Raw genomic sequence first — 288,358 nt, forward strand, 5'->3', positions numbered from 1 at the left:
GCATGGTCCTAGGGCTCAAGTCCTCAGAGAGAGCGAGAGAGATGGGGAATTAGAGGGAGCATACTTAAGTTCACACAGGACACCAGATAAGACAGGAGAATTCATCCAGATAGGACAGACTGACCCTAGCCCCCCTGTACAGTCTATTGCAGGATCTTTCATTTCAGCTCATGAAACTTTGGACCAACACTTTTTACATGTTGTGTTTATATTTTTGTTCAGTATAGCTAACCCAAGATAGTTAATCTGTGTCATTTACAGTGGGAGAAAATGAAGCATAGTGGGCAGAACAAGCAAGGTAGGCGTTTTGTAACATATTTCCTTTCGGGAATGCCTCCTCTGTGAAGTGTGCTTGTGCACAAACTCAATTTGACCTTGCATTCCTAAACAACACGATTTTTTACAACTAAGTGCACTGTGTTTGTAACATATTCTAGTTTTGGGAACAGGAAAATGTATTGAGAATGTTGCAGAACATCTGCTCAGTTTCACTTAGTTCCATTCACTCCCACTACCCGCGACTGGACTTCCTCTGAGAAAACGTTCTTAAAGGATGCTTCAGCATTATAGCCCCTGTGACGTGTCTGGGTTTACCCCTTCTGTCTGTGGTACAGATGTATGCTTCGCCTCGCTGACATCGCCTAGCCGAATTATGCTATGTGCAAACATAACCTAGTATGAGGCACACTTGCTTCGCTGCCTTCAGTGTTCAATTCGGTTGAGATCTGGTGATTTTTAGCTGCGCAGCCAATTTCCAGATATTTTTTCCAGTAATTGATCTTTTGACCAATCAGATCAGTTCTGAAAAAATATATATGTTGTGACTGGTCAAAAGACCAATTAGGTGGAAAAATATTAGAACTGGGGTATTTTACGTTTAATACTGGAGCTCCGAGGCATGCGTCGAAATCGCGAAGCAGTGTGTAGATACGTGCCGCGTTCACAGTGGTGGAAAAAGTACCCAACTGTTATACTTGAGTCAAGTAAAGATACCTTAATAGAAAATGACTCAAGTAAAAGTAAAAGTCACCCAGTAAAACTCTACTTGAGTAAAAGTCTAAAAGTATTTGGTTTAAAATATACTTAAGTATCAAAAGTAAAAGTATAAATCATTTCAAATTCCTTATATTAAGCAAACCAGATGGCACCATTTTTTTTATTTTATTTAAAGCCACGGGCACACTCCAACATTTAGACATAATTTACAAAGGAAGTATGTGTGTTTAGTAATCCGCCAGAACACAGGCAATACAGATGACAAGGGATGCTCGGTTGATAAGTGCGTGAATTGAACTAATCTCAGCAAAAAAAGAAATGTCCCTTTTTCAGGACCATGTCTTTCAAAGATAATTCGTAAAAATCCAAATAACTTCACAGATCTTCATTGTAAAGTTTTTAAACACTGTTTACCCCCATGCTTGTTCAATGAACCATAAACAATGAATGAACATGCACCTGTGGAACGGTCGTTAAGACACTAACAGCTTACAGACGGTAGGCAATTAAGGTCACAGTTATGAAAACGTAGGACACTAAAGAGGCCTTTCTACTGACTCTGACAAACACCAAAAGAAAGATGCCCAGGGTCACTGCTCATCTGCGTGAACGTGCCTTAGGCATGCTGCAAGGAGGCATGAGGACTGCAAATGTGGCCGGGGCAATAAATTGCAATGTCCGTACTGTGAGATGCCTAAGATGGCGCTACAGGGAGACAGGATGGACACCTATCTTCCTCGCAGTGGCAGACCACGTGTAACAACACCTGCACAGGATCGGTACATCCAAACATCACACCTGAGGGACAGGTACAGGATGGCAACAACAACTGCCTGAGTTACACCAGGAACGCACAATCCCTCCATCAGTGCTCAGACTGTCCGCAATAGGCTGAGAGAGGCTGGACTGAGGGCTTGTAGGCCTGTTGTAAGGCAGGTCCTCACCAGACATCACCGGCAACAACGTCTCCTATGGGCACAAACCCACCGTCGCTGGACCAGACAGAACTGACTAAAAGTGCTCTTCACTGACGTGTCGCGGTTTTGTCTCACCAGGGGTGATGGTCGGATTCGCGTTTATCATCGAAGGAATGAGTGATACACTGAGGCCTGTACTCTGGAGCGGGATCGATTTGGAGGTGGAGGGTCCGTCATGGTCTGGGGCGGTGTGTCACAGCATCATCGGACTGAGCTTGTTGTCATTGCAGGCAATCTCAACGCTGGTCGTTACAGGGAAGACCTCCTCCTCCCTCATGTGGTACCCTTCCTGCAGGCACATCCTGACATGACCCTCCAGCATGACAATGCCACCAGCCATACTGCTCGTTCTGTGCGTGATTTCCTGCAAGACAGGAATGTCAGTGTTCTGCCATGGCCAGCGAAGAGCCTGGATCTCAATCCCATTGAGCACGTCTGGGACCTGTTGGATCGGAGGGTGAGGGCTAGGGCAATTCCCCCCAGAAATGTCTGTGAACTTGCAGGTGCCTTGATGGAAGAGTTGGGTAACATCTCACAGCAGGAACTGGCAAATCTGGTGCAGTCCAGATGCACTGCAGTACTTAATGCAGCTGGTGGCCACATCAGATACTGACTGTTAATTTTGATTTTGACCCCCCCTTTATTCAGGGACACATTATTCAATTTCTGTTAGTCACATGTCTGTGGAACTTGTTCAGTTTATGTCTCAGTTGTTGAATCTTATTATGTTCATATAAATATTTACACATGTTAAGTTTGCTGAAAATAAACGCAGTTGACAGTGGGAGGACGTTTCTTTTTTTGCTGAGTTTATTTTCCTGTCCTGCTCAACATTCAAAATGTAACGAGTACTTTTGGATGTCATGGAAAATGTATGGAGTAAAAAGTACAATATTTTCTTAAGGAACGTAGTGAAGTAAAAGTAGTCAAATATAAATAGTAAAGTACAGATACCCCCAAAACTACTTAAGTAGTGCTTTGAAGTATTTTTTAGTTAAGTACTTTACACCACTGCACTTTCAGAACAACGTTCTGAACAGGGAACTCGGAAATCTCTGACTTCCGTGCGTTCAGGACAACTGGGAAGTGGGAAAAAAACGAGCCTCGACTGGGAAAAATCGTTTTGAACGGTCATCCAACTCGGAATTCCAACTCGTGACTCTTTGTAAAACTCCGATTTTCTGATCTGAATATCACTGACGTCATGATTTGACCTTGTGCATCATCAACGATGTCCGAAGCTTCGTTTGATCATGTGCTTTTTAAAACCATGTGTTGAAAAATGCGAAATCCCACTGATTTCGCCTTGTTTACGGTGCTTTCTTCAATTAAACTGCGTTCAAACACCCAACTGTACTGGAAATCGTACTTATAAATATATTTCGGAATTTGTGCAGGGACTTTCACCTGACTAGTTGTTCATAAAGGGAACATTCAGGGACGTGAGGGTATGACGTGGAATTCTGCTTTAGGAACACTATTTTGAAAATAGCTTCTGTCTGAAGCATCCCAAATAATGCCATGGATTCCGTTTTTGAAAAACCATACATTTGAAGGCAAAAAACGGAAGTATGATGTGAATTTAGAAATCCAATTGAGGTAAGGCTATTAAAACCAAAGATTTACCGCTGCACCACGGATTAGTGGAGAAAAACTAATAATCACACGTTGCTATTTATTGCTGTCCAGCAGATGTTCACAATGCACATTAGTGACAAATAATGAATCACCTAGTAATTAACCTATTTTTGACACAATTGGCTGTAAAGCCTCAATGCTTCAGGAAGCTTCGTTTCCCCATCTCTCTTTCCCTCTCAATTCAAATTAAGGGATTTATTGGCATGGGACACATTAACGTTGCCAAAGCAAGTTACCTAGATAATAAACAAAAATTAACAGTACACATTACTAACAAAAGTTCCAAAAGAACAAAGACATGAAATGTAATTTTATGTGCAAATAGTTAAAGTAGAAAAGGGAAAATAAATTAACATTGGTTGTATTTACAATGGTGTTTGTTCTTCACTGGTTGCCCTTTTCTTGTGGAAACAGGTCGCACACCTTGCTACTGTGGTATTTCTCCCAATAGATATGGGAGTTGATCAAAATTGGGTTTGTTTTTTCGCATTCTTTGTGGATCTGTGTAATCTGAGGGAAATATGGGTTCTCTCCCTCTTTCAAAGTCACTAAGATCTCTTCTAGCCATGGTAGCCAAATAATGGCCAACTGATCCTAAGCATTATGGGATGCTAATTGCTTAATTAACTCAGGAACCACACCTGTGTGGAGCACCTGCTTTCAATATACTTTGTATCCCTTATTTACTCAAGTGTTTCCTTTATTTTGGCAGTTACCTGTATGTAATATTGTTAGTATGTCAGCTAATTAGATTAGACATAGAAAGCAGTTGTGTAAAATACTTAAGTAAAAATACTTGAAAGTACTACTTATGTCATTTTTGGGGTATCTGTACCTTTGACAACTTTTACTTCACTAAATTCCTAAAGAAAATAATATACTTTTTACTCCATACATTTTTGCTAAAACCCCAAAGTACTTGTTACATTTTGAATGCATATCAAGAGAACATTCCTGATCATCCCTACTGCCTCTGATCTGGTGGACTCACTAAACACATGCTTCATTTGTAAATTATGTCTGTGTTGAAGTGTGCCCCTGGATATCCGTAAATAAAAAAATAAATGGTTCCATCTGGTTTGCTTAATATAAGGAATTTTTAACTATTCATACCACTTTTAATACTTAAGTATATTTTTAGAAATTACATTTACTTTTGATACTTTAAGTATATTTAAAACCAAATACGTTTACACTTTTACTCAAGTAGTATTTTACTGGGTGACTTTAATTTTCTATTAAGGTATCTTTACTTTTACTGAAGTATGACAATTGTGTACTTTTTCCACCACCGATAGAAAGTTACTATTGTACTACAACTACTGTACTCCTATATTGTGGACTTGTCGATTTGAATGGAGTTTATTTAAGCAATAAGCCCCAACTGGGTGTGGTATTTGGCCAATATACCAGGCCCAACTGGGTGTGGTGGCCAATATACCACGGCTAAGGGCTGTTCTTATGCACGATACAACACGGAGTGTCTGGACACAGCCCTTAGTCGTGGTATATTGGCTATATATCACAAACACCCGAGGTGCCTTATTGCTATTATAAACTGTTTACCAATGTAATTAGAGCAGTAAAAAATAACTGTTTTGTCATACCTGTGAAATACCACGGCTGTCAGCCAATTAGCATTCAGGGATCGAACCACCCAGTTTATAATAATCAGCCTACTGTATATATATTTTTTACGTGAACAGCCCACAAGGTGGCATTGTGGTGTCATATTATGAATTCCGGAAGTGGCTTCGCCCAGAAGTATCACACCTGCACAGCAGGTTGATTTCAATTACTGTAGCATATAATTAGCATTTTCTCAGTCCATACGAAGAGAATAATACAACAATAGATTTTTAACTCTCCATTCTACAATCTTGGCTGCAATGCTCAAATAAAGACAGATATACATGGAATATAGGCTACATCCAAGAGTTTCGCTTAGATGATTATGCTTATAGGATTTACTGAAATATCAATAAATTATCCAGTGCCGGATCATTGTTATGTGGAATACAGTTGAATATATCCATACCTTGTCTCTTTAATTGAACGGAAACCGAGCGCAACCGCTGTCAATCATATTCCGTCTGGCCCCTCCCTTTCCTGCAGCCCTCGGTCTCCAGAGCGAGATTGGAACACGCAACCGCAGGGGTCCACAGGCGATGAACGGTGAAGATCTGGATAAACTGTACACTAACAATGAACCGCGAAAACATGGGATAACAAGGCAAAACAAATGATAATTTATCCTCGATTCGGAATAGGAACAAGATAAAATGAATTTGTCGTGGGAAAACGATCATTCTCTCTTTTCTCTCATTTTATGCCATTCTCCATGGACGCTGAGCTGGTATAAAGAGCTAGGAACAGCTGGAGCCGGTGATTATGGAACAGGGATGTTGTCATGTGAGTAAACGAAGTTAATCGATTATGGAATATATGGAAAAAGCTTGACTTGAATAAGACAATGGAAAGTAAGTAGTTGGAGAGCCGTTATCACTTTCTCATCACACGGGAGTTCTATATCCAGAAGATCATCCGCACAGGAGATGTGTCTCATATTTATTTCTGGAATAATGCAGAAGAGGCGAGACCGTCGTCAAATATGATTCGTGTCTGACACATTCGTAGGTTTGAGTGATAAGCCTATTGTTCTATTCTATTGTTGACTATTCAATATATTGTGACTGCGAATCGGCAAAGAGGTGACAACAGTTCAATTGTCAGTTTATGAACTGGTTTAACATACCATTAATATGAATGGTATTTTTCTATAGTAGTTTCTCTAGGTACATTCCGATTTTTTCCCTGTCAGAAACTGTATGATAGACGAGAAATAACGAGCCCCGTAGGCTACTGGTGACATCACCCCAGTCAGATCTACTGCTGTACAGTAAATATCAACAATGGTGGAGCCTGTGGGATTTATTGAAGCATGGAAAGCGCAGTTCCCCGAGTCGGACCCCCCAAAGATGGAGCTCAGGTCGGTGGGGGGCATCGAACAGGAGCTGGAGAAGTGCAAAGCCTCCATCCGGCGGCTAGAGCTGGAGGTGAACAAGGAGCGCTTCCGTATGATCTACCTGCAGACGCTGCTGGCCAAGGAGAGGAAGAGTTATGACCGCCAGCGCTGGGGTTTCAGGAAGGCCCAGATGAACGAGGTAGGGGACCAGGCAGGGCTGGGTGCTGAGTCTCAGCAGCCACACGTGCAGGAACAGGGGGAGCGGAGCCGGTTCCAACCGGTGGGGGAGGCTAGGTCCAAACCTAGACCCCCTCCAGCCCGGAAGTCAGCCTCCCACGGAGACGGGCTGGAGCTCCAGTCTGCCTTTGAGGTACCCCAGCAGGTAGAGCCCTGCGAGACAGACGGCCTCTCGCCCTCCAAACAGAAAGGAGGTATATCCCCTCGCCGCCAACACCCACCCCCGAACAAGGACCTAGCATCTGACCCCAATGACAAGCTTGGCATGGGACTGGGGGTGGCAGCGCTGAGGTCTAACTTTGAGAGGATCAAGCGGGCAAACTCTCACTCTGCCGGGGATGCAGGGAAGAGCCAGGAGAAGCAGCAGCCCTTCTACACCAACATGGAGTTCCACCATGACAGGGGCCTGGTCAGGGTCAATGACCGAGACGTCTCTGACAAGATCAGCACCCTGGGCAGCCAGGCCATGCAGATGGAGCGCAAGAGATCTCTGCACTCCCTGCCAGGCAACCTGGCCACTGTGGCAGGTGAGCTCCGCACTCGGCCGGTCTACAGGGGGCGCTCTACAGAGAGCACCTGTGGGTACGATGCTGAATACGAGGACGGGGACCCCAACCCACGCCACCCCAAGGCCAACGGGGGCAAACAGCCCCCTCCACCCCCATGGCAACCCTCTGACTTCCAGCCTTACACCAGCGTCTACGTGGGCGGGGTGATGATGGGCGAGGCCGGGGGGGATGGAAGAGGGGGCGTTATCATGAGGGACCACATCGGAGAAGAGCACCACCTGACCTGGCCCCGGCGCTCCTACTCTCCCGGGAGCTTTGAGGACGTGGGGGGCGGAGGCGGCGGCTACACACCAGACTGCAGTTCCAATGAGAACCTAACATCCAGCGAGGAGGACTTCTCGTCTGGCCAGTCCAGCCACGTGTCACCCAGTCCTACCACGGCCTACCGCCGGCCCTTCAGGGAGAAGAGCCGCTCGCCCTCGCAGAACTCCCAGAACTCCCAGCATTCGTTTGACAGCAGCAGTCCCCCCACGCCACAGTCCCAGAAGCGCCACCGCCAGCAGGGCCACGTGGTCATGTCCGAAGCCACCATTGTGAGCGTCCGCAAGACCGGCCAGATCTGGCCCCCACTCGATCCGGACTCAACACCGGCCAGCAGAGCCTCCCATGACAACAGTTTCCATGGAGACCTGGGTGAGTGGCGGCTGCCCTCTAATCTTAGCTCTAGTTGCTGCTCCGTTCATGTCTGGAGATTTAAGAGGCTGTTGCACGCTGACCCCTTCCTGGCAGGGTTGACTGACTGACTGACTGACTGACTGACTGACTGACTGACTGACTGACTGACATGTATGGAGGGAGGGGGGATGTGTTCATAGTCTCGTCATACACACTGGTAGGATTTAGACTAGAGCATCTAAGCTAGTGAAATCTAATGGTTTCAATTTTAATCTCACAACTGCTGGTCCTGGAATTGGTGCACTTGATTATTGTGTGTAGTTTCTGGTACTTTACATGTTCCTTGGCTGAAATGTCAGGTTTGACCTCTTGACTGAGGCAAACCATGGAAACCTGCCTACTCGGTGATCTCTTCACTGCCTGTTCATTACACGGTCATAGTTCCACTAAACCTTGTGAGACATGGGGCTCCTCCTAAAAATCACTGAACAATGAATTGTGAGCATTGTTTTCTTTTGTCTGTGTAAGCAGCTTTCCCCTCCTCATTCACTCTTCTCTCAGTGCACTTTGACGCTCTTGTCTTCTCCCCCTTGTCTCTAAGCAGGTACGCTCTTTGTGAAGGGTATAGAGGGACACATAAGCCTCAAAGTGTGTGTGTCACTCAGTGCCTGTGTGTGTTTGTGTGTATACCTGACTGTGTCTTCTGAGTGGCCTTGTGTAGGAGAGTTACCTCTATCTTCCTGGAATGTGAGTTCAGTTGAGTGAATAACAAATGCAGTCAGTCCAGGTTGAGACAGGGAGGTCTTCCTCAGACAGACGCTTGGCTCCCAGGGTTCCGTGTGTGGAATTCCAACCACAGGTGTCTGTGAGCCGCAGCCAGCCAACCATGGGAGACAGAGGATATGTCCCAAATGCATCCCATGTCCCCTATGTAGTGCACTACAAAAGTAGTGTACTATATGTGGGAAAGAATGCCATTTGTGACGCCGGCTGAGAGAGGCATCTGACTCAGTCCACGACTATTTCTGAAACCCAACCAGCTTTTTTCTAAAAAGCTTTTACTGTAGTCCTGGACAAAAGAAATCTATCTCTTCCCCTCTCTCTCTCCCCAAACAATCATCTTCAGTAATATCTTTAACCTGTTCGTAGCCTCGAGGCCCAGTTACGGCTCGAGCTAACAGAGTGGTTAGCTCGGAGCTAGAGGCTTGAGCGGTTGGGTTCAAATACGCTAGCTGCAATGGTGTTGTGACGTGGCTCCTTCTGACCTGGTTTCCCTGGGCTTTCTGCTGACAAGGTGAGTGGCGTTTTAGAGCCCGCCCTCCCGCAGCAGCTCTGGCACCCTATTAGAGCAGACCGAGCTGTGGGTCGTTGATCAAGCTGTGGGTCATTGGCAGCAGGCACCCGTTCCTGTGCCAGGATGAGCCCTGTGTTTGTGCAGAGAGGCAGATAAGACTGTCTGCTCTGGCGGTGGTGGGGGTGGGGGGGGTAAAGAGGAGAGGGGCAGCAGCTGCACACTAACCCCTGTACTGAGGGTGTGGCAGGAAACAGACTCTCTCTCTCTCCAGCACTGTTGATGTTCTCTTTGATTGGGAATGATCTGTATTGTGCAAGTCAAAAATATCTCCTATTCTTCATCATTTCAGAGTCTTCATTTCTGTTGACCCATTTTCATCTATAGGGACATCATTCATGACTGTTGAGTTCAGGCCTGTAGGATATACCTGCTTTGCTTCCAGTGACATGCACTCACACAGTGTAAAGATTGAAAGTGATGAATAACACATAGCCACCCTCTTATTGAAAATCCCTCCACAAACAGTGTCCACCTCTCCTTTCTCTGGTCTTGCTCTATGCTAGGCTGGCTGGCTGGGGCTGCAGGCAGGCAGGCTGCACAGTAAGAGGCCTAGCATGTGGCTAACGCTCTTACTCCTTCCCAGCTGCGATCTGTGGGATTATCTCACTCTTGTCTGGTCTCTTTGTTTTACTACATTTCACACAACAATAGGAGAGCGGGGTCAGTTACAATGCCACAGACGATGTGGGAGATTTTGCACTCATGTATTTGGGGGATAATCTGGATTTTGAAATGTATGGAATCTGTTAGATGAAGCTCCTGGGATGGAGAATAGGATATGTTTTCTGATAGTGGTTGGCTGAGTGAGGATGATGGTGAGGAAAATAAGGAGGAAGAGGTTGAGGGTCAGGGGAAATTCTGAGGATGATGATGGGGAGGAAGAGGGTGAAGATGATAAAGCTGAGGCAGAGTGCAAGGCTGATGTATGGTTTCTTGCTTCACTGGTCAGGGATGCGGGGGCTGTAGAGGCACAGATGGGAAGAGCTCTCCCGTTGCGTAACAGAATACTCACACACACAAACAAACTCACACACATCTTGGGGCTGTAAGCAGTGTGTGTGTGTGTGTGTGTGTGTGTGTGTGTGTGTGTGTGTGCGTGTGTGTGTGTGTTTGCGTGAGTGTGTCTGTGCCCAAGCGTACATGTGAGTGTATGCATGTGTCATGACCAGGTGCTGGAGGCTGTTTGTTCGTTCTATAGCTAGCTGGGCTGTTGGATTCCTCCTCCCTATGCTGGACTGAGTGTTCACAGTGAAATGTTCCTCTAGCAGAAGGCCTTTCTCCTAATGGCTGCCCTGACTCTGGAGAGAGCGAGAATACTGTCTCTCTGGACGATTCAGGCCATCTGCTAGCTAGGACTTCTCTCCTCGTCCTCTCTACTCACTCTCTTCTTCCTCTTTTCTACTCCATGGTCTATCTCTCTCCCCATGGTAGATGGCCTTGGTGTAAACACCAAACTAATTGTTCCATCATGTCCCTTTGGTCTGTTGAAGTGGGTGTTTTTCAGGATTAACTGTATTCATGGTGGTCAATCTAAAATGGCTGATCTTTAGATTGAGACGGAGCGTGAAAGATGGAATTAGAGCGAGTGAGGAAAGACAACTTCTCCTTCTCAGTGCTCACATACAAGCGCCATTCAATGGAGAAGAAACCAGGAGAAGCTTGGGCTGACAAAATGTTCCAAAAATGTGTAGGATTCTAAACAAAGGCACAGATAGCTAGCTTTCTCAATGTAGCATCAGGAAAGCAGTACGACTGGCCAGATTATTTCATAATTTATGTTCAGTAAACTTTCTGACAGACCCTCTTCCTCATGCATAGCCTGAAATTGACCTTCATCTCACCAGCAGGAGAATGGAAGGAGATTTTCTTACACAGCTAGTTGTAGCGATTCACATTCCAAGGAAAGACTTCAATGTCACGTCCTGACCATAGAAAGCTTTTATTTTCTATGGTAGAGTAGGTCAGGGCGTGACTGGGGGGTTAGTCTAGTTTATATTTTCTATGTGGGGTTCTAGTTTCTTTTTTCTATGTTGGAGTTTTGTATGATTCCCAATTAGAGGCAGCTGGTTATCGTTGTCTCTAATTGGGGTCATACTTAAGTAGAATTTTTTCCACCTGTGGGTTATGGGATATTGTTTATTTGTAGTTGCATTGTCGTCACGGTTCGTTTATTCTTTATTGTTTTGTATTAAAGTTTCACTTTCTAATAAATTATGTGGAACGCAACTCACGCTGCGCCTTGGTCCGTCTATACACACGAACGTGACAGAATATCCCATCAAACCAGGACCAAGCAGCGTGACACAGGAGAGAAGGGAGTGGAGGACTTCCTGGATGTGGGAGGAGATCATGGCAGGAGACAAGAGCCTGCCATGGAAGCAGGCGGAGGCAGCGAAGGAGGATCAACGACGACTCCGGGATTCGCAACCACGACGGAAGCCCGAGAGACAGCCCAAAACGTTTTTTTGGGGGGGGGGGGCACATGGAGTGGTCGGCGGAGCCGAGGAATGAGTCAGAGACCGAGGAGGAATATTGGGACAGATTGAGCGAGGAATGGGCGGCGAAAGTTGAGGAGAGGGATGAGAGAGAGCTGTTGGTTTGGCATAGTATGCACGGCATTCGCCCTGAGGAGCGTGTTAGCCGTCCGAGGCCACCTGAGTCAGCTCCTCGTACTTGTCCTGAGAAGTGTGTTAAAGTTCCGGTAGAATTGATGCCGGCTATATGCACCAGGTCTCCAGTGTACGCCTTCACAGCCCAGTACGTCCTGTGCCAACTCCCCGTACTCACCGTAGGGAGCGTGTGACCGGTCAGGCACCATGTTTTGCGGTGATACGCACAGTGTCTCCAGTGTGCATCCACAGCCCGGTGCGTTCTGTGCCAGCTCCTCGAACTTGCCGTGCGAAAGTGGGCATCTGTCCAGGACGGGTGGTGCCAGCTCAGTGCGCCTGGTCTCCAGTACGCCTCTTCGGTCCAGGATATCCTGCGCCGGCTCTACGCACTGTGTCCCCAGTGCGCCTTCACAGCCCAGTGCGTCCTGTGCCAGCTCCCCGCACTTGCCGTGCGAAGGTGGTCATCTGTCCAGGATGCGTTGTGCCAGCTCTACGCTCCAGACCTCCAGTGTGTCTCCACGGTCCAGTATATCCTGCACCGGTTCTGCGCACCAGGTCTCCAGTGCACCTCCACAGCCCAGTACGTCCTGTGCCTGCTTCCCGCACTCGCCCTGAAGTGCGCGTCACCAGTCTGGTGCCACCTGTCCCGGCTCCATGCACCAGGCCTCCAGTGCGCTTTCACAGTCCAGAGCTTCCGGCGACAGTTCCCCAGTCCAGAGCTTCCGGCGACAGTTCCCCAGTCCAGAGCTTCCGGCGACAGTTCCCCAGTCCAGAGCTTCCGGCACAGTTCCCTCAGAGCTTCCGGCGACAGTTCCCCAGTCCAGAGCTTCCGGCGACAGTTCCCCAGTCCGGAACCTCCTGAGACGGTCCACGGTCCGGAACCTCCTGAGACGGCCCACGGTCCGGAACCTCCTGAGACGGTCCACGGTTCGGGACCTCTAGCTTCAAGGCCAGAGTCTTCTTCTGCGTTGGTGCCCAGTCCAGGCACAGTGTTCAGCCTGGGTCCATGGCTGGATCCACAGGATGAGCAGGTTCTTCGGCCCGCACCAGAGCCGCCTCCGATGCTGGCGGATCTGCAGGATGAGAGGGTTCTTCTTCCTGCACCAGAGCCGACACGAGACACCCCCCCTAACCCTCCCTTTTTGTTTCAGGTTTTGCGGTCGGAGTACGCACCTTTTGGGGGGGGTACTGTCACGTCCTGACCATAGAAAGCTTTTATTTTCTATGATAGAGTAGGTCAGGGCGTGACTGGGGGGTTAGTCTAGTTTATATTTTCTATGTGGGGTTCTAGTTTCTTTTTTCTGTGTTGGTGTTTTGTATGATTCCCAATTAGAGGCAGCTGGTTATCGTTGTCTCTAATTGGGGATCATACTTAAGTAGCATTTTTTCCACCTGTGGGTTATGGGATATTGTTTATGTGTAGTTGCATTGTCGTCACGGTTCATTTATTCTTTATTGTTTTGTATTTATTTTTTCTAAGTTTCACTTTCTAATAAATTATGTGGAACGCTACTCACGTTGCACCTTGGTCCGATCATTCCAACGAACGTAACATTCAATTATGAAATATAGAACATGAAAATTGGGAAACACTCACTTAAACACTATCAAAAGAGAGGGGACAGAAATAGTCACATGGAAAAGACTGAGGGAAGAAGTTCAAGCTGAAAGAGTTCAGGTGCGATAAGCTCATAATATTGGCTATAAGTAGGTGGGTTTTAAAGGGAGTGAAAGAGGGCTCCCCAAATGTAGGGATTATTTGAGGCAGCCTATATTGGGTTTGTCCAATTCAATTGATCCTCTTTGGTTTACCGATGGCCTCATAAGCTTCATATCATTATCTCTATGACCTATTTCACATGGGTAGGGGGTAAACTGTTTAAACCTACAGATTGGGTGGAATTAGACACACATCTAGGGTAAGTGTACCTATTAAGCCCACATACCCGTTAAACTCACTTCCGTCTTTGGATTCAAATAAAGAAGGCATTTTTTTTGTACATTTCTGCTGTTTAGTGTTTGTTTCAACTAAATAACAGTTCCCACTAGTGGCCAATTTCAAAGCTGAAAAAAAAGTGATCATACTTTATGTAAAATTAAGAAATGAATGTACTGATGTATGCACATGATAGCATATTTCATGGGCAGTAATGACTATTTCTTGCCAATTGAATATATTGGTCTTTCATGCCTACATGTCACAGTCACACAAAAGCAACATAACTTGCAACTACAACAAAATAATAGATTTCAGGCATTCACAGCATACATTTTTAAATGCATTTTGTCTTATTTTACTGTTAAATTAACCTTCCATTGTATACATAGATTACATTTTTGTAAATTTGACATTTATCTCAGGGGGGCTTAAAAGGTACAGTAGCACAAAAGCACTCCCTCTATGCAGAAGGTGGCAATAAATACATATTGTTCGATATATTAATACTAACTGTACATAATATTGTAGTCAATAGTGTATATTTATACCCTAAACCATTGGTTTCCAAATATTTTACGAGTAGACTTTGCTATTCTCTATTTTACACCATAAATTACTGTTGTTCCAATTAAGCCCAGTGTGCTCCTATTAAGCCCACTGTGCTCCTATTAAGCGCACTGTGCTCCTATTAAGCCCACTGTGCTCCTATTAAGCCCACTGTGCTCCTATTAAGCCTGGTTTGCATTGAAACACATGGGGATAGTGTGTTGATATTCCTAATATTCAATGAACATGAGCATAAATCGTTTTTTTCTTTAGATTGAAGTTGATTAAAACACACAAACTACAGTTCTGCATATTATTCATTAAGCCCTGGTGTCTTTTCCAAGATGAGGAACATTTAGAAACCTCTGTACTCTCTCCAAAACGTTTGGAGTGGACAGGTAGTCGTTGATGCAGAGTGAGAAGAATAAGAGCAGGTTTCAGGCATATCTGAGATACAGTAGAATACCTACAAGTGGTGGACAAAAAGACGTCTATTGGGCGACTAATCATGCACTTTTGGGTGGGGGCATTGTCATATTGTTGTCCTTCATTCATCCAGGTGATTCCGTTTTTTGGTCCACCACCTGTACCTTTGTAATACAACAGTAGAGAGGGAGATTTGAAAAAGTCTTCAGACAGGCTTTAGGAAGACTAGTTGAACTAAGCAACAAGAATAGCAATACAGCAAATGTGAATCAGCTTTCAGATAATTCATTGAAAGTTGTGTGTGTTCTAGTCTTTGTGTTATGGCTTCTTATCCACAGTGGGCCAGTGGGGGTACATTTTGTTTATAACCAAGCAATAACACACGTGATTCAACCAGTCATGTCTTGATTGAAGTCTATGATTAGTTGATTAGTTGGATCAGGTGCGTGCTGTTTGACAAGTCCGCATTGATCTCTGTGTATACCATTGGACCCTGTTATGAGTGCTACTTTCATGATGAATAGTAATGATCAGTTTATACACTGCTCCAAAAAATAAAGGGAACACTAAAATAACACATCCTAGATCTGAATGAATGAAATAATCTTATTAAATACTTTTTTCTTTACATAGTTGAATGTGCTGACAACAAAATCACACAAAAATAATAAATGGAAATCCAATTTATCAACCCATGGAGGTCTGGATTTGGAGTCACACTCAAAATTAAAGTGGAAAACCACACTACAGGCTGATCCAACTTTGATGTAATGTCCTTAAAACAAGTAAAAATGAGGCTCAGTAGTGTGTGTGTGGCCTCCACGTGCCTGTATGACCTCCCTACAACGCCTGGGCATGCTCCTGATGAGGTGGCGGATGGTCTCCTGAGGGATCTCCTCCCAGACCTGGACTAAAGCATCCGCCAACTCCTGGACAGTCTGTGGTGCAACGTGGCGTTGGTGGATGGAGCGAGACATGATGTCCCAGATGTGCTCAATTGGATTCGGGTCTGGGGAACGGGCTGGCCAGTCCATAGCATCAATGCCTTCCTCTTGCAGGAACTGCTGACACACTCCAGCCACATGAGGTCTAGCATTGTCTTGCATTAGGAGGAACCCAGGGCCAACCGCACCAGCATATGGTCTCACAAGGGGTCTGAGGATCTCATCTCGGTACCTAATGGCAGTCAGACTACCTCTGGCGAGCACATGGAGGGCTGTGCGGCCCCCCCCAAAGAAATGCCACCCCACACCATGACTGACCCACCGCCAAACCGGTCATGCTGGAGGATGTTGCAGACAGCAGAACATTCTCCACGGGGTCTCCAGACTCTGTCACGTCTGTCACATGTGCTCAGTGTGAACCTGCTTTCATCTGTGAAGAGCACAGGGCGCCAGTGGCGAATTTGCCAATCTTGGTGTTCTCTGGCAAATGCCAAACGTCCTGCATGGTGTTGGGCTGTAAGCACAACCCCCACCTGTGGACGTCGGGCCCTCATACCACCCTCATGGAGTCTGTTTCTGACCGTTTGAGCAGACACATGCACATTTGTGGCCTGCTGGAGGTCATTTTGCAGGGCTCTGGCAGTACTCCTCCTGCTCCTTCTTGCACAAAGGCGGAGGTAGCGGTCCTGCTGCTGGGTTGTTGCCCTCCTACGGCCTCCTCCACGTCTCCTGATGTACTGGCCTGTCTCCTGGTAGCGCCTCCATGCTCTGGACGCTGACAGACACAGCAAACCTTCTTGCCACAGCTCGCATTGATGTGCCATCCTGGATGAGCTGCACTACCTGAGCCACTTGTGTGGGTTGTAGACTCCATCTCATGCTACCACTAGAGTGAAAGCACCGCCAGCATTCAAAAGTGACCAAAACATCAGCCAGGAAGCATAGGAACTGAGAAGTGGTCTATGGTCCCCACCTGCAGAACCACTCCTTTATTGGAGGTGTCTTGCTAATTGCCTATAATTTCCACCTGTTGTCTATTCCATTTGCACAACAGCATGTGAAATTTATTGTCAATCAGTGTTGCTTCCTAAGTGGACAGTTTGATTTCACAGAAGTGTGATTGACTTGGAGTTACATTGTGTTGTTTAAGTGTTCCCTTTATTTTTTTGAGCAGTGTATTAATCTCCCCTACAATTATTACAAATAATCACATTTTACATAAGAAATGTACATTTGGAAATGAAAATAGATTATTTAAGAAGTGGGCTTATTTGGAACACCCATTAAACCCACTCTGGGCATATTTGATCAAATATTTTTGTCTTGTAAAATCATAACTTCACATTTAATATTTAATTTTTTCTCCACTTTTCTTACAGCAATTAAGGCGGTATACAGTATGTTAGAAATGTCTAAACTAAGATTTTGGTGGATTTAATAGGTACACTTACCCTAAATGTACACACATGGCCCCTGCACCGATGACACGGACCACCTACAGGGGTAGAGGTTGGAGGATGCATGAAACATGCAAATGACCTGCTTATACTTCTGAAATGTGAGGCCGTCGTTTATGCAGTCTTTCTCATTATTTAACATTTTCATTACTTCATATTAACCATCTCATTTACATTTTAGCCTATGTGTTAGCCTTATTTGTCAGGTTAGGCTTTGACATGTTGATTTGCCTTGGGCCTGTCTAGAGACTTTGAGAGAGAGTTGATGAAGTCTAGCCAGTATACCTGAGCATGTGTTGAAATGAGAAAGAGGTGAGCACAACACCCACCCAGAATGTATAGGTCTCTTGTTTGACTTTGTCATAGAAATGTGTAATCCAGGGACACTTGTATTATTTAGACTCCAATGATTCATTGGAAGGTTTGGGGAGGGGAATGCTGATAAAAAAAATTTTTTTTGGAGGCTGGTTGTCGTTGTACCAAAAACGGACAGGCCTGACCTAAGCTTAGCCAAAAGGGACACTTTGTTCACCCCACCATCCCTCCTATGGCCGGCTCCCCCCCCCTCGCTCTCTCTGTGTGTCATAGATGAAATATGTTAGTAGAGATGTGATGTGAGATATAGAGATGAGATGTGATGTTGGTAGAAGTGTGTCAGTCCAGGGAGCCATGATGCCAGGCTGTGGTGTGGTGACATATAAAGGGGCTTGGTGTCCCTGACCTCTGATTCAATCGGGACAATTTCATCACTGCCACAGTGTGTGTATGTGGGTGAGTGTCTGTGCGTGTTTGTGTGCGTGCGTGTACACAGGCATCAAACACACTGACTTGAAACACACGCTTACAATACCCAGGCTTGTGAGAACTGTGAGAGATGAGCCGTTTAGTGGTGTGTGTCAGGGGAGTTTTACTCCCAATGTAAATTCTGTATGATGCAGCCATCAGCTGACATGACAGGGAACTGTAGCATGGTCACAGCAGCAGTGTCTGTGTGAATATGAGTGGGCTGCCAGGAGGAGGTGTGTGTGTGTGTGTGTGTGTGTGTGTGACTACGTGTGTGGTGTGTGTGACTACGTGTGTGGTGTGTGTGACTACGTGTGTGGTGTGTGTGTGAGAGTGGGCTGCCAGGAGGTAGGGGACTGCGTGTGTGTGAGAGTGGGCTGCCAGGAGGTAGGGGACTGTGAGTGGGCTGCCAGGAGGTAGGTGACTACGTGTGTGTGTGTGTGACTACGTGTGTGGTGTGTGTGTGTGAGAGTGGGCTGCCAGGAGGTAGGGGACTGTGAGTGGGCTGCCAGGAGGTAGGTGACTGTGTGTGTGTGTGTGTGTGTGTGTGTGTGTGTGTGTGTGTGTGTGTGTGTGTGTGTGTGTGTGTGAGAGAGAGTGGGCTGCCAGGAGGTAGGGGACTGTGAGTGGGCTGCCAGGAGGTAGGTGACTACGTGTGTGTGTGTGTGACTACGTGTGTGGTGTGTGTGTGTGAGAGTGGGCTGCCAGGAGGTAGGGGACTGTGAGTGGGCTGCCAGGAGGTAGGTGACTGCGTGTGTGGGCGGACGATGGAGAGGAATGATTGGTTTAACGGGCATTTAAAAGCAGTCAGCATTACCTCCAGCCAACCCCACATTCACTAGTACTACTGTGTGGCACAATGACCCCTTTTTCACACTGTGTGTGTGTGTGAGGGGGGGCTGCCAGGGACTCTTAAATGCCTTGTTCAGCCTCCACTGTTGAGTGATTGTGGCATCGGAAGCCCGTGTAACCACAGAAGGCAAACAGGGGCTGGAGTGAAACCAAAAGGCTCAGAGTGGAGGAGGGGGTGTGTGGATGGAGGGATGGATGAGAGGAGGAATGGGGGAGTGGATCTCTTCACAGAGCCAGCTGGTGAGGAGGCTGCTCTTTCTCCCTCTACAGTACAGGGAACGAGGGAAGAACCCCCCTGGTGAGCCCTGGGACCAATACTACAGGAAAATGGTCCCTTTGTTCTGGTTGAGAGAACTTCATACATGACTTGGAGCACGGTGCTAGATAGGATTAGTAGTGTTTTTATCACTTGGTGAGTTGCTTGTGTTCTGTCAGACATGGTTTACAGCCTGTTTGTAGGAGTAGATGGTTGGTTTGTCTTGTGCTGTAGGATATAGCCATATTGTAGACGGCCTGGCTGGCTGGGTGTGGGCGTGATCAGGGCAGATGGGTGGGGTGTCTCCAGGCTACAGTCAGACCTCCAGTCAGAGTCAACATGCCTGGCTGCGGTCTGCTGTTGTTCTGGGCTGGGCATTTTATCTAGGCCTGGGGCAGAGTTGGACAATGACCCCCACCCTGGGGAAGAGCAGCAGACAGAACTGATCCCGCCCTGGACAGATGGCACAGCCCAACAGCGCACACACTAGATATCTGCTACCCGACCCGATGGGCCCCAACATTATACCTCAGGTGAAGGCCAGGTAGGGCCAATCTTTTCATCAATAACTAGGGTACTGGCAGGGTATCAATAAATGGATCGTTAACATTTTGAAGCTGAGCCATTTGCTCGTGCTCTGCTGCGCAGTACAGTCACATCTAAGATCATAACATGGTGTCAGAATTGTTTCAACCTTGTCAAATATAAGACAGGAGAGATTATTTCACAGAACATAATAATGTTTCTTGAGTTTTGTCCGAGTGATGAAAGTAGCTAACAGCTAACTGCTGTCTCATGTCTCGACATTGAGCCAAGCAGAGCCGTTGCTATGGAGACTCAGAACCACCATGAGCTGCGCCAGGGAGCGAGTGACAGACAGAGAGGAGCAGCTAATGGATTTACTAACGGAGGAAGTTATTTCTGGTTTCAGGCAGGGCCGGGCCTTAAATTTGGCAGAAGCAATTGGGCCTGGGTGGGGTACGGCCTGAACATTTCGGGCATGGCTAGGGCTCAAAATTCATGCGTGTGCAGGTCTCTAACACACACACACACACACACACACACACAAAAAAAAAAACAAACAAACACGGGTGCCAGGGGTAGTCACCTTCTCAAGTGTTTCTGTGTATGTCGGTGTGTATGTGTTTTTGCTGGTTTCCATGCCAAATCTCCAACCACAAACTTCCCTCAGTTGCAGCTATGGTGACAGACAGCTCTTGTAAGAAAAAAAAAACTGGAAAATCCCTCTCATACATTTTTTTCATCACATGTCCCTGCCTGCCCTTTTGGAAAAGCGTCCATATTGGCGATCTCTGTCGGGACAAAGCCCCAGTCGCAGGCTGCAGTACAACAAATCTGTGTTTGCATCCATCTTTACATGCTCAGCAGTCTCCACAGGCCATTGGTCTTGTAGTGGTGTAACTGCTTCCAAATCAAACATTATTTTCCCCATGCGCCGAATATAACAAGTGTAGACTTTACTGTGAAATGCTTACTTACAAGCCCTTAACCAACAGTGCAGTTCAAGAAGAAGCAAATATTTACCAAGTAGGCTAAAATAAAAAGTAATAATTAAAAGTAACACAATAAGAATAACAATAACGAAGGCTATATACAGGGGGCACCGGTACCGAGTCAGTGTGCAGGGGTACAGGCTAGTTGAGGTCATCTGTACATGTAGGTGGGGGCGAAGTGACTATGCATAGATAAAAACAAACAGCGAGAAGCAGCAGTGTACAAGAGGTGGTGGGGGGTCAGTCAATGTAAATTGTCCGGTGGTGATTTTTATGAATTGTTCAGCAGCCTAATGGCTTGGGGGTAGAAGCTGTTGAGGAGCCTTTTGGTCCTCGACTTGGCGCTCCGGTACCACTTGCCGTGCTGTAGCAGAGAAAGCAGTCTATAACTTGGGTGACTGGAGTCTCTGATTTTCTGGGCCTTCCTCTTGCACCGCCTAGTATATAGGTCCTGAATGGCAGGAAGCTTGGCACCAGTGATGTACTGGGCCGTTCGCACTACCCTCTGTAGCGCCTTATGGTCAGATGCCGAGAAGTTGCCATACCAGGTGGTGATGCAACCGTTCAGGATGCTCTCGATGGTGCAGCTGTAGAACTTTTTGAGGATCTGGGGACCCATGCCAAATCTTTTCAGTGTCCTGAGGGAGAAAAGGTTTTGTCTTGCCCTCTTCATGACTATCTTGGTATGTTTGGACTATGATAGTTCGTTGGTGATCCAAGGAACTTAACTCTCGAGCTGCTCCACTACAGCCCCGTCGGTGTTAATGGGGGCCTGTTCGGTCCGCCTTTTCCTGTAGCGCACGATCAGCTCCTTTGTCTTGCTCACATTTAGGGAGAGGTTGTTGACCTGGCACCACACTGTCAGTTCTCTGACCTCCCTTTAGGCCGTCTCATCGTTGTCGGTGATCAGGTCTACCACTGTTGTGTTGTCAGCAAACTTAATGATGGTGTTGGAGTCGTGTTGGCCACGCAGTCATGGGTGAACAGGGAGTACAGGAGGTGACTAAGTACACACCCCTGAGGGGTCCCAGTGTTAAGGATCAGCGTGGCAGACGTGTTGTTGCCTACTCTTACCACCTGGGGGCCGCCTGTCAGGAAGTCCAGGATCCAGTTGCAGAGGGAGGTGTTTAGTCCCAGGGTCCTTAGCTTAGTGATGAGCTTCGTGGGCACTATGGTGTTGAATGCTGAGCTGTAGTCAATGAATAGCATTCTGACATAGGTGTTCCTTTTGTCCAGGTGGGAAAGGGCAGTGTGGAGTGCGATTGAGATTGCGTCATCTGTTGGGGCGGTATGCGAATTGGAGTGGGCCTAGAGTTTCTGGAATGATGTGTTGATGTGAGCCATGACCAGCCTTTCAAAGCACTTCATGGCTACCGACGTGAGTGCCATGGGGTGGTAATCATTTAGGCAGGTTACCTTCGCTTCCTTGGGCACAGGGGCTATGGTGGTCTGCTTGAAACATGGTGCATCTTGCTGGTTTGCTACAATGCCTAGGTAATGGGTATGGTGGTGGTAGAGATAGGACACGAGCCTATATAGTCTGGTTCTACTTTCTGGATTAAAGGCCCTTGCAAACCCTCCATATCTGACCTCGTCTCAGTGCTCTCATTATGGTACTAATGCATGTTTTCCTATATATTACAGTGGGCTTATGGTTAGAGAATCAGACATGCAGAACTAGACCAGTGGTAGTGTGGTGGGAGGTGGAGCCAGTTGTGTATAGTTAAACTTGATGGACATGATCATGATCTGGTTTCATCAAACTCAAATCAAATCAAATTGTATTAGTCACATGCGCCGAATACAACAGGTGTAGACCTTACAGTGAAGCGCTTACTAACGAGCCCCTAACCAACAATGCAGTTTTAAAAAATACGGATGAGAATAAGAAATAAAAGTAACAAGCAAGGTGAACATAGACCAGTGATTAAGCTACACCTACCTGACATTGAAACAAGGCAATTTGTGATTGGTAGTTAGCGAATGTGTAGTTCACCATTGCAACTTCAGATTGGGTGCTCCTTGACTGCACTTTGCAGTGTTAGAGAAATCAGACGTAATTCACCCGGCTGTGTTAAATTATTTAAAGAAAATCCAGATTGCACTTTCTTGTCGTTTTTAATGAAGCATTCTCTCTTCTGTCAGATGTTCCCCCTTTCTCCCTCACTTGACAGCTGTTTTGAGTTTGGTCTGCTCGTAGCCAATTAGAGCGTCTGCACCTTTCCGAAGCTTCTCCCTGTTTTCCACGGAGCAAGGGGAAAACCAGGAGAGATTAAAGTCCTGGGCGGACCCTCAGGACCAATGGGGTTCTCCCTGTTGTTGTCCAATAGGCTTTTAAGAGAGGAGTGGCAATAAAAACCTGGGGAATCAATACCAAATGTCAGCAATGCCTGCAAGCCACCGCTGTCTGGTATTTCTCTCTCTTTTCTCTTCTCTCAGTGTCCCTCCCTTTGACTGTCAGTGCAGTCAGTATTTGCCAGGTGTGTACAGTGCATTCGGAAAGTATTCAGACCCCGTGACTTTTTCCACATTTTGTTACATTACAGCCTTATTCTAAAATGGATTAAATAGTTTTTCCCCCTCATCAATCTACACACAATACCCCATAATGACAAAGCAAAAACAGGTTTGTAGAAACTGTTGCTAATTTATACAATTTAAAAGTATTCAGACCCTTTACTCAGTACTTTGTTGATGCCCCTTTGGCAGCGATTACAGCCTCGAGTCTTCTTGGGTATGACGCTACCAGCTTGGCCCACCTGTATTTGGGGAGTTTCTCCCATTCTTCTCTGCAGATCCTCTCAAGCTCTGTCAGGTTGGATGGGGAGCATCGCAGCACAGCTATTTTCAGGTCTCTCCAGAGATGTTCGATTGGGTTCAAGTCCGGCCTCTGGCTGGGCCGCTCAAGGAATATTCAGAGAAGCCACTTCTGCGTTGTCTTGGCTGTGTGCTTAGGGTCGTTGTCCTGTTGGAAGGTGAACCTTCACCCCAATCTGAGGTCCTGAGCGCTCTGGAGCAGGTTTTCATCAAGAATCTCTCTGTACTTTGCTCTGTTCATCTTTCCCTCGATCCTGACTAGTCTCCCAGTACCTGCCACTGAAAAACATCCCCACAGCATGATGCTGCCATCACCATGCTTCACCGTAGAGATGGTGTCAGGTTTCCTCCAGATGTGACGCTTGGCATTCAGGCCAAAGCGTTCAATCTTGGTTTAATCAGACCAGATAATCTTGGTCTGAGAGTCTTTAGGTGCCTTTTGGCAAACTCCAAGCGGGCTGTCATGTGCCTTTTACTGAGGAGTGGCTTCCGTCTGGCCACTCTACCATAAAGATCTGATTGGTGGAGTGCTGCAGAGATGGTTGTCCTCCTGGAAGGTTCTCCCATCTCCACAGAGGAACTCTGGAGCTCTGTCAGAGTGACCATCGGATTCTTGGTCACCTCTCTGACCAAGGCCCTTCTCCCCCGATTGCTCAGTTTGGCTGGGCGGCCAGCTCTAGGAAGAGTCTTGGTTCCAAACCTTTTCTATTTAGCAATGATGGAGGCCACTGTGTTCATGGAAACCTTCAATGATATAGAAATGTTGCTACCCTTCCCTAGATCTGTGCCTCGACACAATCCTTTCTCTGAGGTCTACGGACAATTCCTTCGACTTCATGGCTTGGTTTTTGACATGCACTGTCAACTGTGGGACCTTATATAGACAGGTGTGTGCCTTTCCAAATCATGTCCAATCAATTGACTTTGCCACAGGTGGACTCCAATCAAGTTGTAGAAACATCTCAAGGATGACCAATGGAAACAGGATGCACCTGAGCTCAATTTCGAGTCTCATAGCAAAGGGTCTGAATACTTATGTAAATAAGGTATTTCTGTATTTTATTTGTAATACATTTTGTAAACATTTCTAAAAAACTGTTTTTGCTTTGTCATTATGGGGTATTGTGTGTGTAGATTGATAAGGGGGAAAAAAGTATTAAAAAAAATTTAAAAAAGGGAAAGTGTCTGAATACTTTCCGAATGCACTGTATGTGTAGTGGACACTGTATGTGTAGTGGACACTCTGTATGTGTAGTGGACACTCTGTATGTGTAGTGGACACTCTGTATGTGTAGTGGACACTCTGTATGTGTAGTGGACACTCTGTATGTGTAGTGGACACTCTGTATGTGTAGTGGACACTCTGTATGTGTAGTGGACACTCTGTATGTGTAGTGGACACTCTGTATGTGTAGTGGACACTCTGTATGTGTAGTGGACATTCTGTATGTGTAGTGGACACTCTTTCTATACAAGCTCAGGGTGGAGGTAGGAATTAAGTTCAGTGTACTTTAATGGTGTTAGCCCTGGTGACTGTCCCTTGTGGCTCAGTTATTAGAGCATGGCGCTTGCAACGCCAGGGTTGTGGGTTTGATTCCCACGGGGGGAACAGTACGAAAATATATATCTGAATAAGAGCGTCTGCTAAATGTACATGGTCAGTGTTGACAGACAGTAGGGATGTAGATTAAGATATAGGTTTCACATGTTTCTGGGAAGTCCTGAACCCTCCTTTGCACAGTCTTTTCTTCCCCCAGCAGGAGAGGAGAGACATGGTTCTATGGTGGGAGTGTATCGATAAGCCTGTGGTCATAATATGAATCAATGGAATGAACATGCTGTGAATCAACTGTCTCTATAGGATGCTTTATAGAGCTTATTTCCCCTATCAAAGCAACTCCTCAAGCTCTTATACACACACGCGCACACACACACACACACAACACACACACACACACACACACACACACACACACACACACACACACACACACACACACACACACACACACACACACACACTAGTCCTGCCTGAGGTCTTACAATCTCTCTCCTTTGGGGCTTGTCAGCTCTCCATCAGTCTTTCTCTCTCTCTCTTTATCTCTCCCTCTGGCTCTTTGTTGTAGGATAGTGTTTGTGCAGAGAAGCTAGTGTGTGTTCTCTCGATAAACGCTAGTTGCTAAGCGCTCAGTGAGCTATGGGAGGGAGGATGAGGGGAGACGAGGTAACTTGACCTGATGGTGGTGGTTTGAGCTGTAACAATAACATATTATTGAATGAATGAGGAAAATGGCTGCCTGCTAGTCGGATAGAGACTGAGTGGAGACACCCCTCTCTGGTGAGTGGTTTGCGCCTGGACGGAAATGGCTGTGGAATTGTGGTGTTTCTGTTTCCTTTAACATCCCTGGAACTAAACCAGAAACAGAGTTGGGGAGAAACAGACGGGCCAGTTCTGATTTAAGGCTCAGATGCTGGGAGGGAGGTATGGAGGGAGGAGGAGGAGGAGGGAGGGATGGAGGAGGAGGAGGGAAGTATGGAGGGAGGAGGGAGGTATGGAGGGCGGTATGGAGGAGGGAGTTATGGAGGGAGAGAGGAGGATGGAGGGAGGAGGAGGAGGGAGGTATGGAGGGAGAGAGGAGGATGGAGGGAGGAGGAGGAGGGAGGTATGGGGGGAGGTATGGAGGGAGGAGGGAGGTATGGAGGAGGGAGTTATGGAGGGAGAGAGGAGGATGGAGGGAGGTATGGGGGGAGGTATGGAGGGAGGAGGGAGGTATGGAGGAGGGAGTTATGGAGGGAGAGAGGAGGAGGGAGGGATGGAGGGAGGTATGGGGGAGGTATGGAGGGAGGAGGGAGGTATTTAGGGCGGTATGGAGGAGGGAGTTATGGAGGGAGAGAGGAGGAGGAGGGAGGTATGGGGGGAGGTATGGAGGGAGGAGGGAGGTATTTAGGGCGGTATGGAGGAGGGAGTTATGGAGGGAGGAGGGAGTTATGGAGGGAGGAGGAGGAGGGAGTTATGGAGGGAGGAGGAGGGAGGTATGGAGGGAGGAGGGAGGTATGGAGCCAGAGCCAAAGGCTTGGCTGGAAGAAGCCAAAACATATTTCTCCTCGGTATGAAGGAGGGAGAGGGCCAAGAGCTGTCCAGGCCTCACCTCCACCCTGCCGGGAGGGAGGAAAGGGGGACTACATGAACAGGCTCTGGACTCTATGGAGAGAGAGAAAGAGCAGAGAAAAGAGAGCGAGGATAAAGAGGAGAAGAGAGAGAGACAATGACCAAACATCTGGTGTATCTTCTACAACAAATGTGTCTCTTCTCCCTCTTGAGTTGTGGTGATGAACTTGGCTCGCTGAGGCTAACAAAGAGCAGGACACACTCTCCTTCTCCTCCCTCCATACCTCCCTCAGGTTAGGTCTGAAACACAGAGAAACACAGTTTCCTCTCAGAACAGGACTGATCCAAGGTCAGTTTTGTGAGGTGTTTGACTTGGGCTGGAGCTAGCTAAGCATTAATGTTGTTGTCACGTTTCCACCGGTTCTGTAGATAGCCTAAATTAGTATGCACCGTTGGGAAGCAGGGCTTCCCTTCTATTAAACAGCAGCCATGTAATTGTGACAACGTTACAAATATTCTAAGAATAGCCTAATTGACAAGTAACTTGCTGTGCATAGATTTTCCTTTAATTTAAACATTAATATTTGAGCCTTATATATAAACATGTCTAGTTACATACCTTGCTTTGAAGTAGCCTACCTTATCCATTTGATCCCTGATTCAATGAATGAGGGAATCATTTTATAAAGACAACAAGTATTTGGTTGTTGGCCTAATGTTGCAATTTTTATATCAAGGGTGGCAACCATCCTCCAGGATAGCTACTGGGTGTGCAGGCTTTTGTTCCAGCCCTGGTCTAACCACATTGTAGCATAAACATCAGCTGCCCAACAGGACCTTGATAAGCAGTGTTTCAGGCCTGGAGCAAAAGCAAAACCTGTACACCCAAGAGCTCTTCAGATGGAGGGTTGACCACATGTTGACAACATGTGACTAACAGTGCAGTTCTACTTTGTGGGGGTGCTTTGATCAAGGGCACAACGGCAGGAGATGGAAGGCCTACATGGGATCAGATACAGCAGCCTTCCAGGGTCAATAAAGCTTACTTTTTCATGTTGGCTATAATAATAGTCATGAACATGTGGTTGAAAGTCCTGGAATAGGTGTATGTAACCCTTAACAATGAATAATCAGAGCTCTCTATAACGAAATGTCATTTGTGAATTTCAATGAACATAGTCTAATGGACCAGATGTGAAAAAAGACAGCTCCTGCACTTCTTTCATCCCAAGTCAAGCACTGGTTTTGTGTTCATCTTCATATTGGTTAAGATTATGATTGGGGGAAGGTGAACTGCTCCTAAACCTGTGTCTAGGGACAACTTCTATTAAGCTCTACAACTGGCACACTAGTAGGACGTTTTGGTTTCCAGGTGATTGTGTTGATGTCATGGACATTCAGTTGAACATTACCACAAGAACATAAAATGAAGAGAGTCTATTGACACACCCATGTGTCAATTTAAGTAACATAATAAAAAAATCCCCATCAAAACCAGTTTAAGCTAGAGTTCTTTTGCATGGGCTGCTTCTCAAGCCATCCGCCTATGGCGGCCTTCCGCATCTGCGGTGGAAGATGCCTGAGCTACAGAGGTGTTTGTCAGACATCTCGATAATCGATCTTCTCACGAAAACGTCTGTAGCGTACGAACGGTTTTGCCTAGAATCTATTTCCTGAGCGTTCTTATATCTCCTAGATATAGGACAAGCACTTCAAAACCGTATTCGTTATGATTAATTTTGTACTGTCTTTTTATTTTATTTTTAATTTTTTTTACATTTTATGAATGTTATTCAATGTGTTTCTATGGGCTATAGTAGTAAAGGCCAAATTCAATATTTTATCAAATCATTTTTTTAAATATTTGTTTTATACCTAAAGGGGTCCTAAAATTCAAAATCAAATAGCTAAATTATACCTGGTATGACCATCTTAAAACAATTACAAATATTATACATTGTTTTGTTCACAAGCTAGGTTTCTTTTTGATGTTTGAGTTTGCTTCCACTGCTAGCAAAAATAGACCTCTCCTAGTAGACCTAGTAGACCTCTATTAAAAATAGACCTCTACTAGTAGACCTAGTAGACCTCTACTAAAAATAGACCTCTACTAGTAGACCTCTACTAAAAATAGACCTCTACTAGTAGACCTAGTAGACCTCTACTAAAAATAGACCTCTACTAGTAGACCTCTACTAAAAATAGACCTCTCCTAGTAGACCTAGTAGACCTCTACTAAAAATAGACCTCTACTAGTAGACCTCTACTAAAAATAGACCTCTCCTAGTAGACCTCTACTAAAAATAGACCTCTCCTAGTAGACCTCTACTAAAAATAGACCTCTACTAGTAGACCTAGTAGACCTCTACTAAAAATAGACCTCTACTAGTAGACCTCTACTAAAAATAGACCTCTACTAGTAGACCTAGTAGACCTCTACTAAAAATAGACCTCTTCTAGTAGACCTCTACTAAAAATAGACCTCTACTAGTAGACCTTGTAGACCTCTACTAAAAATAGAACTCTCCTAGTAGACCTAGTAGACCTCTACTAAAAATAGACTTCTACTAGTAGACCTAGTAGACCTCTACTAAAAATAGACTTCTACTAGTAGACCTAGTAGACCTCTACTAAAAATAGACTTCTACTAGTAGACCTAGTAGACCTCTACTGAAAATTGACCTCTACTAGTAGACCTAGTAGACCTGTACTAGTAGACCTAGTAGACCTCTACTAAAAATATATCTCTACTAGTAGACCTCTACTAAAAATAGACCTCTACTAGTAGACCTAGTAGACCTCTACTAAAAATAGACCTCTACTAGTAGACCTAGTAGACCTAGTAGACCTCTACTAAAAATAGACTTCTACTAGTAGACCTAGTAGACCTCTACTAAAAATAGACTTCTACTAGTAGACCTAGTAGACCTCTACTGAAAATTGACCTCTACTAGTAGACCTAGTAGACCTGTACTAGTAGACCTAGTAGACCTCTACTAAAAATAGACCTCTACTAGTAGACCTCTACTAAAAATAGACTTCTACTAGTAGACCTAGTAGACCTAGTAGACCTCTACTAAAAATAGACCTCTACTAGTAGACCTAGTAGACCTCTACTAAAAATAGACCTCTACTAGTAGACCTCTACTAAAAATAGACCTGTAAAAGGAGACCTAGTAGGCCTAGTAGACCTCTACTAAAAATATATCTCTACTAGTAGACCTAGTAGACCTCTACTAAAAATAGACCTCTACTAGTAGACCTAGTAGACCTCTACTAAAAATAGACTTCTACTAGTAGACCTAGTAGACCTCTACTAAAAATAGACCTCTACTAGTAGACCTAGTAGACCTCTACTAAAAATAGACCTCTACTAGTAGACCTAGTAGACCTCTACTAAAAATAGACCTGTACTAGTAGACCTAGTAGACCTCTACTAAAAATAGACCTCTACTAGTAGACCTAGTAGACCTCTACTAAAAATAGACCTCTACTAGTAGACCTCTACTAAAGATAGACCTCTACTAGTAGACCTAGTAGACATCTACTAAAAATAGACCTCTACTAGTAGACCTCTACTAAAAATAGACCTCTCCTAGTAGACCTAGTAGACCTCTACTAAAAATAGACCTCTCCTAGTAGACCTCTACTAAAAATAGACCTCTACTAGTAGACCTCTACTAAAGATAGATCTCTACTAGTAGACCTAGTAGACCTCTACTAAAAATAGACCTCTACTAGTAGACCTAGTAGACCTCTACTAAAAATAGATCTCTACTAGTGAGATTCTCACAGGCACAGGTGAGGACTCGAGCGCCCAGTTACCAAGGTAACCTTACAGGGGCAGCTGAACATTTTTGGGGTCACAGACTCTAGTCAAAGAATATTAAATTAAGCAGTATACCACATTACTTCTTACTAGTATTATACTGTATATTTCTTGTTTTAGAAACATTATTAAGCATGCTCATGTGTTTTTTGTGTGTAATTGTGGCACCAAAAATATTTGGGCTGGTAAACAATCTGAGGGGCTGGTAGATTTTAAAAAAAGTTAGTTTTCGGCCCTGATTACCACCGTACTTCATGAACTCCTCAGTAAACCCACTCTGCACTCATTCACAGACTCATCTAATCTCATTCATTTTGCTTTTCCTTCCTTCTCTTCTCCCTCCTCCATCTCTCTCCCACTACTCTCTCTGAAACAATAAAAAAAGAAACAGTAAACAGTACACTCTCAAAGTTCCAAAGGAATAGAGACATTTCAAGTGTCATGGCTATATACAGTGTTGTAACGATGTGCAAATAGTTCAAGTACAAAAGGGAAAATAAATAAACATAAATATTGGTTGTATTTACAATGGTGTTTGTTCTTCACTGGTTGCCCTTGTGGCAACAGGTCACAAATCTTGCTGCTGTGATGGCACACTGTGGTATTTCACCCAATAGATATGGGAGTTTATCAAAATTGGATTTGTTTTCGAATTGTTTGTGGATGTATGTATTCTGAGGGAAATATGTGTCTCTAATATGGTCATGCATTGGCAGGAGGTTAGGAAGTGCAGCTCAGTTTCCACCTCATTTTGTGGGCAGTCTGCACATAGCTTGTCTTCTCTTGAGAGACAGATCTGCCTACGGTGGCCTCTCTCAAAAGCAAGGCTATGCTCACTGAGTCTGTACATAGTCAAAGCTTTCTTTAATTTTGTGTCAGTCACAGTGGTCAGGTATTATCTCTCACTGCATTAGTTTTGCATATATTCACATGTCATTGTCAAGGCACCTCTCCTTCATTTGGCCCAATGACTATAAATGGCTTAGGGCAGGGCAGAGCAGTGACTGGGAGAGACAGCCAGCTAGCCGTGTTTCCTTTGTACTGCTCCAAGGACAGACACAGTTAGCCAGGTTCTGTTAGCTCTCCTCTCCTCCTCTCTCTGTCATGTGTGTTTAAAGCATTCAGCACATTCCTCCCTGTCCCCTCCTACACACACACAGTATCCCAATGGGGGAGGCACAGGGGTCTTTCATCCATTATTGATAGTGGAGCCTACTTCTCTCAAAAGCAGAGAGTGGCGTGACACCAGGTGTCATGTTCACACAGTGCCCCACCATAACCTCTCACCGCCGTGGCTAACTGCTCTTCCATGACGTCATACACTCCCCTCGCCCTGCCCTTACAATTAGATGGGATGCACCATCCTCAACCTCAAAACCAAGGTAAATCTGAAAGGCAAGCAATTATGTACCACTAAAAAGGGGAGAGTGGTGGTGCCATGCTTGAATTAGACATTTTTTAAAGGGTGCCTTTTGAATTCGAGGGACTTCATCAATCATGTTTCAGATTGGCAGTGGCTTGTGGAATGGCTATCTATCTAATAGTGGGTGGGAATGGTTTTAGTCTGATGAGAGATGCCCACTCCCCCACAGTGGTACAGGATGTTACATGAGGTGTTCTGATTGGAGGTCCACAGCGACAGACAGCAGCACCCTGCAGCGTCATGACTCACGATTGGCTGTTTCTGTTCCCCACCACCCTCCCCCTCCACCTGTCTTACCCCTTCAGTGAGTTGGAGCCTAAGGTGTCTCACATCACAGTACTAAGGAGTCCCTGTGTCACAGGATACACACACACACACACACACACACACACACGTCCAATCTCCCCATTGGGCACTAGTCCCAGACATATTCCATATACTACCCTGGATACCTCTCTTCATCTATTCTATACCCACATAACACAACATGGTACCACAAATACCCACACCTACACATTCACCCTCCTTCTCGCTCTCTATCTCTCCCTCCTTTTCTCTCACTCTCCAGGTGACCTTGGAGGTGTGTAAGAAAAACATCTAGAAAGAGGGCTGAATGAGGGAAGTGAAGGGCTGGTGTTTAATATTCTCCCAGGGTCAGACTTGGATGGATGGAGATACTATTACTTCAGCCAGCTCCACGCTACGTCTCTAATGGCACCCTATTCACTTTATGGTGCACTACCTTTTACCAGGGCCCATAGGGTTCTGGGCAGAAGTAGTGCACTAGGTACAAAATTGGGTGCCATTTGGGACGCAACCCCAGCGATATGAAGGAGGTATTTGTAGCAGCGTGTTATTGATTATTTAAGTGAATCCATTATGAAGTCTCCTATCTGATGCCTCTATAAAACTGTCCCTTAGAAATGGGCTCAGTTCCTCCCTTGACTGAGGGCACATCCTCTTAACCCGAGGTTGACCAGAGGCCATATGGGAGGGTTCGCATTAGCAATAAAATGCCTATTTACTAAATTGAACTTTATTGGATGCTATTGCTAACTTTAAACTGTAAGCCTACCCGTTTACATGAGCTGGACAGGGCAGGTCACAAGTCACGCAAGATGCCAGCGACTGGTCTGAAATCTTACACTCTCACAGCAGAGGACCAGCCAATGGGACAGACTCTAACAAACGCACGTAAAACTGACCGAGCCACCTGCCCTCAGCAATGGCTGAGTGGAATCTGTGTTCCATCACACAGTGAAAGATGGCTTCCAGAAACAAAACACTGGGCTTTAAGGAGCGAGGAGAGAAAACCTAACCCAATTAAAATGTTCAGTGATTTACACTAACACCATTAGGTGTAAGGAATTGAATTACTTGCCAAGGTAAGATGGCTTCAGTGGAAACACAATAAAGAGACTGAATGCCAAAGACACAGTCCTCCACCCCTCGCTCCCAGGCCTATACACACTCAATGGAATAAACAGGTGTGTGTGTGTGTGTGTGTGTGTGTGTGCGCTGAGAGACAGGGAGCAGGGCCAAGGACCGTGTGCAGCTGTACTGGCGACACTGCTGAATCCATAGCAGTGTCCTCTAGACTTACTTACTACCAAGGTTAGGCCTATAGAGCTCATTGACACACCACTGCTGATAGCCGAGAACGCCACATGAGACTTGTCTACACCCCTATCTGACCACGCACCATGTACTGTCTGATTCACAGCAGAGCTGCTAGGAGTTTGCTAAATAATTTTATCCGTTTAGAAACCCAAAGTAGCTGTCTTTTAGCTGAGTTTTTTTAGGTTTCGTCTTTACTCGTTGACATTGATTAGCGTCTCCGTTTTTAGTCCAGTCTGCCTTGCTTTCAGTAAACCTGTCAAGCAGTCAGTCAGTCAGGCAGTCAACCAGCCAGGCTGTCAATCAGGCAGTCAATCAGGCACACAATCCGGTGGTCCAGGAGTAGGTAAGCAGATTAACTGTCACTCACACATTCTCCCCTCTGGATGATGTGTGTGAGAGAGAATGTGTACACCAGTGTGTCAGTGTGTGTGTATCTTGTGCCCTCTGATATGTAATTCCTTATAGTGTGTATATATCCTCCCACGGAAAGGGCAAAGGGCAGGAAGGTACACTGACACCGATGGGAATAGTTGTTCCCTCTCCTTGTTGCTGTGAAAATAGGAAGTACCAAAAAAGCTATAAATGCTCAGCCTAACCAGGCATTGCCCTGACATAGAGGCCATGTGAAGAACATCCCAGTCACCCTACCCTGCTGTATGTAGGGTGAGTGGCGTTTCATCTCTGCAGTCTATTTTAGACAGGGGAAGTGAGGGTGGATGGTTGGCGCTCTGGTGAGACACTGATTGTGTCCCAAATGGCACCTTATTCTCTATGTAGTACACTACTTTTAACCACGACCCATAGGACTCTGATCAAAAGTAGGCTTGGGTGGTATCCAGATTGTCATACCTTCATATTGACCTTGTGCCATACTGGGATATTCAGTAATATTGGCACTGAACACAAGGGGTGCTATTTTCAAACCCCACTGAGTCTTTGTAATCCGAAGGTTAGCAATGCTAACAAGTACATGTAATACCCCTTAGAGAATGCTAACTAAATGCTAACAAGCATCTCTGACCTAAACTATTTGCAAGACTAACATCCCAGCTCATAAAGTTATACAAGTCACTCAAAAATACTACTCACAGTTTGCTGCACGCAGTAAACAAATATTATACAGCAAGGCTTTTGATCAAGGAGGGGATTCTCTGCTTTTACCAAGTGAAGCTTGATTTTGGAAGAAGCTAACCCCTTAGCTAGATAGCTAACTAGCTACTAAATTAGCAAACCAAATGTGCAACTGCAGAGCATTTAGCACATTTGGGGCACAGACTGTCTCTGATGGGAAGATGATTAACTTGAGGAATCTTAATAGAATGTCTGCTAAATCCACTGGGCTTCAGTTAAACCCACACCATGAATGAATATACCAGATTCAAAAGCCTTCGTGGAACCAAAATAATTTTCCAATCGTTTCGTTTGGACCAGAACCATTTTTTTTATTTTTCGTTCCACTGTTCCGACCAGCAAAATAAAATTCTGAACCAGTTCGAACCAAACAAAAAGTAGCAGTTTAAATCTTTTTTTAAATCTTCTGAAATATTCTTATTTATTTTTACATTTAGCTCACATTTAAATTCCTTCACCAGTCAGTGTGGATAGAGCAACTTGCTGTGGGGCAGGTAAGCGATTTAATCTGTATAGGAAAGTCGTTAAGAGCAAATTGTATTTTGCCGTAACAGCATGGTTTAATCATAATGAAAGACAAACACACACACTGTGCTGCCAGTCACAGTGTAGGGGCGCGAGATGCAACTGACATTTTGCGGGTGAGGAGAGAGCGAGAGAGGATGAAGGAAGCTTGCCTTGAAGTGCTGGGCATCTTGTTATGACATGCATTATCTGAATTAGGCTCACAGAATTATACCTACGAAGGAGTGGCTTCTATGGAGGAACTTTGAATATCTTTGAACTTCAGAGTTGGTTTAACGTTGGACCGTAGGAAGGTAGCTAGCTAGCAGAGCAGCACTAGAATTAATTAATCCTATGTGAAATGTGATATACTGTACTATCCTTAACTAGCATTGAAAAAGTAAATCCATTCTTCTCTAATTAAACATCTCTCCCTCATTTCTGAATCATGCATACAACGTTGTCAGTAGGCTACAGTAACCTATGCTTCAGTGTGGAGGGGCAGGTAGCCTACACACACACCCAGTGGCAAAGATTTCCAGCTGGAATACGTTTTTTTTAGTGACAGAGTGAGGGCTTTGCATAGGCGTTTTTTTTGTTAGGGGGGGGACTGGAAACAAATGCCCATGCGTTTAAAATAACTGTTCTGTTCCCGAAACAGTATATATCACTTTCGTTTTCGATTCGGGTTCTGTTCCTCAAATAATTTTGTTATTTTCTTTTTTTGGTTCTGTTCCCTGACCCGGTTCCAACATTTGCTTCCAGTTGAGAGCTGGTCATTCTAACAGAAAAACCAGGTTGGGTGTGCTGGGTACAGGATGCAGTTAGCTAGTGTAGGGTTTGCTGGTTTCCAGAGGTAGGCCTTAGAACTAAATGGCTTGTAGGCTATATTTTCTGCATCAAAGGTTGTAATTGCTGCTATATCCATCAAGAATAATTTATCTTTATATATTCCTGTGCATTTGGATGGATTGGTAATGATCTAAACCACACACACACACACATCCACACAATGCTAACATGGGTGACTTGGTGCTCCTGAAGTGGTGTCACCCTGCCCTGGCCTGGCCTTGTCTGATTGGTCCACTGGAGAGAAAGTGGGTCACGTGGGGGCCTTGTCCCATTTTGAGAGCTATTGTTTGTTTGCAGTGGAGTGTGTCAGCCAGGCAAGGTCTTTAAGGGGTCTCTCTCTCTCTCTCCCCCCAGTCTTCACCTCTGAATGGTTTTGAACACTAGTTAACTCAGCACATCCTCTTTGGCCTCATGGGGGGAATGTTATTAATATTTTTCATAATTTCATCATCAATAAAGATTGTAAAAGACAAACTGCAGAATATCCGGTGTTTCTATGTCAAATGGTTTTGTTATATTTGAGTCTTCTGTAATGTGTATAAAGTGTAATATTGGGATGCAAACTCAAAATGTTATACATTTCAACTCAATATATATGTTTTTTATTTTATCTTTATTTAACTAGGCAAGTCAGTTAAGAACACATTCTTATTTCCAATGACGGCCTAGGAACAGTGTTCAATGACGGCCTAGGAACAGTGTTCAATGACGGCCTAGGAACGGTGGGTTAACTGCCTTGTTCAGGGGAAAAATGACAGATTTTTACCTTGTCAGCTCGGGGATTCGATCTAGCAACCTTTCGGTTACTGGCGACTTCAACTGTACTTCCGACTTCAACTGTATACAAAAAAACAATGATATTATAATATTTTCTTTGTATTGCAAAATAATTGTAATGTGGCTAACCTTAAAAATCTTAATGAAAATAATTCACATCTAAACCGGAGAGCGCCCTCAGATCATGGAAACAGGTGGCACTTGACCCATTGCACTTGAATCATTCCCACTGTGAATAGCTAGGCCCGCTACACTATGAAACCACACTATTGCAGAGACTTTGATATTACCAGCTACAATTGATATGGTGAAAACAATGTGTGGGGAGGCAGTGGCACAGAAACTCACATCAATACCTTCTGTCAGGTAACGCTGTTAAACAAGTAATGTATGCTATTGCTAGTAATGAAGAGGAAACTGACTGAATGACTCCAACTCCCCAGTTTATGTTCTCCAAATGGACGTTAGCTGTGAGGCCCGAGATGTCCGTTGTATGATACACCGAGAGCAACTTGCGGCAAAAGAGCTGAGCACAGAACTCGGCGATATAATGCAGCAGATAACTTCCATTGTAAACTACATCAAATCACATCCACTGCTCGCACACATAACTATGTTGACATATGGGATCAGAGTATGACAATGTTATTTTTCACACCGAGGCTTGGTGGTTATCGAGTGTTTTGGTTCCTGACAATACCCTGCCGTTTCCCTCTGAGCATTAATGCTGCGTTCAAAACAACTGGGAACTTGGAACTGGACACTCGGAAATCTCCGACTTCCAACTGGGATTTATTTTTTGAATGGTCATCCAACTTGGAATTCCATCTCGTGAACTCGGTCATATTTCTAGAGCTCCGACTTTCCGACCTGAAGATCACTGACGTCGTGATTTGACCTCGTATTTTTCAGAGTTCCCAGTTGTCGTGAAAGCGTCATAAAACTCATGCTACCCTTCGCCAGCATATCTGTGTGAAGCTGGATTCAGTGCTCTTGTGCATTAAAACCAAATATCGATCCAGGTTGGACAGCAGAGATGAGGTGGGCGCTGTCGACCACGCCCCCTGACTTTGAGAAGTGGGACATTCATCAAGCACACCCATCTCATTAGTGGTTCATTTTTTACATTTGATTTAACTAGGCAAGTCAGTTAAGAACACATTCTTATTTACAATGAGAATGCCAAGAGTGTGCAAAGCTGTCAAGGCAAAGGGTGGCTACTTTGAAAAATATTAAAATATATTTTGATTTGTCCATGTGTTATTTCATAGTTTTGACATCTTCACTTTTATTCTACAATGTAGAAAATAGTAAAAATAAAGAAAAACCTTGAATGAGTAGATGTTGTAAAACTTTTGACCGGTAGTGTATATCTAATGTGTATGGTTCTTGGCACTTGGAGTACGTGTTGACTCATCTATCTGGGGCCAATGCTGTAACAAATCAGTGTTTTTTCTGTGGGAAAACAGAAAGTCAATAATAAGACGTCACTGCGTTTCATTCACAAGATTGTATCTGTGGTATCAAGTCAAGTATCCTCATGGTAACACAGCTGCTTTTGGCTGGTGTCTGTAGTTGGTGATTGGTTGGCTGCCCCCCCAAAAAACAGCCTGACAAGACGAATGGCTTTGAGTGGATAGGGGCGCTGCACACATTTTAAGAGACCAACCAACCAACCAACCAACTCACCTCACACACACAGACACCCCTCTGTGACCTGGATTTGGGCCTGTAGCGTAGGAGATGCAGACATTTCCTCAGACACATTTACCAGACGAGGGCTGGGAGCCCTGGGGGGCGAGGATGAGGATGGCAACCCTCTCTAACACACTGATATGACAACTGCAACAGCATATTCTGGCTATCAGAGCCTCGGCCCTGGTCTTTGTCAGTGATATGTCTACACTAGTGGTTATTTTAGTGTGGTGGGTCAGGGGTCTTATGTTGAGGGTCATATTGGAAGAACTGCAGCCGTGGGGCATATCATCTCCTACACTCGGCTGGGTATTGCCAGGGACGTCACAATAATATATTGTCACGATACTTGGGTAACGATACGATATGTATTGTGATTCTCCCCCATCACTACTTATCTGGGTGAGAGCGAACCTCAACCAAACCAAAGCCTTGCCTGACATAAATCATTGATGGGGAGAGAGGGGTCTGTCTGTCTGGCTTCTGCAGATCAACAGGGTGTAGGGGGATTGAGTCGGGGTAGAATGGGTGAGTTATAGGACTACAACAACATACCCACACTGCTTCACTCCTACCCCTCCCCAAACCCAGACATCGGCTGACAAGACCTTCATGAAAAAATGATTCCCTTTTCAACGTTTGAGAACCAAAATACTCCTTTAACATGTTTTAACACCCCGGTCTGTACGGTTGAAATCTGTCATGCCCTCTTTCACGTTGCTTTTCTCTGTCTGTGCATGGCAGGGAAGTATGTTACATTAGTCTTGATGTGTCTGATTAGTCACGGTGTGCTTTGTTTAGTTTTTACAGCGTGTGTCTGGGAAGGTCTTTCACACACACACACACACACACACACACACACACACACACACACACACACACACACACACACACACACAGAGAATGGCTGTCTGTAGATGACTGCCCCTCTAGCTCTCCCAATGTCTCTAGAGGCTATAGAGCTATTGAACTGTGTGTGTGTGTGTGTGTGTGTGTGTGTGTGTGTGTGTGTGTGTGTGTGTGTGTGTGTATGCACAGTGGTGGAAAAAGTATCCAATTGTCATACTTGAGTAAAAGTAAAGATACCTTAATAGAAAATAGCTCAAGTAAGTCACCCACCAAAATATTACTTGAGTAAAGTCTAAAAGTACTTGGTTTGAAATATACTTAAGTATCAAAAGTTAATGTAATTGCTAAAATATACTTAAATATCATAAGTAAAAGTGAAAGTACAGGCCTCCCGAGTGGCGCGGTGGTCTAAGGAACTGCATCGCTGTTGCTAGCTGTGCAACTAGAGAACTTGGTTCGAGTCCAAGGCTCTGTCGCAGTCGGCCGCGACCGGGAGACCCATGGGGCGGCGCACTATTGGCCCAGCGTTGTCCGGGTTAGGGGAGGGTTTGGCCATCAGGGATGTTCTTGTCCCATCGCGCACTAGCGACTCCTGTGGCGGGCTGGGTGCAATGCATGCTGACACGGTCGCCAGGTGTACAGTGTTTCCTCCGACACATTGGTGCGGCTGGCTTCCGGGTTAAGCGAGCATTGTGTCACGAAGCAGCGCAGCTGGGCTAGGTTCTGTTTCGGAGGACGCACGGCTCTCGACCTTCGCCTCGAGTTGCAGCGACGGGACGAGACTGTAACTACCAATTGGATACCACGGAATTGGGGACCATCAGGGTGTGAATTTTTTTTTTATAAGGAAATAAAAAATGAAATAAGTGAAAGTACGAAGAATTAAAAATTCCTTATATTAAGCAAACCAGACGGCACAATTGTCTTGTTTTTAAAATGTACGGATAGCCAGGGGCACACTCCAACACTCAGACAATTTACAAACAAAGCATTTGTGTTTAGTGAGTCCTCCAGATCAGAGGCAGTAGGGATGACCAGGGATGTTCTCTTAATAAGTGTGTGAATTGCACCCTTTTCCTGTCCTGCTAATCATTTCAAATGTAACGAGTACTTTTGGCTGTCAGGGGAAATGTAACGAGTACTTTTGGCTGTCAGGGGAAATGTAACGAGTACTTTTGGGTGTCAGGGAAAATGTAACGAGTACTTTTGGGTGTCAGGGAAAATTTGGGCAGTAAAAGGTACATCATTTTCTTTAGGAATGTAGTGAAGTAGAAGTAGAAGTAAAAGTTGTCAAAAATATAAAGTGTAACGTACAGATACCCCAAAAAACAACTTAAGTAAAAATACTTTGAAGTACTACTTGAGTACTTTACACCACTGTGTGTGGGCACTAGTAGATCATGTCATGTGCATCATGTCATGTGACTGACTTCAGTATGACCCCCCCTCCTTTCCCCTCTCGCTAAACCCCCTCCTCCCTATCCTCTTTCTCTCTGTCCTCTGCTTATCCAGTGGGCTTCTATGTGACACTGAGACATAGAAACACACACACACACACACACACACACACACACAGCTTGTGCTTTCTCTGTTACGGCAGTGAAGTGGAGTGTGTGGCGTGGGCAGGAGGCTGCTAAACGAATGATATAAAGAAACACATCAGTCACTCTTTCACTCTCTAACAATCCTAAACCTCTATCTCCCCCTCCCCATCCCCAGCTCTCTGCTATGCTTTTGAACTGGTGGTGGACTAAAATGGAGAGTCCCTAGCGCCGACTAGATAGAAGTTCTATGTTGTTACTGGGTACAGTAGGTACACTGTGTGTGATTGTGACACGTGTGGGTAACGAGTGGAGAGGAAGAGGGAAGACAGAGTGCCTCTGTTTGTTCCAGCGGAGCAGCCATGCGAACACTACTGCAATAGAACGGAACAACAGCCCTATGCACTATGGCTGAGTAAACCAGAGGATGCATTGTGGACACACACACATACTGTATACACACACACACACCTTCCACCCCAGTGTTAGTTGTCTGCCCCCAGGTTTCTGTAGTAGCTCTTGAAGGTTCTGTTAATTTGTTTTGTTTATAGATATTCTTTCTCTCCTCCTCTTGTCCGCCCCCCTCCCTCGCTCCTTCAGACCCCCCCATGGAGAGATTACTGGAGCGCACAGCGCCCTCGGGGGAATAGTTGTGCTCCTGCTGCTGCAGTGGGGCTAAAAATACTCCTGTGTTGTTCTGTCCTCCGCTCTGCGCATGTGTACACACACACACACCGCGCACGCGCACACACACACACACACACACACACACACACAAGCTGCTGGAGAGGAAGAGGGAGCGGCTCCTTCTCTGGTCCACAAGACCCTCAGGCCTCCGACAAGACCCTGCAGTTTCAAAAGGGTGGTGTGTGTGCGCAAACAAGAGGGGTACACAATGAAGAAGGGGGATAATGATGATCATGATACAGGGACACTATGGTCATTGTCCTCACAATGTAATTGACTCTCATCACTCTAAGTCATGTGTTTGGTTAGTTGGAGTGAGCTGAAAGTCCTCTGTCTGGGATCCGTTTCACTGCTCTGCATGTTATGGCAAGGCCTCCTGGGGGCCTATAAGATGGTCATTTGAGTCACGACCATGTTCTTCTCTGCGCAAAAACAGAGGTGTTATTTATCCCTCTGTACCGGATGCTAATGTGTTAACCTTGTTAATTTTGCATATGCAGCCATAGACAGTTTTCCTCAGCATTTTTGCAGTTAGTTTTTCCACAGGCAATCCCCATTTGGCTAAAAACAGGTCCCTCTCCTCCCTGTTTACGTGCTAGAGGCCAGGGGTGTGGTCTGTCGGAGGGTGACCTATAGTGACCTCTCTGTTGTCACAATGTAGGCAGAGTTAAATGTTAGGGGCCGTGGTTTTGAGTCATGTTTTCCTGAATGGATGAATATGTGGTTGGATGCCTGCTGTGAATATGTAAATAAATAAACAGTGGCTAATGGTGGATGAACTGTGTGTGATGAACTGAGCTGCAATGACACAACAGCCACGGGCCTTTCACTGCTACGGAAAGAGAGAAAGGGCACGTTCCTCTGCCCAGGCAGTGCTGATGCCTGCTAGATCTTACAACGCCTGAATAGATATTTAACGTATCAGCTAACCACATCATATATTATAGCAATCTGTCAGTCGATGACACAGTTGAGGACGTGGCATGCAACCATTGGTTTATGCATGCAATTTCTGAGCAGGGGAACGCGGCCAAAGACTTAGGTAGGGGCCCCATATTACAAGAAAGAGAAGGGAGAAAGGAGGGGGAGGGAATGCGAGAGAAAAAGCCAGCCAACCAGACAGACTCTTGTGCCCAAAACCAGTTTTAGCATGGGCAGTGCTATTGAGGACTTTCACCATTTTGAAGTAGTCAACTGGGCGGGACTTCCTATGGGTTAAGGAAGGATCACATAGTTCCATCCAGGTCACTGAGGGATCAGCCAATGAATTATACCTGTGAGGAAACAGTACATCTCCAACCTTGGCGTTATACCTGTTCAAACAACACTCTATGTAGCAGTGTGCACCCTTACAGTTTTCCAACTCATAGAAGTAGTTGAAGAAGAAAATTGACTATTTCAATATGGAGATGGCCTCAATGGCTCTGCCCATGCTCTCACAGACGCCATAATGGGACAGATACAATGATGCGATGTCTATCTAAGTCTATGAGATGGACAGACCGAGACAGACACAGTGTGGGACTGAGGAATGGACAGATGGATGGATGGGTAGACAGAGCTACAAACAGACTGATATAGATCAATTGATTGCTTGCCATGATAAATCATTTATCCTCTCTGTGCTCTCTCTCCTCTGCGCTCCGGCACTCTTCAAAACAAGTCTTATAGTTTCACTGAGTATTCCTCTTGTGTAATTAGCCGCAGCAGGCTAACCATGCTAATCATCTGGAAGTGATGGGGTGGTTTGGGTTGAGGTTACGTAATTTAATGACTTTCCCATCATCCTTCACACACACTGAGCTGGGAGATCAGACTTAGAAATGTGTCTGCTTGACGGAAGAGGCTGGCTTAGTACTTTTAGTAGTTTAAACTACTACTCTCGTCTCCTCCAGCTGGCTGCTGTGTGACAGCTGAGACAGCGTTCAATACATTCCCCTACGTATTTATTTGGACAGTGAAGCTAAAATTAGTAAATGTGTCTCTATATTCCAGCATTTTTTATTTGAGATCAAATGTTTCATATGAGGCGACTGTACAGAATGTCCTTTTTTTATAATGATCATTATTTTTTTGTTGTTGTGATTTTTACCTCCTTTTTCTCCACAATTTTGTTATTACTATCTTGTCTCATCGCGGCAACTCCCCAACGGCCACGGGAGAGTTCGAAGGTCAAGTCATGCATCCTCCGAAACATGACCCGCCAAGCCGCTCTTCTTAACACCCACTCACTTAACCCAGAAGCCTGCTGCACCAATGTGTCAGAGAAAACACTGTCCAACTGACGACCGAAGTCAGCCTGCAAGCGCCCGGGCGCGATGAGCCAAGTAAAGCCCCTCCGGCCAAACCCTCCCCTAACCCGGATGACGCTGGACCAACTGTGCCCCGCCCTATGGGACACACAGTCGCGGCCGTTGTGTAGTGACGCCGCAACACTGTGATGCAGTGCCTTAGACCTCTGCGCCACTCGGGAGGCCTAGAATGTCACCTTTTATTTCAGGGTATTTTCATACATATCTGTTTTACTGTTTAGAAATGAAAGCACTTTATGTATGCTGGAGTATGGAGTCATATTAAAAGTTTTAGTTTCACTGTCCAAATAATTGCATAGGGGCGTGTGTGTGTGTGTGTTTCTATCATATTGGATAGTGTGTGTACGCCCGCACTAGCGCTAGATCTGAACCGATGTGCTCCATAGAGTACATACAGATTACAAGTACAAGGTAGAAACACTTAGGGTTCTTCAAAAAAGTTGTGGTGGTGTAACCGCTTTCTCTCTCTCTCTCTCGGACTCTGGGCAAAAAAAAACGATAAAAAAAAAACACACCAAAGTATAACTCGTCTTCAAGGGTAGCAGGGCGTTGGCCAAGTAATACCCACGGGAACACGTTCAATTTGCACCAGTGCACTACTGAACACACTGCGTAGCAGAGAGAACACTAGGCATTGGCCAGCTAGCCCAACTAACAACCCTAACACACGCACACATGGCTGGGAGAGATGATGAGGGGGGAAAATGACTCCTGTGTTCTTCCAGGGCGGCACATGCCGTAGCAAGGATCCTGCCCTCTCCTCTTTCTATCTTCCTCGCCTGCTCTCGCTCGTTCTCTCTCAGCGATCGTGGGTCATCTGCAGTTGGAAACTCACCCTGCCGCCTGCGTCAATGTGTATGTGTTATGAAATGTGAATTCACATGTAGAGCCGATGTTGCCCAGGCCAGATCCTTCCTCCCACAGTATCAGACAGAGATGGCGGTCTCTACTCAATTTGCTGAACCATGGAGTGTGTGTGCAGTGTCTGTGTGTGTATGCATTATTATTGGTTTAACCATGTGCTATCCACGTGCCCTTGTTCGGTAATAAATGTGCTTGTATGTGAGGTTGTGTGTGTGCGTGCATGTGTTTGTATATGTGCAGGTCTTAGACCCTCCCCTGTGTCCTTGCTGTGTAATAAGCGTGTGAGACTGCAGCAGTATACACATCTGGCTGGTGGTTGATTGAGGCGCTGCACTGCTGCCAACATTACCCACTGCCCCACCCCCCACCTGCTCTCTACCTGCTGGCCCCTCCCCCAGCCACCACACACATACAATATACACAGCTTCCTGTGCTCTCTCTCTCTCCACACACACACACACACTCTGAAGGAGGCTTCTTCCACGTCGTTTAAGGGGACACACTCTGGGGGGAAATCTCCCTTTGTCTAAGTGTTGGAGGAAGGCTGCTTGGTGCTATAGCTGTGTCTGGTGGGACTGTGCTGACGGTGTGTTCCTCCTCAGGAGTGACTAGAACATGGGAAACAGGGTGTGACAGACAGGAATGCATCCCAAATGCCACGCCATCCCCTATATAGTGCATTACAATACACCTCAATAGGGAGTAGGGTGACATTTGGGACACTGCCAAGATTACTGACAGCATTCTGGGCTGTGAGACTGAGACATACAGTGTTCACTGGAGGGACATTTAGACAGGCTTTATGATGTCACAGCCAAACGTAGGCCTCTACTAATGTGTGTGATTCGAAGGGTTGCTGCATAAGTTCTGGGGTAAAGAGACTAAGTAAAGGCTGGTTAAAAATCATTAGGTCTGACCCCAATTAGTCGACGGGTCGATTGTTTGGTCGTTAGGCTGTTGGTCGACCGAAATTGTTTTAGTCAAGTAACAAATATACAGCACCAGTCACAAGTTTGGACACACCTACTCATTCTAAGGTTTTTCTTTATTTTTACTCTTTTCTACATAGTAGAATAATAGTGAAGACATCAAAACTATGAAATAACACATATACAATAATTTAGTAACCAAAAAAGTGTTAAACAAATCAAAATATATTTTATATTTGAGATTCTTCCATGTAGCCACCCTTTGCCTTGATGACAGCTTTTCACACTCTTGGCATTCTCTCAACCAGCTTCATGAGGTAGTCACCTGGAATGCATTTCAATTAACAGGTGTGCCCTGTTAATTTGTGGAATTTATTTTCTTCTTAATATGTTTGAGCCAATCAGTTGTGTTGTGACAAGGTAGGGGTGGTATACAGAAGATAGCCCTATTTGGTAAAAGACCAAGTCCATATTATGGCAAGAACAGCACAAATAAACAAAGAGAAACTACAGTCCGTCATTACTTTAAGACTTGAAGGTTAGTCAATCCGGAACATTTCAAGAACTTTGAAGGTTTCTTCAAGTGCAGTCACAAAAACCATCAAGCTCTATGATGAAACTGTCTCTCATGAGTTCCACCACAGGAAAGGAAGACCAAGAGTTACCTTCTGCTGCAGAGGATAAATTCATTAGAATTAACTGCACCTCAGATTGCAGCCCAGATAAATGCTTCACAGAGTTAAAGTAACAGACACATCTCAACATCAACTGTTCAGAGGAGAATGCGTGAATCAGGCCTTTATGGTCAAATAGCTTCAAAGAAACCACGACTAAAGGACACCAATAATAAGAAGAGACATTGTTGGAGTGGACACATTGTTTGCAGAGTGCACTTGTGAGAAACAAGTTTTGGTTTATTTCCTTCCATTTACGAGTTTTGTCAATTTAGTCATTGTCTTTTGTTTGGAGTGCTCCTGTTAATACTGAGTAAGGACCCGCACGCATAGAAGTAGACCTATAGCCTACCTGGCCTGCGCACATGTAGGCATATACAGTCGTGGCCAAAAGTTTTGAGAATGACACAAATATACATTTTCACAAGGTTTGCTGCTTCAGTTGTCTTTAGATATTTTTGTCAGGTGTTACTATGGAATACTGAAGTATAATTACAAGCATTTCATAAGTGTCAAAGGCTTTTATTGACAATTACATGAAGTTGATGCAAAGAGTCATTATTTGCAGCGTTGACCCTCCTTTTTCAAGACCATGCTGTCAATTAACTTCTGGGCCACATCCTGACTGATGGCAGCCCATTCTTGCATAATCAATGCTTGGAGTTTGTCCGAATTTCTGGGTTTTTGTTTGTCCACCCACCTCTTGAGGATTGACCTCAAGTTCTCAATGGGATTAAGGTCTGGGGAGTTTCTTGACCATGGACCCAAAATATCGATGTTTTGTTCCCTGAGCCACTTAGTTATCACTTTTGCCTCATGGCAAGGTGCTCCATCATTCTGGAAAAGGGATTGTTCGTCACCAAACTGTTCCTGGATGGTTGGGAGAAGTTGCTCTCCGAGGATGTGTTGGTACCATTCTTTATTCATGGCTGTGTTCTTAGGCAAAATTGTGAGTGAGCCCACTCCCTTGGCTGAGAAGCAACCCCACACATGAATGGTCTCAGGATGCTTTACTGTTGGCATGACACAGGACTGATGGTAGCGCTCACCTTGTCTTCTCTGGACAAGCTTTTTTCCGGATGCCCCAAACAATCGGAAAGGGGATTCATCAGAGAAAATTACTTTACCCCAGTCCTTAGCAGTCCAATCCCTGTACCTTTTGCAGAATATCAGTCTGTCCCTGATGTTTTTCCTGGAGAGAAGTGGCTTCTTTGCTGCCCTTCTTGACACCAGGCCATCCTCCAAAAGTCTTTGCCTCACTGTGCGTGCAGATGCACTCACACCTGCCTGCTGCCATTCCTGAGCAAGCTCTGTACTGGTGGTGCCCCAATCCCGCAGCTGAATCAACTTTAGGAGACGGTCCTGGCGCTTGCTGGACTTTCTTGGGCGACCTGAAGCCTTCTTCACAACAATTGAACCGCTCTCCTTGAAGTTCTTGATGATCCGATAAATGGTTGATTTAGGTACAATCTTACTGGCAGCAATATCCTTGCCTGTGAAGACCTTTTTGTGCAAAGCAATGATGACGGCACGTGTTTCCTTGCAGCTAACCATGGTTGACAGAGGAAGAACAATGATTCCAAGCACCAAGCACCCTCCTTTTGAAACTTCCAGTCTGTTATTCGAACTCAATCAGCATGACAGAGTGATCTCCAGCCTTGTCCTCGTCAACACTCACACCTGTGTTAACGAGAGAATCACTGACATGATGTCAGCTGGTCTTTTGTGGCAGGGCTGAAATGCAGTGGAAATGTTTTTTGGGGGATTCAGTTAATTTGCATGGCAAAGAGGGACTTTGCAATTAATTGCAATTCATCTGATCACTCTTCATAACATTCTGGAGTATATGCAAATTGCCATCATACAAACTGAGGCAGCAGACTTTGTGAAAATTAATATATGTGTCATTCTCAAAACTTTTGGCCACGACTGTAAATGTGCCCACTTGGAGATCTGATAGTATTTCTGATTATTGGCTTAACGCACCACCACTAATGACCTGTGGAGCTTCTCAAAGTAATTTTTTTCTTCACCTCGAACTGCAAGCAAACAAAGTCTGTTTTTACATCCATTGAGAATTACAATAGTTCCTCAATGTATTTGAAAAATCTTTCCAGCTCTCTCCCTTTCGATAACCACTCAGCGTGAAAGGGCCTAGTTGACCCAGTTGAAACATTATTAAATAGGCCTACCTGATTACTTCTTATCAGGGCTTGACTTGGACTGAAATAGGTAACGGTACTCATTTTGGGTGCTGGTACTATTTGTATTTAGGTGCAGGAGCTCCACAATACTTTTGAACTAACATTCTATAAGAGGAACAGGAGCTCAAGCAGTAGAACATTCGAGGTGCGGGTACTCCTCTCCGGTGAGCTCCTGCCCAAGTCAAGCACTGCTTCTTATCCCTTGCACTCACTGGTGAGGGAAAGTGAGGGCCCAGAATATTTTATACAATGTTGCAAGTTTGCTTGTGCAAGCTCTTTAGGTTTGAATCATTTTCATTTAGATTTGGATAGAATTTTGATTAACCACATGACAATAATTTTGAGATATGAAGACATTATAAATTAAATGAAACTGTTTCACGAAAATGTGCATATGAAAACCATAACTGGCATGCAGATCGGTAGAAATTGTAAGATAAATTGCCATTTCACATGAGAAAGTCTGCCGACTCCTCGTGTAGCCTATTACCGCCAACTTCAGGAGAGTAATGGCAGAATCTGCAAAAGCCAGCTGAAGTGGGAAGAGAATAGTTGGGTCAGGTTATGGTTTTTATCTTCTGGTTATCTAGATGTCTGGCGCCCTCTTGAGGCATTTGTCTTATTTCATCAACCCATAAGCTAAAAGCATCAGACAAGCTGAATGCATATAGTTGATATTATATTAAAACACATAGGGTGTGTCTTTATATGGAAAAATACACGTTTAAAAATGTCGACCAATCGATTGGTTGAAAGAACAGACGACTTTCGGTCGACCAAGATTTTTTTAGTCGGGACAGCCCTAAAACCCATAACCTGTTGATGCTGCAACTGTACGTATTATTTCTGGTGTATTATGTAAGATAACACGGGTGCGCACACAAACACACACATACTTAGTTCTGTACTTTCCCATGCTCTGCTTCACTGCCCATAACTCTCCTATTACATTAGAACTGTGGAGTGTTACCTGATCAGACTAATCCTGAGGTGCTAGTTATACATTCTTCATCTTAGAGTAGATTCACTGGAGGAGAGGTGGGACCTGGATGGGAATCGCTTGAAAGGAGAGAACTAGATAATGATGAGAAAAGGGAGAGATAAGGAGGGTGAGAGAGAGCGAGAGAGAAGCCGAGAGCTGTGGTAGCAGACTCATTGGAGGCAGCCATGTTTGTTTGCAATGAGTGGCAGGTCAGCCAGCAGCCTTGTATTAGCCCTGACTGGGAGTCTGGGTCTGGGTCTGCCTCATTAAAACCTCCTATCCTGAATCAGTCAATTACAGGCTGAGCAGAGAAACAGAGAAAACACATTAATCCTCAAATCCCTGCCTTGTCTCTACCAGCCCGTTGGAGAGTTTCCTCTTTAAATGCACTCTTTTAACCCACATTGAATATATTAGTCTTCCCTGGAGGCTAGGGAGAAGAAAGCCTCCAAACTCTTAATTTCTTTCTTCCTCTCTTTCTTCCTCTCTTTCTTCCTCTCTTTCTTTCTTTCTTTCTTTCTTTCTTTCTTTCTTTCTTTCTTTCTTTCTTTCTTTCTTTCTTTCTTTCTTTCTTTCTTTCTTTCTTTCTTTCTTTCTTTCTTTCTTTCTTTCTTTCTTTCTTTCTTTCTCTCTTTCTTTCTCCTTTCTTTCTTTCTCTTTTTTATTTCTTTTTCCTCTCTCCCTTTCTCTCTGGAGGAGTCGATAGATTTAATGATGGCTCTTCTAGTAGGAGATATTTTCAGACAGAATGACTGACGGACAGACATTTCAGTTAATTTCTAAATGTCTTGTAGTAAAGACTTTTCTTGACTTTAGATGTCCTTTGAAGTTCTCCATAGATATTTCATTACATAACTTGGCATTGTACAGAATAGCATAGTACACTCACAGGAATTTATGTAATAATGTAAACGTATATCTTGTATTGGTGAGGGAGTGTAAATCTGTGTTAGTGGGACATTTATTATTTCTGTCCTATTTCAGTATTAATGTGGGACTACTTCAAAATGTTTTTGCATTTCTGCCTTTATTCATGCACGTACGTGACTATGTAATAGCATAGTCACATATGTGAATGTATGTGTGTATTGTTGTTCTGGGTGTGTAGTAAAAGGTGACCTTGCAGCAGAAGACTCGGCCGCTGTGTCCGGTGGAAAGCTGATAAAGAGCACCCCCCACTACGGCCTATCCTGGGAGCTTCCTGTGCTCTTGGTCCTGTTGCCAGGGAGACCAGACCCTCTGCAGGCAGAATCCCCTATAATACATACCTGGGAGGGCTCTCACACTCACTCACTATGGGCCCGTTCATATCATTTTACAATGACAATGAGGCTTGAAACAGCAGGTGCTTGGCTGGTAAAAGTGCTGAGCAATTAACAAAAATGTCATATTTTTTGGGGGTTGTTAAACAACTAATTGACTGACATCGGTTCAATTACTTGAATCCATTTAGTTTGGGTTTTTTGTGAGCCCAGCGCTGTTTCTCTAGAGAGAAATAAAATAATTCACGAGAGAAATGAAGTCAAGAACTATGTGGGATGCTGGGCTGAAGGGAGTTGTAGTTTTCATTAAGCAAATATTCAACCTAGTTCAGCACAGAAACGTGGCAATTAACAACAATGACCATAATCAATTGTGCCTTGATTATGCCTGTTCTTTTCAGCCTGGACAGAGATGGATACACTTTTACGCCTTCTACGTTAGGTTAGATACACACAGACCGCATCGACCACATGAGAGAGGAATGTACACAACACAATGATGAGAGAGGGATAGAAACAGTTCTTGAAAGTATGCCTTATCTACTTTGAAGAACTACTCAAATGATATAGTCAGACAGCTCTGCAGTATACTTAGGCAGGTTAGCTTAGCTAAATAGCATGACTAAAGACAGTACAGTATGAGGAGCACAGAGATAACATCAGTTGTCTGGCTGGCTGCTACTGCCTGAACAGAGATGAGATAAAAACAACTGAAATATTGTATTATTTCATAGCAATTTCCAATTTTCCTATTGATATCTACCCAATGTGGAGCTGACAGAGACATTTTTAATATTTTCAATGTTTTGGCTTTTGAATTTCCATTACAAAGCTCTCATTATTTCATAATGCATTTAATGTTAAAAAATTCACCAAAAATGTAAAACCGTTATCATTTAAAAAAAATGTTTTACCGAAACCGAAACAACCTCAAAGTACTAATCGCTCAGCACTAGCTGGTAGCCATTTGCAGTCCCATATCTGAAGACGATTTCTCTGTAGAGGGGAAGCAGGGTATGAAAACAAACTTCCACCTTGTCTGCATCCCACGAGAGTGTCAGCAGCAGCCAAGCTCATAACCTTCAAGAGCCAGCCAAAGGAAGAGATCATTGAAATGCCTGTCTGTACACACACGCTTTTTTAATCCTCCTAATTATTCCATGGCCTCATTTTTCAGGGGTGTATTTGGGCGTGTGTAATGTGTCAGGGCTGGAGTCAGTTCGAATTGAAGGCAGTCAATTCAGGAAGTGATTTTAATAAAAAATGTAACATTTTTAAAATAAATTGCTTCGACTTGAAAAGTCATTGTAAATAGTAGGGCTGTGACGATACCAGTATCGCAAAACATTTTCCATGACAAAAATGTAAACACGAAGCAGACCAAACTCTTTGGCCCTTTAAATTGGCCAGGGTAGGCCGTCATTGTAAATAAGAATTTGTTCTTAACTGACTTGCCTATTTAAATAAAGGTAAAAAATGTAATTAAAAAATTACTAAATGAAATGTTAAACCTGCTCTATGTAAGCTATTGTATGCTATAGCTTGGAAAATACATACAGTTGAAGTCAGAAGTTTACATACACTTACGGTTGGAGTCATGAAAACTCGTTTTTCAACCACTCCACAAATGTCTTGTAAGCAAACTATAGTTTTGGCAAGTTGGTTAGGACATCTAGTTTGTGCATGACACAAGTAATATTTCCAACAATTGTTTGCAGACAGATTATTTAACTTATAACTCACTGTATCACAATTCCAGTGGGTCAGAAGTTTACATACACCAAGTTGATGATGATGTCATGACATAATTTAAGTCAATTGGAGGTGTACCTGTGGATGTATTTCAAGGCCTACCTTTCCAAATGCCTGAAGGTACCACGTTCATCTGTACAAACAATAGTACGCAAGTATAAACACCATGGGACCATGCAGCCGTCATACTGCTCAGAAAGGAGACGCGTTCTGTCTCCCTAGAGATGAACGTACTTTGGTGCGAAAAGTGCAAATCAATCCCAGAACAACAGCAAAGGACCTTGTGAAGATGCTGGAGGAAACAGTTTTTGAATTTTTTTATTTTTATTTTTTATTTCACCTTTATTTAACCAGGTAAACTAGTTGAGAACAAGTTCTCATTTACAACTGCGACCTGGCCAAGATAAAGCAAAGCAGTGCGATACAAACAACAACACAGAGTTACACATGGAATAAACAAGCGTACAGTCAATAACACAATAGAAAAAAGGAAAGTCTATATACAGTGTGTGCAAATGGCGTGAGGAGGTAGGCAATAAATCGGCCATAGTAGCGAAGTAATTACAATTTAGCAGATTAACACTGGAGTGATAAATGAGCAGATGATGATGTGCAAGTAGAGATACTTGTCACGACTTCCGCCGAAGTCGGTCCCTCTCCTTGTTCGGGCGGCGGTCGACGTCACCAGCCTTCTAGCCACCGCCGATCCACTTTTCATTTTCCATTTGTTCTGTCTTTATCTTATCACACCTGGCTTCACTCAGCCAATTACTTGTTTATTATTTAACCCTCAGTTCCCCATGTTGTATTTGTGAGTGATTGTTTATTGTTACGTGGATATTTGTCAGGCGCTGCACTTTTGTTTTAGACCGTGTTTTTGGCACTAGTATGTGTTAGTTGCTGTCATATGTTAACCGGTATTAAAGTGCGCCTGTTTATTATACTCCGCTCTCCTGCACTTGACTTCGCCTCCCATATACACACCTTACGATACTGGTGTGCAAAAGAGCAGAGAAGTAAAGAAAAACAATATGGGGATGAGGTAGGTAGATTGGGTGGGCTATTTACAGATGGAGTATGTACAGCTGCAGCGATTGGTTAGCTGCTCAGATAGCTGATGTTTAAAGTTAGTGAGGGAAATATAAGTCTCCAGCTTCAGCGATTTTTGCAATTCGTTCCAGTCACTGGCAGCAGAGAACTGGAAGGAAAGGCGGGCAAAGGAGGAGTTGGCTTTGGGGATGACCAGTGAGATATACCTGCTGGAGCGCGTGCTACGGGTGGGTGTTGTTATCGTGACCAGTGAGCTGAGATAAGGCGGAGCTTTACCTAGCATAGACTTATAGATGACCTGGAGCCAGTGGGTCTGGCGACCGAATATGTAACGAGGGCCAGCCGACTAGAGCATACAGGTCTCAGTGGTGCGTGGTATAAGGGGCTTTGGTAACAAAACGGATGGCACTGTGATAGACTGCATCTAGTTTGCTGAGTAGAGTATTGGAAGCTATTTTGTAGATGACATCGCCGAAGTCGAGGATCGGTAGAATAGTCAGTTTTACTAGGGTAAGTTTGGCGGCGTGAGTGAAGGAGGCTTTGTTGCGAAATAGAAAGCCAATTCTAGATTTGATTTTGGGTACAGAAGTATCTATATCCACAGTAAAACGAGTCATATATCGACATAACCTGAAAGGCCGCTCAGCAAGGAAGAAGCCACTGCTCCAAAACCGCAATAAAAAAGCCAGACTACGGTTTGCAACTGCACATGGGGACAAAGATCGTACTTCTTGGAGAAATGTCCTCTGGTCTGATGAAACAGAAATAGAACTGTTTGGCCATAATGACCATCTTTGTTTGGAGGAAGAAGGGGGAGGCTTGCAAGCCGAAGAACACCATCCCAATTGTGAAGAATGGGGGTAGCAGCATCATGTTGTGGGGGTGCTTTGCTGCAGGAGGGACTGGTGCACTTCACAAAATAGATGGCATCATAAGGGAGGAAAATTATGTGGATATATTGAAGCAACATCTCAAGACATCAGTCAGGAAGTTAAAGCTTGGTCTCAAATGGGTCTTCCAAATGGACAATGACCCCAAGCATACTTCCAAAGTTGTGGCAAAATGTCTTAAGGACAACAAAGTCAAGGTATTGGAGTGGCCAACACAAAGCCCTCACCTCAATCCTATAGAACATTTGTTGGCAGAACTGAAAAAGTGTGTGCTCTCAAGGAGGCCTACAAACCTAACAGTTACACCAGCTCTGTCAGGAGGGAATGGGCCAAAATTCACCAAACTTATTGTGGGAAGCTTGTGGAAGGCTACCTGAAACGTTTGACCCAAGATAAACAATTTAAAGGCAATGCTACCAAATACTAATTGAGTGTATGTAAACTTCTGACCCACTTGGAATGTGATGAAATAAATGAAAGCTGAAATAAATCATTATCTCTACTATTATTCTTACTTTTCACATTCTTAAAATAAAGTGATGATCCTAACTGACCTAAGACAGGGAACTTTTACTAGAATTAAATGTCAGGAATTGTGAAAAACGTGAGTTTAAATATATTTGGCTAATGTGTATGTAAACTTCCCACTTCAACTGTACATATGTCTCTGGATGACAACATAATGATGTTTGTTTCCAACATTAGGGCTGTTTTCCTAAAGAAGTTAAATCCACTTTCTGTTTTGTTACCTTGCCACGATACTAACAAGTATCTCAATACTTCTATCATCCCGGCCCTAGAAAATTGATTCTGTTTTTTTCACGTTTTCAATCCGAACTGACCCCAGCCCTGGTACGTCTTAGTATGGATAGTGAAATCCAGTCTGTGTGTGTGTGTGTGTGTGTGTGTGTGTGTGTGTGTGTGTGTGTGTGTGTGTGTGTGTGTGTGTGTGTGTGTGTGTGTGTGTGTGTGTGTGTGTGTGTGTGAGCCCAGTGTGTGTGTGAGAAGCGGGTAGACTAGATGAGATGATGCAGGCAGTGTGTGTGTGGTGTGTCTGGCAGGCTCTGATGATTGCATGCGTTTGATCAGGGAGGCTGGATCCGTTAGGGCTGTTTGAGTGCTGGATTCAGGTAATTGATGCTGGTCAGCTTCAGGTCCCATAGGTCTCTGGTCAAAAGTAGTGCACTAAATGTGGAATACTAGGGTGCCATTTGGGATTTAACCTATGACACTGCTATGGTGTGGGTAATGGTGTAACTATACATTACAGTACTGCAATCATTACACCTGTGTTATAACATCTGGATTTGTCCTGCAATACACTGCTCTCTGGCTCCTACACACAGCTTACAGCCATTCCAAACAGGAGGAACAAAACCCACTTGCTGTTGTCTGTGGTATCCCAGGCAACAGACCCCAGGAGACAGCGGCTAACAAATCTGTAAGCTCCATTTAAAAAGGCCCAAGCATATGTCACACTGGTAGAACAGAGAAAGGGAGTGATTGCTCTGAGCAGCTGATACTGGGGACTGTGTTTGCCAGGAGTTAAGGCAGATTTGGCCCTGTGCTTTGTGCCTAGTCTCTGTTTGCTGATGATAAGACCATTCACTGCTGCTATTGCCTCCCTGCCAGGGCTAGGTGCTGGGGCTAGTGGCTGGGAATGGCGCTGAAGCTGGTGACTAGCCTTCACGGCCAGCTCGCTGATTAGACAGGATTAGGCAGCCACCTATGGTGGCAAATTGACGAGGGCAGCATTTCCTGAGATAAACTGATCAAGACGCACCTCTAACAACAACACATAAAACCTCACATAATTCTGCCCAAAAACAATGACAATTTCTCTTAACCAGTGGCATATATGACCGACCGACTCGATTTGGCCTTATGTAGCAAAATTTGAAGTGGTGTTCTGTACATTGGATAAAAGTGGATACTCAGAGCTAGACAATGTTATCATATACTACAGTTGCGGAACAATGGGAAAGTAATTCTGCTTTGAAAGTTGATAAACTTGATAAACCCCACCTTTGAGAAATGTCCCTTGAGTGTTTTGGTACACCTACTGGAGAGCTCTTCTTTGTCTACAACCACTCTGTGTTGTTCACACCCTCTTAAGCCTTAGCCCCACCCATCTCTTTAAGGATTCACGACATCAGCAGCCTGGTGGTCCAAAATAGCATAACTGGTGTATTTTAACACCAATAAACCCATCCGTTTAAAAATGTATTTAGTATGTCAATTTAGCAAACCAGGCAACTAAAAGCAACTTTCCAAACAGTGTTTTGGTTCATTTTTTGCGTGTTAACTAGCTAGCTAACGGTAAGACAACGTCTTAACTTTAGCTAATTTGTTTTCATTATTACAGGAAAATCAACAATTGCAAGCTAATTACAGAAAAGCTTACTGTTGTGAGTGTGACGAAATAAAAGCAGGACATTCTCCTGGAGAGTTTTAGAACTTGGACACTGTCTCGTTGGCCTAACTGTCACGTCCTGACCAGTGAAGGGGCTGTTTGTTATTGTAGTTTGGTCAGGGCGTGGCAGGGGGTGTTTGTTTAGGGTGTTTCAGGGTTGTTTGGGTTATGTTCTATGATAGTGTAATTCTATGTTATTTCTAGTTGGTCTATTTCTATGTGGTGTTTATTGGGTTGACCTTCAATTGGAGGCAGCTGCTTCTCGTTGCCTCTGATTGAAGGTCCTATTTATAGGGATGTTTGTTCTATGGGGGTTTGTGGGTAGTATTTCCTGGTTTAGTGTTTGTTGCACCTGACGGGACTGTTTGGAGTCGTTTGTTTTGTATACGTGTTTATTTTGTTTTTCCTTCTTCAAATAAAAAGAAGATGAGTATACATTTTCCCACTGCGTTTTGGTCCACTCCTTACGACGGCCGTGACACTAATGTTATATCCTAATTTGACTTTGGTAGCTAGCTAACCAACTAAGTTTAATGTTAGGCTATAACTAGCAATGCAAATGGCTCTGAGATATGAATAATATTATTACACAGATCTCACACGTAAGGTTAGCTAGCGAGCCAGCTAAAATTTATGACAATGTCATAAGACGGACACTTTTTACATCATGCAGGTTTCTCCGATCAAATAGCTTAACCTAAATGGTTCCCAATCAAAAAACATGCGCTGTCATGTTAGAAAACAACATATTCTAAAAACAGGATAGGTCAAAGTAAAATGGACAATATGGAATGGACAATCACAACTGTTGTCCAGGAGTTTCACCCCATTGTCATGATCAGTGGTTTCAAGTTTGTATCCGTCAATTTTGGGGAAAGCTACACCCCAGTAAGCACGAGCCGACGTCTTTTGGCCGTCTTTTTTTTACTGTTTTACAAACAGTAGCCTTACCACATAGATGGGCATTCATAAAATTCTATTTCAGGCAACACTGTAGGCTACACCTCAGTAAGCACGGACCGACGCCGATGCCTTTTGGATGTCTTTTTTTGGTGCAATCCAGACCGGCCTTGAGTTCCACAGACATTGGTTTTTGGTCTGGTCCGGACAAAATTTGAACCAATCATAGACGTCTATGTTTGGTTCAGATTTGGTGCAGTCCAGAACAGCCTTGATTTCAACATCCATGGACATTGATTTTTGGTCCATTTTTGGACCAGCCTTGATTTGGCCCCAACATAGACGTCTATAAATTACATATTTTCAACTTTCATTCAGAACCAAAAATGATTTCAACATCTGGAAAATACACATTTTCAACATCTGGGGAAATAAGTATTTTTTTACTTTCATTCAGAACTGAAAAGGAACCTGATTTCAACTTCCATAAAATATATATTTTAAAACTATGGCAAATAATTTTTTCACCTTTCATTCAGAACCTAAATTGGAAAAAACATATTTTACACCTTTTCAACATCCTTTTGCTTACTGGGACTATTGTAGTTTTGCTGGGGGCGTCATTTTTGGTATCGCCTAGGGCGGCATAACGGCAAGAACGGTCCGGCTGGCCTTTAGTTTATCTGCCCGTGGCGTGGTCTGGTTGGTTGGCTGTTGGCAGGGGCCTGACTCTGTCTCCTAGAGATCACAGTAGCAGCAGCATGGCTCAGCTCTGCCAGCCTCAGAGGAGCTGGCGTGCTCTGGGAGACGAGGAGACCGCGCTCTTTGCCGCTTGCCCTTCCAGCCGCTCCACCGCCCACAGACCAGGCCGCTGCTGATGATGATGACGAGGGCCAGTTTCCAGGTGGCAGGGATGTTGGGATGGCGACATGGCGGCTCCTCTCCGCCTCCGTTACCTCTTCCACTTCATCTCTCTAGGACCCTGCTCTGGATCATGACTGTTTTGCTCTATAGTGGTATGAGGCCTATTACCAGCCTCAGTCAGCAGATAAGACACACACACACACACACACTCTGCACGCTGCACGCTATCCAATAGCAATGGCCACCATTGTTCCTGTACCCAAGAAGGCAAAGGTAACTAAACTAATAGACTATCGCCCCGTGGCACTCACTTCTGTCATCACAAAGTGCTTTTGAGAGACTAGTCAAGGATCGTATCACCTCCACCTTATCTGTCACCCTAGACCCACTGCAATTTGCATACCGCCCCAATAGGTCCGCAGACGATGCAATCGCCATCACAGTGCACACTGCCCTATACCATCTGGACAAGAGGAATACCTATGTAAGAATGCTGTTCAATGACTACAGCTCAGCATTCAACACCATAGTACCTTTCAAGCTCATCATTAAACTTGAGGCCCTGGGTCACCAACCCCGCCCCTGTGCAATTGGATCCTGGACTTCCTCACGGGCCACCCCCAGGTGTAAATGGTTGGAAACAACATCTCCACTTCGCTGATCCTCAACACTAACAAGGGTGCGTGCTCAGCCCCCTTCTGTACTCCCTGTTCATCCATGAATGCGTGGCCATGCACTCCTCCAACTCAATCATCAAGTTTGCAGACGACACAACAGTAGTAGGATTGATCACCAAAAATGACGAGACAGACTATAGGGAGTAGGTGAGGGCACTCGGAGTGTGATGTCAGGAAAATAATCTCTCACTTAACGTCAACAAAACAAAGGAGATGATCGTGGACTTCGGGAAACAGCAGAGGGAGCACTCCCCTATCCACATCGAAGGGACAGCAGTGGAGAAGGTGGATAATGTAAAGTTCCTCAGCGTACACATTCTTGACAAACTGAAATGGTCCACCCACACAGACAGTGTGGTGAAGTGGGTGTAACAGAGCCTCATTAACCTCAGGAGGCTGAAGAAATTTGTCACAAACTTTTACAGATGCACAATTGAGAGCATCCTGTCGGGCTGTATAACCGCCTGGTACGGCAACTGCACCGCCCGCAACCACGGGGCAGCACAATGCATCACTGGGGGCAAACTACCTGCCCTCCAGGACACCTACAGCACCCGATGTCACAGAAAGGCCAAAAAGATCATCAAGGACAACAACCACCCGAGCCAATGCTTGTTCACCCTGCTACCATCCAGAAGGCGAGGTCAGTACAGGTGCATCAAACCTGGGACCAAGAGACAGAAGCTATTTGTCAATCACAAGGCCATCAGACTGTTAAACAGCCATCACTAACAAAGAGAGGCTGCTGCCTACATACATACATCATTGGCCACTCTAACAAATGGATCACTAGTCACTTTAATAATGCCACTTTAATAATGATGTTTACATATCTTGCATTACTCATCCTATATGTATATACTGTATTTTATACCATCTATTGCATCTTGCCTATGCCGCTCGGTCATTGCTCATTTATATATTTATATGTACATATTGTTATTCCATCCCTTTACTTAGATTTGTGTGTATTAGGTAGTTGTTGGGGAATTGTTAGATATTGCTGCACTGTCGGAACTAGAAGCACAAGCATTTCGCTACACTCGCAATAACATCTGCTAACCATGTGTATGTGACCAATAACATTTGATTTGATTTGATATGGAGGTTGCGAGCTGCCTTTCTGAAGAGGAACCAGCTGTACCACATTACCTAATTGATTTTTAGCTTATGGTCTTACCCCTAATTGATAGGCAGGGTAATGCTTTTGTGTTATTGGATTTTAGCCTCCTACTCCCTTGGGCATCATGGTAGCTAGCTTCCCCCATGACGTGAAGACATGGTGATACTGAGCCTCGTGACCCCTCTGACCTCTCCATGAATACATTAACCGTTGACCTCTAGCCCGAGGGCCTGTTCCCAACTCCCAACACTGGACATGTTCAAGTCATGTCGTAGTTACCACCTGTGATTGGTGTGAAGATATGTTTTTGATAGGTCCTCATGTGTAGCTCAGTCCTGTGTAGCTCAGTTGGTAGAATATGGTGCTTGCAACGCCAGGGTTGTGGGTTTGAATCCCATGGGGGACCTGTACGAAAATGTATGTATTTACTACTGTAAGTCACTCTGATTAAGAGCGTCTGCTAAATTACTAAAATGTTAAAAAAATATATAATAATAATAAAAAATATATATAGAGAGAGGATATATATATTTATATATATACATACAATCTCAAATTCATACAGTGCCTTCAGAAAGTATTCCGACCCCTTGACTTTTTCCAAATTTTGTTACGTTACTAAAATGGATTAATAAAATAAAAATCGCAGGAATCTACACACAATACCCAATAATGACAAAGCAACAATTTGAGAAAATGTATTACAAATAATAAACAGAAATACCTTATTTACGTAAGTATTCAGACCCGAAATTGAGCTCAGGTGCATCCTGTTTCCATTGATTGTCCTTGAGATGTTTCTACAACTTGATTGGAGTCTGCCTGTGGTAAATTCAATTGATTGGACATGATTTGGAAAGGCACACACCTGTCTATATAAGGTCCCGCAGTTGACAGTGCATGTCAGAGCAAGAACACAGCCGAAGGAATTGTCCGTAGAGCTCCGAGACAGGATTGTGTCGAGGCACGGATCTGGTGAAGGGTACCAAAACATTTCTGCAGCATTGAAGGTGCCCAAAAACACAGTGGCCTCCAAATCAAATCAAATTTTATTGGTCACATATTTAGCAGATGTTATTGCGGGTGTAGCAAAATGTTTGTGTTCCTAGCTCCAACAGTGCAGTAGTATCTAACAATTCACAACAATGCACACATCTAAAAGTAAATTAATGGAATTAAGAAATATATAAATATTAGATTGAGCAATGTTGGAGTGGCATTGACTAAAATATAGTAGAATAGAATACAGTATACACATATGAGATGAGCAAAGCAGTATGTAAACATAATTTTAAAATAATCAAAGTGACTAGTGTTCCGTTATTAAAGTGGCCAGTGATTCCAACTCTATGTATATAGGGCAGCAGCCTCTAAGGTGCAGGGTTGCGAAACCGGTGATGGCTATTTAACAGTCTGATGGCCTTGAGATAAAAGCTGTTTTTCAGTCTCTCGGTCCCAGCTTTGATGCACCTGTACTGAACTCGCCTTCTGGATGATAGCAGGGTGAACAGGCCGTGGCTCGGGTGGTTGATGATCTTTTGACATCGGGCGCTGTTGGTGTCCTGGAGGGCAAGTAGTTTGCGTTGTGCAGGCTGCACCACCCTCTGGAGAGCCCTGCGGTTGCGGGCGGTGCAGTTCCCATACCAGGCGGTGATACAGCCTGACAGGATGCTCTCAATTGTTTATCTGTAAAAGTTTGTGAGGGTTTTAGGGGCCAAGCCAAATTTATTCAGCCTCCTCAGGTTGAAGAGGCCCTGTTGCGCCTTCTTCACCACAATGTCTGTTGGGTGGACCATTTCAGATTGTCAGTAATGTGTACACCGAGGAACTATAAGCTGTCCACCTTCTCCATTGCGTTCCCGCCAATGTGGATAGGGGCATGCTCCTTCTACTGTTTCCTGAAGTCCACAATCAGCTCTTTTGTTTTGTTGACGTTGAGAGAGAGGTTATTTTCCTGGCACCACTCTCCCAGGGCCCTCACCTCCTCCCCTAGGCTGTCTCGTCATTGGTGGTAATCAGGCCTACTACTGTTGTGTCGTCTGCAAACTTGATGATTGAGGTGGAGGTGTGCATGGCCACGCAGTCATGGGTGAAAAGGGAGTACAGGAGAGGGCTGAACACGCACCCTGTGTTGAGGATCAGCGAAGTGGAGGTGTTGTGTTCTACTTCAGCACCTGGGGGCAGCCCGTCAGGAAGTCCAGGACCCAGTTAAACAGAGAGTCTTGAAAGGAAGAAGTTTGGAACCACCAAGGCTCTTCCAAGAGTTGGCCGCCCAATTGGGGGAGAAAGGCCTTGGTCATGGAGGTGACTAAGAACCCGATGGTCGCTCTGACAGAGCTCTAGTGTTCCTCTGTGGAGATGGAAGAAACTTCCAGAAGGACAACCATCTCTGCAGCACTCCACCAATCAGGCCTTCATGGTAGAGTGGCCAGACAGAAGCCACACCTCAGTAAAAGGCACATGCCATCCCACTTGGAGTTTGTCAAAAGGCACTTAAAGACTCTCAGACCATGAGAAACAAGATTCTCTGGTTTGATGAAACCAATATTGAACTCTTTGGCCTGAATGCCTAGCGTCATGTCTGGAGTAAACCTGGCACCGTCTCTATGGTGAAGCATGGTAGTAGCAGCATCATGCTGTGGGGATGTTTTTCAGCGGTAGTGACTGGGAGACTAGTCAGGATCGAGGCAAAGTACAGAGAGATTCTCGATGAAGAGATTCTAGACTGGGGCGAAGGTTCACCTTCCAACAGGACAATGACCCTAAGCACACAGCCAAGACAACGCAGCAGTGGCTTCGGGACAAGTCTCTGAATGTCCTTTAGTGGCCCAGCAAGAGCCCGGACTTGAACCCTGAACTCTGGAGAGACCTGAAAATAGCTGTGCAGCAACTCTCCCCATCCAACCTAACAGAGCTTGAGAAGCTCTGCAGAGAAGAATGGGAGAAACTCCCCAAATACAGGTGTGCCAAGCTTTTAGGTTCATACCCAAGAAGACTTGAGGCTGTAATCGCTGCCAAAGGTGTTTCAACAAAGTACTGACTAAAGGGTCTGAATACTTTGATTTGTAATGCATTTGCGAAAACATCTAAAAAGCTATATTTGCTTTGTCATTATGGGGTATTGTGTGGGGTATTGTGTGTAGATTGATGAGGGGAAACAACAATTTAATCAATTTTAGAATAAGGCTGTAACGAAACAAAATGTTGTAAAAGTAAAGGTGTCTGAATACATTCCGAAGGCACTGTATATAATTGTTTTAGGGGTCATGGAGCATTCTGCGGATAGCTAGGCAGATTAAAGTGCCAGGTCGCACATAGAGCCTGCCCACTACACACACACACACACACACACACACACACACACAGCACACGCGTGCGCACTCAAACTGCTGTTGCCACGGTGATAATGATACATCAGAGAGAGGGGGGAAGTGCGCCCAAAGATTTACAGACGTGGCAAGATCGCAGACTGACTCCTGCAAAGCAACATGGGAAAGGAAAAAGAGAGAGCGAGAGACACAATAAGAGAGAGAGAGACGGAAGGAGAGAGAGAGAAAGGGCTATCTGATTCTAAGGGCGCACCTATTGTGTTCTTCTGAAAAGGACTGGCTGCAAAGGAATGAGCAAATAGGGTCTGGCGATAAGGAATCCATTATTACTGTTATTATCTTCATCAGTGGGGGGAGCAGACAGCAGGCCACTTAAAGCACATCCACATCTCCTCGTTCCTATTAAAACAATGTTTCACCATCATTCACTTGCTTTATGCACAGCCTGCCTCACAAGAAGCTAGATGTTCCATCACATATTCATGTTGAACTGTTGTCTAATGAGCAGTGTTCATGTACCAAAATGTTTCCGCTAATTTAGCTGTATTATTAATCACTGTCTCTGTGTGATTCTGCAGCGATTGAACACATGTTTGGGATATAAATCAAATCAAACTTTATTGGTCACATGCGCCGAATACAACAAGTGTAGACCTTACTGTGAAATGCTTACTTACAAGCCCTTAACCAACAGTGCAGTTCCAGAAGAGTTAAGAAAATATTTACCAAGTAAACTAAAGTAAAAATTATAATAAAATGTAACATAACAATAACGAGGCTATATACAGGGGGTACCGGTACCGAGTCAGTGTGCGGGGGTACAGGTTAGTTGAGGTCATTTGTACATGTAGGTAGGGGCGAAGTGACTATGCATAGATAATAAACAGCGAGTAGCAGCAGTATACAAAACAAATGGAGGAGGGGGGGTCAATGTAATAGTCCGGTGGCCATTTGATTAATTGTTCAGCAGTCTCATGGCTTGGGGGTAGAAGCTGTTAAGGAGCCTTTTGGTCCTAGACTTGGCGCTCCAGTACCGCTTGCCGTGCAGTAGCAGAGAAAACAGTCTATGACTTGGATGACTGGAGTCTCTGACAATTTTATGGGCTTTCCTCTGACACCGCCTATAATATAGGTCCTGGATGGCAGGGAGCTTGGCCCCAGTGATGTACTGGGCTGTACTCACTACCCTCTGTAGCGCCTTAAGGTCAGATGCCGAGTAGTTGCCATACCAGGCGGTGATTGAACATGTCAGGATGCTCTCGATGGTGCAGCTGTATAACGTTTTGAGGATCTGGGGACCCATGCCAAATCTTTTCAGTCTCCTGAGGGAGAAAAGTTTTTGTCGTGCCCTCTTCACGACTATCATGGTATGTTTGGACCATAATAGTTTGTTGGTCATGTGGACACCAAGGAACTTGAAACTTTCGACCCGCTCCACTACAGCCCCGTTGATGTTAATGGGGGCTTGTTCGGCCCGCCTTTTCCTGTAGTTCACGATCAGATCCTTTGTCTTGCTCACGTTGAGGGAGAGGTTGTTGTCCTGGCACCACACTACCAGTTCTCTGACCTCCTCCCTATAGGCTGGCTCATCGTTGTCGGTGATCAGGCCTACCACTGTTGTGTCGTCAGCAAACTTAATGATGGTGTTGGAGTCGTGCTTGGACATGCAGTCATGGGTGAACAGGGAGTACAGGAGGTGACTAAGTACACACCCCTGAGGGGTCCCAGTGTTAAGGATCAGCGTGGCAGACGTGTTGTTGCCTACTGTTACCACCTGGGGGCCGCCTGTCAGGAAGTCCAGGATCCAGTTGCAGAGGGAGGTGTTCAGCCCCAGGGTCCTTAGCTTAGTGATGAGCTTCGTGGGCACTATGATGTTGAACGCTGAGCTGTAGTCAATGAACAGCATTCTCACAAAGGTGCTCCTTTTGTCCAGGTGGGAAAGGGCAGTGTGGAGTGCGATTGAGATTGCGTCATCTGTGGATCTGTTGGGGCGGTATGCGAATTGGAGTGGGTCTAGGGTATCTGGGAGGATGCTGTCTGTGTGCCATGACCAGCCTTTCAAAGCACTTCATGGCTACTGACGTGAGTGCTATGGGGCGGTAATCATTTAGGCAGGTTACCTTCACTTCCTTTCGGCACAGGGACTATGGTGGTCTGCTTGAAACATGTATGTATTACAGACTCAGTCAGGGAGAGGTCGAAAATGTCAGTGAAGACACCTGCCAATTGGCTCGTGCATGCTTTGAGTACACGTCCTGGTAATCTATCTGGCCCCGCGGCTTTGTGAATGTTGACCTGTTTAAAGGTTTTGCTCGCATCAGCTACCGAGAGCGTTATCACACAGTCATCCAGAACAGCTGGTGCTCTCGTGCATGCTTCAGTGTTGCTTGCCTCGAAGCACGTATAAAAGGCATTTAGCTTGTCTGGTAGGCTCGCGTCACTGGGGAGCTCTCATCTGGGTTTCTCTTTGTAGTCCGTAATAGTTTTCAAGCCCTGCCACATCCGACGAGTGTCTGAGCCAGTGTAGTAGGATTCAATCTTAATCCTGTATTGACGCTTTGCTTGTTTGATGGTTCATCTGAGGGCATAGCTGGATTTCTTATAAGCTTCCGGATTAGTCTCCCGCTCCTTGAAATCGGCAGCTCTAGCCTTTAGCTCATTGCGAATGTTGCCTGTAATCCATGGCTTCTCTTTGGGATATGTACGTACGGTCACTGTGGGGATGACGTTGTCGATGCACTTATTGATGAATCCGATGATTGAGGTGGTATACTCCTCAATGCCATTGGATGAATCCCGGAACATATTCCAGTCTGTGCTAGCAAAGCATGGCTGGGTAATGAGCCTCCCCTATGGGCCCTTGTCAAAAGTAGTGCACTGTAAAGGGAATAGGGTGCCAATTGGTCTTAATTACTTTTAGTGGTTCAGAAAGTATATGCATGGTCAGCGTTTAGTGTATCAGATGATGGTAGCATGAGTTAATTAAGACACATTATGTCCGCTGAGAGTGGCTGGTGGTGCTCTCATGTCTGAGAGATTTATTTATTTATATATATATATATTTATAGCGGGCCAGGCCACTCTCTGCCTGCCCTGTCGACTGTCGTGTCCTGAGGGGAGATGTAAAACAAGGAGGCTGACACAACACACACAGTCAGGTCCATGTCAGCCGTGTTCCCTTTGGAGCTGTCTGCCCGTCCTCCCAAACCCGGAAGCTATCACTTCCAGTAAACTCTTCCTGGTTCGGATCCTCAGTTGTACACTATCAGTACCACTGACTGTAGATGGCTGAACATGATGGTAGCTACGTGGATGTTGGGGTGTGAGAAAAACTGTTCTGTGTTCCTCCCATGTGTCTGTTTTTAGATTCAGAAAGGATGGGGAATTTCCTCAGCCCTAACCTCATTATCTGTGATTCAATCATAGCCAACTATTTGCGAAAGACTCAATCATTGAAAGCGTTCCCCTCTGTCCCTGTGACAGCACACACACAGCCTCAGTCTGTCACTGCTGCTGGGAGTGGGACCACAGGACCATCAGACTTTCTACAGACAGATATACAGCACAAATAATCATGTCCAGCTTATTCCTTGTCCTTTAGTCTGTCTATGTACTCTCTGGGAGTGTGGTAGTTGATGTAAATGATTATGTCGGTCATGGTAGGACAGTGTGTCTGAGCCATAGATCATGGGACTCCTGGCAGTGTGTTTGAGTCACTGTAACCATCATAGAGTATGATAGTCACATGTATCAAACCAAATCTGTACTGTGTATTCTATCTACAAAGCTGCAAGTCAGGACTTTGATGGAACTAAACTAATCTTGCTCTACTACTTATGTGAAAAACATTCTACACATTGTGACAAACACACATTGTATTTCACATCCTTATTTCTCTGTGTGTGTGTGTGTGTGTGTGTGTGTGTGTGTGTGTGTGTGTGTGTGTGTGTGTGTGTGTGTGTGTGTGTGTGTGTGTGTGTGTGGGGTTGGCACTGCCCACTTTGGTGCCACTCCTGGGCATTTTAACCAGCACTGCTGTTGTTGCGTTTCCACTGAGATTCACACCATGCACCTCTCAAAGACCTCTGAGAAGCAAATTAGCTGAGTTATGAACGATAATACATTTGTTTAAAAATCTTGGACGTTTGGTACTTGGATTGGTGTGGTTTGTAGATGACTAACTGTCAGGGGACACAGACTCTTACTGTTAATGAGATGGATCAGAGGAGCAGTGACGGTGTCGCCTCTCATTCTGTCTCCTGCCTGTCTGCCTCCTGGGCTGCGTCCCAATGGCACCCTGTTTCCTTTATAGTGCACTACTTTTGACCAGAGCTCTTTGGGCCTAGTAGTTCTCTATCAAGGGAATGGGGTGCCATTTGAGACACACCCCTGGGTTTGGTCAGTAAAGAAGTGCCCCACCCAGAGTTTTTCATTCGGGTGGATATTGAGGTGCTGGTAGATCCACCAGGCATTTTACGGCCCCATTCGCCCTTAATGACAAGACAGTGACAGCGTTTATCAAATTAGCTGCTGTCAAGTGTGGTAACATGGGATTACCATGGCAACACTGTGATCAACTTCATTTGATCCCGCTCGGCGCCCACGGCTATGCTTTAGCTGAGATTTCAGTTTAATTTTCGAGACTTCCATTTTGGCTGATTTCCCCCCCCCCCTTTCTGTGGGGTTAAATTGCCTCCTTGAGGCATCTCACGGTAGTCTCCTGCCCCCTCCCTAAAGGCTTCTCTCTCCCTCTTCCACCCCTCCTCTTTCTCTCTCTCTTTCTACGTCTACACCACAGGGACTGAGCTTGAGGCACTGATCGTTTTATTTGTGTGTTTTGGGGTTATTGCCTTATAGGCCTAAAATATACAGGCAACGTTTCTCTTTTAAATCCCACATACACAAGTAGAGATGAGGAAAAACACTACACTAAGAATACAAAACATTACGAACAACTGCTCGTTCCATGACAGACTGACCAGGTGGATCCAGGTGAAAGCTATACTCCCTTATTGATGTCACCTGTAAAATCCACTTCAATCAGTGTAGATGAAGAGGAGGACACAGGTTAAAGAAGGAGTTTTAAGCCTTGATACAATTGAGACATGGATTGTGTATGTCTGCCCTTCAGAGGGTGAATGGGTAAGACAAAAGATTTAAGTGCCTTTGCACGGGGTATGGTAGTAGCTCCCAGGCACACTGGTTTGAGTGTGTCAAGAACTGCAGCGCTGCTGGGGTTTCCTTGCTCAACAGTTTCCTGTGTGTATCAAGAATGATCCACCACCCGAAGGACATCCAGCCAACTTGACACAACTGTGGGAAGCATTGGAGTCAACATGGGCCAGCATCCCAGTAGAACGCTTTCGATACCTTATAGAGTCCATGCCCTGACGAATTGAGGCTGTTCTGAGGGGCGAAAGGGGGTTGCAACTCAATATTAGGAAGGTGTTCCTAATGTTTGGTATACTCAGTGTATGTGTGTGTGTATGAACATGTGTTGGGACGTATGTGAGTTGGGAGTGATGTGTGTAAGTCGCTCTGGATAAGAGCGTCTGCTAAATGACTTAAATGTAAATGTAAAGAGAACAGTATGTCTTTCTGTGGAGAGGCCTCTTCACTTTGTTTCCAACTAGAATGATGTATAGCCGATGGCCTTCCCAGATGCCCGCTTGTCTCTCTTTCAGCTGGATGAGGAGGGGAGAGGTATACGCTTAGAAAAAAAGGTGTTACCGTTTGAAGTATCCTTTTGAGTTCCGTGTAGAAACCTTTCTACAGAGAGTTCGACATGGAACCCAAAAGAGTTGTACCTGGAACCAGAAGGGGTTCTACCTGGAACCAGAAGGGGTTCTACCTGGAACCAGAAGGGGTTCTACCTGGAACCAGAAGGGGTTCTCCTATAGGGACAGCCGAAGAACTCTTTTGAAATCCTTTTTTCTAAGAGTGTAGAAGTCAAATCAAATCAAATGTATTTGTCACATACACATGGTTAGCAGATGTTAATGTGAGTGTAGAGAAATGCTTGTATTTCTAGTTCCGACCATGCAGTAATATCTAACAAGTAATATAACCTAACAATTTCACAACAACTACCTAAAACGCACAAGTGTAAAGGAATGAATACAAATATGTACATAAAAATATATAAATGAGTGATGGCCGAACGGCATAGGCAAGATGCAGTAGATGGTATAGAGTACAGTATATACATATGAGATGAGCAATGTAGGGTAAGTAAACATTATATAATATAAAGTGGCTAGTGATAAATTGATTACATCAATTTTACCATTATTAAAGTGGGTGGAGTTGAGTCAGTATGTTGGCAGCAGCCACTCAATGTTAGTGATGGCTGTTTAACAGTCTGATGGCCTTGAGATAGAAGCTGTTTTTCAGTCTCTCGGTCCCAGCTTTGATGCACCTGTACTGACCTCGCCTTCTGGATGATAGTGGGGTGAACAGGCAGTGGCTCAGGTGGTTGAGAAATAGGAGAAATAGAGGTGGAACAGTGAAGGGAAAGAACGAGAGGATGGGTGTTTGTTCTGCTCCAGAGCTGCAGTGCAGAGGAGGGTTACAGAGGTCTCCTTCACACTCTAGTTACAGAGGTCTCCTTCACGCTCTAGTTACAGAGGTCTCCTTCACGCTCTAGTTACAGAGGTCTCCTTCACACTCTAGTTACAGAGGTCTCCTTCACGCTCTAGTTACAGAGGTCTCCTTCACGCTCTAGTTACAGAGGTTTCCTTCACGCTCTAGTTACAGAGGTCTCCGTCACGCTGTAGTTACAGAGGTCTCCTTCACACTCTAGTTACAGAGGTCTCCTTCACGCTCTAGTTACAGAGGTCTCCTTCACGCTCTAGTTACAGAGGTCTCCTTCACGCTCTAGTTACAGAGGTCTCCTTCACGCTCTAGTTACAGAGGTCTCCTTCACGCTCTAGTTACAGAGGTCTTCTTCACGCTCTAGTTACAGAGGTCTCCTTCACGCTCTAGTTACAGAGGTCTCCTTCACGCTCTAGTTACAGAGGTCTCCTTCACGCTCTAGTTACAGAGGTCTCCCTTCACACTAGTTACAGAGGTCTCCTTCACGCTCTAGTTACAGAGGCCCCTTTCACGCTCTAGTTACAGAGGTCTCCTTCACGCTCTAGTTACAGAGGTCTCCTTCACGCTCTAGTTACAGAGGTCTCCTTCACGCTCTAGTTACAGAGGTCTCCTTCACACTCTAGTTACAGAGGTCTCCTTCACACTCTAGTTACAGAGGTCTCCTTCACACTCTAGTTACAGAGGTCTCCTTCACACTCTAGTTACAGAGGTCTCCTTCACACTCTAGTTACAGAGGTCTCCTTCACGCTCTAGTTACAGATAGTTACAGAGGTCTCCTTCACACTCTAGTTACAGAGGTCTCCTTCACACTCTAGTTACAGAGGTCTCCTTCACACTCTAGTTACAGAGGTCTCCTTCACGCTCTAGTTACAGAGGTCTCCTTCACGCTCTAGTTACAGAGGTCTCCTTCACACTCTAGTTACAGAGGTCTCCTTCACGCTCTAGTTACAGAGGTCTCCTTCACACTTTAGTTACATTTTACATTTTACATACATTTTAGTCATTTAGCAGACGCTCTTATCCAGAGCGACTTACAGTAGTGAATGCATACATTTCAATTCATACATTTCCCCCCGGAATCGAACCCACAATCCTGGCGTTGCAAACACCATGCTCTACCAACTGGCCCGAGGCATAGTTACAGAGGTCTCCTTCACACTCTAGTTACAGATAGTTACAGAGGTCTCCTTCACGCTCTAGTTACAGAGGTCTCCTTCACGCTCTAGTTACAGAGGTCTCCTTCACACTCTAGTTACAGAGGTCTCCTTCACACTCTAGTTACAGATAGTTACAGAGGTCTCCTTCACACTCTAGTTACAGAGGTCTCCTTCACACTCTAGTTACAGATAGTTACAGAGGTCTCCTTCACACTCTAGTTACAGAGGTCTCCTTCACGCTCTAGTTACAGAGGTCTCCTTCACACTCTAGTTACAGAGGTCTCCTTCACGCTCTAGTTACAGAGGTCTCCTTCACACTTTAGTTACATTTTACATTTTACATACATTTTAGTCATTTAGCAGACGCTCTTATCCAGAGCGACTTACAGTAGTGAATGCATACATTTCAATTCATACATTTCCCCCCCCCATACTGGCCCCCCATGGGAATCGAACCCACAATCCTGGCGTTGCAAACACCATGCTCTACCAACTGGCCCGAGGCATAGTTACAGAGGTCTCCTTCACACTCTAGTTACAGATAGTTACAGAGGTCTCCTTCACACTCTAGTTACAGAGGTCTCCTTCACGCTCTAGTTACAGAGGTCTCCTTCACACTCTAGTTACAGAGGTCTCCTTCACGCTCTAGTTACAGAGGTCTCCTTCACGCTCTAGTTACAGAGGTCTCCTTCACACTCTAGTTACAGAGGTCTCCTTCACACTCTAGTTACAGATAGTTACAGAGGTCTCCTTCACACTCTAGTTACAGAGGTCTCCTTCACACTCTAGTTACAGATAGTTACAGAGGTCTCCTTCACACTCTAGTTACAGAGGTCTCCTTCACGCTCTAGTTACAGAGGTCTCCTTCACACTCTAGTTACAGAGGTCTCCTTCACGCTCTAGTTACAGAGGTCTCCTTCACACTCTAGTTACTGATAGTTACAGAGGTCTCCTTCACGTTCTAGTTACAGAGGTCTCCTTCACACTCTAGTTACAGATAGTTACAGAGGTTTCCTTCACACTCTAGTTACAGAGGTCTCCTTCACGCTCTAGTTACAGAGGTCTCCTTCACACTTTAGTTACAGAGGTCTCCTTCACACTCTAGTTACAGAGGTCTCCTTCACACTCTAGTTACAGAGGTCTCCTTCACGCTCTAGTTACAGAGGTCTCCTTCACACTCTAGTTACAGAGGTCTTCTTCACGCTCTAGTTACAGATAGTTTCAGAGGTCTCCTTCACACTCAAGTTACAGAGGTCTCCTTCACACTCTAGTTACAGAGGTCTCCTTCACGCTCTAGTTACAGATAGTTACAGAGGTCTCCTTCACACTCTAGTTACAGAGGTCTCCTTCACGCTCTAGTTACAGAGGTCTCCTTCACACTCAAGTTACAGAGGTCTCCTTCACGCTCTAGTTACAGAGGTCTCCTTCACACTCTAGTTACAGAGGTCTCCTTCACACACACACACACACACACACACACACACACACACACACACACACACACACACACACACACACACACACACACACACACACACACACAGGTAGTGTGCTGTATGTGATTTACACAATGCAGAGTTTTATACCATTCATAACAGCACCAAAGTAGATGTCTTTTATACGTGACATTTAGAGCTGACATCAGGTGTTTCAGGAAATCAGGTCACATGATAGTTCTCTAGACCCGCCCGCTGGTGTTTTGGAAAAGACCCATGCTTTGCCATGTCAGCAGAGTACCTCCATTTCCATGTGTGATTGTACTTTTCCACCTGTGAGGGGAAAAGGCCTACTCCCTCCAAAAAAATCTGTTTCCATGCCAACGTGATTTAACACTGTTTTTCCCCATTGGCAGTGGTTGGACTGTCCTCTGCCAATAGCTTGAGGAAGAACATTTGTGTACTTTTTGAGAGATGGGGAGATGGGGGCAAGGGCTTGTGCGTGAGTATGTGTGTGTATTATTGATAGTGGATTCTATGCCAGCGGGGGCTGTTGGGGGAATTAGAGAGGAGAGGAGGTTTGGAAGGAAGCGTGAGTCGGGGTGTGACCAGAATGAGTATGGTTGCAGCTGTGGAGCCTGCCAGCGGACAAATGGAGGACCTGTTCAGAAAGAGACTGACTCACTGGGCTAGAGGGGCTGTTACTGTACTGTAGACACTGTCTGGGCTAGAGGGACTGTTACTGTACTGTAGACACTGTCTGGGCTAGAAGGGCTGTTACTGGACTGTAGACACTGTCTGGGCTAGAGGGACTGTTACTGTACTGTAGACACTGTCTGGGCTAGAAGGGCTGTTACTGGACTGTAGACACTGTCTGGGCTAGAGGGGCTGTTACTGGACTGTAGACACTGTCTGGGCTAGAGGGGCTGTTACTGGACTGTAGACACTGTCTGGGCTAGAGGGGCTGTTACTGTACTGTAGACACTGTCTGGGCTAGAGGGGCTGTTACTGTACTGTAGACACTGTCTGGGCTAGAGGGGCTGTTACTGTACTGTAGACACTGTCTGGGCTAGAGGGGCTGTTACTGGACTGTAGACACTGTCTGGGCTAGAGGAGCTGTTACTGTACTGTAGACACTGTCTGGGCTAGAGGGACTGTTACTGGACTGTAGACACTGTCTGGGCTAGAGGGGCTGTTACTGGACTGTAGACACTGTCTGGGCTAGAGGGGCTGTTACTGGACTGTAGACACTGTCTGGGCTAGAGGAGCTGTCTTAGAGATACTATGTTCCCTGGAGACAGCACCTATAGCACAGTAACCTCACAGCTGACCTGTAACTGCATTATGATGTCTCATCCCTCCTTACTGGAAAATACACACAGGCTCTGAGGCCCGAGGCATACAATTAGTGTAGAATCATACCAGACACTAATACAGACCTGTACACTATACTTGCTTAGGGTAAATGAGGGAAATACCTCCCAGGTTGACCTAGTTCATGGATACTGAATATACTGTGTACGTCTTTGAATCTTGAGTGGTTGTACAATAGTCCTAAATCAATATAAACAATGATGTTACTCTTAACGTGCCTTTGTGCCTTGTATGCCCCTCCACCACTAGATCTCCTCTTTGCGGTGCACTTTGGTGGTACACACTTTGGTGGTGCATACTTTGGTGGTACATACTTTGGTGGTGTCTATCTATGGAGAGACTGTCTTAATGGCCCTTGGCATGGGGCACTGAGCAGGCACCTGGCAGGCAGTGTGCCCATCCTCAGACAGTCCCTCAGTTGTCCCCTGGCCTCACCTGGCATGGCCTGGCAGCATGCTCCACAGGGCGGTTGGCAGCAGCGGGCACTGTCACTATGGGCAGTAGGCTGTGGGTACAGTGGGCAGTGGGCACACAGACAGACAGAGGGGAGTGTGGGAGAGGGAGAAATGGCTTATCGATGGAGTGAAAGTTAAAACCATGAGTAAGGAAATAGAAAAATGTCACACACACAGTATGTCAGTGGGCCCCCCATCGTTTTTAGGTAAAAAAACTATACTGTAAAATCACCAGTAATTCACCCAAAAATGAGTTTAATTTAGGAAATATGTTTACAAGTTTTCCCACGAATAGAATGAAATGAAGGTGTAAAATGATTGTTCTTTTCAAATTCAATCTATTGTTTGGCCCGCGACCATCCACTCAGAGTCCCTGGCTGTCGTTTCCAGTGGAGGGAGGTTGAGCTCATGTAAATGCAGACAAAATGCTGACTGTGTGGTGTAAACGTGGGGGTTGACAGCTCTCGTGGGGGTTGACCAAAAGGTCTCAGACATTCTGACACGGATGCCCCCACCACCCCAGCATTACAAACACACTACCCAGAACTCTCCACTGTACTCAGCCTCCTGGCCTTGAAGGGATTTAGACTACAAACAGAAATATCTATACTAGGATAATTACCCTTATATTCAGCAACATGATCACAAATGCTTTGTCAATCACAGATGGTCCGTTCACGGGGACCCCTCCCACTTACGGCTACGATGCGGACCGTGCGGAGGAGCAGCGGCGCCACCATGACATCCTACCCTACATCGACGACTCGCCCTCCTCTTCGCCACACCTCAGCTCCAAGAGCCGCAGCAGCCGAGACACCCTCTCCTCCGGATCCCTTGAGTCCTCCAAGTCGGTGAGTGCCACCCCCCGTTGAGTCTATGTCACAAAGTTAACCTCCCAATCACCCCAGGAAGCTCCTCATGTCTCTCCTACTCTGTTCTATCACCTTCTGGCTTTCCATCACAGCCTGAGCCATGAAGAAACATAGACACTTATCTCTGAGGCCTCTTTCTCCTCATAGGTTACCATGGAGACCACACACACACCCCTCCCCTTCAACAGATATATAGTATAATAGCTTATTATCTTCATCAATAAGCCATACTACCTTAGTGACATTATATTGCCATTTTTGCAATGTGATTACCTTGCGATAGGTGTGTGTACACCTTACTGATTGGGTTAGCCTGGTGCTATGTTAGTATATGTTGTTGTAAACGCACCATACTGCAGTCTCTCTCCTGGTGGAAGTAATCACATCACTGTACTGCAGTGTCTCTCTCCTGGAGGAAGTAATCACATCACTGTACTGCAGTGTCTCTCTCCTGGTGGAAGTAATCACATCACTGTACTGCAGTCTCTCTCTCCTGGAGGAAGTAATCACATCACTGTACTGCAGTCTCTCTCTCCTGGTGGAAGTAATCACATCACTGTACTGCAGTCTCTCTCTCCTGGAGGAAGTAATCACATCACTGTACTGCAGTCTCTCTCTCCTGGTGGAAGTAATCACATCACTGTACTGCAGTCTCTCTCTCCTGGTGGAAGTAATCACATCACTGTACTGCAGTGTCTCTCTCCTGGAGGAAGTAATCACATCACTGTACTGCAGTCTCTCTCTCCTGGAGGAAGTAATCACATCACTGTACTGCAGTGTTGTAACGTTTGTCGTCTAAAGGGGACCAAGACGCGGCGTGTGACGTGCTCATATTCACTTTTATTCAACTCTAAATCAACAAAACAACAAAACGACCGTAAACAGTCCTGTCAGGTGCAACATACACAAAACAGGAAACAACCACCCACAAAACACAGGAAAAAACACCCCTACTAAATAGGACCTTCAATTAGAGGCAACGAGGAACAGCTGTCTCCAATTGAAGGCCAACCCAAGAAACTTAAACATAGAAATAGACACACTAGAATAAACATAGAAATATACTAACATAGAACATAAACCAAAAACCCCGAAACACATAAAACAAACACCCCCTGCCACGCCCTGACCAAACTACAATAACAAATAACCCCCTTTACTGGTCAGGTTGTGACAAGTGTCTCTCTCCTGGAGGAAGTAATCACATCACTGTACTGCATTCTCTCTCTCCTGGAGGAAATAATAACATCAGTGGTAATAAAGTAAGGCCTGTGACCCATCCCTGCCTCGCCTCAGTAGCAGACAGAGTGCTTGTCAAATTGATTGATGGTTGAATCTGCCAATAAATGATGAGTCCCTGGGCGGTTTTAATAAGCATACACAGGCGCACACACACACACACATACACACTCTCACTGTCCACAAAGTGTGATGGATTTGGTATTGCAGGGATTGAGTGACATTTGCTGAGTGAACTCCTGTATTTAGAGACCCACTCCCTGAGTAAACTCCTGTATTTAGAGACCCACTCCCTGAGTAAACTCCTGTATTTAGAGACCCACTCCCTGAGTAAACTCCTGTATTTAGAGGCCCACTCCCTGAGTAAACTCCTGTATTTAGAGGCCCACTCCCTGAGTAAACTCTTGTATTTAGAGGCCCACTCCCTGAGTAAACTCCTGTATTTAGAGGCCCACTCCCTGAGTAAACTCTTGTATTTAGAGGCCCGCTCCCTGAGTAAACTCTTGTATTTAGAGCCCCACTCCCTGAGTAAACTCTTGTATTTAGAGACCCACTCCCTGAGTAAACTCTTGTATTTAGAGACCCACTCCCTGAGTAAACTCTTGTATTTAGAGGCCCACTCCCTGAGTAAACTCTTGTATTTAGAGCCCCACTCCCTGAGTAAACTCCTGTATTTAGAGGCCCACTCCCTGAGTAAACTCTTGTATTTAGAGGCCCGCTCCCTGAGTAAACTCTTGTATTTAGAGGCCCGCTCCCTGAGTAAACTCCTGTATTTAGAGCCCCGCTCCCTGAGTAAACTCTTGTATTTAGAGCCCCACTCCCTGAGTAAACTCTTGTATTTAGAGACAACTCCCTGAGTAAACTCTTGTATTTAGAGGCCCGCTCCCTGAGTAAACTCTTGTATTTAGAGGCCCGCTCCCTGAGTAAACTCTTGTATTTAGAGGTCCGCTCCCTGAGTAAACTCCTGTATTTAGAGCCCCGCTCCCTGAGTAAACTCTTGTATTTAGAGGCCCACTCCCTGAGTAAACTCTTGTATTTAGAGGTCCGCTCCCTGAGTAAACTCTTGTATTTAGAGGCCCACTCCCTGAGTAAACTCTTGTATTTAGAGGCCCACTCCCTGAGTAAACTCTTGTATTTAGAGTCCCACTCCCTGAGTAAACTCCTGTATTTAGAGACCCACTCCCTGAGTAAACCTGTTACTGTAGTGTTAGCAGAGAGAGAGCTCCAGCTATTTTTTATTCGTTTTGTTTATTTGTGTGGATTTATTTAACCTTTTTTGTAACTAGGCAGCTAAACGTATCACACTCAATATCCACACAGCAGCACCACACATAGACAGATTTGTGCACACTGTTGTTTTTCATTAGTCATCTCCAAAATGCAATGATGTCCCTCCTTGATACCCCCTCCGTCCGTCCCTCCTTGATACCCCCCCCTCCGTCCATCCGTCCTTGATACCACCCATCCGTCCATCCTTGATACCCCGTCCGTCCGTCCGTCCTTGATACCCCCCCTCCGTCCATCCGTCCTTGATACCACCCATCCGTCCATCCCTGATACCACCCATCCGTCCGTCCGTCCTTGATACCCCCCTCCGTCCATCCGTCCTTGATACCACCCATCCGTCCGTCCGTCCTTGATACCCCCCTCCGTCCATCCGTCCTTGATACCACCCATCCGTCCGTCCTTGATACCACCCATCCGTCCGTCCATTCTTGATACTAAACCCTCCGTCCGTCTGTCCGTCCCTGATACCACCCATCCGTCCGTCGCCTGATAACCCCCCTCCGTCCGTCCTTGATACCCCCCCTCCGTCCGTCCTTGATACCCCCCCTCCGTCCGTCCTTGATACCCCCCCTCCGTCCGTCCTTGATAACCCCCTCCGTCCGTCCTTGATACCCCCCCTCCGTCCGTCCTTGATACCACCCATCCGTCCGTCCCTGATAACCCCCTCCGTCCGTCCTTGATACCACCCATCCGTCCGTCCTTTATACCCCCCCTCCGTCCGTCCTTGATACCCCCTGGGTTCAGCAGCTCGCCCACACAGCATTTTGATGTCATCAGAGTGAGTCACTGCTGTTTGATCCTGCTATCTCCCCCAGAGTCTTGGAAAGTATTACAGTACTATAACTCACTCCTTTAGAAAACAAGATTATTCAGAGATGTTTAGATTTCACATTACACCGAGTGTTTTGGGAACAGAGAGAAGAGAGAGAGAAGAGATACGGTCTCATTAACGCTTCAGGGATAGAGAAGGATGATGTTGACGTTCAGAAGAAATATGAGAAATTAAAGTGAACAGGAGTTATATAAAACGAGATGCTCTTTGCCGCCCACAATCGCCTCCTACCTGGCTTTGAACGTTTCTCTCAATGTCCTCAGTTATTAGGCCATCTGCTTACATACACGATAATAACTGTTGGTATGTCTTATGGTGTATTTCCACAGAGCAATTAGACTTAGACCTACTTAAACAAATCAGTAGTGACCACGAATCCATCCATGTGGTATTTGTGTTTAGAGAATGATACATGAAGTCAAGGTACACACAGTTACTGTAGACTGACTTTGGCTGGGTGCTTCCCATCTAGATTTTTTTTACTATGGATGCCTGCACACACACTTCCCTTTTTTTTTTAAAATCAGGCACACACACACACACACACACACACACACACACACACACACACACACACACACACACACACACACACACACACACACACACACACACACGACACACAGACACACAGAGTGTTGGAGTGATCAGCTGAGTTATAGGCCCAGGACCAGACTCCCTCTGTCTCTACACATCTCAATTCTGAGAGGTGCTCATTAGTTGTTGCTACGGCGATAAATAAAAGATGATAGTCTGGAGATGCGATGGGCCCCCTGAGGAGGAGAGTCTGGGGCTGAGCAATGAATGAATACACGCTAGCTCACCTCCACAATGGAAACGTGGGCTGGCTGGGCCCATTATATCTCTGAGAGGTTTCACATTCATTTTCTCTTTCATTCACTTTTATCGTCCCTCAGGCTTTCGCCCGTCTGGCCTACAGGGTTAGATAAAGATTCAACGCACATCAGAAAAATATTACATTCAATCTGTTGATCTTGTTCAGGTGAAATCGGTGGTCAGTCATCTGTCAGACATGTAGCTGTTCTCTTCTAACACTCTCCTCTAGTATGGAAGCAGAAACGGCTTGTTGTATAAGAACCAAGAAGCAGAGCGATGCACAGCACAGACATATGGGTAATGGAGTCCACAGCACAGACCTCTAGGTAATGGATTCCATCAGTGAGTCGGGACCCCTGTAGTTCCACTGAGACTCTTACTGACATCTGCTGCTTCCACTACCTGTTCAGTGGCCATGGAAGCAGGAGTTTAAGGCTCATTTACCCCCCCATTAAACACACACACAGAACATGATCACATTCTGTAATTCATTTCAGACTGCATTTCTGCATGGGGACTTATTATTTCTCCTATGGCATTTGTAAATAAATAGTTTTTCCACTCACTCTCTCTCACTGTCTGACAATATAGGGCACCTTGGAGAGTGCCTGTCTGGCATGGGGAAACAGACACACACACGCAGACAGACAGAGGCCCCATACCTGAGGGAGCATTGTGTTTACCCCTCCCTCCCTCCACTCAGTATCTCTCTTTCCAAGGAGCCCCAGGTTGTGCTCTGAAATAGCTGGATAGAGATAGCTTTAGTTCAGCTTAGTTAACCAGACGTCTGGGTTGGATATCCCAGACCTAGGAGAGGGCCTGCCTACCTGGCCCTACCTGGCCTGCTCTGCTCTGCTCTCTGTCTCTCCTCTCCTCTGTCCTGTAGCCTGAGGGTTAGCTACACCTCCTGCCATGCCTGTCCTCTGTCTTGGCCATTTTAAGAGACCAACCTACATCCCATGGGAAATACTGACTGCCAGAGTTATTTTAGGTTCCTTGGTTAGGCTAGACGGCCCAAAGATTTTCATCGGCCGCATGTTGAATGTTGTTACTCTCTAGTGAGGTTCGGTTGTCCTGGAAGAATGCGAGAACAATGGCTTCTTTAAAAACAAAGCTGCGTTTACAGGAGCAATTAGGGTTAATTGTCTTGCTCAAGGGCACATCGACAGATGTTATACCTTGTCGACTCGGGGATTCGGACCAGCGGCCTTTCGGTTACTGGCCCAATGCTCTTAATCACTAGGCTTCCTGTATTTTAGACCACAGCGTTTATTAACTACAGTGCCTTCAGAAAGTAGTCACACCCCTTGACCTTTTCCACATTTTGTTGTGTTACAGCCTGAATTTAAAAATTATTAAATTAGATTCAAAGTGGAATTATGTTTTTCAACATTTTTCCAAAATAATAAAACATTTAAAGCTGAAATGTCTTGAGTCAATAAGTATTCAACCCCTTTGTTTATGGCAAGCCTAACGTTAAGGAGTAAAAATGTGCTTTGCAAGTCACATAATATGTTGTATGGACACACTCTGTGTGCAGTAATAGTGTTTAACATGATTTTTGAATGACTACCTCATCTCTGTACCCCACACATACAATTATCTGTACGGCCCCTCAGTCAAGCAGTGAATTTCAAATACAGATTTAACCACAAAGACCAGGGAGGTTTTCCAATACCTCGCAAAGAAGGGACACCTGTTGGCAGACAGTGAATATTCCTTTAAGCATGGTGAAGTTATTAATTACACTTTGGATGGTGTATCAATACACCCAGTCACTACAAAGATACAGGCATCCTTCCTAACTCAGTTGCCGGAGAGGAAGGAAACCGCTCAGGGTGAATTTAAAACAGTTACAGAGTTTAATGGCTGTGCTAGGAGAAAACTGAGGATGGATCAACGACATTGTAGCTACTCCACAATACTAACATAATTGACAGAGTGAAAAGAAGGAAGCCTGTACAGAATTAAAATATTGAAAAGCATGCATCCTATTTACAACAAGGCACTAAAGTAATACTGCAAAAAATGTCATATAGCAATTCACTTTTTGTACTTAATATGAAGTGTTAGGTTTGGGGAAAATCCAATACAACACATTACTGAGTACCATTCTCTATATGGAGCGAAGCACAGGCAAAATCCAAGAGGAAAACCTGGTTCAGTCTGCTTTCCACCAGACACTGGGAGATGAATTCACCTTTCAGCAGGACAATAGCCTAAAACACAAGGCCAAATCTACACTGGAGTTGCTTACCAAGAAGACAATGAATGTTCCTGAGTGGCCAAATTAAAGTTTTGACTTAAATCTACTTGAACATCTATGGCAAGAACTGAAAATGGTTGTCTAGCAATGATCAACAACCAATATGACAGAGCATGAAGAATTTTCAAAAGAATAATGGGCAAATATTGTACAATCCAGGTTTGCAAAGCTCTTAGAAACTTACCCAGAAAGACTCATGACTGTAGTCACTGCCAAAGGTGATTCTAACTTTTGTAAATGAGATATTTCTGTATTTCTTTTTCATTAAATTTGCAAACATTTCTAAAAACATGTTTTCACTTTGTCATTATGGGGTTTTGTGTGTAGGGGTTTTGTGTTTTTTAAATTTTTTATACATTTTGAATTCCGGCTGTAACACAACAAAATAGAATAAGTAGAATAAGTCAAGGGGAATGAATACTTTCTGAAGGCACTGTATAGCTCCTCTTTCTACCCACTACGTTGTTGTCATCAGACTAATGCTCATGCTTTGTTTGCATTGTCTGTACAGTACTTGTGTGTGCATTTTTTCATAGTCGTTTCCTATGTGTTTGTTGCAGACGGAGTTGGACCTAGAGAAAGGCCTGGAGATGAGGAAGTGGGTTCTGTCTGGGATCCTAGCCAGCGAGGAGACCTACCTCAGCCACCTCGAGGCACTGCTACTGGTGAGAGACTGGAACACACACACAGGACTTTCCATAAATGCTCTATGTATCACATACACGTACACACACAGTACAAACTCTCTCTCTCTCACCTGTTCTCTCAGCCTATGAAGCCTCTGAAGGCAGCAGCCACCACGTCCCAGCCGGTGCTGACCATCCCCCAGATCGAGACCATCTTCTTCAAAGTGCCCGAGCTCTACGAGGTCCACAAGGAGTTCTACGACGGCCTGCTCCCCCGGGTGCAGCAGTGGAGCCACCACCAGCGCGTGGGGGACCTCTTCCAGAAACAGGTGAGGTCATAAGCCAGATCCCTGGGATGCGCCCCTGCCCTGTGTCTGTAGGAGCCTGGAGCCTGACTCAGGATGACAGAGGAGTCCCTCCCTGGACCTGGCTGCATGGCAACATGACATCATGAGCCTCATTCAGAATGACACAGGACCTTTATGCATTATACAGTCTGCCTGTGGTTCAGTGTGGCTTCGTGTCACAGCTCACAGCAGCATCCGTACTCTGAATGGAAGAAATGCTAAATCAAATCACATTGATCAACCTCATGAGGTGCAACTTATTTTAGGGACAGATGGAATAGCCCCTCTCCTCCTGACCCGGGAGCTTCTGCCACGGAGGCCAGAGCCAAACCTGTACTGACTGGGCCCATTTCATCCTGTTCACAACGGGTCAATTAACCCTGAATTAACCACTTGTTTATTCCCCTAATGCTCATGCAGCCACTGCAGAAGTAGAGCCTGAGTCTAGCCTGTCATGAGGGCTGTGTGTACGAGGACAGTGCACATGAAGAAGTAGAGTGTCACAATGCTGTCTTTTTTACCCAGGGAGCTCTGAGACTAATGTTACACTGTGTGCTCTCTGTCTCTAAGAAGCAGCCTATACATAGTGCCATACACTGAGCGATGGGGGACTTTTCTCTCTCTCTTCCCTCCTATTATCTTCACAAAGCCCGCTCTCCCCGGAGGCCTGAATAATGACTATTTCATTTGTCTGTTATACTGTCAGGGCGGCACACGCCGGAATCCTTTTCCGCATTTATTTATGAATTGTTCGTTTTTCTCTCTTGTCTGTGTCTGCTATGTGATAAGCAGTGGCTTCAACGGCTGCGTTTTGCGTCTCCCAGCAGACGAGCGTTGAAAGAGGAGCGTTGAAAGAGGAGCAATATGGATTCACAGGTTGTAGGCTACAATAGAGGAGTAGCCTGTTAGTTCTTCCTCTCTCTATCTCTCTTTTTCGTTCTGTCTTTCTCTATTCATCTCTTTATCTCCCTCATACCAAAATACATCTTTCCCCCAATTCCTCTCGCCAGACATCAAGAAGACGCCAACACCGCAGGAAAACTCTCCTTACATGACAGCCATTTAGGGTGGAGGAGGGGAGCGAGAGAGGATGAGAAGAGAGGAGAGGCGGGAGGAGAGTGGGTGAGGAGGGAGGAGAGTGGGTGAGGGGAGCAGCTAGCAGATTTAGGCTGAGTCTCTGTGATAGAGCTGTCTCCCCTGTCTGTAACAGACAGTCAGCCGGAGGAAAAGTAACAGCTCATCACTACCAGAAAGAAGGGGGGAAAAACTGAAAAAAGGTTCATGACAGGTTATGAGTGCGGGTGTCAAGAGAGAAGTATTCTCACACTCCTTTAAAGCCCCAAAATGGGGCTAAATAATACACTGTACTGTTTTCCCCTAATGGTACAGTCCTCTCTGCTGTTTCTTATATAGGTCTATGAATACACCATGGAGACTGACATTTTCTTTATCTAGGATAGGTGCATATGAATGGTGAATTTCAAGAGTAATACTGTAGCATCTTTGCACACAAAGTATACAATATGTCCACCAACACACAGTACGTGTTCTGAGTACATTCTTGTGCTGTTGATGACACCTTCCTCCCAGTCTGTGCTAGATAAGAAAAGCATCCCAACCATGCGGTTTCACTCGTCATCTTACGTCACCATACAGCCAGCCAGCAACTGTGTGTGTCGAACGGCTCCAACTGCTCCATGTCTGCAGCGCTATTACCGCCATTCCGGCTCCTCCCTGCCCATAGTGGGATTGTCACGCTCTGAATTCCTGTCCACTGTGGTGCAGATTTATTCTGGCCTGGGGCAGGACTCAGACGCAGTAGGGATAGGATTGCTTGGTGGGGGAAAATTTCTTACCGACTCAACTTCTAGCAGCTCCTGGAAAAACGTGGGTTTCTTTTGACTGTGGGACAAAATCGATTGTCTCAGCATGCCACCAGGGGACAGGAAATACTGTAAAGGTCAGGGGTCACACCAGGATGATAATGTGTGGGAATGGGATGAGCTCATAGGTGATGCTAGAAAGTAAAGAGAGGAACAGGTTCTGGCAGCCCGCTGTCAGTCCGCTGTCTGTCATCTACATACAATGCACTGGAGATATTCATGAGCAGGTGCAGATGGACCAGTGCTAAGGTGAAGTAGAGAAGCATATTGTGTCCTGGGCACTGTGTTCTTGTAGACTATTCTTCAGGGGCACACTAAGCTACCTTGGTGCTGTGTGTGTAGCTGTGTGTGTGTGTTCGTACATGTGTTGGTGGGTGCATGTGTGTGTGTAAAACATTTTTGCGTTTGCCTCAGTTGCCCCCTCTCTCATCATTACACACTCTACCCCCCTCTTCATCATTACACACTCTACCCCCCTTCTTCATCATTACACACTCTACCCCCCTCTTCATCATTACACTCTACCCTCCTCTCTCATCATTACACACTCTACCCCCTCTCTTCATCATTACACACTCAACCCCCCTTCATCATTACACACTCCACCCCCCCTCTTCATCATTACACACTCAACCCCCCTCTTCATCATTACACACTCTACCCCCCCCTCTTCATCATTACACACTCTACCCCCCTCTTCATCATTACACACTCTACCCCCCTCTTCATCATTACACACTCTACCCCCTCTCTCATTATTACACACTCTACCCCCCTCTCTCATCATTACACACTCTACCCCCCTCTCTCATTATTACACACTCTACCCCCCCTCTCTCATCATTACACACTCTACCCCCCCTCTTCATCATTACACACTCTACCCCCCTCTTCATCCATTGCTGTCAGGCTTGTATTCAGGAGAATGGATTAGGCAGTTGAGCGCTAAGTAGATGGATAGTGTTACTGACGGGCAGAGTTTCAAGGAGTTAGGACGGCTGAATGAGATTTTCAAATGTGTTTTTACAGCAACTGTTACCCAGGACACTCATTACTCACCCCAGCGTAGTCCTTCACTCCGCCGCTACCATGGCAACAGCCGTAGGCCGGGACTGCGCCACGGAAATGCTGGTGTTTCCTGTGGCGATGATGACATCGCCCCGTCTGTCGAACTGTGTCCCAAACACTTAGTTTTTTTTTCTCCACTCATTATGGTGAACTCTGTTGGGTTGTAGCTGCCATTTGTCCTGTTGTGATTATGCCAACATGTCCTTCTTTCCCCCAAAACAGCAATGCAAACAGAAGGCCTACTTTGGTAAATATGGACTATGGAAAGTGGTGACTGTATTTTAATGTGGCTTTTGTATTTTGTCCTCTCTCGCACCCTCCCCATCCGTTCGACAGGCCAGCCAGCTGGGAGTTTATCGGGCCTTTGTGGACAACTACGAGGTTGCCGTGGAGACGGCTGAGAAGTGCTGTCAGGCCAACACGCAGTTCGCTGAAATCTCTGAGGTAATGGGAACTGGCACGGAGGTAGATGGGGTGGTATGGGAGGGAAGGAGGGAGGGAGGTATGGGAGGAGAGGGGACAGGGAGGTGAGGGATGGGGGAGAGGAGACTGGGAGGTGAGGGAAGAAGGGCGGGAGGGAGGAGAGGAGACAGGGAGGTATGGGAGATGAGGGAAGGAGAAGAAGAGACGGGGAGGTATGGGAAGAGTGGGGACAGGGAGGTATGGGAGGAGAGGGGACAGGGAGGTGAGGGAAGGAGGGAGGAGCGGAGGTATGGGAGGAGAGGGGACAGGGAGGTGAGGGAGGAGAGGAGAGGGGACAGGGAGGTATGGGAGGAGTGGGGACAGGGAGGTGAGGGAAGGAGGGAGGGAGGGAGGGAGGGAAGGAGACAGGGAGGTATGGGAGGAGAGGGGACAGGGAGGTATGGGAGGAGAGGGGACAGGGAGGTATGGGAGGAGAGGGGACAGGGAGGTATGGGAGGAGAGGGGACAGGGAGGGAGGGAGGGAGGGAGGGAGGAGAGGAGAGGAGACAGGGAGGTATGGGAGGAGAGGGGACAGGGAGGTATGCGAGGAGAGGGGACAGGGAGGTACGGGAGGAGAGGGGACAAGGAGGTGAGGGAAGGAGGGAGGGAGGGAGGGAGGAGAGGAGACAGTGAGGTATGGGAGGAGAGGGGACAGGGAGGTGAGGGAGGGAGGGAGGAGAGGAGACAGGAGGTATGGGAGGACAGGGAGGTATGGGAGGAGAGGGGACAGGGAGGTGAGGGAGGAGAGGAGAGGGGACAGGGAGGTATGGGAGGAGTGGGGACAGGGAGGTATGGGAGGAGAGGGGACAGGGAGGTGAGGGAAGGAGGGAGGGAGGGAGGAGAGGAGACGGGGAGGAGAGGGGACAGGGAGGTATGGGAGGAGAGGGGACAGGGAGGAGAGGAGGTATGGGAGGTATGGGAGGAGAGGGGACAGGAAGGTGAGGGAAGGAGGGAGGGAGGGAGGAGAGGAGACTGAGGTATGGGAGGAGTGGGGACAGGGAGGTGAGGGAGGGAGGAGAGGAGACAGGAGGTATGGGAGGACAGGGGACAGGGAGGTGAGAGAAGGAGGGAGGGAGGGAGCGAGTGGGGGAGGTATGGAAGAAAGGAGGTAATGACTAGTAAACTGGATAGGTTTTGTCATTTCATCTTGACTATGGGGGCTAGGGGGTACACCTCTTGTTTTGGAAATGGGGTGATGGGATATGGGTGGAAAGGAAGAAACATCCCTCCACTAACAGTATATGAACACACTCAGTCTTCCACATCCTCAAAGTGACAGCTTGAAAATAAATGTTTCTCTTCAAGCTCTCTCCTCCTGAGAGGAAAGTAGCTCTTTCTCCAGCTCTTAGGAAGCAGCTTTGTGTCCCAGCCCCAGGTCACTCTGCCACGCTGCGTAGAGAGACAGACAGAGAGGATGGTTGGAGACTGTGAAAGTGGGCCATTAAGCACACAGGGAAAATCGTTGGGAGAACATTTCACATCTACTCGTGTAAAGAGGACAGTGGGGTATCAAACTCAACAGATTTATTCTATTTGTTTTACCCACAAACCCCTTCACCGCCACCACCCACACAATTTCACAATCATTGCCTTCAGGGGCGTCATGAACCCATTATTTTAGAGGGGCATGAAGTACGTGTGGATGGATAGATGGACGGTGGAGAATTTAGCATTTTTCCTTAGGAGTTTAGTACAACTGCGACCCTAAATATGCTTCTCTGCATCTCTGCTAAAACCTGTGTAAAAGATGGAAAGGAATGTGAGTCTTTTTCAGTACATTTAGTAATTGCTTACTTTTCTCAAATCTAGCAACCTTGCCAGCAGGCATGTCAGCTAAGATACTTAGATAAGTTACTCTAAGCTGAAATGGCTTGGTAGCTAGTTGGGAGATTGGGAACCTATCTAGCTGGCTCGCTAAAGCCAACTTCATACAATTTCTACGTGGCTAGTACTACATAGAAACAACAAAACATTTCAATTTGGTTTATTAATCAAGAAGGAATCAGTATGCTACATAGCTTGATACAATTTACAAATATACCTCCTGTGAGTCCTGCCTATCACCGGCAGTTAAAATCAAATCAAATCTGAGGGGCCTGTGTCATTCTGCCCCCTATGGGCATGACGCCTCTGATTGCCATTAGACCACACTTGAATTGTATTGTATTATTATACTGTTTTGCCTGCCTGCCTGCCTGTGTGTCTGCAATCTGTGTGTTCTGCAGTGATGTGGAACCAATGCAGAGGGAGGTGGTGGGTAATGTTTTCTTGGGTTTCTGGTTGCTGTCTGAGTCCCCGGCGGCCAGTGTTAGAAACCCTGGAGTACGGAAATGCACTCCATCTTACCTATGTGCAGATGAACCATGACAGGCTAATATATTAATTTATCCCCAAAACAGAGCTTTAAGGGCCCAGCCATGCTAGTGGAAGAACGTCTCTCTCAGATAGGAAGTGTAATTGCCTGAACAGAGAAGCATAATGCCAAGGCAAGGAGAAACAGTTTAGACGATGATGTACGAAGCTGGGGTTACACGTGGTGAAACGCTTCATTGCTTATCAGGCTACAGGTGTGAATGCATTAAATAATCAAATTTCAATTTCACTACGATCTCTTGACTAGAAGTTTTTTTAAGGGCTTATTTTAAACAGATATTTTGGACTAAAGTCTGTATGTAGTCACGGCCGCTGGTACGTAAAATATTGTGCCAAAGCCACCGGTGAACATTAAAGGGATACTTCGGGATGTTGGCGGCAGGAACCCTGGTGGTTAGAGGCAGGAACCCTGGTGGTTAGAGGCAGGAACCCTGGTGGTTAGAGGCAGGAACCATGGTGGTTAGAGGCAGGAACCCTGGTGGTTAGAGGCAGGAACCCTGGTGGTTAGAGGCAGGAACCCTGGTGGTTAGAGGCAGGAACCCTGGTGGTTAGAGGCAGGAACCCTGGTGGTTAGAGGCAGGGAGCCTAGTGGTTAGAGGCAGGGAGCCTAGTGGTTAGAGCGTTGGGCCAGTAACCGAAAGGTTGCTAAATCGAATCCCTGAGCTGACAAGGTAAAAATCTGTCCTTCTGCCCCTGAACAAGGCAGTTAACCCACTGTTCCTAGGCCATCATTGAAAATAAGAATTTGTTCTTAACTGACTTGCTAGCAGATACTATAGACTTCCAGTGATTGCGCTAGTTAGAAATTGCGCTAGCACTAGTTACCAACTTCCTTCAAACTGCACACAAATAAAAAACTTATTCATCCACGACTTCATCTGACTCTGGTGAGGTAGATAAAGGGCCTCATTTCCAAAATCCTGAAGTTTCCCTTTAAGATGGTGACTGGATTTGAGGCAGAGAATCAATCATTCAGTGTTTTTAATGGGATATGTAATGATGCATGTCTCTCTGCCATCTGAACGTGACTGTGGAAAAATGCTGATGATGGTTTATTGGGTGCATTAGGAGTTAGGAGTTAGGCTGAGGAGAGTGTGTCTGTCTCATTACTGCTGGGCTCTCTGCATCCCAAATGGCACCCTATTCCATTTATAGTGTACTACTTTTGACCAAGGCCCGCAGGGCTCTGATCAGAAGTAGTGCACCACTATATATAGGGAATACTGTGCCATTTGGGACAGACTATAAGACATGAAGCACTACATCAAGGGGCCAGGCTGTTATTATCATTTGCCAGCACCATGTTGGTTGTATGTTGATCAGCATCAGGTTTTCCTCTGTGTAATGTTGTCCACTGTTCACTCATTCTGTGTCCCTAACAGAACCTCAAGGTGAGGAGCACCAAGGACTTGAAGGATCAGTCAGCCAAGAACTCTCTGGAGAGTAAGTAGCCAACAGTATAACTGAACATTTAACATGTGTCTGAAATGGCACCCTATATAGTCCTATACTTCTGACTACTCTGGTCAAAAGTCGTGCACTATATAAGGAATAGGCTACCATTAATGACACAGACTAAATCACTGCCACAGAAAAATAGACTGGTTATTTGACTAGTGTCATGTCATAGTGCCCTGACCTAGTGGGGCTGTGTTGTAGCTCATGTTGCTGTCTCTCCTTTCTCTCCCAAAGCTCTCCTGTACAAACCAGTGGACAGAGTTACTCGTAGCACCCTGGTACTGCATGTGAGTATAAGGCAGCCCCAAAACACAAAGCTTGCTTTTTGTTTATTCTCCTGCTCTTTTTGTATGTACTGGTAATTCTGTGAACCTCACAACTCAGGATGTTTAAAGACTGTCTCTGTAACACACGGTAACTGTGTGTCTGTGGGTGTGTTTAAAGACTGTCTCTGTAACACACGGTAAGTGTGTGTCTGTGGGTGTGTTTAAAGACTGTCTCTGTAACACACGGTAACTGTGTGTCTGTGGGTGTGTTTAAAGACTGTCTCTGTAACACACGGTAACTGTGTGTCTGTGGGTGTGTTTAAAGACTGTCTCTGTAACACACGGTAACTGTGTGTCTGTGGGTGTGTTTAAAGACTGTCTCTGTAACACACGGTAACTGTGTGTCTGTGGGTGTGTTTAAAGACTGTCTCTGTAACGCACGGTAACTGTGTGTCTGTGGGTGTGTTTAAAGACTGTCTCTGTAACGCACGGTAACTGTGTGTCTGTGGGTGTGTTTAAAGACTGTCTCTGTAACACACGGTAACTATGTGTCTGTGGGTGTGCCTGTAGGACCTGCTGAAGCACACGCCCTCCAGCCACCCAGACCATCCCCTGCTCCAGGACGCGCTCCGCATCTCCCAGAACTTCCTGTCCAGCATCAACGAGGAGACCACGCCCAGACGCCAGTCCATGACTGTCAAGAAGGGAGAGGTGAGGAGCAGTTCTGATCTGGGATAGTTTGGGATTTTTCGGTAATAAACAAATACGATTACATTGACAGTGGGGACCTGATCCTAGATCAGCACTCCAATTCTGAGATGCTTTATGAATACGGATCCAGAGCTCTGCTGTATTTTTGTGTTGTTGATGTTCTTAATCAATAGACTATAGCAGAGCTTTATCTGATTTGGCTTTGGGCCATAGGGTAGAATTGGGACCGTTATGTTATTCTAGGTCTATGCTGAGGGTATGGTATTACGTCATTGATCAGTAACCCAACACTGGTAGATTGACCTTGCCCTGCCCTGACAACGACCCGGTAGTCGTTGTCAGGGCTGTATGGGATGATCTAATACGGTGTCATACACAACCTATGCCCAAATATGGTAATAATACAGAATCCCCTGCGCATGCCTATTAGGAACCCTACTGTTTGCTCTCTGTGCTGGATCTCCATCCCTCCAACCCCACATCTTCCCCCTAGAGACTGTGGTACATTAATTAACCTGTTGGGGCTACAGGTTAGCAATGAACCCCGAGTCGGGATTGCAAACAAGGCTGGAAATTCAAAACATCAAAAATCTAATAATTTCAATTTCTCAAACAATCAACTATTTTACACAATTTAAAAGATAAACATCTCCTTAATCTAACCACATTGTTCGATTTTCAAAGAGGCTTTACGGCAAAAGCATAAAGTTAGATTATGTTAGGACAGTACATAGCCACAAAAGTACAAACATCCATTTTCAATTCAAGGCCAGGCGTCACCAAAAGCAGAAACCAGCTAGAATTATGCACTAACCTTTGTCAATCTCCATCAGATGACACTCCTAGGACATTATGTTATACAATACATGCATTTTTTGTTCCATCAAGTTCATATTTATATCCAAAAACAGCATTTTACAGTAGCGTGAAATTCAGATTTTTTCTTCTCTGAAATGCTTCCGGTGAACATAACAAAATTACTATTCGAAAACATTGGTAAATTATAATATTGTCATTCAAAGAATAATATATTATCATCTCGTAATTGCTACCGAATGGCCAGATCTCAAAATAACTTTACTGGGAAATCACATTTTGCAATAAACGGGGTGCTATGCTAAGAACAATAAGCTATGCTATACAGTTAGCATCATCTAATATCGATAATAACATTGTAAATATCCCCTTACCTTTGATTATCTCCATCAGAAGGCACTGCCAGGATTTCCCAGGTCCGGAACAAATGTGGTTTCTTTTGACAAAGTTCATAATTTATGTCCAAATAACACCAAGTATTTAGCGTTCATTATGCTCCCACAAAACGTGGTGGGGGGGGTGTAAAATCACGGCGAAAAGCTAAAAAAACCTAGTAAATAATCTATTTACGTTCGTTCAAACATGTCAAATGTTGTTTAGCATTAATCTTTTGGTCCATTTTTAACGTTAAACATCAGTAATATTTTCACACAACCTATCCTATGTCTAGATAAACAATGATGACAAACTCACGCTTCTCAGATTTATGCGCAGGCGCAAAAAAATGAAGTGATGACATGTCAACTTCCTTGCATTCTAATTTGCTCTCTGTTTATCATAGACGCTTCAAACAACTTTATAAAGATCGTTGACATCTAGTGGAAGCCGTAGGTGTTGCGAAATGAATCCTTTCTCACTATGGTATCTATAAAACAATGACACTAAATAGTACAGTCACAAAATGCACATTTTTTTGGATCTATTTTTCACAGGTTTTTGCCTGCAATATGAGTTTTGTTATACTTACAGACACCATTCAAACTGTTTTAGAAAATTCAGAGTGTTTTCTATCCGAATGTGTTAATAATATGCATATCCTAGCTTCTGAGTTGGTGTAGGAGGCAGTTAAAAATGGGCACATATTTTTTTCAAAATGTCTCAATACTGCCCCCGAGCCCCAACAGGGTGTCAGTTTATTGACAGCTGGTGTGACATGTAATGCCCCATAACGAGCCTCGTCTCTCTGACTGGGAGAGTTTATATTAAATATTCATAATGAGGCTCCTCCCTCTGCACATGGGGGGGTCATTACAGCACCCCATCATCACCCCTCTTACACGCCCCCTACCACCATATCCCCATGTGCAGCTCTGTCTGCCCAGACCACACTGATCATCAAATATTGATCATGGATACATGAAAGGAGTGCATGGAAATCAATGGCCTCATTATATTGTGCATTAGCTAGTGTGTGAGAATATTCCTGGGGTGTGTGTGCTTTACCCTACTATGTTACATATACACAAGTATAGTATGCGTGCCAAATGGCACCCTGTTCCCTTTATATTGCACGACATTTCACCAGGGCCCATAGGGTAGTGCGCTATATAGGGAATAGGTTGCCATTCTGGACACATACACAGTCGACTTGGGATATCTCCAGTCTTACAGGAACGCCCGGTCATTATCGTTCCCCGGTGACACGATGCTACTTCAGCCTTTAGTCCACAATCATCGGCTACTCCGGAGAATGCTTAAGTGACAAGACTTCCAGTGCATCGGTCCCACAAATAGTGAAAACTATTGAGGACTAAGTCAAAATAGCAGTGATCCTGTTGTTAGCTCTGCTTTCAGACCGACTCTTACGCTGTCTTGAGTGTCTGTGTTGAACAGAGGTTAACCAGAGATAGTAGTGGTTGTGGTCAGGGAGAAGGGTTGTGATGACAGGGAGAAGGGTTGTGATGACAGGGAGAAGGGTTGTGATGACAGGGAGAAGGGTTGTGATGACAGGGAGAAGGGTTGTGATGACGGAGAAGGGTTGTGATGACGGAGAAGGGTTGTGATGACAGGGAGAAGGGTTGTGATGACAGGGAGAAGGGTTGTGGTCAGGGAGAAGGGTTGTGATGACAGGGAGAAGGGTTGTGATGACAGGGAGAAGGGTTGTGATGACAGGGAGAAGGGTTGTGTTGACAGGGAGAAGGGTTGTGATGACAGGGAGAAGGGTTGTGATGACAGGGAGAAGGGTTGTGATGACAGGGAGAAGGGTTGTGATGACAGGGAGAAGGGTTGTGGTCAGGGAGAAGGGTTGTAATGACAGGGAGAAGGGTTGTGATGACAGGGAGAAGGGTTGTGATGACAGGGAGAAGGGTTGTGATGACAGGGAGAAGGGTTGTGATGACAGGGAGAAGGGTTGTGATGACAGGGAGAAGGGTTGTGATGACAGGGAGAAGGGTTGTGATGACAGGGAGAAGGGTTGTGATGACAGGGAGAAGGGTTGTGGTGACAGGGAGAAGGGTTGTGGTGACAGGGAGAAGGGTTGTGATGACAGGGAGAAGGGTTGTGGTGACAGGGAGAAGGGTTGTGGTGACAGGGAGAAGGGTTGTGGTGACAGGGAGAAGGGTTGTGATGACAGGGAGAAGGGTTGTGATGACAGGGAGAAGGGTTGTGATGACGGAGAAGGGTTGTGGTCAGGGAGAAGGGTTGTAATGACAGGGAGAAGGGTTGTGATGACAGGGAGAAGGGTTGTGATGACAGGGAGAAGGGTTGTGATGACAGGGAGAAGGGTTGTGATGACAGGGAGAAGGGTTGTGAGGGAGAAGGGTTGTGATGACAGGGAGAAGGGTTGTGATGACAGGGAGAAGGGTTGTGATGACGGAGAAGGGTTGTGATGACAGGGAGAAGGGTTGTGGTCAGGGAGAAGGGTTGTGATGACAGGGAGAAGGGTTGTGATGACAGGGAGAAGGGTTGTGGTCAGGGAGAAGGGTTGTGATGACAGGGAGAAGGGTTGTGATGACAGGGGGAAGGGTTGTGGTCAGGGAGAAGGGTTGTGTTGACATGGAGAAGGGTTGTGGTCAGGGAGAAGGGTTGTGATGACAGGGAGAAGGGTTGTGATGACAGGGAGAAGGGTTGTGTTGACATGGAGAAGGGTTGTGGTCAGGGAGAAGGGTTGTGATGACAGGGAGAAGGGTTGTGGTCAGGGAGAAGGGTTGTGTTGACAGGGAGAAGGGTTGTGATGACAGGGAGAAGGGTTGTGATTAGAGGGAGAAGGGTTGTGATTAGAGGGAGAAGGGTTGTGATGACAGGGAGAAGGGTTGTGATGACAGGGAGAAGGGTTGTGATGACAGGGAGAAGGGTTGTGATGACAGGGAGAAGGGTTGTGAAGACAGGGAGAAGGGTTGTGAAGACAGGGAGAAGGGTTGTGATGACAGGGAGAAGGGGTTGTGATGATGGAGAAGGGTTGTGGTCAGGGAGAAGGGTTGTGATGCCGGAGAAGGGTTGTAATGACAGGGAGAAGGGTTGTGATGACAGGGAGAAGGGTTGTGATGACGGAGAAGGGTTGTGATGACGGAGAAGGGTTGTGATGACGGAGAAGGGTTGTGATGACAGGGAGAAGGGTTGTGATGACAGGGAGAAGGGTTGTGATGACAGGGAGAAGGGTTGTGGTCAGGGAGAAGGGTTGTGATGACAGGGAGAAGGGTTGTGAAGAGGGAGAAGGGTTGTGATGACAGGGAGAAGGGTTGTGATGACAGGGAGAAGGGTTGTGGTCAGGGAGAAGGGTTGTGAAGAGGGAGAAGGGTTGTGATGACAGGGAGAAGGGTTGTGATGACAGGGAGAAGGGTTGTGATGACAGGGAGAAGGGTTGTGATGACAGGGAGAAGGGTTGTGATGACAGGGAGAAGGGTTGTGAAGAGGGAGAAGGGTTGTGAAGACAGGGAGAAGGGTTGGGAAGACAGGGAGAAGGGTTGTGATGACAGGGAGAAGGGTTGTGAAGACAGGGAGAAGGGTTGTGATGACAGGGAGAAGGGTTGTGATGACAGGGAGAAGGGTTGTGATGACAGGGAGAAGGGTTGTGATGACAGGGAGAAGGGTTGTGTTGACAGGGAGAAGGGTTGTGATGACAGGGAGAAGGGTTGTGGTCAGGGAGAAGGGTTGTGATGACAGGGAGAAGGGTTGTGGTGACAGGGAGAAGGGGTTGTGAAGACAGGGAGAAGGGTTGTGATGACAGGGAGAAGGGTTGTGATGACAGGGAGAAGGGTTGTGATGACAGGGAGAAGGGTTGTGATGACAGGGAGAAGGGTTGTGATGACAGGGAGAAGGGTTGTAATGACAGGGAGAAGGGTTGTAATGACAGGGAGAAGGGTTGTGATGACAGGGAGAAGGGTTGTGGTGACAGGGAGAAGGGTTGTGATGACAGGGAGAAGGGTTGTGATGACAGGGAGAAGGGTTGTGATGACAGGGAGAAGGGTTGTGTTGACAGGGAGAAGGGTTGTGGTCAGGGAGAAGGGTTGTGATGACAGGGGTAGATGATACTGATCTGGAGCAGGGATAGACAGGAGCTGGGGTTTGGGTAGAGGTATCAGAATCAGAATCACGTTTGTTGTCCTACGAGAGGAATAGTTTAGCACAATTCACACATGAATACATTAAATAAATAGAAAACGCAGGAAGAAACTAACAAGCCAGACATTAACAGTACCACCACTTGCCCATAGAGGGAAGCTTCATACAGTTGTTTAACATAGTGACAGCCCCAGGGATGAAACTCCTCCTGAAGTGCACAGCGCCACATTTCATTGTCCGTTATCTCCGACCTGATGGGAGGATATCAAAGCGGTGGTGAAGAGGGTGGTCTGGGCTGGCTTTGCACTAGATTGCGCTTTCATTAAGAAGGGAGAGTTTTAGAGCTGTTTTCTATCAGATCCTCTTTAGCCAACATCCTCACTGTGGTTGTTTTGGCGGTGCCAGAGGTGGAACTGCGTTAGAGCTGTCAAATCCACAAGCGGCTCCTGGCGTTATACTTAAAGCGGACATTCCCATTGGCTGCACAGAGTCGCATTAAGAGAAATCCCATATGTAGCCTACACCTTCTTCTTCTGAACTTCTAACGCGAGCGGGACAGGTGTGGCTATGTGACAATGATCAGGAGTATCTGCTCACTGATTGGACAGCTCCAACGCAGTTGCACCTCAGACACCACCAAAACATCAGCTGTACGGGTGTCGGCTATCGCCGGTTAACGCTTGATCTGATTGAATCTAGGCCTTGGAGTGGGGAGACTAATGAGTTTTGATGCCGTGTTTGGGATTGTTAACAGTTTGTTCCGGTGTGAAACTGTCAGCATGTTAACAGATGCTGCCCTAGATGAGTCGTGGTTTGATGATGCTCCGGTATAGTATAGAATGAGGGGACCATTTCAACAGCATACATATGAGACTGTCAGCATGTGTTTAGTGGAGGTGTGCAGGAGGAGCGCAGCACAAGTGGCCCCCAGGGGCCTTGGCCAGCCAGATTGGGGTTGTAGAGGGTCGGGGCTGAACAGAAGATACCTAATTAAAATGCTAATTAGCCTGGCTGCATCTGAAGACTCTCCCTCCATCTCTCAATTCAATTCAAGTTGCTTTATTGGCATGACGTAACAATGTACATATTGCCAAAGCTTACTTTGGATATTTACAATATGAAAATAATAAGAATCAAAATTGTCAACGGGACAACAGTAACAACAATAACCAAGGGTCAAAATAACCATACATTCAACAATAACAATAAGCATACAGTAGAGTACATGTGCAGGTTGATTGGTCTGTCAGACACTGTCCCTCATCTTATGGCAGGCAGCAGTGTAGTGTGCTGCCAACCCACAGCTCTCTGTGTCCTCCCCCAACAGGACGGGTAGCCTATCCTCATCAGAGGTCTTTGAAACCTTGAATAAGGGTTTCAAATTTGGATAAATGACACTCTAATTGTTTTTTATTTTTTACATTTTGTCATATTGTTTCTCTCTTTCTGTCTCTCTCTCTTTCTATCTCTCTCTCTCCCTCCTCTCTCTCTCCCTCTTCTTTGTCTCTCTCTCTCCTCTCTTTCTTCTTTGTATCTCTCTCTTCCCTTCTCTCTTTCTCTCTGCCCTCTCTCTCTCTCTCTAATATATATATATATATATATATATATATATATATATATATATATACAGAGAGTGGTCCCCTCATTCTCTCTCTCTGCCATTCTCTGTCTCTGTCTCTGTCCCTCCTCTCTGTCTCTCTCTGTCTCTCTCTCTCTCTGTCCCTCCTCTCTGTCTCTCTCTGTCTCTCTCTGTCTCTGTCCCTCCTCTCTGTCTCTCTCTGTCTCTCTCTGTCTCTGTCCCTCCTCTCTGTGCCATTCTCTGTCTCTCTCTCTCTGTCTCTGTCCCTCCTCTCTGTCTCTCTCTGTCTCTCTCTGTCTCTGTCCCTCCTCTCTGTCTCTCTCTGTCTCTCTCTGTCTCTCTCTGTCTCTCTCTGTCTCTGTCCCTCCTCTCTGTCTCTCTCTGTCTCTGTCCCTCCTCTCTGTCTCTCTCTGTCTCTCTCTGTCTCTGCCCCTCCTCTCTGTGCCATTCTCTGTCTCTCTCTCTCTCTCTCTTTCTGTCTCTGTGCCTCCGGGAGTGATGTGCTTCTGATGTGTGTTTGGGCATGCAGGAGAGGCATGCAGGAGAGGCATGCAGGAGAGGCACACACACAGTGTGTGGATGGTTCTGAGAGCAGACTCTAAATATATATATTTTGAACATCTATGCACAGACACATGCACACAAACACACATGTACAGCACTCAGAGAGACTACCACGAACTGGTCAATATTTCATAGGCGTTCTTCGCTGTCGGCGTTCTTCGCTGTCGGCGTTCTTCGCTGTCGGCGTTCTTCGCTGTCGGCGTTCTTCGCTGTCTGCGTTCTTTGCTGTCAGCATGCGTCACAGACCGAGTCTCTCTTTTCTCGATAGTGCTGCTGCCGTTTTAGTCAGCGATTATGAGAGATGGCCAAAGTCATATTTCTTCTGGAGGCCTTAGTAAAGCGTATTTGACGAGGAGGACCTTGTCTTTCAGGGGGAGAGAAAGATTAGGAGTCCCTCAGGGAGAATGTCAGTAGTCTGGCTGCATCTAGAACGGTGCATTGTAACATGATTGGGTCATATAAAGTGTGTACTGTATGTAGTGTCGTTATCTGCAGCCTGGAGGATCATTTGATTGTGTTTGACAAGGTAAACAAACAGATGTGTCCCTAATGTTTGGGCGCCCTATCCCCTTCACTTTCTAGGAGGGCCAGTATACACTTACAATACACAAGAGGACATCATGTAATCCCTAAATCTCTCTGTTATCCCCCTGACTGGCTTATCTCTAGCAATCACCCCATGATCTCCTGGTGAGCTATTATCTTATTGGATCCCTCCCTTACAAGCCACGACCAGCAGGATCGAAGACGTGATTTGATTGAACGAAATGCTGTTCCCTGTGATGTACAATACATACACGCTGCTTTAATAATACAGTATTCAGAGAGCACCACAGAACACAGTGTTGTAGTTGGAAGGTCGGGGGAATTTGTCAATGCAAACTGAGCAGCTGATGAAACCTCGTCCCAAACCGAAAAGAGGATCAACATGTACGATGGTCATCAGTTAAAAGAGGTACACCCCTCCACTGTGTCCGACAGATTGTGGGGTCACTCTTTACATCAAAGCCACAGTGTGTAGCCATTTTGGCCCCCAACTACGTTCACTTTTTAAATAAATGATACCATTTGAGAGCCTAAAATGTTATTTTTAATAAGCCAATGAGGAAGTGATCTATCACAGCTGTGTTCATTATCTATCTAATGAATAATTAGAGCAGCCATTGGGAATGAGTAAATTAGAAGTGTCTCATCTTCTTAGCAGGGATATCAGACTCTAAATGTCAATCAGGCTGAGGACAGGCACAGAGCAAGGTGTCCTAGCATGTCTCTGGTGCCTGTGTTTTTGGGTTATTTATTAGGATCCTATTATCTGCAGCTCATGCAGTATCTACTCTTTCTGGGGTCCTGTGTGACGTGCTGCTGCCTGGATCAGAGACTCTGAGCCATTGTTCGACATTCCCTTTAAGATGGTCCATACACACTGACTGGTACAGCAACAACCCTGCACTTTGCCGGGGGAGACCCTGTTAGGTGTGTGTGAGCGTGGATGACTCACACACACAGAAACGGGGGAGGGGGGGGGGAGGTGGGGGGGTGAGCCTCTACCCCTCAGGCCTAGCTTTATCAGACCGTTCATTGTAGGGAGTGCAGTAAATCTGTAATGTCCTCACATGGACTATGTGCTTTGTTCAGATATGCCCTTCTTATGTTGGCCGTAGATATGCTTTAGTTAGTTATTCTTTACTTCAAAGATCCTCCCGACGTGCTGTAGACTTGCTGGACCTGTTCAGAAATGTACCTCCTGTACGCCTTCATGAGGTTAGACAAGGCATATGGAACAGTGTTGTAACATTGGCCCTCTCCTGATGCAAGCTGTTTTATTTTATACACAGAGCTATTAATGTACAGCTGTGTGTGGAAAACATCACTGCCCCCTTCTGGATCATGGTGGCATAAGAGAGCCCCCCCCGCCCCCCTCACACACACACACACACACACACACACACACACACACACACACACACACCACAGTGTCTTAACCAATAGAAAATATGGAAGTGTATGGTATTGTTTGATCAGCTGATGTATAGATTGATCTGATGGCTGATTGTGTGGTCTCGTAGAACCGCCAGCTGCTGAAGGACAGCTTCATGGTGGAGCTGGTGGAGGGAGCCAGGAAGCTCCGCCATGTTTTCCTCTTCACCGACCTGCTGCTCTGCGCCAAGCTCAAGAAACAGATCGGAGGGTAAAATAGTCTTCCCATCGTTCTGTCTATGTTCAACTCTTCTTTTCTTCTAACATATTCCAGGACATGTCTGTCTTCAAGATGCTAGGATTTCTAATCATATCACTTCCTCTCTCTCTCTCTCTCTCTCTCTCTCTCTCTCTCTCTCTCTCTCTCTTTCTCTCTCTCTTTCTCTCACTCATCTTTATCTCCATCCCTCCCTCTCTACAGGAAGAGTCAGCAGTATGATTCCAAGTGGTACATCCCTCTGTCAGACCTGACCTTCCAGAACGCAGATGAGTCAGAGCCTCTGCCCATCCCCCAGGTGCCTGATGAGGAGCTGGACGCCATGAAGGTCAAGATCTCCCACATCAAGAGTGAGATCCAGAGAGAGAAGGTACGTCACAGACAGTGTACACACACACAGACACACACACACACGCGCATGCATGCATCCGCACACACACATACCATAGTATGTAAATGTAGTTAACAGGTCTTTTGACACATTTATTTTCTTCTGTCTAGCGAGCCAACAAAGGGTCGAAGGTGACTGACAGGTTGAGGAAGAAGCTGTCAGAGCAGGAGTCTCTTCTGCTGCTCACCTCCCCAGTATGGCCCTCAGAGTACACAACAGGAACGGCAAGGTGAACCCCTGTCTTCCTCTTCATCACCCTCATCATCATCAACAACAAGCTATCATCACCATCACTATCACCCTCTACATCATTACAATCACCCTCATCATCAACAACAAACTATCATCACCATCACTATCACCCTCTACATCATTACAATCACCCTCATCATCATCAACAACAAGCTATCATCACCATCACTATCACCCTCTACATCATTACAATCACCCTCATCATCATCAACAACAAGCTATCATCACCATCACTATCACCCTCTACATCATTACAATCACCCTCATCATCAACAACAACAAACTATCATCACCATCACTATCACCCTCTACATCATTACAATCACCCTCATCATCATCAACAACAAGCTATCATCACCATCACTATCACCCTCTACATCATTACAATCACCCTCATCATCATCAACAACAAGCTATCATCACCATCACTATCACCCTCTACATCATTACAATCACCCTCATCATCATCAACAACAAGCTATCATCACCATCACTATCACCCTCTACATCATTACAATCACCCTCATCATCATCAACAACAAGCTATCATCACCATCACTATCACCCTCTACATCATTACAATCACCCTCATCATCAACAACAAACTATCATCACCATCACTATCACCCTCTACATCATTACAATCACCCTTATCATCATCAACAACAAGCTATCATCACCATTACCATCACCCTCATCATCTTTGATAGACTGTATATGACTGTATTGTATTTACGTGTGTACTGTGTTTCAGGGTTACATGTTTCTGATGTCATCAGATTACGAGCGTGCTGAGTGGAAGGAGACGATCCGGGAACAGCAGAAGAAATGTAGGTGGCCCTCAGTATTCTACTGTGACTAAACCTCTTCAGTATCACTCTGTAAGCAATGAGTGTTTGAGTAAGGAGCAGCCATTGGCTCAGGTTAGATGATAGAAGATGCCCAATATTCTGACCTGTAGTCCATTGTGTAAATTGAACCACCAATTGAAACAACAAATATTTGCTCACGTGCAGCATTAACATACACACTGTACTGTGACATACTGTGTGGGTGACTCTGACCCCTGAACCCTGACCCTGTGGTTGTATGGTCCCAGGCTTCAAGAGCTTCTCCCTGACCTCCATGGAGCTACAGATGTTGACCAACTCCTGTGTGAAGCTGCAGACTGTCCACCACATCCCACTCACCATCAACAAAGAAGGCCAAGGTACCAGATGTTCCTCAATGTTCTGCTCTGACTCCTGGCCCAGAGTTTTTCTGTCAGATGTATCAACGATGTGCTCTGAAGTGGAGAAAGACTGTATCCAAAGAAAAATAGGAACAAAATAGAAGTTATGGTTGTCAGAATAGTTTGCAGTTTGTACTTGTTTGTAGTTCTTGGTCTATTTTTTAATCTTAGTTTGTATTTATATGTATTAAGGATCCCCACTACTCTTCCTATACCGTGTAAAATATTACATAACATTACATTTCATAACACTTGTCACAACACATTGAGTGTGTTCGCTCAGGCCACTACTCTACTATCACATATCTACAATACAATATCCATGTGTACGTGTGTGTAGAGTGTGTGTCTTATCATGTGTACATGTGTCTGTGCCTGTGTGTGTGTCTCTTCACAGTCCCCGCTGTTCCATAAGGTGTATAGATTTTATTTATTTTTTTACCCCTTTTTCCCACCAATTTCATGGTATCCAATTGGTAGTTACAGTCTTGTCTCATCGCTGCAACTCCCGTACGGACTCGGGAGAGGCGAAGGTCGAGAGCCGTGCATCCTCCGAAACACAACCCAGCCAAGCCACAGTGCTTCTTGACACAATGCCCGCTTAACCCTGAAGCCAGCCGCACCAATGTGTCGGAGGAAACACAGTACACCTGGCGACCGTTTCGGCGTCCATTGTGCCCGGCCCACCATAGGAGGCGCTAGAGCGCGATGGGACAAACCCTCCCCTAACCCGGACGACGCTGGGCCAATGGTGCGCCACCCCGTGGGTCTCCCGGTCGCGGCCGGCTGCGACAGAGCTTGGACTAAAACCAGGATCTCTAGTGGCACAGCTAGCACTGCGATGCAGTTCCTTAGACCACTGCGCCACTCGGGAGGCCGAAGGTCTATTTTTATCTGTTTTTTAAATCTGATTCTACTCCTTAGATCAGTTATCTGATGTGGAATAGAGTTCCATGTAACCATGGCTCTATGTAGCACTGTGCGCCTCCCATAGTCTGTTCTGGACTTGGGGACTGTGAAGAGACCTCTGGTGGCATGTCTTCTGGGGTATTTATGGGTGTCCGAGCTGTGTGCTCATAGATTGACTATCTTCCAATTTGAGCCATGAGAGATTTACATGCATATTATTAATGTTAGTTCTCCATGTACATTTAAGGGCCAGCCATGCTGCCCTGTTCTGAGCCAATTGTAATTTCCCTAAGTCCCTCTTTGTAGCACCTGACCACACGACTGAACAGTAGTCCAGGTGCGACAAAACTAGGGCCTGTAGGACCTGCCTTGTTGATAGTGCTGTTAAGAAGGTAGAGCAGGGCTTTATTTTGGACTGACTTCTCCCCATTTTAGCTACTGTTGTATCAATATGTTTTGACCATGACAGTTTACACTCCAGGGTTATTCCAAGCAGTTTAGTCACCTCAACATGCTCTATTTCCACATTATTTATTACAAGATTTAGTTGAGGTTTATGGTTTAGTGAATAATTTGTCCAAAATACAATGCTTTTAGTTTTTGAAATATTTAGGACTAACCTATTCCTTGCCACCCAGTCTGAAACTAACTGCAGCTCTTTGTTAAGTGTTGCAGTGATTTTACTCGCTGTAGTAGCTGATGTGTATAGTGTTGAGTCATCCGCATACATAGACACACTGGCTTTACTCAAGGCCAGTAGCAGGTCATTAATAAAGATTGAAAAAGAAGTAAGGGGACAGCTGCCCTGGGAAATACTTGATTCTACCTGGATTATGTTGGAGAGGCTTCCGTTAAAGAACACCCTCGGTGTTCTGTTAGACAAGTAACTCTTTATCCACAATATAGCAGGGGGTGTAAAGCCATAACACATACATTTTTCCAGCAGCAGACTATGATCGATTATGTCAAAATCCGCACTGATGTCTAACAAAACAGCTCCCACAATCTTTCTATCATCAATTTCTCTCAGCCAATCATCAGTCATTTGTGTTAGTGCCGTGCTTGTTGAATGACCTTTCCTATAAGTGTGCTGAAAGACTTTTGTCAATTTGTTTACAGTAAAATAGCATTGTATCTGGTTAAACACCATTTTTTCCAAAAGTTGACTAAGGGTTGGTAACCAGCTGATTGGTCGGCTATTTGAGCCAGTAAACAGGGCTTTACTATTCTTGGGTAGCGGAATGACTTTAGCTTCCCTCCAGGCCTGAGGGAACAAATCAAATCAAATCAAATTTATTTTTATATAGCCCTTCGTACATCAGCTGATATTCTCAAAGTGCTGTACAGAAACCCAGCCTAAAACCCCAAACAGCAAGCAAAGCATGTGAAAGAAGCACGGTGGCTAGGAAAAACTCCCTAGGAAAAACTCCCTAGAAAGGCCAAAAACCTAGGAAGAAACCTAGAGAGGAACCAGGCTATGAGGGGTGGCCAGTCCTCTTCTGGCTGTGCAGGGTGGATATTATAACAGAACATGGTCAAAATGTTAAAATGTTCATAAATGACCAGCATGGTCAAATAATAATAATCATAGTAGTTGTCGAGGGTGCAACAAGCACGTCCGGTGAACAGGTCAGGGTTCCATAGCCGCAGGCAGAACAGTTGAAACTGGAGCAGCAGCACGGCCAGGTGGACTGGGGACAGCAAGGAGTCATCATACCAGGTAGTCCTGAGGCATGGTCCTAGGGCTCAGGTCCTCCGAGAGAAAGACAGAAAGAGAGAAAGAGAGAATTAGAGAGAGCATATTTAAATACACACAGGACACCGGATAAGACAAGAGAAATACTCCAGATGTAACAGACTGACCCTAGCCCCCGACACATAAACTACTGCAGCATAAATACTGGAGGCTGAGACAGGAGGGATCAGAAGACACTGTGGCCCCATCCGATGATACCCCGGACAGGGCCAAACAGGCAGGATATAACCCCACCCACTTTGCCAAAGCACAGCCCCCACACCACTAGAGGGATGTCTCCAACCACCAACTTACCGTCCTAAGACAAGGCCGAGTATAGCCCACAACGATCTCCGCCATGGCACAACCCAAGGGGGGCGGCGCCAACCCAGACAGGAAGACCACGTCAGTGACTCAACCCACTCAAGTGACGCACCCCTCCCATGGACGGCATGGAAGAACACCGGTAGGCCAGTGACTCAGCCTCTGTAAAAGGGTTAGAGGCAGAGAATCCCAGTGGAAAGAGGGGAACCGGCAAGGCAGAGACAGCAAGGGCGGTTCGTTGCTCCAGCCTTTCCGTTCACCTTCACACTCCTGGGCCAGACTATACTTAATCATAGGACCTACTGAAGAGATAAGTCTTCAGTAAAGACTTAAAGGTTGAGACTGAGTCTGCGTCTCTCACATTGGTAGGCAGACCATTCCATAAAAATGGAGCTCTATAGGAGAAAGCCCTACCTCCAGCCGTTTGCTTAGAAATTCTAGGGACAATTAGGAGGCCTGCGTCTTGTGACCGTAGCGTACGTGTAGGTATGTACGGCAGGACCAAATCGGAAAGATAGGTAGGAGCAAGCCCATGTAATGCTTTGTAGGTTAGCAGTAAAACCTTGAAATCAGCCCTTGCCTTAACAGGAAGCCAGTGTAGGGAGGCTAACACTGGAGTAATATGATCAAATTTTTTGGTTCTAGTCAGGATTCTAGCAGCCGTATTTAGCACTAACTGAAGTTTATTTAGTGCTTTATCCGGGTAGCCGGAAAGTAGAGCATTGCAGTAGTCCAGCCTAGAAGTAACAAAAGCATGGATTAATTTTTCTAGGTCATTTTTGGACAGAAAATTTCTGATTTTTGCAATGTTACGTAGATGGAAAAAAGCTGTCCTTGAAACAGTCTTGATATGTTCTTCAAAAGAGAGATCAGGGTCCAGAGTAACGCCGAGGTCCTTCACAGTTTTATTTGAGACGACTGTACAACCATCCAGATTAATTGTCAGATTCAACAGAAGATCTCTTTGTTTCTTGGGACCTAGAACAAGCATCTCTGTTTTGTCCGAGTTTAAAAGTAGAAAGTTTGCAGCCATCCACTTCTTTATGTCTGAAACACAGGCTTCTAGCGAGGGCAATTTTGGGGCTTCACCATGTTTCATTGAAATGTACAGCTGTGTGTCGTCTGCATAGCAGTGAAATTTAACATTATGTTTTCGAATGACATCCCCAAGAGGTAAAATATATAGTGAAAACAATAGTGGTCCTAAACGGAACCTTGAGGAACACCGAAATGTACAATTGATTTGTCAGAGGACAAACCATTCACAGAGACAAACTGATATCTTTCCGACAGATAAGATCTAAACCAGGCCAGAACTTGTCCATGTAGACCAATTTGGGTTTCCAATCTCTCCAAAAGAATGTGGTGATCGATGGTATCAAAAGCGGCACTAAGATCTAGGAGCACGAGGACAGATGCAGAGCCTCGGTCTGACGTCATTAAAAGGTCATTTACCACCTTCACAAGTGCAGTCTCAGTGCTATGATGGGGTCTAAAACCAGACTGAAGCGTTTCGTATACATTGTTTGTCTTCAGGAAGGCAGTCAGTTGCTGTGCAACAGCTTTTTCTAAAATTTTGGAGAGGAATGGAAGATTCGATATAGGCCGATAGTTTTTTATAATTTCTGGATCAAGATTCGGCTTTTTTCAAGAGAGGCTTTATTACTGCCACTTTTAGTGAGCTTGGTACACATCCGGTGGATAGAGAGCCGTTTATTATGTTCAACATAGGAGGGCCAAGCACAGGAAGCAGCTCTTTCAGTAGTTTAGTTGGAATAGGGTCCAGTATGCAGCTTGAGGGTTTGGAGGCCATGATTATTTTCATCATTGCGTCCAAGAGATATAGTACTAAAACACTTTAGTATCTCCCTTGATCCTAGGTCCTGGCAGAGTTGTGCAGACTCAGGACAATGGAGCTTTGGAGGAATACCCAGATTTAAAGAGGAGTCTGTAATTTGCTTTCTAATGATCATGATCTTTTCCTCAAAGAAGTTCATAAATTTATTACTGCTGAAGTGAAAGCCATCCTCCATTTGCGAAGGCTGCTTTTTAGTTAGCTTTGCGACAGTATCAAAAAGAAATTTCGGATTGTTCTTATTTTCCTCAATTAAGTTGGAAAAATAGGATGATCGAGCAGCAGTAAGGGCTCTTCGATACTGCACGGTACTGTCTTTCCAAGCTAGTCGGAAGACTTCCAGTTTGGTGTGGCGCCATTTCCGTTCCAATTTTCTGGAAGCTTGCTTCAGAGCTCGTGTATTTTCTGTATACCAGGGAGCTAGTTTCTTATGACAGATGTTTTTAGTTTTTAGGGGTGCAACTGCATCTAGGGTATTGCGCAAGGTTAAATTGAGTTCCTCGGTTAGGTGGTTAACTGATTTTTGTCCTCTGACGTCCTTGGGTAGGCAGAGGCAGTCTGGAAGGGCATCAAGGAATCTTTGGGTTGTCTGAGAATTTATAGCACGACTTTTAATGCTCCTTGGTTGGGGTCTGAGCAGATTATTTGTTGCAATTGCAAACGTAATAAAATGGTGGTCCGATAGTCCAGGATTATGAGGAAAAACATTTAGATCCACAACATTTATTCCATGGGACAAAACTAGGTCCAGAGTATGACTGTGGCAGTGAGTAGGTCCAGAGACATGTTGGACAAAACCCACTGAGTCGATGATGGCTCCGAAAGCCTTTTGAAGTGGGTCTGTGGACTTTTCCATGTGAATGTTAAAGTCACCAAAAATTAGAATATTATCTGCTATGACTACAAGATCCGATAGGAATTCAGGGAACTCAGTGAGGAACACTGCATATGGCCCAGGAGGCCTATAAACAGTAGCTATAAAAAGTGAGTGAGTAGGCTGCATAGATTTCATGACTAGAAGCTCAAAAGACGAAAACGTCATTGTTGTTTTGTTTTTTTTGTAAATTTAAATTTGCTATCGTAAATGTTAGCAACACCTCCGCCTTTGCCGGATGCACGGGGGGTATGGTCACTAATGTAACCTGGGGGTGAGGCCTCATTTAACACAGTAAATTCATCAGGCTTAAGCCATGTTTCAGTCAGGCCAATCACATCAAGATTATTATCAGTGATTAGTTCATTGACTATAACTGCCTTGGAAGTGAGGGATCTAACATTAAGTAACCCAATTTTGAGATGTGAGGTATCACAATCTCTTTCAATAATGGCAGGAATGGAGGAGGTCTTTATACTAGTGAGATTGCTAAAGCGAACACCGCCATTTTTAATTTTGCCCAACCTAGATCGAGGCACAGACACGGTCTCAATGGGGAAAGCTGAGCTGACTACACTGACTGTGCTAGTGGCAGACTCCACTAAGCTGGCAGGCTGGCTAACAGCCTGCTGCCTGGCCTGCACCCTATTTCATTGTGGAGCTAGAGGAGTTAGAGCCCTGTCTATGTTCGTAGATAAGATGAGAGCACCCCTCCAGCTAGGATGGAGTCCGTCACTCCTCAACAGGCCAGGCTTGGTCCTGTTTGTGGGTGAGTCCCAGAAAGAGGGCCAATTATCTACAAATTCTATCTTTTGGGAGGGGCAGAAAACAGTTTTCAACCAGCGATTGAAAATATGGCAAATTGGAGTGGCAATATCGTCCGCTATTATCCTCAGTAATTTTCCAACCAAGTTGTCAGACCCCGGTGGCTTGTCATTGTTGATTGACAACAATAATTTTTTCACTTCTTCCACACTCACTTTACGGAATTCAAAATGACAATGCTTGTCTTTCATAATTTGGTCAGATATACTTGGATGTGTAGTGCCAGCGTTTGTTGCTGGCATGTTATGCCTAAGTTTGCTAATCTTGCCAATGAAAAAAACATTAAAGTAGTTGGCAATATCAGTGGGTTTTGTGATGAATGAGCCATCTGATTTAATGATAGAGCTGAGTTTGCCTTTTGGCCCAAAATGTAATTGAAGGTGCTCCAAAGCTTTTTGCTATCATTCTTTACGTCATTTATCTTTGTTTCATGGTGTAGTTTAGTTTCTAGAGTGAAGAGAATAGAGTTATTTGGGGTTCTTTATAGTTTCATTCAGCATTCCAATGTTAACATGGATCTACAGGTAATTGCCACTGCCAAAATAAAGGAAACACCAACATAAAGTGTCTTAATAGGGTGTTGAGACACCAGAACAGCTTCAATGTGACTTGGCATAGATTCTACAAGTGTCTGGAACTTTATTGGAGGGATGAAACACCATTCTTCCATGAGAAATTCCATAATTTGGTGTTTTCTTGATGGTGGTGAAAAACGCGGTTTCAGGCGCCACTCCAGAATCTCCCATATGTGTTCAGATCTGGTGACTGAGACACACACACGCCATTTCAACCCCCTATACTCCTTTGAGACCCCCCTTTCAAAGTCACTGACATCTCTTCTAGCCATGGATGTCAAAATAATGGGCAACTGGGCTTTTTATACATGACCCTGAGCATGATGCCATGTTAATTGCTTAATTAACTCAGGAACCACACCTGTGTGAAAGCACCTGCTTTCAGTATACTTTGTATCCCTCATTTACTCAAGTGTTTCCTTTATTTTGGCAGTTTACCTGTATCTTCCATTCCTCTCTAAGCCTTCATCTCTCTTCCTTGTGTTTTTCCAGAGGATGAATCCCCTGGCCTCCATGGATTCCTGAATGTAATCGTCCACTCGGCCTCGGGCCTCAAACAGAGCTTGAGTGAGTGACCCTCCACCGAGAAGTGCCTCTATACTGTACATACCTTACAGGAGTAATGACACAGGCATTAGTCTGCGCCCCAAATGGCACGCTATTCCCTTTATAGTGCACTACTCTGGTCAAAAGTAGTACACTATATAGGGAATAGGGTGTAATTTAGGACACACTGATACTCTAAGCTTACAGGGGCCACAGCTGTTCTGTAAAACAGAACTGTTCTGGTGAATGTCATATAATTTGATAGAGGTTACTTCAACATATATTTCATGTGATTTTGTAATAACATTGTTAAAAAATTGTTCTCATCAACAGTAGTATGCTTTACGTTTATGACAGTTCATTTAAAGAGGGTATCATATTGAGATCACATAGAGAAGTTTTCCTGACCAAAATGGCTGATTTTTTTTGTTGCTAGGATGACAATGTCCATTCTACTCTTCTGTTTAATTTTGTGTTGTATCGTCATAGAGACCACCACTAGTCGTAGTCTTTTGGGTGAATCTACAGTTGAAGTCGGAAGTTTACACACACTTAGGTTGGAGTCATTAAAACTCGTTTTTCAACAAATCCACAAATTTCTTGTTAACAAACTATAGTTTTGACAAGTCGGTTAGAACATCTACTTTGTGCATGACACAAGTAATTTTGTACATGACACAAGTCAATTGGAGGTGTACCTGTGGATGTATTTCAAGGCCTACCTTCAAACTCAGTGCCTCTTTGCTTGACATCATGGGAAAATCTAAAGAAATCAGCCAAGACCTCAGAAAATAAATTGTAGACCACAAGTCTGGTTCATCCTTGGGAGCAATTTCCAAATGCCTGAAGGTACCATGTTCATCTGTACAAACAATAGTACGAAAGTATAAACACCATGGGACCATGCAGCCGTCATACCGCTCAGGAAGGAGACGCGTTCTGTCTCCTAGAGATGAACGTACTTTGGTGCGAAAGTGCAAATCAATCCCAGAACAACAGCAAAGGACCTTGTGAAGATGCTGGAGGAAACAGGCACAAAAGTATATATATCCACAGTAAAACAAGTCCTATATCGACATAGCCTGAAAGGCCGCTCAGCAAGGAAGAAGCCACTGCTCCAAAACCGCCATAAAAAAAAGCCAGACTATGGTTTACAACTGCACATGGGGACAAAGATTGTACTTTTTGGAGAAATGTCCTCTGGTCCGATGAAACAAAAATAGAACTGTTTGGCCATAATGACCATCGTTATGTTTGGAGGAAAAAGGGGGAGGCTTGCAAGCCGAAGAAAACCATCCCAACCGTGAAGCACGGGGGTGGCAGCATGATGTGGGGGTGCTTTGCTGCAGGAGGGACTGGTGCACTTCACAAAATAGATGGCATCATGAGGATGGAAAATTATGTGGATATATTGAAGCAACATCTGAAGACATCAGTCAGGAAGTTAAAGCTTGGTCGCAAATGGGTCTTCCAAATGGACAAAGACCCGAAGCATACTTCCAAAGTTGTGGCAAAATGGCTTAAGGAAAACCAAGTCAAGGTATTGGAGTGGCCATCACAAAGCCCTGACCTCAAACCTATAGAACATTTGTGAGCAGGACTGAAAAAGTGTGTGCGAGCAGGGAGGCCTACAAACCTGACTCAGTTACACCAGCTCTGTCAGGAGGAATGGACCAAAATTCACCCAACTTATTGTGGGAAGCTTGTGGAAGGCTACCCGAAATGTTTGAGCCAAGTTAAACAATTTAAAGGCCATGCTACCAAATGCTAATTGAGTGTATGTAAACTTCTGACCCACTGGGAATGTGATGAAAGAAATAAAAGATGAAATAAAATCATTCTCTCTACTATTATTCTGACATTTCACATTCTTATAATAAAGTGGTGATCCTAACTGACCTAAGACAGGGAATTTTTACTAGGTATAAATGTCAGGAATTGTGAAAAACTGAGATTAAATATATTTGGCTAATGTGTATGTAAACTTCCGACTTCAACTGTAACTGTGACTGCATCTCCTCTTCTCCTCTCAGATCTGTACTGCACGTTAGAGGTGGACTCCTTTGGCTACTTTGCGAACAAAGCCAAGACGCGGGTGTATCGCTATACCACAGAGCCCAAATGGAACGAGGTAAGAACTTGTACTGGTATTACCAGACATATGCAGAGTACAGTATCTGCATTTTCTGGGTACTACCAAGACCAAGACATCTGGTGTTGTGATGTTATAGTGTCTTAATGAGAAAGCCGTATGGCCTCTTCAGTAAGGAGGTAACGGCAGAAAGCACACAAACACACAGTCGTCACGTATTTCGGTGCTGGATGTCAGAGCCAAACACAAAGTGCTTGTGTGTCATGAGAGCTATTGTGTTTAAAAACACAATCGGTGAATTTGTTTATCTGCAGCAGGAATTTTCCATCAGGCCCAAGGAACTGCTGCTGCTTCTGCTGCTTAATTACATTGCTCAGCAAAGTGGAAATAGTGTCAGCTAATGAGGAGCTTCTGATGACTCATGTCTGTAGAAATGTTAATGGAATGTGTTGCGGCCCCTAACCGTGTGGAAACCATATGCAGTGTGTTCTTTTACATAACTACCAGGAACCTCCGTCAGCTGTGCTGTCTGCTGTTGACAATACATTCACATTTACAGCACTTAACTGATAACGTATACACTCTTAGAAAAAAGGTGCTATCTAGAACCTAAAGGAACCGACTTCGGCGGAAGTCGTGACAATTGGTCCTTCGAGAAATGACTGTAAAGCTACTTTAGGCAACCTGTGGTTTCTGTGGCATTTTCTCTCCTAACGTCTCTCTGTCTCTCTCTCTGTCTCTCTCTCTGCTTCAGGAGTTTGAGATAGACCTGGAGGGCTCTCAGACCCTGAGGCTGCTGTGTTATGAGAAGAGCTACAACAAGACTAAGCAGAACAAAGAGGACGGAGACAGCACCGACCGCATCATCGGCAAAGGACAGATCCCGGTACGTCATCACCTTCACGCTCTTACGTCACCATAGTAACATAGCCTGATGACATTATGGTTATGACAGTGTGGTGAGATTGTGGTCCCAATGTCCTAGATGTGGACTAGACACTGCTGAGTGCTCAGCTGATATAATTAATGAATTAGCTAATTATGTGAGTAGTAGGATAGACTGTCTACAGTGATTAGATGTGTAAATTCCAGACTTAGAACCTGCAAAAAGGTATCTAATAGGTAAATAGACCTGCCGAGCTCTAGTCATAACCCAACTGAGCTTCAGAACCAGATAGTTGATCCAGTAACCTGTGAAAAGCTGTAGAGAGACCGAGGACAACACTTGGATTGGGTCATGATCAGGAGTTATGAGTTGAGTGAACTGCTCTTCTTTGCTTTTATTCATTTAATTATGTTTTTTGCTTTGAGAAATGTATGTTAGAGGGTACAGTATCAGCCCATCTTGACTGTGGTTGAATCAGGGTCCATAATTAATGTGTTCTTCCTGTAAATATCATGTGCCTCTGATGAGTCTGACCCATGGGTAACCAGATCTGGTGTGTGTGCGCGCACGTCTCTTTTTGCATGTGGGTGGTGAGGGATGGAGTGCTGGATAGGGCCTGGTAGGCTTTGTGTACATAGACCTTCATGTTTCAAGGAAAGGCAGGTGAATAAAGACATTGGTTAGTGTATCAGAGCCATGGAGCCTCTGCTTTGATCTGGTCCACGTCCTGGGAGGGGTGTACTGTTCCCTATTCCCCCCCCCCCCATTTGGACAGGTGTGTGTGTGTGTGTGTAAACCTTTCAGTATTCAGTGATGTCCAATAACAGACACAGTTACCCGGCCAGGGGCAGTCTTGCAGGATGTAGTTGCCCCCAAAAACGAGTTAAGTTTTGCAATTTCACAAGGTGTTAATGTTGGGGAAGATGTAGCTGATCCTGGATCTGTACCTAGGGGGAAACTATACCCTAGAGAAGGGCCATTCATGGTGGCTGGAGACAGTGAGTTCTTCTCTGGTTTGTCAAAATCAATAAAACCAAATTGTATTTTTCACGTGCACCGAATACAACAGGATGAAGACTTGAAATACTTACTGCTTAGATGTGGATATACATCCCCTCCAGTGGTAACCATGGTAACTGGATAATTGCCATGCCAACTGTGATGGTGGTTCAAAAATGTGTAATCAAACTGTGTGAATGCTCATCAACGCAGAATCATCCCTACCCCAGTCTGTACATACTGTACCATGTGTTTGCTTATGGATTACTGTGTTCTCTCATCCTCTGATGTATGTGCTATGTTGCTCAGTAGTCTTCTAATACATAGCTTCTATCTGGCTTCATAATGATGGAGAGAGACCATGTCCCCAGGCGGTTCACACACAAACACACACAGCAGTGGGCCATGTTGCCAAAGCTGAGCAGCTTTGTATGAAAGCTCCAGCTGATGATTCAGATAAACTTTTCATCCAAACACACATATAGAGGGTGGGAATTTGGCACACTGGGCTGGGCTCGCTAGGCAGGGTGTAGTGGGGGGAGGGGGGGACACCCAGTGAAGAGAGGGGTCGGTAGGGTTACCCAAGGCTTGGCTGGAGGCCACTGGGGGGATGGTGCATTTTACAGCTTACACCGAAACTAACTTAAGCAGAGGGATTAGCTGTAACTAATAGAGAAGAGAGGAGGAGAGAGGGAAGAAAAGCAGGAGGGGGGATAATGCAGAAGAGAGGGGAGGAGACCGAGAGAGGTGCAGAAACAAGCGGTCGTCCTGTAGTGCAATCCACACCTGTGTGTATAAGGACGTACTTTAGCTTGTGATCCTCACACACTCCTCAGAGCGAGCGCGGCAGGTGTGTGTAGGGTGAAACAGCTTTCCTGGACCACTGGAGATCATTATCGACTGGGCTGAGTTAGGCTACACACAGAGACAGGATACACACCTACTGAGACTACAGCTCTACTGACGGAGGAAAAGAAAGAAAGAAAGAGGACCAAAAGAGAGAAAGAGGAGGAGAAAAGAATGAGAGGAGCAGTATGGGCCTGATTTGAGCATCTACCACCAACTCCCTCATACCACAGAACATGTATACTAGACCGAAGCCAACTGGATAAAGAATATCTTACTAGTTTGGAGACTTTGACAGTTTCTCTACACAGAGAGCCATGACAGGTGAAGTAGTTGAGGACAGAGGAGATGGGATGCAAGGCAAGGCCTACACTCTGTTGGCCAGACACTGCCTGCAGCAATGTCAGTGTGGAGGGCACTATGGAGAGGGAGAGGGGCGACCTACCGGGGGGGGGGTCGAAGCCATGGAGGTGTGTACGCAGTGCCCTGCTAAGACGCATGGTAACCCCCCTCACTGATAGGACAACTGATGTTCAATAGTTTGACAGAAACAAATAATATATACGGAGAGGGGAATTGTGTGTGTGTGTGTGTGTGTGTGTGTGCGCACTGATGATGCATTATAAGGTAGCCTAATGTTGGCGTTTTCTTGTCTGTATGTGTGTTTGAGTCTGTTAGTGTCTGTGTGTATTGGTGTACTAACCAACCATCTGGTTTTGCTCCCTCCAGCTTGATCCCCAGACGCTCCAAGGCAAAGACTGGCAGAGAACGGTTGTCCCCATGACCGGGGTGAGTCCGTGTGGGAGTGTGTCGGCACCGTTAAAAGGAGGAGTCTGTGTTTGTGCCATGCCATGTGATCCTATAAATGTTGGTTGTTACTTATCCTTAACTCTTATCCTTAACTCTTATCTGTAACTGATCTGCTTCTTATCTTTACTAACTAACCATCTGTTGTCATTGTAAATTGGTTTAAACTGTCATTTCACCCTTTCTCCCATTGCTCCAGATGGAGGTAAAGCTTTCTATGAAGTTTACCAGCCGAGAGTTTAGTCTGAAGAGGATGCCATCACGGAAACCCATGGGCGTGTTTGGAATCAAGATTTCCACAGTGACCAAGTGAGTTCAATAGTGCCCTCATATAAATATATCCTGAACACACTCCCTGACCACCTACAGCTGAAGTGGGAAGTTTACATCCACTTAGGTTGGAGTCATTAAAACTCGTTTTTCAACCACTCCACAAATGTCTTGTTAACAAACTATAGTTTTGGCACGTCTGTTAGGACATCTACTTTGCACATATAATTTTTCCAACAATTGTTTACAGACAGATTATTTCACTTATAATTCACTGTATCACAATTCCAGTGGGTCAGAAGTTTACATACACTAAGTTGACTGTGCCTTTAAACAGCTTGGAAAAATCCAGAAAACGATATCATGGCTTTAGAAGCTTCTGATAGGCTAAGTGACATAATTTGGGTCAATTGGAGGTGTACCTGTGGATGTATTTCAAGGCCTACCTTCAAAATCAGTGCCTCTTTGCTTGACATCATGGGAAAATCAAAAGAAATCAGCCAAGACCTCAGAAAGAAAATTGTAGACCTCCACAAGTCTGGTTCATCCTTGGGAGCAATTTCCAAATGCCTGAAGGTACCACGTTCATCTGTACAAAAAATAGTATAAACACCATGGGACATCGCAGCCGTCATACCGCTCAGGAAGGAGACGCGTTCTGTCTCCTAGAGATGAACATATGTTGGTGCGAAAAGTGCAAATCAATCCCAGAACAACAGCAAAGGACCTTGTGAAGATGCCGGAGGAAAGTATCTATATCCACAGTAAAACAAGTGGCCGCTCAGCAAGGAAGAAGCCACTGCTCCAAAACCACCATAAAAAAGCCAGACTACAGTTTGCAACTGCACATGGGGACAAAGATTGTACTTTTTGGAGAAATGTCCTCTGGTCTGATGAAACAAAAATAGAACTGTTTGGCCATAATGACCATCGTTATGTTTGGAGGAAAAAGGGGGAGGCTTGCAAGCCGAAGAACACCATCCCAACCATGAAGCACGGGGGTGGCAGCATCATGATGTGGGGGTGCTTTGCTGCAGGAGGGACTATTGCACTTCACAAAATAGATGGCATCATGAGGGAGGACATTTATGTGGATATATTGAAGGAACATCTCAAGACATCAGTCAGGAAGTTAAAGCTTGGTTGCAAATGGGTCTTCCAAATGGACAATGACCCCAAGCATACTTCCAAAGTTGTGGCAAAATGGCTTAAGGACAACAAAGTCAAGGTATTGGAGTGGCCATCACAAAGCCCTGAACTCAATCCTATAGAAAATTTGTGAGCAGGACTGAAAAAGCGTGTGAGAGCAAGAAGGCCTACAATCCTGACTCAGTTACACCAGCTCTGTCAGGAGGAATGGGCCAAAATTCACCCAACTTATTGTGGGAAGCTTGTGGAAGGCTACCTGAAACGTTTGACCCAAGATAAACAATTTAAAGGCAATGCTACCAAATACTAATTGAGTGTATGTAAACATCTGACCCACTGGGAATGTGATGAAAGAAATAAAAGCTTAAATAAATCATTCTCTCTTCTATTATTCTGATATTTCACATTCTTAAAATAAAGTGGTGATCCTAACTAGCCTCAGACTAGAAGATTTTTACTACGATTAAATATCAGAAATTGTGAAAAACTGAGTTTAAATATATTTGGCTCAGGTATATGTAAACTTCTGACTTCAACTGTATATGGTAACCATGCAGAAAGCCTGCTGTAACACAGCCAGAGAATCTCTCTGAGGAAAGGAGGAGGAAGAAGATGGGGAGGAGAGGAGGGAGGTAGAGGGACGGACCCCCTGTGGTGATTGTGAGCCTTTCAATCCACATAATCCCAACTACATTCCCATGTCACGACTCACTCACTCCCCCATGCACCAGCCCTGGTCAGGAACTGATCTGTTCCCCTTCTTCAGTCTGATAAGAGATCACAAAAAGTCTGGGAAAGCATCTGGCAAACCTCTGTTTATTCCCAAATGGCACCCTACTCCCTATATAGTGCACCACTTTTGACCAGAGCTCTATGGGCCATGGTCAAAGGTAGTACACTATGTAAGGAGGAATGTGCCATTTGGGACACTGCCTGAGAATAGCAAAGCAACAAAAGAGAGATTTGGTTGGTTTTTACAGAAGGGAAATGTCATTGATAAGAAGACAATAGGGAGGGGGAGAGGGGGAGAGGGGGAGAGGAGGAGAGCGGGAGAGAGAGGGAGAGAGGGAGAGGGGGAGAGATCCTTACTGGAAAATACACACAAGCTCTGAGGCCCTAGGCATACAATTAGTGTAGAATCTTTGAATCTTGAGTGGTTGTACAATAGTCCTAAATCAATATAAACAATGATGTTACTCTTAACGTGCCTTTGTGCCTTGTATGCTCCTCCACCACTAGATCTCCTCTTTGCAGCAGTTAGATAGATACAGAGTGGTCTTTTATGATCTTGTAAGTATTATTGGTTGTGGCTACTACTCTACTCTACACAGACTCTGAGTGTTCCTATGGTGCACACTTTGGTGGTACACACTTTGGTGGTACATACTTTGGTGGTGCATACTTTGGTGGTGCATACTTTGGTGGTGCATACTTTGGTGGTGCACACTTTGGTGGTGCATACTTTGGTGGTACACACTTTGGTGGTGCATACTTTGGTGGTGCATACTTTGGTGGTGCATACTTTGGTGGTACACACTTTGGTGGTGCATACTTTGGTGGTGCATACTTTGGTGGTGCATACTTTGGTGGTGCACACTTTGGTGGTGCATACTTTGGTGGTGCACACTTTGGTGGTGCATACTTTGGTGGTACACACTTTGGTGGTGCATACTTTGGTGGTGCATACTTTGGTGGTGCACACTTTGGTGGTGCATACTTTGGTGGTACACACTTTGGTGGTGCATACTTTGGTGGTGCATACTTTGGTGGTGCATACTTTGGTGGTACACACTTTGGTGGTGCATACTTTGGTGGTACACACTTTGGTGGTACATACTTTGGTGGTGCATACTTTGGTGGTACACACTTTGGTGGTACATACTTTGGTGGTGCATACTTTGGTGGTGCATACTTTGGTGGTGCACACTTTGGTGGTGCATACTTTGGTGGTACACACTTTGGTGGTGCATACTTTGGTGGTACATACTTTGGTGGTGTCTATCTATGGAGAGACTGTCTTAATGGCCCTTGGCATGGGGCACTGAGCAGGCACCTGGCAGGCAGTGTGCCCATCCTCAGACAGTCCCTCAGTTGTCCCCTGGCCTCACCTGGCATGGCCTGGCAGCATGCTCCACAGGGCGGTTGGCAGCAGCGGGCACTGTCACTATGGGCAGTAGGCTCTGGGTACAGTGGGCAGTGGGCACACAGACAGACAGAGGTGAGTGTGGGAGAGGGAGAGAGAGCAGTTGAGGTTAGGTTTGTTGCCAATGTTGGTGAGTGACGCTAATGAGGATTGCTAGTAACGAGTGGACTAATAAGGTTAAACAGCATGGCCAGTTAAGGCTGGAGAGACAGCATGTCACCAATAACACCAACAGAGAACAAACATCACTGCAGAGCTGCCTGCCAGTGCCAGCTCGACCTGCGCGCTGTAGTCCGTGAACTCACAACAGAACACACAGCGGTAGTTGTGCATATTGTCACCAGGATAATAATAAACATGATAAAGTACACAGTCAATGTGTGTTTATATTTTGCGTTCACATACTACAAGAATGCAGCGACAGCCAGCAGTACACCTCATTGTCAGTGGGAATGTTTTTTGTTGTTTTAATAATTGCTCACACATTTTTGATACTATTACATTTAAAGATGCAACTGTGCATCCAACTGAAAAATATCCCCATGGTATGCTGTTCCTTAACTAACTGTCTGTCTGTCTGTCTGTCTGTCTGTCTCCCCATGCCAGACGGGAGCACTCCAAGGTTCCCTACATCGTCAGACAGTGTCTGGAGGAGATTGAGCGGAGGGGCATGGAGGAGGTGGGAATCTACCGGGTCTCAGGGGTGGCTACAGACATCCAGGCCCTGAAGGCTGCCTTCGACACCAGTGAGTACCAAGGCCTTACTTCCCCCTGGCTCCCCCTCTCAGTAAAGCCCTGGAAGTGGGAATAGGCTACAGTATAGCATATGGCATACTCTCTGTGGACTTTCTGTAGCTTGGTGGAACCAGCCTTGATACGTGAAGTGAAATACAGTACTGAATGCAGCAATCAGGCCGCTTCCATCAGGCTGGTTCCATCAGGCTATCCTCTCTGTGCACTCCCTTGCAAATTCAAGTCTATTGGACTGACTACTGTAGGATCAATGTGTCTTACCCTGCTCTGTCCCCTAGGTCAACTTCTGATTATGGTGCTCCGTTGTTGGGAATCATGGGTACATTTTCCATATGTCAAGTTTGGGTGCTTAACCCAGTTTAATTTCTTGTGTAGGCTTACTAATTCCTATGTGTGGGTGTACTAGTGTTAGCATTTTGTGTTTTTGTGTGCGTGTGTAGGAACGTTTGTGTGTGTGCATTTGTGTGTGCACTCGTGTGTGGTGATTTCTCTGATTATGACATTTACAGCTTAGTTTGGGGGGCATGTTGCGTCCTCAGCCAATGTCTTTCTGCCAATGATCTGAGGTGCAGTGTGTTTTTGTGAATGGCAGAAATAACAGAGGCTGGCTGCCTCCCCATCCGCTGTTGCCATGGCTACACTTTCTACCTGTCTTCCTGAGCATTGCCATCTTTCCCACAGACAACAAAGACGTGTCTGTGATGATGAGTGAGATGGATGTGAACGCCATCGCCGGGACTCTGAAGCTGTACTTCAGAGAGCTGCCAGAACCCCTCTTCACCGACGACCTGTACCCCAACTTCGCAGGAGGCATTGGTCAGTCACAGGCCTTTGACAGGGCCAACAGCCACTTATACAGTACCAGTCAAAACCTACTCATTCCAGGGTTTTTCTTTATTTTTACTATTTTCTACATTGTAGAATAATAGTGAAGACATCTAAACTATGAAATAACATATATGGAATCATGTAGTAACCAAAAAAGTGTTAAATTCTTCAAAGTAGCCTCCCTTTGCCTTGATGACAGCTTTGCACACTCTTGGCATTCTCTCAACCAGCTTCATGATGAATGCTTTTCCAACAGTCTTGAAGGAGTTCCCACATATGCTGAGCCCTTGTTGGCTGCTTTTCCTTCACTCTGCGGTGATTGTGGAGGCCAGATAATCTGATGCAGCACTCCATCACTCTCCTTGGTCAAATAGCCTGGAGGTGTGTTTTGAGTCATTGTCCTGTTGAAAAACAAATGATAGTCCCAATTAAGCGCAAACCAGATGGGATGGCGTATCGCTACAGAATGCTGTTGTAGCCATGCTGGTTAAGTGTGCCTTGAATTCCAAATAAATCCCTGACAGTGTCACCAGCAAAGCAACCCCACACCATCACACCTCCTCTTCCATGCTTCACGTGGGAACCACACATGTGGAGATTCGAGGTCGACCGATTAATCGGCATGGGCGATTAATTAGGGCCGATTTTCGAATTTTCATATCAATCGGTTATCGGCCTTTTTTGGACGCCGATTATGGCCGATTACATTACAATCCACGGAGAGACTGCGTGGCAGGTTGACCACCTGTTACGCGAGTGCAGCATCAAAAGGACCTTGTGGCTGCAAGGAGCCAAGGTAAGTTGCTAGCTAGCATTAAACTTATATTATAAAAAACAATCAATCTTCACATAATCACTAGTTAACTACACATGGTTGATGATATTACTAAGTTAACTAGCTTGTTCTGCGTTGCATATAATCTATGTGGTGGCTGTTAATTTATTATCGAATCACAGCCTACTTCAACTTCGCCAAACGGGTGATGATTTAACAAAAGCGCATTCGCGAAAAAAGCACAATTGTTGCAACAATGTACCTAACCATAATATATATATTTTTTAAATGTTTTTTTAAACCTGCATATGTAGTTAAAAGAAATTCATGATAGCAGGCAATATTATCTAGGGAAATTGTGTCACTTCTCTTGCGTTCAGTGCAAACAGAGTCAGGGTGTATGCAACACTTTGGGCCGCCTGGCTCGTTGCGAACTGTGTGAAGACCATTTCTTCCTAACAAAGACCGTAATTCATTTACCAGAATTTGACATAATTATGACATAACATTGAAGGTTGTGCAATGTAACAGGAGTATTTAGACTTAGGGACGCCACCTGTTAGATAAAATACGGAACGGTTCTGTATTTCACTGAAAGAATAAACGTTTTGTTTTCTAAATGATAGTTTCTGGATTTGACCATATTAATGACCAAAGGCTTGTATTTCTGTGTGTTTATTATATTATAATTAAGTATATGATTGGATATTTCATAGAGCAGTCTGACTGAACGGTGGTATGCAGCAGCAGGCTCGTAAGCATTCATTCAAACAGCAGCTCTTAGCAATGCTTGAAGCCCCGCGCTGTTTATTGTATTTATTTATTTTATTTTATTTCACCTTTATTTAACCAGGTAGGCAAGTTGAGAACAAGTTCTCATTTACAACTGCGACCTGGCCAAGATAAACCAAAGCAGTTCGACACATATAACACAGAGTTACACATGGAGTAAAACAAACATACAGTCAATAATACAGTAGAAAAATAAGTCTATATACAATGTTAGCAAATGAGGTGAGATAAGGGAGGTAAAGGCAATAAATAGGCCATGGTGGCGAAGTAAATACGATATAGCAATTAGTGTGCAAAGTAGAAATACTGGGGTGCAAAGGAGCAAAATAAATAAATAAATACAGTAGGGGAAGATGTAGTTGTTTGGGCTATTTATAGATGGGCTATGTGCAGTGATCTGTGAGCTGCTCTGACAGCTGGTGCTTAAAGCTAGTGAGGGAGATAAGTGTTTCCAGTTTCAGAGATTTTTGTAGTTCGTTCCAGTCATTGGCAGCAGAGAACTGGAAGGAGAGGCGGCCAAAGGCGGAATTGGCTTTGGGGGTGACAAGTGAGATATACCTGCTGGAACGCGTGATACGGGTGGGTGCAGCTATGGTGACCAGCGAGCAGAGATAAGGCGGGACTTTACCTAGCAGGGTCTTGTAGATGACCTGGAGCCAGTGGGTTTAGCGACGAGTATGAAGCGAGGGCCAGCCAACGAGAGCGTACAGGTCGCAGTGGTGGGTTGTATAAGGGGCTTTGGTGACAAAACGGATGGCACTGTGATAGACTGCATCCAATTGGTTGAGTAGGGTTTTGGAGGCTATTTTGTAAATTACATCGCCAAAGTTGAGGATCGGTAAGATGGTCAGTTTTACGAGGGTATGTTTGGCAGCATGAGTGAAGGATGCTTTGTTGCGAAATAGGAAGCCAATTCTAGATTTAACTTTGGATTGGAGATCTTTTATGTGAGTCTGGAAGGAGAGTTTACAGTCTAACCAGACACCTAGGTATTTGTAGTTGTCCACATATTCTAAGTCAGAACCGTCCAGAGTAGTGATGCTGGATTTTTATGATTTTTATGTTTATGACTTCAAGCCTATCAACCCCCGAGATTAGGCTGGAAATACTAAAGTGCCTATAAGAACATCCAATAGTCAAAGGTATATGAAATACAAATGGTATAGAGAGAAATAGTCCTATAATTCCTATAATAACTACAACCTAAAATGTCTTAACTGGGAATATTGAAGACTCATGTTAAAAGGAACCACCAGCTATCAAATGTTCTCATGTTCTGAGCAAGGAACTTAAACGTTAGCTTTTTTACATGGCACATATTGCACTTTTACTTTTTTCTCCAACACTGTGTTTTTGCATTGTTTAAACCAAATTGAACGTTTCATTATTTATTTGAGACTAAATTAATTTTATTTATGTATTATATTAAGTTAAAATAAAAGTGTTTATTGTTCATTCAGTATTGTTGTAATTGTCATTTATTTACAAATATATAAAAACCGGCCGATTAACCGGTATCAGCTTTTTTTGTCCTCCAATAATCGGTATCGGTATTGGTGTTGAAAAATCATAATCGGTCGACCTCTAGTGGAGATCATCCATTCACCTACTCTGCGTCTCACAAAGACACGGGGATTGGAACCAAAAATCTCAAATTTGGACTCATCAGACCAAAGGACATATTTCCACCGGTCTAATGTCCATTGCTTGTGTTTCTTGGCCCAAGCAAGTCCTCTTATTGGTGTCCTTTCGTAGTGGTTTCTTTGCAGCAATTCAACCATGAAGGCTTAATTCACGCAGTCTCCTCTGAACAGTTGATGTTGAGATGTGTCTGTTACTTGAACTCTGTGAAGCATTTATTTGGGCTGCAATCTGAGGTACAGTTAACTCTAATGATCTTATCATCTGCAGCAGAGGTAACTCTGGGTCTTCCTTTACTGTGGTGGTCTTCATGAGAGCCAGTTTCATCATAGCAACTGCACTTGAAGAAATTTTCAAAGTTCTTGACATTTTCTGAATTGACTGACCTCCATGTCTTAAAGTAATGATGGGCTGTCGTTTCTCTTTGCTTATTTGAGCTGTTCTTGCCATAATATGGACTTGGTCTTTTACCAAATAGGGCTATCTTCTGTATACCACCCCTACCATGTCACAACACAACTGATTGGCTCAAACCCATTAAGAAGGAAAGAAATTCCACAAATGAACTTTTAACAAGGCACACCTGTTAATTGAAATATATTCCAGGTGACTACCTCATGAAGATGGTTGAGAGAATGCCAAGAGCGTGCAAAGCTGTCATCAATGCAAAGTGTGGCTACTTTGAAGAATCTCAAATATAAAATATTGATTTGTTTAACACTTTTTTGCTTACTACATGATTCCATATGAGTTATTTCATAGTTTTGATGTCTTAACTATTATTTACATTTACATTTAAGTCATTTAGCAGACGCTCTTATCCAGAGCGACTTACAAATTGGTGCATTCACCTTATAATATCCAGTGGAACAACCACTTTACAATAGTGCATCTAAATCTTTTAAGGGGGGGTTAGAAGGATTACTTTATCCTATCCCAGGTATTCCTTGAAGAGGTGGGGTTTCAGGTGTCTCCGGAAGGTGGTGATTGACTCCGCTGTCCTGGCGTCGTGAGGGAACTTGTTCCACCATTGGGGTGCCAGAGCAGCGAACAGTTTTGACTGGGCTGAGCGGGAACTGTGCTTCCTCAGAGGTAGGGAGGCAAGCAGGCCAGAGGTGGATGAACGGAGTGCCCTTGTTTGGGTGTAGGGCCTGATCAGAGCCTGAAGGTACGGAGGTGCCGTTCCCCTCACAGCTCCGTAGGCAAGCACCATGGTCTTGTAGCGGATGCGAGCTTCGACTGGAAGCCAGTGGAGAGAGCGGAGGAGCGGGGTGACGTGAGAGAACTTGGGAAGGTTGAACACCAGACGGGCTGCGGCGTTCTGGATGAGTTGTAGGGGTTTAATGGCACAGGCAGGGAGCCCAGCCAACAGCGAGTTGCAATAATCCAGATGGGAGATGACAAGTGCCTGGATTAGGACCTGCGCCGCTTCCTGTGTGAGGCAGGGTCGTACTCTGCGAATGTTGTAGAGCATGAACCTACAGGATCGGGTCACCGCCTTGATGTTGGTGGAGAACGACAGGGTGTTGTCCAGGGTCACGCCAAGGCTCTTAGCACTCTGGGAGGAGGACACAAGGGAGTTGTCAACCGTGATGGCGAGATCATGGAACGGGCAGTCCTTCCCCGGGAGGAAGAGCAGCTCCGTCTTGCCGAGGTTCAGCTTGAGGTGGTGATCCGTCATCCACACTGATATGTCTGCCAGACATGCAGAGATGCGATTCGCCACCTGGTTGTCAGAAGGGAGAAAGGAGAAGATTAATTGTGTGTCATCTGCATAGCAATGATATGAGAGACCATGTGAGGATATGACAGAGCCAAGTGACTTGGTGTATAGCGAGAATAGGAGTGGGCCAAGAACAGAGCCCTGGGGGACACCAGTGGTGAGAGCACGTGGTGCGGAGACAGATTCTCGCCACGCCACCTGGTAGGAGCGACCTGTCAGGTAGGACGCAATCCAAGCGTGGGCGGCGCCGGAGATGCCCAGCTCGGAGAGGGTGGAGAGGAGGATCTGATGGTTCACGGTATCAAAGGCAGCAGATAGGTCTAGAAGGATGAGAGCAGAGGAGAGAGAGTTAGCTTTAGCAGTGCGGAGAGCCTCCGTGACACAGAGAAGAGCAGTCTCAGTTGAATGCCCAGTCTTGAAACCTGACTGATTAGGATCAAGAAGGTCATTCTGAGAGAGATAGCAAGAGAGCTGGCCAAGGACGGCGCGTTCAAGAGTTTTGGAGAGAAAGGAAAGAAGGGATACTGGTCTGTAGTTGTTGACATCGGAGGGATCGAGTGTAGGTTTTTTTCAGAAGGGGTGCAACTCTCGCTCTCTTGAAGACGGAAGGGACGTAGCCAGCGGTCAAGGATGAGTTGATGAGCGAGGTGAGGTAGGGGAGAAGGTCTCCGGAAATGGTCTGGAGAAGAGAGGAGGGGATAGGGTCAAGTGGGCAGGTTGTTGGGCGGCCGGCCGTCACAAGACGCGAGATTTCATCTGGAGAGAGAGGGGAGAAAGAGGTCAAAGCACAGGGTAGGGCAGTGTGAGCAGGACCAGCAGTGTCGTTTGACTTAGCAACGAGGATCGGATGTCGTCAACCTTCTTTTCAAAATGGTTGACGAAGTCATCCGCAGAGAGGGAGGAGGGGGGGAGGGGAGGAGGATTCAGGAGGGAGGAGAAGGTAGCAAAGAGCTTCCTAGGGTTAGAGGCAGATGCTTGGAGTTTAGAGTGGTAGAAAGTGGCTTTAGCAGCAGAGACAGAAGAGGAAAATGTAGAGAGGAGGGAGTGAAAGGATGCCAGGTCCGCAGGGGAGGCGAGTTTTCCTCCATTTCCGCTCGGCTGCCCGGAGCCCTGTTCTGTGAGCTCGCAGTGAGTCGTCGAGCCACGGAGCAGGAGGGGAGGACCGAGCCGGCCTGGAGGATAGGGGACAGAGGAAATCAAAGGATGCAGAGAGGGAGGAGAGGAGGGTTGAGGAGGCAGAATCAGGAGATAGGTTGGAGAAGGTTTGAGCAGAGGGAAGAGATGATAGGATGGAAGAGGAGAGAGTAGCGGGAGAGAGAGAGCGAAGGTTGGGACGGCGCAATACCATCCGAGTAGGGGCAGAGTGAGAAGTGTTGGATGAGAGCGAGAGGGAAAAGGATACAAGGTAGCGGTCGGAGACTTGGAGGGGAGTTGCAATGAGATTAGTGGAAGAACAGCATCTAGTAAAGATGAGGTCAAGCGTATTGCCTGCCTTGTGAGTAGGGGGGGAAGGTGAGAGGGTGAGGTCGAAAGAGGAGAGGAGTGGAAAGAAGGAGGCAGAGAGGAATGAGTCGAAGGTAGACGTGGGGAGGTTAAAGTCACCCAGAACTGTGAGAGGTGAGCCATCCTCAGGAAAGGAACTTATCAAGGCGTCAAGCTCATTGATGAACTCTCCAAGGGAACCTGGAGGGCGATAAATGATAAGGATGTTAAGCTTGAAAGGGCTGGTAACTGTGACAGCATGGAATTCAAATGAGGAGATAGACAGATGGGTCAGGGGAGAAAGAGAGAATGTCCACTTGGGGGAGATGAGGATTCCAGTGCCACCACCCCGCTGGCTCGATGCTCTAGGGGTATGCGAGAACACGTAGTCAGACGAGGAGAGAGCAGTAGGAGTAGCAGTATTATCTGTGGTAATCCATGTTTCCGTCAGCGCCAGGAAGTCTAGGGACTGGAGGGTAGCATAGGCTGAGATGAACTCAGCCTTGTTGGCCGCAGACCGGCAGTTCCAGAGGCTGCCGGAGACCTGGAACTCCACGTGGGTCGTGCGCGCTGGGACCACCAGGTTAGAGTGGCAGCGGCCACGCGGTGTGGAGCGTTTGTATGGCCTGTGCAGAGGAGAGAGAACAGGGATAGACAGACACATAGTAGACAAGCTACAGAAGAGGCTACGCTAATGCAAAGGAGATTGGAATAACAAGTGGACTACACGTCTCGAATGTTCAGGAAGTTAAGCTTACGTTGCAAAAATCTTATTGACTAAAATGATACAGTACTGCTGGCTGGTGGAGTAGGCTAACTAGCAGTGGCTGCGTTGTTGACTTTGAACGTGTAGCTGGCTAGGTAACCTCGGTAGTTTCAGTACTACACCTTGTCATGATACAAAGCAACTTTGTAGCTAGCTAGCTAACATAACACTAATCAAGACGTTCCTTGTAGTGTATTTAGTTTCAACAATGCTGCACGTCGGTAATAGTTGGCTGGGTTAGGAAAAATGGCGTCGCGGGGGACGGAAATAGCTGGCTAGCTAACCTCGATGGCTGGCTAGCTAACAATTATCAAGCTATGACAAAGACAACTAAGTAGCTAGCTAGGTAACACTGCACTAGTCAAATCGTTCCGTTGTAAAGTATTAGTATCTACAGCGCTGCTAGTCGGTAACGGTTGGCTAGCTGGCAGTGGGTTAATGATGACTAGGTGTGTTGAGTAAGTCTGGCGCCGCGTCGCGGCTGGCTGGCTCACCTCGATAATACTCAAACTCAAACTACACAATTATCTTAGATACAGAGACAGCAAAGACAACTATGTAGCTGGCTAACTAACACTAACACCACACTAATCAAGTCGTTACGATGTAATAGTTTCTGCAGTGCTGCTAGTCGGTAGAAGTTGGCTAGCTAGCAGTGATGACTAGCTAGCTAGCAGCTAGCAGTGTTGACTACGTTAGGAGGACGAAGATAGCTAGCCTCGATAATTACTCAGTTACTCTAAACTACACAATTATCTTTGATACAAAGACGGCTATGTAGCTAGCTAAGAAGAATTGCTCAGATCAAACAAATCAAGCCGTTGTAATGTAGTGAAGTGTAATATTACCTGTGGAGCGAAGCGTGGTGCGGCTGCTCGCTCCAAACCGGAAGCCAATTCTAGAATGTAGAAAATAGTAAAAATAAAGAAAAACCCTTGAATGAGTAGGTGTGTCCAAACTTTTGACAGAGACTGTACCTATAGTATTATCATGGTATAACTTAGCACTCAGGTTAATGTGTGAATGTCTGTCTCTCTGTCTGTAGCCCTGTCTGACAGCGTTGCCAAAGAGAGCTGCATGCTGAATCTACTGCTGTCACTGCCAGAACCCAACCTGGTCACATTCCTCTTCCTGCTGGATCACTTGAAGAGGTACACACAGACAGACACACATACATAGAGCTACCACAGACATAGAGCTACCACAGACATAGAGCTACCACAGACATAGCGCTACCACAGTCATAGCGCTACCACAGTCATAGCGCTACCACAGACATAGAGCTACCACAGACATAGAGCTATCACAGTCATAGCGCTACCGCAGTCATAGCGCTACCGCAGTCATAGCGCTACCGCAGATATAGAGCTACCGCAAACATAGAGCTACCGCAGACATAGAGCTACCGCAGACATAGAGCTACCGCAGACATAGAGCTACCACAGACATAGCGCTACCACAGACATAGAGCTACCACAGACATAGAGCTACCACAGACATAGCGCTACCACAGACATAGCGCTACCACAGACATAGCGCTACCACAGTCATAGAGCTACCACAGACATAGAGCTACCACAGTCATAGCACTACCACAGTCATAGAGCTATGTACAGACAAACACAGGGATTTAGAGACAAGCAGATCCCAAACTCTTTCTTTGAATAAGTAATAGTGATTATTAGGTATTTTCACTTGGTGTATTACCATGAGCCACCATTCACCCTCTGTCTCTCCCTGCTCCCCAGGGTGGCTGACAAGGAGAGCATCAACAAGATGTCCTTCCACAACCTGGCCACAGTGTTTGGCCCCACGCTGCTGCGGCCTGCAGAGAAGGACAGCAAGATCCCCACCAACCCCACGCAGCCTATCAGCATGGGAGACAGCTGGTCCCTGGAGGTCATGTCACAAGTAGGCGATATAGTCTCTCTCCCTCACCCCATCCCTCTTCTTTGATATTGATGTCCTTCTAACTGTCCGTCTGTCCCTCCAGGTCCAGGTGTTGCTGTACTTCCTCCAGCTGGAGACCATCCCCACGCCGGACAGTAAGCGTCAGAGCATCCTCTTCTCCACCGAAGTGTAGAGTGTTCCACAGGTTCCCATCATGAAGACAATGGGAGAGAGAGGGTGAGATGGAGACGTCGACTCAAACTGAGTCTACAGTACAGTATGTCCATTTGGGAAGGCTACTGAGAGTGAGAATGGCCTTTGCTGGACTGCAGCAGGAGATGTATTCTGCACTGATTCTGGACATACCTTGCAGAGGGCGCCACCATCCCTCTGAGAACAAGAGGGTGGACACCAATCCTCTGTTGTACCACACATATCTGATGACGATAACGCATTAATACATCACACCCAATAGCCAGTGTGACTCTCTGTGCCTCTCTGACACAACATATCCTTGTCTCCTCGCTCTGTCTCTTCGCTCTCATGTCGAAGCTCCACAGCTTGTGTACGGTGTACGGAATGAATGCCACTACTGAACATGCCTGCTGCAACCACAAATGAAACACTTCAGTTTGAGTCTGATCAGCATGTAGGGGAAAAGAGCGTCCAAGGTTATTTAAAAAAAAAATGTTTTGCTATTGTCTCCTGCTTTGTTGGCAGAAAAACAGGCAGAGCCTGCACATCGTTTTGTTTAGCCTTTTCAAATGTTGAGTTATTTCTTAATCCACTGCTGAAGAGATTCAAACCGTATGTTTTACACATGATACATTAGCACCGCAATGCTACGAGAGTTCTGTTGAAAAGGAACATCTGGGTTCTCTGAAGACTTTTAAAGAGGAACATCCAGAGCTGCCAGCATCACCAGTCTATTTGTGTGTCCCAGGAATCCACCACTCACAACAACAACAAAAGTGTTTACAAGGTAAACAAGCCTTGGACAAAGGCAGAGACAGGGAGACTGCAACAAAGGCATTTGTGAAATAGGAACAGTTGACAGAAACAGATTATCTGTCATTTATAATAAGACTGCCTACAGTTTGGACCATAAAGCAATTCCCTCTTTTTTGTTCTTTGTGTTTCAAGTAGTCCTCAGCTTAAATACCCAGGAAGCAATAGATTTTCTAACATAGGAGTTTGTCTGCGTTCATATCCTTAGTCCGGAGATGTCCTCATCATGGTAACATAGGAGATCTTGCCAAAATGATCTGTTGTTTGGGATAAAAGAAAACTATTGTATTTACAGATACAGTACAGTATGTACATAATCATAATGCTGTAATTGTTTTATTTGACTTATTTTAACAGTGTAATAATCATTGTTATGATTATAATTTATGAAGAAGATAAAATGGGGTGGGGGCAGAAATCAACATGTTTTTTTTCGATGTGTTTGTTTTGATTTGATGAAGGTGGTATAGGTTACAGACTTGAGTCCTGGAGGTCTGAGGTGATGGGAGATCATATGCTGCCTATGTAACCAGGATGTAGTCTTGTTGTGGGAATAACTGCAGTTTTGTCCAGCCTATTGTTAGCCATTTATCCGTCATGAAGGTAACTCTCCATCTTTGAATGCCAATGTCATAACCCCTCTTCATCTGTTTTGAGTGTTCCAGTCCCAACCATCCAGCCTGAAATCTTGATGTGTTACTGAAGTAGGATACAAAACATTACATTTAGTTGTATACAGAACAACAATAACAATCTCTACAATTTACAATAATAACATGTTCCCTTTCTACAACTTACAACAATAACATGTTTCCTCTCTACAACTTACAACAATAACATGTTTCCTCTCTACAACTTACAATAATAACATGTTCCCTCTCTACAACTTACAACAATAACATGTTCCCTCTCTACAACTTACAACAATAACATGTTTCCTCTCTACAACTTACAATAATAACATGTTTCCTCTCTACAACTTACAACAATAACATGTTTCATCTCTACAACTGTGTCGGTGGAGACAGTTGTTGTCATGAAAATGAAAATCATTCACCTGTTTCAAACATGTTGCGCTAAATTGTGGGCGCTCTACATTTTACCCAAAGTGAACCATTCCGTTGATGTTATGAAGGAATACTTGTTTATCCTCTTTTCAATGAAAGTGACCCATCTTTTTCTCACCCATATTTATGAGGGTGGCTGGACAGCTGTCATTAACTGTCCTCTAAACCCTTCCTTAAGCTCGTCTCACTCCTGGTCTGCCTGATTGTCACCCACCAAAAGGCCATGGAAAAGAAAATGCTCTTAGAATATTTTGTTCAGAAGGAAAAAAGAGAAGATTATATTAGAATGGTTTTAATTTCAGTACCTGCAGGCATGTTTGATTAATGCAGGCATGTTTGATTAAAGTTATTTTCTTCTGTGTGTTGTCATAAACATATTGTTGTTATATTGGGCAGCAGGATGTTAGTGACCAATGTGTTTTGGTTTTGAAAAACCAAGCTTAAAATATGTTATGATATTTCATTCTGGCTGGATAATTGTTAACAAGTAATGTGTTTACTAACTCAGTCTGTACTACTGTCTGCACTACTGAGATTTCATGAAGAACTCCGACATTTTGAAGTTAGCAGAGACATTTCTGACAGTTTTGACTGTACAGTAGTAAGTAGCTAGTGTAAAATCTGGCATCTGAGTGTGTGGTTGTACATGCAGCATTGATGTGCACACATGCGTGAGTGAGTGAATGAAATAATGGGATGATTTGCTGTAAAAAAGTAGAATTAAGACATAACGTTTCAAATCCTGACGTATCCATATGCTGACATATCAACTAAATCAGCTCCAGTTAATAGCCATAGTCATAATTTTAGTAACACATTTTGTCCTAATATATCCTCACATGTCCCATACACATAACTGTACATTGGAGGAAGCCATTGATTATGAGAGAGAAAGGCAGTGCATTCACCATTCATTTGGATCTCTTTGATTTATATAATTAGTGCTCAATGTGCACTGCTCTGCTCCGTTGTGCCTCCGCGTTATAGCTTTTATTCAGCACGTATGCCGTGGATTTCAATGTGTCAGTGGAATTTCTGTAAGGAGACTTACTGGGGTGCTGTAGTCTCCCTCGCCTTTTGAGAAAACAGATCTGTCATTAAGGCACCTATTTTGAGACCAATACATGAACGTAGAGTTTGGTATCGCAATTCATGCTACTATTAGCCTGTGTGGGAGATCTCGTCTGCTAAGCCCAATTCATTTTTGCAATCATACGAGACAGACAGACAAATGCTTAGTCAATAACCCTCACTCTGACTTAGCTCTGTCAACAATAGCAAAATAACTCATTTTCAGCTTTTCTGTTCCAGTTCTGTGTAAAATGAAGTCTACTGTATTTACGGAGATGAATACCCTCATCTGAAGGAAATTATATTAGTAGTAGCAAAGTGGTATCTATACTTGTAGAAGGAGGACACTTTCAAAATTCACTGTCATGTTATATGACTCATATATAGATAATATCTCTCAAGGCACTATGCTATGCTGTGTATCGTTCATTTGCAAGATGTCCTTTGTATTTTCAAATAACTGCCAAACAGTTTGTAACCATCTGTTGTCCTAACTGTAACTACTGTATGTATCAACATGTCACTAATCCAGAACAGGATTTAATTTGGAGGGGCTTGCACTTTCAGTTTCTTTTGGTTTTACTCCAGACTGCCCACTGTGATGCTTTAGGACATTTTCTGTGGTTTGGAAATGATTTGCAAGGAAAGATGAAGGTTATTTGAGTTTATATAGGTTACTCATCTCTCTAACCTTGTCTTATGGTTGTACAATATGTATTGTATGTATCATACTAGAGACATTGGGTTCTTAGGTTTATTTATTGTGATGTTCATCCAAGTTTGGGCAATACATTTAGGATTAATCATATTAATAAAACAGTTGAATAATTAGGCTTCAACTGAAAGAGAACTTGGTTATTGGTTGTCAGTGTGATTCTTCATAGGGCTAGTCACTTACCATGCCTCTTTCACAAAAAAGTAATATATGTCAACATAAGATTATTATAAATATGTGCACTATGTTTTAAAGTCTAAAAATATGGAATATATTACTCTATGTACGACTTTAGCATTTCAGTGTATGCATACTGTATGATGAATGAATATTCATTCTTTCAGTCCTTGTAAGTTGACATGAGCCTGGCAATAGTTTATTATAATTCACTCCCATATTAAACGTATTTTAAATGACCTGAAACCATATTTTGACATCTTGGGAATATGTGTGTTTTATTCCACATTTTCTAGTTGACTGTGTGAAGCTAAAATGATGGTACTTGCTGGTTATCTACAACAACAAAAATACATTTTACCTTTTTCTGTTTTTCAATTTAGATTTATTTCCTTCTGGTCAGCATACATGTTATGTCATGAGTCTGTAAAAAGGGATACTGTAGTCTGAGGAAAATACATGTTTGGAAGGCATTTGCAGCCTCTGTTTGTACACAAAATGTTAAATAAAATCGGTATCTATGTAAAAATATGGCAATGCCTTATATCTTCAATTGAGCATATCTTGACCTGGACCCAACTAGATTTTACAGATCGCATACATATCACCACATCACAGATTCACTACATGTCGTTATCACATTTTTATATGGCCCCCACCATATAATTTGCTACGTTCCAAAAAGGACGTGGAGAGGGATCTGTCAGGCGCCGTCCCACAATTCCAAGCATTAATTGGGAATGCTCGCTCTACGGTGCTCATGTTGTGTGTCCTGTCAATGGAGAAGATCAAGGGGCGCAGGGACGCTGAGGATGGAGTGCATGAAATGACCAATACTGCATATTGTAACTTCAAACCGATGGTATCCGAGTCATTCGATTATCTCTACCAAAGAATTCCAGGTAAAATGTGTTAGATGTTTTTCAAATTGTGATTGTTTGTGTGTAACTAGCTAGCTACATGTATTGTAGGTGGCTAGCTAGCTAACGAGTTAACGTAGCTAAGCTAACGTTACAGTAACTTCATCGAGCCAGCAGTGTCTGATAATTTCAATGTATAGAAATAATACATACATACCTACCTAGCTAGCTAATTAGCTAACTAAATAATACGCTAGATAACAAAATACAATAACATTACTGTTGTCTTTTCATTTCGTTAGCTAGCTACTTTCCTCCCCCTCCAAACAAATATGAGAAGGGTTAGGGTAAAGAAAAATCCACTCATTTTGACCAAATTGAGACACCAATTTATATTGCAGCCATACTATCACATTGCATAAAGTCAGAATAGGGTTGACATCATAGTAGTGTGTTCTACCAGCCATGGTAGTGTGTCCACTATCAGTAACCTGTCAAACTATGTATCATTCATGTGATGTTTCACACTATGTGAAGGAGATGTATCTCTTGAGTAGTCATGCTCATTTAGCCGCAACCACCAAATATATATTGGGACTGCCAGTGACCTTTTTGTTGTGATCATTACATGTCACACTAAGCCTTATTAGTTTGCTACTTCTAGTGCCATTCTGCACCCTGGAATAGATTGAGATGAATAACTTCTAACTGGCATGAAGGATCATTTCACATGGTGCAGTAAAAATCACAGTCTGGCAAGCAATTAACAGAGGTTTTATTGAGCAGACAACTGGTATTGACTTTTGCTGCCTGCAGCACATTCCCGGCCACACAATGTCCCCAAAAATCCCCAACATTCCTCCAAACCTGCGTGAGGTCCCTGGACATGGGGGAAGGGGTTTCAGCTTGTGTTATTAAAGCTATGGGAGAAAAGGAGAAGAGAGGAGGGCCAGTGTTATAGGGTCATCGTTTTTAGGAGCAAGATGAGGAATTTGAGGCAGTAGAGAGACTATCCAGTCAGTGTGGTTTTATTCTCTCACGCTGTGTATGCATTGAAACAGTCAGCATAAGTGTATTGTGGAGCAGCAAATGTAGCCTAGGCCTGTTCTCTATCTATGTAACCGTAGCATGGACAGTGAATCAGCGCCACTGCTAAATGCATATAGGGGAAACACTGGAATCATGTTCTTCTTGCCTTATCATATTTTTCTTGCCTTGTGGATGATCTGGCTTTCATGACAAAATTCTTTATGTATTCCTCTTCTGTGATGCTCAACACGGTGTTCTACCCATTAAACCTTGATATGAGATCTGTCAGGAGCCATCTGGTGCTGGAAATAATGGTGCAGCTGCTCTCTTAAAACAGACAGCAGTGTTTTGAAAACCTGGCACCTCTGCATCCTACCCCTGCCATAGTGAACAAGGTTAATTTGTGGTATTCAGCAGGGATAGGGTCTACAAGCAGTTGTTACCATCCTGTGTGAGAGACTGAGAGTCACACTCAAGCAATGCTCAATCTGTTAGTCAGCAACCAACTTGATTGTATCATTCATCTGCTCTCTTTTCTTCCACCCCCCCATCCGACCTCTGTCTCTCTTTGCTTTCCAGGGTTGTTTCCTGGTGGTTGTGTCAAACGTTTGTCTGGTCTCCACCCTCAGCAGCACCAATCTATATTGGCCTTGTACAAACCATACTATGCATTCATAGTTCCCCCTCACTTCCTCCAGTATCTATCTGGTCTGATTTAGTATTGGCTTTAATTAGGTCAATAGGAAATTACAGTCAGCCAGACTCAGTGGGGATCCAAAGACACCAGCCTAAGCTCAGACCTTTACCCAGTCAGTGGCTCACTCAAGGTCAGGCTCGGTCATTAGACGCTGACTCACTCTTGGGCTGTCCACTGTGATCATATTATTTTCAAATTTGATTTTAATCTTAGGCAACTGATTCAAGTCGTAGTCTAAGAGTGCATTGAGAAAGCTTTAAAAGAATAGGCTGTATTTCAGAACAACAGTTGCATTTTATGTTGCAGTTAACAGGTAAAGCTTTTTAACACATGGACTTCAAACAACAGAAACACATCTGGTATCTGACTGCACTTTAAAATTCCTGAGTTGGCTATACGTGTTCCCTTGTCTGTGTGTGTGTTACTCCCTCATTTCAAATGAAGAGAGTATGTCCTACACACAACACTGAGTTATGCTAGTGCATACTGAGTGGTATTACCATGTCGTCCCATTCCCTCTACTCTTCAACTCTAGAATTCCAGCTATGGTATAATTTTCTACTCTTATTGTCCAATCCATCTTCAGCGCAAACATTTCTACCCCGACGCCCTGGTACTAATATCATAAAGCTCACCATGGCCAGCCCAGGATGTTTATTTACTGTAGCTTAGGCTGTGTATTTCCTTTTTTGGTCAAACAATTAGACTAGGCTAAATTCCTCTGGTACTGATACTTTATCATAATACTTCACTCTACAGAAGGAGCCTGAAAGATTTAGGTTTTCACAACTGCCACCAATTCTGAGTCTGGCTGCATCCTCAGTAAGCCTTTCTAGAAACTATCTGACTCAGGGTGGTGTTGATATCCTGCCTCTTGTTGTTTGAACATGATGCACTACAAGGATAGTCCCTGTTACTGGATGCCCCGACTCAGTCAGTGAACCGTGTGGGTGGGCAGATGTCTGTTAGGTTGGGTGTGTCTCTAGACATCTAGTTGCTTTGTCTACAGTTCAAACGGATCCAGTTCAACGATAAGGGAAGGGGGCTGGGGAGAGGAAATGTTATGGTTACTATGGGTATACCTGTCTTTGAAAAAATGTTCAAAGCTATCTTGCGTGCTATTGCAGGGTAGTGGTTATAATGGTCCAGCTTTATCTGTGGTATGAATAGACTGATCTGGGAATGGGGACTTACAGACTGTTCGTCAGTCAGGCAATATGTGCTTCATTCTAGGTGATGACGAGTAGCCTGATCAATTTGAATAATCAGTCTTATCTTATCTTGAAGATCTCAGACATAAGCCAACGAAAGTGAGTGTTTTTTCTCATTGTCTGGGCACCGTTATAGGTCTGCACACACAGGCTCCTCATGCCTCGTAAGGCCCAGTCGACCTGCCCAGACCACCGTTACTGCTACAGTGCAACCTCCTCGTGATGTTGTGATAAGAGCCAGCTACAGTTGAAGTCAGAAGTTTGCATACACTTAGGTTGGAATCATTGAAACTCGTTTTTCACAAAATTCTTGTTAACAAACTATAGTTTTTGCAAGTCGGTTAGGACAACTACTTTGTGCATGACACAAGTCATTTTTCCAACAATTGTTTACAGACAGATTATTTCACTTATAATTCACTGTATCACAATTCCAGTGGGTCAGAAGTTTACAAACACGAAGTTGACTGTGCCTTTAAACAGCTTGGAAAATTCCAGAAAATGATGTCATGGCTTTAGAAGCTTTTGCTAGGCTAATTGACATAATTTGAGTCAATTGGAGGTGTACCTGTGGATATATTTCAAGGCTTACCTTCAAAATCAGTGCCTCTTTGCTTGACATCATGGGAAAATCAACAGAAATCAGCCAAGACCTCAGAAGAAAAATTGTAGAGCTCCACAAGTCTGGTTCATCCTTGGGAGCAATTTCGTCTGAAGGTACCACGTTCATCTATACAAACAATAGTACGCAAGTATAAACACAATGGGACCACGCAGCCGTCATACCGCTCAGGAAGGAGATGTGTTCTGTCTCCTAGAGATGAACGTACTTTGGTGCGAAAAGTGCAAATCAATCCCAGAACAACATCAAAGGACCTTGTGAAGATGCTGGAGGAAACGGGCACAAAAGTATCTATATTCACAGTAAAACAAGTTCTATATCGACATAACCTGAAAGGCCTCTCAGCAAGGAAGAAGCCACTGCTCCAAAACCGCCATAAAAAAGCCAGACTACAGTTTGCAACTGCACATGGGGACAAAGATCATACTTTTTGGAGAAATGTCCACTGGTCTGATGAAACAAAAATAGAACTGTTTGGCCATAATGACCATCATTATGTTTGGAGGAAAAGGGTGAGGCTTGCAAGCCGAAGAACACCATCCCAACCATGAAGCATGGGGGTGGCAGCATCATGTTATGGGGGTGCTTTGCTGCAGGAGGGACTGGAGCACTTCACAAAATAGATGGCATCATGAGGGAGGAAAATGATGTGGATATATTGAAGCAACATCTGAAGATGTCAGTCAGGAAGTTAAAGCTTGATCGCAAATGGGTCTTCCAAATGGACAATGACCCCAAGCATACTTCCAAAGTTGTGGCAAAATGGCTTAAGGACAACAAAGTCAAGGTATTGGAGTGGCCATCACAAAGCCTTGACCTCAAGCCTATAGAAAAACTTGTGGGCAGAACTGAAAAAGCATGTGTGAGCAAGGAGGCCTACAAACCTGACTCAGTTACCCCAGCTCTGTCAGGAGGAATGTGCCAAAATTCACCCAACTTATTGTGGGAAGCTTGTGGAAGGCTACCCAAAATGTTTGACCCAAGTTAAACAATTTAACGGCCATGCTACAAAATACTAATTGAGTGTATGTAAACTTTTGACCCACTGGGAATGTAATGAAAGAAATAAAAGCTTAAATAAATCATTAAATCTACTATTATTCTGACATTTCACATTATTTAAATAAAGTGGTGATCCTAACTGATCTAAGACAGGGAATTTTTCTAGGATTAGATGTCAGAAATTGTGAAAAACTGAGTTTAAATGTATTTGGCTAAGGTGTATGTAAACTTCAGACTTCAACTGTAGCTACAGGCCTGAGACCTCCAGTCACACGCCTCGTGTGCTTTCAGATCTGCATCCAATGACCGCTCCCTCGTGTGATCTGTGTGAGTCAGTGTCTGAGAAGGATGTAGTGCTGGCTGGCGTTTGAACATAAATAGCATCGACCACAGCACAGAAGAACTGTAAAGTCATTTTGTCCGTACTCCAGACTAGACAGCAACTCCTTAGTTACTAGCTAGCCCATAGATGACAGACCGTGTTCTCACAAGAACTACTGCCACAGGCATCAGGTAACTAACTGTATTTAAAAAAAGGCAATCTAGGCTAATTGGTTTTTCTGGTAATTGATTTAAAACAATTGATTTACAAACTAGTTTCTAGACTGTTGGGCTGCCTACTATAATTCTTGTAGTTGTAGGCTGCGTTTATGTGGGTTTAATATTTACGTTAGTTGTAAGAGGTTGTTCACTGATGTTAATTATGGAATAATGAAATAGTTTTCCCTCTGACTGAGAAACTAGAAACCCTCTGATGCATGCATTACCACCTCATCCTGTTATTAACTCCTGTATGCTTGTGTGTTTTTGTTCCACACAGATTGCATTGGAAATGTCTGAGAAACCTAGAGCCCAGTATGAGGAAGACGACCAGGCCAGTGGCCGGCGTATCCAAAGCCACAGCAGCAGGCACTAAGGCCCAGACTGGGGAGAGAGTCAAGCCTGAGGGCGCCACCATGGGCACAGCCGGCAAGAATACGGCCAAGACCTCCGCTACCGCACCACTCTCTAAGGTACAAATGCAGAAGGCACATGCAAATAACCGTGCGAGCACTTTGGCTACATGCTAAGAACAACCATGAAGTCAATTATCTTTATAGGTCCAGTAGCTGGTGTGTTAACTATCATCTTTCTCTTTGGCCAGGCGAAGAGCAGCGATGACTTGCCATCAGCAACAACAGTAGGCAGTGGGATCAGCACTGTTGCTAAGGCCAAGAAGACTAGCTTTGCCCACTCTTCAACCTCTTCCACTACAGGTACCAGCAACCCAGAGGGCAAGACAAAGACCAGCTCAGGTACATCAACCATACAGCTACTAACAGACTATACTCGGTTTGTGATTAGCTCTAACTTCTTGACCTTCAATAACGTGTTGTATTGTACTCCTCAGGAAAGCGTGGGACCTCCTCTGTGGTGAAGGAGCCCGGTTCATCCCGGGAGGGCCTGCGAGAACGCTCCAGAACTGGCACCGCCAGCAGGAAGCTCTCCGGACCCTCGGATGCCTTGGCACCGCCCAAGAGAGTCCGCAGCCGGGCCATGACTGAGTCCGAGTCCCGTATGAGCAAGTCCAGGTCGGACGGGCAGCTCAGCAATAAGACGGTCCTGGAGAGCAGGGTGAAGGACCTGCTGGGCCTGGCCAAGAGCAAAGACGTGGAGATCCTCCAACTGCGCACTGAGCTGCGGGCCATCCGTGTCCAGCTAGGCCTGCCTGAGGAGGATGGGGGGAGCAGAGAGAGGGCTGAGGGAGAGGAGACTGCTGAGGCTGAGCCCCCACAGGAACAGGAGAAAGAACCCCTTACTCCGTTCATCCCTACAGACGTTGAGTCCACCCTGCTCTTGCTGCAGGACCAGAACCAGGGGATCCGCGGGGAACTGAACATGCTAAAGAGTGAGAACCGAATGCTGAAGGACCGCCTCAATGCCCTGGGTTTCTCCCTGGAGCAGAGGCTGGACTGCCCCCTCAAAGCCCCGCGAGGCTCCTGCCTCAGCCCAGAGCTTCCCCCAGCCAGCGGTGGCAGAGATGGAGTGTTCCAACGGGCCTTTTTACTACATGGGGTCTCCCCACACGGCTCTGCCCGCGGCTCCAATGAAGACCTTCTGGACCCCCGGCGAGCCATCTCCCCTGAGGCAGCCGACAGCGAGTGCAGCGAAGCCTACCAGCCAATCACCTCCAGCGAAGACGCCCTGGATGCCCCCTCTGGTTCTGCCTCTGCCTGCTGCTCCTCCTCTGAGTCAGAGGGCGGGCCACCGAGTCACGGTGAGCGCTCCCGTAGAGGCAGCAGTGGCAACACCAGCGAGGTGTCGGTGGCCTGTCTAACTGAGCGCATTCACCAGATGGAGGAGAACCAGCACTGCACTTCTGAGGAGCTCCAGGCTACACTACAGGAGCTGGCTGACCTGCAGCAGATCACCCAGGAACTAAGCACAGAGAACGAGCGGCTGGGCGAAGAGCGGGTCATCCTGGTGGACTCCTTGTGCCAGCAAGGTGACCGGCTGGAGTTGTACGGCCAGCAGATGGACTACTTCCGGGGCCTGCTGGACGAGCACCGCGTGGCCTATGCCCTGGTCGACGAGGAGGACACTAAGAGCAGCCGCTATCTGGAGCTGGAGCGCCGCTACATGGACCTGACTGATGGGACCCACTTCGAGAGGGAGCAGCTGCTGGGGTGCAGCAGCACCTGAGCGGGCGCTGAAAATGACCGAGCAGGACAACGCAGAAGCCCAGGGCCTGATATCAGCGCTTAAGGAGAGGGTGCACGTGGCTGAGCGGCAGGCTGAGATGGAGCGCAGGGATAGGGCAGTGGCGGCCATAGAGCTGGAGGTCCTGAGGGAGGCGGCCGGAGGGGAACAGGCGGAGTTGGCTCGATGCAGGGCCCAGCTGGAGCAGGAGAGACAGAGGGTGGCTGAGCTCTACTCCATCCACAATGCCGGGGACAAGATGGACATCTGCCACCAGCTGGAAAGCGAAAGGAGGGACAAGGAGAGGGCAGAGGCAGAGTCTGCTCAGCTGCATGAGGAGCTGGACCACACCCGCAACGAGGCCGCAAGGCTGGAGGACGGTATCAGCAAGGTCACACATTCTCATATTTAACATACTTTAATTTCAGATTGTCCATCAGTCTTATGTTAGAATTTCACCCAATTCCTATGTTGGTATGTATGTGCGTGCAGTAACAGTCAAAAGTTTGGCCACGCCAACTCATTCAAGGGTTTTTCTTTATTTTTAATATTTTTTACATTGTAGAATAATAGTGAAGACATCAACTATCAAATAACACAAGGAATCATGTAGTAACCAAAAAAGTGTTAAACAAATATTTTAGGTTCTTCAAAGTAGCTACCCTTTTTGCCTTTGACAGCTTTGCACACTCTTGGCATTCTCTCTACCAGCTTCATGAGGAATGCTTTTCCAACAGTCTTGAAGGAGTTCCCACATATGCTGAGCACTTGTTGGCTGATTTTCCTTCACTCTGCGGTCCAACTCATCCCAAACCATCTCAATTGGGTTAAGGTCGGGTGATTGGAGGCCAGGTCATTTGATGCAGCACTCCATCACTTTCCTTGGTCAAATAGCCCTTACACAACCTGGAGGTGGGTTTTGGGTAATTGTCCTGTTGAAAAACAAATGATACTTCCACTAAGCGTAAACCAGATGGGTTGGCGTATCACTGCAGAATGCTGTGGTAGCCATGCTGGTTAAGTGTACCTTGAATTCTAAGTAAATCACAGTGTCACCGGCAAAGCACCATCACACCACCACCTCCTCCTTCCCACAGGAACCACACATGCAGAGATCATCTGTTCACCTACTCTGTGTCTCACAAAGACACAGCGGTTGGAACCAGAAATCTCAAATTTGGGCTCATCAGACCAAAGGACAGAGTTCCACTTGCTCGTGTTTCTTGGCCCAAGCAAGTCTCTTCTTCTTATAGGTGTCTTTTAGTAGTAGTTTCTTTGCAGCAATTTGACCAAGAAGGCCTGATTCACACAGTCTCCTCTGAACAGTTGATGTTGAGATGTGTCTGTTACTTGAACTCTGAAGCATTTATTTGGGCTGCAATCTGAGGTGCAGTTAACTCTAATGAACTTATCCTCTGCAACAGAGGTAACTCTGGGCCTTCCTTTCCTGTGGCGGTCCTCATGAGAGCCAGTTTCATCATAGCGCTTAGTTCTTTACATTTTCCGAATTGACTTACCTTCATGTCTTAAAGTAATGATGCACTGTCATTTCTCTTTGCTTATTTGAGCTGTTCTTGCCATAATATGGACTTGGTCTTTTACCAAATAGGGCTATCTTCTGTATACCACCCTTACCTTGTCACAACTGATTGGCTCAAATCCATTAAGAAGGAAAGAAATTCCACAAATTAACTTTTAACAAGGCACACTTGTTAATTGAAATGCATTCCAGGTGACTACCTCATGAAGCTGGTTGAGAGAATGCCAGGAGTGTGCAAAGCTGTCATCGAGGCAAAGCGTGGCTACTTTGAAGAATCAAATATAAAATATATTTTGATTTGTTTAGCACTTTTTTTTTTGGTTACTACATGATTCCATGTGGGTTATTTCACAGTTTTGATGTCTTCAGTATTATTCTACAATGTAGAAAATAGTAAAAATAAAGAAAAACCCTTGAATGAGTTGGTGTGTCTAAACTTTTGGCTGGTACTGTATATGACACGTGAGCTCATGCATACACCTATGTATCCCATTCTCCCGTCAGCTGGAGGAGAACTTCCGTGCATTTCGTGATGAGGTACAGAAGCAGCTAGCAGAGCAGAAGCGGACCCTGGCCCATCAGTGTTCTGAGCTGGAGGAGAGGGACACTGAGGTCTCAGACATGAAGGAGACCATCTTTGAGCTGGAGGACGAAGTGGAGCAACACCGAGCCGTAAAACTCCACGACAACCTCGTGATCACAGACCTGGAGAGTGAGTGGTGGATGGACACTAGATTGCATCCCAAATTGCACCCTATCCTATAGGGCGTTCACTCACTGCTGTACAATGTAGAGAAAACGGGGTAATTCAAGAGGGTGCTACGAAATTAAATGTCAAAATGAAATGTTCTTTTCCCTATGTCGTTAGATTGTTCTCTACAATATTATAACCTTATTATACACCGTTGTTAGTTTGGACTGCCGCTCTTGGTCTTGTGTCCTTCATATGTGGTGATGTGAGGTGGTACCATTTGGAGGTGTTTCCGCTGGTTGGACCAATCAAAATCAACTTGATGCCTTTGTCGTTTTCACCTCCAGATCCTTGGCTTTCATTGCCTATAACTGCAAGCAATCTGTGTGAGAGGGGCTGTTTCTATGGCGACTTTAAAGGGAAAGACTCAGAAATAAAAAAATAATAGTTTATTTACGTAAGTATTCAAACCCTTTGCTATGAGACTCGAAATTGAGCTCAGGTGCATCCTGTTTCCATTGATACCTTTGATGTTTCTACAACTTGATTGGAGTCCACCTGTGATAAAATTCAATTGATTGGACATGATTTGGAAATGCACACACCTGTCTATATAAGGTTGACAGTGCATGTCAGAGCAAAAACCAAGGCATGAGGTCGAAGCATTTGTCCATAGAGCTCCGAGGCAGGATTGTGTCGGCACAGATCAGTGGAAGGGTACCAAATAATGTCTGCATCATTGAAGGTCCCTAAGAACACCGTGTCATTCTTAAATGGAAGAAGTTTGGAACCACCAAGACTCTTCCTAGAGCTGGCACCTAAAGGATTCTCAGACCATGACAAACAAGATTCTCTGGTCTGAAGAAGTACAGAGAGATCCTTGATGAAAACCTGCTCAGGACCTCAGACTGGGCTACGGTTCACCTTTCAACAGGACAACGACCCTAAGCATGCAGCCAAGATAACGCAGGAGTGGCTTCGGGACAAGTCTGAATGTCCTTGAGTGGCCCAGCCAGAGCCCGGACTTGAAACGGATCGAACATCTCTGGAGAGACCTGAAAATAACTGAATCGACGGTCCCCATCCAACCTGACAGAGCTTGAGGGGCTCTGCAGAGAAGAGTGGGAGAAACTCCCCACATACAGGTGTGCCAAGCTTGTAGCGTCCTACCCAAGACTCGAGGCTGTAATCGCTAGCAAAGGTGTTTGTTAAAGTACTGAGTAAAGGGTCTGAATACTTTTGCAAAAAATTCTATTTTTTTTTTTTTGTTTTGTCATTATGGGGTATTGTGTGTAGATTGATTGAGTGGGGGGAAAAAACTATTTAATCAATTTTAGTGTAATGCTGTAGCGTAACAAAATGTCAGGGGGTATGAGTACTTTCCAAATGCGCTGTACTGTACGGTAGAGACATGAGGTTTGGATTTTCTATTGAATGGACATATTAGTATAAACCTTGAATTAATAAATTAATAATTGTGTGAACACCCTATATCCTATTCCCTTCGTAGTGCACTACTTTTGATCAAGGCCCATGGGGTTCTGGTCAAAAGTAGTGCACTATTTAGGGATAGAGTGCCATTTAGCACACGCATATCAGTCAGGAAATGGGACTAGGGGGAATAATATGCTCATCCAGACAGTTCACCAATGATGCTGGGCCAATACTGAATCATATACCAATGATAAAGCTGCTGCGACCACCAGGTGGCAATGTGGGACCATTATTACACAGCTTAGTCAGAGTTTATCCCGTTTCAATTCATTCATTTCATAATTCATTCTCTCTTTTTCTTTTAGACTCTGTCAAAAAACTGCAGGACCAAAAACATGACATGGAGCGTGAGATCAAGATGCTGCATCGAAAGCTACGGGTTTGTTTGGGGAGCTAGAGGAATACGGAGTCCAGTGCCTCAGCTATATCTCAGCTGGTACTGAACATCCGGTGAAGACATTTCACCCAGTCATAATGAAAATTGGTCTGCTGGTCCGTAGCATTAGCCCATGGGTGCATCCCACATGACACCGTATTCCATATAATGCTCTGGATGAGAACGTCTGCTAAATGACGTGAATGTAATGCACTACTTTTGACCGTTGTCCATGTCCGGTTCATATCTCCCGTTGTAGGAGGAGTCTATGGAGTGGCGTCAGTTCCAGGCCGACCTGCAGACGGCGGTGGTCATTGCTAACGACATCAAGTCTGAGGCTCAGGAGGAGATTGGGGATCTGCGGCGCCGCCTACTGGACACACAGGAGAAGCATGAGAAGATGAGCAAAGAGCTGGAGGAGATCAAGAAGTATGTGGTCTTTGTGTGTGTGCCAATCTCTCCCTGTGTCAAAGATATTGACGATCTGTTATCTGTCTCTATAGGCAGGATGAGGAGAGGGGCAGGGTGTATAACTACATGAATGCTGTTGAGAGGGACCTAGCTGCCCTGAGGCAGGGCATGGGTCTCAGCCGACGCTCTTCTACCTCCTCTGAGCCCTCTCCCACCGTCAAGACCCTTATCAAGAGCTTTGACAACGCCTCCACTGCAGGCCTTGTCCCAACCTCCCCACAGCAGCCGTGCCAGCACTTACCACAACGATTGCCCGTACACCCCTCAGCCCCAGCCCTCTGAAAACCCCACCCGCTGCTGCTATCTCTCCCATACAGGTAAGAAACACACACAATGGCAGACCAGTAGTTTATAAGCACTCTGAATCAGACCAGCAGGCAGCACAGGCCCCTTCTGAAAGGAGTCTGTCTCTAACCCCATTCTGATTGGTTCAGCAGATGTCAACCCTGCTATCATTCCTTTAATGTGGTTCCCCTGCCTCAGCCCTGTCTTTATAGAACTACTATGAGAATTCCAATTCAGACCCCTGCAAGACTTGACGGGACTTCGCACGGGTCTCTACCCAAACAGTCAGGATGTCTTCAAGCTAACATGGAATTCATGCTCAGAGTGGGTGACACGTTAGGTGACACAATTTTTGTGTCAAGTCGGTTTGGAAGGAGTGTGAGGAAGGGTCATTTTGAACATTAAAATGTGAACTTATTATGGGTTAAGGTTTATGTTTTGGCCACTCGTCTGGCCAGACTTGAGACGTGCTGTTCACAACCTTTGTTTAGAACAGGCCCAGAGACTTTCTAACCATCACAAGACCAGGGAATAAAGGCTTTCAGAGCTAGTACAACTGCTGCATGTTGGAGTTAAGCTCATGTGTTGATTGCCAATACCAGCTATTTTTGCCCTGCTCGTGGCGTAGCCAGAAGTTTTCCCTAAGGACCTGAGTGTCAAGTCCAGTCTAAGTCGGACCTTATGGGGGAGAGAGCATGTGAAAGCTCTGGATTTTGTTGGCATAGATATATCTGTCTCTACAGAAATAGAGACATGTATCTTCATGTTGGGGTAAGTTTAATGCCACATTCACGGGCTAGGAAGTGTCTGAAATTTCCGACTTGCTAACTGGTTGAACGTCGCTCCTGTATAACTACAACCAGTTACCAAGACAAATGTCAGTTTCCTAGTTCTGACTAGCACGTAAACAGTGCATTAGTGTAAATCACCATACACAATTGGTTCACACAGGGAGCCTATTCACTTAATCACTCAGAGTCCAGTGAAATGTTAAACGGTCATTCATTTGGAGCACAGTGAGTTTTGTCTGTATGGCACACAGCCCGTCTCTTCAGTGAATTGGTTGATCGCTGCCTGTAGTGTTTTGGTTCAAGCTTTAGGAAGAAAATCACTTCCGTGAAACAAAGCTCTGGTTGTCAGACAATGGATGGTCGTGAAACGTAAATGTATTCTGCAGTTTTATTTTTAGACTGGTCGATATAGAAGGTGCTTTTGAGATGCCCGTCCTTCACTCACTGAGTAGCCTCACTCACGTTTTATTGAAGATCAAATATTAATCCTGCAGTTTATAGGGAGATGGCTTTATTTTACCCCCAGGCAGGCCCATGGCCTCTATCTGGTCTGCAGTGAAGGATAATAAATAAGCCCATTTTCCTCTGACACACTTTTGCATTTATTACCATTTTATACACTTCCCTGGAGTGTTTTACAACATGAGGATAATTTGGATATTTCCCTGATGTATAATCTAAAACTACACTTTTGCGGAATTAGTCTAATGCCCCTCAGAATAGTATTGAGATGTTAGAAGGGATGAATGTTGGATGGATTGAAGATAAAAAAAAAAAAAGTTCAAGCAGAGGTCTGGCTTTGTATATTTTTGTCATATTTCCTCATTGGTTTGATTATCTGGGCAGTGAGTTGGAGAGGACAAATCAGCACTGTTAAGCCTAATTCCGCTAGAAACACTAAAGTCACCCTGGAACTATGTGACCCATAATAAGTCCTCCACTATAACACAAGGCATCCTAGCCTGGTCCCAAATCTGATTGTGAAGCCAACAATGTTTGGCATGACACTGAGTAGAGTTGCACATTTTGGGGAATATATTCAGAGTTGGAAACTTTCTGTGGGAATTAACAGAAATATATATATATATATATATATATATATATATATATATATATATATGCAAATTAATATTAAAACCATTTAAATGTAGATGTTTTTTGCATTGGTTATGTTTACCATATCATATGGAGACATAAACCTTATCATAAGTAGACATAATTGCAAATTATGAAATCCTTCCAATATAATTTTTTTAAACAATTTAGTTACAAATTGAACTTTAATTAAATGAGTTGACTCTTCACATGGGATTATTTCACTGAACAACAAAAGGGAATATTGAATGATCCATCGCATCTCCCAAAAACGTTTTCAACATACATCTGTAAAATGATAGTCTAGAAACTAAAGCATTGGTTGTCTTCCTCTCAGGCTTCCATGTCTTCTCCCTGGTCCTCCTCAATGTCCACCTCTTGAACATCAGAGTCTGAGGCCTCATCTTCCTGTCATTTTCCAACCTTGTTGAGGATGGCTCAAAAAGCCTCAAATTTGCCCAGATGGCCACCAATCTTGTATTAGTCAGTTTGTTGCGTGCTTTGGTGTGTGTTCCCAAACAAGGACCAGTTGCGCTCTGAGGCAGCTGATGTTGGTGGGATTTGGAGGATGTTGGAGGCAACAGGGGAAGGAGCCTCGTATCCACAAAGTCCCTTCCACCAGGTGGCTGAGATATTTTGGCACGACTGCCATATTGCATCTCCATCCCAAAGCCCTTGCTTGGAAGTGTACTTTGCCAGACTGCCAAGAACCTTGCCCTCATCCAGGCCAAGGTGGTGAGACACGGTAGTGATCACACCATAGGCCTTGTTGATCTCTGCACCAGACAGGATGCTCTTGCCAGCATACTGGGGTCCAAACATGTACGCTGCGGCGTGTATGGGCTTCAGGCAGAAGTCTTCACGCTTTTTGATGTATTTCAGAACTGCAGTTTCCTCTGCTTGGAGCAACAGTGAAGTGGGCAGGGCAGTACGGATTTCTTCTCTTACATCTGCAAGCAAAGTCTGAACAACAGACAGGATGGCATTGTCTCCCTCAATCTGTGCAATGGCTACTGCTATAGGTTTCAGGAGTTTCAGGCTGCTTACCACTCTCTCCCAAAATACATAATCCAGGAGGGTCCTATTGATGGGAGGATCGTCTTGATGGGGCTGTCCATATCAGCAGACTGTGATATGGCCTTTTCTTGGAGAGACTCCTACCCCTCCAGGAGAGTGTAAAACATGACAACACCACCCCAACGGGTGTTGCTGGGCAGCTTCAGTGTGGTGGTCATATTCTTCTCACTTTGCTTGGTGAGGTAGATTGCTGCTATAACTTGATGACCCTTCACATACCTAACCATTTCCTTGGCTCTCTTGTAGAGTGTATCCATTGTTTTCAGTGCCATGATGTCCTTGAGGAGCAGATTCAATGTATGAGCAGCACAGCCAATGGGTGTGATGTGAGGGTAGGACTTCTCCACTTTAGACCAAGCAGCCTTCATGTTCGCAGCATTGTCTGTCACCAGTGCAAATACCTTCTGTGGTCCAAGGTCATTGATGACCGCCTTCAGCTCATCTGCAATGTAGAGACTGGTGTGTCTGTTGTCCCTTGTGTCTGTGCTCTTGTAGAATACTGGTTGAGGGGTGGAGAAGTAGTTAATTATTCCTTGCTCACGAACATTCGACCACCCATCAGAGATGATTGCAATAGTCTGCCTTCTCTATGATTTGCTTGACCTTTACTTGAACTCTGTTGAACTCTGCATCCAGCAAATTAGTAGATAAAGCATGTCTGGTTGGAGGGGTGTATGCTGGGCGAAGAACATTCAGAAATCTCTTCCAATACACATTGCCTGTGAGCATCAGAGGTGAACCAGTTGCATACACAGATCGAGCAAGACATTCATCAGTATTTCTCTGACTACGTTCCTCTATGAGTCAAAACAACTTCTGATTCCAGGAGGACCATGAGCTGTTGCTATCAATTAGGTGTCTGAGTCATCATTTTCACCTCTGACAAAAGTCCCTCTACTTCTATTTGAGGTTGCTTGTTGTGAGCGCTGAGGGAACTTTATGCACTTGGCCAGATGATTCTGGATCTTTGTTGCATTCTTCACATGCTTTGGCACATTATTTGCAAATGTACACAGTGTTTCCTTCTACATTAGCTGCAGTGAAATGTCTCCACACATCAGATAGTGCCCATGGCATTTTCCTGTAAAGATTTTTTTTTTTTTTTAAATACAAATCCATGTACAGATAAATAGTTAAGCAGTTAGATTAAACAACTCCTTTTGTAAGATAAATGTTTTCAAATGAAACATGTATGGAAACAGATGAATTAACACTTCTCAGTTAGCAGGCTGAAGCAAGTTAAAACCCACATAGTAGCAAAAACTAATTAGCAGAAATGGTTAACAAGTTAGAAATGATTTTAACACACTTTGCTGTAGGCTACTATTTACTAGTTAACAAAAAATAATGTATGTCATATAAAATATATTCATCCCACCCAGTATTGTAATCAAAACCTACCTGAAAGCATGTAGTCCTTGGCTCAGACAGTATAGTAGTGTGGGCTCAATAGCATCTCATTAGTGTGCAAGATCTTGAAAATCAGCTGTACATGTGATGGAAGAGTGCACTGTGCATGCAGAGGGTTTCAATTCCATTGAATTGTGGCATATTTTGGTTAAACTATCCCCAAGACCAAGAATTGCCTTGTGTATCCCACATAAAAGGTTCACTGTTATAAGCTAACTTTTTTTTTAAATGAATTTTAAGCAACATTTTCAATTTCCCGAATTTAACTTCCCATGGAAAATTTCTGGAAGTTTCACGGAAAGTTTCCGACCCTTTGCAACCCTAACAGTGAGTGATAAGGAGTTCGTATGATAGCACAAACAGACTGGCTGGCACTCAGGCTAGAGTTATCCCTCAGTGGCTCAGTCTCAGCATAATGATAGTACACTTCACCTTACTAATAAACTTTATGATGTGTTAATTAAGTTCATTACTTTATGTAGGGTAAAGCCCTGCTCAGGAATGCATTTTAAAACCGAACCCTACCTATGCCCTCGACGTTCAGGCCCTACCCTACCCAGGCCCAATTTGCTTCTGGCAAATGTAATCCCGGCCCTGCCCGAATTGCAAAATAACTTCCTCCATTAGTATGTCCATTAGCGGCTCTTCTGTCTGTCGCTCGCTCCCAGCGCGCAGCTCGCTCTGCATGCGCTCTGCTCATGGAGACTTTCTCCATTTCCTCCTTCGGGTTCCTAAGAGAGTGATAGCAAAAGACTTAAAGTATTCATAATGTCTTTAGCTATGCATAATTTATATATGGCAAAACATTTTTGGGAAGTTTGATAACATGACGATTCCCACTTCCTGACTCTAGACCTTTGGGATACTGTTCTGCTTGGGTCCACAACAATGAAGGCTCTAAACACCTCATGCTTGTACCCAGTCCTCCCCATCAGGCTACAGGTTACAAAAGGTGGCCACCCGATATACACGAGCGGTGGCCTTAATCAACTGTACCTCATCTTGAGGTAAATCTGCACTATATACACATTTGAACATCAACACCTTCAGAAGGTGATATCCCAGCAATGCTAACAAGGTAACCCCTGCTACCACTAACATTGTCCATGATGCATACTTCAAGATACCCCTCATTTGCTCCATAGTCCAGTTCCATGCTGTTACTATAGCATCCTTCAGTTGCTGACCCTACAGCGACTGACTGCCTTGAGAATAGCAATTGCATTGAATCTGTCTCCTGCTCCCGATCTCCTATTGCCCTTGTGGTTCACCGATAGATCTAGGACTGAATCTTTCAGATACTCCCTACCTGTCTCCCAACTCCTACCTGACTTTCTAGCCACTGACATCCTATGTTCTGCTACATTTGGTATCTGTGGAGAATACTTCCCTGTGTTCAGGTTAGATACACAACTCTCATCCCAAGGCCGATCTACACCCCACCCCTTTGTGAACACCCTCGTTACAGTGTAAACTTTGGGTCCCAACGGTTGGTAAGCAGCCACCTTCTGACACTTTCCTTTTACTGTTACTCGGTCCCAATCTTCTGGGAGATAAGTGTTTGCTGGTGGTTAGGAATGGGGGAGAGATTATTGGCGTTGTAAGAGTATCCAACCTTACAAAACTCTGTCACATGTTTCTTAATCACAAGAGATATGATGCTATTATTACAGCAAACTTCCCTTCTGGTGAAGTGGCTTCCTGTATACGGGGATCTGTAGCTAGTCCTTCTGGTGAGGTGGCTTCCTGTATACGGGGATCTGTAGCTAGTCCTTCTGGTGAGGTGGCTTCCTGTATACGGGGATCTGTAGCTAGTCCTTCTGGTGAGGTGGCTTCCTGTATACGGGGATCTGTAGCTAGTCCTTCTGGTGAGGTGGCTTCCTGTATACGGGGATCTGTAGCTAGTCCTTCTGGTGCGGTGGCTTCCTGTATACGGGGATCTGTAGCTAGTCCTTCTGGTGAGGTGGCTTCCTGTATACGGGGATCTGTAGCTAGTCCTTCTGGTGAGGTGGCTTCCTGTATACGGGGATCTGTAGCTAGTCTTTCAAGAGCTGTACATTCTTCGATGAACCACTCACTGAAAGTTGACAATAGTGTCTGAAATGATAACACCATCTCTGCTACTCCCACCATGATATGGGTATGCGTGACGTTCAAGTTGTCTTCATAGTAGTTTCTATATTGTGCACCGTTAGCTGTCCTTCCTCTACTACGAGCTATCCCCTGTATTACTATACAGAGGCGTGGTATCGTTCTCCCAGAGACTCGTATTACCCACTTCCTTAATCTATGAGCCACAAGAATCTCCGGCCCAGTCATATTCAATTCCACTTTCCCAATTCCCTGTAACGTTAACGCCTTGGTTTTTGGGACTGCATAGAATGCACTGATATCGGTCCTGCCAGAATCTGCAACTAACACCCTTATGGAAACATTCTGTCTCAGACACAGGCCACCTATGTACTTTGCCTCCGGCCACAAATACATTTGCACATAGATCATTCCATCTAACCCATAACACGTTAATCACTACTGCTAGTCCACTTATATAGTTATAAAAATATTAAAACGTGCTCAAGTCAGTCAGTTTCAACAATTCTTGTCTGGAACAATGATCACTCACATGTTCCATACCACCTAGAAAACCTATTGACTTGAACAGGGAAGAGAGAGAGAATACATGTTCAATAATTTCACACCACCCTTGATGAGAATGAGATTTGGGCAAGGACCGTCCGGTTCTGTGCCAATGGGATGCTAGATCTTCCCTGGGCTCCAATGAAATTTAGTTTCCTGTTGGTTATCCCACTCACTTTTACCCAGTCTTCATCCTCGGATGTCAAAGCAAGACTCGGACTACGAGTAATTCATTGGGCTGTATAATCCAGAAAGCCATATATCTTTAACATTAGGATTCTGATAGTAGGGGCTTTGTTTTACCTTGCTATGTTTTTAGTTTTTTTGTTGTAATTATAGCTTTTATTTCCTTTCACGATATAACAACCGTGCAATTGAATTACATTTGGCATTAAACAATAACTTGACAGACAGGAATAAACCGTGCATTTGGAATGCACCCTGGCCCCGCCCCGCTACAAGGCAGCAACGTAATGTGTAAAAAGTTAAGGGGCATTAACACCCCCCGAACACACCGCACACACAACAAAGATAGAAAAGGAAACAAACTTTTCATTTTTCACCCTCCCCATAACAACTATTACAACAAAAGGACAAACTAAACTAAGAAAAAAGGTCGTACCTCTACCAGTTGTCAATCAGGCCATTCCAGATTGTTTTCTCTTTCTATCCTTGAGAGAATGTCCCCAGATGTCAGAAAAGTTATTGGGTTTTCCATTCATTTTATAAATCAATCTTTCATATGAAGCTGTTTCAATAGGCTATAGACCATTTCTTATGAGGGAAGGTCCTTCTCCCTCCAGTGTCTCAGTATGACTCTTTTGGATGTGGTTAGAGCAACTTTTAGCCAGTTTAAACATGAGCTTCTCAGTCCATCAATATCCTTAGTGATATTCAGTAATAGCAAAGCAGGATTTGAAATTATTGTTGTACCCAGAATATCCCCAATCTTTTCCATTACATTCTGCCAAAAGGTATGTAAGCTTGGACAGTCACAGAACATACGGATCATGTCACCTGTACTTGACTGACATCTTCAGCATCGACTGGATTCTATCAAACCTATTCTGTTCAACCTCAGAGAAGTCCAATAAATCCTATTGAACACTTTAAATTGAATCAGCTTGGACCGGGCATCTCTCATAGGAGGAGCGTCTGTTGTACTGTTATATTCCTCCTCTCCAAATGTTACCTCCAGGTCTTTTTCCCCATACGGCCTTTTAGGCCCATACAAGTATCATTAAATCCACCTATAAGGTGGCAATATAAAAGCCCTGCTGTATGTGGTAATTTGCAAAGGATGTCTATCGTAACACTATCAGAATGTACTGGGAATTTGTTGTTCTATCCTACCTTAAACATACAGTCTCTAAGTTGGAGATATCTCCAAGTCTTGTTTCTGTAAATTATACTTGGACCTTAGTTCTTCAGAGGTAAGTGTTTCTTGATATAGACAACCAATGTTCTTTATCCCCTTTCTATACCAATCTTTCCAGAAAACTGTGTCCCCCTATTTTCAATTTAGGGTTGTTCCATAAAGACACCGAGCTTGTCAAGAAAGGCAACAATCTCGCTATCTTGTGACTCTGTCTCCATCTATTTTTAGTATAGGACATTATTGGATTCTGCAGTCCCACTTTTTGTTGACTCAGATAATCTGATTATCCATATGGGGCATTAAGTTCCTCTTCCATGTCCACCCAAATTGGCCTAGTCGAGTTCTCAATAGAGCGAGAGAGCCTATTTGGGCAGCGACAAAGTCTTCTTGATATAATTGCATGTTAGGGAGCTTTAATCCTCCCTTCTTAGTTTTTGCCTGTAATCTCGCTAGTTTCATCCTGGTGGCCGTCTTGCAAAGATGACTGCAATAGCACAGCGCAGAATGCTCAGAGAGGTTAAGAAGAATCCTAGAGTGCCAGCTAAAGACTTACAGAAATCTCTGGAAGATGCTAACATCTCTGTTGGCGAGTCTTCAATACGTAAATCACTAATCAAGAATGGTGTTCATGGGAGGACACCATGGAAGAAGCCCCTGCTGTCCAAATAAAACATTGCTGCACATCAGAAGTTTACAAAAGTGCACCTGGATGTTCCACAGCGCTACTGGCAAAATATTATGTGGACAGATGAAACTAAAGTTGTGGTGGTTGGAAGGAACACACAACACTATGTGTGGAGAAAAAAAAGGCACATCAAAACCTCATCCCAACTGTAAAGTATGGTGGAGGGAGCATCATGGTTTGGGGCAGCCCCAAATGATGTTGGTGTTGTGCCTTTTTTTCTCCACACAGTGTTGTGTGTTCCTTCCAACCACCACAACTTTAGTTACATTTGCCTCAGAGCCTGGACAACTTGCTGTCATCAACGGAAAAATTAATTCCCAAGTTTAGCCTTACATTCTCCTGCAAAATGTCTTTATCTGTCCGCCAATAGAAGCACAACAGAAGTTAGGTGATGCAACAGGGCAACAAACCAAAAGACAGAAGTAAATCAACAGAATGGCTTGAACAGAAGAAAATAGGCCTTCTGGAGTGGCCCAGTCAGTCCTGACCTCAACCCGATTTGAGATGCTGTGGCATGACCTCGAGCGGTTCACACCAGATATCCCAAGGATATTGTGTAACTGAAACAGTTTTGTAAAGAGGAATGGTCTGAAATTCCTCCTAACTGTTGTGCAGGTCTGATCCACAACTACAGAAAACGTTTAGTTGAGGTTATTGCTGCCAAAGGAGGGTCAACCTGTTATTAAATCCAAGGATTCACATACTTTTTCCACCCTGCACTGTGAGTGTTTACACTGTGTTCAATAATGACATGAAAACATATTGTTTTATTAGTTTAAGTAGACTCTGTTTGTATATTGTTGTGACTTAGATGAAGATCAGATAAAATGTTGTGATCAATTTATGCAGAGATCCATGAAATTCCAAAGGGTCCACATACTTTTTCTTCCCACTGTAGATACCATCTGGAGTCACTATCGCCATAACCTTGAGAGAGGACAGACCAAAACAAGTTTAAGGCATTTCTGATTCAGGAAATGCAGACAAACTATTCACCGTATGAATAATTATTAACTGGTAACAGGTGTAGGATCTGTGTCTACCTTGTTTTTGGTGCTGGCTCCTGTTTCACTGATTCGGACTCTCTAGTTTGACTGTGAATCGTGGTGAGTCCTGACAACAACGCCAACTGTTCTGAACAGAGTAAAAACTCAAATGGATGACTAGAAAAAAAGCTCAAACCAAGTTCATTCACCCACTGGGTCAAACAGCTGTAAAGACAGACTTGTTTACACAAGCACGTATATTTATACCCTTCTACTAGGAGTCAACTCCTTGCACATCTAGATAGCCAATGCATCTCTGTTGCTGGTCAGGAACGTAATTGGTTCCTTTCACTGGTGTAGTCATGGCCTAACCTCCTGCTAGAACCTTCGTAGGCATGTAAGTACTACCACCCGTTTATTTGGTTACTCAGCCCTGCACCTTAGAGGCTGCTGCCCTATATACATAGACATGGAATCACTGGTCACTTTAATAATGGAACACCAGTCACTTTAATAATGTTAACATACTGTTTTACTCATTTCATATGTATATACTGTATTCTATTCTACTGTATTTTAGTCAATGCCACTCCGACATTGCTCGTCCTAATATTTTGTTTCTTAATTCCATTCTTTTACTTTTAGATTTGTGTTTTGTTGTGAATTGTTAGGTACTATTGCACTGTTAGAGTTAGGAACACAATAATTTCTTACACCCGCAATAACCTCTGCTAAAAATGTGTATGTGACCAATAACTTGATTTTGAAGTGTGTGTGTGATGGGACTATTCCTTCTCACTTCATCTGACCTGAGCTTGCACTGAATTCCTCACTCACTCTACGACTGTCCAACCTTTATCAGTGACTGAAACCAGACTGTTGCCTTTTACCTTCCCTCCATAGGATCCATGAGATTCAAACAGGTTATTGTTAACAGAATGTAAACTTCCTGCCTCCCACCCTTGTCTCCCTCTGTAACTTTCCATACACCTAATTCTTATCCACCCTCCTTTGACCCCAACATATATTCATGTAAAGTAATCAATAAATTCTAGTATGGTAACATGAATAAGTATATTTCAAGCTAGAAAAAACTGTTGACCGAGAGTTGTCTGTTCTTTCGACCAAGCGATTGGTTTAAATTTTAAAAAGGATATTTTTCCATATATAGACACACCGTTTGTTTGAATAAAATCAACTATATGTAGGCTACTGAGCTTGTCTGATGCTTTAAGCACTGTGATTTAAAAATGAAAACAAACAAATTACTTAAGAGGGAGCCAGAGATCAATGAAGCCTAACCAGAAGAAAAAAAACCTGGTCCGTTTTAGTCCACTCACAGGCGTGAATCAGATAGGTATCTTGTGTGTCATAATTTAAAAAATATATATTTGCCACTACTCGACTACAAAAATCTTGGTCGACCAACAGCCTATCTACCAAACAATCGACCAGTCGACTAAATGGGGTCAGCACTAATCCATAGCAACAGCTCCACTGGGGCTGCTCTGCTCAATGATGAGATATGTTATGAGCATGAGAAAATGGCTCCGATTGAAAATGTTAGTGGTACCCAACTTCGTAATGAAAAAACAGGCCCTACCCAGTCCTAACCCGATGTATAATGTCGGGGGTCGGGTAGCTCTAATATAGGGTATCCACCCTCTCTGCCCAGAGTGGTTGAAATCACACTGTGGTGATGAAATTTCACTTCCTTATGTTATATTAAAAAAAAGTATTCCCTGTGGCTCAGTTGGTAGAGCATGGTGTTTGCAACGCCAGCATGGTGTGTGCAACGCCAGGGTTGTGGGTTCGATTCCCACGGGGGGGCAGTACAAAAAAAATATATATAGTAACCATTTTTTAAAAATGCATGTATTCACTACTGTAAGTCGCTCTGGATAAGAGCGTCTGCTAAATGACTAAAATGTTATAAAATGCATTTTACCAAGACAAATATGATTATTCATGTTCTGAATCGTTCAGTGGGTATCTTTCTCTAACATATCATTAACATTCTATCCAAAAAGTCCGATTTCGTAACCTAATACATCCGATAATAAGTACCGAGATCTGACAGAGCAGTACCGCTTTCTCACAGACACTTTTGAGGATTTGACATGGTCATGTGGTCGTCTGCGAAGTTGTTTCCTCAGGTCAAAAATGCTTTGAAAATAAAAAGCTTGCAGTACGCTCTTTGCTCCATTGACATTTCACAAAGATATTGCTTGTTTTTTGGGAAATCTTTGCGAAAGAGCAGGAATTTCACATTAATCTGAAGAGCGTATACTAAACTGAAAATACTATGTCATGTCTCAATCGATATCTATCTTACCTTTTTTTTTTTTTTTGTCCTCCGGATTTGAGAAGAAAGATGACCAGTTCAACGGTGAGCCTGTCAGTTAGCCTTAATTCTCCCACTGCATCAAGCCTAGCTGACGCAATGCTATTTTCCAGATATTTTAGATTTCTTTTTTGACCCCTTTTTTTAAAAAAAATCCTCCGGCCTCCATTGATTTAGTCCCCCTAATTTTGGCCATCCGATCCTACAATGGTAAAAACTCCAATAACTTTGGTACGGATTATATGTATACTTTGGTTTTCTTAAAGGAGTATATACACAATTAACAATTATTTTACCCATTGGACAAAATATGCGTTTTTGATTGGATACCCTACTTCTTGAGTAGTTCTGTTATACTGTCCTCATTAATGAACAATGTTACTGTATATGCTGGTGTGTATGTCTGATTCTCTTCAATTGTGCTATGTTTCAGAGGCACACGGCATCGACCCCCAAACCCCCGTCCTCCATGGTGGATAAGAGGTCCAGTTACACAGACCTCACTATGCCAGGTGGGTACAACGCTGTCTTCATTCATATCATGTAATGGTTGTCCAACAAAACAGACATATTTACATTTGAGTTATTTAGGAGACACTTATCCAGGGAGTCAGTGCATTCACCTAGTTTAGTAGGTTACCTCACTGCACCATGACCTCACAGATGAACACCACAAGACCGAAAGAAGTCCGTCTGGATGTCCATGTATAGCTAGGAGGTTGGAATAGTAGAGCGGTGTGTAGCAGACGGGGATGGGAGATTGACCTCTATTTTCAGTGTCAGGTGTAAAAATGGAAGAAGGGCCACAGGCACTGCAATCACATGAGGTTCATATAGCAGACACTGCAATCACATGAGGTTCATATAGCAGGCACTGCAATCACATGAGGTTCATATAGCAGCCTTGTGCAGGCAGCCATCAGTGGGGAGGCCACAGGCTCAGACAACAGGGCTTTGCCCTAAATGGCATCCTATTCCTCCTTTTTATATAGAGCTCTATAGGCCTGGTCAAAAGTAGTGCATTTAATAGGGAATAGGGTGCCATTTTGGATGCAGACAAGGAGTAAAAAGAGCATGCCACAGTGGATTTAGATGCCTGTTCACACACCTCTTAAGAGCCCCCGTTGCTAACTCAGCTCAGACTCAGTTTTTCCCCTTAGGTTGGCACAAAAGCAGCCAACTGTGAGCCTCACAAAGCTCTACTTTTGTATTTAGGAAAAGTCTGTTTGCATTAACAGGTATTCATGTAATATCTTGGGCTCTGAAGTGTGTTTATTTACTGGCTGGATGATTTTATGGATCAGAGTTATGACTTGCCCTCTGCTTCAACCAACATACTTCCATATTTAGTTAATTTAAGGGTCCATTTAGAGTACTAGGGACTGTGTTCTCCATCCCCAACAGCAGATCACCTGCTACGGGCCTCGCCTGGGACCCCCTCTTCCCTCCAGAGGGTCCCCAACATGGACTCCAAGTCCCTATCAGGTGTGTGTTTACTATATGCACCTGTCAGATTCTGTATCATACATTTGTGACTGTGCTGTGCTCCAAATTACTTTATTGTGGCTTGATAGTGAAAGTAATGTGATTGTGGTGCAGATAACACTGTGGTTAACTACTTCTTCAGTCATCACAGTGACCCATGTTCCAGTAAGTGACCTTTCTCCTGTCTTGTCCCCAGTGTCACGAAGGTGCAGTGAGGAGCTGAAGAGGGACATGTCTGCCTCAGAGAACACTACCTCAGCCTCCCTCATCACCTCCTCCCCCCAGCTCTCCTCCCTTTCCGCCGCCGCCTCCTCCTCCCCCACCGCCTCAGTCACCCCCTCCACAAGGGGACGCTTACGGTATGGACTCTCTCTCTGTGTGTGTGTGTGTGTGTGTGTGTGTGTGTGTGTGTGTGTGTGTGTGTGTGTGTGTCTGTCTGTCTGTGTTAGGGCTGGGCCTGACCCCCCAAAAATCTTTGTCGAAATGATTAAAAGTTTTTAAAGTATTTTTCCATATGTGTTTCAATAAAATCAACTATATATGCATTCAGCTTGTCTTATTCTTTAAGCATACTGTTTGATGAAATAAGACACAAATTAGTCAAGAGGGAGCCTGAGATCAAGATAACCTTGTCCTGACCATTCTCCTCCTGCTGGCGTTAGCAGATTCTGCCCTTACTTCCATGAAGTTCCTGGTAATGGGCTACACGGGGAGTCGGCAGCCTTTCTCATGTGAAATGCCAATGTATCTTGCCATTTCTGCTGATCTGTGTGCCAGTTCTGGTTTTCATATGCACATTTTGGTGGTACAGTTTCTTTTCATTTAGAATGTCTCCATATCTCTAAATCATTGTCATGTGGTTAATCAAAATTCTATCCAAATCTAAATGATACAAACCTTTTGCTATTGCCAAGTATGTAAAAATTGCCTACATAAAGCCAACAAATAAAAACATTGCAGCCTGCAGGTAAATATCCTGATAAAAAAAAAAAAATCCTATAAGTCACATTGGCTACACATGGCCTGTCTGCAATGAATTTGTAACATTTGTATTAACTTGGATCCACCTGAAGCTCACTCTACCAAACTTGCAACAGCCCTAGTCTGTGTCTCTATCTCTGTCTCGGTCTGTGTCTCTATCAGTATCTGTGGATGTCTATCTGTCTGTGTCCAATCTCCCTATGGCTACTCTCCTCTGCCCTACAGATGGGTATATCAGTAATTAAGCGAAGTGGCAGATAGACTAGACAATCAATCAGAGGCATGCGGGGTGTGAACTAAAAATTCCAGGTAATTCAGGAGAGCATAACTGGAAATCCAATTGACTGCAACCATATATTGAGCGCTGACAGCGCACACTGCTTTGAAAGGTTGACAGGCTCGACTAAAAGGACTTTCCTCCTTTCACTATCTCCCTCTCATTCCTGAACCACCTCTCTAATGCTCTGTCCCCCTCTTTCTTGATCTATCTATTCCCCTCTTTCTCGATCTTTCCCCTGTGTGTGTGTGTGTGTGTGTGTGTGTGTACACTACCGTTCAGAAAAGCAAACATTTTTTTTGTCCATTAAAATAACATCAAATTGATCAGAAATACAATGTAGACATTGTTAATGTTGTAAATGACTATTGTAGCTGGAAACGGCTGATTTTTAATGGGATATCTACATCGGCGAACAAAGGCCCATTATCAGCAACCATCAGTCCTGTGTTCCGATGGCACGTTGTGTTGGCTAATCCAAGTTTATCATTTTAAAAGGCTAATTGATCATTAGAAAACCCTTTTGCAATTATGTCGGCACAGCTGAAAACTGTTGGTCTGATTTAAAGAAGCAATAAAACTGGCCTTCTTTAGACTAGTTGAGTATCTGGAGCATCAGCATTTGTGGGTTCGATTACAGGCTCAAAATGGCCAGAAACAAAGAACTTTCTTCTGAAACTCGTCAGTCTATTCTTGTTCTGAGAAATGAAAGCTATTCCATGCTAGAAATTGCCAAGAAACTGAAGATCTGGTACAACGCTGTGTACTACTTCCTTCCCAGAACAGCACAAACTGGCTCTAACTAAAATAGAAAGAGTGGGAAGCCCCGGTGCACAACTGACCAAGTGGACAAGTACATTAGTGTGTAGTTTGAGAAACAGACGCCTCGCAAGTCCTCAACTGGCAGCTTCATTAAATAGTACCTGCAAAACACTAGTCTCAACGTCAACAGTGAAGAGGTGACTCCAGGATGCTGGCCTTCTAGGCAGCTCAGTTTCTCAAACTAGACACTAATGTACGTGTCCTCTTGCTCAGTTGTACACCGGAGCCTCCCACTCCTTTTATCTATTCTGGTTAGAGCCAGTTTGCGCTGAATTATAGAAGGATTATTTTGTCCACAGCTTGACTTGCTAGTCGGTGAATGCAGGGGATGAACAAAAAAATGTATAACACATTGTATTTTTTAGGTTTTCATTGTCACGCTGATGTGTTGTAGATTTTCCTCTTCTGAAGGGTGCACTGAGGTAGTTTGTCAGACACATATAGCTTAGTGATAGACACAGATATAGCTTAGTGCTGGACTGAAAAGCAAGCTTAATGGAGAATCTCCTTTGACAATCCTTTTTAGTCCAAGATCAGGCTAAATATGTGTCTGTAAAACCGCCCCTATGTGTCTGATCATTCTTTCTGTTCCTGTGTTCTTTCATGTCCTTCTGTGTGTCCATAGGGAGGAGAGAAAATACGCCCTGTCTGCACTGGCCAGGGAGTACGGGGGATCCAAGAGGAACGCCCTGCTTAAGTGGTGCCAGAAGAAGACTGAAGGATACCTGGTAATGACCAACAGGGTGGGAGAAGGGTGGAGGGTACAGGCTAGCATAAGACACACGTGCATGCACACACCAACTTAGGCGACTTACTTACTCCATCCCATTGGACAATGTTTGGTTTCTCTCAACAGGTTTAGATGCAGGAAAGAATATCAGATCATTACCGTTACTGTTTTGATCAGTAACGCCTTATGCTCTCTATGGAATAGCTGCAAACACAGATGGTAAACGCTGTGTTTCCTTCCTGTTCGTTTCCAATCAGTGCCCCTTCCTTCTCCTTCCAGGCTTTTAAGATGTTTACCCACCAGGCAGCATTAAGGATGCCCTGTGTAGTTACCATGGTAGCAGTTAGACTTTGCCCTCTCCAGGAAGTGTGCCAGACTTCGCCATAGTCCCGGCCTCTCCTCTGCCAACTTGACCTCTCCTCTTGCTGAAACTCTGACGGTATGGGAAAGGGCACGTTGGCACAGATGGGCATTGTGGGAAACTGTGTAGGGTAAAAGAAAAATAGAGGATTATAGTCTGTTGTAGCACAAGCGTTCTTAGCCGTTCAGTTTGGGAAATAGTATCAAAGGCCTTGTCTTCTATGTTAAATTGCCTCTCTACTTTGTCGTCTTTTCTGTTGGTTTCTGGCAGGGGCAGTCCCCTGTCTCCTCTCTAAATCGTAAATGTTCTCTGTCTCTCTCTCTTACCCCTTTTTGTCATTAACTACAGTACTTCTGAAAACAATGTGTTCATTACCTGTGCTCTGGTGCTGCTAGGAGCCATGCTCACTGTAAACACACTGCTACCAGCCAAGCCTCTCCTACCGTAGCTCAGCCCTGTTTTCCCACAGATTATACCTTCATGTTTTCTACTGGGCTCGTCCTGTTGCTTTTACTCTCCAGCTCGAGCCATCGTTGGTTCATATATATTTTTTGCCAACTCCCGTAAAGCAAGGGGATGCAGAGAGAATACCTACCTTCAACCTAGCACATATGTATATGTTCCTTGTTGCTAAGTTTGTTTGCATTTTAACAGTCCTTTCTCAAAAGTTTCTGTGTGGAATAAGGTTCTGAGGAAAAGATGAGCTTTAATAACCAGTGTTGTCACTAACTATGGTGAGCCAGAGTTTCTTTGCCCGCAGCATGTGTAGTCCTGGCTTCTCTGATAATTGACACAGGTCCCCTTAGTAGCGAGTTGAGGACTGCCTCGCTGTAGACGGGGACTGCGTCCCAAATGGCACCCTATTCCCTATATAGTGCACTAGGGGGTGAGAAGGTTGGGATGGGGTTACTGAGTTTCCATCGTCTCTGGTAGAGGAAGCTGTCATCTAACATACCTACAGTGCATTCAGAAAGTATTCAGTCTTATAGGCTGACCACACGCGAGCGTTGCAAAATAAATGTAGGGATCTATGTTATTCAATTATTGCACCCACACTGCTCGCGCATGTCAACGAGCGTCTGCGTTGCCAAGGGCTAAAATGGAACTCCTTTCTATTTCTGAAGCAGATCACGCTGCAAGTCCTGCCTCTCCCATCTCCTCATTGGTTTATAGAAGCAGGTACCCACGTACCATCTCCTCATTGGTTATACCCACATGGGTGATTGAAAGACGAACTGTGTTGCCGGTCGCTGTAGTAATACTATGAAAGTTTACATGCCAATCACCATATAAGTTCAAAGATGAAAAAGCCTGGAAGGAAGAGAGATGACAAGAAACGATTTGGTTTACCGTTTTATGTGTGGATTAATTGTCAGAGTAGAGGACCTTGTGCATTTCAGGTAAAATAACTACTCAATGTTTATATCCCAGGACAAATTAGCTAGCAACAGCAAGCTAGCTAAATAGGACAAATTAGCTAGCAAGTGCAAGCTAACTAGCTAAATTGCCATAAATGTTCAATGCTTTTTGACCTGTTGCCAAATTAATGTAATTGGTTCAGAGTTTGTTTTGATATTTTAACCTGTGTGTCATGATCGCGTTTGGTGTGGGGGGACAAAATACATTTATGCACGATGGCGCAGCCGGTTTGGGTTCCATGTTAGACTATTTCCACATTTTGTTACGTTACAGCCTTATTCTAAAAATAAATTGCATTCGTTTCTTTCCCTCAATCTACACACAATACCCTATAATGACAAAGCAAAAACCGGTTTTCAGAATTTTTCACATTTATAACAAATTAAAACTGAAATATCACATTTACATAACTATTCCGATGCTTTACTCAGTACTTTGTTGAATCACCTTTGGCAGCGATTACAGCCTCGAGTCTTCTCGGGTAAGACGCTACAAGCTTGGCCCACCTGTATTTGGGGAGTTTCTCCCGTTCTTCTCTGCAGATCCTCTCAACCTCTGTCAGGTTGGATGGGGAGCATCGCAGCACAGCTATTTTCAGGTCTCTCCAGAGATGTTCGATCGGGTTCAAGTCCAGGCTCTGGCTGGGCCACTCAAGGACATTCAGAGACTTGTCCCGAAGCCACTTCTGCGTTATCTTGGCTGTGTGCTTAGGGTTGTTGTCCTGTTGGAAGCTGAACCTTCGCCCCAGTCTGAGGTCCTGAGCGCTCTGGAGCAGGTTTTCATCAAGGATCTCTCTGTACTTTGCTCCATTCATCTTTCCCTCTATCCCAGTCACTGCTGCTGAAAAACATCCCCATAGCATGATGCTGCTGCCACCACCATGCTTCACCGTAGGGACGGTGCCAGGTTTTCTCCAGACGTGATGCTTGGCATTCAGGCTAAAGAGTTCAATCTTGGTTTCATCAGACCAGAGAATTTGGTTTCTTATGGTCTGCGAGTCCTTAAGGTGACTTTTGGCAAACTCCAAGTGGGCTGTCATGTGCCTTTTACTGAAAAGTGGCTTCCGTCTGGCCACTCTACCATAAAGGCCTGATTTGGTGGAGTGCTGCAGAGATAGTTGTCCTTCTGGAAGGTTCTCCCATCTCCGCAGAGGAACTCTGAAGCTCTGTCAGAGTGACCATCAGGTTCTTGGTCACCTCCCTGACCAAGGCTTTTCTCCCCTGATTGCTCAGTTTGGCAGGGAGGCCTGCTCTAGGAAGAGTCTTGGTGGTTCCAAACATCCATTTAAGAATGATGGAGGCCATTGTGATCTTGGGGACCTTCAATGTTTCAGAAATGTTTTGGTACACTTCCCCAGATCTGTGCCTCGACACAATCCTGTCTCGGAGGTCTACGGACAATTCCTTCGACCTCATGGCTTGGTTTTTGCTCTGACATGCACTGTCAACCTTGGACCTTATAAAGACAGGTGTGTGCCTTTCCAAATCATGTCCAATCAATTGAATTTACCACAGGTGAACTCCAAGTTGTAGAAACATCTCAAGGATGGTCAATGTAAACAGGATGCACCTGAGCTCAATTTCGAGTCTCATAGTAAAGGGTCTGAATACTTATGTATTTCTGGTTTTTATTTGTAATAAATTTGCAAACATTTCTAAACCTGTTTTTGCATTGTCATTATGGGGTATTGTGTCTAGATCCATGAGGATTTGTTTTATTTAATCCATTTTAGAATAAGGCTGTAACGTAACACAATGTAGAAAAAGTCAAGGGGTCTGAATACTTTCCAAATACACTATGTGGGACAAGAATAAGAGTCTCTTTCCACAGGACTTTCTAGAGAGAGACACACACATAGTGTTTGGACGCACGTGAGGTGTGTGCATCCCAATTGAATGGCATCCATCCGTGTGGAGCATTAAAAAGGTTAAGCCAACCGAACATGAATTCCCCCCGACCTACCGTACCTGGTCATAACAACAGGGCTATAAAGGCCCACACACACACACACACACACACACACACAGTCGGCCCTAAATGGCTTCCCGTTGTATATTATGTGGGTTAGAGAGGGGAGCCGTGGGATGCAAGTCGATGGAGATAAACTTGTCCACTAAGCAAACACACAGTGATAAAGTAGTGAAGCTAGTACAATGGAGTCTTTGATCATCTCTCACTTGAGTGCAAGTCAGTGTGAAGAAACACTAGTGTGCTAAAACAAGTACGTTCTTATACTTCCTTTGAAAGACCACAGTTTGCATCATCTACTGTTGTTGACAGCTGTTGGGGATGACATGGTGAAACATAAGAATAGCCTCGGGCTCAGTGTTTCCTCTGCAGTCTTTTGTTGCGCTGCACCATGGCTAAATCCTATAATATAGTTAATTATATAGTTGAGCTGACAGCCGCACTGTTTCACTATGCTTTTATTCATCTAGAAAGAGGGCAATATTTTATTAATGTAGTAGTGTTTCCCCCTAGAAAGCTATGACCTTTGGCTTTCAGCTGGAATTGTTTATTTATGTCGGAGAAAAAACATTTCCAACCCATACGATCTAGTACTCAATAAAACATATACAAATATGATGGTATGATAAAAATTGTGAATGAAGCCTTTTTATTCTTTATAATATGTCATATATATATCTATATCTGTTTTAGGAACATCTACCCCAAATATTTCACCCTCTTTATTACTTTACCAAACATATGACATTAGTGATAGTCAAAATCTGTTACATTTCTGAACGTCTCAACATTTGGGCCACTGTGACTGCCTCCGACGTAAAACATAATGAATAAAAAACAGACAACCCCATAGTAGAATAGTTTATCTATTTCCTAGCCGGCTTGTTGTTGTGTGTTATATGCAAGATAAATATTAAGGCGCATTCAAGTTGCGAGTGCCATAGGGAAGGAAACATGCTTTCTGACATGCAGTCAATAAACATCTATTCTTAATCCCATCACGTCGAAAGAAGCCGTTTTTAATGGCCATTGTTAAAAAGAGGGGAATCTCAGCTTTCCACTTCTAAATATACTCAAACTTCACAATTTAGCAGCGTCATGATTAAGCATGTTATACCGCTCTGCAATTCACCATGAGTGGGTAGGGGAGAGTGAGGCTAAATGTAACAGATCAATCGTCGGGTAACTTGGGGGGTAAAATGTCCTCCAATCTTTTCTTTGAAAATTGTGATGAGACCGATGCATATTTTGAGTTGAGCAAAAATAGTGGCAACCAGGGAAAGTGTTGGAGGGAAAAATGGTGACATGAAGGGGCAACTCAATATTAATGAAATGTTCCTAATGTTCAGAATTCTGTGCATATTCACTGTTTTGGGACATAAAATGTATAAATTTGACGCTAACTAGTTAAAATATCATATTTGGGATCTACCTAATGATTAGCCCGATAGGGTAAATGCAGATGGGCAACCCAATGCTTCAGCCTATTTATTTATAGCCACTATGCTGCATCTGTTGGGGTACAGGTAATAATGCTAATTGCTAATAGCATACCTGATAATATAGACCATGCACTGGCTATATGCATACCATGGTCCAACATGTTAAAATCATTTTACCAATATGTTGTTGGACACATTTCTGGAGGTGGAAATTCTATTTTAGATGGAGTCAGCAAAACAACCTCTTCTCCAACTGCTACACATTTCTCTAGAGGAAACACTGCTAGGGCTGCTATTAGAGAGCCTTTACTGTTATGCTCTTTCTCTCCTCTCTCCAGAACATTGATATCACCAACTTCAGCAGCAGCTGGAACGACGGGCTGGCCTTCTGTGCTGTTCTCCACACCTACCTGCCTGCCCACATCCCCTACCTGGAGCTCTCCAGCCAGGACAAGGTGAGATAGACCCCCTCAGTCCACGGACCTGAAAGTTCTTAGTGTGGAAATTATATACATGTAGTTCGTTCATCACAAATGTATTTTCTCCCTTTTTCCTTCAGAAGCGAAATTTCACACTGGCTTTCCAGGCCGCTGAAAGTGTCGGGATCAAGTCCTCATTGGTTGGTGTCCGAGCTAAAATGAACTGATATTTGACTACCACTCAAAAGTGTAGAATGAAATGACCAAGATGCTTTATATGGCTGGAGGGGTGAGAGAGACGTTCCCATATCCCTTCCTCCCCTTTGTAAGGCTTGACTAGAAAGACTGGGCAACAGAAAGACAGGGCTGATTATATAGTTCAGCAGCAATGCATACCAACAGTCATAGATTGGCTGTCTGGAGCCTGTGAGGACTGCCCATAAAATATGTGCTCATGGCAAGCAGCTACAGCTGACTTAAGAGCAGTGTCACACCAAGGCCAGTTGACTTCAGCTTAACAAGAGACAGACTGGGTTTCATCTGTGGGTGATCCACTCCAGAGCGCTGACAGAGGGGGAGGAGATTTACTATTAAAACAAAAAACACATTCTCTCTGCGTCTTGCCTCTTGTCAATTTTACAACCTTTTAGATATTACATTATAATTTAGCTTTTTTTTTTTTTACAACCAAATCTCTATTTGTGATGTAAATTGCATGTTATAGAAGGGTCCCGGCACTTTTTTGAGAAACTTAACCTAACCTGTGATTCAGTACAGGGGCTCTGAATAAACATGAACAAATAATCCAAAAACACCAAAATACCTCCTTTCAGAAACAGAAAAGCTCTCAATATAGTGATGCGGGTGTTTAGATGTTGTACACCACATTGTCATTCCGAACATTATCCACAACGTGTTATTCCATTTTGTTGTGACGTGAGCGATACCTCTCTGTCCATTCTAGCAGCAGGCAACACGGAGAATGGAACAGTTGGATAGGGGAAACGGCGCGAGTCGCACATATGGAATATAACATTGCGGATGAGGTTTGGAAGGACACAATTCTCCTTTAAGAAGATGTAGTAACACCTCTCCAACGTTCTCTGGTGGAAGGTATTGTGATGTTACTCCTAGGCCAAGCAATGGGCCTAGGAATAAAGTCAGAACTTTATTCCTCACGGTCTCTCACTGACAATATTCTAAACACACAATTTGCAGTGAAAGAAAGTATGCAGTGTGATGCGCATTTTGTACTGCAACACATCTTACATGTGTCTTTCTCTCTCAGGACATTGGAGAGATGGTGCACACAGAGAGGCCTGACTGGCAGAGTGTGATGACCTACGTCACTGCCATCTACAAGTACTTTGAGACGTGACCCATCTTCAAGCCTGAACACCTCGCTTGCCCACACGCACGCGTCCAGCCAGGGCTGTCATCGCAACACTGGACAACCTTAGAGCAACATCAGCCAATGCTACCTGCGAATATGTCTGGGACCCTGAGTTCTACCTTAAGCTGCATCACTTAACTTCACCAATATATTCCATGTTTACACTGCAATGTTCTACAAACTCTTGGCTTGGGATGCTCATGTGGCTTCTCAGTTTGATTGAATTCGTCAGACTAGGCTGTGGATAGACTGAGGCCATGGGTTGAACTGTCCTTCAACTTTCCCTGGGTCAGTGACTTCCTGTATACTCAAGTCTTCTGGCCTCTTGACCCCAGTCCTATGTGAACTCTGTGCTGTCTGCAGTAGCCTACACCATCATTACCTCCAACTTTACACTGTAGTTCATGTTTAGCTAGCTGAAACAATGTGTATGGTTTTGGATTTGGAATACTGCGGAGAACAGGATTGCCTTTTTAAAATGCCTTTGGCTTTGTCCATTTTGTCTCTTCGCTCAATGACTTGAGGTTAAGTGTGATTTACCTGACTGACAGAGGGTCCAGCTTAACTGTAGCTGTTCTAACAAGGCTGTTTTAGCCCAATGCTTTGCTGTGATATTTATTCCAAAGAGATAATAACTTCATACGAATCAATGCCATGTTTGTCTCTTGTTTTTGCCAATTATGACAATGAGCATTGACCCATTAGGGATATTAATAATACATAGTGCTTTTTGAAGGACCCAAAGTCAGAGTTCAATCGCATTGACGTCTTTTACGCCAGTTATTATTTGTCTCAGTCCGTTGTGTCCAAACTCTGTAAGCGTGATGGTTGACCACCACGGCCAGTCTCTGGTTTTACAGTGAGGTCCCTGTTGCACACCCATCCATAATGGTTGTACAGTGAGGTCCCTGTTGCACACCCATCCATAATGGTTGTACAGTGAGGTCCCTGTTGCACACCCATCCATAATGGTTGTACAGTGAGGTCCCTGTTGCACACCCATCCATAATGGTTGTACAGTGAGGTCCCTGTAGCACACCCATCCATAATGGTTGTACAGTGAGGTCCCTGTAGCACACCAATCCATAATGGTTGTACAGTGAGGTCCCTGTAGCACACCCATCCATAATGGTTGTACAGTGAGGTCCCTGTAGCACACCCATCCATAATGGTTGTACAGTGAGGTCCCTGTAGCACACCCATCCATAATGGTTGTACAGTGAGGTCCCTGTAGCACACCCATCCATAATGGTTGTACAGTGAGGTCCCTGTAGCACACCCATCCATAATGGTTGTACAGTGAGGTCCCTGTAGCACACCCATCCATAATGGTTGTACAGTGAGGTCCCTGTTGCACACCCATCCATAATGGTTGTACAGTGAGGTCCCTGTAGCACACCCATCCATAATGGTTGTACAGTGAGGTCCCTGTAGCACACCCATCCATAATGGTTGTACAGTGAGGTCCCTGTTGCACACCCATCCATAAATAGGCTGAACAACACAGGGAGCTGACCTGATAAACTAACAGTTTAGGCATTAAGGTAAAAGCACCACTTACTGTTCAGCAAATCCTCCCTGGTTTCAAAGCACAACAAGGGGATGTGAGGCTCTTTACTTAAATGGAATGTGTTTAAACCTTCATCGATGCCATAGAAACCACCATGTTTCAAAACCGTTGGGTGTACTACACACAGTAAAGTCCCTTCCTCCAGCACAGGGAAATCATATTAGCTATGCATGTTCCCACACATGGGAAAAGCTTACAATCCTCATTTGCTTTGAAATAGTTAAATAAGTATGTATGAGAACTTATGAGTTGTGTTTTTGGTACATTGGAATATTCTCCTTATACTGAGATACCATGTGAATATTTCATAACATTTTGTTGCTCATAAAGGCATCTGATAAGGTTTCCACAGCTAAGATGAGCTACAGTCATTTAAATGGTACTAGTCATTGCCAGGAATCAAGGCTAATAGACAGTGTATAAAACATTAGGAACACCTTCCCTCGGAATAGCCTCAATTCGTCAGGGCATGGACTCTACAAGATTGGCTTGTAGAGTCCATGTTGGCTCCAATGCTTTCCACAGTTGTGTCAAGTTGGCTGGATGTCCTTGGGGTTGTGGACCATTCTTGATACACAAGGGAAACTGTTGAGCATGAAAAATCCAGCAGCGTTGCAGTTCTTGACACAAAACAGTGTGCCTGGCAGCTAGTACCATACCCTGTTCAAAGTCAGTCAAATATTTTGTCTCGTCCATTCACCCTCTGAATGGCACATACACAATCCATGTCTTAATTGTGTCAAGGCTTAAAAATCTTTTAACCTGTCTCCTCCCCTTCATCTACACTGATTTAAGTGGATTTAACAGGTGACATCAATAGGGGATCATAGACTGACCAGGTGGATCCAGGGGAAAGCTATGTCATGGAAAGAGCAGTTGTTCTTAATGTTTTGTATTCTCACTGTAAAGTAAACGTTCCAGTTAGGGTAACTTGGTGTAACACGCACTCTGCCTGTACATCTCACAGGAACCACTTCATGTCACAATTTTTCCCCAACACTTTCCCTGGTTGTCACTGTTTCTCAACAAAAAAAGTTATATTGGTCTCATCACAAAATGATTTTGAGGTAGGGTGACGTTTTACTCCCCAAGTTACCCTACAATTGATCTGTTACATTTTGTCTCACACACCCCTATGTACTCATGGCAAAGTGGTGTAACTCCTTACACGAACACTATGGTCATGATTTTGTTAGGACACTGGTCATGTTTTGGTTAAGTTGGTGTTTGGTTTCTACAGTTCCTGGTTTGCACCTTGTCATATGTTATCTGATGAAATGGACTCGCTCATAAATGAGAATTGGGCTACATTATAAAGGTCACTGATGTCTCGCTGTAATATAAATTGGATCAAAAGTAGACTGAGCATAGCTAGAGCTTGTTATGTACTGTATGGGAACACTTCTCAAAGTAAAGAGTTGTCAGTCCGTCCTAGCTAACAGTAGGCAGGATGCCAATGTATTCTTATTTCCTTCTCCCCTCCTTTTATAGCTCCACTGTTTAGTCAATGATTTAAAGACATGCTCTGGTACTTCGGTGACTAATAAGTTGTTTTTTTTAAACCTCCCGCTTTGGGCTGGATGTGTCAATGTGTAGTTCATACATAATCTATGAGCTGAATTACTCTCTTACCTCAATTAACCACGAAATCCGTCGTTTGAAAGTGACTGTTTTCTAGAAGCTGTGCTGTTATTTTTTTTTTTCCTGCATTTCCTCCCACGTGGGCCAGCACCCTAGCAATTCAGGTTCCAGCCAATGAGATTCAGCCCCTTGCCATTTTAAATGACAGCTAGCAAGAATCACACAGAGCGAGAACGAGAGAAATTACGTGGTGCACAATCTGCCGATGTGATGCAGTAAGCAATTTTCGGGGACCACTTTTGGCTCGTGGGTGCTACTTTTAGAACTACTGGCTAAAAAGTACCCGGAGAATCCCTTTTAAGGTACCTGGGCTCATTTGACCATGGTTGAGCCTCCAACTACTCATGTATCAGAGGACCATTGAGTTAAAAGCATTCCGAAGTACAAACTGGGTTGACTTAACAGTTGAACTTAAAGTCCTCAATGTAAAGTTAACATTACATGGCCGTTTAACTTATTATGAAATTATAAAACGATTTTACTTTTTTTGAATGAGGTGAAAAGCATATTTAAAGAAAATGTCAATTTTTTTTATTCACTTTTGTGTGCGTTTGTGTGCAACCTTATATCTTGACACAATACAAATGACTGCAGTTGAATTCACTGAATAACTTCAATAATATTTTCTTATTGTTCTTTTTTAGACATCTGTAGTGCAATGCACCTTATCAGTAATCTATTATTGATTCAGTTTTTTAAATGCTAATAAACTGTCACACTGAAAGTTACATACCTTACAGGCTTATTTGTATTTATAAAAAATGTAAGCTACAACTGAGTTCTTGGCCACTTGAATACTTCTCTCTCTGAGACTACAAAGTAGAACGTTTGCTTTGCTCCACTGCAGATTAAAACACTAGTTCTAATGCCACAGGCACCACATCCTATACCCACATGGGTCATTTGTCTGAGCTTAGACCCTACACTTCTTTCCTCATCAGCCCTGCAAGGAAATGGTTTGTAATAAGTGTTGCTGCCTGTAAGGTTGCTGTCAACACTCTTGTAACAAGATTGCAGTCATCTTGGTACACAACTTGACAATTATTTTACTGTCTTTTCTCTTTCATGTTATTCAATTGTTACCATGCACCTGCAACAAAGATATAGCTCAGATGTGCGAGTGCCTTTTGAATCACTGTCTATGGTAGAATTAGCTGATTTAGCATTTCATTTTGGGGGGGGGTAAATACAGGTGAATATATTGTTAAAAGTCACCTTGTCCGAGAGAGAATTACATGGTTGTCAAAATGTCACGCCAGGATAAGCCTACACGAAATACAACCTTTATTTTAAGTACTTTTTCAAATCCCCTACGGGGAAAAATTTATGGTGGAAAAACAATTGGAACCATTTCCCTGTTTGACCGCTATGTTTTATGGGTATTATGTCACCTCCACTGTGGGGCTCTATGCTTTTCAGCCATGAACAACCTGAACATGCCAATGTAATCTCATCATTGAAACTGATCCTGGTCACTTTAATATAACAGACACACATCTGAGCTACCTCAACTCTGTTATCAACAATTTCTTTGACACTTTTTAATTTTATCTTTATTTAACTAGGCAAGTCAATTAAGAACAAATTCGTATTTTCAATGCTGGCCGGCCTAGTGGCTGGGGCAGAACAACAGATTTTTACCTTGTCAGCTCGGGGATTCAATCTTGAAACCTTTCGGTTACAAGTCCAACACTCTAACCACTAGGCTACCTGCTGCCCCATGTAGCCTAGTTGTAAGTTTGTTGATTGGCTCATTGAAGGTGTCTCTCCCCAGCTATCACATAAAGTTCTGAGAACCACATGTTTCTTAGAGCTTGGTGAGTGTGTTTGTCATATAGTTATTTTGCATACAACCTTCCCACAACTTTCTGGGAATGGTGCAGGATAATTGCTTGGCTTTGGAAAATTCTCAGCACGTTTAAGGAACTTGACCAAAAAAAATGTCTTTGTATTTTTTATTACTTTAACAGAACGTTTCCTTAAAGTTCAAACATGGTTTATTTAAATGTCATTTAAATGTTGGTAATATTTTAGGAATGTTCACTCACTGGTTTTGACATTGGGAATGTTCTCAAATTGTTCAGAGAACCTTAAGAAACAACATTCTTCTGTGGGAATTTCAGTACTTAAGCATAATGTTTCCTATAGGTTTCTGTTGGTTCTGCTTAGTCATGTTCTCAAATTGTTCAGAGAACGTTAAGAAAACGTTAGTAACGTTCTAAGAATGTTATCTAAAAACAAATACATTTGGTTTTTAGCATCAACAAAATGCTCTATGGCCACACCTACTAATTGTCCATTTCCTTTGAAATGGGGCCTGTTTGAATAGACAAAAGGACAGCTTTGTATCTGTAAAAAAAACATGATGCTAGCTCCATTCTGGTGGTGTAGTGGACTAATTCTATGGATAGAGAACAGAAGCGTATAGGGTTGAATCTCACTGATAGCGTGTCACATTAAAAAATACATGTTTGTTTGATTAATGCTTAAGGAAATTAATTTCTGTGTGTCCTATCAGTGTTTGGAGTTTAAAAAAAAAAGTTAACCCAAAATAAGCTAGCAGTGTTACTGAAAGTCTTATTGACGCATTCAGTGAAAGTTTTAACGAATTTATTCAAAAAATTCCAAATCTATCATTTCAGTTCTCAGAGCGTTAATAAAACCTCTCAGGAAAACGTTCTCAGAACCTCCGTGCAACCTAAAAAATAAACTTCCTGGAAGAGGTGAAATTTTCACTTCTCTTCTCAGAACGTTTAAAAAACCTTCTGTTTTAAGAGTCAGGAAACGTATGGGTTCGTTCCCACAACCAATGTTAAACCCAAAAAATACTTTTCTACAACTTCCAAGGAACCAGATTTGCTAGCTAGATCTCTTTGTTTCGAAACCTTGAACGAAACGGGTGATATGCGTTTGTCTTCAGAACGGCGCGCATGGATGAGAGCGCATGCTACTGCGTTATCCTGTCGCAACTTCTGAGCGCATCTCAAGAGGAGATATTTTGTTTCTAATGTACACGTTTTTAATTAAGTCATATTTTATTTTTTTACAATATATAATTCCTAGACAAACTTCCAACTTTTGAAGAAGAACGGATTATGTGAAGAATATGAGGACGCATGTAGCCTATGGAGAGAAGGCTTGACAATATGTTGTGCATTTGCGTCAGTGGATGTCATCTAATATGGCAAGACAAAAGAGCAAGTATTGTTTTTATTCTATTTTTTAAAGAGTAATAAGAAGAACTATTTGTTGTCAAGAGGCAAATATCCCCAATCTCAAAGTGGCTCTTAGGTAATTTGTGTGAAACAAGTGTCTAAATTGTGAAAAGTTCTGAGTGTATTTTTGTGTCCTTTTAATATCGTTTTTTATACGCAATGGGTTTGGTTATTTAATGAACTTGTTCCCTCCCCATTACATTCAAATCATAGTAAACAAAAATGTAACTAAGAAAATTGGCTACAATAAGCTTCATAACTCAATTACTACAATAGTACTACAATAGTACTACTAGAGTCCTACTCTTTGCAGTCTTCTTGAATTGACTGAGCTGAAATGGAATTGAGCCCAACCTTGTCATCTACTAATATTAAAACAGGTTGATCATGTTAATATATTGGGAAACTTTCTACTGAGAATGTCTATCATACTTATCACCTTGATATAGTACAGACGCCCATTGGTCACTTGTTTTGGCAGGGCCAGCTCCAGCCGTTAACCTTAACCCTTCCCATGGATCCCGTATAGCAGGGACCCATAAATTACCCTTGCATCTTTTGCTTGGCTTTGAGCTGTGTTTATGTCTCTATTGCTATCTGTGTCTGCACTTCAGGACATAGATGTAGTCAAGCTCCAATTCCCCTTTCATCAGCATTTCATATAGTTGTACGGCCAACAGCAACAGTCCTGCCATTTGTTTTCACTCTCCTCTGTGGTGCCTAACTGGTGCTTTGATTGACAGGCCTGCAATACAGTCTTTCCAAAGGATGTGCACGTGCTTATCTCTTCCTTCAAGGCACTACACACACACACACACACACACGCAGACATTTTACACTGACTCATTGGCTCACACGTACAAACATACAAACAAGATAAATGGACATGCACTGAGTGACATTAGGAACACCTTCCTAATATTGAGTTGCACCCCCTTTCGCCCTCAGAACAGCCTCAATTCGTTGGGGCGTGGACCCTACAAGGTGCCGAAAGCGTTCCACAGGAATGCTGGCCCATGTTGACTCCAATGCTTCCCACAGTTGTGTCAAGTTGGCTGGATGTCCTTTGGGTGGTAAACCATTCTTGATACACACAGGAAACTGTTGAGCGTGAAAAACCCAGCAGCATTAAATCTTTTTTTCTTGCCCATTCAGTCTCTTAATGGCACACATACACAAGCCATGTCTCAAGGCTTAAAAATATTCCTTTAACCTGTATCCTCCCCTTCATCTACACTGATTTGAAGTGGATTTAACAGGGGACCTCAATAAGGGATCATATGTTTCCACGTGGATTTACCTGGTCAGTCTGTGTCATGGAAAGAGCAGGTGTTCTTAATGTTTTTTACACTCAGTGTAATGTAAACCTTCCAGTTAGGATTCACCTGGATTCAACTGGTCAGCCTGTCATACAAAGAGCACAGTCAGTGTATATCAGCGTGAAGAGTCCATGTTATGATGTATCATTGTAGTTGAAACTACCATGTTGTCACAGCTACTGAAATGACGTCACTGAAATGTCATCAGTGGTGTATTGGAGGGTAAACGCCAGTGGTAGCTAACGTGGCCATACTTGTCCCTCCCATGATTTAATTTAAACTATGATAGCAGCTTACACAAGAAATAACTCATATTGATAAGCATCTACAGTGCCTTCAGAAAGTATTCATATGCCGTGACTTATTCCAAAATGTATTAAATAAAAAATACATTTCTAAAAATCTTACCCGTCTACACACAATACACAATAATGATAATGTGAAAACATGTTTTTTTAATTATTTTTTTATTTGCAAATATATTGAAAATCAAATGCAGTCAATAGATGTTAGAATTATCTCTGGCAGAGATTACAGCTGTGAGTCTTTCGGGTTAAGTCTCTAAGAACTTTGCACACATGGATTGTACAATATTTGCACATTATTCTTTAAACAAAAATTCAAGCTCTGTCAAGATGGTTGTTGATCATTGCTAGACAGCCATTTTCAAGTCTTGCCATTTTCGTGACGTTGTATCGGTTAATGTGACGACTGCTGCTCAATGAATGATTAACGATTTAGAATTGCGTGATTAAATGAATCAGGCAATTATTAACTCATTAACCTGGGGCACCATGGGAAAATTGTTTTTATTGAGTTTCTATTTCCCAAATTAACTCAAAGAATATCAGAATATCGATTTTACAACAGTCGCTAATTAATCAATTTCCTCTACAGTCTCATTCTGAACGTCGCATAATCCGGGAATCTGCACAAACCCGAGTCCCACCAATGAGTTCGTACCACACCATTTTTAGTTGATATTTATTTAGCAGAAAAACACCCCCAAAGCATAATCTTTCTACCTCCATGTTTGACGGTGGGGATGGTGTTCTTGGGGTCATAGGCAGCATTCCTCCTCCTCCAAACACGGCGAGTTGAGTTGATGTCAAAGAGCTCCATTTTGGTCTCATCTGACCACAACACTTTCACCCAGTTGTCCTCTGAATCATTCAGATGTTCATTGGCAAACTTCAGATGGGCATGTATATGTGCTTTCTTGAGCAGGGGGACCTTGCGGGCGCTGCAGGATTTCAGTCCTTCACGGCGTAGTGTGTTACCAATTGTTTTCTTGGTGACTATGGTCCCAGCTGCCTTGAGATCATTGACAAGATCCTCCCGTGTAGTTCTGGGCTGATTCCTCACCGTTCTCATGATCATTGCAACTCCACGAGGTGAGATCTTGCATGGAGCCCCAGGCCGAGGGAAATTGACAGTTCTTTTGTGTTCCTTCCATTTGCGAATAATCGCACCAACTGTTGTCACCTTCTCACCAAGCTGCTTCGGCGATGGTCTTGTAGCCCATTCCAGCCTTGTGTAGGTCTACAATCTTGTCCCTGACATCCTTGGAGAGCTCTTTGGTCTTGGCCATGGTGGAGAGTTTGGAATCTGATTGATTGATTGCTTCTGTGTACAGGTGTCTTTTATACAGGTAACAAGCTGAGATTAGGAGCACTCCCTTTAAGAGTGTGCTCCTAATCTCAGCTCGTTACCTGTATAAAAGACACCTGGGAGCCAGAAATCTTTCTGATTGAGGGGGTCAAATACTTATTTCCCTCATTAAAATGCAAATCAATTTAACATTTTTGACATGCGTTTTTCTGGATATTTTTGTTGTTATTCTGTCTCACTGTTCAAATAAACCTACTATTCAAATTATAGACTGCTCATTTCTTTGTCAGTGGGCAAACATACAAAATCAGCAGGGGATCAAATACTTTTTTCCCTCACTGTAGCTACCTAGTAGCCAATATCAGGGTGACGGTCAACGTAAGCACACACATACAACACATACAAGCAACATTACACCCATCATCAGTACTTTTACCATCAGTTTTAATAACTGAACATATACCATTATTTCTGTAAAACTAACGGTGAAATATCGTATGGTAGTTGCGTGGTAAGAAAGAAAAAAACAGCGTGATCAAAACTGTCTATAGCAGAGCGCTTTCGACACACCCACTTGCCCATACTCCGGTTGCCATATTGGGCTGCAGCTACCCACCTCTAGTTTACCCACGTCATTTTTCTGCCTAAAAGTTTACCCACCTTTTGAGGAAAATGCATTTAAAGTAAAGTGAGCTTTACTTTTTTCTTATCGACAGGCAATCAGAGTTTACCCACCTATTTTCTTTTACCACTACTTCGTGACAGAAGTCAGATCCCTTTCACATCAGCAATGACAACACAATTTATCTGCCTGTCTGTCTGCCCATTAACCTACTCCAGAGAAATTATTTCCCGGACGAGCCCTCCTACTACAACCCTTTGCCTCCCCCTCCCTAGATTCCACTGTCCTTATCTCACTCCATAGGGGCTCTGGGGATGTGGGGTGAGAGAGAGAGGTTCAGGGGTTACAGACCCACTGGACCAGGATAAAAGAGCAGTCACATTGTCTCCCTGATTGAAGGCACATTTTTTTGAGGTATGCTGTCTAATCTCTGTCTAAACTTGATAGCCAAGAGGGTTCCGTCAGGCCTGATAACAACTAGCTACTTACTATAAATAGAAGAAGAAAACTGCCCCCTGTATATTATCAGTAAGCGAACAGCAGTGTTTTCACATTGAGAATGCTTAATCTTACGCTACGTCATAGTTTCCCTCTGTCTACACTTTCTGTCATGATACTGAACTTTCAGGTAATAGCTAGTATCCATCTTTACCTTTCTCTCTGCATTATTGGAAAAGGACCCGTAAGTAAGCATTTCACTGTTGCACCTGTTGTTTACAAAGCATGTGACGAATACAATTTGATTTGATCCATGTATACATATCCAGAGGTGTATACTCGTACAAAACTATAGGGCTTTTGAAGTGAGGCTGATTAATAACTGGCATAGGAATGGTATGTCTCTGTCTCTACTTCGCTCCCCTGGGCTTGTGAAACCCAGTAAACTCAATAGACTAGCTCCCATTTCAATCTCTCTTGCTCAGGGGTTTGTATTGGCAACAGGAGAGACAGTTTCCAACAACTGCATTAGATATAGGAGAACCTGGCTGAATATGGAAATGCTTTGGAGAAAAAGACAACACCTTGACTAGAATAGGAACAGCCATGTTAATGATTACAATAGAAACACTGCTCTAAATATCTGTTCCAATAATAGTACTAGCTGTGTCGCTACAATTCACATAGCTACGCTCATTGGCGTAATTCTTGGTTCTTGATTGGAGAGAAAAGCATGACGGGGTCTGATGATGTGTGACCTTTTTTGGGGGGAATGCTGTCCTAAAATAAAAGCTGTATTATTGGACTGTGCTTTGATCTGTGTGGGAAACAGAGCTGCTGGCTTTGGGAGACAAATTGCTTTTGTGACCTGGTGTATGCTGGTTGACCAGCAGCCTGTTTGTACAGGGACTAGTAATGAGATTGTTTTCTCGCTCTCTCTCAATTCAATTCAAGGGACTTTATTGGCATGGGAAACATATGTTAATAGATAATAAACAAAAGTGAAATAAACAATCAGAAATGAACAGTAAACATGACTCTCTCTTTCTCACTGCAGGATACTGATCTTCATGTGACAGTTGGTTGGCAACGGTTGGCAACGGCCCCTCCCAGTGTGTAGTGTCCAGCCCCTGAGGTTAGCAACAGAGAACACGATTGGACAGAAGGATTGGAAGAAGGAGAGAACCAAACAACCTTCTGTAGCGTGACAGTAGAGTGAACCTTGAATTACTTCTTCATTTGCTCTGTGGTTGGTAGTGGCACCATTTCTGGGCAACGGCTATAGAAACAGGAAGTTGTTACTGGTGGTTGGGCCTGCTAATCATCAAACAGACGGTCCCTGGTGGAAGACCAGAGTCTGCACGTGTAGCGATGCGTGTAGAGAGGGAGAGGCCCCTTCCCTGCTACCTGACTCAGACTCTGGCTGTGACCTTCAACTTGCCCCCAGCCCCACCATGTTGGACAATGCCTCCCTGGTCTACATCGTCCTGGAGCTGGTGATCGCCTGCCTGGCCGTGACTGGTAATGTGCTGGTCTGCTGGGCCGTGTGCCTCAACAGCACCCTGCAGAGCATCACCAACTACTTTGTGGTGTCCCTGGCAGTGGCAGACATCGCTGTGGGCATGCTGGCCATCCCCTTCGCCATCACCATCAGCACGGGCTTCTGCGCCAACTTCCACGGCTGCCTGTTCATTGCCTGCTTCGTGCTGGTGCTCACTCAGAGCTCCATCTTCAGCCTGCTGGCCATCGCTGTGGACCGCTACATTGCCATCAAGAGACCTCTCAGGTGATGACCTTAGCAGGGGAGGAGAGGGAAGGGACTGGGGACAGGGCTGAGCATGGTGGTGACACTGCTCCTGGTCTTACTATCAAATATAGTATACCAACTATCAAACATAAACAGGTATCATCTATGCTTGATATGTTGTTTTATTTACAGAACATCAAAGGCAGGTCCTCTGGCCCGTTAGATCTTGGCTGTGATATAAGTGATGTGCACAGCACAATGCATTTGTGTATGAAAACACATTGAATTATAGCAGGGTTATTCTATTAGGGCTAATCTCCCCACCGTAGGACAGACAGAGATAAATGTCTCCACAGGCTTCATTGGGTTAGCGTGTGTGTGCTGTTGGAAGGATTAAAAGGACGAAAGGCTTTGATCATTATCATCCTGGTAAATTAAATAATTTGTCTGTGAGGAATGAATAATATTTGCGTGGTTGTCAAGTAGGGTTAGATTAGTTGATAATCTTTACAATTAACTGTTGTCTTTATTTGTTATGTCTAAATGTATTTTTTAATGTGTTGTTTGTTGAATGTCCCAAGTACCTCATCTATTCTATACTGTGACTGTAGCAGAAGGGAACAGTGAAGTTTTTCAGGTGGCATGACTGGGTAAAATGCTTCAGGATGGCGGTCACATATTTGATCAATATTAGATGATGCTTACCGAGACACACTCATCTAAAATGATGTGCCATGCGAAATAAATGCTATAACCACCCCCCAGCCACATCTAGCTAAGTGAATCTGTCACTATTGTCTAGACATGACACATGTTCATGAAATACAATTGATAGTTGTAATCACACCCAGACATACCTGGCAAACATGATGGGTCATGTAATTATGTGGAGTCTTTTGTTTAGACATGTAGCAAGATATTGAACCATTATCCTAATGCATATATTCCCAAACTGGGGTATGTGTACCACCAGGGGTACACGTAATGCCATCGGGGGTAAGCCAAATAAAAATGTGTTTCACATTTATACAGTCCATTTATACACTGCTCAAAAAAATAAAGGGAACACTTAAACAACACAATGTAACTCCAAGTCAATCACACGTCTGTGAAATCAAACTGTCCACTTAGGAAGCAACATTGATTGACAATACATTTCACATGCTGTTGTGCAAATGGAATAGACAACAGGTGGAAATTATAGGCAATTAGCAAGACACCCCCAATAAAGGAGTGGTTCTGCAGGTGGGGACCACAGACCACTTCTCAGTTCCTATGCTTCCTGGCTGATGTTTTGGTCACTTTTGAATGCTGGTGGTGCTTTCACTCTAGTGGTAGCATGAGACGGAGTCTACAACCCACACAAGTGGCTCAGGTAGTGCAGCTCATCCAGGATGGCACATCAATGCGAGCTGTGGCAAGAAGGTTTGCTGTGTCTGTCAGCATAGTGTCCAGAGCATGGAGGCCCTACCAGGAGACAGGCCAGTACATCAGGAGACGTGGAGGAGGCCGTAGGAGGGCAACAACCCAGCAGCAGGACCGCTACCTCCGCCTTTGTGCAAGGAGGAGCAGGAGAAGCACTGCCAGAGCCCTGCAAAATGACCTCCAGCAGGCCACAAATGTGCATGTGTCTGCTCAAACGGTCAGAAACAGACTCCATGAGGGTGGTATGAGAGCCCGACGTCCACAGGTGGGGGTTGTGCTTATAGCCCAACACCGTGCAGGACGTTTGGCATTTGCCAGAGAACACCAAGATTGGCAAATTCGCCACTGGCGTCCTGTGCTCTTCACAGATGAAAGCAGGTTCACACTGAGCACGTGACAGACGTGACAGAGTCTGGAGATGCCGTGGAGAACGTTCTGCTGCCTGCAACATCCTCCAGCATGACCGGTTTGGCGGTGGGTCAGTCATGGTGTGGGGTGGCATTTCTTTGGGGGGCCGCACAGCCCTCCATGTGCTCGCCAGAGGTAGCCTGACTGCCATTAGGTACCGAGATGAGTTCCTCAGACCCCTTGTGAGACCATATGCTGGTGCGGTTGGCCCTGGGTTCCTCCTAATGCAAGACAATGCTAGACCTCATGTGGCTGGAGTGTGTCAGCAGTTCCTGCAAGAGGAAGGCATTGATGCTATGGACTGGCCCGCCCGTTCCCCAGACCTGAATCCAATTGAGCACATCTGGGACATCATGTCTCGCTCCATCCACCAACGCCACGTTGCACCACAGATTGTCCAGGAGTTGGCGGATGCTTTAGTCCAGGTCTGGGAGGAGATCCCTCAGGAGACCATCCGCCACCTCATCAGGAGCATGCCCAGGCGTTGTAGGGAGGTCATACAGGCACGTGGAGGCCACACACACTACTGAGCCTCATTTTGACTTGTTTTAAGGACATTACATCAAACTTGGATCAGCCTGTAGTGTGGTTTTCCACTTTAATTTTGAGTGTGACTCCAAATCCAGACCTCCATGGGTTGATAAATTGGATTTCCATTGATTATTTTTGTGTGATTTTGTTCTCAGCACATTCAACTATGTAAAGAAAAAAGTATTTAATAAGATTATTTCTTTCATTCAGATCTAGGATGTGTTGTTTAAGTGTTCCCTTTATTTTTTTGAGCAGTATATTTTCCAATGGGGCTATACATTTGGGTGTTTTTTTTTTTATTCGCCTGGGTAGCCTCGTTTCTATCATGACACAAGGCGAGACCCAAATGCAGACACAGGAGGCAGATGGTTGCAGTCTTACAATGTTTATTAATCCAAGAGAATGGTCTTGGACAGGCAAAAGGTCAAAACCAGATCAGAGTCCAGGAGGTACAGAGTGGCAGACAGCCTCATGGTCAAGGCAGGCAGAATGGTCAGGCAGGCGGGTACAAAGTCCAGAAACAGGCAAGGGTCAAAACCGGGAGGACTAGAAAAAGGAGAAATGCAAAAAGCAGTAGAACGGGAAAAAACGCTGCTTGACTTGGAAACATACAAGACAAACTGGCACAGAGAGACAGGAAACACAGGGATAAATATACTGGGGAAAACAAGCGACACCTGGAGGGGTGGAGACAATCACAAGGACAGGTGAAACAGATCAGGGCGTGACAGTTTCACTGCCAAAAATAAAATCAAACCATCTAGTGTTCAGTGAAATAACATCACAATGTCAAATACAGGTAGCCTAGTCAAATAATTAACATCCAATCACATTAACCGTTACTCTCTCGCAGGAATTCTATTAACGGTCCGTATGTAGCCAAACGTAGCTGCTGCTCATTCCGTTTGCTCGAAAATTGATAAATGGTTAAAGAAAAGTAAGGCCCACGTCCATAGACATATACCAGCTCTACTGGTAGTACTGCTACTACCAGCAGTACTACACCTGCACCTGTTGACGACACAAGTTGTTCTGCTTCCACGAGAAAATCCAATGCTAGCATCAGTAATTCTACATTTGTTGTTAGCCCAGCTGGTATGGACACTGATAGTTGTGAATCTGATGCAGCTGAGGAGCTACTGCCCCCTTACCCGGGAAAGCACCGAACAACAGACAGGGACGTTGAACCATCGAAGAGGTGCAAATATGATGAGAACTACATTCATTTGGGGTTCACTTATATTGGGAGTAGTGCCTTTCCTCAGCCACAGTGTGTTATATGTGCAAAAGTACTATCTCACAACTCAATGAAACCTTCACTCTTGCGCAGACATTTTGAAATCAAAAACATGCCAATTTGAAAAAAAAAGCCACAGGAGTTTTTGGAGCGAGAATTAAGACTTTCGAGTAGTAAGACATGTATAAAAGCAACAGATACCATTAATAAGAAAGGCTAGAAGCATCTTATATGGTGAGCTACCGAGTGGCTAGGACAGGCAAGCCCCGTGCTATTGTGGAGGACTTCATTCTTCCTGCTGCCACGGAAATGGCTGGGAGAATGCTGGGGGAAAAGGCCAAAGAAACTATACAGACAATATCTTTACCAAACAACACTGTTTCATGACGCATCAGTGACATGGCGGGAGATGTTTTGAAACAATTACTGCTTCGCATACAAGCCAGTCAATTCTATGCGTTACAGATGAGTCAACAGACGTGGCGGGCCTGGCACAGCTCCTGGTATATGTCCGTTACGTTTATGGGGGGTCAATTAAGGAAGACATCCTCTTCTGCAAACCACTGGAAACCAGGACAACAGGAGAGGATATTTTTAAAGTACTGGACAACTTTGTGACATCAAATGGACTTTGGTGGTCAAGATGTTTTGGTATCTGTACTGATGGCGCAAAAGCCATGACAGAGAGACATAGGGGAGCGTGTAAGCAGTTGCTCCCGACACCCCTTGAGTACACTGCAGCATCCATCGAGAGGCTCTTGCTGCCAAGGGAATGCCTGACAGCTTGAAAGATGTTATGGACACTACAGTGAAAATGGTTAACTTTGTTAAAGCAAGGCCCCTGAACTCTTGTGTATTTTCTGCACTATGTAATGATATGGGCAGTGACCATGTAAAGCTTTTACAACATACAGAAGTGCGTTGGTTATCAAGGGGCAAAGTATTGACACGTTTTTTTTAATTGAGAGACGAGCTTAATGTTTTCTTTAATGTCTTATCTGACCGCTTGCATGATGATGAGTTTCTCACACGACTGGCCTATCTGGGTGATGTTTTTTCTTGCCGGAATGATCTGAATCTAGGATTACAAGGACTCTCCGCAACTATCTTCAATGCGCGGGACAAAATTGAGGCTATGATTAAGAAGTTGGAGCTCTTGTCTGTCTTCATTAACAAGGACAACACACAGGTCTTTCTATCATTGTATAATTTATTGTGTGCAAATGAACTCAAGCTTACGGAAAATGTCAAATGTGATATCGAAGCACCTGAGTGAGTTGGGTGCACAATTATGCAGGTACTTTCCCCAAACGGATGACACAAACAACTGGATTTGTTATCCCTTTCATGCTCTGCCTCCAGTCCACTTACCGATATCTGAACAAGAGAGCCTCATCGAAATTGCCACAAGCGTTTCTGTGAAAATTGAATTTAATCAGAAACCACTGCCAGATTTCTGGATGGGCTGCACTCAGAGTATCCTGCCTTGGCAAATCCAGCTGTTAAGACACTGATGCTCTTTGTAACCACATACCTATGTGAGAGGGGATTCTCGGCCCTCACTAGCATGAAAACTAAATACAGGCACAGACTGTGTGGAAAATGATTTAAGACTGAGACTCTCTCCAATACAACCCAACATTGCAGAGTTATGAGCATCCTTTCAAGCACACCCTTCTCATTAACCTGTGGTGAGTTATTCACCATTTTTGATGAACGAATAAGGTTTTATATGTAAGATGGTGAAATAAAGAGCAAAATGATTGATTATTATTATATTATTATTTGTGCCTTTGTCCTATAAGAGCGCTTTGTCCATTCCCACGAGCCAGGTTGTGACAAAAACACACTCATTCTTATGTTTAATAAATGTATCGTATGTGGCAGGCTTACAATGATGGCAAAAAAACAACATTTGAAAGTGCGCTGACCCTGGTGCGAGAGGGGGTATGCAGCTGGAGGTTGAATATTTGAAGGGGTACGGGACTATAAAAAGTTTGGGAACCACTGTCCTAACGCATATAGTACAAATGGATTGTCTTAGCTAGCCACAATGCATGAAATGCTGTAGTATGAATCTGCAGCTAGCTAAAGCTAACCAACTACACTATATTTACAAAAGTATGTGGACACCCCTTCAAATAAGTTGATTCGGCTATTTTAGCCACCCGTTGCTAACAGGTGTATAAAATCAGGCACACAGCCATGAAATATCCATAGACAAACATTGTTAGTGGAATTTCCTTACTGAAGAGCTCAGTAACTTTCAACGTGGCACCATCATAGGATGCCACCTTTCCAACAAGTCAGTTGTGGGTGGACCATTTCAGTTTGTCCGTGATATGTACGCCGAGGAACTTAAAACTTGTGGTAGGCCACAAATCTGGCAGTCCAACTAACTCATCTGGGTTTGCCAGATGGTCTGGGGCTGTTTTTTCATGGTTCGGGCTTGGCCCTTTAGTTCCAGTGAAGGGAAATCTTAACTCTACAGTATACAATTACATTCTAGATGATTCTGTGCTTCCAACTTTGTGGCAACAGTTTGGGGAAGGCCCTTTCCTGTTTCAGCATGACAATGCCCCCGTTCACAAAGCGATTTCCATACAGAAATGGTTTGTCGAGATCGGTGTGGAAGAACTTGACTGGCCTGCACAGAGCCTTGACCTCAATCCCATCGAACACCTTTGGGATGAATTGGAACGCCGACTGCGAGCTAGGCCTAATTGCCCAACATCAGTGCCCGACCTCACTAATGCTCTTGTGGCTGAATGGAAGCAAGTCCCCGCAGCAATGTTCTAGTGGAAAGCCTTCCCAGAAGAGTGGAGGCTGTTATTGCAGCAAAGGGGGGGCAACTCCATATTAATGCCCAAGATTTTGGAATAAGATGTTTGACGAGCAGGTACCCACATACTTTTGGTAATGTAGTGTAGGTTCCGTGTTAGCTAGGTAGCTAACATTAGGCTATAACTGGCAATGCAAATGGCTCTCTGAGATACAAATAATATTACTACACAGATCAGTGGAGGCTCCTCAGAGGAGGAAGGGGAGGACCATCCTCAGTGAATTTCATAAAAATACATATTGTAAAACATGAAAAAAATATATTCACATCACCAATTAATTGATTAAAACACAATGTTTTGCAATGAAGGTCTACAGTACCCTCAACAACACTCTGTAGGTTAGCACCATGGTGTAGACGGGGGACAGCTAGCTTCCATCCTCCTCTGTGTATAATGACGTCAATATAAAAATATAATATAAAAAAAACTAGGACGCTCTTAGTTTTCACCCCATCCATAGACTTACATAGTAATTATGACAACTTCCGAAGGACGTCCTCCAACCTATCAGAGCTCTTGCAATAGGAACTAACATGTTGTCCACCCAATCAAAGGATCAGAGAATTAATCTATTACTGAAGCATAAGCTACAGCTAGCTAGCGCTGTAGTGCATAAAATGTGGCGAGTAGTTGAACAGTTTAACAAATTATTTTCTTAAAAAAGGAAGGAGAAGCAAGAGAGAGATTTTCTCTTTTTTCACTATCATAGCCTTCCCTGTGGCTCAGTTGGTAGAGCATGGTGTGTGCAACGCCAGGGTTGTGGGTTCGATTCCCATGGGGGGGCCAGTACAAAAAAAACGTTAAAAAAATGCATGAAATGAAATTGAAATGTATGTATTCACTACTGTAAGTCGCTCTGGATAAGAGTGTCTGCTAAATGACTAAAATGTAAAATGTAATGTTCACTTACTTAGCTAGCAAAGGCAGCTAGCTAGTTTAGCCTACTCAAACACCCTGCTCAAACAGAGGGATTCTATGTTAGCTAGATGGCTTTGACTATCTGACACAACACTGGAACTCTTTTAAGTCAAGGTAAACTGAGAGGGGGAGAGTGAGGGGGGAGAGTGCATAGATGCGAGAAGAAATACAACGTGGCTGCTATGAAAGTGAACTGTGATCAGGGGTGTATTTATTCCACCGATTCTGTTGAAAAACCTTTCTTAAATGGAAGCAAACGAAACAGGGATAAACATATCTGAATTTGTTCAATGGAAACTATCGTTTGCAACTGTTTACACCCTAGATAAGATAGATGCAGGCAAGAGTGTGCAAGGCGGTATCGAATGTGTCACTGTCTGTCACCTCAAATTTTTCTCTTGACCTACGTTGTAAACCTTCATTCATAGGCTAGGTTGTAGCAATCTCATGATATAGAGAAAATTTGAGTATTTATTTTTATTTTTTTATTTAACCTTTTATTTAACTAGGCAAGTCAGTTAAGAACACATTCTTATTTACAATGACGGCCTAGGAACAGTGGGTTAACTGCCTTGTTCAGGGACAGAACGACAGATTTAAAGTATCATGTATCGATATGATACTCTATCATGTAGAGTATCATTTAGCCTGAACCTATCGATGTTACATTGAACTGGGTGAATGGAATATGAATGACAGTCATCCAATATGCTGTAATAGAAATAAGGAATAATAGAAATAAGAAATTCCAGAAAATGATGTCATGGCTTTAGGAGCTTCAAACTCAGTGCCTCTGCTTGACATCATGGGAAAATCAAAAGAAATCAGCCAAGACCTCAGAAAATAAATTGTAGACCTCCACAAGTCTGGTTCATCCTTGGGAGCAATTTCCAAACGCCTGAAGGTAAAACGTTCATCTGTACAAACAATAGTACGCAAGTATAAACACCATGGGACCACGCAGCCGTCATACCGCTCAGGAAGGAGAAGTGTTCTGTCTCCTAGAGATGAACGTACTTTGGTGCGAAAAGTGCAAATCAATCCCAGAACAACAGCAAAGGACCTTGTGAAGATGCTGAAGGAAACAGGTACAAAAGTATCTATATCCACAGTAAAATGAGTCCTATATTGACATAACCTGAAATGCCGCTCAGAAAGGAAGAAGCCACTGCTCCAAAACCGCAATAAAAAAGCCAGACTACAGGCCTCCCGGGTGGCGCAGTGGACTAAGGAACTGCATCGCAGTGCCAGCTGTGCCACCAGAGATTCTGGGTTCGAGTTCAGGCTCTGTCTCAGCCAGCTGCGACCGGGAGGCCCATGGTGCAGCGCACAATTGGCCCAGCGTCGTCCGTGTTAGGGAGGGTTGGGCCGGCAGGCATATCATTAATTTTAGGGGGTGATTTCAACTGTACAATGTCCCCAGTCCTCAAGAAGAACTACAGTCCCATCTAAATGTGCCCTATCTTTTCTTCAGAAATATGCTGTGTGAGGCCTGGAATTTCCTACACCCTACAGATAGACAGTATTCCTTTTTTTCTAATGTTCATCAAACATACTCCCGCATTGATTACTTCTTTTGGACAAAAAACTTCTGCCTAACTTTCAGAGTTGTACTTATGAGAGTATTGTTAATTCTGACCATTCACCATTAGTGCTTGAGCTAGAGATTCTCCAGCAACGTCCTATGTGTTATCAATGGCGTCTTAACCCCATTTTACTCTCAGATAAGGAGTTTGTCTATTTAATTTCTTCTGAAATCACCTTATTCCTAGAAATTAATTCAACGTCAAGTATGTCCTGCTCTACCATATGGGAGTCTCTCAAAGCATACCTATGTGGCCAAATTATTTCTCATACCGCCAACAAAAACAAAGCTCGCTCTCAGCGGCTTCGAGACCTGAGCGAAGCCATAGCTACATTGGATGAGAAGTATGCTATAGATCCTTCCTCTGATCTACCTAAAGAACGCCAGCTACTCCAATCTGAATTTAATGAGGTTTCTACCAGACAAGCTGAACAATTACTCTTACAGAGTGTATGAACAAGGCGACAAGGCCAGTAAACTCCTTGCACATCAGATCCGTAAATCTAAGGCCTCCTGTTTAATCCCACAAATAAGGACCCTGTCTGGTGCTACCACAGTTATACATAAAGAGATCAATGATCAATTCTAACAATTTTACTCTGCGCTAGACACCTCTGAATCTCCTCAAGACCCTTTGCTGACTGATTCATTCCTTAATGGTCTGAATATGCTTTCAATTGATACAGACTCCTATGACTGTTTAGAAGAAGAATTTACACCTGAGGAGATTGCAACAGCTGTGTCCGCAATGAAAAGTGGTAAATCACCGGGTCCGCAAGGTTTTCCAACCGAATTTTACAGGATGTTTTCCGGTCTGCTTTGCCCATTCCTTTCTCGATTATTTGCAGAGTGCCTTAATACATCAAAGCCTAGTCTTTATTAGGCTTCAATTTCATTACCATTAAAGAAAAACAAAGACCCCTGGAATGGAATCCTAGCCAAGCTCTTAGCCATCCTTATGGAAGGTTTGCTACACCAAGTAATACACTCTGACCAGACTGGCTTTATGAGAAATAGGCATTTGTTTTTCAATATTAGACGCATTATGAATATACTTTACTCCCCAGCATTGGGGGACCTGGAGGTGGTGGTCTCGCTTGATGTGGAAAAAGCTTTTGACTGCGTTGAGTGGGACTAGCTAACAAATGCCCTTCATAGATTTGGCTTTGGCCCCAAATTCATTGCATGGATAAAGATTATTTATTTTTCTCCCATGGCTTTGGTATGGACTAACAACTTGTCCTCTGACTATTTTGCCTTGCACCGCGGATCCAGACAGGGTTGTCCACTCTCCCCCTTGTTGTTTGTTTTGGCAATTGAGCCCCTCGCTGTTGCACTGCGCTCTAATGATGCCATTCACGGTATAATCAGAACGGGCTTAGAGCAGAAAGTCTCGCTATATGCTGACGACCTCCTTTTGTTTATCTCCAACCCTGATACCTCATTACCACATGCCTTATCTATTCTTAAAAAGTTTAGATCAATCTCAGGGTACAAGCTGAATCTAGGCAAGAGAGCCTTTTCCTGTAAATATGGCTGCTTTTAAGTGCTCTTTTACAAGCTTTCAGTTTAGGATTGTTCTGGATCAGTTCACCTACTTGGGAGTTAAAGTAACAAGGAAATATTCAAATTTGTTTAAGGAAAACATTGTTGCTCTAGCAGACAGTTTGAAACAATCATTTACTTTTTGGAAATCTACCTATTTCTCTTATTGGAAGGATTAATGCCATTAAAATGAATGTGTTGCCCAAATGTTTATTTCAATGTTAACCCATTTTTATTCCAAAATCTTTTTTTAATTCACTGGATCAAACATTCATGTATTTTATTTGGGATGGCAAGGTACCGCGGATTGGTAGAAAACATTTACAGAAGCCTAAGGCATTGGGTGGTTTAGCTCTACCAAATTTTCAGACATACTATTGGGCTGCAAATTTCAGAGCCCTTTTGTACTGGTGACAGACTGATCCTTCTGGCCCAAGACCCCTCTGGGTCCAGATGGAGTCTGAATCGTGTAAACCTGCTGCACTATCTTCTGTGTTGTGCTCATCTCTCCCAGTGTCCCTAGGCAAAAGGTGTGTCAACCCAATTGTAAAGCAATCTCTTAAAATTTGGAATCAGTTCCGTTTAGCCTTTAGCCTCCGAGGCGTTTCTCTATCAGGCCCAATCAATCAGAACATTTTATTTCATCCATCTTTAAATGATGGGGCTTTTGGCATCTGACATTCACTGGGCCTCTCCTCACTATCCCAATTATTATTTGATGATACATTTGCCTCTTTTGCTCAACTACAGGAAAAGTTCAACTCTAGACTAGGAACTTTGTCAGAGCTAACACACCTGAATTTCCCCATAGGCCTGCGAATACAGCTATAGAGAGCATCTTTGAGCTAAACAAGCTTCCTAGGGGTGCAATTTCAGCTGTACACTACCGTTCAAAAGTTTGGGGTCACTTAGAAATGTCCTTGGTTTTTAAAGAAAATCGAATTTTTTGTCCATTAGAAAAACATAAAATTGATCAGAAATACAGTGTAAACATTGTTAATGTGGTAAATGACTATTGTAGCTGGAAATGGCTGATTTTTTTATGGAATACTTACATAGGTGTACAGAGGCCCATTATCAGCAGCCATCACTCCTGTGTTCCAATGGCACGTTGTGTTAGCTAATCCAATTTTATCATTTTAAAAGGCTAATTGATCATTAGAAAACCCTTTTGCAATTATGTTAGCACAGCTGAAAATGATTAAAGAAGCAATACAACTGGCCTTCTTTAGACTAGTTGAGTATCTGGAGCATCAGCATTTGTGGGTTTGATGACAGGCTCAAAATGGCCAGAAACAAAGAACTTTCTTCTGAAACTCATCAGTCTATTCTTGTTCTGAGAAAAGAAAAGCTATTCCATGCGAGAAATTGCCAAGAAACTGAAGATCTCGTACAACGCTGTGTACTATTCCTCTCTTTTGTATCATCTGAGATCCCTAAAGATTGGAAAGCTGCCGCGGTCATCCTCCTCTTCAAAGGGGGTGACACTCTAGACCCAAACTGTTATAGACCTATAGCCATCCTGCCCTGCTGCTCTAAAGTCTTCGAAAGCCAAGTTAATAAACAGATCACTGTCCATTTCAAATCCCACCGTATCTTCTCCGCTGTGCAATCCGGTTTCCGAGCTGGTCACAGGTGCACATCAACCACGCTCAAGGTACTAAATGATATCATAACCGCCATCGATAAAAGACAGTACTGTGCAGCCGTCTTCATCGACCTGGCCAAGACTTTCGACTCTGTCAATCACCGTATTCTTATCGGCAGACTCAACAGCCTTGGTTTCTCAAATGACTGCCTCGCCTGGTTCACCAACTACTTCGCAGACAGAGTTCAGTGTGTCAAATTGGAGGGCCTGTTGTCCGGACCTCTGGCAGTCTCTATGGGGGTACCACAGGGTTCAATTCTCGGGCCGATTCTTTTCTCTGTATATATCAATGATGTCGCTCTCGCTTCGGGTGATTCCCTGATCCACCTCTACGCAGACCACACCATTCTGTATACATCTGGCCCTTCTTTGAACACTGTGTTAACTAACCTCCAAACGTGCTTCAATGCCATACAACACTCCTTCCGTGGCCTCCAACTGCTCTTAAACGCTAGTAAAACCAAATGCATGCTTTTCAACCGTTCGCTGCCCGCACCCGCCCGCCCAACTAGCATCACTACCCTGGACGGTTCTGACCTAGAATATGTGGACAACTACAAATACCTAGGTGTCTGGCTAGACTGTAAACTCTCCTTCCAGACTCATATTAACCTCTCTAGGGTACGTGGGAAAAAATCGTCCCACACTATTCAACAGCCAGCGACAAATCAGAGCGCCAAATTTAAAACCACAAAATGTCATAATTCAAAGTTCTCAAACATAGGACTATTTTACACCATTTGAAAGATAACTCTCGTTAATCTAACCACATTGTCCGATTTCAAAAAGGCTTTACAGCGAAAGCAAAACATTAGATTATGTCAGGAGAGTACCCTACCAAAAATAATCACACAGCCATTTTCAAAGCAAGCATATATGTCACAAAAACCAAAACCACAGCTAAATGCAGCACTAACCTTTGATGATCTTCATCAGATGACACTCCTAGGACATTATGTTATACAATACATGCATGTTTTGTTCAATCAAGTTCAAATTTATATCAAAAACCAGCTTTTTACATTAGCATGTGATGTTCAGAACTAGCATACCCACCGAAACCTTCCGGTGAATTTACTAAATTACTAATGAATAACGTTCACAAAATACATAACAATTACTTTAAGAATTATAGATACAGAACTCCTTTATGCAATCGCTGTGTCAGATTTTAAAATAGCTTTTCAGCGAAAGCACATTTTGCAATATTCTGAGTACATAGCCCGGCCATCACAGCAAGCTAATTTGACACCCATCAGATTTACTATAAGAAAAATTGTATTACCTTTGCTGTTCTTCATCAGAATGCACTCCCAGGACTTCTACTTCAACAACAAATGTTGTTTTGGTTCCAAATAATCCATAGTTATATTCAAATAGCTCCGTTTTGTTCGTGCGTTCAGGTCAGTATCCGAAGGGTGACACGCGAGCGCATTTCGTGACAAAAAAATGCAAAATATTCCATTACCGTACTTCGAAGCATGTCAAACGCTGTTTAAAATCAATTTTTATGCGATTTTTCTCGTAAAATAGCGATAATATTCCACCCGGGTGACATTGTATTCATTCAAAGGCTGAAAGAAAAAAATTGAGAATTGTCATGAACGCGCATCTCCAGTGTCACTGTTCTCAGCCTGACCACTCACAAACAGAGCTCCTGTACTTAGCCCAGAGACTGCAGACACCCCATCACACTTTCTGGCGCCTTCTGAGAGCCAATGGAAGCCTTAGAAAATGTCACGTTACAGCAGAGATGCTGTATTTTCGATAGAGATGCCACAGAAGGAGAACAAATTGTCAGACAGGGCACTTCCTGTATGGAATCTTCTCAGGTTTTGGTCTGCCATATGAGTTCTGTTATACTCACAGACACCATTCAAACAGTTTTAGAAACTTTAGAGTGTTTTCTATCCAAATCGATTATATGCATATTCTCGTTTCTGGGCAAGAGTAGTAACCAGTTTAAATCGGGTACGTTTTTTATCCGGCCGTGCAAATACTGCCCCCTAGCCCCAACAGGTTAAACATCTCCAATCCAAAATCAAATCTAGAATCGGCTTTCTATTTCGCGACAAAGCCTCCTTCACTCACGCCGCCAAACTTACCCTAGTAAAACTGACTATCCTACCGATCCTCGACTTTGGCGATGTCATTTACAAAATAGCTTCCAATACTCTACTCAGAAAACTGGATGCAGTCTATCACAGTGCCATTCGTTTTGTTACCAAAGCCCCTTATATCACCCACCACTGAGACCTGTATGCTCTAGTCGGCTGGCCCTCGTTACATATTCGTCGCAAGACCCACTGGCTCCAGGTCATCTATAAGTCTATGCTAGGTAAAGGTCCGCCTTATCTCAGCTCACTGGTCACGATAACAACACCCACCCGTAGCATGCGCTCCAGCAGGTATATCTCACTGGTCATCCCCAAAGCCAACACCTCCTTTGGCCACCTTTCCTTCCAGTTCTCTGCTGCCAGTGACTGGAACAAATTGCAAAAATGGCTGAAGTTGGAGACTTATATTTCCCTCACTAACTTTAAACATCAGCTATCTGAGCAGCTAAATGATCGCTGCAGCTGTACATAGTCCATCTGTAAATAGCCCACCCAATCTACCTACCTCATCCCCATATTGTTTTTATTTACTTTTCTGCTCTTTTGCACACCATTATCTCTACTTGCACATCATCTGCTCATTTATCACTCCAGTGTTAATCTGCTAAATTGTAATTATTTCGCTACTATGGCCTATTTATTGCCTACCTCCTCACGCCATTTGCACACACTGTACATATACTTTTTTTCTATTGTGTTATTGACTGTACGCTTGTTTATTCCATGTGTAACTCTGTGTTGTTGTTTGTGTCGCACTGCTTTGCTTTGCTTTATCTTGGCCAGGATGCAGTTGTAAATGAGAACTTGTTCTCAACTAGCTTACCTGGTTAAATAAAGGTGAAATAAAATAAAAAATATTTTAAAAAACTACTCCCTTCACAGAACAGCGTAAACTGGCTCTAACCAGAATAGAAAGAGGAGTGGGAGGCCCTGGGGCACAACTGAGCAAGAGGACAAATACATTAGAGTGTCTAGTTTGAGAAACGGATGCCTCACAAGTCCTCAACTGGCAGCTTCATTAAATAGTACCCACAAAACACCGTTCTCAACATCAACAGTGAAAAGGCGACTCCAGGATGCTGGCCTAATGACTTACAGAACCCTTCTTTGCTGCCTTTAAAGACTCGATTGCAAAAGGATTTGGGGGAGGAACTTGGGGAAGACACAAAAACAAATGATAGTCCCACTAAGCGCAAACCAGATGGGATGGTATATCGCTGCAGAATGTTGTGGTAGCTGTGCTGGTCAAGTGTGCCTTGAATTCTAAATAAATCACTTACAGTGTCACCAGCAAAGCACCCCCACATCATCACACCTCCTCCTCCATGCTTCACGGTGGGAACATGGCGGTTGGAACCAAAAATCTCAAATTTGGACTCATCCGACTAAAGGACAGATTTCTACCGATCTAATGTCCATTGCTCGTGTTTCTTTGCCCAAGAGCAAGTATCATCTTCTTATTGGTGTTCTTTAGTAGTTGTTTCTTTGCAGCAATTCGACCATGAAGGCCTGATTCACGAATTCTCCTCTGAAAAGTTGATGTTGAGATGTGTCTGTTACTTGAACTCTGTGAAGCATTTATTTGGTGGGCAATTTCTGAGGTTGGTAACTCCAATGAACTTATCCTCTGCAGCAAAGGTAACTGGGTCTTACTTTCCTGTGGCGGTCTTCATGAGAGCCAGTTTCATCATAGCGCATTTTGTGACTGCACTTTACATTTTCCGGATTGACTGACCTTAATGTCTTAAAGTAATGATGGACTGTCGTTTCTCTTTGCTTATTTGAGCTGTTCTTGCCATAATATGGACTTGGTCTTTTACCAAATAGGGCTATCTTCTGTATACCACCCCTACATTGTCACAACACAACTGATTGGCTGAAACGCATTAAGAAGGAAAGAAATTCCACAAATTAACTTTTTACAAGGCACACCTGGTAATTCAAATGCATTCCAGGTGATTACCTCATGAAGCTGGTTGAGAGAATGCCAAGAGTGTGCAAAGCTGTCATCAAGGCAAAGGGTGGCTACTTTGAATAATCTCAAATATAAAATATATTTGCTGAAGAATTGTTTTGGATAGTACATTGTTCCATTTGTGTTATTTCATAGATTTGACGTCTTCACTTTTATTCTACAATGTAGAAAATAGTAAAATAAAGAAAAACCCTTGAATGAGTAGGTGTGTCCAAACCTTTGACTGGTATTGTGTATATAATAAAATAATTAAATAGATAACCCAGGTTGCTATCTGCTCAACACCAGTCATTATGAACATTAACTTCAACAAACCACAGCAATAAATCTGTAGATAGCTAGTTTAGTGTTGTATGTAATGTTTAACTGCAACAAATGGCCTGCAATAAATGTCTAGATAGCTATTTCAGTATGCTATTTTAATGTTAATGTTAATAAGGCACTCAAGTTTGCATAAGGGACAAATATGTAAATTTGAATATACAGTCATGGCCAAAAGTTGAGAATGACACAAATATTAATTTCCACAAAGTTTGCTGGCTCAGTGTCTTTAGATATTTTTGTCAGATGTTACTATGGAATACTGAAGTATAGTTACAAGCATTTCATAAGTGTCAGACTTTTATTGACAATTACATGAAGTTGATGCAAAGAGTCAATATTTGCAGTGTTGACCCTTCTTTTTTCAAGACCTCTGCAATCCACCCTGGCATGCTGTCAATTCACTTCTGGGCCACATCCTGACTGATGGCAGCCCATTCTTGCATAATCAATGCTTGGAGTTTGTAAGAATTTGTGGGTTTTTGTTTGTCCACCCGCCTCTTGAGGATTGGCCACAACTTCTCAATAGGAATAAGGTCTGGGGAGTTTCCTGACCATGGACCCAAAATATCGATGTTTTGTTCCCCGAGCCACTTAGTTATCACTTTTGCCTTATGGCAAGGTGCTCCATCATGCTGGAAAAGGCATTGTTTATCACAAACTGTTCCTGGATGGTAGGGAGAAGTTGCTCTCGGAGGATGTGTTGGTACCATTCTTTATTCATGGCTGTGTTCTTAGGCAAAATTGTGAGTGAGCCCACTCCCTTGGCTGAGAAGCAACCCCACACATGAATGGTCTCAGGATGCTTTACTGTTGGCATGACACAGGACTGATGGTAGCGCTCACCTTGTCTTCTCCGGACAAGCTTTCATCCGGATGCCCCAAACAATCGGAAAGGGTGTATTCATCAGAGAAAATGACTTTACCCCAGTCCTCAGCAGTCCAATCCCTGTACCTTTTGCAGAATATCAGTCTGTCCCTGATGTATTTCCTGGAGAGAAGTGGCTTCTTTGCTGCCCTTCTTGACACCAGGCCATCCTCCAAAAGTTTTCGCCTCACTGTGCGTGCAGATGCACTCACACCTGCCTGCTGCCATTCCTGAGCAAGCTCTGTACTGGTGGTGCCCCGATCCCGCAGCTGAATCAACTTTAGGAGACGGTCCTGGCGCTTGCTGGACTTTCTTGGGCGACCTGAAGCCTTATTCACAACAATTGAACCGCTCTCCTTGAAGTTCTTGATGATCCGATAAATGGTTGATTTAGGTACAATCTTACTGGCAGCAATATCCTTGCCTGTAAAGACCTTTTTGTGCAAAGCAATGATGACGGCACGTGTTTCCTTGCAGCTAACCATGGTTGACAGAGGAAGAACAATGATTCCAAGCACCACCCTCCTTTTGAAACTTCCAGTCTGTTATTCGAACTCAATCAGCATGACAGAGTGATCTCCAGCCTTGTCCTCGTCAACACTCACACCTGTGTTAACGAGAGAATCACTGACATGATGTCAGCTGGTCGTTTTGTGGCAGGGCTGAAATGCAGTGGAAATGTTTTTGGGGGATTCAGTTCATTTGCATGGCAAAGTAGGACTTTGCAATTAATTGCAATTCATCTGATCACTCTTCATAACATTCTGGAGTATATGCAAATTGCCATCATACAAACTGAGGCAGCAGACTTTGTGAAAATTAATATTTGTGTCATTCTCAAAACTTTTGTGAATGGATATTTCCTGCAGACTACAACCAAACAACTCAACCCGAAAACTTGGCAACAACAACCAAAATGTTCAACTTGCATATCTCCCCTTTCTTATTAAAGAGTGAAACTGGAGTGAAATAGGGTGCCTCATGGGAAATACCGTGCCTCATACTACAAGCGTGTGGTCACAGTCACAACTGTAATTTTGATTCTCCCGTGCGAAGGCATTGCCTTCGTGTTAAAGTCATAGCAGGTTAGGGTTAGGGACCCAGCCTGTGTATGTGTATGCATTTGCATGTATGTGGATATGAATGAGCTTTCATTACATCCTGAGCTCTAGATCCACCCTGGTCCACAGAGGTCTCCGTCAAAGAGGCCTAAGCCCTCCTGGACTCCTCAACCCACCCCTTAACCACAAACAACTGGGTCATGTGTCTGTGGCGCTGCTCTTTGAGATTTTACATTATGAACTCTGGTTTAGACATGGCCAATGGAAAAAAACTGACAGAAAGACCTGACAACAGCTTGATATTCTGTTCATTACAACTATTGGCTTTAAGACTGACTGACTAATTTCCTTAATATTTCCTTTAATGCTGAGCGAATATTTGCCTTAAATTACTATAACTGTGGTGTATCGCAATATTGAGTGGTTTGTGATATTATTAAATAAGAATTTGTTCTTAACTGACTTGCCTAGTTAAATAAAGGTTAATTTTAAAAAATATATAGAAATCGGTTGATCTCATTCTGCATATTACATAGAACACAGATTTTCATTTGTGTAATGTCTGGGGCACAAACAAAGGACAGCCAACAAGGGTTACATCAGAGGGTAGATAAGCTTTTGTGCAATGTTCCTTAAATCACAGGAAATGCTTTCTTAAGTCCACATATTGTACATGAGCTGATATCCGCTGCTCCATCTCCTAGTATGGCAGGGCTAGTCGAGTCTGTCAAACAATGGACTCATTTCCCATATAAGTAGATACTGGTACATTCTCTGTATAAAGGCTGTCTGGGCTTGAAAAAAGGAACTCTCTCATCCTGGGAACGTCAATGTTTGTCATGTAACAATATAAAGCACCTGTCTGAATTCCTCTCTTGTGTTTTCATGTGATCTTTAGGTATAACAGCCTTGTGACGGCAGGGAGGGCGAAGAGCATCATCGCAGTGTGCTGGGTTCTCTCTGTGGGCATCGGCCTCACGCCCATGCTGGGCTGGAACAGGGGTGCCACTGCCACCAACAGCAGCTCATGCCCCGTGGGCATGACAGAGTGCCTGTTTGAGGGTGTGGTGACCCTGCACTACATGGTCTACTTCAACTTCTTTGGCTGTGTGCTGGTGCCTCTGCTGGTCATGCTGGCCATCTACGCCCGCATCTTCATGGCGGCGCGGCGCCAACTGAGGCTGATGGACCTGAAGCTGGCTCACATGTACACCCACGGGACAAGTTCGTCGTCCACCTCTTCCCGCTCCACCCTGCAGAAGGAGGTCCACGCGGCGAAGTCTCTGGCCATCATCGTGGGGCTGTTCGCCTTCTGCTGGCTGCCCCTGCACATCATCAACTGCTTCAACCTGTTCTGCCAGGACTGTGGGCGCCCACACATATGGGTGATGAACATCGCCATCCTCCTGTCCCACGCCAACTCCGTGGTCAACCCCTTCATCTACGCATACCGCATCCGGGAGTTCCGCCACACCTTCCGCAGGATCCTGCGCCAGCACGTGCTGGGCCACCAGGAGGAGAATGGTGGTGACAGAGGCGTGGGCGGCAGCATTAGTGCCATGCGCTCCGCCCCTCGCATCAGCATGGTGGATGGATCATGTGGCACCATGGTGAACAGTTATGCCTTGGAGCCCAGCCCCAAACTCAACCCCACTAGGACTCACATAGGGATCCATAGAGCTGAGAAAGTGGCTTCCTCTGCCTTCTGTCAGTGGTCGGCACCACAGTCAGACCCTGCACCAATCAGCTACATCCAAAATGGATACCACAGAGGGGATGCCCCACTGTCGCTTAGGCGGAAGCAGTGCATCATGGGATGTGCGGTCCAAAGTGGGGTTGAGACTAAGAACCTTGGGGGAACAACAGAGGTGATGGAGGTGACAGTGGGAACATCTAATTTGTGCACGTCAGGCCTCTGTCCCCCTCACAGACCATCTCTAACCACTCAGTAGAACTCATTGAGGTGTCATGATATAGTTATCCCCATGATGAACAAGTTACTGATACCCCAACGTACGTCATCAACTACAAGGGGGAGAAGTGAGGGACCAAACATAAAGCATGTTCCCTACGCCTGTAAAGGATTTACCTAAATCTTGGAAATGCTTGCACTGAGAAGAAATAGCATTTCTTTCTTTAGGAGGGAGACTCCTTAGCCTGGAAAGGAAACAACAAACTGGTATTAAGTTACTTCCAGCCATTTAACTTTTTTCTTTCTTCAAATGATTGTATTTGTTGTTCACATAGCTGTTTTTCTGGACATATTTTGTATACGTCACCTCTGAGGCTTTTTACTGTAGGCTAATGGTCTTTCTAAATTGAAAGATTGATCACATTATAAATGAATGGACTGGTCTAACGAACACCTGTTGTATGCTGACAGATTATGACCAAAACCATAATGACCCCAACGACTGTGCAACACTGTATGATACAATATCCGGTATTGCTGGTCAACCACTATGCAGTTAATTAAACTACTGTATGTCAGTGTGAAGTTTCTGAAATGTATTCTTTCCCTTTTGCAATGCAGTATTCCAATTTTTGTCATATACTGTTTTCAAAAGCTGGTCCCTTGTGTTTACTTGTCAGATTATTAAAGTCTTAAATAAGCTCTATTATCACTGTGTGTTGTTTTTTAAGTGAGTCCTGGCGGGGAGAGAGTAACATACAGCAAATCACACATCACTAAGATGTGATGATGCTCTAGATGTCCAGTAATTTATATTGAAAGCTGTGATACTGCATCTGATTGGAGAGTAAATCACAGCATCTTGTGATTGCACGCTCACTACACCGGCCAAACCCGGACGACGCTGGGCCAATTGTGCACCGCCCTATGGGACTCCCAATCACGGCCAGTTGTGATACAGCCTGGATTCAAACCAGGGTGTTTGTAGTGATGCCTCTAGCACTGAGATGCAAATCAAATCAAATCACGTGACAAAGTTTATTAGTCACATGCGCCGAATACAACAGGTGTAGACCTTACAGCGAAACGCTTACTTACATTAACCAATAGTGCAAAAAAGGAATTAGGTGAACAATAGGTAAGTAAAGAAATAAAACAGTAAAAAGACAGGCTATATACAGTAGCGAGGCTATAAAAGTAGCGAGGCTACATACAGACAGGCTTAGTGGTTGACCCGGTTAGCCAATCTACGGGAGCACTGGTTGGTCGGCCCAATTGAGGTAGTATGTACATGAATGTATAGTTAAAATGACAATGCATATGTGATAAACAGAGAGTAGCAGCAGCGTAAAAAGAGGGGTTGGGGGGGGGGCACACAATGCAAATAGTCCGGGTAGCCATTTGATTACCTGTTCAGGAGTGTTATGGCTTGGGGGTAAAAACTGTTGAGAAGCCTTTTTGTCCTAGACTTGGCACTCCAGTACCGCTTGCCATGCGATAATAGAGAGAACAGTCTATGACTGGGGTGGCTGGGGTCTTTGGCAATTTTTAGGGCCTTCCTCTGACACCGCCTGGTGTAGAGGTCCTGGATGGCAGGCAGCTTAGCCCCAGTGATGTACTGGGCCATACGCACTACCCTCTGTAGTGCCTTGCGGTCAGAGGCCGAGCAGTTGCCATACCAGGCAGTGATGCCACCAGTCAGAATGCTCTCGATGGAGCAGCTGTAGAACCTTTTGAGTATCTCAGGACCCATGCCAAATCTTTTTAGTTTCCTGAGGGGGAATAGGCTTTGTTGTGCCCTCTTCACAACTGTCTTGGTGTGTTTGGACCATTCTAGTTTGTTGTTGATGTGGACACCAAGAAACTTGAAGCTCTCAACCTGCTCCACTACAGCCCCTTCGATGAGAATGGGGGCGTGCTCGGTCCTCCTTTTCCTCTAGTCCACAATCATCTCCTTAGACTTGGTTACATTGAGAGATAGGTTGTTATTCTGGCACCACACGGCCAGGTCTCTGACCTCCTCCCTATAGGCTGTCTCATAGTTGTCGGTGATCAGGCCTACCACTGTTGTGTCGTCTGCAAACTTAATGATGGTGTTGGAGTCGTGCCTGGCCATGCAGTCATGGGTGAACAGGGAGTACAGGAGGGGACTGAGCACGCACCCCTGTGGAGCTCCAGTGTTGAGGATCAGCGTGGCAGATGTGTTGCTACCTACCCTCACCACCTGGGGGCAGCCCGTCAGGAAGTCCAGGATCCAGTTGCAGAGGGAGGTGTTTAGTCCCAGGATCCTTAGCTTAGTGATGAGCTTTGAGGTCACTATGGTGTTGAACGCTGAACTGTAGTCAATGAATAGCATTCTCACATAAGTGTTCCTTTTGTCCAGGTGGGAATGGGCAGTGTGGAGTGCAATAGAGATTGCATCATCTGTGGATCTGTTTGGGCGGTATGCAAATTGGAGTGGGTTTTGGGTTTCTGGGATAATGGTGTTGATGTGAGCCAATACCAACCTTTCAAAGCACTTCATGGCTACGGACTTGAGTGCTACGGGTCTGAAGTCCTTTAGGCAGGTTGCCTTGGGCACGGAGACTATGCTGGTCTGCTTGAAACATGTTGGCATTACAGACTCAATCAGGGACATGTTGAAAATGTCAGTGAAGACACCTGCCAGTTGATCAGCACATGCCCGGAGCACACGTCCTGGTAATCCGTCTGGCCCCGTAGCCTTGTGTATGTTGACCTGTTTAAAGGTCTTACTCACGTCGGCTACGGAGAGCGTGATCACACAGTCGTCCGGAACAGCTGATGCTCTCATGCATGCCTCAGTGTTGCTTGCCTCGAAGCGAGCATAGAAGTGATTTAGCCCGTCTGGTAGGCTCGTGTCACTAGACAGCTCGCGGCTGTGCTTCCCTTTGTAGTCTGTAACAGTTTGCAAGCCCTGCCACATAAGACGAGCGTCGGAGCCGGTGTAGTATGATTCAATCTTAGCCCTGTATTGACGCTTTGCCTGTTTGATGGTTCGTTGCAGGGCATAGCAGGATTTCTTGTAAGCTTCCGGGTTAGAGTCCCGCACCTTGAAAACAGCAGCTCTACCCTTTAGCTCAGTGCGAATGTTGCCTGTTAGCTATGGCTTCTGGTTGGGGTATGTACGTACAGTCACTGTGGGGACGACGTCCTCGATGCACTTATTGATAAAGCCAGTGACTGATGTGGTGTACTCCTCAATGCCATCGGAAGAATCCCGGAACATGTTCCAGTCTGTGATAGCAAAACAGTCCTGTAGTTTAGCATCTGCTTCATCTGACCACTTTTTATAGACTGAGTCACTGGTGCTTCCTGCTTTAATTTTTGCTTGTAAGCAGGAATCAGTGCCTTGGACCGCTGCGCCACTCGGGAGCCCAGGTTACAGGTTAGCTGAGGCAATTTGTACATGTAGGTAGGGGTGAAGTGACTATGCATAGATAATAAACAGTGAGTAGCAGCAGAGTACAAATCAAATGGAGGGTGGGGGAGGGGGTGACAATGTAAATTGTCCGGAGGCCATTTGATTAATTGTTCAGCAGTCTCATGGCTTGGGGGTAGAAGCTGTTAAGGAGCCTTTTGGTCACAGACTTCACGCTCCAGTACTGCTTGCCGTGCGGTAGCAGAACACACACGGATCCCCTACCAAATAAAACCCACCCCAACCCCCCATGCTCTAACAGAGAACCACCCCAAAACCAGACTTAAAGCAGGCATGATATACAATGAGTAATACAATCAAAAAGTAAAAACAATACAAAGATATTATAAAACAAAAAGTAAAAAAATAATAATAATAATGATACAAATTATAATTTGGGTTGGTTTATAGGTCCATGTCTTCTACAAAGGATAGGAAAGGTTGCCAGATATTATCAAATGTAATTGCAGATCCCCAAACAGAGTAGCGTATTTTCTCTAGCTTAAGATGTTGCATAACTTCCTTTATCCAATGGTTAAAAGTTGGAAAAAAACGATCCTCCACTTAAATACTAGAAGAGTAGTAAACGCCAGCATGTTGCCCTTAGAACTGTTTAGAGGGGCCTCCGGTGGTGCCACTCCATAGAACTGTTTAGAGGGGCCTCCGGTGGTGCCACTCCATAGAACTGTTTAGAGGGGCCTCCTGTGGTGCCACTCCATAGAACTCTTTAGAGGGGCCTCCTGTGGTGCCACTCCATAGAACTGTTTAGAGGGGCCTCCTGTGGTGCCACTCCATAGAACTCTTTAGAGGGGCCTCCGGTGGTACCACTCCATAGAACTGTTTAGAGGGGCCTCCTGTGGTGCCACTCCATAGAACTGTTTAGAGGGGCCTCCTGTGGTGCCACTCCGAATAATGCAATAAAGGCAAAGTTTCTATAGGTCTCTCCAATATCTTAGAAAACGTTTCAAAAACGTATATCCAGAAATCTGTCAATTTCTGGTATGTCCAAAACGTGTAATAAAGTAGCAGGGGCCTGTGTACATCGGTCACAAGTGGGATCTATTTCTGGTATAATCTTGGATAATTTTGCCTTTGACCAATGCAGCCGATGAAATATTTTAAATTGAATTACAGCATGTCTTAAGACATATAGATGAGGAATGCATTCTCTGAAGCTTTTTCTGCCAAGTTTCGTCTGAAAGTTGTTCACCTAAATCCTCTTCCCATTGGTTCTTAAGACAGTTCAGGGAATCCAGATTGGGCAAGTTTAATAGAGATAATAATAAGGGTTCACCATATTAAAAAAAATATCTAGAAGGGAGGTAGGTGGGCGTGATGGGAAGAGACAAGGGTATGAAGATACAAAAGTATGCAATTGCAGGTATCTAAAGAAACTTAGATGGATTTAGGAATATTGAACTTTTGTACTAACTGTTCAAAAGATGCAAAATCCATATCAATGTACAAGTTGTTCAGTGTGGAGATCCCTTTTCCAGAGCAGATATGAAACATCCGGTCTAATAATGATGGATAGAATGTATGGTTCTTTAATAATCGGGCAGAAGTTGAAAATTCACTGAGACCAAACGATCACCTGAACTGTTTCCAGATGTTTAGAGAATGTTGAACAATAGGGTTTTTAGTGTATTTGGAAACAGGCAAATGCAAGTTTTGAGCAGAGTAAGGCAGCTAAGGAGGTGGGGCAACAGGATGAAATCTCCAAGGTCAACCATTTTGGGCCTGTAACATCAGGGATTTCTGTAATCCAATATAGAATGATCCTTATATTAGCTGCCCAGTAATAATATTGAAAGTTCAGAAGTGCTAGACCACCCTGCAATACGCTCTTACATATCCAAAGGTTTTTCTTGTTCCAGATAAAAGCAGATATCAGTTTATCTAGGGGGATAAAATATATTTTGTCAGAAAGATAGGAATACATTGAAATAAGTATCAAGGGAGGGAAATTGGCTTTATAGAGATCTTTGAGACTGTGTGTGACCCAAATTGTCAAATATTTCAATTTCTGTATAGTCACTCTGAAAGGCACATGACTAAAATAATTTTGCATGGCAGAAGGATTAATAGGCATCAATTCAGTTTTTTGTAGATTAACCTCATGCTTTACCAAATGTCTTTAGTAGAACCTGGATCTCTGGAAGACCGGTTAAAGGGTCAGACATATATAATAGCATGTCATCTGCATAGAGTGAAACTTTATGCTCTAAGTCCCCTCTTTGAATACCTTTGATATTGGTGATATTACATATTGCTATGGCTAAAGACTTAATTGCAATGGCAAACAGCTGAGGGGACGTTGTCCCACGTAGAAGTTGAAAATACGATGAAAGGTTATTATTTGTGCGCACTGCAGCCATAGGGAGGAGTAAAGGACTTTGATCCAGGACATAAAATTGGGACCGAATCCAAATTGTTTGAGAGTATAAAATAGATAATCCCACTCCACCCGATCAAATGCTTCTCAGCATTAAGTGATAACAACCTCTCTGGAGTGTCAGATGAAGAGGGATTATAAAGTATATTATAAAGACGTCTGATGTTGAAAAAATAACGACAATTTTTTATGAAATCAGTTTGATCTGTAGAGATAATGGAGGGAAGGACTAACTCAAAACAGCAGGCAATCATCTTAGAAAGTATCTTTACATCACAATTCAGTAAAGAAATTGGCCTATATGAACCACACCCAAGAGTTTTTTTTTTCCTTTTTCAGAATAAGTGAAATGCATGCTTGTCTCATTGTTGAGGGTAAAGAATTTGAGGAGAATGATTCCTCAAATACGGAAAGCAAGAGAGGAGAGAGATGGGTTGAGAATTTTTTTAAGAATTTGCTTGTAATTCCATCTGGTCCAGGGGATTTACCACACTGCATAGATTGAATTGCCAACACAATCTCTTCTACAGAGAACTGTTCTTCTAATTCAGCAACTATCTCAGGTTCAACTGTAGGAATATCTAAGTTCTCAAGGAAGGTGTTGAGTAAGGTAACATTACCAGCGGATTCCGAAGTGTATAATTGTGAGTCAAAGTTATGAAAGCATGAATTGACCTCTAACTGATAAATACATTTATCACCCAGCTCATCAGTTATATAATTAGATTTTCAGCTTGTCAAGTTGAAGAAGATCAAACTCTGTCTGAAGTGTCAAATGTTGTTTTAGTAAATCTGCGGATGAAGAGTGAATATGCCATATCCAAATCCAAGATTTTATTTGTAACTTCTCCTAGGCATTGAATATTGCACTTCCTTAATCTTGCGCTGTATGAAATAATTTGGCCCCTTAGATAAGCCTTCATTGATTCCCATACTGTTGTAGGAGACATTCCATGGGTTTGATTAAGCTCGAGAAATAGCTCAATTTGAGGTGTTATAAAATCACCAAATGTTTCTTCTGATAGCAGTAATGAGTTAAGCCCCCAAGGTCGATAATTAAGCTGTGTATTCGTGTAAGTAGTTTCCTAGTAAGAGGAGAATGATCCAAAATGACTTTAGCTTGGTAATCACACTGTGTGATAAGTGGTAGACATCTATTGTCTAGGAAAAAGTAGTCTATACGTCAGAAGGTCTCATGAGAAAAAAACAATACTCCCTAGCTGTGGGATTGCGGAAATGCCAAGCATCAGATATGCCATATGTCTTAAGAAATAGCTGAATTGTGGATACTGTTTTTGATGAAGATGATACCTTAGGAGAGCTACTATCCAAATTGGGCGACAGTACACAATTCATATCACCACCTAGTATTAGGTGGAGTGTGTCCATATTTGGTAATTGAGAAAATACATTCTTGTAAGAATGAACTGTTATCCAAATTTGGTGCATAAATGTTAGCCAACATAACAGGTGTATTATACAGTCTTCCTACTACCTTTTGGGGCGGCAGGTAGCCTAATGCTTAGAGCATTAGACCAGTAACCGAAAGGTTACTCGGGGATCGAATCCCCGAGCTGACAAGGTAAAAATCTGTCATTCTGCCCCTGAACAAGGCACTTAACCCACTGTTCCCCGGTAGGCCGTCATTGTAATGTAAATAAGAATCTGTTCTTAACTGACTTGCCTAGTTAAATGAAGGTTACATACCTTAAAAAACTTCTTCGGGATCGGTGTCCCTTCCACGGGACGGTTGAGCTAACGTAGGCTAATTCGATTAGCATGAGGTTGTAAATAACAAGAACATTTCCCAGGACATAGACATATCTGATATTGGCAGAAAGCTTAAATTCTTGTTAATCTAACTGCACTGTCCAATTTACAGTAGCTATTACAGTGAAAGAATACCATGCTATTGTTAGAGGAGCGTGCACAATTTTGAACATGAAAAGTTATTAATAAACAAATTAGGCACATTTGGGCAGTCTTGATACAACATTTTGAACAGAAATACAATGGTTCATTGGATCAGTCTAAAACTTTGCACATACACTGATGCCCTCTAGTTTTTTCTTTGTATTATCTTTTACCAGATCTAATGTGTTATATTTGACTACATTCCTTATACATTTCCATAAACCTCAAAGTGTTTCCATTCAAATGGTACCAATAATGACCGATCCACCCTCCTTCTTCGGGATAGGGGGCAGTATTCGGAAGTTCGGATGACTGAGGTGATCAAAGTAAACTGCCTGTTACTTAGGCCCAGAAGCTAGGATATGCATATAATTAGTATTGGATAGAAAACACTCTGAAGTTTCTAAAACTGTTAAAATAATGTCTGTGAGTATAACAGAACTGATATGGTAGGTGAATTATTTTTTTGTTGAGGTGTCTGCCCATTCAAATGCTTGTTTATGGGAAGATCTAAGGAATACCTCCCAGATTGCAGTTCCTAGGGCTTCCACTAGATGTCAACCGTCTTTAGAAAGAGTTTCAGGCTTGTTTTTTGAAAAATGAGCAAGAATTTGTAGTTTTTCTAGGTGGCTCTCATTTTGACTGTAGTCTTGTGGCGCGCACTTCGTTATTTATCTCCGGTAATGAACATACTATACTCCGTCTTAAATTTGATCGTTTATTTGCATATTAGGGTACCTGAGGATTGTATAGAAACGTTGTTTGACTTCTTTGGACGAAGGTTATTGGTAACTTTTGGGATTCCTTTGAATGCATTTTGAACGAAGGGGAACAGGTGGATTACTGAATTAAGCGCGCCAACTAAACTGACTTTTTTGGGATATAAAGAAGGACTTTATTGATCAAAACAACCATTTGTTATGTAGCTGGGACCCTTGGGATTGCAAACAGAGGAAGATCTTGAAAGGTAAGTGATTTATTTTATCGTTATTTCTGACTTTCGTGACGCCTCTGCTTGTTTGAAAAATGTTTTTAATGCTTTTGTACGCGGGGCGCTGTCCTCAGATAATCGCAAGGTATGCTTTCGCCATAAAGCCTTTTTGAAATCTGACAAAGCGGCTGGATTAACAAGAAGTTAAGCTTTTTAACAATGTAAGACACTCGTATTTTCATGAATGTTTAATATTACGATTTTTGTATTTTGAATTTCGCACTCTGCTAGTGCCCCACCTATCCCAAAGAGGATGAGAGTGATCGAAAGTGCAGAGATGTGTCTCCTGAAGAAAGGCGATATCTACTTTAAGGTGATTTAAATGAGAAAGAACCCTTTTACGTTTCACTGGGTGATTTAAAGATTTAACATTCCAGCTAGCAAAAGTGACAGAGCAACCAGCTGTCCCTCTCATGATATTAGGTCTAGCCATGTAAAGCCAGGTGGTAAAAGAATAGATGCCAGATTACAATAACAACTGATCCATTAAACATTTTTCCAAAATAGCTAATACAAATCCAGAAAGTTGAAGGAGAAGAATAAAAAACATAAACAAACATTACTCTGAAGTCTGGTATGAAAAAGAAAACCCACCCTGGTCACCTAATGGAATAAGGTAACCGCTAATCCCCACGCAAAGATAACCACACATAATGTGCTTGTAGTGAGGAACACCAAACCTATCGAGTAGAGAGCCCCGCTGAAATTGTGAAGTATTTGACAAGTTGCGCATAATAAATAAATAAGAAATACTTATTTAGAACCCAAAACTAGGCTGTTTTAGAAGAAAGTATTAACATTTTTATAAATCAGATCTTACAGCAATACCACTAAGTTAGCAGCAATGCCTTTAAAGAAATTACGTAACCTAATAATAGAACTGTGCTTTATCTACCCTGGATACGGGCACCATCGATAAATAGAAATGAGCAGCTTCATGGTAATAAAATAAAACGTTAAAACAAAGGGAGAATTGACTCACCAGAACTAAGGCACTAACGTTACCTAATAACAATATCAATTGATACCACTGGCAACGCTACACAGTATCTACAAAAGAGAGACTACTCAGTACATTGTTGAAGCACCTTTGGCAGCGATTACAGCCTCGAGTCTTCTTGGGTATGACGCTACAAGCTTGGCACACCTGTATTTGGGGAGTTTCTCCCATTCTTCTCTGCAGATCCTCTCAACCTTTGTCATGTTGGATGGGGAGCGTCGCTGCACAGCTATTTTCAGGTCTCTCCAGAGATGTTTGATCGGGTTCAAGTCCAGGCTCTGGCTGGGCCACTCAAGGACATTCAGAGACTTGTCCCGAAGCCACTTCTGCGTTGTCTTGGCTGTGTGCTTTAGGGTCATTGTCCTGTTGGAAGGTGAACCTTCGCCGCACAGCCTGAGGTCCTGAGCATTTTGGAGCAGGTTTTCATCAAGGATCTCACTGTACTTTTCTCCGTTCATCTTTCACTCGATCCTGACTAGTCTCCCAGTCCCTGCCACTGAAAAACATCTCCAGAGCATGATGCTGCCACCACCATGCTTCACCGTAGGAATGGTGCCAGGTTTCCTCTAGATGTGACGCTTGGCATTCAGGCCAAAGAGTTCAATCTTGGTTTCATCAGACCAGAGAATCTTATTTCTCATGGTCTGAGAGTCCTTTAGGTGCGTTTTGGCAAACTCCAAGTGGGCTGTCATATGCCTTTTAGTGAGGAGTGGGTTCCATCTGGCCACTCTACCATAAAGGCCTGATTGGTGGAGTGCTGCAGAGATGGTTGTCCTTCTGGAAGATTCTCCCATCTCCACAAAGGAACTCTGGAGCTCTGTCAGAGTGACCATTGAGTTCTGGGTCAACTCTCTTACCAAGGCCTTTCTCCCCCGATTGCTCAGTTTGGCCGAGTTTTCAGCTCTAGGAAGAGTCTTGGTTGATCAAAACTTCTTCCATTTAAGAATGATGGAAGCCACTGTTTTCTTGGGGACCTTCAATGATGCAGCCATTTTTTGGTACCCTTCCCCAGATCTGTGCCTTGACACAATCCTGTCTCTGAGCTCTATGGACCATTCCTTCGATCACATGGCTTGGTTTTTGCTCTGTAATGCACTGTCAACTGTGGGACCATATATAGACAGGTGTGTGCCTTTCCAAATCTTGTCCAATCAATTGAATTTACCACAGGTGGACTCCAAGTTGTATAAACATCTGAAGGATGGATGCACCTGAGCTCAATTTCGAGTCTCATAGCAGAGGGTCTGAATAATTATGTAAATAAGATATTTCAGTTTTATATATATATATATATATAAAATGACTAAAAACCTGTTTTCTCTTTGTCATTATGGGGTATTGTGTGTAGATTGACGAGAACATTTTTTGTATCAATTTACCAGTACGGTTGTAATGTATCAAAATGTTGGAAAAGTCAAGGGGTCTGAATACTTTCAGAATGCACTGTATAGCCTCTGTAACTTAATGATTTTACAGCCAATTATACTCTGTCTATATCTATTGAACATATGAGGTTGATAGATTGATAACCTTGACAAAAGCACCAGTCACACGTCACAACTCTATTGAATACATCATCAAAGTCATTGTATGATTTCAGAGCCAGATCCCCCTACAAGTGTTGCCAACAAGCCAAAACAAAGGAACACACAGTCAATGCTGTAACCATCATATAAAAATCCTAATCAAACACTGTGGAATATTTTTGCATTCTGAATGGCCTAATCAATTGTAGACTAAACATGGTGAAAGAAGACATGTTTCAGGTGGAGGCTTTGGCGACATGATATCGTGTAAGAAAACAATGTCTCATTCAAGTGGGCAACCTTTACAGCGAGTAATAAAGTAATAGTTAACATACAGGGAGCCTGGCTTTAGTATACAACATGAGTCTAGTGGGTGCCTTGTTAGAATATACAAATTATTTGGGAAATAATTAGCCTACATGATAATCTCTATGGTTATTTGTTTGTAAGCATGCCTTTACAAGCCCCTCTGTCACGGTTGATTCTATGGCCTTATTGCTACTGGTGTAAATAGAGAAGAGGAGACATTTACCCTCTGATGCATGTCTCTAGATTATTGGCGCTGACTGAATAAGTGAATAGAGGGACAGTGAGTTGTGTAGATCAGGGTCCCTGGCAGGTTTATTTGAAGCTTGAATTGGGTTTTGAGCTGAGAGACAGTATATAATGAGTTGGTAGTAATCCTTGTCTGTCTTTGTGTGTGTGTGTGTTTATTTTCTTTTTATTTCACCTTTATTTAACTTGGTAGGCCAGTTGAGAACAAGTTCTCATTTACAACTGTGACCTGGCCAAAATAAAGCAAAGCAGTTTGACAAAAACAACAACACAGAGTTACATATAAACAAACGTACAGTCAATAACACATTAGAAACATCTATGTACAGTGTGTGCAAATGTAGAAGATTAGGGAGGTAAGGAAATAAATAGGCCATAGAGGCAAAATAATTACAATTTAGCATTAACACTGGAGTGATAGATGTGCAGATGATAATGTGCAAGTAGAGATACTGGGGTGCAAAAGTGCAAGAAGATAAATAACAATATGGGGATGAGGTAGTTGGGTGTGCTATTTACAGATTGGCTGAGTAGAGGTACAGTGATCGGTAAACTGCTCTGACAGCTGATGCTTAAAGTTAGAGAGGGAGATATAAGTCTCCAGCTGCAGTGATTTTTGGATTTCGTTCCAGTCATTGGCAGCAGAGTACGGTGGGATTCAAAATGGTCGGTGATCTGTTTGTTAACTTGGCTTTCGAAGATTTTAGAAAGGCAGGGCAGGATGGATATAGGTCTGTAACAGTTTGGGTCTAGAGTGTCTCCCCCTTTGAAGAGGGGGGTGACCGCGGCAGCTTTCCAATCTTTGGGGATCTCAGATTATACAAAAGACAGGTTGAACAGGCTAGGAATAGGGGTTGCAACAATTTCAGCGATAATTTTAGAAAGAGAGGGTTCAGATTATCTAGCCCAGCTGATTTATAGGGATCCAGATTTTGCCGCTCTTTCAGAACATCAGCTGTCCGGATTTGGGTGAAGGAGAAGTGTGTGTGTGTGGGGGGGGGGGGGGCTTGGGCAAGTTGCTGAGGTGCTGCAGGGGGTGCAGAGCTGTTGGCCGTGGAAAGCATGGCCAGCCGTAGAAAAATGCTTATTGAAATGATCGATTATCGTAGATTTATCGGTGGTGACAATGTTCTGAAAGCTGTTAGAATTATAAGTGTATGTATGTCCCTTAAGGTCTTTGTGTAATGTGATATTGTACCCCTTAGCTCAATTGTCCATTGTATATAATCTATATATACTTGTGTTCCCTCATGTACTCTCTGTTTTGATTTGTTGTTAATAAAAAAATAATAATTAAAGTCTGGGTTTCCCCTTCTGTCTGTGACTGTAGTTGAATCAGAGTTGAATACACAAAGGAAGGAAATGAAAGGAAATGGCCTGTCAGATTGTCTGTATGTTTAATTTATCTAAACACGTTCATTTTACAATGGGGTCGTCTCCATCTAAAAAAGTGGGGCGCCTAAACTTCTTTAGCAAACCTAAGATCTATAATAATATATCGAGGAAGACAACAAGTCACATGAGGCATCGCTTTATGCTTTAACCGGAAGTTCTTCCTTTCTCCAGTTGCATTCTGGGTAGTCGTAAAAAGCACGAAATACCCTCGCCGCTGATTCATTGGTCGCACGTTGCAGAAGCTTGAAAGTTGGAAGACCGCGGAAATCAACAAAGAACAACTTTAAATAAAGGTAAAAACAATGCTACATTTGAAGCAAGTTGCTAGATTGCTTCTACTATCCAGCGAGCCTAAACCAACACACCCATCCTTGCTAGTTTGCTAAAGTAGAGATCCCCAGTTGAGTAAGCTAGCTATGTAGCTACCTAGCTAACTACATTTTGCAGTTTAAATATGTTTGGGAGGCAGGTAGCATGGCGGTTAACACAGTGACGAAAGGTCGATAGTTCAAATACCCGAGCCTACAAAGTGAAAATTCTGTCGATGTGTCCTTGTGCAAGACACTTAACCTGCATTTGCTCCAAGGGCGCCGTAACTACGATGGCTGTAAAACAACACATTTCACAGCGCCTATCCGGTGTATGTGACAATGTTTTGAATTTAACATTTTTCTTATTTACCTGGCTCAATTGTGGAGGTAACGATTAACCTTGATACTCACTTTCCAGTAGAATTGAACATGTTTGTTTTCAATTTAGGCCACCTTGAAGGCTATGCGCAGGCTGAATCACAACGTTAATACAATTGTAACCCAGGCCTAAACCAGCAAGCAGAGGTGACAAAGAAACTGAACTCCATAGATAAGAAGACATCCTCTGATTGGCCAAGTAGAGTTCTGATTACTGTGACCCACCTAGTTTAAAGAACAATAGTCCAAGACTAAGTCAAACCAGGCATATCCATTAGCAACTATGAAGACCAGTGTTGATCTGGGTCAGCCAAGTGAGTGCATGGACTGAAGACCAGACATTGAAAGAGTCAGGGTTCCAAGTAAAAAAGTGTGGTAGTGTATGGAAGAGTGGGGGTAGGGCAAACAGCAGGACTTAGGCTGACCAGGGGTGCACTTTATTTATGGTAGGCTATAATCTAACCCCTCACGCTGAAATAAAATGCTTTAGTTTGCCTCTTTATACCTTGTTAATTATAGCTTAAAAAAAACTTAACTAGGCAAGTCAGTTAGGAACACATTCTTATTTACAATGATGACATACTGGGGAACAGAGGGCTAACTGCCTTGTTCAGGGGCAGAATGATTGATTTTTACCTTGTCTGCTCGAGGATTCGATCCAGCAACCTTTCGGTTACTGGCCCAACGCTCAAACCACTAGGCTACAAGCCGCCCCGTAATAAGGTACAAATTGTTTTCTATCTCTGGAGACACTGTCAATCTAAACCTGGTCTCGTTGTTTCTACAGGACCTCTGCAAATATGTCCATCGGCGTGCCCATCAAGATTCTGCATGAAGCAGAGGGTCACATTGTGACCTGTGAGACCAACACTGGTGAAGTGTACAGAGGCAAGCTCATTGAGGCTGAGGACAACATGAACTGCCAGGTGTGTCATCTGGCTGCCTTTAGGGTTCAGACTATAGTTTTTTTTAATTTATTATCATGTAAGGGAGGGATTTGTTTGTCCTTTTTACAGAATTGTGTGTAGGAAGTATATCAACTCTTATCTCTAACTTTTAGATGTCCAATATCACTGTGACTCATCGGGATGGCCGTGTAGCCCAACTAGAGCAGGTCTACATCCGGGGCAGCAAGATTCGCTTCCTGATTTTACCGGACATGTTAAAGAATGCTCCTATGTTAAAGAGCATGAAAAACAAGAACCAGGGCACAGGAGCAGGAAGGGGGAAGGCAGCCATTCTCAAAGCCCAGGGTGAGTGCTACTGCTTCTACATATACCACTATGGAAAATGATTGAGGGCGAATAACACAAATTTTCACTCGACTATGAGTAGTAACTAATTTTTATATATATATATATTTTTTTTTTTGTTGCTATACATCTGGTAACTTCTGTTCTTATTTAACTGTCTTTTCTGCAGTGGCTGCAAGAGGACGGGGTCGTGGCGGAGGAATTGGAAGAGGAACCATTTTCCAGAAGAGGCGATAGTATCTGCAATGGTTAAAGATTGCATGGTAGTGTTTTTAATATTTTTTTCTTAAGAGAATACTTTTTTCCTTTAGCCAGACATTTACATTTTGCAAGACGGACACATGTTTTTGACATTGTAATTTTTTTTATATATTAATGTATATTTGTAATAAATAGTCACTTCCCCTGTCTGCTAACTTCTATTTGAGGTGCCTTTTGGTCTCTTATTGGGTGATTGTGATATGACCCTTAATGGCTGTGACATGCAATTACTTTGAGGAACTTTCATATTTCACCACCCTTTACCTAGCTATCTGGGTTGTAAAATTACGTGTGTGTACAGTGGGGGGGGGGAAAAGTATGATCCCCTGCTGATTTTGTATGTTTGCCCACTTAAAGAAATGATCACTCTATAATTTCAATGGTAGGTTTATATGAACAGTGAGAGACAATAACAACAAAAAATCCAAAACATGTCAAATGTTACAAATTGATTTGCATTTTAATGAGGTTAATACGTTTTTGACCCCTCTGCAAAACATGACTTAGTACTTGTTGGCCACCAGGTTTGCACACATCTCAGGAGGGATTTTGTCCCACTCCTCTTTGTAGATCTTCTCCAAGTCATTAAGGTTTCGAGGCTGATGTTTGGCAACTCGAACCTTCAGCTCCCTCCACAGATTTTCTATGGGATTAAGGTCTGGAGACTGGCTAGGCCACTCCAGGACCTTAATGTGCTTCTTCTTGAGCCACTCCTTTGTTGCCTTGGTCGTTTGTTTTGGGTCATTGTCATGCTGGAATACCCATCCACGACCCATTTTCAATGCCCTGGCTGAGGGAAGGAGGTTCACACCCAAGATTTGACAGTACATGGCCCCGTCAAATGATGCGGTGAAGTTGTCCTGTCCCCTTAGCAGAAAAACACCCCCAAAGCATAATGTTTCCACCTCCACGTTTGACGGTGGAGATGGTGTTTTTGGGGTCATAGGCAGCATTCCTCCTCCAAACACGTTGAGTTGATGCCAAAGAGCTCCATTTTGCTCTCATCTGTGGCCGTGTGGCTCAGTTGGTAGAGCATGGTGTTTGCAACGCCAGGGTTGTGGATTCGATTCCCACGGGGGACCAGTACAGAGAAAAAATGTATGAAATGTATGCATTCACTACTGTAAGTCGCTCTGGATAAGAGCGTCTGCTAAATGACAAATGTAAATCTGACCACAACACTTTCACCAGTTGGCCTCTGAATCATTCACATGTTCATTGGCAAACTTCAGACGGGCATGTATATGTGCTTTCTTGAGCAGGGGGACCTTGCGGGCGCTGCAGGATTTCAGTCCTTCACGGTGTAGTGTGTTACCAATTGTTTTCTTGGTGACTATGGTCCCAGCTGCCTTGAGATCATTGACAAGATCCTCCCGTGTAGTTCTGGGCTGATTCCTCACCGTTCTCATGATCATTGCAACTCCACGAGGTGAGATCTTGCATGGAGCCCCAAGCCGAGGGATATTGACATTTCTTTTGTGTTTCTTCCATTTGCGAATAATCGCACCAAATGTTGTCACCTTCTCACCAAGCTGCTTGGCGATGGTCTTGTAGCCCATTCCAGCCTTGTGTGGGTCTACAATCTTGTCCCTGACATCCTGGGAGAGCTCTTTGGTCTTGGCCATAGTGGAGAGTTTGGAATCTGATTGATTGCTTCTGTGGACAGTTGTCTTTTATACAGGTAACAAGCTGCAGTTAGGAGCACTCCCTTTAAGAGTGTGCTCCTAATCTCAGCTCGTTACCTGTATAGAAGACACCTGGGAGCCAGAAATCTTTCTGATTGAGAGGGGGTCAAATACTTATTTCCCTCATTAAAATGCAAATCAATTTATAACATTTTTGACATGCGTTTTTCTCTATTTTTGTTATTCTGTTTCTCACTGTTCAAATAAACCTAACATAAAAATTATAGACTGATCCTTTCTTTGTCAGTGGGCAAACAAAATCAACAGGGGATCAGATATGTTATATATTACACACATACACAAGTATGTGGACACCCCTTCAAATGAGTGGATTTGGCTATTTCAGCGCCACCTGTTAATGACAGGTTTATAGAATTGAACACAGCCATGCAATCTCCTTAGACAATCATTGGCAGTGGAATTGGCCTTACCGAAGAGCTCGGTGACTTTCAACGAGCTGTGCCAGTTAACTGTTATTGTGAGGTGGAAACGTCTTGGAGCAGCAACTGCTCAGCCACGAAGTGGTAGGCCACACACGCTCACAGAACGCGAGTGCTGAAGCAGTGTACAAATCAGTTGTCCTCGGTTGCAACACTCACTACCGAGTAACAAACTGCCTCAAAGTAACGTCGGTACAATAACTTCATCGGGAGTTTCATGAAATGGGTTTCCACTAAATGTTCGACCAGCAGTTGTCTACATACTTTTGGTCATGTAGTGTGTATCGTTTTTGTACCACACGGTGGAGCCAGAAATCATCAAGGCTATATTCTCCTATGCCAAGAAAGGGCAATTCCATGGCAAGTTTGTTTCAGTTATGCTCCGAAAAGCTATTTTCTTTTGTGAATCTTCAGGAGGAAATAATACAACCGTTTGTTTGAGAGGGTCCATCACCCCACAGCATTTCACCCACCGGCCACACGGTGTCTGCCCAACTGCATTGGTCCGTCAGGATTTTTGCTAACTATCACAACGATACCCCCGTTTTGTTTCTCTATGTAGCTAACCGGCAACATCAGCGATACTTCATACCTCAAGTGGCTAGCGCGCGGAACACCATTAACGTTAGTTGACAGTTGCACTTTATGACAAGGTAAGTTTTGTGCGACGATTAGCTAGTAAGTATTTCTACCACCCATCACGTTAGGGGTCGAAGGATTGTTTTTGTGAAGCGCGAGCGCCGCTTTTTCCCCAACATATTTCTGTCTGGTGAAGCTAACTAAGTTGGCTAGCTCTACAACCAAATACAACGATACGTGGGAAATCTGTCAAGGTGTATTGAAAATGTAACGTTTTAATATCGCTTTTATAAATAAGCATTTAGCTAAAACATGACCTTATTTAGCAATAAATAGCCTAAACAATAGCTAAACTATTTTAAATTGTAATCTTCTTTTAGGGTTAGCAAACCAGCCATTAGCTATTAACTATAACGTTAGCTATGTAACATATCCTGTACAGCAGTAACGTTTGCTGTTGTGAATGTGAACCTTGCATGGTTCTCTGTTTTGTCTGTTGGTGTGTGCATGTACAGGTTATAAGCATCTTCCTCAGAATGAGCCACCTGGGTACTGAATTGTGGGCTTGCAGAATAACGTTGACATTTAATGCAAATTACTTCCCATTCAATTGTCAACAGACCATATCGATAAGTCATAGGCACTAAGTACACATCATGATATCAAACTTGCCAAGTGTTTGCTTGCAACAACTGTTTGGTCAAGTATATTTGAAATAGGGCTAATGGGTTCCCAGATGTTTAGCCGTCAATCCCATTGAGTCCACTGCATAAATATTACAGTAGTTACATCAGCTATAGTCTGCTTGAGAGAGGAGACTCCTCTTGCCATTCACAGGGGCTTATCTGGTCTCGGGCTATAGATCAGTGACAGGGTTGATCTGTTAATGATGTTGAGAATACTCCTCTGCTACAGATGGCCCTGTGTGAGTGGTGTTGTCCTCAGATTGAGGGAGTTTTATGAATAGAGAAAATGTGAAAGAGTGTTGAAAAAGAGTCAAGGAGAGAGCAAAATAAATCTACTCCAAGACTGGTGGTAAAGAGAGAGGGATGGATAGGAGAAAGGGGGCCACCTGGAGGGGGCTTCTCTTCCCTCACACATTTTCCTCATTGTGATCTTGACTTGGGGACGAGTGTTTATCTTATTCTGGCTGCTTTGATTTTCTTTATCTATGTGGCACACTCAGCTCCCACACCCCTGAAAGGCAGAGTCAACATCAGAACACATAATGGCTAAGATTGGGGGGGGGTACTTGAGATAGAGGTAAACAACCTTGGTTGGCTAGAATAGATAACCAAACCCCTTATGGAGGCTTCAATGAGTCCAACTGTTCAGAGATGTTGTTTCTGATTCCAGCCATATTTGGAGTTGTTAGCACATGGAGAAACTGTATGCTAGTAACGTCGTAGCCTAGCCTAAGTTCATACAGCTGTAGGTTGATTGGTTCTCAAGTTATGAACTTGCTCTGTGTTAGCATAATTTTACTAGGATTTGTTTGTTGGCACCTCAACTAATTTTGAGTTGAAAGAGCTAAAAAGTTGTTGCAGGTTGGAGTTCCAGGGGGGTCTGGCTCATCTTGCTATTTTGCCCATGAACAAGGTCAGGACCTAGGCTCTATGTCTGTCTACAGACCTGTGTTGTAACTGATAGCCTAAATGTCAGACATTGTTTTTTTCATCCTTCAAGTTCTCTGTGTTGAAAGGTGAAATATCATTTTATTGTGTGTTTTCTCTTAGCTGTCTGCTGTTCTGAGGTAGACCACTGATGGAGCAGCGGCCAATAGGCTCTGGGGACAGTCTACGTCATGTTTCCGTGTGTTTCCTCCTGGCCCTCTGCTGAGCCCCCGTCGCCCTGTGGCCATGCCCCTCTGCCCACACACACTCACACACAGCCCCTGCTCTGCAGCGGCCCTGCCCCAACAATGAACCCTCACCCCCACCCTGTCCCAGACTACATGGAGTCCCTCATCGTGGTGACCGAGTACGAGCCCAAGGGGGGTGAGGAGGTGGAGGACATGGACAGCTCCGAGACCGGCGCACCCCTCTTCAGAACCCCCTCCTGCGGCCAGCTGTCCCACGCTGTGGGCCGCCCCGTGGCCCTGTTCCCCATTCCCCAGGAGCACCGGGGAAGACTAAACCTGTCGGACAGGAAGCTGTCCCTGCAGGAGCGCTCCCAGACGGCCTCGTCTCCCTGCAGCTCCCCAGGGCTCAACGGCCGCTTCATCTACCCCTCGCTGCCCTACTCGCCCATCACCTCGCCCCACTCCTCCCCCCGGCTGCCCCGTAGGCCCACCGTGGAGTCTCACCGCGTCTCCATCACTGACCTGCAGGTAGGCTACGGCCTTTTACCCTCCCACTTGGTGTTTTTAATAAAAACACAATTTTTGTGTTAGCCAAATTCTATGAACACACATCAGCTGAACATGTGCATTTGTCCCCAGTGGTAAATGAAGCAGCATACTGATATAAAGGTTGAGTCTATGTGAAGGTAAGGTCCATGGTCTCATTAGATGCTAGCTCACTCCCCATTAGATCTCAGAAGCATAGTCCAGTAGACCCCATGTAGAGATGGGCTGTGTCCCAAATAGCACTCTATGGTCTCTAGCTAGGTTGTTACCCTGCTCATTGAACACTTCTACACTTGACTGGATATAAACTAGCAGATCCCATTACTGATGGTTTGTACAGACTTCAATTTTGAATGTTTAGTCATGCTGACTTTTGGTAGTTTGTTTTCCAAGGTTATCCATAATGAAGGTTGTGTTGGTAAGCACATTGCTTTTACATGGATTGTTGGTTCTGCTAATGCTATACTTAATGTGATGATTGTTGCAGACCAAGAAAAATGCATTAGTCAGCCAATTTTCTTTTTTTTCTCACTCTCTCAAAGGACTGTGTGCAGCTCAACCAGTACAAGCTCAAAGATGAAATCGGAAAGGTACTGTCGTTGCTCTTCAAAGCACTTCAGATTCAGATAAACTTTATTATACCACCAGGGGGAAATTCATTTGGTCATGTGCTTAAAAAGACGGTACATAAAACATGAAAACGCAGAAACTACACAATAGAATTCATTAAAATTGCCATACTGAAGCTACACATTTAAAGTGAAAGTGCAATATGCTGTATACTCACGGAACCAACAGACTATCTGTTGGTATTGGTCTTTTTTTGTATTTTATTAGGATCCCCATTAGCTATTGTAAAAGCAGTAGCTACTCTTCCTGGGGTCCACGCAAAACATGAAACATAATACAGAATGACATAATACAGAACATCAATAGACAAGAACACCTCAAGGACAGAACTACATAAAAAAAAAAAAAAAAATGGCACACACAGCCTACATATCAATGCATACACACAAAAACTATCTAGGTCAAATAGGGGAGAGGCGTTGTGCCGCGAGGTGTTGCTTTATCTGTTTTTTGAAACCATGTTTTTTGTTTATTTGAGTAATATGAGATGGAATGAAATTCCATGCAATAAGGGCTCTATATAATACTGTACGCTTTCTTGAATTTGTTCTGGATTTGGGAACTGTGAAAAGACCCCTGGTGGCATCTCTGGTGGGATAAGTGTGTGTGTCAGATCTGTGTGTAAGTTGACTATGCAAACAATTTGGGATTTTCAACACATTAATGTTTCTTATAAAAAGAAGTGATGCAGTCACTCTCTCCTCAACTCTTATCCAAGAGAGACTGGCATGCATAGTATTTATATCAGCCCTCTGATTACAATTAAGAGCAAAACGTGCCTCTGTTCTGGGCCAGCTGCAGCTTAACTAGGTATTTCCTTGTAGCACTGGACCACATGACTGGACAATAATCAAGATTAGACAAAACTAGAGCCTGCAGAACATGGTTTTTGGAGTGTGGTGTCAAAAAAGCAGAGCATCTCTTTATTATGGCCAGACCTCTCCCCATCTTTACAACCATTGAATCTATATGTTTTGACCATGACAGTTTACAATCTAAGGTAACACCAAGTAATTTAGTCTCCTCAACTTGTTCAACAGCCACACAATTCATTACCAGATTCAGCTGAGGTCTAGAATTTAAGGAATGATTTGTACAAAATACAATGCTCTTAGTTTTAGAGATGTTCAGGACCAATGTATTACTGGCCACCCATTCCAAAACAGACTGCAACTCTTTGTTAAGGGTTTCAGTGACTTCGTTAGCTGTGGTTGCTGATGCGTATATGGTTGAATCATCAGCATACATGGACACACATGCTTTGTTTAATGCCAGTGGCAAGTCATTGGTAAAAATAGAAATGAGTAGAGGGCCTAGAGATGTGCCCTGCGGTACACCACACTTTACATATTTGACATTAGAGAAGCTTCCATTAAAGAAAACCCTTTGAGTTCCATTAGATAGATTTGCTCTGAAGCCACAATATGGCAGAGGTTGAAAAGCCGTAACACACATGTTTTTTCAACAACAGGTTATGGTCAATAGTATCAAAGGCTGCACTGAAATCTAACAATACATCTCCCACAATCTTCTTACTATCAATTTCTTTCAACCAAGCATCAGTCATTTGTGTCAGTGCAGTACATGTTGAGTGCCCTTCTCTATAAGCATGTTAAAAGTCTGTTGTTAATTTGTTTACAGTGATATAACATTGTATTTGGTCAAACACAATTTTTTCCAACAGTTTGCTAAGAGCTGGCAGCAAGCTTATAGGTCTGCTATTAGAACCAGTAAAGGCCGCTTTACCGCTCTTGGGGAACGGAGTTACTTTGGCTTCTCTCCAGGCCTGAGGACAAAGACATTCCTCTAGACTCAGATTAAAGATATGACAGATAGGATTGGCTATAGAGTCAGCTACCATCTTCAGTAGCTTTCCATCTAAGTTGTCAATGCCAGGAGGTTTGTCATTATTGATCGATAACAATCATTTTTCTGCCTCTCCCATACTAACTTTACAAAACTAAATCTTGCAATGCTTTTCTTGAATTTTTTTTATGCATGAATACAGTTGCTCACTGTTCGTTGTTGGCATTTCCTGCCTAAGTTGGCCCACTTTGCCAATGAAATAATCATTAAAATAATTGGCAACATCAAAACATTTTGTGATGAATAAGCCATCTGATTCAATGAAAGATGGAGTTGAATTTGTCTTTCTGCCCATAATTTCATTTAAAGTACTAAAGTTTTTTTCCATCATTCTTTATATACAAATATTTTTAACATCATCCATATAAGAATCACAGCAAAATCTTTTGTATGATCTCGTATATACTATTTTAGGCCCAGCTGTTGGAACTTTGGCTTTCCTGGATTTAGCCACTATATTGTGATCACTGCATCCAATGGGTACGGATACAGCTTTAGAACAAAGTTCTACAGTAATAGTAAACATGTGATCGATACGTGTGGATGATCTTGTTCCTGTAGTGTTTGTGAACACCCTGGTAGGTTGATTAGTAACCTGAACCAGATTACAGGCACTGGTTACAGTAAGAAGCTTCCTCTTGAGCGGACAGCTTGATGAAAAACCAGTCAATATTCAGGCCCCCAAGAAAGTAGACCTCTCTGTTTACATCACATACTGTACAGTATCAAGAATTTCCCACATATTATTTAGATACTGACTGTTAGCACTTGGTGACCTATAGCAACACCCCAAAAGAAAAGGCTTTAGATGTGCCAAGTGAACCTGCAACCACAACACTTCAATACCACTTGACATAAGATCTTCTCTAAGTATTACATGGATATGGCTCTGAATATGTATGTATGTATGTATGTATGTATGTATGTATGTATGTATGTATGTATGTATGTATGTATACACAGCAACACCTCCCCCATAAGCATTTCTGTCTCTTCTATAAATGTTATATCCTTGTATTGCTACTGCTGTATCATCAAATAAATTATACAAGTGAGTCTCAGAAATGGCTAATATATGAATGTTATCTGATGTTAGCAAGTTATTAATTTGATGAACCTTATTTCTAAGGCTACATATATTAATATGGGCTATTTTCAGCCCTTTCCTGGGTAGCTTATCAGATATAGACATAATACTGAAAAGAGCAAGCAAAGCAAGAGAAAAAATATACATTCAGAAGTCCATTAATCTCTGTGTGTGTGTGTGTGTGGGTGGGTGCGTGCACGTGCTGCGGGGTTGAAGCTACGAACCCATAGGCTTGGCTCTCTCATCCCTTCCAGGCTTCTGGGAGGGAGGGTGGACAATGAGCCTGTCGTAGCGGATGTAAGCAATGTCCCCATGCGCTCTGGCAGCTTTCATGGCTGGGATCAGTTCTTTCCTCTTCTGGTGCTCAGCTTCAGGATAGTCATTGAGGAAGATATGCATTCCTTTCAAGTTCTTGGCTCTTTCCAGAACAGCTACCTTGTCCTTGAACCTCAGGAACTTGACCACTATCAGCCTGGGCTTTCACCTTGGCCGGTGGTATGTTTTCCAGTCCTGTGGGCGCGCTCCACCTTAAACGTCCTGTGGTCCATCTTCAATTTCTCAGAGATCATTTCCCTCACTTTGTCCTCCGACGCCCTCCAGGTCTCGTGGAGATTCTGCAATTCCGTCCACAACCATGTTGTTCTGCCTTGATTGTCCCTCGAGATAAATCAGATTATCTGTCATTTTTATCATGGATTCACACACAGAACTGATGTCCTCTCTCAATGACTTTCAGATTACTGTCATCTTGCCGTTCTCCTGTTTCAACTCATCGAGCTGACCCTGGGAGAACTGCAAACTGATCTTAGTGGCTTTTGGAATAAGAGTCCCCATTTCTTTCCGTTTTGATTTTATTTTGAAGAAGTCCCCATTCCTCTATCTATTTCCCACTGCATGTTAAAAATATGGAGGATCATTAAGGGGGCAGTTGCCATCATTCTCAGTTCTCCTTGCCAGCCTTGTCCTCATTTCAAATTCCCTGAAAATCCATAGCCCAGGGAGAGTTAGAGGAGGATGAGAGGCTGGTATAAATAGCCCTAGTCTTCTGTCCTCTCCTTGAGTAGTGTGCATGGCACTGAGTGGGTCTGTTCTGTTCTGTGTGGAGTAGTAGACAATGGGAGCCTGTCAGGATGAAGTTGGAGAGAGTTGTGTCCTGCTATCACCTCATCTCTAGTCTGGGATGGGCTTCCTGCTGTAGCCCCAATCTGTTCTCCCAGCTGGGACCTGCACGTGTGTGTGAAGGAATAGACTTTCCAACTAATTTGACTAAGCTCTGTATATGTGTGTGGGTAGAGAAGCTTGATAGACAAACTAGATTGTGTTGCACAAATCTAAGCTGTGGGTGGGTAGATTTGAATTGGACTGTTGATTTTGAAGCTGCTCCTCATTGAGTACTCAGTCCATACATTTTACATTTTAGTAATTTAGCAGACACTCTTATCCAGAGCGACTTACAGTAGTGAATGCATACATTTAATTTAATTTCATGCATTTTTTTTGTGCTGGCCTCCCGTGGGAATCGAACCCACAACCCTGGCGTTGCACACACCATGCTGGCGTTGCACACACCATGCTGGCGTTGCACACACCATGCTCTACCAACTGAGCCACATACATTTCCGATGGGTCAACTTGGGATAGCTATTCTGTGTGTGCGTGCATCCGTGTTTGTAGTTTTTATTTGTGTGGATGATTGACAGCTGCTGAATTTCACACTCTAACTGTTCTCCTGTTCTCTGACAAGGGCTCATATGGTGTTGTCAAGCTGGCCTACAATGAAGACGACAACACCTACTATGTGAGTCCTGCTGGCCACCATGCACACACACACACACTCTCTCGCACTGTCATCATTAGGACTGATCGCTATGAAGTGTTGTCACGATACCATTATCGCCATACTCAGAGGTATCATGGCAAAGAAACAAAACATGAAGCGGACCAAATTGTCTTGAGGAAAACAGCCCTAATGTTAGAAACAAGCAACCTTATGTTGTCACGCAGATCACATGTTTATTTTCCAAGCTATATTACACAATATGTTACATACAGTATTTTTTTTTTTTTAAAGGACCAAAAAGTTTAGTCTGCTTTGTGTTTACCTTTTTGTCATGTAAAACCCGGTATTGTAGTATCGCGATACTGTTATCATGATAACCCTATCGCTATGAGGTGTGACAGTATGTGAAGCATAACAGAGGCAATTGGTTGTTCTGTAATTCTGTAATGTGTTTCTTGTATTGTGTAAAAGTAGGGTAATGTTTCACATCTACTCCTTCCTCTATCCAGAGACGCATTTAACTACACTCCTTTTTACTGTACCTCTCTCCATACTTTGATATCAGACTTCTCTCCTCCCTCCCTCCCTCTCCTTCTCTCTCCTCCCCTCCTCCAGGCAATGAAAGTGCTGTCCAAGAAGAGGCTGATGAGGCAGGCAGGTTTCCCACGTAAGTACAGAGCCTAGGGCAGATAGTCAATCCATCAGGGAGTACATAGCCTAGTGCTTGGACGATTAACGCAAAATTACCGACATTGCCTTCCTCTTACCGAAGCATTTTCCGTACGTGAGTAATTTTCTGTGATTTTACTACACAACGTTCATGTACATTGTTCTAAAACCTATGCATTATGTTGATTCCTGCTTTGAAAGTATCTGCCTGGAAAGATGCAGAGCAGCAGGTGCAACCCAGGGTGTCAATAACACTTCGAAATTTGACGTTTAAGCAACTTAGAAATGTAACGTTTGGAGAAAGGTGGATAAACATCAGAATCGGAAGCCAAATTGGTAAAACCATGAGATCTTGTTGTACATCAAGTAGCCTAGGCCTAGCGCTGGAAAGTTTTTGTAGGACATTAGCCTACATTTACTGATAGATTCATTAATTAGCCTACATGGCTATATAGCAACAATATCATATGTAGAGTTAGCATTTGAGTTCCCACGTCCTCAAATGGTGAATAATATAGCCTATAGTGCAGTATGCACAAAGAGGTACCATAAGCCACCTCCAACGTAGTTTTAGAGAATTTGGCAGTACATCCAACCGGCCTCACAACCGCAGACCATGGGTAACCATGCCAGCCCAGGACCTCCACATCCGGCTTCTTCACCTGTGGGATCGTCTGAGACCAACGACCCTAGCACAAACTGTCAGAAACCTTCTCAGGGAAACTCATCTGTGTGTACATTGTCCTCACCAGGTTCTTGACCTGACTGCAGATCAGCGTCGTAAACTGACTTTACTGGGCAAATGCTCACCTTTGATGGCTACTGGCACGCTGGAGAAGTGTGCTCTTTACAGATTAATCCCAGTTTCAGCTGTACCGGGCAGATGGCAGACAACATGTATGGCATCGTGTGGGCAAGCGGTTTGCTGATGTGAACTTTGTGAACAAAGTACCCCATGATGGCGGTGGGGTTATGCTATGGGCAGGCATAAGATACGGACAACAAACACAATTGCATTTTATCTATGGCTATTTGAATGCACGTAGATAGTGTGACGAGATCCTGAGGCCCATTGTCGTGCCATTCATCCGCTGCCATCCCCTCATGTTTCAGCGTTATAATGCACGGCCCAAGTCGCAAGGATTTGTACACAATTCCTGGAAGCTGAAAATGGCCCAGTTCTTCCAAGACCTGCATACTCACCAGACATGTCACCCATTGAGCCCGTTTGGGATGCCCTGGATCGACGTGTATGACAGTGTGTTTCAGTTCCCGACAATATGCAGCAACTTCACACAGCCATTGAAGAGTGGTACAACATTACACAGGCCACAATCAACAGCCTGATCAAGTCTATGCGAAGATGTGACGCGCTGCATGAAGCAAATGGTGGTCACACCAGATACTGACTGGTTTTCTGATCTACGCCCCACCTTTTTTTTAAGGTGTCTGATGCATATCTGTGAAATCCATAAATTAGGGCCTAATGAATTTATTTAAATTGACTGATTTCGTTATATGAACTGTAATTGTAAAATCTTTGAAATTGTTTCATGTTGCGTTTTATATTTTGGTTCAGTGTAGTTACATTTATCACAATTTGACTTTTTGTCCATATCTCCCGGCTCTACTAGCTAGTACACTACTTTGGGATTCTGCTGCAGTAGGCCACTACACTCTCTTTGCTCCTGTCCACCTGCAGGGAGACCGCCCCCCCGCGGCGCCAAAGCAGCCCCTGAAGGCCCCCCTCAGCCCAAAGGACCCCTGGAACGGGTCTACCAGGAGATTGCCATCCTGAAAAAGCTGGACCATCCCAATGTAGTGAAACTGGTAGAGGTGAGGCTCTTCAATTTGGATGGCGTTGGTCCTCTTAACTCAAGCTCTTTGTGTACTGTCAATACAGTATCATTGAGACTGCGTAGTCTGCACTGTCCTCGACCCTGTCAGTGATTGCAAGTTTACTTGTGTTTACCACAGACTGCTAGTAGTGTTCCTCTCACCTGCTTTCTTCTCCTGCCAGGTTCTGGATGACCCTGGTGAGGACCATCTGTACATGGGTAAGATTGGCCTGATTCTCTCTCTGCCTGGCAATCCGCATGCGCACACACACGTCCCACTCACGTCCTAATCAGACCTACACACAAGTTAAATTATTTCCCAAAGCTATTATAAATAGCGTTGTTGATGTTGTAGTAATGATGGCATCTTTGTTCTGTTCACAGTGTTTGAGCTAGTCAAACAGGGGTAAGTAAACATTTTTTTACTGTAATCATTACAAGCTGGAACAAGCCCATTCTCTGAAGCACTGACATAGGGCCCTATAAAATATATATATCTTTTTTTGCCTGATTCCCAAAATTCGGTTCTCTTTCCAGGTTTCAGTTTTTCCCAGTTTTCATGTTCAATATATTTAGTTGATTTCATGTTCAATACATTTAGTTGATTTCATGTTCAATACATTTAGTTGATTCTCTAGTATACTCAATAAAAAATTTTAACATTGTTGAATTCTGTTTAATGTCTGGATAGCATGATTCCGTCTGCGTTCTCTGCATCGCAGATTTTACAGTGCCCTACTGTAACGCTCTCTCTGTGTGTGTGTGTCTGTGTGTCTGTCTGTCTGTGGGTATATTTACTTGCGTAGGGCTGTGATGGAGGAGATGCCCACGGACAAGCCGCTGAATGAAGACCAGGCACGGTTCTACTTCCAAGATCTGCTCAGGGGGATTGAGTTCTGTGAGTGGGTTCTCTTCTCTAATCTCAGAACTGTCTGTTCTCTACCTCTCTTTAGACGCCCACTGCCTCCTTTCCCCGACGCACATCATCTCAGCGGCTTTTAGAGGCATTATTGTACTCAAACAGGACCTTATTCCCTATACAGTGCACTACTTTTGACCAGAGACTTTACATTACATTTTCTTTTGACCAGAGCTCTGGTCAAAGTAGTGCGCTATATAGGGAAAATTGGTCCGTTTGGGACGCACCCCAAGACTTACCACTAGCTCTAGTCTACCAGAGCAGTACAGACAGAGATGTGGAAGGAGGGAGATGCACTGTATGGGCACTAGAAGCAGCACTCAAAACCTCTCTCCCTTATACTACTTAGTCAACCTCCCTTCACTAACAGACAAGGTAAGAATCCTTATGTACCTGTATCATCAGGATGTATTATACTAAGGCATGTGTGTAACAGATTGAGATCGTACAAAAGAAATTCACTCATAGCTTGAAATGTTGCTAATTGCGGCATTAAATCAGATCCTTTTCAGTGGCGCAAATGGTTAGTATGCTGTCAAGCAGGTGTTCACAGGTGTTTGCGAGCAGAGAGTACCTAGTTCGAGCCATGGACAAGGACAGTGAAGGAAGCGATACTGTTAGCAGCACAGTGACGCCGGTTACATGTGTTGTTGTGGTTTTCCAGTGCATTACCAGAGGATCATCCACCGGGACATCAAGCCCTCTAACCTCCTAGTTGGGGAGGACGGTCATATTAAGATCGCTGACTTTGGGGTCAGTAACCAGTTTGAGGGGGAAGACGCCCTTCTGACAAGCACGGTGGGCACGCCCGCCTTCCTCGCCCCAGAGACCCTCTCCGAGACCAGGAAGAACTTCTCTGGCAAGGTGAATGTCACCCCTTGGAGGGCTCTTTGGAAATTAAATATTTTCCTCTGGAATTCCCATAGGGCAACTCGTATGGGACAATTGAATGATATGGGTTTAAGTCAATTTCTGTTTCTTCTTGTAGGCATTGGATATTTGGGCCATGGGAGTGACGCTCTATTGTTTCGTGTTTGGAGTGGTAAACCGCTAACCTCTTTCCTTAACTGTGATGCACATATAACCTCACAATCCACATCGTATAATGCAAGGTCAGGTTTAACACTGATACTGAACAGTTTAACGTTTACATTTTGATACATCATTGTTCACCTAACATGTTCACTTTTGCCAACTGAGTTGACTGTAATTTTACTAACATCAACAGTGTCCCTTTATGGATGAACGCATCCTTAGTCTTCATCAGAAGATCAAGACCCAGCCAGTGGAGCTGCCAGAGCAGTGAGTACTCCATTCAACTCTACTGGGAGTAATATGATCCATTCCAAATGGATGACCATAAGCATAAGTCTTCTTCTTGTTGTGGTCCTACAGTGCAGACATATCTGACGATCTGAAAGACCTGCTACTGAAGATGCTGGACAAGAATCCAGAGAGCAGGATATCAATACCACAGATTAAGGTTTGCTTCTTTGTGTGTGTGTGTGTGTGTGTGTGTGTGTGTGTGTGTGTGTGTGTGTGTGTGTGTGTGTGTGTGTGTCGAAGTAAGTAATCTCAAGCAATGTTTCAGAAATCCATTATTTTATTCTGGATGAATACATTTGTGTGTTTACATGATGTTGAGATTGTCTCTCTGCTCCTTCCAGGTGCACCCGTGGGTGACGAGGCACGGAGCGGAACCCCTCCCCTCTGGAGGATGATAACTGCTGCATGCTGATTGAGGTGACCGAGGAGGAGGTGGAGAACTCTGTCAAACACATCCCCAGTCTGGCCACTGTGGTGAGTGGTGGGAGGAGGACACACACAGGTCACACTGCCCTGCCTTTAACACTGGATTAAACATGATAGCACTGGATTAATGGCTCAGAACTCACACCCAGGCTCCTTTTACAGCAGGGACTTTCTTACTGTCCTGGGACATGAGGTCATACTTTGCAGTTCACAAAAGATACCTTGTTACGAATGTTCATTTATTGGTTTAATATGTTAAATTTCCTTTCAGCTCTTTGATTATTTCATCTACCTTACTGTCATACAGTTTGGTAATTAAACGGTTGTGACCAAAGAAGTTATAGAGTAATTATGGCATGAGTGCAACTTGATATGAAGTGTTGCTAAATATCTAACTAATAAAATACTTTGTTTGAACTATAATCAAGAAAAGTGAAAGTAGGACTATGGACAATGAATGATCTGCTCATAGCCACCCTGTGACGTGTTTCATTCTTACCTCTATGGTATAGCCCTTTCGAAAAGCCCAGGACATAATACAGTCTGAAATCTGATGTTGTCCCCCTAAAAAACCACTGACACAATACAATATCACTCAGAGTAGAGGTCGACCGACTATGATTTTTCAACGCCGATACTGATTATTGGATGACCAAAAAAAGCCGATACTGATTAATCGTCCGAATTTTTTTATTTTTTTTTAATTTTTTTTTTTTATTTATTTTAATTTTTTTTATTATTTTTTTTTTTAAAGAGGAAAAAAAACATTTAAAAAAAGATATATAATAAAAATATATATATTTTTTTATATATTCTAATTTTTTTTTTTAATGTATTTGTAATAATGACAATTACAACAATACTGAATGAACACTTATTTTAACTTAATATAATACATCAATAAAATCAACTTAGCCTCTAATAAATAATGAAACATGTTCAATTTGGTTTAAATAATGCAAAAACAAAGTGTTGGAGAAGAAAGTAAAAGTGCAATATGTGCCATGTAAAAAAGCTAACGTTTAAGTTCCTTGCTCAGAACATGAGAACATATGAAAACTGGTGGTTCCTTTTAACATGAGTCTTCAATATTCCCAGGTAAGAAGTTTTAGGTTGTAGTTATTATAGGAATTCTAGGACTATTTCTCTCTCTACCATTTGTATTTCATATACCTTTTGACTATTGGATGTTCTTATAGGCACTTTAGTATTGCCAGTGTAACAGTCCCTCTCCTCGCCCCTACCTGGGCTCGAACCAGGAACACATCGACAACAGCCACCCTCGAAGCATCGTTACCCATCGCTCCACAAAAGCCCTTGCAGAGCAAGGGGAACAACTACTCCAAGTCTCAGAGCGAGTGACGTTTGAAACGCTATTAGTGCGCGGCTTGAAGTCATAAACAGCTCAATGCTTGAAGCACAGCGAAGAGCTGCTGGCAAACGCACAAAAGTGCTGTTTGAATGAATGCTTACGAGCCTGCTGCTGCCTACCATCCCCCAGTCAGACTGCTATATCAAATCATAGACTTAATTATAATATAATAACACACAGAAATACGAGCCTTTGGTCATTAATATGGTTGAATCCGGAAGCTATCATTTAAAAAAAAAAAATATTCTTTCAGTGAAATACGGAACCGTTCCTTATTTTATCTAACGGATGGCATCCCTAAGTCTAAATATTGCTGTTACATTGTACAACCTTCAATGTTATGTCATAATTATGTACAATTCTGGCAAATTAATTACGGTCTTTGTTAGGAATAAATGGACTTCACACAGTTCGCAACGAGCCAGGCGGCCCAAACTGCTGCATATACCCTGACTGCTTGCACGGAACGCAAGAGAAGTGACACAATTTCCCTAGTTATAAGAAATTCATGTTAGCAGGCAATATTAACTAAATATGCAGGTTTAAAAAATATATACTTGTGTATTGATTTTAAAGAAAGCATTGATGTTTATGGTTAGGTACACATTGGTGCAACGACAGTGCTTTTTTCACAAATGCGCTTCTTAAATCAGCACCTTTATGGCGAAGTAGGCTGTGATTCGATGAGAAATTAACAGGCACCGCATCGATTTAAATGCAACGCTAGATAAACTAGTAATATCATCAACCATGTGTAGTTAACTAGTGATTATGTTAAGATTTGATTGGTTTTTTTATAAGATAAGTTTAATGCTAGCTAGCAACTTACCTTGGCTTCTTGCTACCCTCGCGTAACAGGTAGTCAGCCTGCCACGCAGGCTCCTCGTGGAGTGCAATGTAAGGCAGGTGGTTAGAGCGTTGGACTAGTAACCGGAAGGTTGCAAAAACGAATCCCAGAGCTGACGTATAAATCTGTCGTTCTGCCCCTGAACAATGCAGTTAACCCACCGTTCCTAGGCCGTCATTGAAAATAAGAATGTGTTCTTAACTGACTTGTCTAGTTAAATAAAGGTGTAAAAAAAAAACCCCGGCCACAATCGGTGTCCAAAAATACCGATTACCGATTGTTATGAGAACTTGAAATCGGCCCTAATTAATCAGCCATTCCGATTAATCGGTCGATCTCTAACTCAGAGTTGTGTGGTCAGATCACTGATGTCTGTGTCTGTAGATCCTGGTGAGGACCATGCTGAGGAAGCGCTCCTTTGGGAACCCCTTTGACTGGGGCCGTCAGAGGACCGAGGACAGAATCACCAGTCTGTCTGCACCGGGACACATGCTCACGTAAGTCCCCCTCTTAGGCCTTTTACACTGCTCTCTAGTCAGTGGATGAAAAGTATTTTATAAGCAGTTAGGGTTGCAAAATTTCGTTAACTTTACCCAAATTCCCCGTTTTCCAGAAATCATGGTTGGAGGATTCTGGATTTTCTGCTTTTTCTGGAAAATCTGGGAATTTGGGGAAAGTTACCAGAATTTTGCAACTCTAAAAGCAGCAGGGTTGGGGGCAATTCCATTTCAATCCTGTCTATTCAGGAAGTAAACCAAATTCCAATTCCAAGTGTTCCTCACTGAAAAGCATTGAAGAGAATTGGAATTTCAATGTACTTCTTGAATGGACTGGAATTGAAAATTAATTCCCCCTAACTCTAAAAAAAGCAGTTGATGGTTTTTAACAATTGTCATGTAGCTTCATATAACTCTGGAGAAGCTCTGCTAGGGACTTTTTTGTACATGGGCAACATTCCTAACTAATCTGATCTTGCAAAATGATGCTCCTTTTTATTCTTATTCAATAGAAGTAGGATGTCACATAGAGGGTTAAGATTTCTTCTCTCCCTGCGCGACCAATGATATGCTTGCCGGCACTTGCTGTGGCAGCCTTTTAATCTGTCTCCCCCCTCTCCTGCCCACCAGCAAAGGGAGAGCGGGCAATGTGAGATACTGCTACATTCATAGTAACCAAAGAAGGTAAAGGACTATGGGCCTGCCACGGCCTTGCCTGCCTATCTATCTCAGTACTATTTAAGTGATATGAAACACACTTAAGTCCATAGGCATGAATGGTGTTAGTTTGTCAAGTGCTCCTGTGTAACAGTTTAACATGGAGTCAATTAAATAATTATAGCCAATACACAGGGGTACTTGAAGCCATGTCTGGGAACCTGTTGCTGATCCCCAACTGCACTAGTATCTGTTATGAAGTGGGGTTGCCTACTACCGAGTGCAAATGTAGGTGTTTTTGGCCAAGTGTGTACTGTACAGCAATGAGCACAAACCGTCAACTTAGAATCTCATTGTCTAAACTCTGATTGTAATGAACTTCATAACATGATCAAGGTCAACCAGCCTGACTGAATCCTTGGCCAAGCACTACAGAATTGTAGCCTAAACACTTTGCCTGTGAAAACCTTGAATTAAATTTGACCAAAGTATCTGGTAAAAATAAAAATACATGGGTTACTGATTCCTCTGCATGCAGCACAACAATACCCTCCTCCCTCGCCCAAGGACATACCAGTGAACTATTTTCATGTTTTTGTTTTGTGTGTGTCTGACCTGAATGTTCAACTAACAGCTTGCTAAGTTCCCTCTGCTTGCTCTCTCCAGTTATGTAACAAGTAAATGGTTCCACTGAGTTTCCCAGCTAAACTGAGGTTAACTAACCATCTCTGCAGTGATAGAATTGACACAGGTACTTAGCACTGATGGCTGTATTGAATTCTGATCCTCTGATCTGTTTCCTAGGAAACAAGAGAGCATGGAGGGCATGAGAAGTATGGACCTGCCCTTCGTGGGAGAAGATGAGGCTCTTTCCTGATGCTGTGTGGTTTTTAAGCGCGAGGGTTGGGGCATGCTAACGACTCGACTTGCAGTCCGCCCTCAAGCCCACCCTTCACTCACTGCTTTATCTTGTGGCGGACATCAATGTTTTTTTTTTTAGGTGGACGGGACTGTTGGAAGAGCTCCAGGACTTGTATAGAGATGTGACTGGAGCCTGGACACCCTTCTGGGGGAAGCTCCCTCATTGTCACTCACTAACCCCTTGTCTGTAATGCATGCTCATGTTTCTAGTCATAGCATGCTCTGTCTCAGGCTTCTGATGTACAGGTCTGTTAGCCTAGGTACCTGTGTTTCTCCACCATTTGAAAAGGCTCTCACGTTTACTGCAGGGGTATGGGGGCGGGAGGGAGGGCGGGAGGGAGGGAGGGGGTGTTTGTGGATGGGTGTACATTTCAAAGGATGACTCCTGGCCCCCACATTTCAGCAGAGCAGAGTACTTGACTATTTATGGTTGTCTGTACCACTCATCAATGTGGACAGTTTAGGAACATTCATGTTTTCAGTGGAAACCTGTATAGGAGAGGTTTATTGAGATGAAAAAGGTTTACTACATTCATAGTATGGATTTGTGTCTGATTTCTCAATGCAAACATTGTAGAAGCGACATAAGTTGCACATTAATAGAATTAGTTGTTGCTGCACAATCTATTTGTTTTATTAATTAAGTCCTCACTAATGATTCATTGTAAAATGTCTCCCAGTTACTACAACTGGTAAAGAGCTTTTGAAAACCTAATGAAACTAAATGTTTCTAATATATGTGTTTAGCAAAGGGGATGATAGTGTTGAAGCTGAAATCGAAATCACGTTTGTTTCTTTTTATATGCTAATAGATTTACAGATCTCATTTTCAGAACACCAAAAATAAAATGGTTATCATATTTTGTAAAGTAATAGCATTCATAGAGAAACAAACCCCTATTAAACAAGTGCATTGCAATGTCATTGTGAAATTGTATCAGTTACTGGCTCTTACAAATTAATTTTAATACCAAGCATAAAGCCTAGTGCGGCTGCAGACCTCTTGTACAATCTATGCATGACATATCTCTTATGGAAATGCTGGAATTAGTTTGACATGGATAAAGATGTCATCAGATATGGTAAGATACAAACGAGATGGTAGAACTTCGACATTGCCAGTAGAGTGCAATCTTTTTAAATTCTCCGCTTTTTTCTACATTTTTAGATGAGACCAAAGCGGTTGAATAATCTCCCCAGTTCTCTAGTGGCATGTGTTTTTAACCTCGCCCTTTTTACATATAGTTAGACAATGTTGGTGTACAGATCACTTCAGTCACTGAAGATGTTTATGATTCCATAAGATATTATTGAAACAACATTAATTCAACAATGAATGCTTCCACATAGTGATTATTTCAGCACCAAAGTGTCATTTTCTTGCATGTCACTGCTGTATGTGAAAACACTGAATTGTATGTTGTGTTTTTTAAGACTTACTATGCACTCTGTTGCAATGCTGGACCCTCTCAGTCAGCCTGTCATGTATGCTGTGTTGTTAGATGGTATCTGAGTGAGGAGGTCTCTGTATAGCTGACCACTTACAGTGTCTTCAGAAAGTATTCATACCTCTTGACTTGTTCCACATTTTGTTGTGTTACAGCTGGAATTAAAAATGAATTAAATAGTTTTTTTCTCACCCATTTACACACAAAATGTAAGCAAATGTATTGAAAATGAAGTACAGAAATAGCTCATTAACATAAGTATTCACACCCTTCAGTCAATGCATGTTAGAATCACCTTTGGCAGTGATTATGACTGAGTCTTTCTGGGTAAGCATCTAAGCTTTGCACACCTGGATTGTAATATTGGCCCATTATTCTTTACAAAAATGTTCAAGCTCTTTCGTATTTGTTGTTGATCATTGCTAGACAACCATTTTCATGTTTTACCATAGATTTTCAAGCAGGTTTAAGTCACAACTGTAAAAATTCACTGTCTTCTTGATAAGCAGCTCCAGTGTAGATTTGGCCTTGTGTTTTAGGTTATTGACCTACTGAAAGGTGAATTCATCTCCCTGTGTCTGGTGGAAAGCAGACTGAACCAGGTTTTCCTCTAGGATTTTGCCTGTGCTTAGCTCCATTTCATTTCTTTTTTTATGCTGAAAAACTCCCGCCCTTAACGATTACAAGCATACCCATAACATAATGCAGCCACCACTATGTTTGAAAATATGGAGAGTGGTACTCAGTAATATTTTGTATTGTATTTGCCCAAAACATAACACTGTATTCAAGGCAAAAATGTAATTGCTTTGCAAATGTTTTGCAGTATAACTTTAGTGCCTTGTTGCAAACAGGATGCATGTTTTGGAATGTTTTTTATTCTGTACAGGCTTCCTTCTTTTCACTCTGTCAATTAGGTTAGTATTGTGGAGTAACTACTATGTTGTTGATCCATCCTCCGTTTTCTCCTATCACAGCCATTAAACTCTGTTTTAAAGTCACCATTGGTCTCATGGTGAAATCCCTGAGCAATTTCCTTCCCATCCTGCAACTGAGTTAGGAAGGACACCTGTATCTTTGTAGTGACTGGGTGTATGGATACACCATCTAAAGTGTAATTAATAACTTCACCATGCTCAAAGGGATATTCAATGTTTGCTTTTTTTTTTTTTTTTACCCATCTACCAATAGGTGCTCTTTACAAGGCATTGCAAAATCTCCCTGGTCTTTGTGGTTGAATTTGTGTTTGAAATTCACAGCTTGACTGAGTGACCTTACAGATAATTGTATGTGTGGGGTATAGAGATTAGGTAGTTATTAAAAATCATGTTAAACACTATTATTACACACAGTATGACCTTAACAAAGGGGTTGAATACTTATTGACTCAACATTTCAGCTTTTCATTTTAAATGTATTTGTAAACATTTTTAAAAACATAATTCCACATTGAGATAATGGGTTATTGGGTTTAGGCCAGTGACCAAAAATCGCAATTTAATCTGTTTTAAGTTCAATCTGTAACACAACAAAATGTAGAAAAAGTAAAGGGGTGTGAATACTTTCTGAAGGAACTGTAGTATAAAAGTACCTGTTTGTGAGATAGTGATCTAACCATCTTGTCAAATGTTCAGGGGGGGGGGCTTTTGAAAAGAATCTAACATTTAAATTATGGATAAGATACTGATGAATATTACGAGATCAGTCTCCCCCCCCAAAAAATCGAAATATTCTAATTCTGGATAAACACACTCATGATTCACAATCAGGGGCGCAACTTTGGTTTTAGAAGTGGGGGTTACATAACTTTTCATTTTTTTTAAAATCCAGGGATAAACACTCCAAACGGTCTACCCAACTGCTCGGAGGCATCCGCATGGTCCTAAAGCACAGCACACTGCACCGTTGCCTCGTTTTGTATCACATTCTAATGATAAAACTGTGGGGGGACAAAAATGCAAATTCAGAATGTGGGACTTGTCCCAGTGAAGGTTGTGCCCCTGCTCACAATTAAAAGGCTACATCAGTTGAAGTGTTCTCTTTTCTCTTTGTGTCAAAATGTATAGTAAAAAATATGTTCTGATATAACCCACCATCATGGGTTTAAGTTAAACTGTTAAAAATGTCAAACACAAACCATATTTTATCACCCCTCCACATGAAAGTGCTCCCTTCTAAGAACAACATATCGAAGAAGAGGTTGGGTTTGACTACAGGGTTAAATTAAGTTCTACCCCCAGAATGCTGTATGATATTTGTATTAATACATATATTTCATCTTTGATTTTTGTTTCATCACAATCTGTGCCCGATCTTATAGAAAGGTCTAGGATTACCTTTACTGTCCATATCACACAATGTCCTATGGTATAATGTCATCCATTGTAGTGAGACGTTGGGGCCTCTACCCAAATGCATGCCAACATACTGTAAACATACCATTGAATTGTCATAGCATGACAGAGCTCACAAAACGGGAGCTCATAATGAACTATTCTATTCATATTGCATCCAGTTCTTTATTTGAATAAATTACAGTTGCCTTTCTGCAATGTGTGTCCTGTCTCTGTCACATTATTGTTGAGTTTTTTTTGCAGAATCGTATTGTGCACTTGTTTTTTCGGGCCATCATAGGTGTAATGCCCAATGATGTGTATACATTGGTAATGGCCAAATTTTATGAAGCTACATCAACTTTTACTTTACACAAAAATGACCACCAGAGTGCATCCTATCCCATTTCATGATACAGGATGCACTCTGCACATTCATTGCCTTGGTAAAAAAAATGCCTATAGCTGAATAATACTTCTTATTAATCAAGATAAGCCTAATAGGTGAATGTATTATCAGATTTGTACAAACCAGCTTCAAGCAAACTTGTTGAATGTCTATGGTAAATGTATTTCATGTAGGGAATAGGGATTTTCGTGTTCTTTAATAAATTAAGAGTCGTTAATTTATTATAATATGATATTCAGATCAACATTTTGGGAGGACATCTAGACTTGCTATACATACGTGAAAATGTTAAGAGAACAAACGGTTCTTCAGAATATGAACGTTTCTCATTGCGACAGTGGCAGCTGTCTGTGTTGTGGTTGGTGTGGTGTGTGGGAGGGAAAGAGAGCCACTAGGCAACACTTTCATCGGTCTCACTTTTTACGGAGTGACAGGATGAAGCGCAGTGAGCCCTGTAATTGCAGGGGTGTTCCCAAGGCAACAGATAAGGCATGCATTTCGTCATCCTGTTTGGGTTCAGTTTCTGAAAAACAACTGAGACTGACGGTGACAGATTGAGACTGACGCATTGATTGCTCTGTTTGGTCGAGACCTGCATGAACGCAGTAACATTTAAAGTGTTGCGGCGCTCGCGCAATTCTAGTCATTGCATCTTCTATGGGAAATATATATTTTAATCTATTACGCAGCCGAGGAAGTTCATTGAAGAAAACGCTTGTCTACACAACAGGTTGCCGCAGTAAGTAGCATATACATGTAAAACTTGACAGTGGCTATTTTGTAGCCATCAATTAAAGCCTATAGTTTACAAAGTTTACAAATATCACCTGATAACATGGTTTGTTTTACGCTTTGAACGCACGCACACTTGCAACTTTTTATCTTTTAGCTCAGTTCCAATATATTTCCCCCGCTGCTATGCTTTCACAGTAGCCGACGTCCAAATGGGAATCGTGTGAAGAATTTACTTGTGATTGAACATACAAGACACAAACTAGGATACACCTCGGAATGATAGGTGAACTTTCGAATGATATCATATCCCAATAAAATTAGAAATCTTATGCAGCATCATGCAACAGTTTATTATATCCTTGGCATACACTTACACATCCTAAAATATAATACATTTTTTTTTAATGCAAGTAGGGCTTAATAACTAGTCTGAACCTTAAAATACCTGTAACTTGATCATACATGAGTAAGTGCCAGTGGCGGCTGGTGCCGTTTAAGGTAAAGGAGGATGACACTTTTTTTTTATGAACATGGCCTTATTTCTATTACAGCATATTGGATGACTGTCATTCATATGCCTTACAAAAAAAGATTGCAGTCAGAATGCAATATTACTACAGTTAGAGTGCAGTTTAACTGCAGTATTCTGCAAATACTGTGTCCAAAATATAACCTTTTTTTAATTGCAGTAATTTTGCATTGTAACTGCAGTTACAGTGCAGTTCAACTGCATTACACTGCAGTTATTCTGCAGTCATTCTGCAATTACTGTGTCCAAAATACCACAGTTGACTGAAGTTACTGCAGTTTCAAAACGGCAATCTTTTTTTGTAAGGGACTCCATTCACCCAGCTCAATGTAACATCGATAGGTTTAGGCTACTACATGATACTATAATTTTCCCTGTACCCACTGAGGTTGCTATAACCTAGCCTATGAATGAAAGTTTACAACGTAACTTTTTTTTTACAACAACAGGTCAAGAGATTTGAGTAATCAAGGTGACAGACAGTGACACATTCAATACCGCTTTGCACACACTTTCTTGCATCTCTAGCTGATCTAGGGTGTAATCATTACTCCAACAGCTTCAAACAAGAGTTTCTATTGGACAAATTCAGGTATGTTTATCCCCGTTTCGTTCAGTTGGTTTTGGTTGAAGAAACTTTTTTTTTCAGCAGAATCGGCACAATGAATACACCACTGATCACAAACAAACACAGTTCACTTTCATAGCAGCCACATACAAACAGCTCGTTGTATATATAATTCCTTCTCGCATCTATCTATGCACTCTCTTCCTCACCTTTTCCCTTCTCTTGTCGACTTCAGGGCACAACACATTAGATGTCTGTGACCAGGCGAAAACTCTTTCCAAGCCAAACCTTTATATCATGACCTGCTACATACAGCCTACATTGTTGTCACGTCATAGTCAACATAGGTACTAGAACTAACAAGTTAGTAATCCCGCTACAATCATGCAGTACAGTCAGCAGCGTGCAGTTACACCGGTGGGCCCAGGTGGCAATACATTTATAAAATCAAAAGCTTACCTTGACTTGGAAGAGTTCCAATGTTGGATAGACATAGCCAGCTAGCTAACATATCATCCCTCTCTGTTTGAGCCTTGTGTTTGAGTAGGCTAAAATAGGTAGCTGTCTCCTGCTTCTCCTTAATTTTGGAAGAAATTAATTTGTTCAAAACTATTCAACAATTGTCTTTCTCTCTCTCTTTGAGGCATCTACTCACCACATTTTTTGCACTGCATTGCTAGCTAGCTGTAGCTTATGCTTTCAGTACTAGATTCATTTTCTGATCCTTTGATTGGGTGGACAACGTCAGTTCATGCTGCAAGAGCTCTGATAGGTTGGAGGACGTCCTCCAGAAGTTGTCATAATTACTGTGTAAGTCTATGGAAGGGGGTGAGAACCATGAGCTTACTAGGTTTTGTATTGAAGTCAATGTACCCAGAGAAGGACGGAAGCTAGCTGTCCTCCGGCTACACCATGGTGCTACCTTACTGAGTGCTGCTGAGGCTACTGTACTGTAGACCTTCATTGCCGAACAGTATGTTCCAATCAATTATTTCGTTACATGTGAATATATTTAGTATAGTTTTATCTAAAAATGATAACTTTTAATGTTTCACTATTCATTTTTTCTTCTGAAATTCACCGAGGAGGATGGTCCTCCCCTTCCTCCTCTGAGGAGCCTCCACTGGTAAGCACTGAAACATGGAACAGGTGCTCTCTTGTTAGGTCCCTATATCATCCAAACTACACAAGTAGCCTACTGAAAGTGCAAATTCAAATCTGTTCCTTGCAGTAATAGTTTTATCACCAAGAGTGTGGAATGTTTCATGTGTGTTATGTGGTGTGCTAGTGACACTTGTTTGCATGTCTAATCACATTTGTCCCTGTCTGTGTGCTTTGTGTTCATTGTGTGTGTGTGTGTGTGTGTGTGTGTGTGTGTGTGTGTGTGTGTGTGTGTGTGTGTGGTCTGGTCTCTCAGCTGCTGGACAAAGGCACTAACTTCTGCTGGTCTTGCTTGGGTTACACACACTGTGGGACTGACTGTGCACCTTGTCCTGTTCACCCCGACAAGATGCATATGAATAGCTTACTGAATCGATGGAGTAAGTAATACACTCTTCTAGTCCAACCATAAGCTCCTAACAGCATACTTACTACTTTCCTCCTTCATTTGCGCTCAATTCCTCACGTTTTTCCCCAAAAATATTATTGGGCCCACTCAAATATAATTCTAATGGGGCAGCCTTCTTATTGGTCAACAATAGACAGACCATCTCTTGTTGTCAAATTGACTGGCTCCAGCAATCCTCTTGTTGTCAATTCAATAACGGATTAGTTAATTTGAGACCAGTGAGACGGTTTGTTTTTGAGTTGTTACTTCTAGTACCTTTAACACGTTTCCCTCCCTTGAAAGAAAATAATTGGAGAAAAGCTCTTGTTGAATGTGATTGCATTGCTTTAATCCTATATCTGTGCACCCCATGATTTTACATTGCTTTAATCCTATATCTGTGCACCCCATGATTTTACATTGCTTTAATCCTATATCTGTGCACCCCATGATTTTACATTGCTTTATTATCCATCAGCACGGCAAGTTCTTCACATTTTTCAGGGGCTTAGTTTACATAGAATATGTTTACATGAAATATGGCTTGTCTAATGATCTAACCTAAACTTAGTTTGTGCCAAGCCAGTCACAGTGATAAAGTAGGTCTAAACTTGTTGAAATCATGAGTTCCTTTTCTACCTAGTTACACTCGAAGTTGAAGGAAATAGATTGTACAGTAATAAATATAATGTACATGTCATTAGACATGTTATGGGAATTACAGGATAATAACATGACTGGCCAATTATTTCTCTTGATTGACTGTTTTGAGTATGGTGAACAGTGGGGTAAACTCCTACACTCTGCTGTGTTCCACACATTTACATTTATTTTTCTTGTGGGGGACGTAAGAGAAGACATATGAGATATAAGGGTAGGCGGTGAACATTGGAGATCTAAGGGTAGGCAGGGGACATAGGGGACCTAAGGGTAGGCGGGGGCTTGATGCATTGCCGTGAATTTATTACTCTACCCAGGAGCAGGGAATATCAGGAACTGTGCTACTGCCACCCAAACAAGGAGGACAGATCATAAATCAGTTATTAATATCAGACAACAGAACAGGCATTGTGAGTCTTCAGTACAGGAGGCTCTATAACAGGGAGCTTGTGCATACAGTAGAGTTGATGTTCAGTAGGGGTACAGTTCATACAGTACTTGATAAACAGGTAAGACAGATTAAGTTTACGTTCTTATAATTCACATACTGTATTTATATATTTATATGTACAACAGTATGTGGACACCCATTCAAATGAGTGGATTCTGCTATTTCAGCCACACCCGTTGCTCACAAGTGTATAAAATCAAGCACACGGTCATGCAATTTCCGTAGACAAACATTGGCAGTAGAATGGCCTCACTGAAGAGCTCAGTGACTTTCAACGTGGCACCGTAATAAGTCAATTCGTCAAATATCTGCCCTGCTAGAGCTGCCCCAGTCAACTGTAAGTGCGGTTATTGTGAAGTGGAAACGTCTAGGAGCAACAACGGCTCAGCCGAGACGTGGTAGGCCACAGCTCACAGAACGGGACCACCGAGTGATGAAGGCCGTAGTGCGTAAAAATTGTCTGTCCTCGGTTGCAATACTCACTACCAAGTTTCATACTGCCTCTGGAACAATGTCAGCACAATAACTGTTCCTCGGGAGCTTCATGAAATGGCCGAGCAGCCGCACACAAGGCTAAGATCACCAAGCGCAATGCCAAGCGTCGGCTGGAGTGGTGTAAAGCTCTCCGCCATTGGACTCTGGAGCGGTGGAAATGCGTTCTCTGGAGTGATGAATCACGCTTCGCCATCTGGCAGTCCAACTAATGAATCTGGGTTTGGCGCATGCCAGGAGAACGCTACCTGTCCCAATGCATAGTGCCAACTGTAAAGTTTGGTGGTGGACTAATAATGGTCTGGGGCTGTTTTTCATGCTTCGGGCTAGGCCCTTTAGTTCCAGTGAAGGGAAATCTTAGCGCTACAGCATACAATGACATTCTAGACAATTCTGTGCTTCTAACTTTGTGGCAACAGTTTGGGGAAGGCCCTTTACTGTTTCAGCATGACAATGCCCCCGTGCACAAAGCGAGGTCCATACACAAATGGTTTGTCGAGATCGGTGTGGAAGAACATGACTGAAAGCCCTGACCTCAATCCCATCGAAAACGTTTGGGATGAATTGGAACACCGACTGTGAGCCAGACCTAATCGCCCAACATCAGTGTCTAACCTCACTAATGCTCTTGTGGCTGAATGATGCAGGGACTTGCATCCAATGTTCCAACATCTAGGGGAAAGCCTTTCCAGAAGAGGCGAGGCTGTTATAGCAGCAAAGGGGGGACCAACTCCACATTAATGCCCGTGATTTTTGAATGAGATGTTTGACGAGCAGGTGTCCACATACGTTTGGTCAAGTAGTGTATATTTACACTACATGTATATCTAGTGTAACTGAAGATTCCATTAAATATCAGCACATTTTGTAGAAATATTTGTATGAATGAAATTATTTGCATCAGCCTTTGTAAGAGAAACGCAAAGACTGTGCGGTTCCTCAGGCTCAGAGACATAATCTCCTCTCATGGCGTTCCAATGACGAGGTCAGATCTTTGACCCTGTGTCCTCTGTGAGTACAAAGCCTTCCTCAGATCTATGCATCATTGTCACTCATTTAGAGAAGGAATGAGAAACGCTCTTAAGAATGTTCTCTCCCTCTAGGAGTGATGCACGTTTTGTCTGTGCTTTCTGTTTGCCAAGTACTGTTGTTGGTTATGTTAATACTAATGCTATATTCTGTGGTGTTTCACTAATGGAAAATAGTTTGTGGCAGCCATCGATTGTTCAGTGGGAGCAAAGTAGCTGAATGAATGTGCGTAGGTCATCTGTTTGGGTTGGTTTACTGACCAAAACAAAGGAGAACAACGTGGTCGATTCATAAGGGGCTTAACAGCGCCAGTTAGCCCTTATCTGTGTGGCACAACGATGGCACGCAATCCTTGGCTGAACTCTGCCATGAGGTGACCATCTCTACATGATGTAAACACAGAGGGTAATGTTGGCCGTATTCAGATGCATGAAGGACTTGTGTTTGTATGCAGATGGATCTGGTGTGATTCTGGAGGTTGGCCATAGGTCATTTTCAGCTTTGGTTACTCAATGTGGAACTGTGACACGTGTCGCTTAGTTCGCCGGTCATCCAGTAGGGCTTAAATACTTGTCAGGTCATAATTGGGGAGCATAGAGTGATCATGAGGAACAAGGTTACATTAAGCTAAGGGTCAAGGCCTCGGAGCGGAGGGCTAACCCTTCATAAAAAGTCATTAGCACGACTGTCTGCATGTTTACTTGAAAAGTATCTACTTTAAAAGCCTGGCTACACAATTGAACTGAAAACAAACTGAATCCCACATGAAGCTGCCCCATTGTGCATAGTTCTGGTCAGGGAAAAAGTTAATACCCAGTAAACAGTTTTCATACCCATAGTTTGTTTACTTGGTGTAACATTAGCCTTCCCTGTAGCTCAGTTGGTAGAGCATGGTGTTTGCAACACCAGGGTTGCGGGTTTGATTCCCACGGGGGGCCCGCACAGAAAAAAAATGTATGAAATGTATGCATTCACTACTGTAAGTCGCTCTGGATAAGAGCGTCTGCTAAATGACTAAAATGTAAATGATGTAAAATGTAGAACCCCGAAATATCCTATCTATTGGATTGGAGTTTCTGTGGGTCTCTGATGTTGTGCCAGCTAGGAGGCACAGTAGTACAGGGTACCAGTGGTACAATAGAGAGTTCACCACCAGTAGCAGACTGCTCCAGCTGTAGTTAGGTAGTGGTTCTGGGCAGGGATGTGGAATGTGACAGGGCTGTGAGGATTAGTTGAACCTTTGAACATCATATTGTTCTGTACTCAGGCACCTGGCCTGGTACTGGCTGCTTTGGCACTACTGGAGACTGGTGGGCCCCAGATACCCATTCTGAACCAGAGCCATACAGATCTCTAGGCCAATCTGAACCATTCACCATCTTTTCACTCCAACCAATGCAGGAGCTGGATAGTAATGCGTTTCGCTACACCCACAATAACATCTGCTAAGTATGTGTATGTGACCAATAAAATGTTATTTGATTTCATCTGTCTCTGGTTGGTTGTGTGTTTATCAGAACGCTGATCCAGTTATTAAGCTACCAGACCTCAGTCACTGACCTCTGATTGATACTCTGAGTCTGACTTTAATAATACACTTGACACTTACTCAAGACAATGTGACCGGGGGAAGGACAATGGGTGATTTAAAGGAATAAAATACACTATGTCTCTCATGTCAAATATAATGACCACGTCATTAGGAGCTGAGAATACCCTGCCCAATACTGTTGAGTCATGAGTAAGTTTAAACTTTGAGTTTTAAGCAACACGATAATAATATCTCTTTGTTTAAAACAGGGTAAATCCATTTGAATTCAATCACGTTTTGACAGAATCCCTTTTGTTTTAAACAACATGACATGTTCATGTTGTGTCTCAACCGATGGTGGGCACAACACAAAAAACTCAGATGTAAAATAGGATCTTAGCTACCACAGAATTGGAGCTTACCTGTTTTTAGATCATTGGCATTAATGTTTTTTCAAGAAATTATAAAATGTTTGACAAACCTGTTTTGTAAGCTTTAAAATAATATCAATCTCAAAAGGTTTATCTTTTCCAGTGATGAAGACATGGTTGTCTCATGCTATGGTGGAGTATGCAAAAGGTGTACACTTTGAGCGCTTTTATCTCTTGAATGTTTGGCATTCAGGTCCAAAAAGTCACTTTCGTAGCATTTCTACAATGGGCAAATATGTATGGAAGGTTTTGTTCCAATCGAAAGGGGTGCTGTCAAAAAGTTATTGAATTCAAATGGATTTACCACAAAAAAAAGTTGTTTAAATGCCTTGATTTAATAACTTTCCCAGAGCAAGCCCCTATAGAGCTAAAGGAGTGCCTAAATGATGTAGCATTAAGAAGACTTTTGTCAAATCCCTCTACTTGGACAGGACAGACCGTGACTAGCAGTGGATCTTCATGGCTTTAGGCTTCCCTGTGGAAAACTGTGAGGACTGATAGACAGATAATGAGAGATCATTGGGTATTTGTTATTGAGACTGTGTGCATGTGACTGGTGATTTTACAGCCAGCTCAGTCAACTGTTTACAAAGTTGAAAGCGTTCAAAGAACTGCCATTCACATGGAAAATATGTATAGTACAGTCCCACACCCTGATGTCAATGTTATGCATGTTGAACCTTCAACTTAGCCTGGGTGGTTTCCTTAAATAAAATCATTCCAGCAGTTTACAGTGAGGGAAAAAAGTATTTGATCCCCTGCTGATTTTGTACGTTTGCCCACTGACAAAGAAATGATCAGTCTATAATTTTAATGGTAGGTTTATTTGAACAGTGAGAGACAGAATAACAACAAAAAAATCCAGAAAACGCATGTCAAAAATGATTTGCATTTTAACGAGGGAAAGAAGTATTTGACCCCTCTGCAAAACATGACTTAGGACTTCGTGGCAAAACCCTTGTTGGCAATCACAGAGGTCAGACGTTTCTTGTAGTTGGCCGCTAGGTTTGCACACATCTCAGGAGGGATTTTGTCCCACTCCTCTTTGCAGATCTTCTCCAAGTCATTAAGGTTTCGAGGCTGACGTTTGGCAACTCAAACCTTCAGCTCCCTCCACAGATTTTCTATGGGATTAAGGTCTGGAGACTGGCTAGGCCACTCCAGGACCTTAATGTGCTTCTTCTTGAGCCACTCCTTTGTTGACTTGGCCGTGTGTTTTGGGTCATTGTCATGCTGGAATACCCATCCACGACCCATTTTCAATGCCCTGGCTGAGGGAAGGAGGTTCTCACCCAAGATTAGACGATACATGGCCCCGTCCATCGTCCCTTTGATGCGGTGAAATTGTCCTGTCCCCTTAGCAGAAAAACACCCCCGAAGCATAATGTTTCCACCTCCATATTTGACGGTGGGGATGGTGTTCTTGGGGTCATAGGCAGCATTCCTCCTCCTCCAAACATGGCGAGTTGAGTTGATGCCAAAGAGCTCCATTTTGGTCTCATCTGACCACAACACTTTCACCCAGTTGTCCTCTGAATCATTCAGATGTTCATTGGCAAACTTCAGACGGGCATGTATATGTGCTTTCTTGAGCAGGGGGCCTTGCGGGCGCTGCAGGATTTCAGTCCTTCACGGCGTAGTGTGTTACCAATTGTTTTCTTGGTGACTATGGTCCCAGCTGCCTTGAGATCATTGACAAGATCCTCCCGTGTAGTTCTGGGCTGATTCCTCACCGTTCTCATGATCATTGCAACTCCACGAGGTAAGATCTTGCATGGAGTCCCAGGCCGAGGGAGATTACATTTACATTTCAGTCATTTAGCAGACGCTCTTATCCAGAGCGACTTACAGTTGTGAATGCATACATTTCATACATCTTTTCCTCAGTTCTTTTGTGTTTCTTCCATTTGCGAATAGTCGCACCAACTGTTGTCACCTTCTCACCAAGCTGCTTGGCGATGGTCTTGTAGCCCATTCCAGCCTTGTGTAGTTCTACAATCTTGTCCCTGACATCCTTGGAGAGCTCTTTGGTCTTGGCCATGGTGGAGATTTTGGACTCTGATTTCTTCTGTGGACAGGTGTCTTTTATACAGGTAACAAACTGAGATTAGGAGCACTCCCTTTAAGAGTGTACTCCTAATCTCAGCTCGTTACCTGTATAAAAGACACCTGGGAGCCAGAAATCTTTCTGATTGAGAGGGGGTCAAATACTTATTTCCCACATTAAAATGCAAATCAATTTAACATTTTTGACAAGCGTTTTTCTTAATTTTTTTGCTATTCTCTCTCACTGTTCAAATAAACCTACCATTAAAATTATAGACTGATCCTTTCTTTGTCAGTGGGCAGACGTACAAAATCAGCAGGGGATCAAATACTTTTTTCCCTCACTGTATAACACACACACACACACACACCACACACTCTCCCAAAATGCACACACAGGCCGACATACACTTTATGGAAGCAGCAGGTTGTGACCCCGGTAGACAAACCATCTTAGGTAACAGGAAGTAACCTGAGAGAGCCGTGTCATAGAGGCTGAGGCCAGAGAGCGAGGGCGCAGAGAGCTGTGTCACAGGGGCTGAGGCCAGAGAGGGAGAGGGCAGTGCGGTGCCACAGGGGCTGAGGACAGAGAGCGAGGGAGCAGAGTGTCGTGTCACAGGGGCTGAGGACAGAGAGCGAGGGAGCAGAGTGCCGTGCCACGGGGCTGAGGCCAGAGAGGGAGAGGGCAGAGTGCGGTGCCACAGGGGCTGAGGCCAGAGAGGGAGAGGGCAGAGTGCGGTGCCACAGGGGCTGAGGCCAGAGAGGGAGAGGGCAGAGTGCGGTGCCACTGGGGCTGAGGCCAGAGAGGGAGAGGGCAGAGTGCGGTGCCACTGGGGCTGAGGTCAGAGAGGGAGAGGGCAGAGTGTGGTGCCACAGGGGCTGAGGACAGAGAGGGAGGGAGCAGAGTGCCGTGTCACAGGGGCTGAGGACAGAGAGGGAGGGAGCAGAGTGCCGTGCCACAGGGGCTGAGGACAGAGAGCGAGGGAGCAGAGTGCCGTGTCACAGGGGCTGAGGACAGAGAGCGAGGGAGCAGAGTGCCGTGCCACAGGGGCTGAGTACAGAGAGCGAGGGAGCAGAGTGCCGTGCCACAGGGGCTGAGGACAGAGAGCGAGGGAGCAGAGTGCCGTGTCACAGGGGCTGAGGACAGAGAGCGAGGGAGCAGAGTGCCATGTCACAGGGGCTGAGGACAGAGAGCGAGGGAGCAGAGTGCCGTGCCACAGGGGCTGAGGACAGAGAGCGAGGGAGCAGAGTGCCGTGCCACAGGGGCTGAGGACAGAGAGCGAGGGAGCAGAGTGCCGTGTCACAGGGGCTGAGAGCGAGGGAGCAGAGTGCCGTGTCACAGGGGCTGAGGCCAGAGAGGGAGAGAGCAGAGAGCTGTGTCACAGTGGCTGAGGGAGAGAGCAGAGTGCTATGCCACAGGGGCTGAGGACAGAGAGCGAGGGAGGGAGAAGTTACCCAACCACAGCTCTAGGGTTCCACTACACTGAATTATTGATCCAGCACATCAAGGCAAAGCCCAGGCAGGCCAGAAGCCGATCCACTTACCATCAACACAAGTCCCAACCCTGCCAGCTATCCGTGCAGCATCATGTCACAGGCACCATAAATTAATCATTATCCACGGGGGGGGCGGCCCATTTGTAAAAGCTCAATTTCGTCACTATTCAACCTGATCTTTTGTTTGTTGCATTGCCCATAAGGATCTTACACTAACTGTATTGCATATGAGAGTGATGTACACTTGTATATTGTGTGTGAAATAATGCATTGAGTCTGAGCCGGTCTGTGATGCTGGCCAGTGTAAGATTGTTGTTGATCAAGTTTATTTTTATATTTTTGTGCTCATCACATCACCCACACAAGGCAGGCCTTGTTCTTTTTGACTCCCCCCGCCTCCTCTCTGGCCCTCTCAGAACAAGTGTTATGAAATCAACTGCTGTCCATTTGTGTGTGAGGGCTGAGTGGCGCTATGATTGTTTAGTAGTGGGCAGCCCTCCACATGTTCTGACATGTTTAACCAAGCTTGTTCCATGATTGCCTCTGTCTCTCACTGTCTATCCATACTGATACAAAGTACATACCTTACTCCCACTAGCACAACCACATTCTCTTTTCAGTAGCTTGTATACTCAGACATTTTAGTCTCAAACATGAATTTCCCCTTGTAAACTACAGTCAGTCAAAGAATGACACAGAGTTTGCGTAATGCTCCAGAGGACCACTCAGAATACACCCTCATACATGCAAGGCATAGTGTTCAAGAAGGCAGGTTAGCCCACACAAACTCAGCTAGTTCTCATGAATCTGCACATGCGCACACACACACACACACACACACACACACACACACACACACACACACACACACACAGCCTTGGTATGAGGAAGGCCTTTCTGCCCACTCTCCTGAAAGCTCTGAGAGTTTTAGTGGGAGAGTATGTGAGGGGGAAGCAGAACTCTGCCAAAATGCTTTCTCATTTTGAACGGTCACAATGTGAAACATCAAGTTCAAAATCTTCTCAGTCCTAAAATAAAAATGCATTGGTAGGGGACCAGCCAAGCAGGTTTCAGGAGTGTTGAAAACAATGACTTCATCGTAAAAGGAAAAAATATGACGCGTGTGCGTGTCATGCACAATAGGTGACAGCTCACGCAGTGTCATGTGTCTAACACATGTGAAGAGCCATGTTCTAGTTTGTGAAGCAGAAAGGTAAAATATGAACTATCAGGTGTTGATTTGACTGTCTCTCTGTTTATCTGTACTGTACACCATGGTTGCATATACAGTGGAATGAGAACAGATTTCTTTGTCCACATTCATCAGCAGAAAATAACCCCATGCCTACTATAAAATATGGTGGTGGATCTTTGATGTTATGGGGCTATTTTGCTTCCACTGGTCCTGGAGCCCTTGTTAAGGTTAATGACATCATGAACCAACCCAGTACCAGAACGTTTTTGCCAAAAACCTGGTTCTCTGTCAGGAGGCTGAAACTTGGCTGCAAGTGAATCTTCCAGCAAGACAATAACCCCAGCACACATCAAAATCCACAAAGAAATTGTTAATTGGCCATAGAATCAACAGTTTGCAATGGTCTTCTCAGTCTCCAGACTTGAAACCCATTGAAAACCTGTGGTTTGAATTGAAGAGGGCAGTCCGTAAGCGCAGGCAAAGGATATCAAGGATCTGGAAGGATTCTCTATGGAGGAATGGTCTAAGATCCTTCGCAACGTCTTCTCCAACTCAAAACATTTTAGAAAAAGGCTCATTGCTGTTATCCTTGCAAGGTGAGGTATTGAAAACGGGTGTCAACAATTTTGACCCATACCTTTTTTTTGGACCAAAAATAATGACTTGCTCTTTCTCTGAGCAATTGTATTAGAGAAAAATAATATAATTTCCACAAAATGTTATAATACAATATAGCTTAGTATTTGAATTATTTATTTAGTACAGTAATTTTTGCTCATCTTTATGAATGGTATAAATAGTTTTGGACCCAACTGTATATTCCATAGTGCTGAAAGTCTCATGTTGGAATGAAAGAGATCAAAGGGCAGTGTATGCAGAGATGAGTAGAAGCAATCTTTTCACAAATCTGAGAGAGAAAGCAGGATTTGATCTTTAGTGAGATGAGACAAGGTCAACAGATTTCAGATCCATTTCTCTATGTAAATCCCTTAATAATCCCTTCTGGGACCTAAATGGGCTGATGATGAATCCTATATGGGCCTGTAGAAAGGCTTTAGCTCTACTGTAAGTTGTCTAACATGTCCTCTGTATACAACATTATGCCTTGTTTACGTCAGCTGGATTTTGTAATCAGCTGCGATAGGGGAGCTTTGTACCAGTACACTACATGACAAAAAGTATGTGGACTCCTGCTCGTCGAATATCTCATTCCAAAATCGAGGGCATTAAAATGGAGTTGCCCCCCCCCCTTTGCTGCTCTAACAGGCTCTACTCTTCTGGGAAGGCTTTCCACTAGATGTTGGAACATTGCTGTGGGGACTTGTTTCCATTCAGCCACAAGAGCATTAGTTAGGTCGGCCACTGATGTTCGGCTATTAGGCCTGGCTCACAGTCGGTGTTCCAATTCATTCCAAAGGTGTTCGATGGGGTTGAGGTCAGGGCTCTGTGCAGGCCAGTCAAGTTACTCCACACCGATCTTGCCAAACCATTTCTGTATGGACCTCGCTTTGTGGACGGGGGTGTTTTTATGCTGAAAGAGGAAAGGGCCTTCCCCAAACTGTTGCCACAAAGTTGGAAGCACAGAATCATCTGGAATGTCATTGTATTCCGTAGTGTTAAGATTGCCCTTCACTGGAACTAAGGTGCCTAGCCCGAACCTTGAAAAACAGCCCCAGACCATTATGCCTCCTTCACCAAACTTTACAGTTGGCACTATGCATTGGGGCAGGTAGCGTTTTCCTGGCATCCGCCAAACCTAAATTAGTCCACATACTGCCGGATGGTGAATCGTGATTCATTTCTCCAGAGAACATGTTCCACTGCTCTAGAGTCCAAAGGTGGCAAGCTTTACACCACTCCAGCCAATGCTTGGCATTGTGCATGGTGATCTTATGCTTGTGCGTGGCTGCTCGGCCATGGAAACCTATTTCTTGAATGTCCTGGCTAACAGTTCTTATGCTGATGTTGTTTCCAGAGGCAGTTTGGAACTCGGTAGTGAGTATTGCAACCGAGGACAGACAATTTTTGTCATACTACGGCCTTCAGCACTTGCCGGTCCTGTTCTGTGAGCTTGTGTGGCCTACCACTTTGCGGCTGAAACATTGTTTCTTCTAGACGTTTCCACTGCACAATAACAGCACTTACGGTTGACTGGGGCAACTCTAGCAGGGCTGAAATTTGACGAACTTTTGAATACATAGTGTAGATTGTGTGAGAGGGTGTGTCTGGAGGCCCGGGGTTGCAGGGAGAGCCAAGGGTTAGAGTGATGGACTCATTGGACTAATGGCTGTGCAGACTGCAGAGTGGAGTGTGGCTGCTAGGACCACCTAGGAAAGATTGGATGGAGCTAGCGCTGTAAATGGTTGGTTTATTTATTTGCTATAAATATGGTTGGATGGTTAAAGAGAAAGAAGGCCTTTACTGGCAGTCCCCCACGTCATAGATGGCTGAGGATTGAGCAGCGATGGCTTTTTAATGTTGGGGTGATGTAACAGTCTATCATCCACACTGACGTGTTAAGCTGTTGTTGATGAAATAATATCGGTCTTGTACACATTGGTCATGCAGTATGTAACACACACACACACACACACACACACACACACACACACACACACACACACACACACACACACACACACACTTACTCTTTGTTCTCTATCTCTCTCTTTCATGATTTATTTCCATCAATTTGATTCGTGATTCAATTTCCAGGCCTTTGTAAATACGTTTAAAATAATTGTGTTTCAATTGACCTGCCTGGTAAAATAAATACAGTGCCTTCAGAAAGTATTCATGCCCCTTGACTTATTCCACATTGTGTTGTGTTACAGCCTGAATTCAAAATGGATTAAATAAGTATATATTTTTATCTCAACCATCTACACACAATACCCCACAATGACAAAGTGAAAACATGTTTTTCAGACTTTTTCAGAAAATGAAATGCAGAAATATCTAATTTACATAAGTATTCACAACCCTGAGTCACCTTTGGCAGCGATTACAGCTGTGAGTCTTTCTGTTTAAGTCTCTAAGCGCTTTCCACACCTGGATTGTGCCAAATTTGTCCATTATTCTTTTGAAAATTCTTCATGCTCTGTCACATTGGTTGTTGATCATTGCTAAACAACCATTTTCAGGTCTTGCTATAGATTTTCAAGCAGATTTAAGTCAAAACTGTAACTGGTAAGCAACTCCAGTTTAGATTTGGCCTTGTGTTAGGTTATTATCCAGCTAAAAGGTTAAAGGGGAATTCATCTCCTAGTGTCTGGTAGAAAGTAGAACCAGGTTTTCCTTTGGCCTCATGGTGATGTGTTGTGTTGGATTTGTCCCAAACATAACCTTTTGTATTCAGGACATAAAGGAAAAGCAGCCAACAAGTGCTCAGCATATGTGGGAACATTCCAGGTGAAGCTGGTAGAGAGAATGCCAAGAGTGTGCAAAGCTGTCATCAAGGCAAAGGGTGGCTACTTTGAGGAATATAAAATATCTTTTGATTTGTTTAACACTTTTTTGTTACTATATGATTCCATATGTTTTGATGTCTTCGCTATTATTCTACAATGTAGAAAACAGTAAAAATGAAGAAAAACCCTTGAATGAGTAGGTGTGTACAAAATTGACTGGTACTGTACATTTTTAAAGTCATAAGAGAAGTACACAAATATTGACAATTTAAATATAATTATAACCTATAGGACAGTCAACAAGTAATTTATGGTTTACTAGGAGCCACTAGTAAACCAAATCTATCCCCACACCAACACACTTACAACTTCACATTGGCCCAGGGCTGGACGGTGAGCTCATGTAGCCCTCATGATCTCACCACTCTACGTTACACACTCCAGGGTAAAGGCTGTATGTTTGCATGTGAGTGTAACCCAATCGACCACCCAAATAATAGATCACTCGTGTTAAAACTGACTTTTGCTCTTTGTCGAGAGAGAGAGAAAACAACTGTACTTTGAAAACAAAGACACAGTTGAGTTTACAGCTAATCAACATTGGCTTGTCTGCCCAGATATACTGTATGGCAGTGTGTTTCAGATAAAACAGTCCTCTTGGCAAAGTCATAACATTACCATGACTCACTGTATTTTTGTGGATTTATGACATTCCTTGGAGTATTGCATTGTTTATGACCTTACTGTGCTCGAAAGACTGAGGAAGCCCCTGTCTTAGAAGCCTTGTCCTGGAGCCAGTGGCCTGTGTGTGTACATGGCAGGGAGGTGTGATACAGGGGCATGTATACGTATGACTTTTATATGACCTGTGTTTGGCCTGGCGCCTGGTCAGAGGTCCCCTGGGTTCGCTGTCTCTGTCTAATCTCCACTCTAACATGTGAACTCCACCGACCACGTTTAGTGCATGTTGCAAAATGTATTTACACACACGTTATTCAGTCATTTCACCAACACAGCTCGTGTGAACGCGGATCTGCGTAGCCAAGCTCTAAAATAGAACTGGGTTCTCCACGTGCTGTAAGTCACCTCCTTATTGGATATCAGGAAGATACAAACCCACATGGATGACTGAAAGACAAACCAGGTGAGATTAATTAAAGATTTTGTATGATTTCAGGTCAAAATTCTACAAAGATAAAGCTAAAAAGAGGACATATGCATTTCCGGTAAAATAACAACCCAATGTTTATCTCCCAGGGCAACCTAGCTAGCAACAGCTAGATAGCTAAATATCCATGAATGTTTCATGTATGTTTCGACATGCCCCCAAATTAATATAGTTGGTTCACTGTTGATTTTGGTATTTTAACCTGCATGTTATCATCGCGTCTGGTGTGTATGGATGAAATTGACATGCGGGCGGGCGATGGCGCACGTGGACGCATGCGCGTGGCCGGTGTAGTCAGCATGTTATCCCCCCCCCCCCCCCCCACGCCATCCTGCCCCCCAATCCATCTACCTCCTGACCTTAGTGGATCTAAACTGACCTTAGTGGATTTGTGAACACTGAAGAATCTAGTTTCTCGTGGCTTCTTCCTAGTTAATGGACTTTTCATGCTTCTGTTGCACTAGATAGTAACATTATTTATTTTGGCAATGTTCTACACATAAAACTGACTTGATTCTATCTCTGTCACCATGTATGCTCTCCCACTAAATGTATTCTCATGCATACCTTATCTGATCATCATGATGAAAATATTTAGCAGAACTCTTTTCAACCACGCACCATTTGCAGAAGCTATGAGAAGCTTGTCTGACGGAATCTGTGTGAACAGACAGCAAACAGGAGGTTGTTTGGCCTTGAGCAGGTGTTAGCCTTCTCTGTAGCTCAGTTGGTAGAGCATGGTGTTTGCAACACCAGGGTTGTGGGTTCGATTCCCACGGGGGGCCAGCACAGAAAAAAAAAAAATGGATGAAATGTATGCATTCACTACTGTAAGTCGCTCTGGATAAGAGCGTCTGCTAAATGATGTAAATGTAAATGTAAATGTAAAGAGGATGGAATGTAAATGTAGATACAGTAGCCAAGGCCTCAGCCTGGTATAATTGTTTTCTGCCTTGGAGCTGAAAGGAACAATGACATATGCTGTTGTGATGGTGTCATAGACCTCTGCCTATGTACAGTATGTATTTGTAGTTTTAGGCTACACACCGCATAAGCAAAGAATAATGAATCTAAACCGTGATTGTGCATCTCCAGATGGGTTTTAAACCTGTCATAGTTATGCTGGGCATGTAAAAAACCACTTTGTAAAGGGGATTTTCAGGTGAACAAAAGAGAAGAGCAGTCATGGATATAGTCAATCATAATGTTTCAGTTTAATACAAGTTGCAACAGCGATATACCTCCCGCACAGAAGCAGAAAAATGTCTAGCAAAGACAGGCCCCTTTATATTCTAATCTGACTTTACCAAATGTACTGTAAACACCAGGCAGAGATGCTGGGAGGCAGACACAACATCAGCGGCTACAGAATCACAGTGTCATAGATACATTATCAGTATTCCCTCGGCTCAGTGTGGCGTCAAACTTTAACCATCACATTCAACACTGGTAGACATTTGATACTGGCAGTTAAACAGGTCAAAGGTACGAACATCAGTACTTAGTTACAGTAAATAAAATACAGCTGAGGAATTTATAAAATAATTCCCATTAAATAATTAGAAGGAAATTGCTAAGTTATTTGCAATTAATTGTATGCATTAAGATCTTTGAGTGCAAATTATGGTTTCATCTCACAATGTCTTTCATCTCATCAAAATGTTTTCCCTTTCCTCAGAATCTGTTTCATTTGCATTTTAAATGAGTATATTTCCCTTTCAAATCGCCCCCATTTTATTTCAAGATCAAAAACATTTCCTTTTTCAGAAACATTTTTTCTCATTTTTACTACACTGAGCAAAAATATAAACACAACATGTAAAGTGTTGGTCTCATGTTTCATGAGCTGAAATAAAAGATCCCAGAAATGTTCCATACGCGCACAAATCTTATTTCTCAAAAAGAAAATGCACAGATTTGTTTACATCCATGTTGATGAGCATTTCTCCTTGCCCAGGATAATCAATCCACCTGTCAGGTGTGGCATATCAAGAAGCTGGTTAAACAGCATGATCATTACACAGGTGCACCTTGTTCAGGGGAAAATAAATGGCCACTTTCAAATGTGCAGTTTTGTCACACAACACAATGCCACATATATCTCAAGTTTTGAGGGAGTGTGCAATTGGCGTGCTGACTGCAGGAATTCCCATAGGGCGGAGCACAATTGACCCAGCGTCGTCCGGATTAGGGGAGAGTTTGGCCGGGGTAGACTGTCATTGTAAAATAATAATTTGTTCTTAACTGACTTGCCTAGTTAAATAAAATGTAGACCAGAGCTGTTTCCAGATAATTTAATGTTAATTTCTCTACCATAAACTGCCTACAGCATTGTTTTAGAGAATATGGCAGTAGGTTCAACCGGCCTCACAACCAACCACACCTCCACATCTGGCTTCTTCACCTGCAAGAACATCTGATCATCTAAAGTCCTTTTGTGGAGAAACTCATTCTGATTGGCTGGGCCTAGCTCCCCAGTGGGTGGGCCTGGCTGCCAGGTGGGTGTGCCTATTCTCTCCAAGACCCAATCATGGCTGCACAGTATAGTTTTGAGTGTTTGCCGCCAATATTTTTGGATTGAAGCAGAGCATTGTGATAATTCTAGTTCCTCTGATGGCTTTAACACTGGGATAGGGATAGTGAGTGAGACTGAGTGTCTGACCCTGTGCTTCTCTAGACGAGCTGTCCAGGATGAGGTGTGAATTAGAGGTGACCCCTGAACCCAGCAGCCCCACGCTGCTCGGAGAGGTAGCAGACACCTACTGCCAGGTGGACCGCTGGCAGAAGCTTCGCACCGCTGTCCGCAAACTGGAATTCTGGGAAGACTTCAGTGCCGAGCTGATTGGGAGTGGCTTCTTCTCCAAGGTGTACAAGGTATGAACGGTCCAATTTGTACATGGCTAAAAAATAAATTTGTGTGTGCTTGTGAATACATCAACGTGTGTGAAAGCGAGAACAAAAAATAACTGACTTTCTACACCCCTTGCCTATGATTTACTTTCCATATTTCATGTTTGTTTCAGTTACAAAAGTGTTCAAAAATGCCATCATGCTGTATATGGCATACATCCTGATAAGTGTATTATGACATATTTCACAGAAGCCAATACATAAATTATAGTCCCAACCAAAGAGCAACCTACATTTTGTGTACTACCAACTCGGGTGTTAACTGAAAACATGATGCCTTGGCTGATCCCTGAAGCACTCCTCAGAGCAGCAGCCACAACATGCCCAAGTAATTACACTGCAGACATGTCCTTCTCTGCATTCACATGCCCACGAGACATAGGAACACAGCTTAAGTTCTCTTAATACTGTCTAGATGTGAGGTACTGTCTGTTGAGTCAAATGAACAACATTGAAATGCTAATGACTGAACACTGGCATCATCTTCAACAGTCCTAGTAGTTCTTGGAGGTAATGTCAGGTCACAATGGCTCTGTAGCAGGGCCATCATGCAGGGCCACCGTGCGTGTTTGTGTTGAGATGGAACTCCCAGACGCTCAGATACGGATCAGAGATGGCGATATAAAGTCCTGAAAGGAGGGTGATTACACGTGCGCAGTCAGTCAGCCAGTGTGATGGTTCAGGAACCTGTGCCAGGCTGTCTCCCAAATGGCTCCCTATGTAGGGCACTTCTTTTGACATATGGGCCCTGGTCAAAGGTAGTGTACTACATAGGGAATAGGTTGCTATTTGGGACAGAACCAGAGAATGCTACTGTGGAGGGAACGTAGCGTACCAAGGAACCAGTCTGGCCTCACAGAGACAATAGGATGTAGTTAACTCACCTCAAGAAGAGATCAAGACTGCTAAGATTCTGTTGCTCTAGTCTCAGCACATTTTCATCTTGTGTTGGTATGCAAGAAACTGCATTGTTTGTTTTGTTACCCTGGCTCTAGTTCATAGAGATCCAGCCTTGTTTACAACAAATACACAATAGTGAGATGGTCCAACTGTTGTCAATCACAGCTGAGCAACATCCGCTCTGTAAATGTATAACACCCTTTGTTGTCTAGGTGTCTCACAGCACAACGAGGAAAGTGATGGTGGTCAAGATCTATAAGAACGACGTGGACCAGGACAGCATCGTACGAGAGATCAGTCTACTGCAGAAGCTCTCACACCCTAACATTGTCAGGTCAGTCCCTTTCCAACATATATGACAAATGCTTGTTATTAGAGGAAGATGTGTAGGAGTTGCAAAAAAAAAAGTAAAACTGTGATAGTAATGCAAACTATTATTATCCTCACAGGTATCTTGGAATCTGTGTGCGAGAAGAAAAGCTGTACCCAATACTGGAGGTAAGTGTCCTTAATCACTTAGGACACCAACATTTTCCTCTCAGTATCTGTGCATCTCACCGTAGAATCCACAGATTGGTATCCTTGTGTAAAACCCACAGAAATGATTATCTCTATGGTATAACCCATCTCCATAGACACATGTAGATTCTTTATGGTACTTTCCCTCTGTATTTGTGCATCTGGCTGTGCATCTGGCAGTAGTCACGGTTGTTGACGGGAATAGATTGCTAAGTATGTGTTTAACCATGGAAATAGGATATCTATGTACTTTATATGGTACTGAATAAAGGATCCATCTCCATAGACATAAATATAGGATCTCTATGGTACTAATGCACCCCCTCTCTGTGTTGTGTCAGTATGTGAGTGGGGGCTGTCTGGAGGACCTCCTGGCCCAGGAGGACGTGTCTCTGTGTTGGAGGGAGAAGGTGGACCTGGCCTGTGACATCAGCAGGGGCATGACCTACCTGCACTACAAGAACATCTACCACAGAGACCTCAACTCCAAGGTTTACACACACACACACACACACACACACACACACACACACACACACACACACACACCACTGCCAGGCCAGGGTTTCGTCTGGACAGAGGACTACAGTGGTGCCAGAGCAAAGTACACTTCTAATGCAATCTGGGCTTTTAATTTAAAAAACGCACATGACTTTCATTTGACATAATCTTTTTCCATGTTGATTGAAGGTATCAAGGACAAGTACAGTATATGTTTCTGGTTATTTCTTGATCTGTAAATCCGATAACAAGGGTCATCCGACTATTTTCTCCAGCACGTAGATCAGAGGTCGTCAACTTGATTCAGCAAGACATAGATAGATATCCACTCTACCTGCACTATACACTAACACACATAATAAGGACCTAACCTAGTGCCTACTGTACCTGTACTAGCTTTAGCCAAACTGAACCTGTCACTGTATACAACACAAATGCTAAGCTGCAGCGTTGGCATTCTTCATAGCCTGTATTAGTCCCACTGGACAACTTTAAGTCCTCTTTGAAACAGTGTTTCCTCTTATTCATGCCGGTTTAGTTATGCCAAAGCTTGTTTTTTCCAGCATAGGCAGATTACAGGGATTCTGCCTCAGATATCACTAACTACTGACTGAATTTCACTGTAGGGGAGGCATTCCTGTCAATGTGGGCTTTTGTTTCAGTTATGGGCCTTCCCAGAATCTGGCCCTGCTATTTAGACCTTCTCAAGGTTGCATCCCAAATAGCACCTATTCCCTAAAAAGTAGTGAATTGTTTAGGTAATAGAGTGCCATTTGGGATGCAGCCTTTGAGAAGGTCTTAATAGCAGGGCCAGATTCTGGGAAGGCCCATAACGGAAACAAAACCCCACATTGACAGGAATGTCAATGTACAGTAAATAAGCCTTGTCCAAACCAGAACAGCCCATAGGACAGAAGCCTATCTCATGTTTCTATAGTGTGAGGCAGTATAATGTACAAGTACACCCCTGGACAGGACCCTAGTTTAGAAAACAAGTAAGAGGGGGCTGAGGTTGGGCGTTTCCACCTCCTGGATAATTCTCTGTGAACATTATGCAAGGGTTTGTTTATATACAAGCATGCACACACTCACATCTCCCTTTCTCATGATCTATCCATCCCATTCCAAACTCCTCTCTTTGGTAGTAAACCACATCAGTCATGAGATTATGGGTTGTGGTGGGTGTGATTCTCCCATTGCTCTGTCATTACAGGCCCATGGTGTGGCAGGAAACGCCCTGCATGCTCTTACTAGAACCAGTCATGTCTCCCCAGCAGCACCAGGGATAGAGAGTTATAGAGATATAGGCTGAATTCTGTTTTAAATAACACAGATACTCTGTCTAACCGCTGGCCCATAGGTCGAGATACCCATACTGTCTAAATCACTGTTACTGACCTATTGGTCGAACCTTACTGTTCCGATCTGTCATTAGTCTCGGAAACCCAGACCTAGGATGTCGGATTCTCTTGGACATTTTGAAAGGGGAAAAAACAGTTGTTCTGAGAAGGGTACTCTTCAGACAGACAACTCTCCCAACAAATCCAAAGTATGGGTAGGTGAGGCTTAAAATGGGGGTGGGAATTGTACTCCTATTTAGCTAGGGTAACAAGTGGATACAGTAGTGACGTCATCGGTGACTCACGTCCCATTTCCAACTTGTCCTTTCTGTCCCAACTAACGCCGGAACTTCTATAGACGTGTAAGCTGGAGCATTGGTACATTGTGGGAGGCAACCCATCTGTCTAGAGAGACTACTCTGCCAGCAATAGTATTGGGCCAACAAAATGGCCACAGGTTACATCCCAATAATTCACTGTTCAGAGAGGATGGTTGGTGAAGGGACGTTTCAGACTAGATTATGAGGCAGCCTGCTGAACCAGCTGGTTTCAGATGGGTACTGTTTGTCCTAATGCAGGAGCAATAGTCAGCTCAGAAAATGACAGAGGAACGAATCTGAAGTGTCTTTTCACAGTCACATCCAATGTTATGATTGTTTTACATTTTTCGCTGTCGCTGTGCCTCTTTGTCCATGTGAGAATTGTGTGGTTTGACCAGTGGTGGGAAAAGTACTCCAAATTGTCATACTTGAGTAAGAGTAAAGATACCTAAATAGAAAATGACTCCAGTAATTCACCCACCAAAATATTACTTGAGTAAAAGTATTTGGTTTTAAATATACTTAAATGTCAAAAGTAAAAGTATAAATCATTTACAATTCCTTTTATTAAGCACGCCAGACGGCCCCATTTTCTTGTTTTTTAAATTTACATATAGCCAGGGGCCATCTCCAACACTCAGACATCATTTACAAATGAAGCATTTGTGTTTAGTGAGTCCTCCAGATCAGAGGCAGTAGGGATGACCAGGGATGTTCTTTTGATAAGTGTGTGAATTGGACCATTTTCCTGTCCTGCTAAGCATTCAAAATGTAATGAGTACTTTTGGGTGTCAGGGAGTAAAAAGTAAAATATTTCCTTTAGGAATGTAGTGAAGTAAAAGTTGTCAAAAAATAGAAATAATCAAGTAAAGAACAGATACCCCCAAAAACGATTGAAGTATTTTTACTTAAGTACTTTACCCCACTGCGTTTGACCTCCAGCACAGTGATAATTCATAACTGTCAGTATTCAAACAGTGACTAAAGAGGTGTTTCATATCATGTAGAAACATATGAATATATGGTCTATGGAATTAGGTTACTACCTCAGGCTCAAACGTAGATAGAATGGAGGAGGTTAAAATGACTGTTGTGTGGATGTAGAAGTGTCACACTGGCCTCTTGTGGTCAACATGTTGCACTGCAGTGTGACAGTAATGACTTCAGTTATTGCCTTTCTTGTGAGTCCCAGCTCTATGAATATCTACTGTACATTTATGAATACATTTTTATGTCTACTGTATCGTACATTTTGAATAGATTTGATAGCAGTGACCAGTGTGCAGAACCGTTGGCTGTGTGCAGAGTTGTCTAACATTGCCTGAATGTTGTGTGTGTGTGTGCAGAACAGTGGTCTAACATTGCCTGAATGTTGTGTGTGTGTGTGCAGAACAGTGGTCTAACATTGTCTGAACATTGTGTGTGTCAGAACAGTTGTCTAACGTTGTCTGAACATTGTGTGTGTGCAGAACAGTGGTCTAACGTTGTCTGAACATTGTGTGTGTGCAGAACAGTGGTCTAACATTGTCTGAACATTGTGTGTGTGCAGAACAGTTGTCTGAACATTGTGTGTGTGTGTGCAGAACTGTCTGATACGGGAGACGTCTCGGGGCAGGGAGGCGGTGGTTACAGATTTTGGCCTGGCCAGGAGGTAATGGTGGAGCTGCCAGCTAACGACCCAGAGAGGAAGATGTCTCTGGTGGGTTCTGCCTTCTGGATGGCCCCCGAGATGCTCCGAGGGGAACCCTACGACCGCAAGGTAGGTAGCCTACACACACTCTCTGCATCCCAAATGGCACCCTATTCCCTATTGAGTGCACTGCTTTTGACCAGAAGTCTATGGGCCCTGGTTGAAAGCAGTGCACTAAAAAGGGAAGAGGATGCCATTTGGGACGCTGACAGTCTTACACCCTGATATAGAAATAACCAGAATTTAATTTCATGGTTTCCACTAAATTATAGAAAATACTTACTTCTGATCCTTCCTATTATTATAATCTATTCATAACATTCATTTCATTGATTTAATTCATTAATGGAATTAGGACGATAAAGTCAATAACATAACTTCTTCCTCCAGGTGGATGTCTTCTCTTTTGGCATCATGCTGTGTGAGATTTTGGGCCGGATCTCAGCAGATCCCGAGATCCTTCCCAGAACACGGGTAAATTAAAAACATACACACACAGTTTTGTATTGCTATCCTTGTGGGGACCAAATAATTGATTCCTATCCAAAATCCTATTTTCCCTAAATCTAACCTAACCCATAACCCTAAGTCTAACCTTAACCCCAAAACTATACCTAACCGTAACCCCTAACCTTAATTTTAACCCTGACCCCAATTGTAACCCTAACACCTAAGCCTAAAATAGCATTTTTCCTTGTCGGGACTGGAAAAATGTCCCAACTTGTCCAATTGTTCCTTGTTTTACTATCCCTATAAGGACTTCTGGTACCCACAAGGATAGTTAAACAAATAACGCACACACACTTATCAAAACCAAAGAACCATAGACTACTAGATTTAGACTGGCACTACACACGTGGAAATTATACAACAACTGAGCTATGAGTTAATTAAATGTATTTCCTCACAACTCAGACATTATATTGAATCCTGCAACATAATTTGGCAATTAGCAGTCTTGTTACTTGATAATACTCTTAGTTATTAGGCTATTAGTGACAGTGCCATTTGCATGTAGATGATGGTGAAATGAGTCATCTAATGTCCCTGTCTGTCATCCCTGGGGTGATCAAGACAAGGTCAGAGACAGGCAGCAGAGAGAGACTTTAATGTGCTCGTTGAGGTTTCACATAAATTTGATTTATTTGTGACATTTGTCATTAGAACTGGGAGGACCGCAGGGTCAGTTAGTCACACTGCTATCCTATCTATACAGTATGTGTTCTGCGAATCCATCAGTAGTCCCTGATGATCAAAACTGAGGTATACAGTAGCCTGTATACAATAGTGTGGATCTCAAGACTTTCCTTGTTTGCCATGACGTACATTGGTTATCTGATCAGGCTCTCTAACCTGTAACTACTTAGTGATGCTCTATGGGCCCGTACATGGTGGGCATAGCAGTTGACACAGTGTTTGTTCTCTCTGCAGGACTATGGTCTAGACGTTGAGGCCTTCAGTGAGATGGTCCAGGGTTGTCCACGACGCATCCTGGAGCTGTCAGCCAACTGCTGTCTGGTGAGTGTGGACTGGAGGGAGGGGAGTGTGAGGGAGAAACGGAGAGAGATGCTGAGAGACAATGTTAGAGAGTGAATGTGAGAGCATGTATCAGAAAAGGAGACTTAAGCCGGGATTCATTAGGAGGGACATTGACCGACAAACACAGCTCTTTTTTTAGGTGTGCTTTTTAAAGGGAATTTAGGTTTGAGGCAACATCTGCAGCGTTTATCATGAATGCGATCTCTCATTGTCTGTATTTCAGTGCGTAGTGCTTTAACAGCACTATAACATGCTTCGTATATATCCCGGTCATAGAGTTTGCCTCAACTACGAGAGTGTAAGAAAGATATGTATTTGCCATCTACTGTAGAATATCACTCATGTTGTTCAGATGGACTCATGTTGTCCTCTTGTCCTGAGGTTGAGATGGACTCATGTTGTCCTCTTGTCCTGAGGTTGAGATGGACTCATGTTGTCCTCTTGTCCTGTGGTTGAGATGGACTCATGTTGTCCTCTTGTCCTGTGGTTGAGATGGACTCATGTTGTCCTCTTGTCCTGTGGTTGAGATGGACTCATGTTGTCCTCTTGTCCTGTGGTTGAGATGGACTCATGTTGTCCTCTTGTCCTGTGGTTGAGATGGACTCATGTTGTTCTGTGGTTGAGATGGACTCATGTTGTCCTCTTGTCCTATGGTTCAGATGGACTCATGTTGTCCTCTTGTCCTGTGGTTGAGATGGACTCATGTTGTCCTCTTGTTCTGTGGTTCAGATGGATGCGTTTCGGAGACCCTCCTTCTCAGAGCTGCTGGATGAGTTGGAGGACATCGCTGAGAGCCTGGAACCCCCTGACTCAAACCTGACCACTGGGTGAGGGGGTGGGGTCACCATGTACCCCCCTCAGCCCTCCTCCCCTGGAACGGAGGACAATGTGGACGGCAGCAGGCAGCCACCCCAGTCTTATACAGCAGAGGCACTTTATAGTTCAGGTCCGCTCTACAGGAACCAGGTGTAGGGCTCATAATGCAGCTCCTCCTGTTGACTCTGTGTGTTTCTCTGAAACAGAACCGGATCACTGGAAGTTCAACACTCATCACCCCCCACTGTCTTTCTACAGTACATACTCAGCTAGTGTGGGTCCATTTGAAAGGGGTGGGGGTCGAAACAAATAATTCCCTAAGGAGCATTTCCTCCTGGCTCTTAAGTTGTATTATATGATGTTATTATTCCACTTTAAGTTAAGGATGTAGAAATCCTTATTTGTAAATAGTGCATAAGGAGGACTGTCCAAGTAGTCCTGATCCGTCTATTCTCTTCTATCATAATATCATCATTTAAAACAGGGGTTCCCAACCTAGATCTGCAATGCTTTAGGCTAGAAACATGCAGTTAATTGTCTGAGAAAGACGCAACTCTGATGCACATGGGAATATCTTTCGTTTGTCTCTGACATTCAGAAGCTTAGCTACGACCTTCTAAAGTCGAGGAAATTGGACTGCTTGGGAAGTAATCTTATACAATGTGTGGCTCTGTCGCTATCAATTGATCTATTCACTTTCTGTAAAAGAGTATCTATAATAAAATGATCATAATAAAACATATTTGGTAGCGGAATAACATTTGAGGAAATCGGGTCTAGACTTTATTTTCCTTATCCATTATTATTAAATAGCCCATCTAAAAGATGTCACGAGTCTTCTTAAACTACGTAGAATTGCAGGAAATTAGCTTAAAAACAGCTAAATTTTCCTTGGTCCCTCAAATGAAACAAAATCAAGCTGGTAGTCTATATTAAATACACCATCTCAATAAACAATAATAAATAAAAAACGGGGAAAGGGGTGTGACATTTTTCAAATGTGAAAAAGGCGGTCCTGGGGGTAAAAAGTTGGAAACCCCTGATTTTAAAATAACATTTATGTAGGACTTCTCCCCCTTTCTTTCATCAGCCAGTCCAAGTGGTGACACAATCAAAAATAAATCCCTCCCTCTGTTAAAGTAGTCATCTGAATGATGTCATTTAACAGTGAGGTAATGGTGGACTGCAGCAGGATTACAGGAGTCAGGATTACATTGCACTAGAAGTGACTGTTACAGTACATGGCTGAAATCTATAGGATGAAGGAATTGTGCTACTGTGTGGGTAAGGACCAAACAACACTCTCTTTCTGGTTTCTAACGTCAACACTGTTCTGTTGGAGATTAACAGAGGTGGCCAGTGTTAGGTACAGTGGGGGGAAAAAGTATTTCATCCCCTGCTGATTTTGTACGTTTGCCCACTTACAAAGAAATGATCAGTCTATAATTTTAATGGTAGTTTATATGAACAGTGAGAGACAGAATAACAACAAAAAATCCTGAAAAAACATGTCAAAAATGTTATAAAATTATTTCCATTTTAATGAGGGAAATAAGTATTTGACCCCTCTGCAAAACATGACTTAGTACTTGGTGGCAAAACCCTTGTTGGCAATCACAGAGGTCAGATGTTTCTTGTAGTTGGCCACCAGGTTTGCACACATCTCAGGAGGGATTTTGTCCCACTCCTCTTTGCAGATCTTCTCCAAGTCATTAAGGTTTCGAGGCTGACGTTTGGCAACTTGAACCTTCTGCTCCCCTCCACAGATTTTCTATGGGATTAAGGTCTGGAGACTGGCTAGGCCACTCCAGGACCTTAATGTGCTTCTTCTTGAGCTACTCCTTTGTTGCCTTGGCCGTGTGTTTTGGGTCATTGTCATGCTGGAATACCCATCCACGACCCATTTTCAATGCCCTGGCTGAGGGAAGGAGGTTCTCACCCAAGATTTGACAGTACATGGCCCCGTCAAATGATGCGGTGAAGTTGTCCTGTCCCCTTAGCAGAAAAACACCCCCAAAGCATAATGTTCCCACCTCCATGTTTGACGGTGGAGATGGTATTCTTGGGGTCATAGGCAGCATTCCTCCTCCAAACACGGCGAGTTGAGTTGATGCCAAAGAGCTCCATTTTGGTCTCATCTGACCACAACACTTTCACCAGTTGTCCTCTGAATCATTCAGATGTTCATTGGCAAACTTCAGACGGGCATGTATATGTATTCTTGAGCAGGGGGACCTTGCGGGCACTGCAGGATTTCAGTCCTTCACGGTGTAGTGTGTTACCAATTGTTTTCTTGGTGACTATGGTCCCAGCTGCCTTGAGATCATTGACAAGATCCTCCCTTGTAGTTCTGGGCTGATTCCTCACTGTTCTCATGATCATTGCAACTCCACGAGGTGAGATCTTGCATGGAGCCCCAGGCCAAGGGATATTGACAGTTCTTTTGTGTTTCTTCCATTTCGCGAATAATCGCACCAAATGTTGTCACCTTCTCACCAAGCTGCTTGGCGATGGTCTTGTAGCCCATTCCAGCCTTGTGTAGGTCTACAATCTTGTCCCTGACATCCTTGGAGAGCTCTTTGGTCTTGGCCATGGTGGAGAGTTTGGAATCTGATTGATTGATTGCTTCTGTGGACAGGTGTCTTTTTACAGGTAACAAGCTGCGGTTAGGAGCACTCCCTTTAAGAGTGTGCTCCTAATCTCAGCTCGTTACCTGTATAAAAGACACCTGGGAGCCAGAAATCTTTCTGATTGAGAGGGGGTCAAATACTTATTTCCCTCATTAAAATGCAAATCAATTTATAACATTTTTGACATGCGTTTTTCTGGATATTTTTGTTGTTATTCTGTCTCTCACTGTTCAAATAAACCTACCATTAAAATTATAGACTGATCCTTTCTTTATCAGTGGGCAAACATACAAAATCAGCAGGGGATCAAATACTTTTTCCCCCAGTGTAAGGGTTGGTGTTCAGTGTGGTTCAGTACTAGGGCCAAGTAGACAGAGGAAGGAGCGCTATCCCTCCCTCTCAGGATGTGAATAAAATAATACTAAACTCAATTAAACACTAACCTTAGGAAGAACTTAACTGTTGTGTATCGTTTTATACTAAATGCCTTTGTTTCTTGTAATGCTTGTACTGTACGTTTTTTGCCTCACCCTTTTGTGGGGATACATTTTGTTTACCATATCAGATTCATACAGTACTTTATGTTTATTTTGTGAATCTGTTGGTTGGGTAGAATTTTGCTTACTTTACAGATCTTTAGATTTATATGGAAGATTTAAAGCAATGTTTAATAAAAGGCATGGAGCATTGATGTGTGTGTATGTACTTAAACTGGACTTTTAATGGGATAAAAAAGATTAACACTATTGTGCTCATTACATTAGCCTCATTAGCTGAAGACATGAAGATGTTGAATAATTTAAAACCAATATTGCTGCGTTCACATAGGTAGCCGAATTCTGATCTTTTTTTCACTAATTGGTGTTTTGACCAATCAGATTAGCTCTGAAAAAGATCTGATGTGAAAATATCTGATGGGATTGGTCAAAAGACCAATTAGTGGAAAAAATATCAGAATTGGGCTGCCCGTCTCAAACGCAGCCATTGTGGTGGTTCATGCTCAGAAAATGGACTTGGAGCTCTTTCTTAAATCTGCAGTTCTCCTAATTTACTGCAGCAGGGGAGTCGTGTAGTAACTCCCATGTTGCTTCCTCCAGCCTATTGGTATGACATGCCATGATTCCCCTTGTCGCTGTGGAACCAAAACAAATGGAAAAAGATCTCAACGGTTGTTTCCTGAGGGTGAACGGTATGTAATGGTTTAAAAAGGTTTGCTTTTTGACCATCATTTGTACCAATCAATAGGACATTGTCAAAGTCAAGAAAATCCCTTGCATTGGAAAGAACAATTTTCTACACCACTAAACCTCTATGTGAATTTGCCAGCACTCTGCAGCTATCCTGCTCTGAGAGAGCGATATACACTATATTAGAATTCAATGGCTCCTGATCTGGAGATTACATGCTGTTATTAAGGAGGGTGTAAGTATCGTAGTTTATCAGAATTCAATGGCTTGCGATTTGCGAGAGATTTCTGATGTGATAATGACACATTGAGGGAGGCAAACCATGGGTAGGCTGTAGTAGGTTTGGTAGGCGAGGCACATGCTAGGGTTATCCCTGTTTAGTATTCCTGTGAGGCCTTCCTGTGTCTCTCTCCACACGTCTGACATGAACATTAGCATTCGCAAAAGCCTCGCTTACTACACTGCAGCCTCGCCGCTCTTTTTATCTGTAATTGAAGGAGCTCCGAGGACCTGCATTTACAGCTCTGACACCACGGATGGGCCATTCATCCATTAATTGATGAACACGATCAAAAATCTATTTGGCGCCGAGGAGCGCAGAGGGAGGAAAGGTGATAAACTACTAGAGGTAATCACATGTAACGTGTGTAATAGTAAGGAAAGGATGTGGAGGAATTAGAACAGTGGCGTACCACAGTTTCGCGAGCAAGGTCTGAGCAAATGGCCAACTTCCTACAATTCTACACGTTTTGCCATGGGTAATCTCATGCTATTCTAATTTAACATTTTTAAAGCACATTTTGTGTAATTGTAAACATTTATGTCACAGCCTGACCTGTTCATATGCTATCTGGGGGGGGGTGACCTCCAAGGGGTGGTTGTTCCCTAGAGTCCATGACGGGGGAGGTCCTAAGTCAGCAGTCTTAGAATTGCACACTTCTGCAGGTGTGCTGCTTTTTGGATCCTCTGGTTCCTCTCTGGTTCCTCCCCTCCTCTTGTTTCTCCCAGGCCTTCCATGGTCTCCTCGTTTGGAGAAATGGCAGGTTTGGCCTCTAAAGAGAAGGAGGGATCTGACAAAGCAGCTGATGGGGGGAGGGAAAGAAATCTTCTGTAAAGAGATCATTTTTGAATTAGACGGACCTGTTTTAGTGCAGAAAGATGGTTAATCGCAGTCTGTATAAAGTATTCAGATAAAGTAAATAAATTATTAAAGTGGGTCTTAAATGTAAGAGAAACTCCAGTGGTACTCCAGCATTACTGTCGGATGAAAAGACATCCATTTCCTGAATATGTTTTGGCTAGGGACATCAGAGATGCTACTGTGAATGGAAAATGTCTAATTCCATACATTATTGATTCCAATCCCCCAAAGTGCTCCACAATGAAGAGAACAATCACTCAGTTAGGCCTTGGTTGAAGAACTAAACAAACTACTAAGTCTTTGAACGTGCCAATCATGAACAAACACACACCAACGTGCACACGCACTCACTCACACACTCTTTAACCTCTATACGGAATAGTCAAATTATAACGTGTTGCAACTCGCAGCTTCAGACAAATGTTCAAAACGTATGTTCTGACAGTGATGGAAAAGTAACAAACTCTTTATGGAAATTCACACTGCTCTGATTTCAAAATGATATGTACTGTCAACTGCTGTCCTCAGCAGACGTCTCACGTGTTGGCTCATGAGCCCAACATGCTCAAGCTTCAAGCTCTAGTTCTTTCACTAACTACCAGACATCCCAGTACCTAGCCCTCCCCCCTCCCTCCTGCACATCACATATTGCAGCTCTGATATGCCCAGTAGCAGTGTGTGGATAAAATCACTGGGGAAGCCAAGACAGTAAAAAAAAAGTGTGTTGTGATCATTGCGTTGATTGCTCTATAACCTGTTAGTTCATATGCCTTGCGACCATGATATATAGGCCAAAGGCCGAGACAATAAGAAGACTCAGTGGCAGAATAAATTCAACCACACCTTTGTTTCATCACAAAACCGGAGAGCAACCTTATCCGGTGAAGTCCACAAAGCATATTGCAGCTAATAAACAGTCACGTGACCTACAGCATGGACAATCAAGTTAATGTTTCGGATTTAGAACACTGGATAGTTACCGCAAGTCGCAAATAAAACGGGAGCTGCCTCCACTATTCCACACCATTTCAACTTCAACATCATAAAATCACCTATCCTTAGTCGAATACAGTGACAACTAAAAGATTCCCAAAACAATTTAGTCTAGTCAATGTAAGCTAAATATCATGTGGCTGTCCATGGTTAGATTTCTCTGTTTGTTTGTGTGTGTGTGTGTGTAAGTAGACTAAAATGGTTGCTCACTAGCCTGACTTCCTTTCATGGGCATTGATTAGCTAGCTAGTTAGCATTAGCCTACTACATCTAGCTACATATTGAACTTCCATCCTCTCAGGCCAGATGCACAATGTATAAATTTATGATTGGATCAGAATCGCCGTTATAACATTGGCCAGTATGGAGAATTAAGTAAAACCACACGTCCAAATCCCTATCTCCGTCCATGGCTAATTTAGGAAAAGGTCAATTTTATCTAGCTAGCTACAGGAGGACAACAACACAACAAGATGTCACAATTCAACTATTTTTTTCTGTCAATAATGTTTGGCTTGATGTGATGTGATTGGTGCGAAGCCAAATCCAGACTTGCTTCCCTTGACACTTTTTTTTTGGTGTGGCAGGGCCATTCACAGTTGAGCTCACTCAGGTTAGTGGCTATTATTGTATATTTTTTATCAAGGGAAGCCAAATGCTCGCTGACTTCCCTTGCATTCAGTGCTATGGGCGGCAACAATGTCATACTCTTTTGACCAGACAGAATCAGACAGATACGCTACACAAACAGAGACAGAGGGGGCGCTGTTTCGCTCGCTCAGATGCTATCTGCGGTGAGATACATTCAGCCTCTTGCGAATTGAAAGAAAATTATGAAACACAGACAGACAAAAGATAAACTATTTTATTATTATTTATTTTTTATTGGTACATTTTTGGGGAAGCCTGGCTTCTCTTGGCATCCATGAATACACACCACTGGATACTACTCTGCTACAAAAGCCCTTGTTTTGGAATTGAAGAAAATGTCTTTCTACAGAAACAAATTGAAATTGAGTATTTTAGGAAAAGGGCCTTGTAGGTTGCTATATCCTGGATCAAAATGTATGCTGTTTTTCTGAATGTGGAAAATTAGGTTAAAGGCCTAACTTTCCATCCTACTCAATAACACATAGATAGTGTATGGCATAAAGAGAGGAGCTGAATAATTGATAGACAAAGCAGAACAAACAGTAGGCAGCCGTGGCTCCTCCATCCACAGTGACTGAGACCTTGACTGAGCATTTGGTACATTAATTTGAGCTATTGATCTGCCTTGTGGTTTCAGTAGAGAACCTATTGTTGGTTTTGTGTAGTTGCTAAGCACACACGCGAACACACTCCTGTTTCCTCTGTTCCAAATGGTGATAGATGGCATGTTTAGAGCATTAGGCAATGCTCTTTTTCTGAGTTCAAGCACAGTGAAGCGTCAAGGGACGGGAGGGGGAGAGAGAGGGAGGCAAACCAGGTTAGTGAGAGAAGGAGATGAAAGAATGAAAGCTCAATTCCCCCTTATCTTCACCATCAATGATGGTCTAATGTGACATTAAAAGTAGGCCTACTTATGAGAATCACAGGTGGCCAAGACTTACCAGAGAAAAATCCCTGATTGTTGCCATTATTGTCTGATTTAGGTTAGTCTTGTTTCAACCTGTGAGACACTTGTACTTAGAATCAACCTGGACATGTAAGAATTGACTAGAATATGTCTGCCTACATGTGCATGTTAACCATCCACAGCCTGCTGTAGCCTACTCGTCCACAAGGTTTGCACTCAGCGCTGGCTGGACCACTGAGGTGACATTGACCTTGACACACACACTTTAACAAAAGTAATTTGAGAACCATGCTCCCAAATTATTACCAACACATCGACTGTCTAACTCACGGAAATTCTACTCTTGACCACTGCTACACACCTTTTCGACATGGGTATAAGGCCTTATCCTGTCCTCCTTTTGGAAAATCCAACCATGACTCCATCTTGTTTCTCCCTACCTACAAACAAAGACTCGAGGAAGTTCCGGTGGTCAGACCAACGCTGTACAGACCTGACCAATCAGAATTCATACTCCAAGACTGTTTTGATCACGTGGACTGGAATATGTTCCAGGTTGCCTCTGGAGATAATGTCAATGAATATGCCGACTCTGTGCATTATGTGATACCGATAGTATCTTTCAAAAACGTACCCGAATCAAAAAAACGTGGATTGATAGCAGCCTTGTAGGAAAACTGAAAGAGAGAGCTACTGCCTATAAACAGGGCAAGGTGACTGGGGACAATAGTTTGGTTAAACAGTACAAATATAACTTACGCAGATCAATCAAGATGTCAAAACACAAGTATAGAGACAAAGTGGAGGAGCAATTCACCGGGTTGGACAAAAGGCATGTGTGGCAGGGGCTCCTAACAATCACGGATTACCAAAAGAAAGCCAGCCACATCACGGTCACCAACGCCACCCTACCAGACGAGCTAAACACCTTTTTCCTCAAGATTCGAGAACAATGACGCTGAGCTCTCGAGGAGAGCCCCCGGTGAAAATTGATTTTAAACAGTGTTTGACATTCTTCGAAGTACGGTAATGGAATATTTTGAAAAAATGTTGTCACGATACACGCCGGCGCGTCACCCTTCGGATAGTGTCTTGAACGCAAGAACAAAACTCAGCTATTTGGATATAACTATGGATTATTTGGAACCAAAACAACATTGGGTGTTGAAGTAGAAGTCCTGGGAGTGCATTCTGATGAAGAACAGCAAAGGTAATCCAATTTTTGTTATAGTAAATCTGAGTTTGGTGAGTGCCAAACTTGGTGGGTGTCAAAATAGCTAGCCATGATGGCCGGGCTATCTACTCAGAATATTGCAAAATGTGCTTTCTCTGTAAAGCTATTTTAAAATCTGACACAGCGATTGCATAAAGGAGTAGTCTATCTATAATTCTTAAAATAATTGTTATGTATTTTGTCAACGTTTATGATGAGTATTTTTGTACATTCACCGGAAGTTTTGGGTGGGAATACATTTTCTGAATATCACAACCAATGTAAACTGCTGTTTTGGATATAAATATGAACTTTATCGAACAAAACATACATGTATTGGGTAACATAATGTCCTAGCATTGTCATCTGATGAAGATTGTCAAAGGTTAGTGCTTCATTTCGCTGTGTTTTTGGTTTTATTGACACTCCCCTTGCTTGAAAAATGGCTGTGTGATTATTTTTGTCTATGTACTCTCCTAACATAATCTAATGTTTTGCTTTCGCTGTAAAAGCCTTTTTGAAATCGGACAATGTGGTTAGATTAACGAGAGTCTTTCTTTTAAAATGGTGTAAAATAGTCGTATGTTTGGGAAAGTTGAAGTTTTTGGATTTCTGAGGTAAGTTTGCTTCAATTCGCGCCACGCTCTATCATTGGATATTAAGGCATTCCCCTGTGGCACATCTAGATGTAAGTTAAACAGGTTACTACTCTGGCCCAGAAACTTTAGAATATGCATATTATTAGTAGATTTGGATGGAAAACACTCTGAAGTTTCTAAAACTGTTTGAATGGTGTCTGTGGAGTATAACAGAACTCATATGGCAGGCATAAACCTGAGAAAATCCAAGCAGGAAGTGAAAAGTCTGAGAATTGGTTCTTCTTTTGACTTCTCTATCGATGTGGCTCCAGTGTCTGTGGGGAATGACGTTGCTTCCCTGAAGGCTTCCATTGGCTGTCTTAAGCCTTGAAAGTGGTTTGAGCATTTTCCTGTCACTGGGCTAAGATCATAGGAGCTCTGAAGTTACTGAGTGGTCTGCCGCAACAAAGGGATTGGTTATACTCGGTCCCACGAGCCCCCTCCTTCTTTTTCTTCTTGAATGAATATGCTATTGTCCGAAGTTGGAATATTATCGCAATTTTACGTTAGAAATACCATAAAATTGATTTTAAACAGCGTTTGACATTCTTCTAAGTACGGTAATGGAACATTTTGAAAAAATGTTGTCTCATCGCGGCGCTCACTTGCCGTTATGCCTTCGGATAGTGTCTTTAACGCAAGAACAAAACTCAGCTATTTGGATATAACTATGGATTATTTGGAACCAAAACAACATTGCGTGTTGAAGTAGAAGTCCTGGGAGTGCATTCTGATGAAGAACAGCAAAGGTAATCCAATTTTTGTTATAGTAATTCTGAGTTTGGTGAGTGCCAACTTGGTGGGTGTCAAAATAGCTAGCCATGATGGCCGGGCTATCTACTCAGAATATTGCAAAATGTGCTTTCTCTGTAAAGCTATTTTAAAATCTGACACAGCGGTTGCATAAAGGAGTAGTCTATCTATAATTCTTAAAATAATTGTTATGTATTTTGTCAACGTTTATGATGAGTATTTTTGTAAATTGATGTGCACATTCACCGGACGTTTTGGTGGGAATACATTTTCTGAATATCACGCACCAATGTAAAATGCTGTTTTTGGATATAAATATGAACTTTATCGAACAAAACATACATGTATTGGGTAACATAATGTCCTAGCATTGTCATCTGATGAAGATTGTCAAAGGTTAGTGCTTCATTTCGCTGTGTTTTGGGTTTTATTGACACGTCCTTGCTTGGAAAATGGCTGTGTGATTATTTTTGTCTATGTACTCTCCTAACATAATCTAATGTTTTGCTTTCGCTGTAAAGCCTTTTTGAAATCGGACAATGTGGTTAGATTAACGAGAAGTGTATCTTTTAAAATGGTGTAAAATAGTCGTATGTTTGGGAAAGTTGAATTATGACATTTTGTTGTTTTTGAATTTTTCCGCCCTGATATTTCACTGGCTGTGTCCCGCAGGTGGGATGCTAGCATCCCACCTAGCCCATAGAAGTTAAGGGGAACCATTTAAATGTCTTGGAATGGCCTAGTCAAAGCCCAGACCTCAATCCAATTGAGAATCTGTGGTATGACTTAAAGATTGCTGTACACCAGCGGAACCCATCCAACTTGAAGGAGCTGGAGCAGTTTTGCCTTGAAGTATGTGCAAAAATCCCAGTGGCTAGATGTGCAAAGCGTATAGAGACATACCCCAAGAGACTTGCAGCTGTAATTGCTGCAAAAGGTGGCTCTACAAAGTATTGACTTTGGGGGCTGAATAGTTATGCACGGTCAAGTTTTCAGTTTTTTTTGTGTCTTATTTCATGTTTGCTTCACAAAACAAAATATTTTGCATCTTCAAAGAGGTAGGCATGTTGTGTGAATCAAATGATACAAACCCCCCCCAAAAAATCTATTTTAATTCCAGGTTGTAAGGCAACGAAATAGGAAAAATGTCAGGGGTGTAGCGGGGTGCGTAATTGGCGGCAGAGAAGTCAGGCGCAGGAGATCAGAACTGGGTAATAACCGGAGATTCATTAAGCAAAAACCAACGGCAACCAGAACAACAAGATAAATGGGTACAAAATAACCCGTCGTACGCTCACGGGGAACGTGCACAAGCACTACAATAAACAATCCCACACAAAGACATGGGGGGGAACAGAGGGTTAAATACACAACAAGTAAATGAGGGGATTGAAACCAGGTGTGATGAAAACAAGACAAAACAAATGGAAAATGAAAAGTGGATCGATGATGGCTAGAAGACCGGCGATGCCGAGCGCCGCCCGAGCAAGGAGAGGACCGACTTGGGCGGAAGTCATGACAGTACCCCCCACGACGCACGGCTCCAGCACCCGGAGGACGAGGCGCAAGGCTATCCGGATGGAGACGTTGGAACTCCTGCAGCATTGAAGGGTCCAACATGTCCTCCACCGGAACCCAGCACCTCTCCTCCAGACCGTATCCCTCCCACTCCACAAGGTACTCAAGGCCCCTCGCCCGACGCCTCGAATCCAGTATAGAGCGAACGGAGTATGCCGGGGCCCCCTCGATGTCCAGAGGGGTGGAGGAACCTCACGCAGCTCAGACTCCTGGAGCAGGCCAACGACCACCGGCCTGAGGAGAGACACATGGAACGAGGGGTTAACACGGTAATCGGGGGAAGCTGTAACCTATAACAAACCTCGTTCACTCTCCTCAGGACTTTAACCTGTTAGGGCTAGGGGCAGTATTGACACGGCTGGATAAAAAACGTACCCGATTTAATCTGGTTACTACTCCTGCCCAGTAACTAGAATATGCATATAATTATTGGCTTTGGATAGAAAACACTCCAAAGTTTCTAAAACTGTTTGAATGGTGTCTGTGAGTATAACAGAACTCAAATGGCAGGTCAAAATCTGAGAGATTCCTTTACAGGAAGTGGCCTGTCTGACCATTTATTGTCTTTCTTTGACATCTCATTCCATTACAAAGGATCTCTGCGGTAACGTGACACTTCCCACGGCTCCAATAGGCTCTCAGAGCCCGGGAAAAACCTGAATGTCGTCATTCCAGCCCCAGGCTGAAACACATTATCGCCTTTCTCAAGTGGCCGATCAAGGGACTGTGGGCTTAGGCGCGTGCACTGGCCGCCCCCGTCTTTGTGATTTTTCCTCTGTTTACCGAAAAGGAGATTCCCGGTCGGAATATTATCGCTTTTTTACGAGATAAATTGATTTTAAACAGCGGTTGACATGCTTCGAAGTACGGTAATGGAATATTGAGATTTTTTTTTGTCACGAATTGCGCCATGCGCGCGACCCTGATTTACCATTTCGGATAGTTTCTGGAACGCACGAACAAAACGCCGCTATTTGGATATAACGATGGATTATTTGGGACCAAACCAACATTTGTTATTGAAGTAGAAGTCCTGGGAGTGCATTCTGACGAAGACATCAAAGGTAATAACATTTTGTTATAGTAAATCTGATTTTGGTGAAGGCTAAACTTGCCGGGTGTCTAAATAGCTAGCCCGTGATGGCTGGGCTATGTACTTAGAATATTGCAAAATGTGCTTTCACCAAAAAGCTATTTTAAAATCGGACATATCGAGTGCATAGAGGAGTTCTGTATCTATAATTGTTATGCTTTTTGTGAACGTTTATCGTGAGTAATTTAGTAAATTGTTAGTAAATTCCCCGGAAGTTTGCGGGGGGTATGCTAGTTCTGAACGTCACATGCTAATGTAAAAAGCTGTTTTTGATATAAATATGAACTTGATTGAACAAAACATGCATGTATTGTATAACATAATGTCCTAGGTGTGTCATCTGATGAAGATCATCAAAGGTTAGTGCTGCATTTAGCTGTCTTCTGGGTTTTTGTGACATTATATGCTAGCTTGAAAAATGGGTGTCTGATTATTTCTGGCTGGGTACTCTGCTGACATAATCTAATGTTTTGCTTTCGTTGTAAAGCCTTTTTGAAATCGGACAGTGTGGTTAGATTAACGAGAGTCTTGTCTTTAAATAGCTTTAAAATAGTCATATGTTTGAGAAATTGAAGTAATAGGATTTTTAAGGTATTTGAAAATCGCGCCACAGGATTCAACTGGCTGTTACGTAGGTGGGACGAATTCGTCCCGCCTGCCCCTAGAGAGGTTAAATGGCCCCACAAATCGCGGGCCCAGCTTCCGGCAGGGCAGGCGGAGGGGCAGGTTTTGGGTCGAGAGCCAGAACTGGTCTCCCAGTGCGAACACTGGGGCATCACTGCGGTGACGGTCTGCGATGGTTTTCTGGCGCAGCACGTCCCGCTGGAGGTGGAGATAGGCGGCGTCCCATGTCTCCTCCGCGCTCCTGAACCAGTTGTCCACCGCAGGAGCCTCGGTCTGACTCTGATGCCAAGGCGCCAGAACCGGCTGTTACCCCAGTATGCACTGGAAGGGGGAGAGGTTAGTGGAGGAGTGGGCGGAGCGAGTTCAGAGCCATCTTGGCCCAGGGCATGAACGCTGCCCACTCCTCCGGCTGATCCTGGCAATACGACCGCAGAAACCTGCCCACATCCTCGTACACTCTCTCCACCTGCCCATTACTCTCGGGATGAAACCCCGAGGTAAGGCTAATCGAGACCCCCAGACGTTCCATGAACGCCTTCCAAACCCTTGAAGTGAACTGGGGACCTCGATCAGACACTGAATCCTCAGGCACCCCGTAGTGCCGGAAGACGTGCGTAAACAAGGCCACCTCAGTCTGTAGGGCCATAGGGAGACCGGGCAGAGGGAGGAGATGGCAGGACTTAGAGAACCGATCCACAACGACCAGGATCGTGGTGTTTCCCTGTGAGGGGGGAAGATCGGTAAGAAAATCCACCGACAGGTGCGACCAAGACCGCTGTAGAACGGGTAAGGGGTGTAGCTTCCCTCTGGGCAGGTGCCTAGGAGCCTTACACAGAGCGCACATCGAGCAGGAGGAAACATAAACCCTCACGTCCTTGGCCAAGGTAGGCCACCAGTACTTCCCAGCCAAATAGCGCACCGTCAAACCGATCCCAGGATGACCAGAGGAGGGTGACGTGTGGGCCCAATAGATCAACCGGTCATGGACAGCAGACGGAACGTACAGACGCCCAGCGGGACACTGGAGGGGAGCGGGCTCTGCACGTAACGCCTGCTCAATGTCCACGTCCAGCTCCCACACTGCCGGCGCCACCAGGCAGGAGGCCGGGAGTATGGGAGTGGGATCCATGGGCCGCTCCTCTGTGTCATACAGTTGGGACAGTGCGTCTGCCTTCACGTTCTGGGAACCTGGTCTGTAGGAAGGGGAAAAAACAAAACGGGTGAAAAACATGGCCCACCTTGCCTGGCGAGGGTTCAGTCTCCTCGCTGCTTGGATGTACTCCAGATTGCGGTGATCAGTCCAGATGAGAAAAGGGTGTTTAGCCCCCTCAAGCCAATGTCTCCACACCTTCAGAGCCTTGACGACAGCCAACAGCTCCCGGTCCCCCACGTCATAGTTTCACTCCGTCGGGCTGAGCTTCTTCGAGAAGAAGGCACAGGAGCGGAGCTTCGGTGGCGTACATGAGCGTAGAGAGAGCATGGGTCCTATCCCAGCCTCGGACGCGTCCACCTCCACTATGAACGCCAAAGAGGGATCCGGATGGGCCACCACGGGAGCCGAGGTAAACAGAGCCCTCAGGTGACCAAAAGCACTGTCCGCCTCAACCGACCACTGCAAACGTACCGGGCCACCCCTTCAGCAGTGAGGTAATGGGAGCCGCTACCTGACCAAAACCCCGGATGAACCTCCGATAGTAATTGGCAAACCCTAGGAACCGCTGCACTTCCTTTACCGTGGTGGGAGTCGGCCAATTACACACGGCTGAAATGTGGTCACTGTCCATCTCCACCCCCGAGGTGGAAATGCGGTACCCTAGGAAAGAGACGGACTGCTGGAAGAACAGGCATTTCTCAGCCTTGACGTACAGGTCATGCTCCAACAGTCGACCAAGCACCCTGTACAGCAGGGACACATGCTCGGCGCGTGTAGCGAAGTATATCAGAAAGTCATCAATATACACCACTACACCCTGCCCGTGCAGGTCCCTGAAAATCTAATCTACAAAGGCTTGGAAGACTGATGGAGCATTCATCAACCCGTATGGCATGACGGGGTACTCATAATGCCCTGAGGTGGTACTGAATGCCGTCTTCCACTCGGATATGTGGGGTCATGACACGCTAACCAGGCCCAGAGGAGCGGTGGCCTCCCTAATCAACCCTGACCCTATTGGTCGACTTGCTAAGGCGTGAAAGGGGAAGGGCACAGCCACGGGAACAATGGGGATCCCTAAACTAAGGGCGAACGATCTGTCTATAAAATTCCCAGCCGCGCCTGTATCGATGAGCGCCGTATGCTGGCAATGTGGGGAAAACTCAGGAAAATTAACATACAAAAACATGTGTGCAACAGAGGGCTCTGGGTGAGAATGGTGCCGGCTCACCTGGGATGACGCCAGAGTGCCCTGCCTGCTGCCCTCGATCCCCAGAGGCACCAACCCAGCACCATGACCTCTGCGGCCACAGATGGTGCACGAGACGGAACCTCCTCCAGTCTCCCCACGCACAGCACCTCCCAGCTCCATGGGCCCCGGAGCGGCGGTGCTGGGGGATGGAACCGACAGAACCCAATCTGGACGTCCACGGGTAGCCAGCAGGTTATCCAGCTGAATGGACATGTCCACCAGTTGGTCAAAGGTGAGGGTGGTGTCCCTGCAGGCCATCTCCTGATGGACGTCCTCTGTAGCGATAGTGGTCGATCAGGGCCCTATCGTTCCATCCCGCGCCCGGCGGACCAGGGTCCGAAAATCCATGGCAATCTCCTGGGCGCTCCTCGTCCCCTGCTTCAGATGGAAGAGACGTTCACCCGCCTCTCTACCCCCGGGTGGGTGGTCGAAGACTGCCTGGAAGTGGCGGGTGAAATCCTCGAAATGGTCCAGCGCCGCATCTCCTTCTCCCCACACGGCGTTGGCCCACTCCAAGGCTTTCCCAGAGAGGCACGAGACGAGGCCGGACACCTTCTCACAGCCTGAAGGAGCCGGGTGGACGGTTGCCAGGTAGAGGTCGAGCTGCAACAGGAAACCCTGGCAGCGTGCAGCCTTCCCGTCGTACTCCCGGGGAAGGGCGAAACGAATCCCACTGGGACCGGGTGAAGAGGGGGCGAGTAGTGGAGGCCCCGGGTTGTGCTGATGGAGGCGCTGGAGGAACTCCTGTCTCTCCCAGCGGTCCATGGTTTGGACAATGCAGTCCATGGCGGCGCCGAGATGGTGGATCATCGCCGCGTGCTCCCGGAAGCGCTCCTCCACCCCTATTCCAGGAGTACCTGCTCCTGCTCACTCCATATGTTGGTGTGGGGATTCTGTAGCGGGGTGCGTAATAGGCGGCAGATAACCAGAAATGTATTAAGCAAAAACCAACGGCAACCAGAACAACAAGATAAATGGGAACAAAATAACCCGTCGTGCGCTCACGGGAATGTGCACAAGCACTACAATAAACAATCCCACACAAAAACATGGGGGGGAACAGAGGGTTAAATACACAACAAGTAAATGAGGGGATTGAAACCAGGTGTGAGGAAAACAAGACAAAACAAATGGAAAATCAAAAGTGGATCGATGATGGCTAGAAGACCGGCGACGCCGAGTGCCGCCCGAACAAGGAGAGGACCCGACTTCGGCGGAAGTCGTGACAAGGGAGGGTGAATACTTTCGCAAGTCATTGTACTGTATCTTAATCCGTTCCCCTCTGACATCGCTCGTCCATATGTAAAATCAGCAAAAAAAGTTCCCTGTAACGATCAGCGTTGAGATTGCCTGCAATGATAACAAGCTCAGTCTGATGATGCTGTGACACACCGACCCAGACCATGACGGACCCTCCACCTCCAAATCGATCCCCCTCCAGAGTACAGGCCTCGGTGTAACGCTCATTCCTTTGACGATAAACGCAAATCCCACCATCACCTCTGGTGAGACAAAACCGCGACTCGTCAGTGAAGAGCACTTTTTTCCAGTCCTGTTTGGTCCAGCGATGGTGGGTTTGTGCCCATAGGCGACGTTGTTGCCGGTGATGTCTGGTGAGGACCTGCCTTACAACAGGCCTACAAGCCCTCAGTCCAGCCTCGCTCAGCCTATTGTGGACAATC

The 288,358-nt window shown here is 44.0% G+C and overlaps 5 protein-coding genes, 1 long non-coding RNA gene and 1 pseudogene across 6 annotated transcripts; 6 read left to right on the plus strand and 1 right to left on the minus strand.

Annotated features, from left to right (window-relative positions):
• Window positions 1-5,732: 5,732 nt before the first annotated feature.
• On the plus strand, window positions 5,733-134,860 carry LOC106566295 (breakpoint cluster region protein). Its single transcript, XM_014134192.2, is given in 24 exon segments — window positions 5,733-8,015; window positions 75,419-75,603; window positions 82,646-82,750; window positions 82,855-83,040; window positions 86,346-86,453; window positions 90,227-90,287; window positions 90,537-90,589; window positions 91,139-91,279; window positions 100,805-100,926; window positions 101,137-101,302; window positions 101,434-101,509; window positions 101,512-101,552; window positions 102,330-102,405; window positions 102,675-102,785; window positions 110,396-110,470; window positions 112,483-112,580; window positions 113,296-113,427; window positions 116,002-116,061; window positions 116,279-116,388; window positions 120,248-120,387; window positions 121,076-121,210; window positions 129,447-129,552; window positions 130,150-130,312; window positions 130,395-134,860. Coding segments are annotated over 24 exon segments (4,032 nt in total). The 5' UTR covers window positions 5,733-6,523; the 3' UTR covers window positions 130,485-134,860.
• Window positions 134,861-135,038: 178 nt separating this feature from the next.
• On the plus strand, window positions 135,039-174,925 carry LOC106566282 (cytospin-A-like). The gene is given in 17 exon segments (XM_014134174.2): window positions 135,039-135,231; window positions 140,571-140,763; window positions 140,895-141,045; window positions 141,141-142,428; window positions 142,430-142,820; window positions 144,474-144,681; window positions 146,460-146,533; window positions 146,790-146,959; window positions 147,034-147,215; window positions 147,218-147,318; window positions 160,123-160,201; window positions 161,094-161,174; window positions 161,371-161,533; window positions 163,880-163,982; window positions 169,513-169,629; window positions 169,734-169,793; window positions 170,882-174,925. Coding segments are annotated over 16 exon segments (3,414 nt in total). The 5' UTR covers window positions 135,039-135,231; window positions 140,571-140,607; the 3' UTR covers window positions 170,972-174,925.
• LOC123725550 (uncharacterized) lies at window positions 157,027-174,256 on the minus strand. The gene is made up of 4 exons (XR_006758064.1): window positions 174,189-174,256; window positions 164,317-164,466; window positions 157,403-157,493; window positions 157,027-157,286 (listed from the first exon to the last, which is right to left on the minus strand). It is a non-coding gene; the product is annotated as an uncharacterized lncRNA (long non-coding RNA).
• Window positions 174,926-177,422: 2,497 nt separating the features above from the next.
• On the plus strand, window positions 177,423-204,252 carry LOC123723706 (adenosine receptor A2a). Its single transcript, XM_045691669.1, has 3 exons — window positions 177,423-177,488; window positions 182,460-183,188; window positions 202,530-204,252. Exons 2-3 carry the CDS (start codon window positions 182,857-182,859, stop codon window positions 203,581-203,583), a joined length of 1,386 nt encoding a protein of 461 aa, XP_045547625.1. The 5' UTR covers window positions 177,423-177,488; window positions 182,460-182,856; the 3' UTR covers window positions 203,584-204,252.
• Window positions 204,253-216,808: 12,556 nt separating this feature from the next.
• Window positions 216,809-219,122, plus strand: LOC106566253 (small nuclear ribonucleoprotein Sm D3). The gene is made up of 4 exons (XM_014134147.2): window positions 216,809-217,051; window positions 218,235-218,373; window positions 218,508-218,700; window positions 218,870-219,122. The coding sequence occupies exons 2-4, from the start codon at window positions 218,248-218,250 to the stop codon at window positions 218,935-218,937; spliced, it is 387 nt and encodes a 128-aa protein (XP_013989622.1). The 5' UTR covers window positions 216,809-217,051; window positions 218,235-218,247; the 3' UTR covers window positions 218,938-219,122.
• Window positions 219,123-221,152: 2,030 nt separating this feature from the next.
• Window positions 221,153-239,135, plus strand: LOC106566234 (calcium/calmodulin-dependent protein kinase kinase 2). The gene is given in 18 exon segments (XM_014134123.2): window positions 221,153-221,739; window positions 223,402-223,994; window positions 224,555-224,602; window positions 229,340-229,393; window positions 229,991-230,042; window positions 231,747-231,880; window positions 232,065-232,101; window positions 232,267-232,288; window positions 232,689-232,780; window positions 233,466-233,665; window positions 233,790-233,843; window positions 234,030-234,103; window positions 234,197-234,284; window positions 234,469-234,513; window positions 234,515-234,601; window positions 237,157-237,269; window positions 237,900-237,953; window positions 238,731-239,135. Coding segments are annotated over 17 exon segments (1,752 nt in total). The 5' UTR covers window positions 221,153-221,739; window positions 223,402-223,469; the 3' UTR covers window positions 238,804-239,135.
• Window positions 239,136-243,521: 4,386 nt separating this feature from the next.
• LOC123723929 (dual specificity testis-specific protein kinase 2-like) lies at window positions 243,522-272,311 on the plus strand (annotated as a pseudogene).
• Window positions 272,312-288,358: the final 16,047 nt, after the last annotated feature.

This window comes from Salmo salar, chromosome ssa01 (genome assembly GCF_905237065.1).
Source record: "Salmo salar chromosome ssa01, Ssal_v3.1, whole genome shotgun sequence".
Taxonomy (NCBI): domain Eukaryota; kingdom Metazoa; phylum Chordata; class Actinopteri; order Salmoniformes; family Salmonidae; genus Salmo; species Salmo salar.

Coding starts and splice junctions, on each gene's coding strand:
- LOC123723706 (XM_045691669.1), top strand. CDS start 182,857: ATGTTGGACAATGCCTCCCTGGTCTACATCGTCCTGGAGCTGGTGATC. Junction 183,189..202,529: donor GCCATCAAGAGACCTCTCAG/GTGATGACCTTA, acceptor TGTGATCTTTAG/GTATAACAGCCTTGTGACGG.
- LOC106566253 (XM_014134147.2), top strand. CDS start 218,248: ATGTCCATCGGCGTGCCCATCAAGATTCTGCATGAAGCAGAGGGTCAC. Junction 218,374..218,507: donor AGGACAACATGAACTGCCAG/GTGTGTCATCTG, acceptor TCTAACTTTTAG/ATGTCCAATATCACTGTGAC. Junction 218,701..218,869: donor AGCCATTCTCAAAGCCCAGG/GTGAGTGCTACT, acceptor TCTTTTCTGCAG/TGGCTGCAAGAGGACGGGGT.